The 288,358-nt window shown below is 39.3% G+C and overlaps 3 protein-coding genes and 1 long non-coding RNA gene across 8 annotated transcripts; all 4 read right to left on the bottom strand.

Annotated features, from left to right (window-relative positions):
- Positions 1–85,663: 85,663 nt before the first annotated feature.
- On the bottom strand, positions 85,664–90,069 carry FBXO5 (F-box protein 5). Its single transcript, XM_026705023.2, has 4 exons — positions 89,429–90,069; positions 88,573–88,663; positions 87,731–87,916; positions 85,664–86,527 (listed from the first exon to the last, which is right to left on the bottom strand). The coding sequence occupies exons 1-4, from the start codon at positions 90,067–90,069 to the stop codon at positions 86,276–86,278; spliced, it is 1,170 nt and encodes a 389-aa protein (XP_026560808.1). The 3' UTR covers positions 85,664–86,275.
- Positions 89,996–102,157, bottom strand: MTRF1L (mitochondrial translation release factor 1 like). 2 transcript variants are annotated; one of them, XM_087939347.1, is made up of 7 exons: positions 101,784–102,157; positions 100,604–100,683; positions 99,854–100,037; positions 99,049–99,212; positions 98,706–98,823; positions 97,687–97,823; positions 89,996–90,102 (listed from the first exon to the last, which is right to left on the bottom strand). In XM_087939347.1, exons 1-7 carry the CDS (start codon positions 102,076–102,078, stop codon positions 90,079–90,081), a joined length of 1,002 nt encoding a protein of 333 aa, XP_087795473.1. In that variant the 5' UTR covers positions 102,079–102,157; the 3' UTR covers positions 89,996–90,078. The 2 variants fall into 2 exon arrangements, with proteins under 2 accessions (XP_087795473.1, XP_026560805.2); XM_026705020.2 differs by lacking the exon at positions 89,996–90,102 and adding an exon at positions 94,433–96,432 and having other exon boundaries at positions 101,784–102,150.
- A 12,704-nt stretch (positions 102,158–114,861) lies between these two features.
- On the bottom strand, positions 114,862–178,213 carry RGS17 (regulator of G protein signaling 17). Of its 4 annotated transcripts, XM_087939330.1 has the most exons (6): positions 178,032–178,213; positions 161,747–161,813; positions 143,185–143,328; positions 124,777–124,866; positions 118,374–118,608; positions 114,862–116,522 (listed from the first exon to the last, which is right to left on the bottom strand). In XM_087939330.1, exons 3-6 carry the CDS (start codon positions 143,301–143,303, stop codon positions 116,334–116,336), a joined length of 633 nt encoding a protein of 210 aa, XP_087795456.1. In that variant the 5' UTR covers positions 143,304–143,328; positions 161,747–161,813; positions 178,032–178,213; the 3' UTR covers positions 114,862–116,333. The 4 variants fall into 4 exon arrangements, with proteins under 4 accessions (XP_087795456.1, XP_087795454.1, XP_026560814.2 ...); XM_087939328.1 differs by lacking the exon at positions 161,747–161,813; XM_026705029.2 differs by lacking the exon at positions 161,747–161,813 and having other exon boundaries at positions 178,036–178,213.
- A 4,718-nt stretch (positions 178,214–182,931) lies between these two features.
- Positions 182,932–198,517, bottom strand: LOC148127695 (uncharacterized). The gene is made up of 3 exons (XR_015741030.1): positions 198,119–198,517; positions 185,303–185,405; positions 182,932–183,685 (listed from the first exon to the last, which is right to left on the bottom strand). It is a non-coding gene; the product is annotated as an uncharacterized LOC148127695 (long non-coding RNA).
- Between the last annotated feature and the right edge of the window lie 89,841 nt (positions 198,518–288,358).

The raw sequence follows: 288,358 nt of genomic DNA, 5'->3' as shown, positions 1-288,358 counted from the left end.
AGGCACGTCTTGATTTATATATTGCTCTGAGAACATCACAAAATTGATCAATAAATATATATTCACAAATCTAAACTCTTTGGCTCCTTCACAGCTCAGCTACTAAATTTATGGAGGTTACCAGTTAGACAGCAGTTCTAGGAAACTCCAAGAAAATGGCCATAGTTTGTGGATGTGAAAATAATTTTGTTGAAACTGTCCAACTGGTAGGTTCAAACTTTGTCTTCCTAATGGTTTTGTTCAAGCAATTTGCCAAGACCTGCTAGTGGAATCATGAGTAGTCCTTTACAAAACTTTGGCTCCTGATGATCAACAGAAACATGAGGATTAAACCATTCTTGATTCCATTCTGGAATCAAGGTGTGCTCACTGCCATATTATTTGAAAATAATATGCAGCTGGTTGTAAGAAGCAGAATAATTCCCCAAATGTGTGAATTAAGAAAAGAGATGGAGCATATTATTTGTACCTTTCTAAATTTTATTTAAAAAGTATATTTACAGTACATATGCAATGGATCTTTTAAAAGTATCTCATTAAGTTTGTCTTCCACAATCCATTTGTTGAGAGCAGTCATGTTACTGAAATTGTTGTGCTGAAAAACAAGATTTTTGTCTTGCTGAGAAAACGTTGAGGTCTCCTCACATCTGAGGACCATTTTGTTCTTGACTAACATATTAGTTAGTGCCAACCCTCTGTTCTGGCTGCTTCTGCAATGTACAGGAGAACTTCCAAAAGATGGCTAAACCAAATTATGATTGAAATGATCCAAAACTTAGGTAGGTGAATGTTTATCTGCTTGTTTTAATGGACCAACTGTTTAATTTCCTGAGCCAGTTCAAGGGACTCATAGATCCTATGATCCCAAACCTTTCCTGACAGCTTTTAATTCATTTTTGGCAATGTCCCCTTTATACAGGGAGAGGAAAGGAAGCAGTGGTACAATTGAGGAATAACTGGGATATGTGGGACCAAGATAGCAGTGACTGAAAAGCAGCAGAATATAATATAGAACAACGGAGTTGGAAGGGAACCTTAGAAGCCAAACCCTTGCTCAATCAGGAGACCCTATACTATTCTAGACAAATGACTGTCCAATCTCTTCTCGAACATTTCCAGTAACAGAGCACCCAAACTGGAGGCAAGCTGTTCCATTGGTTAATTGTTTGCACTTTCAGGAAATTTCTTTTCAATTCTAGGTTGGATGTCTCCTTGATAAGTTTCCATCTTTTAAAAATTATCCTCCTCTCAGGTCCCTTTGTGAATAGTTGACCCCCTCTTCTCTGGCTACCTCAAGAAGCAATAAAAAAGGAGAGAAATCTCTCTGCAAAAGAAAAATCTCTGGATTAATTAAAAAAAATTAAAAATTTAGTCCCGAAGCTAGCAAAACTCTCGTATTCATAACTGTGTTTATACTTATATCTATTATCTTGTAAGCAATTGACAAATCAAATAAATACATACATGGATGAAGATTTCTTTCAAATCTGCACCTTTCTTTTGCTTTTGGGGGTTTAAAAAGAAACAACTTTGCTATGACATGATTACTTTAACAAAACCATCCTTGTTATTAATAGTAAATAATAATTTTTTAACTAGAAATGGCTTACCAGTTTATTTCCCCCCCACCCCCATGTCACTTGTTCTATATTTCACAGATTTAAACAAGCCCACAAAAACTCACCCATTGTATTCAAGAATACTTTTTTTTGGCACCTTCTCAATGTGAGTCAAAGATGACCTCAGGATGGAGTTTCTGAATGATGATTATACCATGGCAAAAACACATTTTCTGTATAAATATATCCCGGCCAATTCCCAGACAAGACTGGGTGGCTTACAACTGAACATTTAGTAATTAAAACATTATTTTAAACATAACAGACCAGAAATGTGAAGTATAAAAACAAAGCAAACTGAAACAAAATAAAAACAAAACAAATGGGGGGCTCTGAAAACACTATTTCCTCAAGATCTGGGAGAACAACCAGGTCTGTGACAAATTTCCTGAGTGCCATAAGGACGGGGGAGTGAACCAGCTGAACCAGTGTGCCAAGGCATTGCCCTGGTCTGTAAAGAGAGTCAAAGAACTGTCAAGGCTTGTCTGGATGAGACTTTGATGATTTAGAGGCAATAGGTAAGATTATTCTTGGCAGAGCCTGGTTTTGGTGGTTTTCAAAAACATATAAACTTTGATTTGTCATTCCCACTGGGCTTAAGGTGTCTTTGAAAAGGATTTATAAAAACCATCTGACATCTGTTTCTCAGGTCTTTACTGGCATTTCAAAATCTGAAAACACAGTGACGATGCTTTAAAAAAAAATCTCATGAATGGAGAAAGCACCACTTGAACAATTTCTCTTGTAGGTACCACTGTAAAAACTTCATTTCAAACTGGCAACATTTATTTTTAATAAACGATTAAGCACACTTTTCCCTCTACTGTGCTGTAAACCGACCACATAACAGGATGACTGTTCACATTTCATGAAGGAGGAAAATGGAAAAAGAGCAACAAGGCTGGATAAATGAAAGTGTTCATGTAGGCAGAAGTGGCTGATATTTCATCTTATTTTATGCTGCTTAGGTGGATTCTGTTCCTTCTTATATTTCTTCTTATATGACTATTGATTTATTTATCCACATTTAGAGGCCATCCAACTCCTTAGTGACTTTGGTGCACTTATAACAAATAACCATATATAGAGATACAAGTAAAGAACATCTGTGGATATCTGGAAGAACAAAATATTTTTTGTATGCTATTATATTTATTCTTTAGGGTTTTTCCCCCCACTAAACTAAAGCAAACTTCAACTCAAAGTTCCTGCTAGTTCTAGCTGTGTCATTGTAGTAATCCATGGATTACTTTATTAGTTTCCATGGATGTTTGGGCTCTTCTTTCCAACAGGACCTCTGCTGTTGCATGTCCAGACATCCATCATATTATCCCTGCAGCATTCAAGTAGACCATAGGACAGCAGGACCTCAAAGACAACAGCGTGAAAAGGAGATTCCTTCATTTCTTCCATTTCAATTTTACAAGGAGATTCTACATAAGAAAGTTGTTGTAATATTCAGAGGATAATGACAGATTTTGAACAGAAATGGCTGTGAAAATAAATTGTCTTGATTTCTCTTTTAAGTTACATTCTTGGCTTTAATGAGTTGGAGATATAACTAAATATTTTCACTACCAGTGATTGGAATCTTGTGAAACAGGTTTATTGTTTATGAATACTGAATAATGTCAGGTTGCAAACAGGGCTATACCACTTTATTTCATAGCAGTAATTGAAATTTGTCAAGTGAAACAGCATTGAAAGATAAGAGAGAGAGAGAGAGAGAGAGAGAGAGAGAATATTTTCATGGAGACTGCAAAAAAAATAATACATTCTGTCATTTAATTTTAGTTCTTCCAAAAGGCATTGTTCTTGCTCTCACAAAAAAACAACAATCATTGAAATAGCTCATAGAATACCTAAGTTCTGTCTATATACATTGCACAGAGTTGAATTGTAATTGCTAATATTCTCTGAAATATCTGCCTGTGTAGTTGAAGCAGAAAGACACCTTGCTCAGAAGCTGAATGTATCCTCCCATTTTTAACATTAAGGGCCCCATACATCCGTTTTTAATCAGGACTAGAATTTCTTGTTAGAATTTGAATGTTCCCCAGCGGAAGCAAGATTCTAAAAACACAAAATTGAAGAATTCTATGGAGCAGCAATGTCTGCAGGAAGAATGACTGACACTTATACGTAAGATATGAGATCTGGACATGCTGTCAAAGCACCCATGTTTGGACAGACATGCACCCATAATTACTTCTGGTACAGTTCTGGTTATTACATATCTGAACAGGCAAAGGAGGACAAATGGGAGAAAGGATACTCAAGCACGTTCAGTCCTTGTAAATAAACCTTGTTGCACTAAGCCCTGGTTCAGCCTCTTATTTCCCATACTTAATAGATACAGTAACTATTAAATATTTGTATTTACTGTATATACTGATGAGAGGATGACAAGTGAGTTAACAGCTCACAATGGGGAATACACATGCAGAGGAATGTCCTAGCTCCAGCTGTTTGCCCTGTTAGGAGGCAAAAGCCTTCAGGTATGATTGATTAAAAAAAGAATAATATAGTTGGAAAAGACCTTGGAGGTCTTCAAGTTCAACCCCTTGCTCACTCAGGAGACCCTATACCCATGATGGTGAACAGGTGGCACACAGAGCCATTTGTGCCGGCACACGAGCTGCAGGCAAAGTTACCTCACTGGGCATGCGCATGCGTCACAGCTGTTTTGGGGCTGGTTTGAAGCCTTTTTTGGCCTCCCAAAGGCTTGAGGAAGGCTTCTGCAGGCTTTGCAGGCCAAAAGCTAGCCCCGTTTCATCACTTCCTGTTTTTCTGGAAGTGATGAAAAGGGGCTAGTTTTTGCCCTGCAGAAGCCTTCCTCAAGACTTTGGGAGGCCGAAAAAGGCCTCCAACCAAAAATCAGCTGTGAGGTGCAGTGCAGGTAAGGGGGCATGCATTGCCTTCTGGGTGCTGGCACGTGAGTGCAAGCGTGCAAGCGCATGCACAGTTTTTGGCACAGAAGTCCAAAAAGGTTAGCCAACACTGCCCTACACCATTTCCAAACATGTGGCTGTCCAGTCTCTTCTTAAAAGCCTCAAAAGTACCCACAACTTTTGAAGGCTGGTTAATTGTTCTCAGTGTTAGGAAATTTCCCCTTAATTCTAGGTTGTTTCTCTTTTTGATTAGTTTCCATCCATTGTTTCGTCTCTTGTCTTTGGAAAATAGGTTGAACCCCCTCTTCTTTGTGACAGCCCCTCAAATATTAGAACACTGCTATTGTGTTACCCCTAGTACTTCTTTTCACTAGACTAGACATACCCAATTCCTGCAATTGTCCTTCATAAGTATTAGCTTCCAGGCCCCTAATCATCTTTGTTGATTGTCTGTTTCAAACTGAGCTTGTTAACTTCCCCTTAATACTGATCAGAAAAGTCCTGTGCCAGAGAAAACTGCTCAGTCAGAGTCTCAAGAAGTCAGACAATGTTTGTTTTGAATTGAGGCCATGAGGATAACTGTTATGTCCATGTTATGTTATGTCCGTGGAACTGGTGGGGGTTCCCAACCAGGTCCGCTGTTTGAGCGGGAGCACCAGCCGCTCCCATTGGTTGGCTCCGTTTGACAGTCAGCTATATAAGCCGGCTGTCGGGCAGAGCCAGCCCGTTGTCGCCCGCTAGTCTGCAAGTTAGCAAGCAGACGCGACAACCCTTTATTCCCCGCAATAAAGCCTTGTTAGTTGTACGCTCTGGTCTCATGCCTCTTCCTTACCATCGCTCTACAACACTGGCGACGAGGATGGGATGGTCGAAGGATAGCCAGACGCGTCTATTCAAAGAGCTGTAAATCACTGAGAGTGAAGTCACGAGCGCTGCAGCCGCAGCCGCGCAACGCTTACAAAGAGCGCGAAATTCAAACCACCATTACTCGAGCCGCAGTCACTGAAACGAGCCGCCGGCACCGTAACCGCAGCCGCCAACGCTCACTAAGAGCGCGAAATTCAAAAAGAACTATGTAACCCAGAGAGACAGTCACAGCCTGCGCTCTTTTAAGAGCGCGATTTCAAAGACGATTGAAGAAGACGAACCCGACACTTCCCACGATGAATGCTAATCCGCCATTCCCGCCATTCAAGCCAAACGAGGAAATGTGGGACTCCTACAAGAATCGCTTCAGCCATTTCCTCGATGCCATCGGGTTAGCTGACGCTGTGGAACACAGAAAGAAGTCTTATTTCCTCAGCTATTGTGGGGCCGCCGTTTTCGACACCGCAACAGCGTTAGTCGCACCACGTGCCATCAGAAGCGTCCCATGGGATGAATTACAAGAAATACTCTCCAATCACTATGCGCCAAAACCATCCCAGATCGCTAGAAGGTATGCCTTCAGAATCAGGAAGCAGGCAGTGGGGGAGTTGATCAACGAATACATGGCTGCCCTGAGGACAGCTGCCTTACAGTGCGGTTTCAAAGAATATCTGGAAGACATGCTGCTGGACCAGATCATCTGTGGGGTTAGAGACCTGAGACTCCAAAGACGTCTGCTGGCAAAAAAGGACTTGAATCTGGCCCTAGCCATGGAGGAAGCCCTGGCTGCTGAGCTCTCTGCCCAGTCAGCAGCTGAGATTCAGGGCACTCCATTAAAGCCCAGCAGTCCAACCGTCCATTCTGAAGAAGTGCTCAGTGAAGAAGACCCCACAGACTCGTCAGACATTAACCGCCTTAAGCATCAGAAGCCTTCACAGGTAGGAGCGGGACAGACAAACAACTTCAAACAACTGCCCTTGTGCCTAACCTGCGGAGGCTCCCACTCTAGGGCATCCTGCAGGTTTAGAAACGCCATCTGCCTGAATTGCCAAAAGAAGGGTCACCTCGCTAGAGTATGCCAAGCAGGGTGCTCCTTGCCTCAAAGACCTCCACCACCGCCTATTTCCCAAAGGCAAGTGGAGGACTGCTATACCTGCTACCATGCTAACCATACTTCCCAAACCCCCGATAAAATTAAAATTTCTGTTTTCCTAGAAGGTAAACCCTGCAGGATGGAGGTAGACATGGGATCTGCGCTCTCAATCATCTCCTGGGATACTCTGAAGAAGATCCAGCCCAGACTGTCAAGGAAACAGCTCCAAAGATGCCACCTGACACTGCGGGACTACCAGGGCAAGAACATTCCTGTCCTCGGGAAAGGCAAGTTCCTCGTTCAATTCCAAGCCTTTAAAGGCCATTTGCCTTTAGTGGTTGTTAACGGTGCCCTCCCCAGCCTGTTGGGACTTGATTGGTTTCCTTCCCTTGGCCTTAGTGTAACTGGGATCCATGCTGTCTCAACTTCTGACGTAGATACATTATTTTCTGATTTTTCTGACGTATTTAGCAGCGAGCTGGGTTGCTATTCGGGCACCCCCATTTCGTTTTCCGTAGATCCCCAGGCAATTCCTCTCCGCCTTAAGCCACGCAGGGTGCCTTTCGCCATCCGTCCCAAATTGGACGCAGAATTAGACAAACTACTTAAACAAGGGGTGTTAGAACCTACTGATTTCGCCAAATGGGAGACCCCCATAGTCACCCCACTCAAGAAGGATGGCAGTTTAAGAATCTGCGCAGACTATAAAACCACGCTCAACCATTATTTACAGGTCAGCGCATACCCCGTCCCTGTTATTCAGCACCTGTTACACACATTTGAACCCGGTACCATTTTCGCCAAGTTAGATATGTCCCAGGCATACCAACAGTTCCCTGTTGATGATCAGACAGCTGAATTACAAACCATAGTCACTCATAGAGGGGCATTCAAATGTAAGCGCCTCCAATTCGGGGTCAGTGTGGCCCTGGGTATTTTCCAATCGCTCATGGAACGGATCCTCCAAGGTCTCCCAGGAGTTGTTCCGTATTTCGATGACATCTTAGTCTCAGCCACGAGCCAACCTCAACTCATTCAGAGGGTCAGGACAGTGCTAGATAAGTTTAGGCAGCATGGCCTCAAACTTAAAAGGGACAAGTGCGCCATCGCCACTAGGCAGGTGGACTTTCTGGGTTATAGGATAGACGCCTCCGGCATCCAACCAATCGAGTCCAAGGTGAAGGCCATCCACGAGGCACCCACACCAACCAACAAGACTGAACTACAAGCCTTTCTGGGGCTTCTAAACTTTTACGCCTCATTCCTCCCGCACAAAGCATCAGTCGCTGAACCCCTACATAGACTCTTAGATAAAGACTCACCCTGGCATTGGGGACCCAAGGAAGCCCACGCTTTCAGATCAGTTAAATCATTACTCACATCGGAAGCGGTTTTAGTCCAGTTCGATCAACGCCTTCTTCTGGTCCTGGCTGCTGATGCATCCCCTTTTGGGATTGGGGCTGTCCTAAGCCACAGACTCCCCAATGGTTCCGAGGCACCAATTGCCTTCTTTTCTAGGACCTTCTCCTCGGCAGAAAGGAACTACAGCCAAATCGATAAAGAGGCCCTGGCTGTGGTTGCTGCAATTAAGAAGTTCCATGAATTCTTGTTTGGCCACCTTTTTGAACTTGTGACTGACCACAAACCTCTCCTAGGACTTTTATCTGGAGATAAGCAAACCCCGCAGGTACTTTCACCCAGAATGACCAGATGGACTTTGTTTCTGGCCGCCTACTCATTCAAGTTGGTGCATCGTCCTGGCAAGAACTTGAGTCATGCCGATGCCCTCAGTCGCTGCCCCCTGCCAGTCCCAGTCGAGGACCCTGCACCAATTCACGCCATCTTTGAGGTCAACGAACTCAAACTTCCAGTGACAGCCGAAGACATCGCGGCACACTCCAAAAAAGACAAAATAATCGCCCAGGTTCTGGACTGGGTGGGAAGGGGGTGGCCGGAAACTCAATGTACAGTTGACTTTGTTCCCTTTAAAACCCGCCAGCAGGAACTGTCGAGGCTACAGGGATGTCTATTGTGGGGCACAAGAGTAGTCATCCCAGCCACCCTTCGAGTACCCATCCTGAAGGTGCTTCACGAGGGCCATCTGGGCATCGTAAGGATGAAGGCGTTGGCTCGCAGCTACTTTTGGTGGCCCGGCATGGATGCTCAAATCGCCAACTGGGTAAGCTCTTGCCAACCCTGCCAAGAAACCAGGGCTGCCCCGCCGGCCGCCACGCCCACCAGGTGGGAAAGTGCTAGTGCCCCTTGGTCTCGCCTGCACATCGACCTGGCTGGACCAGTGCATGGCAAGACCTTCTTGGTGGTCGTGGATTCCTACTCCAAGTGGATTGACGTGGCCTTGCTTCCCACGACCACCACCCAAGCAGTAGTCAAAGCCCTGACACGTTTGTTTGTCACCCATGGACTCCCAGACACGCTGGTGTCTGACAATGGCCTGCAGTTCACATCATGTGAGTTCAGTATGCACGTGGCCAATTTGGGCATCAGACATGTCCTTACAGCTCCCTTTCACCCCGCTAGCAACGGGATGGTAGAGAGAGCGGTAAGGTCAGCCAAGGAGGCACTCGCCAGGTTTGGCCAGGTAGACTGGCACTCTAAACTGTCTCGTTTCCTGCTTAGCCAACATACGACGCCCTGCACCACCACTAACAAATCTCCCACCGAACTGTTAATGGGGAGACGCCTTAGAACCACCCTGGACAGGCTACACCCCCACTACTGCCCAGACACCCCTTTAGGGTCTGACAGTCTGGTCAGAGACTTTGCCTTGCAAGACCTGGTGTACGCCAGGAACTATGCAGGGGATCCTTTGTGGGTACCAGGTCAAATCGTGTCAGTCACAGGTCCAAGGTCCTACAGGGTCCTCCTGGAAGATGGACGCTTGTGGCGAAGGCACGTGGACCAACTCAGAAGGCGGCGTGCGACTGATACCAACCCAACCCGACCAGCCAGCGCCAACGTCTCCCTGCCGGTGCCAGACGGAAGCTCCCTGTGGGACCCGGTTTTCCCCGACGAACAGGAAAGTCTACTGGAGAACCCGAGTTTCCGGCCAGGGTCACCGACCCAGCAGCTGAGCGTTCCAGTTTGCCAACCGGACCACGAGACTCGCTCGGGTCAGCCCGAGCAAAGGGACTCGCCGACTTCACAAGACACCACGCCAGGGCAAGCCCATGCCCCGACGACCGTCGAGGCACGTCCCGAAGGCCTGGACTTGTCACCAGCCAACAGTCCACCCGAACTGCGACGCTCTGGTCACCAGCGGAGACAGCCGGCTTACCTGCAGGACTACGCGTGTTCCCAGCTGGGGGAAAGGAGTGTTATGTCCATGGAACTGGTGGGGGTTCCCAACCAGGTCCGCTGTTTGAGCGGGAGCACCAGCCGCTCCCATTGGTTGGCTCCGTTTGACAGTCGGCTATATAAGCCGGCTGTCGGGCAGAGCCAGCCCGTTGTCGCCCGCTAGTCTGCAAGTTAGCAAGCAGACGCGACAACCCTTTATTCTTTGCAATAAAGCCTGTTAGTTGTACGCTCTGGTCTCATGCCTCTTCCTTACCATCGCTCTACAACAATAACCACAAGGAGATATCCTTTTTTGCTGGATGTCTGGTAACCCTAGGCAAAGGAGTTTGACCCGAGAACTAGATCCACCTGAAATCTCAGTCAGAGCTTTGATACAGAAAAGCCCATTTGTGTACTGATGATTTTTCCATTCCTGCTTACTTTAAACTCTCTCCATTCCTATTCTCTATTTCTATTTGGGGGAGGGACTTGAAAGGAGAATGGGGAGCTGTGCCATCTAGTTATTATTGCTTTTAAACAACAAGGCATCATCGCATTCTTATGATTGATTGCAAAACACTCAGAAATCTATTGGCAGACCCTAATCTACTATAAGGCACGCCTGCTTTAAATGTCTGCAGAGACTTAATTTGGCTCTCTATAAATAACTTTCAAAATATTTACTGTCTTGAGTTGCTGATACAAATTACAGATATTTTTCGTGCATGTGTCTTAAATGTATGAAAGTAACTCTCCAAGTGACATTGACAGATGGTATGAGACTTAGTGTGCTTTTTTGAGTCAACGCAAAACAACAATAACAAACACTAGCTCTTTAACATGTTCATCCTGATTCTATTAATCACATGGAACATAACGTGGCCTTTATTCATTTTACATTTAACGTCCAAAATGTTGTATTTATAAACTTTCCAAGTGGCAATCTTTCCTTCATTGCTTCCTTTCATTAAAATCAATTTTTAAACTAAATACCATAGTTCATCCTACATTAAGAAAGCTAGTTGTCTCTCCAGCTAAAACATATAATCTTAAAAAGCTGGCAGAGTTACTGAGCAATATTAGAATAATTAGATTATAATTTCTTCTAAAGACTGGACTTCAAAAACTGTTGGCCTTTGATATGGAAGACCACAATCTCTTTACATATTCACAAAAATCTTCCTAATTAAATCATCTGACATATATTTTTGAAAAATTACATGTATACAGTGCTGCTCTTTGGAACAGGGACAGGACACAAACATAAATAATACCTACTAAATAGAATCAACATACAAGTGCAAGCTTTGGAGTCCTACAGTGCAGTGATATACAGATTTGGTTTGGATTCAGTCTGATGATTCAGGTAATGCATAGCCCAGTTCAGCTCAGTATTTGAGACAATATAAAACCAGGCAGAAACTCAAATCCAAGGCAGGATTCAGGCTTGTGATTTTTCATGCCTCCCACTGCCAAATCTATATGTGGCAGCTTTCTGTTTTTTAAATTCATTTTTCACAGTTGATGGGATAAAATCTTTAAGCCTCTGAAAATCTTAGGGAACTATATGGACAATTTAAAACAGATATCTACATTTCACTTTATACAGCTACTGGATATATTATTGACCAATTTTGTGTGCTCAGACAAATTAAAAATAAAAAGATCCATGACTAAAGCGATGTTAGTATTCCAGAGAATAAATCCCACCAAGTTTAGTAAGGCTTGTTAAAACCTGACTGCTCTTTTAATTCTGAACAATTCTCAAGTTCAGTGTGCAATCATTTTTGCCTTTGGGCCTTTCATCAGGATCATAGCTTGTAACAGTTAAGATAAAGAAAACAACACACACTCCCTAGTCCGACACCTGCAGAAGGGAAAATCAACAGTGGCACTCTATGATATCTTATGATGTCTTTTGAAGAAAAAAAAATCAAATGTCTTGGATTATAATGATGTCACTCATAAAATGGGCCATCAGGCCAGCTCTAGGTATGGCACTCTTTATATACCCTGCCTTTTAAAAAAGAATAAACAAGTGGCAAGGGATCTGTTAGGCACAAAGGATTGGGACCATACATTAAGTCATAGCACAGATGATTTATTGAAGCTTCTATACAAGAATCTAGTCAACTAACCGTCAGCATTAAATTGGCACTAGATAAGGATCAACAGAATTCAAAAGGGCTGGATTTGGACTATTTATGGCAATGTAAGGATTCTAAACTGATGACATATTTAACTCAACCTCCCCTCCCCAGCTCTGCCTGCTCTTTTCCTACAGGATCATAGTCAGGGGTGAGATTCTACTGGTTCAGGCAAACCAGTTATTAAAGTTACATCTGGTTCGCCAAACTGATATTTCAACTGACCAGCTGGCCCCACCCACCTTGCCCCTCCCCTCCCAGGAGTCTCCATGAGGCCCATTTTTGATGGAGGTAAATGCAGAGTCCACACGGAGGCTCTGGGAGGGGGTAAAATGGGCCTTCCAGCTTCCGGAGGGCCTCCAGAGGCTGTTTTTGCCCTCCCAGAGGCCCCGGAGGAGGCCTCCGGACCCTTGGGAGGGCAAAAAATGGCCCTCCTGGAAAAAACTGGAAGTCACAAAACAGCCTGTTTCCAGCTTCCAGTGGGCCTTCAGAGCCTGGGGGAGGCTGTTCTCACCCTCCCAGAGGCCTGGAAGAAGCCTCCAGACCCTTGTCAGGGTGAAAACGGCCTCTCCCAGGCTCTGGAGGCCCACTGGAAGCCAGAAACAGGAAGCCCCAGTAGGCCATGCCCCACCATGGCCATGCCCACCCAGCAACTGGGAAGCGAACCGGTTTCTGGGATTTTTGAATCCCATCCCAATTGCAGTTGTCTTGAACTTTGGCATAGAGTCATAGACCAAAGACCCAGGAAGAGGCAATTCAGCAGGCAGCTGGTTCCAGAGGATGTGAGAAGTGTGTGTAGGGGCTGGAAGTGACTTTGCCAATCTTGGCCTAACATTTTAACCACTACATCACATTGATTCTCTGCATTTTCTTGAAGCATGAGAGTGATGGTATATATTCCATGAAAAAAAGAAAAACAATTTTTTTGTGTGTACTTCTTTCCCCAGCCACATAATGTCTAAAAAAAGCTTCCACGTACACAGCTACAAGATTGGGAGAAGGATAGGACACCACATCTTCGCAAGAACACGACCCCAGAGTCATTCCATGATGCCTTGAGAATAGGGACTCAGTGAGTACTTGGAAAGAAAGAGAGGGCATTGGCTGATAAAGGAGAAATAATTGAAAAGAATATATCCTTTCTACCAAAATGATGGCAGTGACTATTCATAGAATATTATAACCATTTTTCAGTTTGCATATTGGCTCTTATAGGTATGAAGGTGATCCCTGCACTTTAATACCAAGATTATTTTTGCGGTTTTAAACTAGTGTGAATAGAATGAATCATATAAATTATAGAGAAGATCAAAGAAGGGGCACTGAAATAATAATAAAAAACTATAAATATATCTCTTTAAGGCAATTCTAATAGAAAGTGCCTTTGAAGCATTGCTGTATTATTATTGTGGACACTAAAAAAAATTGTAGCAGGCAGGTTTTGATTTATAAACACCCCCATTAATGTAATAGCTCGTTGCTTTATAGAGTATAATGCAATGAAACATCAATGTTATCCAGTGAAGTCTGTTTGTTCATATACAATAACAGAGTTGGAAAGCATAATATTAAGCTGTTGAATCCAATCTTTGCTCAATGCCAGGATCCAAATTAAATTCTTCCTAACAGATAGCTATCCAATTTCTGCATGAATACATCTGTGGTGGATTGTGTCTGCAAAGGAGGAGATGGTGTGATGCACATCCCAAGGAGTGGGGCGAGACAAGAGACAACACAGATTCGAGCTAGATTGGAGACAGAGGAAGAGATTTAACATAGCCACTCTATGTTAAACTTAAACAACAGATAGCAACTGATCTGAAGAAATGGGAAAACTTACAATTGTCATTGATAGGTAGAATTTCAACAGTCAAGATGAATATTTTACCCAGAATTTTATATTTGTTCCAAACAATACCAATTAGGCTTGGCAAAGATTATTTTGAAGAACTGAATAAAATTGTGTTGAAGTATATATGGCAAGGTAAGAAAGCGAGAATAAAATTAAAACTTCTACAAGATGCTAGAACTAGAGGAGGATTTGGCCTTCCTAATTGGGAGTTGTACTACCAAGCTGCAAATTTAATGTGGGCTAAAGAATGGATAACATTAAGAAAGACTAGATTGTTGACATTAGAAGGACATGATTTATTACTGGGATGGCATGCTTTTCTGTGGTATAAGGGAACTAAATTGCAGGGCTATTTTAGAAGGCATTATATACAGGAGTCTTTATGGTTGAATTGGGAGAAAATTAAGAGACAATGTTATTTGAAAATCCCAGTCTGGGATTTATCAACTATTGAAGCTTTTTCTTATCCTATAGTTGAAGTTATCAACTATTTAAGCTTTTTCTTATTCTATAATATATAAGAAGGAACAAACAGTTAGATATGGGGAAATATTGGGTGAAAAGAGTGAACTTAAAACGATGCAAAAGCTAGAAGAACAAGGTATAAGGATGAATTGGTTTTCATATGCGCAAATACACTCAAGGTATCTTAAAGATTCTAAAACGGAGGGATTTTATGATAAATTGACTGACTTAGATAGGATTTTGACAGGTACTGATGAAAAAGTGATTTAAAAATTATATAGTTATTTGCTGGAAATTAAACTAGAGGAGGAACAAGTTAAAGAAACAACGATTGCTTGGGGGAAGAATTTTGGATATGGGATTGATTTAGAGAAATGGCAAAAATTGTGGTCTCAAAATTATAAAATGACAATGTCAACAGCATATAAAGAAAATTTGTATAAGATGTTTTACAGGTGGCATTTTCCTCTGACAAGAATAGCAAGAATGTTCAAGAACAAATCTGAAAAGTGCTGGAAATGTCATCAGATACCTGGCTCATATTACCATATGTGGTAGACTTGTGAGGACGCTAGAAAATATTGAACTAAAATTCGCATATGGTTGGAAATGTTTAGTAATGATAATAGGTTATATAACTGTTGATTGATAATATGAGTTATTATGTAATATAACTATAATGGCGACTAGGAAATGGATGCACAAAAAAAAGTGGTAAACCAACTGATACACTGTTTGTAAATCTACGAAGGAGGATGATGTGTTTATGTTTTATGTTTTATGTGTTTTTGTTTGTTGTTAAAATCAATAAAACTTTTTCAAAAAAAAAAACCATAGCCACTCTCTAGAATCTTGCAGAGTAAATCAGTTAGGGTGAGGATTTACTAATAAAGGAGAATATTTGTAGCTCAGGGTTGACATGAAGGATCTTTGATGCTCTTGGAGTTTGCTTTTTTTTCTTTTCTTGCAGACATTTCATTACTCAAACTAGATACCATCATCAATGCACTGCACTGCATAGTGCACTGATGATGTTACCTAGTTTGGGCAATGAAATGTCTGCAAGAAAAAAAGCAAGCTCAGAAAGCACCAGGGACCCCTCAGTAAGAATTTAGTCTGGCAAGACTAGAGGTGGTATTCAGCAGGTTCTGACCAGTTCTGGAGAACCGGTAGCAGAAATTTCAAGTAGTTCGGAGCTCTGCCCCCATCTATTCTCTGTTTCCCGAGTCCCAACTGATTGGCTTCTTTTGTTGCCCTGCACAGGAGAATGGAGCTGGAAAGCAGGTTAGTGGGGTGGGGAGGGAATGGGATTTTGCAGTAAACTTCCCCCAGGAGTGGGGTGGAAATGGAGATTTTGCAGTATCCTTCCCCTGCCACGCCCACAAGCCCATCAAGCCACACCATGCCCACCAAGCCATGCCCACAGAACTGGTAGTAAAAAAAAATTGAATCCCACCTCTGAGCAAGACTAATATCAGGCCCATCCCTAGAATGACATAGAGCACTTCAGCCAAAGTTCAGTTTTTTATTTGCTCACATTATGTAAACAGAATCTATAATAAATGTGGAATTTATTGTGAGAATCTGTTGTAGAAAGAAATACAGAAATGTAGCGCATATGCACAAAAAAATAATAGAGGCACACAAATTGAATTTGTACTTAATTAGGTATAATTTGGACGTGTTAACTCATCTCTGTTTTCACCATTGTAATACTGATTTTTCACTATTTCACTTTATCTTCAAAGCAACCTTCTTTACTATGATGTCTACCAGATGAGATATTTTCCCATAAAAAATTAACCCAGTTTTTCATGAATGCTTGTTTGCACTCCATCCTATTTTTGTCAGGAACAAGCTTCTCTTTCATCTGGACCAATAGTCGCAGTGACTGAATAAAAAAAAACAGGTTTTATAATATATATCCATATCAGATACAAGCCAGATCAAAACTATGAAAAGAAATGAGCCAAATTCAGCACAGGAAAAGTGCAGATTGTAAGTGCCAATTCATATTTGTAATCTCCATTCAGAAGGAGATGGTCATCTGGAAGCTTCCCACAATGCAAAGATTGCTTATCTAGATGAAAATGAGAATTTCCAAATATCTGGACAAACACTTGTAAAGATAACCAAGGGAGAATTCATGTTAAAGACAAAATAAAAGCTTTAATAGCCTCCTTAGAGTCTTGAATGAGCTTTGGACTCTTGAACTGAGGAGTTTTTTTAAATAATGATTGAAATTAAATTCCAATGTTTCATTGTTGTATTCCTATATGTGAAATATTTTAATGATTAGTGAAATAAGGATGTCCTTTTTGCTTTCACCCTTAACTGCTGATGCATTTTTTGAACAGCCCCATTCCCAAATCTAACATGATATGTAAAGCAGATTCAATCAGAGTAGTTGACAGAGCAGAAAATTCCGCCTAAGTACTGATCTGAAAGCTACAGGGCAGACATGAATATTAAGCTTAATATCCTGTGTAATCAAAATGTAAAATGTCAATCCCCAGTTCTCTCCATTAATCTGCTTTCTTCCTTAACCATATATACAACCAGCATTAGCAGTGTAGCTAAACTTGAGAACACTCTCAATTTTTTTTCTAAATGTTTCTAAATAGAAAGAATGAACCCAACTAAGACCATGGTTCTCAAATACTGATGACCTGGCAGTCAACATGCTAGATTTGGCTGAAAATTGTAATTGTTATTCAAATCAATTAGCCCCAGAGGTGGTATTCAGCAGGTTCTGACCAGTTCTGGAGAACCAGTAGTGGAAATTTTGAGTAGTTTGGATAACCAGCAAATACCACCTCTGATTGGAGATTTTACAGTATCCTTCCCCTGCCATGCCCACCAAAACATGCCCACAGAACTGGTAGTAAAAAATTTTGAATCCCACCACTGATTAGACCATATCATCACTTCGACTCTTATTGAAATTCTTGGACATAAAGCTGAGGTAGTAGAAAGGAAGTGTCAGCTATGGTATTCATCGCTGCCACATAGTTGAAGAAAATGGGAGCGGGTGATGCTAATTGAATAGCTCTTAGTAGACAAAATAGATTATTTTGATAGTTTAAGGTTACAGAGTGTGGCATAGAAAGAATTAAAACTTACTTTGGGATTGGTGCACGTGATCTGGTGATGAAGGAAAAGGGGATGGGTTGTAGCTTTGGACTTTGTGGGGAAGATTTAGTTCTGGATTTCCCCAGTATGTACCAGGTACTGTGCTAATAAAAGTACTTTGAGATGGCGTGTGTCTTGGAGTTACTGACAGGAATGGATTTTCCCTGGAAAGCTGACAGGAAGTTTTTTTTTAACATGTTCAGACTATATTTCTTTCTTCAGTTCTCCAGCATAGATGCCCCCAGCCCCTCCCTTATTTATGCTTGAGTTTCCAGTTTTGTGCCTCTTACCAGCAAATAATCCGGTCCTACTACATTAAATTAAATTTAAAATAAAATAAAATATTTAAATTTAATATCTGGAGCAGTAGGGTTGTGCTGTGATCCAGAGCACACAGCTGTGAATGATTGCTGAGGGTGTGGAGTGGGAGTTTCCTTTTCCCACCACCTTTTTCTTCTATGTGCCCTGTGTGGTTTCTGATTTACCTCATGATGCTCCTGATTATCTAGTTTGCTATATGTATAGATGTAAAATATATTTATTTATATAAAATTATAAGTTTGTGTAAGCGTCTATGATGTCATTTGGACAGCTGCTATGCAATTCTCTGACAAAAATACCAATAAAATAATAAAATAAATAAAATAAATTCTTGCATTGTTTTTGCCTTATCTCCTGAGGTAATCTTAATGAAGTTCTCAGATTAGTATACAGTAAATCTGAACTGTTTTAGTGCCTATTTTACAGGACAGACCTTCATCCCAGAGAGATGTGGATTTTTAATTTAAAGAATATCTATGTAGATACTCTAATATACTTAAGGATGTGAATTAGTAAGCAATTACTCTTGACTAATTTTTTCCTTTTCTTTGCAAAAAACATGCTGTTCACTCAAAATAACATTGCAAGGCTTCCTAGAATGATTTTCTGCTATGAACATGTGGGATTTATCCCTGTGGGAAGGAAGGAAGAAGGAAGGAAGGAAGGGGAAGGTAGACTGAGCTTAAAAAATCATACATCGCACAAGTTCATATCTCTTCCATTGAAAAGTTTATGCACACATTGTAGCATGGCTTCTCCATTACAATCACACCATATCATTATTTATTTGGGCTGAGGCCTAGTGAATTCCCTCAGTTTGTTTTTATAGTCTCATGACAGCAAAGCCTAAAATAATTATTTGGGAAGAAAAGCACACATGGGTTGTTTTTTAATCCTTTCCTGATAGCTGAAAATGTTGAAGATGCTCTGGTTGATTAACTAATGCTAAATCTAATTACAAATTATCCCCATTGTTTAATTTATCCTTTCTGATTTGAGCCAACTGTTCAATTGAGTGCTAATCAAATTTTCCAACCTGAAGAAAGGCATGTGGCTCAGCAAAAGGCAGGCTGGCAATATATCACAAAACAACCCAGAACAAATCGACAGCTTATTCTTCCAGTATAGCAATTTCAGGAGAAATTGTGACACAAAAAGTCTACCCAGACTGTCTAAGGTCTGCACAATGTGGAAGGAGATACAGTTATTTGATGTTGAAAAAAGTGCTAAACAGATAAGGGGACATGACTAAAAGCCTAGAAATGCTAAAGCAATGGTATCTCCCAGTCTAACGGTGATATGAAAATATAGACAACTTTGTTTCTTTATTTTGAATGATGCATCTTTTTAGGGTTTCAAATAAATTCCACTCTCAAATTTATAGAATGTAAAAAGTAATGTATTCAAAATCATAATATAGGGTTAGTTAGTGCTATGAAAGTTGGAAGCTTTAGTCATTGCAATAGGCACACATTTCACCGCGCCCCCCCGCCACCAGTGTGCGATTCGAGCTGGGCCCTAACCAAGTTAAGATGCCTCTTTTGGCAGTAATGCTCACGGGCCTGACCCCACATGCACTTGGATCTACGCGACATCCTCACATGGCAGCCTTTGAGGATGACTCAGAAGCTCTAATTAATCCCAGATTCGATGGTAACACTAGTGATGAACTAACTCTACTATTGCAGAGTAACACAAATTGTGAGATTCTGCCCTGGCTTCCTACTAGCTTTGGAGCCCAATTCAAAATACTTCTCATTACTTTGAAGGCCTATATAGTAAGGAAAAATATGGGATCACATCAGGCAATACTTATGTTATGTCCTGAGGACTCAAGGAGTTCTCACTCAGGTCCACTCACTTATGTGGGCGTTATTTCCCCCATTCCCATTGGTTGGTTCCCCCAGCAGCCAGCTATAAAAGCAGGCTGCGGGGTCCAACCGGTTGCTGATTGCTGCGAGCCAGTTCCAGGCTTGGCAAGCACGGTCAGCCCTTTATTGTAAAATAAAGTATTGTTGCACTCATGCTCTGGTTCAGCCTCTCATTGCTCAAACTTAACACTGGCGACGAGGATGGGATGGCTACCAGAAGCACCTTGCAACCGCTGAGTCACTAGCCACCGATCCGCAGCCCAGAGAGAGCGATCGGCTGGCGATAGGGAAACGCTGATCCGCAGCCAGAGAGAGCGGTCAGCCAACAAAACGAGCGATCAAAAAGAGCAAAACGCTGATCCGCAGCCAGAGAAAGCGGTCTAATTCAAAAGTTAGAAGCGTCTGTAGCCGCTTGTTAGCCCCGCTACGGGGAAAGTGAAGCGCTGCGAGCCGCAGCCGCTCTGCATTTGGCGCGAAATTCAAACGGGTGTCATTTGAATTTCGAGCCAGTAGGAAACACAGCACAGCACTGTAGGAAGTCACTAACGCCCACTTTTTGGCGCGAATCAGACACCTCCAACGGCTAGCAGCCAACGTGGTAACCCAGAGAGAGAAAGAGAGGGTAGCAAAAACCTCTCCAGAGCTGATATCACTAGTACTCACGAGCGCTCGTAGTCCCAGAGAGATTTTTTCCGCAGGTAGCCCAGCCGCTCTAGCACCATGAGTTCCAACCCAGTATTCCCGGCATTTAAACCAGACGAAGAGAAGTGGGAATCGTATAAGAACCGCTTCAATCATTACATCGATGCGGCCGGCCTGGCGGACGCGGGAGAGCATCGGAAAAATCCTATTTCCTAATCTACTGCGGAGCCACCGTTTACGATACCGCCGCAGCACTCGTGAGCGCCGAGAGAATTGAAAACGTTCCGTGGTCCGAGTTGCTTGAGATCCTCACTAACCACTATGCTCCCAGGCCTTCACAAATCGCCAGGAGGTTCACGTTCCGTATGAGGAAGCAATCAAGTAAGGAGACCATCAATCAATATATGGCTGCCCTCGAACAGCAGCCCTGCACTGCGGGTTTGGAACATACCTGGAGGACATGCTCCTCGATCAATTAGTTTGTGGGGTCAAGGATCTCAACCTACAGAGGCGCCTGCTAGCAAAAAGACCTCAACTCGCGCAAGCGGTCGAGGAGGCCCTAGCAGCCGAGCTAGCAACGAACTCAGCCACCGAAATTCAGGGCCCAAGTGCCAAGCTAGCATCGCTCCCAGTCCATTCAAGAGGTGGAAGCGGAGGAAACCCACAACGATGAAAACGACGCCCACCGCCTCACCAACGACAGACGGTCGAGGTAGGGGCCAAACAAGAATACACCGGTCCACCCAAGCACATCACATTGTGCCTAGCCTGTGGGGATCACATCAAGGGCCACCTGCAAGTTTAAAGGAGCCACTTGCAACAACTGCCATAAGAGGGGCACATCGCGAGAGTCTGCCAAGCCCCCAAAGCGCTGCACACAGACCCCGTCCTCGCACTCGGGACCACAGAGGCAAGTATTAAACTGTCGCACGCACCGCCTGCCAGGCGCACTTGCCACACTGTTAGTAAAATTTCTCTCTCCGTTTCCCTAGAAGGTAAACCGTGCCACATGGAGGTTGGACACAGGGTCAGCGCTCTCAATAATCTCGTGGAACACCCTCAAGAGACTCCACCCCAGCCTATCTACTACCCGGCTTCAGAGATGCCAGTTCCGTCTGAAGGACTACCAGGGGAAGGCCATTCCCGTGATCGGCAGAGGCAAGTTCTTTGTCAGTTTTAGAGCTTTTAAAGGCCACCTACCTCTAGTGGTAGTTAACGGCAATCTACCCACCTTATTGGGGCTCGATTGGTTTCCCCACCTCGGCCTAGGTTAACAGGAGTCCATGCTGTCTCAACCTCAGACACTGACTCCTTATTCTCTGACTACGCAGATGTGTTCAGCGAGGAGCTGGGGTGTTATAATGGAACCCCATCTCGTTCACCGTTGACCCCAGGCAGTCCCAATCAGATTAAAACCACGTAGAGTTCCATTTGCTATTCGACCAAAACTAGACGCTGAATTGGATAAACTACTAAAACAAGGGGTCATTGAGCCAACAGATTTCACCAAGTGGGAGACGCCATTGTCACACCCCTTAAAAAGATGGTAGCCTGAGAATTTGCTCGGACTACAAGACAACAATCAATAAATATTTACAAGTTAGCGCCACCCTGTGCCCGCCATTCAGCACTTATTGCACACATTCGAACCGGGCAGTATTTTTGCTAAATTGGACATGTCTCAAGCATATCAGCAGTTCCCTGTTGATAACCAAACAGCGGAACTTCAGACCATCGCCACTCACAGGGGTGCCTTCCGATGCAAGCGCCTCCAATTTGGCGTAAGTGTTGCCCCGGTATTTTTCAATCCTCATGGAGCGGATTTTACAGGGCCTCCCTGGTGTAGTACCCTACTTCGACGACATCTTGGTCTCGGCCAGGACAGACCCCAACTCTTTCAGAGAGTGCGAGCAGTGTTAGAGAGGTTCAGACAGCATGGCCTCAAGTTAAAAAAAGAAAATGCGCCATTGCCACTAGACAGGTGGACTTTCTGGGTTATAAAATTGACGCCTCTGGCATTCACCCCTGGAGTCCAAAGTTAGGGCAATCCACGAAGCTCCCACACCAACCTCCAAAACGGAGCTACAAGCTTTCTTGGGGCTCCTGAACTTTTATGCATCCTTCTTGCCCCATAAAGCCTCACAGTAGCCGAACCCCTACACAGATTACTAGACAAAAAGTCACCGTGGCACTGGGGGCACAAAGAAGACCAGGCGTTTAACGCCGTCAAATCACTACTTACGTCAGAGGCAGTGCTCATCCAATTCGACCCCAACCTTCCTTTAGTACTGGCAGCAGACGTATCCCCTTTTGGAATTGGGGCGGTCCTTAGTCACAGACTCCCCAATGGCGCCGAGGCCCCCATCGCCTTTTTTCTCCAGGACGCTCTCGGCCACGGAGCGAAATTACAGCCAAATAGACAAGGAAGCCCTAGCAGCTGTTGCGGCCGTGAAAAAGTTTCACGAATTCCTTTTGGCCACTTCTTGAACTGGTCACCGACCATAAGCCCCTCCTGGGCCTACTGGCCGGCGACAAACAGACACCTCAAGTCCTTTCCCTAGGATGACAAGGTGGACACTTTTCCTAGCGGCCTACTCATACAAACTTATTCACCGCCCGGGCAAAACTCTATCCCACGCCGACGCTCTCAGTCGCTGCCCTTACCCGCTCCGGCTGAAGACCCAGCTCCTGTCAACGCCATTTTCGAAATCACCCAGTTGGACCTGCCCATCACCGCCCTTGACATCGCCGCTAAAACCAAGGCAGACCAAACGCCGCCCAGGTGCTCGACTGGGTGAGGAGGGGGGCCGGGAGGCAACGTTGATAACAAATTCGCACCCTTTAAGACTCGCATGCAGGAGCTGTCCAGTTTGCAGGGTTGTCTACTGTGGGGCACTCGAGTGGTCATTCCGACCTCGCTGCCGTGCACCCGAGTCCTGGAGGCGCTGCACGAGGGACACCCTGGCATTGTGAGAATGAAGGCATTAGCACGCAGCTACGTGTGGTGGCCGGGTCTAGACGAGGACATTGTCAATTGGGTAAGTTCCTGCAGCATTTGCCAGGAATCCCGTCCTGCTCCCCCCATCGCCACCCCTACCAGATGGGAGAGCGCCAGCGCCCTTGGTCTAGAATCCATATCGATCTGGCCGGCCCGTGCATGGAAAGATGTTCCTAGTGGTCGTGGACGCTTATTCCAAATGGATAGACGTGGCACAGCTATCCACGACCACCACACTAGCAATCACCAACGCGTTAACGCGCCTGTTGTTACACATGGACTACCCGACTCCTTGGTCTCCGATAATGGCCCACAGTTCGCATCAGTAGAATTCAGCCGTTTTGCAGCCAACCTAGGCATTCGCCACATTTTCACAGCCCCATTTCACCCTGCGAGTAATGGGTTGGCTGAAAGGGCCGTCAGGACCACCAAAGAGGCCCTCGCTAGGTTTGGCAGAGATGACTGGCATCACAAACTCTCACGGTTCCTGATGAGCCAGCACTCAACCCCTGTGCAGTCACCAATAAGTCCCCAGCGGAACTTCTGATGGGCCGGCGCCTGAGGACTGTATTGGATAGGCTGCACCCACAATACTGCCCTGACTCTCCCTCGCTTCTACTTGGGGTTAGACATTTTATGTTACAGGAGCCGATATTCGCAAGGAATTTCGCTGGGGACCCACTTTGGATTCCAGGCGAGGTCATCGCCGTCACTGGGCCGAGATCGTATAGAGTCAGGCTGGAGGATGGTCGCGCCTGGAGGAGACACATAGACCAACTCAGAAGGCGCCTCAGCAACCTTGCCAACAAGAATCCAGAGTCTCCAGTCGAAGGGGAACTGCCTCATCCGCCGCCCAGCCACATCGCACCCAGCGACCAGTCTGCGCCAGCGGTCGCCCGGTCAGCCCAAACTCGGACAACAGCGCCCAGAGAGTTGACCAGCCTGATCCAACCCACGAGAGCTCGACCCCAGTAACCAACCCGGTGGTTTCCGAGGATGCCCAGTCCAGAGAGAGTGTTGGCGACACTATGCCGGCTCAACCGCCACAGACTGATACCGAACAGACAGACAATGTTCCCGAGTTGCGCCGCTCCGGGCGCCAACACAAACCCCGTCTACCTCAAGGACTATGCATGTTCGCATCTGGGGGAAGGGGTGTTATGTCCTGAGGACTCAAGGAGTTCTCACTCAGGTCCACTCACTTATGTGGGCGTTATTTCCCCCATTCCCATTGGTTGGTTCTCCCCAGCAGCCAGCTATAAAAGCAGGCTGCGGGGTCCAACCGGTTGCTGATTGCTGCGAGCCAGTTCCAGGCTTGGCAAGCACGGTCAGCCCTTTATTGTAAAATAAAGTATTGTTGCACTCATGCTCTGGTTCAGCCTCTCATTGCTCAAACTTAACAACTTAGTAAACTTTACCTATCTGGTTTGGACACCACATGAGGGCTTGCTACCTGGGAATATTTTCTTTTTCAAATATTGTCGCAATTCCTCCTTAGCTGTCTTGCCAAGCTTAATAATTTAAATCTAAAATCAGAGTGAAATATTCTATGGTGCCAAAAGAAGACTGTCAATGAATATTCGCACAGTCACTTGAAACAAAATGTGTAACTAGGAAGGCTGCCAGTAGGAGAACAATGTTCTAAAAGGGATTCAACAACCATGAAAACCTTCTAAAACAGAGTTCAGGGATTAGACAACTTCTGGAAACACACCTGCGATTTTAAGAATTAGTGGTGAGAGCCTTTATAAAACAGGTAATATAGGAGATTTGCCTGCCAGTCACAAAGCACACATTTAGCAGAAAGCAAATTAATTTCCCGGAATGCTGTTTACCAGTCTGGTGCAGAGGTGGTATTCAGTAGGTTCTGACCAGTTCTGGAGAACCGGTAGCGGAAATTTTGATTAGTTCAGAGAACCAGCAAATACCACCTCTAACTGGATATTTTACAATATCCTTCCCCTGCCATGCCCACAGAACCGGTAGTAAAAAATAATTGAATCTCACCACTGGTCTGGTGGGACCTAAACACATTGGTGCAAATAAATGGGTTGTTAGAAGCTAGTACTCAGCTTTGCAGATTGCCAGCTTTGCATATTTTTATTAAAATAATATTTTGAAAAGTCAGTTGGGGCAAGAGTGTCTGGGGGGACATTAGTTCCCAGCTGTCTATCCTTCCTGCGGTAGATTACAGAAATCTGATCTAAGAACATTTATTCCATCATATCTCCAATAGATTCTTTTCTTTCAAAATGGATTTTTGGGAGAAAAATGATCTAACAAAAATCCCTGTTTGTTTTCAGATGTTTTCATTCAGTGAGGGCTACAAAATGCATGCATACTCATATTAGAAAAGAATGTTATAAAATATAAACCCTAATCCTAATTCTAATGAATTCTTGATTTGTGTGGAGCATTAATAAATTGCCTAAGAGTACCAATTGCCTAAGTTGCCTGGTATGGCAAAGTTGGGAGAAGTCACATTTTTGACCTATACTACCAACCAGTAACCAAAAGGTGATAGACAGGAGACTGGAATACCCCCTTCTGTCAATCAAATATATAGCTGCTGTTTGAATCCCTTCCTTCCTCTTCTCTTCCCAATAATGCATTCATCTGTTTTATTTTTCAAAACCTACATGGTTTACAGAAAAAAAAATTAGGGGTTTTCTGATGAATAATGATGCTAACAATAATATATATAATTTGAATAACCAGAATATTTAAGCGACTGTTCCTTCCTTCCTCTTCATTCTTTTCTTTTTCCAGTTCTCTGAAACCAGATGCCACAGGAAATTATTTCAGAAATTGCTGGCAAGCAAAGAACCACTGAGAATGGTTTTAATGTCAAGTAAATCAAATAGTTCACTTCAAGTGGACAATTCTGATAAACAGAACATGTGAGGTTATGGTAAAAATCATCAGCTCCATACAATGTCTTAGCATTCTCTAAACTCATGTTCTTCAAATGTTTCCTTTGACAGCTCTCCTGGATGGATACGGTGTGAGCTGTGGTCTAAGACAGGGGTGTCAAACTCAATTTCATTGAGGGCTGAATCAGGGTTGTGTTTGATCTCTGGGGGACTGGGATGGGCATGGCCAGGGTGGACATGGCCAGTTTGATGTCACTCATGTCAGAGGTGCCTGTGGTGGCCCAAGTGCTCTACCAGTGAAAGTGGGCCCCCAAGCTCTGTTTTCAGCTGCAACAGCCTCCTGCAACCCTCTGCCAGCGAAAATGGAGCTCAGGAGGGCTGGCCCTTCACTATTTCTAGGTCAGTCCGCTGGGCCAGATCTAACCACCCTACAGGCCAGATCTGGCCTACGGGCCTTGAGTTTGACACTATTGGTCTAAGATATCAGAAGGGGATAATGTTTAAGAAAGCTGCTTTAGAACATTAACAAAATAATGGACAATCCTCTGGTATGTTTTTTTAAATCCCTGAGATGACTAGAATTATTCAGAGGTTCATAATCTTCCATACTTCTTGGAATGATGCTGCAAGAATCATTCCTATTTTTGGTCTTAATATTGTGTTTCTCACATTTCCTTGCTTGATATGGATGGCCGTGAGATTTATGTGGTTGCTGCTGATGCTGCTGACTTTAAACTTTCAACAAATAGTTCATTGATGCTACATGATCATAAAGAACATTTTAGTTCACAAATGTTTTAGTTAGGAGAAACAGCCCTTCTGCTGTTTCCTGCTGTAAGAGCAGGACACCAACCTACTGTGTTCAGCTCGACCTCAAAGAAAACCAGAGAGTAAAAAAAGTTGACCCAGCTTTATATTCATCAGATGATACATTATTTTTAGAAAATGATTGTTACTTTAAATACAAAGATATGGAAGTTATAATATTTCGGTAGTGTGCAAGGCACACAATATGATAAAAGTTGGTCACTTTGTAATAAGTAATAAAATAAAGCTACAGATTAAATTTGAAGATTAGATTTGAAGAGGTTAAAATAGCAAGCTATACTGCACACATGGTACTCTTGATTCAGAGTCCAGCAGGTATTATCTAAAGTATGAAAAGCCTAGCTGAATGAAAAGAAAGATAATACATTCTGCAGCTGAATTCAAACATGGAATTCAATAAAACACTGGTTAGTGATGAAATATATGGTAAATATATGGTATGGTACAATGATTGAAAGTGATATGATGAATCAATTAACTTCTGTGATCCAGACTTAGTGCTTGTATTTTTGATATCTATAGTTCAGTGTTTTTCAAACTTGGCAACTTTAAGATGTGTGGTCTTTGACTCTCAGCATTCATGCTTCCTGGCTGGGATTAATGTAAAATTACATTAACAGAATCATGCAAGTCTGAAAGAACATTTTCCCCCATGGCTTTACCATCCCCACAATTAGGGAAAGGTCTTTTCTGAGACCTGTTGCCACATCTGTGTTCCTTTTTGGGATAAGCGGCCTCTTATCTAACCATTGTCTGTAGTTTGCCACTCTTCCTCTTGTCTCCCTAGTTAATTTCCACACTACCATTACATTATTTGATCTCTTTACCTTCCACCTCCTTCGATCTTATTTAGTCTTAAAGCAACTTTTCTGTGTGGGCACCTTTGAATCAGTTGATTCCTGATTAGTCCTTGCAGTTTTCTTGGCAAATTCCAGATGTGGTTTGTCACTCCTCCTTGCTAGATCAGAAAGAGAAGGGGAGAGGAGGGAGTGAGGGGGAGAGAGAGAGAGAGAAAAAAGCCCAAAGTCACCTAGCTAGCTTTGTGACTAAGGCAGCACTAGAACTCATGGTATCCTGGTTTCTACCCTGGTGCCTTAACCAATACACCACTCTTCAAGCAAGTTACTTCAAGTTTTAATTAAATGATAATTGATAGTAGCCAATGGAAGGAGATTATTTACTGGGCAAAAAGCTTTTAAGGAAACTCTACAGGGCACTATTATGCCTTATTGGGAAGTGTTAGTTCCAGGGGCATCCATGGGGCAGCTGTAAAAAAAATCAAGACGGTTGCTATGACCATGTGATAGAAACACTGCTGTGAGGCCAAAAGACCAAGAACAACCTCTGAAGTTATTTCTGTGTAGTACTTTATGTCATTCACCTACAAACAGAATCTTGCCAGACTAAAGCAACAAACCGTCTGCATAACTATTTCACATACTCTGCTAGGGAGGGTCTATCGTCACCCTCTTCCCACCTATCAGACATTCCAAGCTCCACTGTTCTGTTGTCCTCTGGAAAAAAAAAAAAAAAAAGCTCCTCCCTCCTGTGACTCTCAACTAAATTCTACCACATCGGCCCCTTTTATGTTTATGGCAAAAGGGGCAGATTTTTTGTCTTGTGGTTGCAGTATTATCTTAACTTTTTTGAAACCCCTCTGCAAACACTCCAGTAAGTTCTTGAGCTGTTATGATTAGACCACGTGAATAGTGATCCCTGAAACCAGTGAGATCTGCTTGCACGTTAGTTTCTATAAGTGAATCAGCTCAGTGTGTTACTTAGTAGCTGAGCTTGAGACATAGGTTCAAAGCTTCATTTATTTCTACACATATTTACTTGATAGGCAGCTTTCAAGAGAATTGTACTGCTTTGCCTGACAGGCCTTGGCATCCCTCAAACTGGATAGTTTTCTGATAAAAGAACCAAGGAGATGGTCAGTTTGGAGAATGTTCTCCTCTGCATTTGAAACTTTCCTCCCAAAGTGAACATCTGGTCTTTCAACTGAAAAGAAAAGAAAGCAATTAATTCAAACTAAAATGCAATTTTTTTCAGGCACTATTTTGTGGGTAAGTGCCTAAATTAATTTTTAGTCTGGATGAGAGAAGGTTGTTGACTTGTTTTCTCTTTCTCTCTCTCTCTCTCTCTCAAGAAAGACAAAGAAATATACTGCATTAATGAATTTGTATGTGATTCAGATCATTATAACAATTAATCTGCCCCTCTTGCTTCGGAATTGCTGGGAAGATGAAGTCCAAAGAGATGCTGACATGCAAATGCTTATAAATATGCCAAGTGTATGGAGAAATAGCAGCTGCTTCCCCAACTCTTACTTTGTGCAAATGTATAATGAGGTTGTGTAAAGAACATGAGGTAATTGCAGAATGTAGTCTGCCAGCTCCTGACAAAATATCAGGAGTACAGTTTACTCAGAGATTAAGAAAAAGGGCTGCTTATCAAGGACAGTCTGGTCTATAAGCTCAACATCTTGGATCATAGAGGAGCTGGGGGACGGAAAGCTGCCAGGAGAATGGGTGGGAGTGGTGGAATTCAGGCAATGAAAAGCTTAGTGAATTTCATCAAATGCAGAAAAGAACTGAGTTTTGAACCAACTCAATGCATTTATTTGTTACGTATATGTCCTGCTTTTCTTTCAGGAGCTGAAAGGAGAGTAACATTCCTTCATCCAATTTTCCCCCAACAATGATCCATGAAGTGGGTTGGGTAGAATGTTCTTGCTGTTCTGTCCATCTATGTGATCAGAGTGGCATGAAAGAACTCTCTGGTGTGGATTGCAATTTGTTTGCTATGTGTTCTGATGACAAAGTTCTTCATATATGTTTCAGCCTGGATGCTATCATTTCTGGCTGCTACAGAGTCCATTAGTAGGGTGGGTTCATTTCTAAATCCTATGCTCTTGGATGACTTTCAGAGGTTCCAACTGAAATTAGTTGATAAAGAAGTGGGACTTATTACTGTCATTTCTCCAAGATATACCCTATGTGAAAACCAACAACAACATGGAAATTAATATATTTAATATACTTTAATTATATAGTTACAGTAACAGAATCTTGTAAGTCTGAAGGCCGTTTCCCACCTCCTTTCTTTATTTTTATGAGAATTAGGGAAGGTCGTGTCTGACAATACTTTCTCAAATTATATTTCTATCCTGGACTCAGATTTATTTGAGCCTGATCATTGAATTGGTTGCGTGTTATTCAAGGTTATTCCTTCTGCCCATTCTAATTACTTATTTGATCAACCACTTCCTTTAATGGTTTATTGCATAGGCAAACTGATGCATTTTGGGGAGCCATCTCCATAATTATTAATCACAGGCTATTAGCTAGGGTTATTTGGGTGTATAGCGTGGTCCTAAATATTCAGAAGGGTTTTAATAATAAGTAAGAAGAGTCTCACCAGATGGATCTAAATAACCTATGCCAGACTTCATCTAAGGCAGGGCTGTCAAACTTGTGGCCCGCAGGCCGGATGTGTTATACAATGGCCCTGCTCACGTCCGGTTTAGCAAAGGGGAAAGAAGTCCTGATACATCACATGATGCCACCGTGACACACAAGTTTGACACCGGTGATCTAAGGAAATCTTCCTTAGACCAAGAATAAAATCTCAAACAGCTTTCATATAATTCCAGCCATTCTTGGATAAGTTCATTATATGGATTCCTACAGTTTGGTTTTAGGTTTTACAATTTGTAATCATGTATATAACTTTGAAGTATCTCAGATCTGATAACAGTCTTATAGTTGTTGTCTTTAGTTTCATGTACTACTACTATCAGCCTGTTGCTAGGTAAACCTTGCAAAAGGGAAAAAATTAAGCAGATAGTAAGATGAAGCAGTAATATAATCATATATTGACCATACTTTAGCCATCATTAGAATAACCAGATGCAGACAAGGATGGAGCGTGTGACATGTTAGTTGAAAAGGGAATTGCAATAAACATGACTTAGATGAAACGCAATACTAGCTGAAATTGTGGTTGTTGCACAACTGCTTTGTATCCTCTTCTCTACTGCATCAGATCAACAGAGTCATGATAACTACAAAATTGCCTTTGTGGTTTCATCTTGTTATTAGAAAGCCAGAAAATATATTTCTTGATATGTCACTAGATGAGACCAGTGGCCACGGGGAACTTCTTGAAGTAGCCTCCAGTTATATGCCCCAAAAGATGGCACTACAATCTGGGTCTTTAAAAGTAGCCTAAAGACAAAAAAAATGAAGCAGCTTTTGAAGATTCCATTTTAAACATATTAAAAATAAATGAAAAATTTCCAAAACTGAAAGCATTTTGAAGAAAAAGGTTGGAACTAAATTAATAGTAGATCACTCTGAGCAGATACACTTTAACCTGTTCTTTGCCCTTTCGTGCATTGTTTGTACTCTAACCTAAAACCTGTTTCTATATAAATTAAGCGAAAAGAGGCAGATTTTAGATAATCAAATAGCATCTAACAGTAATAGATAGTAAAACTATCACCCATTCTATAATTAAACTATATATCACTGGTGCACTTTAGAACATAAACCAGAACAAATCCTTATCTGGGGAAGTTTCTGAGTAACATGTGTGCAGTTTATTCTTCACCAGAGATTGTTGCAATATACAGGGTGAGCCTGTTTTAATTGAACACATAAATGTAACTGATAGCCATTTTCAGTCCCTACCTATTCAATATCTTCTGGGGTGCTGCTAACAAAACATTCAGTATAAGGTGCAAGCAATGTGAAGCAACAATTGTGGATAAAATCAATACAGGTAGTATTTAATGATTGAGCCTGGAATTACAGTCATAAGTCCTTGCAGTCACTAAGTAGGTCACCACATCACCGTGCCAAATATACAACTTTTGTGGCAATTGTTAAATGTACACTGAAGTTATTAAAGAAACTCCACTGTCATTAAGCAAATCTTGTTTATCCAATTGGATAAAACCATAAAGTAATTATCCCGAAAATTATAGTCATTTGACAACAGGACATTGTGAACTGGTGTAATTGCAAGCCTGTTGCCCCAAATGTAATCACGTAACCATGAGGGTGTGTGAAACTGTCAAAATTGTGAAATCAAATTATACCTTTTGGGGAAACCCATTGTAATTTTGATAGTTCTTAAGCAAGAATTACTTGCAAACATTTTAAATGTCTGCAAAAGTATCATAAAAAACTTTCTAAAAGTGTATTTATTCACATTTTCTTAAAATGAAGGTTCTTAAATGAAGAAATCAAACACATGATATTAACATTCTTATGTTTTGGGAATGTTGATTTTTTTTAAATGTCATTTTCAAAGCTGACAAAAAACCATACCTGAATCTTTCAAATATTTAATCTGAACATATCAAGTGGTGAGATCATATTTAGGGCTGTTATGCTGTATCGTAATACTTTCAGCGGTAGTTTTAGTCTAGCATTGGTTTTCTTGTATTAATAACTGTAATTTCCAGTCTGTTACTCTACTCTGATGGTCTTTGGGTTACACATGTGGCTCTTCTTGTGAGGATAGGATTAAAAAACAGACATTGCGCTCAACATTTTGCTATATAAATAAATGAATAATCAATATCACGAAGACATAAAATGCACTTACATTCCAGTTCCACCTGTTGAAGCTTTAAATGAAATCCTATGCCAATATATTCATGGACAGTTCAATAACTATTCTTGTTTTATTTATGTCATGCCCCTGGTGGAGACTGACTTTGAGGGAGAGGAGGAACAGACGACAGGGAGTGGAAGTGTGGCTCCGGAGGTTGTGGAGGAGGCTGGGGAAGGGCAGAGGCCAGCTGGGCAGTCAGAGGAAGACCCAGGCCCATCCATTCTCCATCCTAGGGCACGCAGGGAGGAGAGGATAAGGGAGAGATGTGGTCTACTCCGGAGGAGAGGGCCTTGATCCTCTTCATGGGCAACTGGATAAGAGGATGTGGCAACTGTGGCAACTGGATAAGAGGATGGACATGTGTACAGGCCAGTGCTGGAAACAAAGCGTGGAAATATCTCTAGTTTATTGTTCCTCTCTGAGTTTGGCGTCCTTCCCAATGTGTGTTCTGATATCTGTAAATGTTTTCAAGTCCTTATCTTGCCTGGTTTGTGTTGTTTTTTACTCTTGATAATTTAAGCGGCATTTCCTCCTTCTTGTAACTGCTTGTGTGGGAGTTCATTGTCTCCAGTCAAGGATATTTGGAGCTTGGAAGCAAAGTGAAGGAATAAAAGGGGCGTCGCCTGTTTTTTGTGACTGTTTATTTTGTATCCCACCTTGAGACATCACAATTTAGCTATGGCTTTTTAGCTAATAGTGGAATAGGATTTTTAAAAAATCATCATCACCACCATTACATGCATTGCCTCCATTGCCTAGCGATGGAAGAACATGGTATTTTATATGGGCTGACCTGTTCAACATATCCCAGTCTTTCATTTGGTAAATGAATCAGTCAGCGAAGGCTACATATCCTGAGAATGTACACTGAAAGATGTTTGTGATAGAGCAACCTATGAAATTCAGAATACAGTGATCTGAAGACAGCAAAAGTCTCATTGTAGAATCCAGCTCCTTAACACATGGGAAGTATCTGAAGTAAGACTCAGTGTTACAGGTCTTATAAACCAACACTAAAAATACAGTATATGAAAGGGTTTTCAACTTTGAAAACCCTTGAAACTTTGGAACAACTCTGGGATTGGGTCTTTATGGAAAAGAAAATCCATAAATCTTTTAGAGAATCACAGTGCAGACTTAGTATTAATGCAGACTGGAATGATTTTAGCTCGTTCTGAGATTTATAGCAACTACAAAAATTCCAGATGTTTTCCTAAATCTGGGTAACAATGAAATGTGATGAAAGAAATGTATATGTCTGAAGCAATTTCATTGAATTATGTAATAGATATTTGGAGATCTATATTTGACATGGGGTAAATAACTTAATGGCTATAAACATGTAAATAAGGTTCTTCTTTCTGAAAGCAAGTTATGGATAGCAGATCGTGGTTGTTAGGTATGGTCGGTGGGTCCCATAGAGACACGCGGCTCAAGTAGTGAACAACAGCTCTTTATTAAGGAGGCAGATTCTGAGACCAACAAGCCTAGCCACGGCAGCCCTTTATATAGAGCTGGCTGCGGCTAGGCAGCCTATGACAGTCTTTTAAGCTTGCCGTGCTTGGTTTTACCCAATCGCGGCAAACCCCATACGAACCAATCAGGAACGCTTATATCATCCAATCATGGTCCGGCTCTTCTGGACCAATAGAAATACAGGTCTACGAGCCTGCTAGTATGGAACAGTGGTTCTCAGCCAGTGGCAACCCTAAGTAGTGCTTGAAAGTACTCTCAGTGGATCACATAGTTTTTTTAAAAAAAGAATGAGTTTAAAACTGACTGTAAATAAACAATGCCTGTAAACACCATAATTTCCTCAATTTGTTTCTATTATGATGAGACCCAAATTCTTTGACTGAGTGATTAGTGGGACATCACTACTATAGAAAAATACTTCCAGACCAAATACTTTCAGTTGGTTTAGATAAGAAAGCATATCCAGATATTGCAGAAGAAACCAATCAAATTCTGACTTTAAAATTCCTATATTGGAGCAGACTTGATTCTGTCAGTTCAAAAGAATGTTTGAATGGAACATCCTGCTTCTGGCTATACTGATGTCCATCATGTGGGAGAGACTGATTTCATTCGCATTTTAGTTATAAACTGTTTAATTTTCGTATCTGAACCAGTGGTGGGATTCAAATTTTTTTATTACTGGTTCTATGGGTGTGACGTGGTGGGCATGGTGTGGCTTGTTGGGCGTGGCTTGGTGGGTATGGCAGGAGAATGATACTGCAAAATCCACATTCCCTCCCCACCCAGGGGAAGGATACTGTAACATCCCCATTTTCTTCCCACCCCACTAACCTGCTTTCCAGCTCCGTTCTCCTGTACAAGGCAACAAAAGAAGATCCAGCCGATCAGCTGGGACTTGGCAGGCAGATAATTGTGGTGGTCTGGCACCTGAAATGAGACGCAGGGAAATGTCTGAGCAAATGCCAGCTCTGAGCGAACTCAGGCAGCAGTATTTATTGAAGATTCAGAAAACAAATGACCTCGACAAGATAATAATATACAGGCACAGAAAGTCCCGCTGACGAAAGTCCTTGCTGTGTACCTATAATTATCACCTATTTCCCTGTTCCTTCTAAGCCTGCAGATAACAGGATGAGACACTCCTGTGTAAAAGTACTCCTACTCCCACCAGGAATGCCTGCATATCCTTATCTCTATGGCTGTACAAAGGACTTACAGAAAATGATTAATAAAATATGTTACCACATTCCCTCCTTTTTTTTATTTATTCAAAGATAGGGGGTGTTTTAGTGGCATAGTACACAGTTCCCTCGCGACCTGATCTCATATGCCGAAAAGCTGAGGTACACATTTGTAATAGATTAGGAATACATTGAATAAAACAACATAACATAATAAGTATAGCAACAATTATTACAACTGATTGAAGCAATAAACGTAACCATGAGCTGTCAGGAAGCCAATCCCATAGCAAAGCCCAAAGTGACTTATTGAAGCCATCTTTTCCTGCTTCGTGTTTAGCTATACGGTCTTCCATATCATGAACAGTTCTTGTAATGTTGGGCTCATAATTATGTATAAAAACACAACAATGTGAATGAATTAAGGCACAAACTCCTCCTTTGGCAGCCAACATTATGTCTAAAGCATAACGATTTTGTAAAGTAACTTGGCGAATTTCAGACACTTCCTCATTCAACATCTTAATGCTTCTGATAGTATTATTAAACATAGCAACAGTAAAATTATTTAAAATATGAATATCTCTATAGTTCATAGCTATTCCCAAAGGTGGGATTGCTGCCCTAGAAATCTGAGTCCACAAATTACCACCCACAGTCAGGCCAGAATCAACTTCTCGGCGGTTGCGAATACGCATCCCAATCGGTAAACCCTCCAATTTATAGATGACAGGAATTACAAATCCCATAGTACATACTCCAGACCAATCCTTTGGCCACTGTTGATAGGCAGCATCCCCACATAACAACCATAACCCATCCGGAAGGGGGAAGTATTTTAAATGCTTATGATAGGTATTGTCGGAGGCCTCACTTTCCCAACTCCACATTAGCCACATCCAAGTACAGAGAACGTATGCTCCGTGTTGAATATCCGTTCTGCTTGTAACTGTCTGATTAATGCAACAATCCAATTTAGTCCTTAACGCTTTGTCCAAGGAGGAGGATGTCTGAATCATCCCATTACATCCATCCACCGTATTATTCCTGGCAACACAAGACATACATCCCCCCTGCAAAGGAATCACCTTCTGGCAGAGTGTAGTATTTCCCAACAAAATAGATTGAGTCTCTACAGGGGGGTGGTAATAACAAACTGAGGCTTTAGTAGTGAAAGTTACCTTTGTTGTGAACAATGTATGATTCCACTTTTCGGGGTCTGGGCCCCAATGAATCCAATGATTAAAATCATTATAAATATCTAACTTAGTACTGGTTCGCTCATTCAAAGGAACACCATGTAGCAAAACTCCACCTTTCCCAGACCCAGGTACATGCATACAAAGCCAACAATTAGTAACATTTAAACCCTTAGCCGCAATCCGAATGTCCTTGATATAGGAATTTTCTTTCCATAAATTATCTCCAAGGTCTCTAGTTTCTGAGATAATAACAGCTCTTCGCCTCCGTATTAGAGTCCGTGGAGGCATAAGACGAATGGAAAGAGAGTCTGTATAAGTTAATTTAGGCAACTCCAATTGACACCGATATTGTCCATAGTCTGAAACAGAAACATTAAACAGGATCAGAGTTGTTGCACAGGCTGAAGATATAATATCCTTATCAGGTCCCGAGTAAAGAATGTCCTGATCCTTATGCCAGGACCAATATGCTGGAAAAATCAAAGGATGCCGCTGTTTGCAGATCAATTTAGTCCGGTTCCCCAGAGGAACCTGCTGCATACAAGTTGGCAATCTCAGATAAGCAGTCATCTTTTCCCAGCCTTCACAACGCCGCGCCTGGACTGCTGGCATCAAGAGAATCAGGAACCACAGGAACGCCATCCTGCTTCTCAGAAACCTCCTTCACCGGTGCCTGCGAATGATCAGGCCGAACGCACCGACCAGGAACCCAACGAATTTGACCAAGATGTTCGACTGCTGCATAACCACGTCCCCACATAATCAGCTCAGCAGGAACCCATGCCGGATCCGGAAGGAGCCGCACCAACACCCGAGGTCTCACCGCATCTGTAGAAGGGGAAGAAAAATGCCTGCTGGCCGCACTCGCAGGGGGGTTACCAGACAAATTTAAAAATTTAAAGTATAACATCCATTTGCCAAATCATTGAAGGTTTCAACCCCCTGGGGTTGACTCCCATAGGGATAGCCGTGCCCTGCCTTGAACAAGTTGGACATTGTTGAATTATGGCAGCAGCTTCTGCAGCAGTAAGCTTGAATTGGTGTGCCAACGCTTTAGCGTTTTGATGAAAATAACTATGGCTGTCCCATGGCTGGACAGTGAGAACTGAAGTTACAGCACTGTCAGCTTTGGCATTACCTTGTGATAAAATTCCAGGCAAATTACTATGACTACGAATGTGGGCAACAAAACATGCATGCACACGCTGCTCCAAACATCCTTGCAACAACAAAAGCAATCTTAAAATATTAGGTGATATTCCAGGAGACAAATAGGAACCTGCTACAAAGGGTAACAAAGTATATACATACAAAGAATCCACTATTAGATTAAAATCCTGATTTTGAAAATTTTGAAAAGCCAAAACTACAGCAGCAAGTTCTGCCTGCTGGGCAGACTTCTGCTCTGATGTCACTTTTGTATGCCAAATTCCAGATTTATCTTTCCAAACACAAGCACCAAAAACTTTCCCTCCATCAGTAAAAACTGTAGGAGCATCTGATATGCCCAATGGTATCCTTTCTTACATTTCGGGCACACTGATTTAGGACGAACACCCTGTCCCATTAATCTCTTATTTTGCTGACTTTGACCCCCTCCAGGAGCCCGACATTGCGCTTTAAAATGTCCAGGCTTCCCACAATTGAAACACTTTCCCTTTTGAGCACTTCCTGCTTGCAAAGCCAAAGCTAAAGTCTCCATGTTAAAAGATTGACTCCCAACCTTCCTACAAGCATTAATCAAATCTGCGATTTCTCGCTCTCCACTTGCTATAAGTGGATTTAAAATCTTTTTGCAATCTGTGTTAGCTTGTTCTATTGCTAACTTCAAAAGCAATTCTTGCTGGGTGAATTGATTTTCAATTTGTCTTTCAATAGCCAATTTTAATCTGCTAACAAAATTTTCATAGGGTTCATTGTTCCCTTGTTTGATGTTAGTGAAAGTTTTCTCGTCAGCTTCGCCGTCAGGAGAGCCCCATGGCTTGAAAAATTATTTGTGGGAGAAGAACGAATCCCTCCTCAGGCATACCATCTCTCTGTTGTTCCACTGTTGTATAGTTACCAGCTCCGTAAAGCTGATTTGGGATAACATTTGCTGTTCCCCTCTGGACTGCCAGCTGTCTCCATTTCTGATCTAACACCAAATATTGAGCTGGAGTTAAAATCATATTCAACAGAGCTTTCCAGTCAGCCGGAATCATTTTATTTCCATAACCAACTGCTTCTAACAACGCCTGAGTATGGTGATCTAACACCATACTCTTTTGCTGCTTGCTTAATTTCCTTTAAAATCCTGAGAGCTAGAGGCTTCCACTCCCGCTGCGGATTCAACGCAGCGTCCACGATAATTTCTACTGGATTAAGTTGAACCTCTACTCCAAACTCCACTAAATCATCTCCTGATAACTCCCCTCTATTTTTTGCTTCTTGAATACCTGCAGTAACTGCATCTACTTGAACTCTTAAAGGTAAACTCTTATCCTCTGACAAAGTATTTTCAGCGCCTGACAGTCCCCCGGATTTATCCGGAGGTGCCGTCGGCGGCAACAAACGTACCGCATGGTAAGGCGGCAAACCTTCTTCGGGGGGTGCTAGGAGCGGTTGTTCATAAGTAGCTAACGCATCTATAATCACCCTCCAAGTTAACAAAATTGAAGAAGGGGCACGAGGTTCTTCGTGCAAAAATTTCCCTATCTTTTTCCAGGACTCTACTTTAATACTACCTCCCTCTGGATATGACTGAATATGTTTCCAAACATACTGTAATAAGTCCTCAATTTCTTTCTTACTTATTGCATGTCCTCTACTATGAATTCCAAACCTAAAACTATTCCCAGTGATTGTGACTATTTTACATTGGTTCTGTCTTGTATTTTTCCACAAGAAGAAATCTTGCTGGAAAGCACGTATTCAGCTCAGCAGGAAAGCACTGACAGGAAGGAAGTTAAATAAAAGAATAACCCCAGACAAGAATGTGTATTCCAAGAAGATATGCCTGTCTATAGCAGTTACAAAATAGCAGCTATAGAGTATGTGGCTCATGTCACGTAAACTGGTCTAAAAAGATTAACATTGTATCTCTTTACCTTTCTGTAAATTTCCTCTCTCACCCCCTCCCTTGAATTAGCACAATAAAAGAGGACAGCAAAAAGCCTGGGGGAGGAGAAAGGAGGAGGAGAAGCAGAGAAGCCGGGACATTTTCCATCTGTTCCAGGGCAGCCAGGGAATCCCATCTCCCCCAGGCTCAAAGTGTTGCCTCATTTTAAGATCTCTTGTGTTTTGTGTGTTTTATTTCTTGTGCTTGCTTGGCAATCACTCTTGTGAGAGTCTTGCCTAGCCTCACCCTTGCGAGGGTCCCACTCTATCTCGCCCTTGCGAGGGCTATTTTCTCACCCTTGCGAGGGTTACTTTAAACTTCGTCCTTGCGAGAACTAACTCACCCTTGCGAGGGTTATTCTCTGAGAGGAATTCAGCAATCAACCAGAAAGGCGAAACAACAGACCGGTCGCTCAACGCGACAGCTGGGGGCTCGTCCGGGATCTCTAATCGTCTGGGATCCCTTCACCTTTCAGGTTCCAAGGTGTGACTTTTGTCTAGAAGTGCATCTTCTTCACTTCATTCTTCTTCTCCTGGAATAGGCTACGTCGACAAAAAGTAAGTATGGGCTCCTCGATTTCTCAAGTTTCGTCAGGGCATAGGGACGAACTTTATAATCTAGTGAAGAAAGCTAATTCCTTTCAAAAAACCAATGGTACCACTGTGTACCCTATTTCTAAAAATCTTTAAATAAATTTATAATTTATATTGAGGCACACTGTCCAGCCTATCCATCTGCTGGAACTCTTAACCATTCTGACTGGGAAAAATTAGGAAAATATTTACATAAAGTTCCCAGAGCTCCCATGGATATACTTATTTCTTGGAGAGCAATAATGGCTGCTATAACAACTATTTATCCTCCTTCTAGTCTTCCTGAAAATTCCTTTTCTCCTGTTTCTTCTGACTCCCACTCTTCTAATTCAAAAACTTCTAAGCCTCTTGCAGCTCATTTGGAATCAAATTCTTCCCTACCACCTCCTTATTCAGATATTTCTTCCCCTCCTCCTCCTGCTCTTCCTTCTCTTTCTGATTCTCCTATTATGAATCCTATGGGAGGAATCATAACCAATCTTTTGTCATCACCTCTATCTTTAGAAACAGGAGAACCTTCTGCTTATCCTATGACTATCATCCCTGGGGGAGGAGGCAATGTTCATAGTAACATTGAGTTTAAAGTTTTGAAAAATATAAAAGATGCAGTTACAACTTATGGATTGCATTCTCCTTTTACTAGGGGAATACTTGATTCTTTGGTTACAGCTAATACAGTTATGTTATTGTATGATTGGAAAATGCTTTTTCTATGCTTATGACTCCAGCACAATATGTTGTGTGGCAATCTGAATACTAATTGAGGGGTCTTCAGCTAGCCCCGCCACAAAGGCTGAACTAACTGCCACAACATTTCCTGTGGTATTGTTAGAGGATCTTGTGTATGATGATCCTGGTGCTGTTTTTACTCTTCCTTTAACTGCAACGCTTTTCAAACCTCTTCCTCCTTCCACACCTGTCTTGCTTATTCCCAATTCTTCTCTTACAATAGAAGGTGTGGTTGCAGCTCCTTACTTATATGATTCTTCTGCTCTTAATAATCTTGCATTGGCTGCAATAGGAGATCGTTGCTTTTCTTTAAAAAAGGGGACAGTAGTTGCTACACTTATAATTTTGCCTCTTTTTGAACCTCTTTCTTTGTTTGCATTGCAGAAACCTGTTCAAGCTTCAAAACCAACTCTTTCTGTTACACTCAATGGTCTGCCTAATCCTAATTTGATCCCAGCTGGATTTGATCTCATAATAATAGATTTAAAGGACTGTTTCTTTTCTATACCTCTGGCACAAAAGGATAGAATCATCTTTGCATTTACAGTGCCAGAACTCAATAACTCTAAACCCACATCTAGGTATCAATGGAAAGTTCTTCCACAAGGTATGCTTAATTCGCCAACTATGTGTCAATATTTTGTCAATGAGGCTCTGCATCCTTATAGATCTCAATTTCCTAATTTTCTTGTATATCATTACATGGATGATATCTTAATTGCGGCTGATGGGCCAAAGGGGACGGTACAAAAAACTTTTCCTATCCTCTTGACCACATTAGCAAAAGCAGGGTTACATATAGCACCTGAAAAAATCCAGTCTCACTACCCAATGCAATATTTAGGTCACAAGGTTTTAGCTTCCTCAGCATCTCCACATATTCCTTCACTCACACTTCCACAGCCAACCACATTGGTTCAATTACAGCAGTACTTGGGAGTTATTAACTGGGCTAGACCATATCTTGCTCTAACCACACAGATGCTATCACCGCTTTTTCAAACACTAGTAGGATTAAAAATCCTGCAGATAAGGTCTATCTTTCAGCTCAGCATCTAGAAGCTTTAAAGCAAGTAAACACAGCCCTAGCAACTCAATGGGTAAACCGTGCACTTGCAGACACACCACCTTCTCTTGCTATTATTTCCACTCATCGATTACTGACTGCAATAATTGTTCAAGTATCTAATGCAAAAAATCTTCATTTCTTGGAATGGTTACACCTACCACATACTCCAAAAACCTCTATTTTTACTAAAACAGCACAAATGGCTTTCCTTATACAAAAAGGGCGCAAGAGAACCAAAGCCCTGATGGGAATGGATATTTTTACATTGTATATTCCTTTTAAGATTAGTCAATGGGAACCTCTTTTCAGACTTCCACAACACTGCAGGATGCATTGGAAGATTGGTGTGGCCAAGTGTCATGCCACCTTCCATCTGATTCAAGACTGCAGGTGTTGAAGACAGTTCCTTTTGTTTTACAATCACCTTTTGTCCAACAGCCATTGAAGGAAGGCTTAACTGTCTTTACTGACGGTTCAAAAAATATTGGAGCATGTGCATGGTGTGAAAATGCTCAATGGAACAAACGTTTAACTGCCCCACAGAACTCAGCACAACAAGCTGAGTTAGCTGCTTTTTCTTTGGCCTTGTCTCTTTTTCCACAGGAATCTTTAAATGTAATATCTGATAGCATGTATGTTACTCAGATGGTTGCTCATATTTTCGATGCATATATTTCTCCTGTTACCCCTCCTTCTCTCATGACACTTTTTTTACAGCTTCAGACACTGCTGAAAAAGCGAGGGAAACCTTTATTTGTAGCTCATATCAGAAGTCATCAGCAATTGCCTGGATTTCTGGCAGAAGGCAATCATATGGCAGATGAGGCTTGTAAAATTATGGCCTCCTCTCCTCTTCCACAACAGCTTTCAGCTGGGGAGAGTCATGACTATTTCCATCAAAATAAGAAGGCCTTGGTACAGCAATTTGGGATTACGTATCAAGAAGCCACAGCAATAATTCAACAATGTCCAACATGTAGCTTGCAGGCCAAAGGTATCCCTGAAGGTGTCAATCCTAGGGGTACTCAAGCCTGTGATACATGGCAAATGGATGTAACTCATTATCCTCCCTTTGCTCCCTGGAAATACATTCATGTATCAGTTGATACATATTCAGGGTTTATTATGGCAACATTACAAAGAGGAGAGGCTACTAAAAATGTTATTAATCACTGTATTCGGTCATTCGTAACGTTGGGATGTCCAAAAATTCTCAAAACAGATAATGGTCCTGCTTATGTCAGTTCTCCCTTTGCTGAGTTTTGCCATAAGTGGGCCATCACACATAAATTTGGCATACCTTTCAATAGCCAAGGTCAGGCTATTGTGGAAAGGGCAAACCAAACTCTGAAAAATGCCCTTGATCGGCAAATAGGGAAAAAAAGGCTTAGGCCCCCCGAACCTCCCGGCGTTACAAAACATCTTGAACATTACTCTCTATTCTCTTAACTTTCTTAATCTTACTGGCTCTCCTTCTTCCACAGCGGCTTCTCGCCACTTCACCAAGCCAGTAGTTCCCTCTTCCCGTCCTCTTGTTCATTTCAGACAGCTTCCAGATCCTGCGTGGAAAGGTCCTGCACAGCTCATCACCTGGGGAAAAGGTTACGCTGCTGTCCAACTTCCTGATCGAGTGCTTTGGGTTCCTGCTCGCTGTGTCAGACCTTACCATGGCAAACCTGACTCTAACTCTAATTTTTCTTCTGATATCAATATTTCCTGTCTTTTCTCAATTCAGGGCATCTCCTGATGCTATTTTTACTTTTCTTGCTGACACTGTTACCTTTATTTTTAAAGATAATCTCCTTTCTGCATGTAATTATGTTTTCCAACACAATGGTAGCTTTCTTTCTCCTACTTCTGACATTACTGTTTACTATTACTATTCTCCTTGTTTAATATTTTTAACTATACATGTTACTCTATCTACTATAGGATCTTATTCTTGCTTAGGATTTTTTCACAATCACACATACTTTAATCACACTGTTCTATTACTTTCCACTCCTTCAGTGGCATCTCCTCCACTATCCTCTGCTTTTCCTACATTGCCATCTCAAGCTAATTCTGAGACAACTTTTCCTGGAGACAAACTGCAATGGCATCTTCGTTGCTGCTTTCCACCCTGTGATGTCACCAAATGCATATTGCATCATTCATCTTCCTGGGTTCCTGTTCACTACAAAACACCTGTCGTGCGAAGACGCCACCTCATCCCTGATGACACTCATCGTAAGACTACAGCTCCCATTCGAGCTCGCCATCTTGGGTATCCTGTCTTCATCGCTGACAACTCCATCTCTAAGCGGTCTGCATCTCGTGCTGTTCCAAGATTTGGCTATCATCGCATTCCTTGAAGCATACAACCTTCTACAAATGAACATCAACCTCAAAATATACCTGGACTATCCTTGATTTTCAAGGAAATATTTTAAACACCACCACTAATTATACTAGATGGCCATGGTTTCCTCAGCTTTTCATGGATTTTGCTGAAATGGGGACAGGAGTAGAAAAATTTGCAGATAAAGAACTACAAGCTGATATATGGGACAAGCAAGGCTCCTGTTCTCCAGCACCTGCTCACAACTTTAGACTATATTTTTGTCCTGCTCACAGTACTGGTGCTTCTCGTGCTGCCTGCGGTGGGGTAGTTGACAGATATTGTAAAAATGGAGTTACGTATCCACAGGTCATATCTGGTGGGAAGCGCCACCAAAAATGACTATATTCATATTACCCGTGCTCAAGAACATCTTCCCTGCTCTTCAAGGCCTTGTTGTGGACAGAGACTAAATCCACTCAGAATCACATTTACTGCAAAAGGAAAGACACTTACAAAAAAAAACAATGGATGGTTGGGTTTACTTGGGGAGGACGTCAGTGGGATGGTCAAGGAGATGAAGGGAATATTTTTACAATTGTCTTTCTATATCTATGTCTAATTATGATATTGGTCCCAATCACAATTTGAAATCAAACTTTCTACAAAAACCAATATTCAGGTGAATCCATTAGTACAATTGGTTAATTCTTCTTACAAATTGCTAGCAACTACACTTAATGATTCATCCAAAACTGATCAATGTTGGCTTTGCTTATCTGAATTGCCACCATTCTATGAAGCAGTAGCTTCCAATGAACCTATTAGTATCAGCCTTAATAGGTCCTCTTGTGTTATTGCTTCTTGCATGTACTATTGGTCCATGTGTAATAGGACGTTTACTAAAATTATTGAGGGATCGTTTGAAAACACTTGACAATGAAATTAACAATACTCAAAAAACAGTTAGCTTTCTTACATCCAGCATTGAATCAAAAGATCTGGTCAAAAAACCGCTGTTGGAATGGTACTCTGACCAAGAGTCAGAGGAGGAAATAGACATTAATAACTTCTTTTCTCCCAAAGAAAATTTCTTAACTCGGTCCAGCCACGACTCGGGGGATGAGGACTTCTCCTCGTATGAGCCGTTCAGCAAGGCATCAACAAACCGAAGGGCTTGTTGCCACCTTGTGAGACTACTCTGGAGGAGAAAGAACTCTACCTAGAGTCATGAGCACAAAAAAAAATAAAGAAAAGGAGGAATTGTGACTATTTTACATTGGTTCTGTCTTGTATTTTTCCACAAGAAGAAATCTTGCTGGAAAGCACGTATTCAGCTCAGCAGGAAAGCACTGACAGGAAGGAAGTTAAATAAAAGAATAACCCCAGACAAGAATGTGTATTCCAAGAAGATATGCCTGTCTATAGCAGTTACAAAATAGCAGCTATAGAGTATGTGGCTCATGTCACGTAAACTGGTCTAAAAAGATTAACATTGCATCTCTTTACCTTTCTGTAAATTTCCTCTCTCACCCCCTCCCTTGAATTAGCACAATAAAAGAGGACAGCAAAAAGCCTGGGGGAGGAGAAAGGAGGAGGAGAAGCAGAGAAGCCGGGACATTTTCCATCTGTTCCAGGGCAGCCAGGGAATCCCATCTCCCCCAGGCTCAAAGTGTTGCCTCATTTTAAGATCTCTTGTGTTTTGTGTGTTTTATTTCTTGTGCTTGCTTGGCAATCACTCTTGTGAGAGTCTTGCCTAGCCTCACCCTTGCGAGGGTCCCACTCTATCTCGCCCTTGCGAGGGCTATTTTCTCACCCTTGCGAGGGTTACTTTAAACTTCGTCCTTGCGAGGACTAACTCACCCTTGCGAGGGTTATTCTCTGAGAGGAATTCAGCAATCAACCAGAAAGGTGAAACAACAGATCGGTCGCTCAACGCGACAAGTGATCCCTCTCAATTCCCTGATGTGCTCTTTCTGAGCCTTCGAGAGATCTCCCCCCATACTCACAAAAAGAATCTATCTCCGTCCAGCGAAGAAGATGAGCGCCCAGTCGACGTCCGCGACGATGAGTATAGGATGCGGGAAACGTATAGCCTTTCCAAGCTATCACGTCGGGGTCACCACTTGTGGTGGTCTGGCACTTGAAATGAGACACAGGGAAACGTCTGAGCAAATGCCAGCTCTGAGCGAACTCAGGCAGCAGTATTTATTGAAGATTCAGAAAACAAATGACCTCGACAAGATAATAACATACAGGCACAGAAAGTCCCGCTGACGAAAGTCCTTGCTGTGTACCTATAATTATCACCTATTTCCCTGTTCCTTCTAAGCCTGCAGATAACAGGATGAGACACTCCTGCGTAAAAGTACTCCTACTCCCACCAGGAATGCCTGCATATCCTTTTCTCTATGGCTGTACAAAGGACTTACAGAAAATGATTAATAAAATATGTTACCACAATAATAGATGAGGGTGTGGCCAGTCAGAGGTGGTACTCTGAACTACTCAAAATTTCTGCTACCGGTTCTCCAAACTACTCAAATTTTCCACTACCAGTTCTCCCGAACTGGTCAGAACCTGCTGAATACCACCTCTGATCTGAACCATAAATATGAATCAGAACATAACTATACATTTGTATTGATTGACTGAATAAATATTTATATCTACAACTTTCCTAATATTATGATACATTTTGTATTTTTTCTAAAGTATACAAAAGTATTTATTCTATGTACATTGATGCATACATTTACAGAAGAGTGAATCTCAAAATATTAAGGACAGGTTTCGGGCAAAAATGTCTGTATTAAAACATGTGTACTAAAAATACATATAAATGTATTTAGTGAGAGAAATGCACTTAAACACGAATTTTTGTAAGATTTTCATAAGATTCTTCATGCTTCGTGATTTTTCAGGAGAAAAGACCAAAAATCCCTTAGAGGATAGGATACTCTAGAGTTTACATGGAGACCTGTTGCAGTCTTCCATGTTAAATTACAGAGGACAAACTTTGAAACCATGGACAAACTCCTGAGTGGGAGGTGGCATTTCAAGTAATCCTTCATAAAAATTTCAAAGGGAGATATGATGAGTTTTATAAAGGACAGCTGGCTGAAAGGACTTGAAGTGATTCTCAAGCATAGGAATGAGTGTACAACAGACGCCACAGACCCCTGAAGTATAAAGTGATCATTATGCCTAACATGTACACCATGTGATCATATCGTAATTCCAGTCTTATATTTATGCATATAATTTCAGATACAATATGTTTTTGTTACACGGTAAGATTCATATTTATACAGTTTCAGATTGCAAATGTTTATACATTTCAAATATTTGTTTATATGTGTAAGTGCATAGTTAATAAAAGATGCATAAGCTTCATGATAAAAGACAGCTGGGTTATCTACAATAACATAATAAAGCCATTATAATAGATTGTGAAACAAGAAAAATATACCCTGGCTTGAATTTCAACTCAGCAAACTAATTATTTTTTCAATAGAAATCACTTCAACCAGTCATCATCGCTTACACATATGGAACTTTCTATCTATAGTTTCTTAAAAATTTTCTTTAGGGACATAGAATATACTATAAGTGAATTTATTAACTGGTGCTCAATACAAAATAAAATCACCAGCCAGTGAGTCAGAGAAAACAGTGGACTAAAACGTCTGAAATTCATAAATGATCTAATAGGTTTTTTTTTCATTTTGTCAAAAAGAAATGAATCAGAGGGCTTAAATCACTATTATAAGGTTGACTATATATATTATGCATATCATATTCAAAGTACTTTTGAATAGGTGTTTTATTGCCAATCAAGCATGAAAGGTAGATTCCTATTTCTCATTTTATAAAATAGAAATTAGGCTGATTTAGTTAAAAATCTTCCTGATGGTCATTTTACTAAACTACCAGAGTATCTTATTTACCAATTATTTTGGTAATCCCACTATGTGTAATAAGTAGTCTGATATATATGTGTCCTTCGCCCCTATTATCTATTATCTCTTACAATAAGCTGTTCAGAGTTATCTTGGGTAGCCAATAAATTTTACAAACAAACAAACAAACAAATAAATAAATCCACATCGCAGACAAACACAAGCAAGCATCAGGTATCTACTAAATTCCTGATATTCCAATTGTCTAGAACAGGGCTGTCAAACTCACATCGTCACGTCATCATCACATGACGTATTGGGACTTTTTTCCCCTTTGCTAAATTGGGGCGGGGGGGGGGGGGCAGCACGTGATGCTTCCAGCCCGTGGGCCGTGAGTTTGACACCCCTAGTCTAGTAAGTCTTCCTTTTTGGAGAGTACTTTTTCTAAGGTGTCATATCCAAATACTGCAGTTTTTCACAATCTCATGTTATTATATTTCCTCCCACTTTAGAGCTCATTTGCTCATCTAACTTCCAAGAGGCTTGTGTTACATTTACTGTGGAGAGTTAGACAGTTGTGGTGGTGGAGAGGAGAGTGTAAATAGGAAGCAAACTGCTGGCAAATTCTGGTTTTAAATTCTGTAAAGGGAGGCATCAATTTCAAGATCTGGTTTTGCTCACATCAAAACAGGGAGGGACCAACAAATAAACTTAAGTGTTGATTTAGCTCAGAGGGAAGACTAACTGACTCTTGGCTCTGTTCTCATCCACTGAGGTAGGCAAAGAACAATGTTATGAATTTGAGAAGAGTAATGAGAAAGTGCAGATGTCCAAAAGCAAACCTAACAACAAGGTCTGAATAATTATGAGATGATTGTTCAGAATATCTGGGCCTATACATACTGCCAGCTTGCCTTGCCATGAATATGGTCCACCAACTGTTTTTGGAAGGCAGGAATAGAAGTTGTCATACATATCCTCAATCCACCATAAATGCTATTTTCTTGCTCCAAAGGGAAAGGAGTGTTTTCTGGCCTGTGGTAGCTAAAGAATTGCTTTCATTTTGCTTGATGCACTTCCCCCTTTTTCCCCCTAGACAGCCTCCTGCATTTATTAGCACACACCCATCTGGTTTAGTGATCACTACCCTTGTTGTGTAGTCGTTGGGATGACACACGAGGCAGACACGGAGCTGAAGGCTAACACAATTTATTTAAACATAGCAGGTTGACGCGGCTGCCCTGGCTGGGCAGGCAGCCCGGAGAGCGAGAGCTGCCCTGGCTGGGCAGGCAGTCCGGGAGGCGATGGCTGCTTCGGCTGGGCAGGCAGTCCAGGAGACGATGGCTGCCTCGGCTGGGCAGGCAGTCCGGGTGACGTTAGCTGCCTCGGCTCGGCAGGCGGTCCGGGAGGCGTTAGCTGCCTCGGCTCGGCAGACAGTCCAGGAGGCGTTAGCTGCCTCGGCTCGGCAGACAGTCTGGAAGGGCTGTAGCCGCTCCGGCTGGGCGGGCAGTCCGGAGGGCGACAGCTGCTCCGGCTGGACGGCAGCCCGGGGAGGATAGCTGCCTCGGCTGGGCGGGCAGCCAGATGGTGAGAACTGCCCGGCCGGGCGGGCAGTCCGGGGCGAGCTCTTGCGGCGCTGCCCGTTGGTCCGTGCTCCGCCCGGCAACCGCTTGGCTGGCTCTGCCCGACAACCGGCTTTTATAGCCGACTGTCAAACGGAGCCAGCCAATGGGAGCGGCTGGAGTTCCGCTCAAGCGGCGGACCTTGTTGGGAAACCCCAACCAGTTCAAAAGACATAACGAAACTGTCAGGGACACAACACCCCTTCCCCCTTAGCTAGGGACATGGCAGCCCAGGCTGGGGCTGTGGTTGGGCAGGGACACAACACCCCTTCCCCCTTAGCTAGGGACATGGCAGCCCAGGCTGGGGCTGTGGTTGGGCGGGGACACAACACCCCTTCCCCTTAGCTAGGGACATGGCAGCCCAGGCTGGGGCTGTGGTTGGGCAGGGACACAACACCCCTTCCCCTTAGCTTGGGACATGGCAGCCCAGACTGGGGGCTGTGGTTAGGCGGGGACACGACACCCCTTCCCTCTTGCTAGGGATATGGTAGCCCTGGCTGGGAACTGTGGTTGGGCAGGGACACACCCCTTCCCCCTGGCCAGGGACAAGGTAGACCTGTAATCAGACCTGCAATGGGCTTGCAAATAGACCTCCAGTCCTAGGAAATCCCAGCTGGGGTAGAGTCCTTTTGCCGGTAGACCGGGTCTGGTTGAGGAGTGCTCAGTGTCCCTTGAGTTGATCGGGGCCTTCAGGGAACATTTGGCGTTGGCTCGGTAGACCGGGACCAGCATGGTGTTCACGTCGTCGGCGAGGTAGATCTGGCCCTGCAGAGAACTCTCGTCGGCGTTGGCGGGTAGACCGGGGCTTCAGGGAACTCTTGGCGGGTTGACCAGGCTCTCGGTGTTTGACAGGTAGACCGGGCCCTCTGGGTTTGACAGGTAGACCGGCTCGTTTCGGCGGCCTTTGGAAATGGCGGCAGTAGTGCCTGTGGGCGGCGTTCGTCTCCTCAACGAGGAGGCTAGAACTCGCACTCTCAGTAGTGCCAGCGGCAGCGCCCGGCAGGGCGTTTTCTCCTCAGCAAACGGAGGTTCTTGAGCGTCGTGCTCTCAGTCGCGCCGGCGACAGCGCCCGGCGGGGGGGCATGTTTCTTCCTCAGCAAATGGAGGCTCTGAGCATTGTGCTCTCGATGGTGCCAGCGGCAATGCCTGGCGGGGGTTTCTTCCTCAGCAAACGGAGGCTCTGAGCTTTGCGCTCTTGGTAGCGCCAGCAGCAATGCCTGGCGGGGGTTTTTCTTCCTCAGCAAACGGAGGCTCTGAGCTTTGCGCTCTTGGTAGCGCCAGCAGCAATGCCTGGTGGGGGGTTTTCTTCCTCAGCAAACGGAGGCTTGAGCTTCGCGCTCTCAGTAGCGCCGGTGGCAGCACTCCTCAGCAGACAGAGGTCCAGAGCTTCGTGCTCTCAGCAGTGTCAGCCACCATCAGCAGTTGTGACTTTCGAAAATCGCACTCTGAGAAGAGCGTTTTTTGCGGCTGCGCCTGTCAGGCAGAGTCAGCCTCCTCGGCTGAGGAGGCTTCTTTGAAATTGCGCTCTTTTGTGATTGTGGCGGCTGAGGCTCTCAGCGCCGTAACTTCGCTCTAGTGACTTCAGCTAGTGACAGCAAATTGAATTTCGCGCCTTTTTTGCTGCGCGGGCGGCTGGCTTCAGCGCCCGATCTTCAGCTCCAAACGCAGCAGTTTGGACTCAAGCTCTCTGTGAGCGAGGTGAATGCCTGTAGCTTCAGCTCTTTTGGCTGTCGCGCTCCTCGTGAGCGCTGGCGATGGCGGTTTCAACGATTTCGCTTTCGGTGGTTAGCTCTGTTGATTCAGTCCGGTCGCCTCTCCTTCGTGTGATCCCATCCTCGTCGCCAGTGTTGTGTAGTCGTTGGGATGACACACGAGGCAGACACGGAGCTGAAGGCTAACACAATTTATTTAAACATAGCAGGTTGACGCGGCTGCCCTGGCTGGGCAGGCAGCCTGGAGAGCGAGAGCTGCCCTGGCTGGGCAGGCAGTCCGGGAGGTGATGGCTGCTTCGGCTGGGCAGGCAGTCCGGGAGACGATGGCTGCCTTGGCTGGGCAGGCAGTCCGGGTGACGTTAGCTGCCTCGGCTCGGCAGGCGGTCCGGGAGGCGTTAGCTGCCTCGGCTTGGCAGACAGTCCGGAGGCATTAGCTGCCTCGGCTCGGCAGACAGTCTGGAAGGGCTGTAGCCGCTCCGGCTGGGCGGGCAGTCCGGAGGGCGACAGCTGCTCCGGCTGGACGGCAGCCCAGGGGGAGGATAGCTGCCTCGGCTGGGCGGGCAGCCAGATGGTGAGAACTGCCCGGCCGGGCGGGCAGCCCGGGGGCGAGAGCTCTTGCGGCGCTGCCCCGTTGGTCCGCGCTCCGCCGCTTCACTTCGCTTGGCTGGCTCTGCCCGACAGCCGGCTTTTATAGCCGACTGTCAAGCGGAGCCAGCCAATGGGAACGGCTGGAGTTCGCTCAAGCGGCGGACCTGGTTGGGAAACCCCAACCAGTTCAAAAGACATAACGGAAACTGTCAGGGACACAACACCCCTTCCCCTTAGCTAGGGACATGGCAGCCCAGGCTGGGGCTGTGGTTGGGCAGGGACACAACAACCCTATTGTTTTTTTGCTTCTACTGCAACTGTCACCAATGCAATAGCATTGTGGCTATAACACTCCCCGACATGCAGAGGCTTACTGTTTTAAAACCTGCCTGATAATAATAATAATATCCGGAGACAGCAGAATAGAAGAGAAAGATCTGGAGAAAAATCACAAAATAAAAAGACATGCAAATAGAAGTAGGGCAACTCTGGCAAAGATAGTACCAATAAGTAATAGGTGCCTAAATCCCAAAATATCTGGAGCACCATTTGAAAACCTTCGATATTCACAAAATCCCCATCACTCAATTGCAAAGGGTAGCTTTACTTGCAGTGTTTACATCCTGTGGCAATATCTTTAACACCATCAAACAACATCTCCTTATCCCAGGTCCTTGAAGCAGCCTCAATAGGTGAATGCCAAATCCAGTCTGAACATCTGACTGACTGTGCAATGAACCATATTATAAGAATATAGTTGAAACCTCCATTTGTACCACAACACGAGGGTGGGGGGGAGGTCAAAACCCTCCCCAAACATGTCATAGATCTTAGTTTCCTAGGTCAAATTTCAACATGAATCTGCTCACTGCAAAGCAGGAAAAAAAATGGAAACATAATAATGCTGAACATGGTTGATCTCTCTGTCTCTCTGTCTCTCTCTCTCTGTGTGTGTGTGTGTGTGTGTGTGTGTTCAAAATACTTTATGCAGACTTGAAAATTATAAAAGTATACCCTGTGGTGTTCATCTTCAGGCTTTTTTTATTGGATCAAGTGCCTCTGGGAATTGTGTCAGTTTACACTTTGGGAAATGAAAGCAGAAAACATCCATTCTGAAAGAATTCAATGCAATACACAAGACCCTCATTCAGTCTAACTCAGGCTTACCAGAAGAGCCAGGTTTTCACAGTAGGAGTAAGGGCAGAGGTCTTCACTCTTTCCCCATTTGTTTGTGCAAACTAGTAAGTCGATGAAGCGAAGGGAAAACAAATTGAGGTAGCTAAACCCACTTTTTTCCCCCTTTGCCTGGAAGAGTGAATTTACCCATTTGAAGTTGCTGCCATTTCACTAGTGTAAGGAGTAAGTTTTGAAGGACCACTGATAGTAATTAGGACTTTCAGCCTATTACAACTTTTTCAAAACAAAGCAAGCCTATATCAAACCATCTCATACAGTTGTTTTATGTTCACAATCCCTGTACTAGTTTTTCATAGGCACAGATCTATTCTGGAATATTACCCAGTGAATAAGTGCTTTTTCAAGGAACTCTGTTAAATGTAGGCCTAAACATTTTAGGAAGCAGACCATCCAAATCCGTCCTCAGAGAATCTGAATCATCTTCATCCAAATGTCAATGAACTGCCTCTCTCAGTTTTGGCTGGTGGCAGGAAGAATGAATACGAAAATGGGTGATATTTGACCAAAGCTTGCATCATTGCCCTTTTAGTCAATACACCTGTTTGGTCCAGCCTAACCAGTTTCTGTCATCAAATAAACATCATCTCCTGAATGCTCCAAATCCTCCCATTTTAATTTCTATGCCTAGCTCTTTTTAAAAAAGAAATAAAAATAAAATTCAACTTTTCCTATATGCCTTAGTGATACTTTCTTTCATCTGGAAATCAAAATCTTGTTAACTTCTAAAATACATTATAAAGCAAGAAACTTGACAATTAGTAATTATAGTCAATTTATCTCCTTATACATGGCAAGTCACATGTAAGTGACTTTTTTTCAAATATCTAAGGCATACCTCTAAAATATATGAAACAGACAGGATCCAAATTTAATTTGTCATTTTGAAATCCTGCTGATCTCAGCAGCAGAGATGTTGGCATGTGCTTAATCATTTTTCTAAAATCAACTTAAGTTAAATTGCTGGTTGGCTGAAGTCAAGCCACTTTGAGCCATCCTGGGAAGTGATGTTGGAAACATATATAGAGGGCTTGATCCTAAAATAATGGATATATAAAGTCATTCTTCAAGGCTCATTGTCATGAGAAAATTAGGAATTTCAGAGGAACTTATTATTGCATTTTTCAGATTCAATGGCAAGAGAGAGGGAGGGAGAGAGAACTAAAAACTAAAAAAAACTTTAAAAAATTAAATAGAATTGTCTTTCCAACAAGTCAGATAATCTCTGCAACAGCACACTACTGTCATAATGCAAACAATCCTAAAGGATGTGATCAACTGTTTCTTCCGGTCCACAAACATCACATGATCTTGTTGCATCCATTTCAGTTCTCAAAAGATCCTTCCTTAATGCACAATGATTTGAAAATTCAGTCAAATATGACAGAATAAATTGTCCTCCCAGTATAGCCCAGCATCACTGTCTTGGCTCTTCACTTTAATCTGTTTAATCCTGTATCGAATGAGATTACAGGGAGGTATTGATACCAACATGACAGTAATCCTCCTTAGCTACTTTTTAATTTCCCTGAAAAGCTGCTCTGAAATGGAAGATCTAATAGAAGAGAACTGAAAAATCCAGTATCTACCATTCTGTGTCAATTTAATTCACCAGATCTTTCTGATATCCCATCCTCCATTATAGACAACTGTATTCTCTGCTATACAATCACCATAATATTACTGGGCTTTCAGTTTGAACCTCCCTAAGCTATTGCAAAACTAGCAACTCTCTTACATCCATAATACAAGGAACCCACAAAATATGCACTTGTGCTCTCAAATCCTGTGTACCAGGATAGATTTGAAAAATATTGACTCAAGTGCTCAGGTAGATAATTTAGAATTTCAGTTTTAGATTCTGTAGACCAAAGACAGAGAACCAGCTCGGTGTAATGGTTAAAGGGCTGGGCTAGAAACCAGGAGACTGTGAGTTCTAGTCTTTTCTGGAATGAAGCTGGCTGGTCTACCTTGGGCAGTTCCTCTCTCCGTCTTAGAAAACAGGCCATGGAAAACCACTATTGGAAAATCTTGCCAAGAAAACTGCAGGAACTGGTTCAGGATGTTGCCAAGCATCAACAATGACTCAAAAGCAGAAAAAGGGAGAAAAAGACCAAAAAAAAAAAAAGTCTTCTTGACCCCTCCACTCCAATTCATATTTACCACCAGAGTCCTCTATGTCCCTGCCAGGAAGAAAACCACCTTCACAGAAAGTATATTCTCAGAAAAATCTTCCTACGTGGGAGGGAGTGGTGCACAGCATCATTTCTCCCAAAGGGGAGTAGTACTTTAGAATGGAAAATTTAATGTTTAATTTCTCAGATCAAATATTTGACCTCATTTGGCAAAACTGGTCTTTCTAAATATCTTTTAGAGAATTTCACTTCGGTTTGCCAGATTCCGAAGTCTTTTTGGAAGAGCTAAACTGAAGGGTGCTAATATACAATAGTGGTGGTAGGGAATCCAGTGGAGCTATTTAATGGAAGATGAATGTTCTCCAAGGCTACTACACATTGAATATTTATTCTCGAGTACTCTCCATTGCCTTTTTCTACTTAATCAGTCAGGACATAGATGCCACAATGACCCTGCCTATCTATGACTTCCTATGCCTATCTTTGTAAATTACAGCAGATTGAGTCATCCTTCCCCCAAGGCCACTTTCTTTCATCCCCAGTGCCCAAATGGGATAATTCAATCGCTCATCTCCCTGCCTTTTTTAATGCTCCCATTTGTCACCAAGGAGGTTAGAAGGTCGACATTTTGCCTGTAGCCATTTTTATTCTTTCCAGCCTAATGGAATGTCGTCTTTGAGACTCTCCCTTACATGGTCAAGATAAATGTAATGATAAAAATGGAATGGAACCAATTCTGGGGATGGACTGAGTTGCAAAGAGTTTGGGTGTGGCTGGGGATTGTGGAGGAAGAGAAAATCCCCAGAGCAGAGAAGTTGGGCATTGACTGTTGTATTCTTAAACTCCCAGGGCTCTTAACTTACTCAGCATAGAAGTACTATTAAGGGGTCTAAACAATAATACACATCACATTCTGTATTCTTATCCTATCTTGAATGTATGCATGTGTGCGTGTTGTGAATGTATGTATGTATTGTGTATGTATATGTGTGTCTCTGTGTGTTTACTGGTTTGGGGAGAAAGAAATGAAATAAGAAGTGAATAAGGTTTCTTTGTTCACCAATATCTGTCTGCCTGTCTATCTACCCTATTTAACCCCAAAATAAGGCCAACCAGAAAATAAGCCCTAGCATGATTTTTAGGATGCCCATAATATAAGCCCTGTCTCCAAAATAAGCCCCAGTTCAGATTGTCAGCCAGATGGATGCATTTAATATTGTATTTCCTTACAATAAGACCTAACTGGAAAATAAACCCTAATTAATCTTTTGAAGCAAAAATGAATTTAAGACCTGGCCTTATTTTGGGGGATATATGGTATCTATATCTATCTATCTATCTATCTATCTATCTATCTATCTATCTATCTATCTATCTATCTATCTATCTATCCATCCATCCATCCATCACCCACTATCCATCATCTATCATTTATCTATAATGGTACAGTGAACAGAATCAATGAAACCATATTCACTCCTATTTCACTTCTCTCTCCTCCTCACCAATGTGGCCATGAGGTATAGAAACTTAAATGACCATTCAGACCAGAGAAGTCCTGTGATGTGGAAAGAAGCATTTTTGTCAAATCCCCCAGTTACTCCATTTAGTTATTGGGATGGTACAGTTGATTGAGGAGAGTTAGTTTAACCCAGAAAAACCTCGTGTTAACCTTCTCATAACCCAGTTATGTGCTCTATGTGGAAGGTCCAATAAGTAACGTATTATGGAGAAGGTATTATGGTGGGGGGGGTCATAATATGTGAGTTATAATACAAAGCCCTAGATTGATAAAGGAAACAATAATAGAAATCCATGAAAGAATTTCCATAAGTTAATGGAAATAGTATGTAGCCAAACTGATAGTATAATGTTCCTTTTTGAATTTTAAATAAGAATCCAACGATGTCTAACCTTTGCCTATATTTCTTTCTGCTATTTATTATCACTTAAAAATGACAAGGATAAGTTGAATCATAAACTGAGTTATGGTTCAGTTTGTACTGAAGATATTAGGATTTTTTATTAGGATATTTACCAGCAGCTTTAATGGTGGTGACAGCAACTTTACAATATCATAAAAAAAATAGTTGTAGTATTTTCATTAAAAATGAAGAGGTTGGGGCTGGTCTTTCTCCATCCAGTTATTCCAATGTTTCCTTTGACCATTTACTTCATTTAGCAATAATTTTATCGAACTTTCATGAGTTTGATTTCCTTATATGATGAGTTGGTGTGCCATTAACACATTTACCTAATTGAAAATACATTAAAAGTAATCTTCAACATACAATTATTTGTTAGTGACCATTGAAAATTACATTTGCACTGAAAAAGTGATTTATTACTATTTACCATTTTTCATACTTATGACCGTTGCATCATCCACATGGTCATGTGATCAAAATTTGGATGCTTGGCAATTGGCATGTATTTATGATGGTTACAGTGTCCTGGGGTCATGTGATTGACCTTTTGTGACCTTCTGACAAGCAAAGTCAGATTCACTTAACAACCATCTTACCAACTTCAGAGATTCATTTAACAACTGTGACAAGAAAGATCATAAAATGGGGCAAAATTCATTTAACAACTGTCTTGCTTAGTAACAGAAATTTTGGGCTCAATTGTGATTCTAAGTAAGAGTGGCATGGTAGCATAGTAGTGAAGACACTTGCCCCTCAGTAGGTTGCAAGTTCAATCCTAGTGGCAAATGTTTTCTCCCTTAGTGGACAAAGAAAAAATGCTTCAAACTCCATGTAGGTGTCAGGAAGGGCATCCAGCCAGTAATGCTCAGCTCCATTTAGTCACCCTTACTCTACCCTGAATTCAGGGACTAAAGAGTCAGAAAAAAATGTGGTTTAAGTTGAGGACTACCTGTATTGGTTGTTTTCAAGAATAATTTCACATTATCCTCATAAAATACTTTCATCTTTACTTCAGATAAACAAATAATAGATTGGGAAAGCTGCTACTACACTTCATAAGGAAACAAATAAAAGGTATGTGCATGGATATATATTATGGACATCAGTATATATCAAAAAATGTAGGGTATCTTCAGCTGTCTCTTACTTTTACCTTACCAAATACTGCTGCATTTTATCCAGTCCTAAAAATACACTATTCTATAACATCAACAGTATAGACATTCCACAACAATAACGTTGGTATCTGAATTCAAGAAGAATTGATATCCTGATATCTTAAAATGAAATAGATTATAGCTATTGGCTTGCACCTGAAGCTAAAATAAAGTCAATAACAATAATATCCAAACTATATTAATTCTCTCTCTGTCCCACTCCCTCCCTCCCTCTCTCCCACCCTCCTTCCTTTCAAGTTTATTATGGATAAGTACTAAAGATTGAAATTGGCCAGGTCTCTCTAGAATTCTATCAAGGTTTCAGGATCTCCCAAAAACAGTGTAAGCAGTGTAACGTTTGTAATTCTTCAATCTGCAAACAACTTTCTCTTAATGGACTAATTGTGGGAAGGATGTATCCTTCATTCATAAATTGTGTGTTAAATATGGAAGTATATAAGTGCAGTGATTTGTACCAATTTGTGTGATGAAATGATTATGAAAATGAATGAACTAAAGCAAACAATGTGAAGACATCCTGAGGTAATTTGTCATGGAAATTTGGTCTTTGGTCTGTGGCTTGCAAAGTCTGTTGTACCAAGAACCACTCAGTTGAGGTTTCCCTGCCTAATTATATTTCAGGGAACTTGAAGCACTTGGTAACAGTTGAAATGCTAGGAACCAGAAACCAGCAGGTTCTATGCAAATGGTGCATATTGTATTTCACTGTGTATGCCATATAATATGGAGTACTTTGAATACTATCTTTACAGTGGAAGACAGTAAACTGTGCCTGATTTTTTTCTCTATTTTTATTCAACCTGATGGAAAATAAAATACTTACTACCCTTGCCCCCCACAAGAAGAAAAAGAATTCATTGAAAATCATTCCAATGTGTGTGTGTGTGTTTGACTGGTCTTTCTTTGTATAATCATTTCTCTAGGAGTAAGCTTCCTTTATCTCAATTAAATCCAAAAAGTGGCTGTCAGGAAAGGACACTTTGACTGGACTTTCCAAATGAAGGACACTCAAGTGGTTCCAGAGGAGAGATCTTAGAACTCTTCAGCTCATTGACTCTTCATAAAATTTCAGGTTGTTCCTTGCCCCCAAACTTTTATTATATGAAAATAATTTAATAAATATTACTTTGATAGTACTGTGAAAAATAATAATAACAACAGCAATGTTTTAAGAGAAATTAAGAGAAAACTCAAGGCCAGACTTCCTGGTGACTGACAATCTAACCCAGAGTAACTCTGTCTTGCCAATAAGCCACTTCACCTTCAGACCTAGGCATGGAGCTCTACAGAGAGGATTTGATTCCAACTGGCCTTCCATTGTTTATTGACCATGTATTGACCCCCCCATATATTTTCTTTGAACCCAGACATTTATTGAATCCTTGGATACTCCCTTCCACCTTTGGGACTGATACTGACCACTTTGGGAAACCCTGCTCTATAGACACATAAGTAATATAAAAGTAAGCAATAACAACTACCTGTGTTTCCCTGAAAATATAACCTACCCAGAAAACAAGCCCTAGCCCAATTTTCACACCTGTGCCTAATATAAGTCCTAGTTAAGCTCCACCCATGCAGCCTGCTGTTGTGAGTGGTGGCACTGGTGCAATGATCCACGCAACATCTGGCCGTGAGAGGTAGCAGAAGTTGGGCAGTGTCATAACAGGTGTCAGAGTGTGGGAGGCTTGGCTGCCGTGGTCCTAAGGTAGGCAGGTAAGACATCTGCCCCCAGATCCGTCTTATTTTGGGGGAAACATGATACATCCTCAGCCACTTTATGATAATGTGGAAATTCAAAATCACTGCTATAAGCAGACACAAATAATGTGTAAAGCACCCTGAGAGGAAGGTAGACAAGTCAGAAATCTGTTTTGCAGTAGAAGAAATTGGGATTTGGCAGATTGTATGTCTGACATATTTCCATGATATATGATTATTATTTAAACTTGCATGCCATCTAACTCTTAATTCTATATTTAGGCATTTATTTATTTATTTTGAAAAATCATATCAAATGAACCTATAATGAAAATAATACAGAAACAAAACTGATACAAATCAATTTAAAACAACAATAGATCCCAGGATGGCTTTAGAAATAACAGCTTGAGAGATAAACCTGACCAATAATTAATGGGAATATATGTAAATTTTATGTATGAACAGAAATGATGTGTGAATTTGAATCACTTTTCTATACAGATATTTATTTGGTCTAAGTATTGATTTGCAGCTCAAGGGTGCTACTTTTTTCTTAAAATTTCAGTCATGTAATAATTAAGTCATCTTTCGTTACCTGGTTAGACTGGATTGCAGGAGACTAACTAATAATCATGTATGTTTTTCCTGCAAAAATTTATCATGCTTTAGGCAAGAGCCAAAGACAAAGCAATTACAAACTTTTATTAGAAAATCAGAGTAATAGATGAACATTATAGTATCAGAGGAACAATTGAAACAGCAGCATTTCAAAACACTAACTGTAGAATATTGGGATCTTAAGCAAGTTTAAAAGAGAGAAAGAAAGTTATATATGAGGGCCATGACGCTTCCTAAACCAAATGAAGCTCCTTCCTGATCTAATTCCTCTTAATGAGCATGCAATTTCAAGCATTGCTTATTTCTTTATAAAAGGGCAGGTGTACATTTAATTGAGCAGTTTCAGAAATAAATTGCCTTATGGCATAAACCTGTATGACTTATTTATTTTTAAGCCACTTATGTTGGAGAGTCATTCTGAATAGTAGAAAGCCACAGTTGGGTCATAGCTTTATTATAAGTCAGCACATTACAATGCAGTCAAATTTCAAACCTGAATCTAATTAGATTCCTTGGGAGATTAATTTTGCCCTTCTGAACATGATTGTTAAGCATTAACTAACAAAGGCAGATGAAGACAATAATTTTATAGAAGATGATGCTCATCATATGAAGAGGGCCACAAAGACTGAACAACTAGGGTAGAGCAAATTTTTTTACTACCAGTTCTGTGGGCATGGCTTGGTGGGCGTGGCGTGGCATGGCAGGCGTGGCTTGGTGGGTGTGGCAGGGAAAGGATACTGCAAAATCTCCATTTTCACCCCACTCCAGGGGAAGGATGCTGTGAAATCTCCATTCCCTTCCCACTCCTGGGGGAAGGTTACTGCAAAATCCCATTCCTCCCCACCCCACTAACCTGCTTTCCAGCTCCGTTCTCCAGTGAAGGGCAACAAAAGAAGACCCAGCCAATCAGCTGGGACTCAGGAGGCAGAGATTAGATGGGGGTGGGGCCAGTCAGAGGTGGTATTTGCTGGTTCTCAAAACTATTCAAAATTTCCGCTACCGGTTCTCCAGAACTTGTCAGAACCTGCTGAATACCACCTCTGGGGTAGAGCATGTTTCAAAAGCAGAAAACGGAAATCATGTCCTGATGTTTTACATAGTATTTTTAATCCACATATGTCTCTTATATTAGTCCTGCTTTGTGCTGGAGGTTTGAATTCAGCAAGAGCTCTTATTAGACTCTTATACAGGTTGTCCTCAACTTACAACAGTTCATTTAGTGACCATTCAAAGTTACAATGGCACTGAAAAAAAAATTACTTATGGCCATTTTTCACAGTTACAACCTTTGTAGAGTCCACATGATCATGTGATCAAAATTCAGAGGATTGGCAGCTGGTTCATACTTATTGCTGTGTCCCAGGATCATGTGATCTCCTTTTGCAACCTTTTGACAAGCAGAGTCAAAGGGGAAGCTAAATTCACTTAACAACCAGGTTACTAACTTATCAATTACAGTTATTCACTAAACAACTGTGGCAAGAAATTCGCTTAACAAATGTTTCACTTAACAACATAAAATTTGGGCTCAGTTTGAGGACTGCCTCTACTCTTGAGCATATGAGGAGTGCTAAAAAAGAAAAAAAATGGCAGGGTATATTATCAATAACAAGCAGGATATTTTAATAATCATATAATAAATCCCTTCTGTTCTTTCTCACTGAAAAAGAGCACGCTCCACAAGTCCTCAGAATGGGTATGTATATTAACCATAGCAAAATCAGTATTCTAGTTTTCCAGCAAAGCTCCGGTAAGGCAAATTAAAGTAGCTAAAATGGGAGAAGCATAAAATCCTTCCTTAATAAGAGGCTCTCAAGTGGAAATGCCAAACAGCCCCACCATGCAGAGCCAATCTGAGGATTTGTCCTGATGATGTTTATATTTCTCAGGAAAGTTTGAAAATTGGGCCTATTTAAGTTCATTCTCCCTGCTCCTCTTATTTACGATCATTCTCAATGTGGAATAATAGTCTTAAGGCGGATACAACTATTGCTTGCATGAATGCTCTCCTATGTTGAATTCCATGGTATGTACAAATGAGTCCATTTGCTATCTAGCATCCAAGAAGACCAAATTGTTATGACTGACAAAATGCCCAATTTTTGCTTCCCACTGGTGAATGGCTGTGAGGTGCCTCATTCAGGACCAGCAAGATACATTTCCTGAGCCAAAGCCACATAAAGGAACACAATTCACATTTGAGTAAAGTTTTACGGGGAAGAGCAAGATTGGTTAGATGACTGGGAACCCCATAGGAAACAGGAAATTGTGTCAAAAGGACATTTACTTTGCAAACTGAAGTACAGCAGTGCTGGTGGGAGGGATGGCCTTTGTGCTAGAGCAGAATTCCAGAGCGCAGAAGGTTAGACAGTAAACCACGTAGATATTAAGAACATCCAGGGGTGGACTGCTGGGGGTTCATAGAGGTTCAGGAGAGACCCTAGCTAGGAGTCTTTCTAAATATATTTTTTATTTTTTACAACTATAAGAATCAAGCACAGCGCAACCGTTTTGGCATTACATACAAAAATATCACCAAACCATTAACATTCCTATTATTGGTACAATATTTACATTTTGATTCTAATCATCCTAGCTATTTTTGTTCCAACCTTCCCTTCTTGTTTGCAACCACAGGTAAAACTTATTCCAGGTATTATAATATTCTGATTCCCCCTTATTTTTCAGTATTAACGTAAATCTATCAGATTCTGCACAAGCCATTATTTTCCTTATTATCTCTCTTTTCGGTGGTATACTTTCATTCTTCCAGTATTGTGCATAAACCATTCTTGCCGCTGTCAATACATGTATTATTAAATATGATATACCTTTGCTGAGACCTTCTGTCATTATTCCTAAGAGAAATATTTCTAGCTTAAATCCCTAGCTAAGATTCTGTGCAGTTCGGAGAACCCCCAAATCCCACTCCTGGCTGGCCCTGCTATGATGACTCCCCTAGACACTTCCTGTCATGCCCTTGTTGGAGTCTGATTCTGAGGGGGAGATTGAGCAGCTGACAGGGAGTGGGAGTGTGGCTCCAGTGGCTGTGGAAGAAATGGGAGAAGGGCACAGTCCATCTGGGCATTCAGAGGAAGACCCAGGGCCATCCCATCCTAGGGCACGCAGAGAGGAATGGAGCAATGTGACTTATGGGAGAGAAAAAGGCCCTGATCCCTTTCATTAGTTACAGCTGGGAGAACAGTATATAAGTGGGGCGTTTTACATAGCTCCTTGCTGGAAGCAAAGTGTGCATTATCTTTGTCGAGGCTTATCTAGGTTTTGGCGTCCTCCCAACTGAGGTTGCTGCATTATCTTGTGGAAGTCTGCAATTTATCATCCTGGCCTGCTGTGTTAATTACTTCACTGTGGTTTGTGTTGGTTGTTTTTATTTCGAATTATCTTTACTTTGGGTTTGGACTGCATTTACTCCCTTCGTAGACTGTTTTTGGAAGAGTTTGATATCCAGCCACGGATAATTGAACATTGGGGACCGAGTTGGAGGCATTAAAGGGAATTTATCCTACTTTTGTGACTTTGTTATTTTTGTGTCATGCCCCGGGTCATCACACTTCCCGAGATACCTCTCCAGATGTCAGCATGGAGAAAGATGAACCAGTTCCAGGCACGTCTAGAAGGAAGTTGATCAGTGGATCCAAGCAGGCATCTGAGAGGAATTTGGCTGAAGCACAACTGCAGCAGGACAGCCCTGAGGCTGTCTGGTGGGTTTATGTTGATTGGGAAACTTTCAAGTGCCTTGTGGATTCATTGGCCATTGCTCTGTGGACTAGCACTGGTCTGGACTTAATTGGGACAGTTCTAGGTTTTTGGTGAAGGGAATTGCTGGAGTATATTACTAAACCCACTAAACCAGGAGTCTCCAACCTTGGTAACTTTAAGCCTGGAGGACTTCAACTCCCAGAATTCCCCAGCCAGCTTTGTTGAGACCCCTGCACTAAATCACAGTTATGTGTATATGTGTCAGAGATGGTATTCAGCAGGTTCTGGCCTGTTCTGGAGAACCGGTAGCGGACATTTTGAGTAGTTTAGAGAACCAGCAAATACCACCTCTGACTGGAGATTTTACAGTATCCTTCCCCTGTCATGCTCACCAAGCCACGCCCACAGAACCAGTAGGAAAAAAAATTGAATCCCACTACTGATATGTGTGTGTGAGAGTGAGAGAGGGACAGCACAAGAATGAAGCCAATGGTTCAGCAAAGCAGGTAGAAATTTGGCCCTGGGCCTGACTTAACTGGGGGCCTCCCCTTCAGAAAACAAGAAGCAACAGAGAATGCCTGCTCCTGTATGGATCCTACCAATGGACTGCTTTCCTAGAGATTTTTTTTTACACAGAACAGAATTAAGTGTAATTGTGACTTCTGAATCCTTGAGAACTGCCTCAGGGAACAAATTATTCCAGTACCACGATAATTCATACATACAGACGGCATCAAAATTCTCTTAACAGTACCTCTCTATGTAATAATTCCATGTAAACTCAGTATCTTTGAGAGTGAGAGCATCACATGTCAATGGAAACTCTGCTGGCAGTTACAATAATGTCACCTGTGAGTGGCATGTGTTTCTGAAATAATTATTTTTAAGGAAAGCATTAGAAGGGATTCACTTCCCAGCTGAGGAAGGCTTAATTTCAAGGACCCATAAGAAGTAAAGAACTGGCTCAGGATGAATAGGAAGTCATAGCACGCTTATAGAAACAATAAAATGTAAAAGTTAAGTATTCTTTATCTAAGATTGGCTATAATACAGTAAAGTTCTACAGCTACCAGGATTTGGATAATATAATCTCTAAATGAGGTATAGGGAGATGAAATAGAAACTTCTTTTCAATGCTGCATGAGATGGAGGGTAAGTGACAGGTAGCCTAGTCATACCATAGATTCTGCTTAAAAATTAAGGCTTAGCAGAGATATATGACCTAGCTTCCTTCTTCATGTATTCAGACAAAGGGGGTACTTACTGAAGAGGTGATGTTAGACAGGGTGTCAGCAACCCGCGGTTCTGGAGCCATATGCGGCTCTTTGGACACTCTGCTGTGGCTCCCTGTTGGAAGATCCCACCGCTGGCTGGCCCTGCCTTTCACCCTCCCCTCCTAGTCATTCCTCACCTGGCCTGAGAAGGTAAAACCCAAAAAACAGAAATGAGAGGGAGGGAGGGAGAGAGAGAGAGAGAGATCCATTGCCCACAGAAAACACCTGGAGCCACAAAACCTGGGTAGGCATGGTGGGGTGGGTGGGTCATGTGACTGCGTAGGAGTGACATTGAGTTGGCCATACCCACCCAGGTCTTGAGGCTCCCAGTGTTTTCTTTTCTGTGGGAAACAGGTCCAAATGGCTCTTTGAGTGTTTAAGGTTGCAGTCCCCTGTGTTATACCATCCAAGTAATCCAGACATGAAGTACAACTACGAGTACTGGCCTTATCTTTATTGTAAGGTTGTAAGATTGAAAGTATTTCTCTCCTCCTTTTCTTTTCCTTATTGGAAGACTAGGAAATATCCCTTCTGAAACATTTTCTATGCCCCACCCCCCTTTCTGTGGATTGAAACACCTTTTTACAGCCTTCCATGGGATGAAACATCTTTACATGCCAGTTGTCTAGTCTATGGTTCTCCTCCTGTCTCCCAAAATAATTCCCACATACCATTACAGGTAATTAGGGAGGGCAAGTGGGTGGGAGGGAGGAAGGAAGGAAGGAAGGAAGGAAGGAAGGAAGGAAGGAAGGAAGGAAGGAAGGAAATTTTGCTGCTTTATATGTGGGCTTATGCCTGGTGAAGAGAAGGGGAAAGCAGACAGAATTTAACTCTTACTCCTTTGGTGTAGGAAAATAGTTGTAAAGATTCCCAAACAGTCAGAATGATTTAGGTCAATACTGTCCGTATTCTCAAATGAAATTGTCAGAGCAGTGTATCATATGCCTAGAAAAGCACATCAATAACATCAACATAAGTTAGAGTAGTTGCTGAGTAAAAGGACCTGTAAAGTTGTCGTGCTACTTTCCCCTCTACAGAGCCATGAAAAGAGTGCTCTGCTACTTAAGCTCATGAATCAGAAGATGGGGTGATGCAGGAGTTTTTCACAGTGCGGGGGATCAGATAGACACTACAAAGAAATTCACTTTTTTTTTCTGCCATCACCAGCTACAGAATGCAGACGATAACATGAGAATACTGGTCTAGACTTGATTCAGAGGAGTGTCAAGATTTTATAGAACCCACCCACTGCCAGCTTCAATCTTCTTCTCCTTGCCTTCCTTGTAATGTCTTGTAATCATGTAGTTGCTCATATAATTCTCATCTTACTGACGTCATTGTTCATTTTTTTTCCAGTAAACTTTTTGATAGGAAATTTTGCTGCCCAAACTATAGGCCTTGAAGCACAAGGGTGGGGAACACAGAATGTGCATCCGGAATAACAGATCAGAATGAGATCAAAAAGGAAGATGATTAGGGAGCAGGGGAAAGAGGCAGGAAACTGGAGTTTAAGAAGAATGACAGGTGAGCATGAGGAGAGACAATAGTCTGTGGAGAAAAGATGAATGGTTTGTGGAGAAAAGATGAATTTGGTCTATACAGTTATTTATCGTTTAGCTATTTAATCCTTAAAGCCTTGGCTACAAAGCTTTATCTGTCTTTGAACAAGCCTGAGCCTCCAATAAGGCACTATGAAACCATATTTTCAGGCAAGAGATGTTACAGATCAGCTTGGTGGTCCTGGTATTCCTCCCCAGCTCTCTCACTGCTGCCCTCACCTGGAGAACAGGTGTACCTAGACTACGGGTTTCTAACCTTGACAACTTTAAGAGCTGTGGCCTTCAATTCCCAGAATTCTAGGCATTTTGAGCTGGCTGGAGAATTCTGGTAGTTAAAGTCCACAGGTCTTAAAGTTGTCAACGTTGGACACCTCTAGCCTAGACAGAGAAATTTTCAAAATTTTGACTCACATTCTGTTAGAAAACATTCAGAGAAAACAAAAAACACAACTTTTTCTCCCTAAAAAATGGCTATCATGATCAATATTCCTCAATATTTTTTTCAATATTGGGAAATGTTTAGGGAAAATAGTATTTTTTTAATGATTCAGTATACTCAAAGAAAATAAAAGGTTTTAGATTGTGTGGGGAAATGTGCACTTCTTGGCTATATTTTTTTTTAAATTAATGTAATTGATTTGTTCTTCTTTATGAGTGAGATGTCTAATGTAGAAACACATTTCCTGGCAGTGAAGTTTTAATTGCTATGTATAATTTAACTAACTCTATTAAACATATAGGCAGGGATACCTCATTTTGTTTGAAAGAATGTAAACCATATTTACTTAGAGAAAATATTACTTGGAAATATCTGGCCACTTGTTATGGACACGTGTGTGTCTTTCATCATTTGCAATGCAAAGTGTGTTATACTAAAAACAGTGATAACTTGTTTCAAACACATTCCACACTTAAAAGCAAATATAATCAGAAAGACAGCATGATTACACCATGCAAGATCTCTGCAAGATTATTAGTCTTGTCTGGGTTCTTTCAGAGACTTCCTGGATCTTAAAAAAAATCCCAATTTAGTTAGAAATGTAACACAATGAATACAACTGGGTTTAAATCAGGGGGCGGCAATTAATTTTCCTAAGGGGCCACATGAAAAACTGGGATTGTTGTGGAGGTTTGCTGCTGATACCCTGCCCCCCCTCCCCCGCTGATACTCCCCCAATGCCCCAATGCTGTGGGCTGGGGAGGGACAGCCAAAGGGCCAGATGTGGCCCTACAAGCTATAAAGTACCCAGCTGTAAAATGCCCAAACCCAGATAGAGCAGAGATCATAGTATTCTGAAGTGTTTAAGTTATGGCAACAATTGTGAAAATCAGTAACATTTATTTCTAGTGGGAAAAGGGATTGTTAGTTAAAGGTTATGGTTGCTCCCAATAATAACAATGAACTAAGTAACAACAGTACAGAACATTTGTATAAATAGCGGTAGCACTTAGACTTATATACTGCTCCATAGAGCTTTAGCACTCTTTAAAACAGGGGTCGCCAACCTTTTGGACCTCAGGGACCACCAAATTCATACTTTTAAATCCCAAGGCCCACTAATACGATTTTTTTTTTAAAAAAAGATAATATATTTAATATAAAAAAAATTATTTTTATATCAAACATAAACATAAATGGGAACTGTGGGGCAGAGCGAAGGGAAAGGTAGGGCTTCTCTCATCCTTTGGGTTTGGGGGGTGTTTTGTCTTTGTTAAGAGTAATGTGCAACTAGTATTTTTTTTCCCCTATACTTTCACACTTATGAAAGTTTGTCAGCAAGCATGAAATACCCATTTCCACTCCATTTTCATTCCAGCCATTACAGGACAAACATTTGAATGTACAGTACTATCTAACATTTTCCTGATATAGGTCACTCTGTAGCAGTCAAGCCATGCAAATTTGCCCCCTGTGAATTTAATTCCCCAGCAGCGTTGGCTTGCTCCTTCTTCTCTCTCTTGCTCTCTCTTCCTTCCATTCCCCCTCCACCCACCTGGAGGCTGGAAAGAAAAGACACAGAGACATGCAAATCTCCCCCCCCACCCCCATGAATTCAATTCCCCAGCAGCGTTGGATCACATGCACGCACACACACATACACTCCTCACACCCCTCACACACACACACACCCTTCCAAGGCAGCCCCATTCCTAGCCTGCTTTGAATTCTCAGGCTGCACGCAAGGAAAGCAGCAGAAGCCTTTCTTTCTCTCACCCCAAACTCCACAAGAAATGAGTCTTTGCAGCCTCTTGGAGCAGGATGCCTTGCAGGGTCCCAAAGACTCATTTCTGGTTTGGGGGATAAAAAGAAAAAAACTTTTGCTGCTTTCCTTGCGTGCAGCCAAAAGCAGAAGATGAAAGAAGCGGAAAGAAGCAACCCGGTGGCCAGGCAAGTTCTCCCCTCCCCACTTTCCCCTCTCCCCCCACTACCTCGTGTTGTTCCCAATGCAAGTGATGCAAGCCTTGTGTTCCCGGGCCATGTGGGTGGCACAGCCTTGTGTTCCCGTGCAGCCTGGATTAATTGCTTTGGGGGTGGCATTTCTCTGTGGACCACCAACATTTTCTTGTGGACCACCAGTGGGCTGCGGCCCACCGGTGGGCAACTGCTGCTTTAAACTATTTACAGAGTCAGCATATTGCCCCCAACAATCTGGGTCCTCATTTTACCAATCTTGGAAGGATGGAAGGATGAGTCAACCTTGAGCTGGTCATAATCGAACTCCTGGCAGCGAGCAGGGATTTAGCCTGCAATACTGCATTCTAATCCCTGCACCACTACTCAGTGGTTACACATTAAAACATTTTGAGCACCTGCATTTTTTTCTTAATAACTGTTAGCATATTGAGAACCATTACTATTAGGGTTTTGTGGGTTGGTTTTGAGAGAAAGGGACTAGCCCAAGGTCAGCCAGGTGGCTTTTAGCCTAAGGTAGACAAGAACTCAAGGTCTCCTTGTTTCTGGCTTCACTGCATCTCTTTAACTTCTTCATGAGTTGTCCTTGACAGTCACTTTTTTAAATTGATCGCTCCATACAGGAGACTACTGGACTGACTGCCTCCAGTTGTACATTTTGTATTCCAATCTAGAGGGTTCTCCAACTCGCAGGAGTAAATCTTTTGGAAACCAGAAGGAGCCTGAACTGCTGAGGAAACTTCAAATCCCCTGTAGAAATGTGCCCGGCTGGAATTCTACCTATAAGAACAAAATGCAATTACGGTCATTTCTGAAGTTCTGTGTCTCTCAAATTCAGCTCTTTGTTCTGATTGTGTTGAGAACAGCTTGGTAATGTCAAATCTTTCTGATTTGATTTGTGTGGGACCAGATGTCAACAAATTGAAATTTAATGTGGTTGAAGCAGATGACAATGTCGGAAACATAAAAGGCTTTCATGCCAGTAACAATCAGAAGAAAATATTTGCATCTTGTTACCAACTATTATATTGTCTATAATTAAGGTGTATTACAATACCAGAAAAACAATTCATGTGTTAATTCCCCCCCCCCATTCCACAAATTAAAATTAAGCCGAAGCATTTTGGTCTGCTTTTTCAAACAACCTGAAAAATATGTGCAGATTTTCAAGATAATATTCTATCAACCTAGGAGTCTATATAAATATTCCCTACAAAGCGTCAGACTGGTTGCTTGTATGCTGTCTAAATAGCCTCAGGGAGAAAAAAAAAATCTTTCAACAAGTTTTCATATTTACAAGGCTGAATGAAAACTAATGCTTCTACCTCCATACATTTAATTTGAATAGGGATATTTTAATAAATAAAACAAGAAAATAATCCTTGAAATGAACTATTTTACTTCTATTTAGATTTCCATATAATGACCATATTTGCCACACACTTCCAGACAAGTTTTTTTAAGTCATCACAAAAGAACTCAATCAGATCCTGAGAGCCCTTTCTACCCCTTTATTTGTCTCAAGCAGATGCCCACAAAACCATTCCTTCAATTTGGGGAAAAATGGAAATCACCTGACACCATATTTGGATTGTATGATGGAGAGGGCAAGATGGTGTGATCCAACTTTGCAACTGTCCCTTGGGTAGCTCATGATGAATGAGGCTTAGTGTTATCATGTGTAGCAAAATTTCTTTCTTGATTTCCAAATTCTGCTTAATCATTGTTTCAGAGTTTTGTCCGTCCTACCATCTGAACTGATAGCACTGCCAGGTTCAAGAAATGCAGGTCAATAATTCAGGGAATCCACTTGTCTCCCAAAAACTGTAGCCATGAGTTTTCCTATTGAAGCCTAAGTTTTGAATTTGGTTGCTGATACAGGTTGATCACTTGGTTCTTGATCATACAAATCTGGTGTTCCCAGGTCAACATCTTTACATTTCTTTTGCGCAATAATGCAGAGTCATCAGAAAGTGAATTTCATCAGAAATTTCTGGAACTTATTATGAATGTTCCACATGATCTTTTATTTTTAATACTGATTTGGATTAATTGGTATGCTATATCAGATGAGCAATAAGATATTTGTGCATATTACTAGGAGCAGAATACAAATCGTTAATTATATGCTAATAATTACGTATTTTCAACACCATATTAGTATATGTAATAAAACAGTTTATTGTGTTATTCAATTAACTGCAATGTATCTTATATGCTATCTGCTCTGATATTTAAAAGGGCTAAATGATTTTGACATGTAATATGTTTTTGTTGTTTCCTTGTTGTTGTTGTGTCCTCCCATTTCTTCTCTTTCCTATCTTTTCTTTTTTTTAATTAAAGTGATAAAAAGCCATTTTCAACATCTTTAAATATCTGGTGTTGAAGATTTAATAGACTATTATTCAGCTACATAATTACACACACAGAGGCCAGGTCAACTTAATTTAATCTGACATGACTATAGGGTTGTAGTGGCCTTTATTTGTTAAGTTATGCTTCTGAATAGAAACAAGAAAATAAATTGTTTGCTCAGGATTCAAAATTATGTTTACTGCAGAGATGTATGTTTGCTGATGTGAACTACTTGAGCTTATAGGGAATAAAAAAAATCAAAGCATCCAAAATGGGAGCTACTCTGATATTGGCCAAAGGGTTGATGTATTTTGGGTGAATCAAAAATCTGATGCTATGCTACATAGAAGACAGAGAAAATAATAATATTATCTAATCAGTGAGTATTTTGTATCAATCACAACCTTACATTGTGAGAGTGTGTGCATGTCTTTATCTTCCACTAGACATTCTTGCAGAGTCAAACATTGATGGGTGATGTCAAGAATTGTGCTTAATCTTCAACAGCCTTATTGAAAGTGACAGGCCTCTTCAGGCAGAAGAAAATGTGAGAGAAGTGCAATTTTGTACATAATAGCTTCAGTACATACTCTTCTAAATAATTCAGCAGATAATTCTCATCAAAGCTGAGCCTAATGAAGCTAATTTAAAACAAGGGCAATCATGCTGGGTATTCTTGCAAAGTAAATTTTATACATTAGTAAACTATTAATAATATTGGCATTACTCTATATAGCAAAGAGGAGACTACTTATAAAGAGTCTGGAAGATCACTTGATGGAGCTATGCCAATTCCATTGTCAAGGCAATAAAATCTAAAACATTTTTAAAATCCAGGTAATGTTTGGAAGAAGCTCAGACAGATACTTGCAGAATTCACTGAATTATAAGAAGCAAAAGGAGGTACATCAAAATGCAATATTCTGTTATCATAGTTAACCTCAATATAAGTAGTTGTTGATAACCTGTAAAGTTGATTTCACTGTGTGGTCTACTTGGTAGAGACTATCTCTTATCTAAAAACAAGTAAAATATTGATCTGTTGGTACAGTTTTTGCAAACTTTAAGAGGGTTATTTTATACACAGATATCAACTGTAATTAAAGAATCTATTACAGGGCTGTCAAACTCACAGTGTCATGTGCTGGCTCTTCCCCCGTCCAGTTTAGCAAAGGGGAAAAAAAGTCCTGATACGTCATGTGACGCCACTGTGACATCCACTGCGAGTTTGACATCCCTGATCTATTACATAGGAATCCACCCAATTGTTAGTAATCCTTTACACTCAGTTAATTTAATCCCATGCCTTACAGCATGGAAGAAACATTTTTGGGTGATAAAAGGGATGCATGCTGAGAGCTGCCAAATAGAGGGAGTCACATTCCTTTTGTGGGTAGGTTTGAGTTGTAGGGAATGTAAAAATATCTGTAACCAACTTAAACATCAACATGGTAATTACCAGAAGACAGAGTGGATTTGTCAAGAACAAATCTTGCAGACTAATCTTATTTCATTTTCTGATTAGATTAAGAGATTGTGAAAATACTGTATTTATAACTCAGCTTCAGGGAACCATGCAACAACATACTACATGGCATGCTGATTAACAAATTAGTTAAATATAGCTAAGTTAGTATGGCAATTAAGTGGATACATTGTTGACTTGAAAATCTCATTAGAGTGCTTATTAGTGGTTTCTCCTGGGGAGAAGTATCTACTGTGTCACAAGGATCCTCTACTCTTCAATATTATCATTAACAATATTGATGGAGAGGTAGAAAGATTACTCATCAGATTTGCAGATGACACAGCTTTGTGTCAGATTGTTAATATTCCAGACTACAGAAATAAAGTTTGAAAGTTTGAAATGGAGAAATGGGCTGCAACTAATTTAGTAGAGACAAGTGCAAAATTCTTCACGGGCCAAAAAATCTAATCAAGGTATAAAGAAGGAAGAAAATATATTACATATGTTCATAATCATGAGTTATTTATGAAAATAATAAAGATGGGGAAGGAAGGAAGGAAGGAAGGAAGGAAGGAAGGAAGGAAGGAAGGAAGGAAGGAAGGAAGGAAGGAGATAATACCTGGCTTGTTAATGTTACTTGCAAGATTTATGTGTGTGTGTGTATGTGTGTGTCTTTGAATAGTAGTGGAATGCAAAGGCAGTATGAGGCAGTGGTAAACATAATTGCTAAAGGCAATTTTAGGTTGTATCAAACAGAAGTATAATTCTAAAGCACAGGAAGTTATTGTTCTGTATTACTCTGGTTGACCTAGGTGACCCAAAATGGTGTCTTCCAATTTTATGATTAGCTGAATTCTCCCTCCAGGGGGTATAAAGTCCTTTGGAACACTTCACTGCTTGGAAAAGTAGAATGTGAAGTAATAATGATCTTCGGTATCTAGACAAATGCAGAGACTCTATGGAATAAGTTTGTCTAAGATTACTGCCATTGCTAGAAACTCAATTGGGTCTTCTATGAGTAGAAAATCAGTGAGGGACTAGCTGCTGATTATTATCTAACTCTTCAGCTAAGCATTAAAGCATGAAAGCTTAATTTTGTCCCGGGCTGAGCTAGATTCCCAAACCAAACTAACATAATCAAAAGTATGGTTCAATTGAAAATGCATCCCAGCTGCTGATAAACTCGTCCATTGCAAAAGAATAAATTAACCATAATACAGAATATTTGCATCCCACACCTAGTTTGGCCTTAACTAAAGCAATGTTGCAGTCCATGCTACTATTTTCATATATGCCTTCAAGACATAGGTTTTTGAATATACTTTTCAAGAAATGCCGGGTAGTGGAGAATTGGAGGTTTTGTGCAATAAGTCATGTGCATAGTTAGGGGTGTGGCTTTCTAACTTTGCAAACAGGGTATTAAGGATAACTTCCTTTCTATGAATGGAAAAGGTCAGGGAAGATGTTTAAAAAGATGGGGAAAGTGTAGCATTATCCTGATACCCAAAGGTGCTTTTTTTCAAAAGGCAACTGGACTTTCTTGCTTTTCTTTGAAGATGTTTCACTTCTCATGCAGGAAGCTTCTTTAACTCTGACTGGATAGTGGGAAATAGAAGGATCTATACTCCTTGCGGACAGCTGGTCATTTGCATTCTTTTAGCAAGTTGTTAAGGCCACCTGGAGAAGCTTCTTAGATGAGAAGCTAAACGACTTCAAAGAAAAACAAGAAAGTCCAGTTGTCTCTTCAAAAAAGCATCTTTGGGACAACCATGACCTGAATAACTGAGAATCTTCATAGACATTATCCTGATATGAGGCTTCTAAGGCCTTATTCTACCTTCTAAGGAGGTAGCAAAAAATACCACAATCTTCAAGGTTCACTTAAAGAGAAAAAAACATCTTCTGGGACTGCCCTTTACCTTTACTCCAATATGGGCTTCTTCTGCAGTCTGCAGAGCAATTACATTTGCAGAGAATTTTACAAGTCTGAATATTCTCAGAAGTAAATTAAATGACATCTGAAGCCTCTGCAACTCTTAACTCATCTCCAATATGCAGAACTGCATCAAGAAGGTCATAGGTAATCCTGGTAATTGTTATGACTATTGCCCCTACATTACCTATCAGTTAATTTTCTAGGGCTTTGGTCTAACTATTGATTAAATTATCTTAAAGGTTGCTACTGGCAGAATGATTCAATGGAAAATACGTCAGTCCCCATCTGCATCACATGGCCACAATCTTCACATTAAACAAAACCAAGACATGTTAATATCCTGGTATGGAAGGTAGCATCCAAATTGTCTTGATTTTATTTATTTGTATCACATCTTTATTTTTCTTACAAATAACTCAAGGCGATGAACATATCCAACACCCCTTCCCCCTTCTATTTTTCCCCATAACAACAATCCTGTGAGGTGGGTTGGGCTGAGAGAGAGCGACTGGCCCAAGATCATCATGGTTTCAGCCATGGCTTTCATGGCTATGGCAGGACTACAACCCCAGTCTTTCACTCTCTAGCCTGGAGCCTTCACCACTGGACCAAACTGGCTCTTTGCTGATGTAGGTAGTCCTTGCTTAATTACCTGAGCCAGCAGTGTGCAGCAGCAGCCAAAAAAGCTAATGTAGTCCTAAGTTGCATTAACAGAGGGATACAATCAAGATCAAGTGAGGTTTCTAACACCACTCTATAAAGCATTAGTAAGATCACACCTAGAGTACTGCATCCAGTTTTGGTCACCACACTATAAGAATAATGTTGAGACAGTGTTCCAATATTTGAGGGGCTCCCACAGAGAGGAAGGGGTCAAGCTATTTTCTAAAACACCCAAAGGCCAGACAAGGAATAATGGATGGAAACTGAACAAGGAGAGATTTAACCTGAAAATAAGGAGAAACTTTCTGACAGTGAGAACAATCAACCAATGGAACAGCTTGCCCTCGGAAGTTGTGGGAGTGCCATCACTTGAGACTTTCAAGAAGAGATTGGACTGCCATTTGTCAGAAATGGTGTAGGATCTCCTGCTTGGGCAGGTGGTTGGACTAGATGATCTACAAGGTCCCTTCCAACTCTGATTATCTGTTACCTTAGGACCAGAATTTAATTACCTTAATTATCTCAAGACCAGAATTTCCACCACTAAGTGAAGCAGTCATTAGGCAGAATTCATGTGACACCTCTCCTCATGTGACTCACACCATTTAGTGACAGCAATTCCTCCCATTATTGAAGAGGCACACCTAACGAAGACAGTGCTGGCCATTCACAAGGCCAATGCAAGGAAGATTTAGCTTTTTAAACTCAAAGTTCACACCCCAAGTGCAACTCTTTGAAACAATTAGTCTGCTTTGTCTTAACCAGGACAACAATCATAGAAGGTGAGTACATTGAGAAGAGAATTCAGCAGAACCATTCTAGATATTACAGATAACATTGTGGAACACCAAGGAGGGAGATTTCCTTGTCTGGACTTTGAAAGCAGGATTAGGCCTGGTTAATTCTTAGATGAAGCCTAGCAGGAAATGCCAAGGCTGTAGGTTAGAAGAATAAGGCAACAGTGAATTGCTGCTAAGATAATTGCACGGATAAATTACATACGTAAATCAATAGAGTTATCTACAGAGGAGTAGAAGTGGTCAAAACAATATACATCAGAGGTGTCACACTCATGTCACAGTGGCATCATGTGACATACTGGGACTTCCCCACCTTTGCTAAACTGGGCATGGGCGAGGTCAGCATGTGACACATCCGGCCGATGGGTCAGGAGTTTGACAGTCCTGATTTACATTATAAGGGGTGAGGCTTTGATCATGTGGTCATTTTTTTCATTTTTTTATAGACTTCTTTAGGTTCAAAAGCAAAGGTAAACAATAATTCAAATGTCTGAGTAACATACCTGGAAAATCCTTAGTGTGGCCATATGGATATCATTCTTGATATGACCATAATAAATATATTTGATAATGTAAATATATTAAAACATTTCATTGACAATATTTAAAAAAAAACTTGTTCACATGTTTCTTGTTTCATCACACATTTTGAGCAATTAGTAATCAGAATTATAATATCTTTACCAATTTATAGTTTTTCCATATAATAAGGAAAAAACAAACAAACAGGTGACATGAAGAACTAACACCACTCAACATACAACAAATAAGGAAAAGAAAAATTAAAAAGAGAAAAAAGCCAAAAAATCAATCAGTAAAAAAACCCAAGGAAATCACAAAGCAAAAACTAAGGTGAGCGTTTTAAAGCTCCCACAACTTTATTGGGACTTATACAGTGCATGGAAATAAAGTACATTAAGTGCCTCCCTATGTCTCTATACCAGCCAGGACAACTAATATTTCCCTTTAAAAACCTACAGTTTCTTTATTTCAGGTGACCTCCTGTCAATAAACGCCCCCAGCAGCTGTGATCTCTTTGAGGAACAGAGGAATAATAAAAAACATGCTCTTATGTTACTATGTCAGAAGGAAGATTTCATCAACCTCCTCACCTTATAGAATCTTGTCCCTTCAGAAGTGAGCTTGGCTTATTAAATAACACATGTTACATATAATCGTTTTAAAAAGTATGTTGCCCAGAATCATTTTGTGTGTGTGTGTGTGAAATGAGCAGCTACACAATTTTGTTTAAACAAATAAAACCCTCTTTACATGTAATATTTGAAAAGAAGGAAGTGTTGGAGCACCATTCATTTAACGAGTGTCACATATTTAGACACAACGTCATATTTGTGTGCTGGAGAGTTCCTGAGCTAAAGAAAGGTAGTGACATTAATGAACAATTCATTACACGAAGTTGCCCACAAGCCTAGTATAAAGCAGACACTGTTGGAAGACGAGTTAATCAAAATGTTAAAAGAAAAGTCTTTCTGTCTGAACTCACCCCCAAAATCTCAGACTTTCCTTTCCTCTTTCCTTTCCTCTTTCTTTTCCTTTCCTCTTTCCTTTCCTTTCCTTTCCTTCCCTCTTTCTTTTCCTTCCCTCTTTCCTCTCCTTTCCTCTCTCCTTTCCTCTTCCCATTCCTCTCTCCTTTCCTTTCCTCTTCCCATTCCTCTCTCCTTTCCTCTCTCCTTTCCTCTCTCCTTTCCTCTTCCTCTTTCCTTTCCTCTTTCTTTTCCTTTCCTCTTTCCTTTCCTTTCTTCTCCTTCCCTCTTTCTTTTCTTTTCCTCTTTTCTCTCATTTCCTCTCTCCTTTCCTCTTTCCCCTCCTTTCCTCTTTCCTTTCCTTTCCTCTCTCCTTTCCTCTTCCTTTCCTCTTTCTTTTCCTTTCCTCTTTCCTTTCCTTTCCTTTCCTTTCCTCTTTCCTTTCCTCTTTTCTTTTCTTTCCTCTTTCCTTTCCTCTCCTTTCCTCTTCTCTTTCCTTTCCTTTCCTCTTTCTTTTCCTTTCCTTTTGTTTTGGAGTTAGTATTGATTCCTGAAACTGCCTAGACACATTCCTGCAGTTTTCTTGGGGATATTTTTGGGAAACACCCACCTTGGTAGGTAAGGGGCAAGCCTCAAAGTACAGAATTTTGTCAAGTCTTTGTGTAGCCGCAAGAGGTCCAGAACTGACTCCCTCTTATGCTCCCTGGAATCTTATCTATCTGTTCCCAGGTTAAAGCTAGCATTCTCGGGAGATATCTGAATAATATGCAGAATATAATAAAGTACTGAGTTTGAACCTTACACATGTAGGTCTGGTTACTAAATGCCTGACGGAATCCTTACCTATGTTTGCCTTGTTTCCTTCTTCCTTCTAATGTATCTGCTTATGGGTCTTGTCTTCTTGCTTAAAAACTGGATGACATGGACTTACTATATTTTTCAAGCCATTCTGGAGGTCTTCTTTATTGAACAACATAAAAATGCTCAGAATGAATAGATAGCTGGATGAATAAAAATGTAAACAAGCATTTATTTAGACCGATCATAAAATTCAAACTTTTCCTTTTTTTATTTTATTTTGAGGATATAATTAAGGATCTGGGCATATAGTGCAAAGAATGCTTCCATGGCTTAATCCAAATGATTATGGTATTTCAACTGGAGGTATTCTGCACACAATGATAAACACGTTGATGCATAAAATATATTTGCAAGGTGTGACTGATTGTTTTGTTGTTACTTGACATTGGGAGGCAATTTTATATTTATGATTCAGTAAGACTCAGGCAAGTCCTTATAAAATAATCATAAACATAACATGGTACTTAGATTATATTATGATTCAAGCCTGATTAATCATGAATATAATTATCCTGGACACATCTTTTAACTGATTTTTCTTCTTGACAAGATGCAAAATAAAAGATGAAGGAGGCCCTCTAGTGGGAAAGAGATGGAAAAAGATTTTACACTGGTAATAAAAAGAACCTTGTTAAGTTCCAACTTCATGGACTATGGAGTCCTGTGCCAGTTTTCTTGCTTAATGCCCTACCACAATTTAATATCATCCTATAAGTATATATTATCATGGTTTTTTTTCAGACAAAGCATTCATTTCTTTTATTTTCATCAATATACCAATGCTGCAAAATGCTTACTGAAAACTTCTTAAATTCCTCTCAAGACTGATTATAGAAATTAGTGCTATTAAGGTTGCTAACTCCTTCCTGGGGAAACATACAATCAAACTGGTTTTGGTATAGACATATCTTCCTTCCAATATTTTCATCTGAAAACAACAGGGACATTTGTATAATTCACACTTCATTTTCCCCATTTTTCTTTTTGTGTTAGCATGTAAGTATCACCCAACTACTGATGTAGATGCATAAAAAAATGGGCAGGGCTTCAAGTGTGATGCCACACCAGCTATCTTCAGATGTTTATTTCCCCCATCCCTTTGAACCCACAGATTTTCATGACATACTCTGGTATTTTTGGAACAAAGAAACAAAATTGTTTATTTATTTGTTTGCAAATGCTGTACATTTAGCAAAAGAGTAAAGAGTTAAATTTCTGGGGGGAAAAACGAAATGATAGGGTGACCCTATGAGGATAGGGTGAACATGGGAGTCAAAGGAGCAAACTTTTCTGTGTTTGAAATTATTTGGGTAAAATATGAGAGGTCATGCAGCAAAAAGCTTAAGAAGGCAAAATGAATGGGAAGAAAGGCTGAGACAGAATAAGACAGACCCTGGGATCGGGGACAAGTGCTTTAATTATTGATTGAAAGGGGGAATACAAATCAGATATTGCTTAGTAGTTGAAATCACACCAGAGGTGGTATTCAGTAGATTCTGACTAGTTCTGGAGAACCAGGAGCAGAAATTTTGAGTAGTTCAGAGAACTGGCAAATACCACCTCTGATTGGAAATTTTACAGTATCCTTCCCCTGCCACGCCCACCAAGTCACGCCCATAGAACTGGTAGTAAAAAACATTTGAATCCCACCATTGGATCACACACTCATCAAACATTCAAAATTAGAGAGACAAACATGTGCTGGAAGAAGAACCACAGAGAAGAGAATGCAATACACACACACATACACACACACAGCAATACCTGTGTCATCAACTGGAAATGTGAATTCAGTGACACTAACACTTCTGCCATTTATGACCTACTCACCAGGAGGTTGTAGATACAGGGCGAAGACTTGATTGCTTGTTCCTTCTTTTTAAAAAATCTGCCTGCTTTTTTGACTAAGAGATGGTTAACCATGGCTCATTTCCTTCCTGGACTAACATCTGAATCTTTGAATCTTCTCTGTGTAAGGTGTAATCAGCTAGATCAGGGGTGGACAACTATGGCCCCTTTCCAACCTGTGAAGTTCAGTTCTCACTTATTCTCACTCACATGTTTTGAATATATTATTTTACTATAATAATCTGGCTCATGCTTATGATAATCAGAATAGTCAGAGGAAGTACTGTATACTGCTAAACATCAGCAAATAAGTTCTTCTTTTTAAGGGGTGTCATACTCGTGGCGTCACATGGTATATCGCAACTTTTTTTCCCCTTCGCTAAACCGGGTGTGGGTGTGGCCAGTACGTGATGCATCTGGCCCACGGACCATGAGTTTGACAGCCTTGTTCTATATAGATAGCCCTTAGTTAATGACTGCCTTGTTCAGAGACCATTCAAACTTATGATGGTGCTAAAAAAATAGATTTATTAGCAGTCCTCAGCCTTACAGCTGTTGCAGTCATGTGATTGCAGTTTGGGTGATTGTCAACTGGAACACACAACTATTGTAGCATGCTGTTGTCCTGTACTGCTATTTTGTGACTGTCAGAGTCAAAGAGAAGTTGGCAGGATGTCGCAAGTCATAGTCACATGAAATTATGCTTATCAGTTGTGGGTGATCTGCTTAACGAACACAGCTAAACTGACGGCATACATCAGGTGCATTCACATGATGTTTTATTTAATGACTACATCATTTTACAACAGAGCTGCTGGTCCCAATTGTGGTTGTTAAGTGAGGACTACTTTTTATTTATATTCTGAGACCTTCTAGAAACATCGCACTAACTAGGGATGGAAACAAGAATAAATGACAGAATGGCTAGCACAAGAGTTTTTATATTTTAATCCTGTTTTTCTTTAAAGAAAACCCAAACATTTTTAAATTTTGGATAATCAATTGATGGTCAGAAAGAAAAACTAAATTGTGGCCTTCCATAATATCTTATATTTAACCACTCTACTATGTTAGGTTTCAAAAGAGAAGGGAAATAGAAAAATGTAATACTCTTATGATTGCTTATGCCGCCACAACCCTTTGGCACCTGTCCAAAAAAAAAAAAAATACAGCCTTCATGTGGTTGAGGTGTTATGCTCTAGCAACTATCCAAACAGCATTAAAAATGACCGAAATACCGTTAAAATTGTTTTGTATTTTTAGCTAGTGCGTGAAAGGGTTTTTGGTAAGATATGTAATATAATATGACTATAGCCTAGCCCCAGACCCCATCTCAAAAATTGCCAGGTTCACGTATATATGTATGTGTAGATGTATCAACAGAATCTCAATAATACCCTGGTTAGAAGATTGTGAAGTTTCAGAATCTTACAAATAAGTCCAGGTCTCAGAGATGGTATTCAGCAGGTTCTGACCAGTTCTGGAAAACCAGTAGCGGAAATTTTGAGTAGTTGGAGAACCGGCAAATATCACGTCTGAATGGATTTTACAGTATCATTCCCCTGCCACATCCACCAAGCCATGCCCACAGAACCGGTAATAAAAAATTCTGAATCCCACCATGTCTTCCTCTTTCCCTACACTTCTTTCCTTTCTGGTCTTCTATAACTTTTTTGAGATGGTGGTGGCTCTACCCTAGCACATAATAGCACCATAAAGAAAACAATGAATAAGGCCTTTTCTGATTCCCTAATATTCACCTGAGATTACGGAAATCGCTTCCCTCAAGTCGTGTTTGCGTTCCTTTGGTCATAAAATAGGCAACAGCACCATCCTGTGGTCTTTTTCATTTCAGACTATGGGATTGCTAAGATTTGTAAAACTTCCAAGAAAATTGAACATTGCTTAAGAATAAGCAATTGTTCCAGTTCAAGAAGATACACCCACCCAGTCACATGGTCACGTCCACGTAGCCACGCCCACAGAACCAGTTGTTAAAAAATTTGAATCTTACCCCTAGAACCGGGGATATTTAGTTTATCGAAGGACTAGGGATGACATGAAAGCTGCCTTCTAATGTTTGAGGGGCTGTCTCAGAGAAGAGGGAGACAACTTATTCTCTAAAGCACTTGATGGCAAGAGAAGTAATGGATGGAAACTTACCAAAGAGAGATCCAATCTAGAATTAAGAATAAATTTGCTGACAGTGAGAACAATTAATCAGTGGAACGGCTTGCCTTCAGAAATTGTAGATACACCAACACTGGAGCTTTTAAAAAAGAGATTGAACAGCCATTTTCTGGAAGGATAGGGTCTCCTGCTTCAGCAGGGGGATGGATAGAGGACCTTCAAGGTCCCTTCCAACTCTTATTCTGCTAAGGTCTACATTTTTCCTGACAAGGTTTTGGAAACAGATTTTCTTTACTTGCGTCCTAGGTCTAAGAGAGATGGATTGGCCCAAGGTCACACAAGATACAATGGAATTAGATCTCATGGTTTCTAAATCTAAGGGTGTAAAAAATGTTTGGAGCTTGAAGTGGTCATTTCGATTTTACCAATAGAAAAGAACATAGTTTAATCAGACTTTCATTTGGGTCAGCACCCCAAAAGATACTGTTTGATCCTCTATTCAGAACAAACACCAATTTCAGTGTTGTTGCAAGTGTTACAATCATCCCAAGTCCTGTGATTGACATGTTCTTTTGGGTATCTGAAGGACTGTTACAACTGAAGGCGGGGGGAGGGATCTCATTTTTTGTGTGCATCCTGAAGTCCCATTTTTCCTTGTCTTCACCTACGTCACATCAGACTGGTTGACATTCTTTTACGAATTCTTTTTTTTTTTTTGTAAAGTTTTATTAATTTACAAAAAACAATACACAAACAAAACATAAGACATAAGAACATAAAACATCTTTTTCAACAACTACTTAAAAAAAACAAATAAAACATCTCATTTGAATACAATATAATTCTAAATTATCACATTTCAACGCATAACTTAATAAGCATCTTATATATTCAACTTCATATCTTATTACTGTTTTCCACCTTCTTACTATTTCTTCCTTTATTTCTATTCAGTTTTCTAAAGAAGTTTTATATTTTTTTCTATGTTATGTGTTTGTTAGTTTATATTTGTTTTTTGAGGAGTAATATCGGATAAGAACATATGAAATAGTAATAATATGAAATATAGTAAGATGAAATATATGAATGAATAAAACTGAATAGAAATATGAATTCTTTTTATGAACTTGGAAAATTGTTTTCAAAACAGCCTTGTTTCCAGACATCGTGCTCATCAACTTAGTTAATAATATATTTCTCCTCTGCCTCCAAGTTCTGTGCTAGATTATTGGGCAATTGAATTCTTTCAATCAGGTATTGTCTATATACTGATGGCATTGTTAAGCTACTCCTATAGTGACTAACGGGACCTCCGTCCTCTAGAGCCAAACCCAAGTAGGTGTTGCTTTACACAAAGCAGTAGATGAAGTTCAACAGTGTTGTCTTTTAAAAATGATGTGTTTGGCTGAGCTTCTGAAGAGTTTTTAAAAGTGAAAAAAGATCTACACTGGTTTGGTTGCTTTTGTATTCTTTTGAAAGCGATTTTTTAATCCCACCTTTATTCGATATATATCAGGGGTCCCCAACCCACAGCCCAGAAACTGGATGAGGATGAGGCAGCACATAAAACAATGCCACTGGTCTGTGCAAAAAACCCTCTATGGAACCGGTCCCTGGTGCCAAAAGGTTAGGGGCTGCTGCTTTAATTAACTCAAGGGAGAAAACATTATCTAATAATCTATTTTCCTCACAACAATCCTGTGAGGTTGAGTTAGGCTAAGAAATTTTTTAGAACCTTAACCTTGGCCAGTTTTTAAACTCTATTTACTGGGTGGTAAAGTAGCAGTTTGTCAGTATGAACTACCGCTCATGTATTTTTAAGCTTTGGGATAAAAAAAGAGGGAAAATTCCTTGATTTGATTGCTTTCTCTAGGTGTGAAATGTTTTGTGTTGTTCTGCAAAATAAAAGCTAGCCAAAACAGAATATACCAGATCTCAGGGGAAAAATGCATTGTCCTGCCCTAAATATGGTAGGAAAAAGATCTGTTCTAACAGGAGTGAAAAACTAAGCCATTACCAAATTATAACTCACAACAGCCTCAGATGGCTGTCAATGGTAAAGTATGTTGCCAGCTTTATTCTTCAACCTCTGGAAAATTACAGTAACAATCTCTATCCTTTTATGAACATAATTCTCTGCAAAGGACCTATCAGGGAGATTCTATTTATTCCTTCCTATTCATATAGCATAGTTTAGTAATTAGAAAAGACCTGTGTACACCTCATGAGTAAACCAGTGCTCATGCTAAGCACCCAGCTTCCAAATGCATGAAGGTATTTCAATGAGCAACCTAATGAGCATTGAACTGAAGTGATTAGTGGGCCACCATGGAGGCATCATTAATCTTTAAAGGCTGTCACATTCACATAGCAGAGACGGTTTTATTTATAAAGATAGTTTTTATTTTTCATGTAGACAAACAAATATTTAAGTATTTACAATTATATACATTTCTAGGCAACTTTACCTAGTAATGAAAATGAAATGGTACAGGACAACACTATTTCAGCAGCTATCAGGACAAGTGTGGTTATAAAAACTTCTCCTATTTATATATTTAATCTTTTAATCAGATGAAATTCAGTTAATAAAAATTTGGCATTGCGAATACATTAAATATCATTTGCTTATTATAGATCGTACTGTAAAAACTCTGAAAGGCATTTTATAAAGGCATGAAGTTAGAGGCCATATAACAACTTTTAAAAATAATCTGGGGGTAGTAACGGTAACATTTAATTAAAATCCACTGTTAAGTCTATTTGCTAAGTCAGGGTTGTCATGTACAATTCCCATGTAAACCTAGTGGTTTAAAAATTCTGTTGAACATCCTTCTAAAAAGGGGAGAGGAAGACACCTGAAAAAAATTTTAAAATTGATTTTAAAAATATCACTGCATTTTTTAAATTACAACCACAACTTTCACATTCACTCCTCTTCTGAACCTATAAGCAAAATATGACACCCTAGCTAAAATTTATGTCAGGAAAATTATAGCCTCCGTAAATTCTGTTTGCTTTTTTTGCTACAAGGAAGAGGTCCTAGTCTGAAAGACGTTTTTACAGGCTTTCCAATGATGCAATCCGTGGCACTATGGTAGCTGCACAAGCACTTTGTGCAAAAGTCAAAACCACAGCTTTCTCGGACACACGTTGCCCTTTGCAGATGGGAATCGTATTTTGCAGGGGAACCACAGCGATGGCAAACTTTCAGACTTTCAGTATTTTTCAAAGTCTTTGCAACCTAAAAACAAAACAAAACACATAATCCAGCATGTATTTTTGAAGTTGTTTTTTTTAACCAATTTCCTAGAATAAACCATATGGAACATGTTTAGAAAATTCTGAGATAGGTTCACTCCATCCTTGTTTAATGACCAATCTGTTTGTGATTTTCTCAATAGGTAAAATGACTCCTAACCAACATGTGATTGAGAAAGAGATGCTGTAAAGATCACTGGTTGTTGCCATCTCATCCAGATGAAGTTCTCTTGTATGCCCTGTGCCTGATTTATTTTCTCTCCATCACAAGATGGAGATTGCCTAAATAGGCTATAGCTTCTAGAGTTGCTTTTCTTTGTAACATAGCATTTTCTTAAGAAGCCCTAACTTCAAGCTAATAAGCTCAGTTCTGTGACGTTAAATTAGTTAAGTCTCTAGCCAGATGGCACTGCAGCTTCAAACTGACCAGATGATAATCAGTTTCACACCGAAAGCTTTTGTTGTCAGACACATGAAATTTGGCTGTATATACTCCAATGAGCTCTGGAGGTGCAGTAGTTAAAATGTAGTATTGCAGGCAAAATTCTGCCCGCATTCTGAGTTCTATCCTGACAGAGGTCAAGACTGATTCACCCTTCCATCCTTCTGAGATCAGTAAAATGAGGATCCAGATATGCAAATAATGCTTCTACACTGTAAACACCCAGGGACTGCTCTAAAGCGTTATGGGGCAGTTATATAAGTCTAAATGCTATTGCTATTGGTTGGGGAATGATTTTTTATTACTGTCTTATTTACAAATGGTCACTAGTTATGGTAGTCCCTAAAATTGGAGTATTGTACCAATAATTTACCATTGTAAAATGTAATTACTGCTCAGCTCCCAGGGACTCTGGGAAATTTACAAATTGTTTAAAACATTAAAATTAAGAATTGGGGCAACTTCTTGCCCACGTTGCCAATGATTTGATTGAATCATTCAAACTAAGTTTATCACTTTTCATTGTTATATGTTAATCAGTGTATATCAAAGGTTCCCAAACTTTGTGATACTAAAACTCCCTGCTATGAGCGTGCCCAAAGGCATAGTCAAATTTTTCTCCTGCCTTTGAGTTTGCTTATGCTCCAAAAGATTCTTCAGCTCAGTCTGACAATCTTAATAAGTGGTTTCCTGTACTTTCAGTATATATTAAATCAAGATTAAAATATTTGTATTTTATATTACCTCAGAAAATTGTGAATGCCGGCTGAAAGAAGAGCTCTGATTATTCTGGGTGTTTGCTTTCATTCGGGATGTTTTTTTAGAAAAGTTGATTTGTGTAGATGCTACTTTCTGAATATACGTTAATGGTTCACGATGGAGAGCATACTCCCGTGTATCAGACTGTTTGGCAGCTACCGTGTTGCTATTCTGTGAAGAAAAGAAAATTTTAATAAACCATTAATAAATCATTAAACAAAGATTTGCTTCTGTAACTCATTACTATACTTGAACATAACATGTTTTCATCTCTCCATATACTGTATAGTAAATAAGCCTTTCAGAAATGACTGGGGAATTGAGCATTTAACTAATATTTTTTTTCCTTTACAATTCCCAACTTGATTCCCCCTGGAGAAGTCTGTTTTCTGTTTGTTATAAAACTGACCTATGTTATAGAATTTAAAGTGGTTTCTTAGTTTTGCTTTTACCCAAAGCCAGTTACTCGACCTCAAACCAGTCATAGTTTGGGACCACATATTGGATGATATTGTCTACCCATTACACCTTCAGGCAGACATTCAGTATAAACAGTAATGTTTGGAGAAAGCAATTCTCCAGGAAGATCTCCCTGATGGCTCTTTTGGCAAATTTATTTTCTTGTACATCATTTTTCAGTTTTAAAAAATATTTACATGCAAAAATAAATTTTTTGTGATACATTGTTCTTTATATTATTTTAACCACTTCTACTGTTTAGAAACAGAAACTGAATGTTACAGCTACATCCTGCTGTATGATTTACAGGGATTTGGTTTATAAAAATTCAGGTCTCTGTGATAAAGATTGAGAAGCACTCGACTTACCAAACTGAGTTTTAGTGCTTCGTTATACATCTGGAAAGCCCACTTGTCACTAAGAAGAATTTTCTTCCATGTAATGCTAACTTTAGCCATGCTGTTGTGGAAAGAAAACCCATAGTTAAAATCAGACAGCATTCTAATTATTACTTAACAGAAACCATAGAAACATTCAATATACATATAACACAAATATAAGCGTTTGTTTTTTTTAAAAAAAATACAGTCCTTTACTGCTTTCAGTGAACTTGCTTCCTTAAAGATATAGAAAAGTATCAACTAGAGCAGTGCTGCCAAACTTCCGGCCTGTAGGCCAGATGCATCATGCACTGGCCACACCAATGTCTGGTTTAACAAAGGGGAAAAGTTCCCATATGTCACATGACATGGATTTGACACCCCTGAACTAGAGCAAACTCCTCATCCTTTTCTGAAATGGGTCTCCATTTCATTAAACACGTAGAAAAGAAAAATGATAAAAATTTTCATTGCTTAACCTTTAGGAATGCATTTTCTTTTGCCCCAACAATGACTTTGTGAGTTATATCTAAAGCTCATCCTAGTATATTTGCAAATGTCAGAATTCTCTTCAGTACTGTAGCGCTAATGCTATAACTAGAAAAAAAAGTTATTTTATTTGAGCACACAGCCCATGCTGTAAGGCATATGCAAATCTTGTTCCATTTATGAAATACATTTTTGATATAGCTTCAGTCTTCTTGTGAAATATTTTCACGTAATGAAAACTAGCATTTTGCCCAAGAAAGCATATCATGGGCTTTAAGAAAATCTTTAAATTTAATACAGTATAGGTTAACCTGTATTTATTTTGCCAAGGGAAAACACAACATTGTGAACTTACTTTATCAAGTCTGTATGGTTAAGGTGTATTAAGATGTTTGCTAACAGATGTCTGAATTTCCCATGAAATAATTCTCCAATAATATCTAGCTTATCTAATCCCATTTTTTTGCCAATCAGATTCACAAATTCCATTTTCCTTGAAGCCATTTTATCTAAGACAAGGGCCCATGACTTTGGATTCCGTTTGCTAGCTTTTTTCAAAGTTGAGCAGACAAGTTCTTCAAAATGGAGGACTGGTAGTAAATTCTTTCTTGGACTGAAACTATGATTTGGTATATTGTTGATATTCCCTGCTAATAGCACACTGTCATCATTATCATTGGGTTTGTGCTGAATACCCAACAAAGAGGAGTAACCACTGTCTTCGTTTTCATTGTCAATTTCACTGGCACTCTCAATATGCCCCCATGATACTTTTTGGTTTTCTTTATTATGCATAAGCTTTTCTCCACTTTTGAGGTTGAAATTCTTGGGACTTCCATGATGCAGGTCACCATAGAACAGCTTTTCTTTGGTACAGCCTTTGTATTTTTCACTGTAACTCTCAGAGCAAGGCTCTTCTGGTGTTGCTTCTGTTCCAGTTAGTTTTAATGGTAAAGATCCACAGTAAACATGGGTATAATTAAAATCACGTTTCATTTTCAGTGGTTAGGGTAGCTTTTCAAATGTTCCCTGAAATTAAAATATATATATTAGTCCAAATCATTATTTTAAACTAGAGAATGGTTGAAAGTAAAGAACAGGTTTTTTTAAACAAAATCAACAAATTATTGCCTTCATGTTGATAATTCTTGATTATTTTGTTGATAATTGTAAATAGAAATGTGGAAATGTGGCATTCTATAGAAAGGGTTAATATAAGTGGCAAGGTATTTGGCTTCAGACAAAACAAAAATAATAATACTGTTTTATTCCGCATATATGCAACTTAGTAAGATATCCATACAGACCAATTCAACAGAACTCAAATTAAAGATGGCAATAAATATGGTATGTTTATCACAAATTTGATTAGAGGAACCCAAGTTACACAATGTTGGTATATAATAACCTATTAAGTAGTTAATAAATCATATCTACTTAAGGATTGTGAGTTTTCCAAGCCATTCTGTAGCAGTGGTTTTCCTGCATTGGCAAGGTGTTAGCAAATCACATCTGCTTAAGGACTCTGAATTTGGTCAGCCATTTTTCAGATTCTAACAGTGGTTTTCCTGTATGGGCAAAATTGAATAGTCTTTGATCTATTTTTTTTAATCAGAACACATGGCACTAGCTTTGTCTAACATTTTCCAACTGTTCTTGTGCTAAAAACTGCTTCAGTAAAGGTTAGTACACAACTTTCTTTTATCCCAAAATACAAACTTTTTTCAAGAAAGCTAGCAATGCAATTTAGATATCTTTTTCCATATAGCTGGATTTGGCAGACTCCAACTAAGCATGAATAACTCTCATTCACATTACAATTTTTTTCTCCCTTCTGTTCCCAGGGTTGTATAGATGTGAAGGTTACACAAGGGAGGAAAAATTACCTTACCCCAATCTGCTAATGGAAGTCATTCCAGAAGTATTTTAATAGGCTCTACACATTTCATTCAGTGAATTTGAAAAAGGATCAATTGCAGGTATTATTTATGGATAGTATAATGCAGTCATCACTTAGGATATGCTCTTTGGTTCTAACCTACTTATAGTGCCTTCATATATATGAGACAATGAAGTCTGTCAGTTTCAGAACCATTTTTGAAACTGCCTGAATTGCACAACTGCTGCATGGCAACAGCTATTTAAAGACATGTGCTTTGGGTGAATACCTTATTAATCAATGGGGATGAGAAGAATACTCAGATTTCTATAAGCTCAAGGAGTTAAAAGAAAATGGGGAGCCATAAAGGTAATTTCAAAGGTATTATTTTATTATTAAGGGATTATTGATAAGGGAACCAGGAAGGACAGTACATTTCAGACACCTAGGCTGTGCGTATAGCCAAATCCACTGCTTAAATTTTGGTTTATGTAGCCTCCTCATGAGACTCAGGGTTCAGGTTAAAGACGAACACTATACAGAAGCCTGATGATGGCAGATGAGATTCTGCCGAAACTACAACTTTAAAAGCACAACTATAATATAAATTAATCCCACTTTTTGCCAAGCAAAAAGAGAGGGTTGGTGTGGTTTCTGACAGGATCCCACATATATATGTGGGATCCTGTCAGAGGCCACACACTAATCCTCTCTTTTGCTTGGCAAAAAGTGGGATTAATTTTTGTTCTCCCTCCCAAAATTTTCAAAGCTCCCAGCTTGACAGAAAAGACCCCTTTAAAGGCAGAGGACAAACTGGAGGGCGGGAGTTCTTTCTGACCCTGCTAAGTTTTTTTGCTCGGGGCCTTTCAAAATCTAGTTTCTCTACCCCCCCGCCCGGTTTCTTTTAGGAAAGTGCTCAATCAAGGTCGGGCTGGTGGAGGAAGGAAAGCTCAGTGGCCGCAGAAGCCACGCCAACTGCCCTTGCCATCCAATCTGGCTTACTGGCGCGCTCCAGCAAAAAGCGAGGGAGCTTTCAAACCCGCCCTGAGCTCTTTAGAAATGGAGCCCGCCGGGCGCGCTGGACTCCGCGAGGCGGCCTCCAAGAAAGAGATGGGGTGGGGGGAGAGAAAAAGAAGGAACCGTCCCACAACCGGATCCAAGTTGTTTCCCCCTCCCATCGCAAAGGGGCACCCATTTTTTTTGCCCTCAGGGCTGCATTTTTGGAAAGGAAAAAAAAAGAGATAATTGGGGGCATTGGGGTGGAGAAAATGATCGCCCACCCCCAGAATGTTTTTTTTACCCGGTGCAGTAGATCAAGGATATGCTGGGGAGCGATGCAGGTTTTCCTGCAGGCACCCCCGGCCAAGACGCGGGAGGAAGCCGAGAGGCTTGTTCCGCTGGCGGGACTTTCTGCCCGAGTCAGTTTCTCAATCCGTGGCGATTGAGGCCGGGAGGGTTGTGGGTTTTTTGGGTTTTTTTGCATCGCTGCAGTCCCGTATTCCTTCTCTTCCCCCACCCCGCAGAACTGAGTACCCCTTATCGGCCAATCCATTCATTCGAGTCTCGTGGTCGTGGGGATCGGAGTCGAGCTTGCTTTATGAGCAATCCATGGAACACAAGCCACGGTTCTCCCTCAAAATAAGCCTCCAAAAACCCCGGTACCTGAAGTAGCTGGTTTTCTAGCCGGCAAAAAGCGCTGCTTCCTTTCGCGCTTTCTTTCTTTTTTTTCCCCCCCCAATCAGTCAGCCTCCGTCTGCTCTGGGTGGAATCTCCTTTCCGGGCACTTTTAAAAGGTTTAAATCTGGTATCCAAAACCCGAAGAGCCAATTAGGAGGAGCTCTAGCCAAAGCCGGCAGCCAATCAACGAGAAGCGAGTGGCGGCGGCCAATGCCGGTTCGCGAGGTGTGCCTTGCCGTTGAAAGGGACTCCCTCCCTCCCCGCCCCCCTCCCATTTCTGCCCGCCAGCCTTCAGCTCCGGCCAAGGGATTTAAAAGACTGAGCGCGCGCGCGGGGAAAGGGGGAGGAAAAAAAGAAAAGAGGCCGGCTAGCGCGCGCTCCTGCCCTCTCTTGGGCGTGGTGGTGGGTGGTGTAGATTTAAGGCACCGCCGGAGCGCGGGAGATGCTGCGGCGCCTGCCCAGGAGTGCGACAAGGCTCGCGCGCTCTCCCTCTGTTCGGGGACGTTCTATTGGACGTAGCCCTTTGGGTGTCTCGTGCCCATCCCCCGGGTTCCTGAGACGACGAGCGCGGGGACGGGATGTGGCTACAGGGCGCGAAGGGGGAAAAAAAAAAAAAAGAGAGAGAGAGAGAGAGAGAGCCTGTGGCCGGATTGTTAAGGCACCGATCCCATCTCTTTTCGGTCTTTTTTTTTTTTTTTCTAAACTGGCGGTTAAGGGAGAAAGTCGTTTATTCGGGCCGCCGCGATTCTTAGCACGTTTTCTAAAGTAACGCAACTTGGATGCAAGTTGGTCCTTTTTTAATTTTAATGTGGTAAGATGGAGCTACAGTCTATTCCGAATGGCACCTAATTTGGAAAGTATTCCCTGTAATATTCGAGGACCCCGTCCTATATATTTTACCCTAAACTTCCAAGAAAATTAATGCTTTTTTAAAAAAAAAATTTCGGGACGCAAGCTATGGTCATCCAAACAAAGCATTGGACCGAAAGTTCCTTGACCCTCCCCACAGTGACCCTGCGTTATCTTACTGTTTGCCAGTATTATTTGAGGAATCATGCTTTCTCATTCAATTATGTAGGCACGATTTGTGACTTTAGTACAAGAGTCTTCAAACTTGGCAAGTTTAAGACTTGTGGACTTCAACTCCCAGGATTCCTGAGCAAACATGACTGAAGGAGGAATTCTGGGAGTTGAAGTCCACAAGTCTTAAAGCTGTCAAGTTTGAAGACCCCTGCTTTAGAATGATGTACTTATTTCCAACAATTATTTACATCCTTCAAAGGAAGGGCATTGATCAGAAATGACCCTTTCACAGTAATAAGCGCACACGTAAAAAACTTCAAGATAGGATTTCCTTTGTTTTTACATTATATATTTTAAAAATCCAAGGCTATTTAAGAGCCCATGTAGAATATGTTATCAATGAAGATATTCCATCATATTTAGTAAAGTTAAACAGATATCCCGGAACTATGCTTCAACTTTTCATTAAAATTTCTTTGGAGATGACCTGGCAATATCATTAAGAGAGCTAATGCGTATGTATGTTTATTTCTGGTAGGTTAGTACTACAGTTAAATGTCTAATGGGAGAGGTTGCTGGGAAGCATTTGATCTTTTACAAGTAAGCTGTTTTCATCATTTACAACTACACTGCCCTGTTTATTTTTTTGTGCAAAAACAGGAGACAAAGTAAGACAACAAATAGAAGCATGGATGCAAACCTGAATCTGCCTCTGAATAAAGGTTGCATAGTCAAGGAATTTTTTCTGTTTTAATATTCAGAAAAATCCAATTCTCAAAAGACAATTCTCAATGTAATTTATTTCAAGTAAAAATTGTTACAAAATATACATTCCTTATAGTTTACACAGGGACTCCTTTTCTTAACATAGACTTTGACTTGCCTTTTACAACTAAATGGAAAAGGAGAGCTGAGAGCAAAATTCATTACTAGCACTAATGATGTTATCTAATTTGGGTAATGAAACATTTGTAGGAAAATGTTTCTGCCCACAAGGTCAGAAAGTACCTCAGAGTGTTTCCCCTCAAATGGAAAAAGAATTTGGAAAAAAAAGTTGCTGCTACTCAGGAGCACCCTTTTAAAAGATTTTAAAAAATGAAAGCCACTAGATCTGTAAAGTCCTGGATTCCCCCATCTTTGATGCAACACAGACAAAATCTATTATATGTAAGATAAGGGACCCCACCTATAATTATTAGCAAACAGTAAATTCTTAAGGGAAATGATTTCAATCAGGCTGACTGAGTGCAGTTTTGAACATGGACATGTCCCAAAAATAATGTTCGAACTTTGCCCGATATATCCAAAGTAGTCTGGATAATTCACTTATACCCATCAATTTCTACCCTTTTCATTTATGTACTCGTGCAACATTGCAAAGACTTAATTAGATCACAACCTGGTTAAAATCTGGTTATTTCCATCAAGCACAGGAGGGTATGCTATGTTTGAAAATGTTAATTTGGCAGACAAGGTCTATGTTCATTTTTTGTACAATTTTGATACTATATTTAGTTTACTATTTGGAAGCTTACTGGTGTTTCTTACTGTTACTTGCCCAGAATGGACTGCCTAGAAATAAAACAAATACATAAACACTTCAACTGCACAGTTGACTATGAGCAAGTACTTGAAAACTGGCATATTCTCAGTTTTCCAACTTCTCACCATTATCCAAATATGGAAGCTATAACCCAGTTTTTAGAATTTGGCTTCTTGGTGTGTTAGTGATTTGGGTTATTGTTTCTTGGCTGCCTGAATTTTTAATGTTTATAATGTTTGCTACTGTTTTTGTTCTATTTTAATTCTGTTAACCAGAATTATAGATTCGCTGGAGTTACTCATTGAGATGGGCAGCTGTATAAATTAAATAAATAAATATATTTAACAGTTTCTACCTGAAACATTGATGCTTTTTCACAACAGTAATAACTTTCATGCCATTCAGAGTCACTGGAAATTAGGCAGCATATACATTTAATATACACATCAAAATCCTTCAAAAACAAAATAGAAAACAGACAAACTTAGCCATTTAGTCTCAGCATGCTTTTAGCCTTGCCCATTTGACTTCTGCTTGTTGCTCTAGGTGCCAGTATGCTTCTGGATGCAATTCAGAGTGCTACCGTAGTTATCACCTATAAAACCCTACATGGCATGGGCCTGGTTGTTTGAGACTGCCTATTTCTTGTGGTTTCTGCCCAGTCAGTAAGATCCAACAGAGTGGGCAAGCTCCAGGTCCCTTTGATCACTGTCATTTTTTAGGACCTGGGAAGCATAGCTTCTCTTGTGGCACCTGTTCTGTGGAATTAGGTCCCCCTAAACTTATGGACAGCTTGTATCACGGCATTTAGGAATGCCTTAAATACCTGACTTCTCCCAGGCCAAGGGGTAGGGTGCATTCAACCCCCTTGTTAGAGGTAATCAGTATTTGTTGTTTGGGTGTTAAGCAGCACCAAAATAAATTGATATATGGGATTGTAAATCAATTCTGTGCAAGCAAACATACGCAGTGAACTAGTTTGAAAGCACTTTCCTACCTATGGTCTAGGATTTGATGAAGGTCATTTTGGTCTGCTTGCATCATTTTCTGAAATAACTTCCATTAACACCTCATATTCACTGTATCTTCTTAGAGACTCTATCATTTCATCTAGCAGTTCTTCTCCCAGCATGAATCTTTGGATGTGATGTACTGACTTGCCTATTCTATGGTCAGTAACCCGATCCTGGGGAAAATTGTAAGTTCTGATTTTCTCTGATCTTCCTTTGGTCCCAATCTAAACAGGGGGAAAAAATTAATCAGTAAAGTTTTTACATGTCTGGAAAGTTTAGTATTTGGGAAATGTTCCCAATCCAACAAAAGGTATGCATTTGTGTATCCATGAAAAAAGTAAATCATCAATATATACAGCCCTTTACAAAGTGAATATAAGCAAAAACTACACGAAACATAAATACACTGTTCTGAAGAGCTTCCAGTCTAAACTGCTCAAGAAAGGGACAGGAAATTTGGAGGAAGGTTAGTGAACTTTTGTTAAATTTACCCATAGAGGGAAATTATTTTAAGCATGACACACTTGCATAATACCTCTTTTACATATCTCCATCTAAACATGCTTTTTCTCAGTCAGGGAGAAATTTTGAATAAAGTGGATAGGAAAAGAGAAAAAAGTAAAGAATTCAAGACAAAACAATTATCCTCCCTCAAAATGTCTTGGGCCACAATTTTCATGATTACACAGCTTCTTGGCTGGAAATTTTGAAAGACCAACAGACAGAGGGCACCAATTTGGCAGAATGCTGTTCTACATAACTACATCTTCTTTCCTCCTACCAATGCTCAGTAACATTTCAGGATTCACACTGCGTCACTTGTATTTCAACTATATCCAAATTATAATCCAGGTCTTTTCAACCTGAGCTGGTTTAGCCAACACCACAACAAAATGGCTTGTTAACAAAGCAGTCTGCTGGTGTCTGCTATTTAGATCATGCTCACTGAGGTTCTTTGACAAGGTACAGCAAATAAATCATGGATGGTATTGTCAACTATTTTTTATTTCTTTTATGATGTTAGCAAAAACAGTTTTTCTCACCAGTTCTGATTTTTCTTTGTAACTGAGGCTTCAGTGAAACAATGTGTATCAGTGCACTGCTGATTTGCTTTCAGAAAAATCTGGTAGTGTCAGGTGCAAGGAACCAGAATGACACAATGAGCTGAATATACAAGAATCTCCCTAGACTAACTGCAATCTCTTGAGAACAACCAGACAAGCACTTTAGATAGATAGATAGATAGATAGATAGATAGATAGATAGATAGATAGATAGATAGATGTATGTATGTATGTATGTATGTATGTGTATGTATGTTTGGGGGAGGGAGGATGGTCAAGTTTCCATTGCTTTCTTTTCTGCAAAGACTCCAAGCTAGCCAGTCTTAACTCCATCCCTCACCTCAGCTGCAAATTCAGCCATAGTTATTACAGCAGAACATCCTTAGATCTGAAGAACAATGCAGCACATTTTACCTGAATCTTTCTGGCAGTATGTATCTTTGCTGTTTGTTCTTCAAGTTTGATGCTATATAGTTTAGCTTGAAGAAGCTCCATAGCTTTTTCTTTATTTCTAATTTGAGATCTTTCTTGTTGACATTCAGATACTATACCTACAACAGAGGAGATGTAGAAGTTAGGCAAAAACAAAAAAACAAAAACAGAAGCATGTAAAGTACAACAATGTATGTTATATTTTAAGATATAATTAGTACAGAAGAGTACTTCGCATTTTTAGTTAAATGATACAACTGAATTATTATGCTCTATTTTTAAATTTAAGAATAGGATGCCAGAATTTGGAAACAAATATGCTATTGAACTGTAGCAAAATCAGCACAAGTCTTGACTGGAATGACAAATTTTGTTATATATTTTTATTTATGTGCTTTATATTCTACCAGAAGCCAACGATCTTTTTATGGGTTTTTTTGTAAGTTTGTATGCAGTGAAAGATATAATGTACTAGACCTCATTAGTTCTAAGAAAATGAATATAGTAATAGAGGTACAAGTAAAAAAAGAGAAAGTTTGAAAGAGATTATTGAGGGAAGGCTGCAAATAAAATGTACTGGACTGCATTGTTAGCAATGTATAATCTCATTTCACATAATATATGTATAGTATGTATGCAAAATTAGCATTCTCTAATTTATACATTACATCATCCTTTCCAAAGCAAGAACATTTTTCATATTTTTTTTTTCTTCAGTGTTCCCCAGTCTTAACTGTAACACTGAAAAAACAGACTCCAGGTCATGTACTTCCACAACTTCAGAGTGAGAATTCACTAGAGCTTATCTTGGTTGGCTAGCTTTGATCTTACGCTACAGTGCTGAAATTTTCTGTATCCCATAACATCCTCAGCCCAAATTGTAGACAACACTTATAGCTAAGATTTTCTATAAAGCATGTATCTTGTTACTGAGCATCATCATATAAAACATGAGACCATTAAAAAAAAAGTCCACTCATTTGAAAGTCATGTTTCAATACCTGTGGGAATATGAACTATCCGTACGGCACTATCAGTAGTATTCACATGCTGGCCACCGGCTCCACTGGCTCTTTTAGTTTCAATACATAAGTCTTTAGGATTAATTGTGAGAGTTATCTAGAACAGGAAAGAGACACTTTGCTTATTCTCTAACAGACTATTTGCAAATTATCCCAAATTCAACAAAATTTATAAATTATTTATGCTGTAAGATTTTGTGATTTTATTAATGCTGCTAATTAGCCTTCATGTTCTAAATAGATAGGGAAAAAAGTGTAATTGAATGGAATTCTCTTATCTGAATGCAGAAGGTTGGTCCAAATACTTACAGTAACTGCCTACCTCACTTGGCTGTGGTAATATTGCTACAGTCATTGTGCTGGTATGAATGCGGCCTTGCTTCTCAGTCTTTGGCACGCGTTGAACACGATGTACTCCTCCTTCAAACTTCAATTGTCCATATGCTTCAAGGCCTTTTATACTGGCAGATGCATGTCTTAAACCACCTTGATTAAAAAAAAACAATAAAAACAATCACAAAGTATACGTCTCTAGAAAAAAGATTATTCAAAAGTTCAGAAACACCTGAACCTGTCTGCTTGCCTGTCTATCTACCTATCGTGTGTGTTCATGAGTGTCTGCTGTTGAGCTATGATCCACCTAATTGCAGTTTATTGGAGGTCTATATCTTACAATGGTGTGCAGGGCATGCAGTTGTAGGCATTCATGAAGAAAGAATAGATTTTTCATGTAGCTTTATGTGTCCCATTTGCATGTCTCCCATTTGCCTGACCTCTGACATACAATGGCCTTACATGGATCTAGTATTTTGTTTATTTCCCTTATTGTATTTTTATTGTGCTTTGTTTGTGTTGTACTTATATTGTGAGCTACCTGGAGAAAGGCAGTGTCAAAGTAAAATAAAAATATGCCACTACATGAGATACCTCTAGAATTCTTAAGACTCTTAAGCTCTCTAAAACAACTGCACTGAAATAATATGATTCTCCATCTTAGGGGAGGATACTGAAGATGAGAATCTTCACTCTCTGTTACATACTATAGAGTTGGAAATTACTTTTGTAATCTCAAGACAACTCGCTGATAGGACTGAAAGTACATGCCAGAATTTCAAAAGATTACTTGCCTATAACACTGGAAGTATATGTCAGAGTATCAAAAGTCCAATTTTTATATGCCGCATACTGTTGATACATATCAAACATCTCAGCAGTGAACAACATTGCTTCCAGCCCTCCAACTCCAGAAGTCACTTCTATGACAAGATCATTTTTGTCAGTTTCCGCTGAAGGAATCAAAAGTGATACTATCTGAAATACATAAAAAGACATTTTTTATTTAAGTAAAATTTCCTTCAGCAAGGAATGCTGCCTGGAATGGGCTGAAATAAAAAAAGTAGTACACATATTTTAATCATTATGTAATGTATTAAAATTGTTAAAAATATTTTTCCCTAATTCCAATGGATACATCTACCATAAAGTTGGTTAGTCTTAGTTGACAAATTAATTTAGACGACTTAAGTGTACATAAGATTCAACATCAAATTTCTACCAATTCACTGAAACTGTAGAATGGTAATGAAACATCTTCAAGAAACCAACTAAGCTCGGAAACCATCAATAACAGTTCACTCCTAAACCATACATATTCTCTTTTATTAATAACAAAAATTCTTCCAGATTCATGGGATTCCTCCCTGAAACTAAATCCTGAAAAGAACCAAAATTCAGCAGTGGGGGGCGGGAAGCGGTGGGGAGGACATGAAATGAGGCAGCAGAGGAAGACTGCCAAATAATAGCATTTGACAGTACATTATCAAAATAGAAGCTAGTTAGTCTTGTATTTAAATGTCACGCTTCAGTAAGTGATTTACCTGATGTCTCAATTCTTCTATCTCTTCCTCACAGGAAATAATTTCCTTTTCTGCAAGCTTCCGCAAGTCTTCATTTTCATCTAGAATAGGATTGCACACTATTATCATAATAGTATTAATCTTTTTTTTTTCATACTTTCTTTCCTGTCTCTTGGCTATTTAGTATTTTTAACGCTTCTCCTATTCAGATATCAACAACAAATGTGAAAAGTAGACATCTAGTCCTCAACTTAACTACTCATTTAGTGACAGTTCAAACTTACAGTACCATTGAAAAAAGTGACTTATGACCATTTTTCATGCTTACGACCATTGCAGCATTCCCCATGATCATGTGATCAAAATTTGGAAGCTTGGTCTGATCCAGCTTCAGTCTTCCTAATCAGAAGAATGGCCCAAGTGGCAGCTCCAATGTGACAGAACGTGTCCTCAATAACAGGTAAGCTAACCACTTTGGAACCCCGCAGGCGAGTCCTTACTTTATACAAACACTTTTGGGAGCACCAATATATTTTCAGACATAGGCCACTAAGAAATATAGAAATATATAAAATATAGAATATTACATTAGAATAGACCACTGAGAAATAAACTATCCTGGGGAGGGATGGAGAAGAGCAAGATCTGCCATCAAAGACCACTGAAGACCAAGAATATCATTAAGTGTTGTACATTATGATTCTTGATTCTTAACGAATGTACTTTTTCTTTATGTATACTGAGAGTATTGACACCAAGACAAATTCCTTGTGTGTCCAACCACATTTGGCCAATAAAGTATTCTATTCTATTCTATTCTATTCTATTCTATTCTATTCTATTCTATTCTATTCTATTCTATTCTATTCTGAAACTTCAACTTCAGAATCGGGCTGCGCGAATACGCTAGTAGTGTGGCGCAGTGCTTAGAGTGCAAGCACAGTTCGCCAGTTCGAATCCGTTCAGGGACCCTGGCAGGCGGGCTGGTTGCTGTCACCCAGCGCAAGGGTCTCCAACCTTGGCTACTTTAAGACTTGTGGACTTCAACTCCCAGAATTCTTCAAAGCTGGCTGAAGAAATCTGGAAGTTGAAGTGCACAAGTCTTAAAGTGGCCAAGGTTGGAGACACCGATTCCCAGCGCGCGCCGTCCTCCTCCAATCCAGCCATCCGGCGGCGGTCCGTCAGGCAGAGGCCGTCTCACCTTCTCGCGCCAGCCGCTCCGTCTCGCGCAGCTCCTCTTCTTTGTCTCCCAAGAGGCGAATCCGCGCCGCCAACGCCGAACGGAAGCCTCCGGGCTGCTCTTCCGGCTGGCAGTGCTGATCCAAGAAACGCCGAAGCGCCGGTCTGGCGAATAACTCGCGCAAATCCGGCTGGCTGCTGAGCCAGCGTCGCGGCAGGATTTGGCCGCCCCATCGCGAACGAGCGGCAGGCGCCGAGGGAAAAGAAACGGCGAACTTCCGCCAGGCCGATCGACTCCGGCCGAAGCACCACCACATGCCGGGATCAAACTCAGCGTCAAAGTTCCGCTTCCCGTCCCGTCGCTTGGAGCAATGACTATCAAAGTCGCCGCTCTTTCCTCCGCTCTCTTTGATAGATACCAAGAAATGCGAAACAAATGAGGACAAGAGTTAGTTCAGGTTGTAGTTCGCGTTTCTATGCGGGGCACTGTCATATCACAAAAGAGGGAACATCTGCCCCTTCGAATAGAATAGAGCTGGAAGGGACCTCGGAGGTCTTCTAGTCCAGCCCTCTGCTCAAGCAGGAGAACCTATACAATCTCAGACAATGCCAGTTGCCAAGCTTCCAAATGTTGATCATGGGGATGCTGCAACGGTCATAAGCATGAAAAATGATCATAAGTGACTGTCCAGTCTCTTCTTAAAAACCTCCAGTGATGGAGCACCCATTATTTCTGGAGGCAAGCTCTTCCACTGGTTAATTCTCCTCACTGTTAGGAAGTTTCTCCTTAATTCCAGGTTGCTTCTCTCTTTGGTTAGTTTCCAACCATTGTTTGTTGCCCTGCCCTCTGGTGCTTTGTAGAATAATTTGACCTCTTCTTTGTGGCAGCTCCTCAAATACTGGAATACTGTTATCATTTTGCCCCTACCCCAAATCTTCTTAAGGAAAGAATGGGGTTGAAGAAGAGCTGAAGAAGCTTGTTGGTTGAGAAGTGAAACGTCACTGAAGGCTTTTAAGAAGAGATTGGACTGCCATTCGTCAGAAATGGTGTAGAGTCTCCTGCTTGGGGGGTGGTGGTGTTAGACTAGATGACCTACAAGGTCCCTTCCAACTCTCTTAATCTGTCTGTCTTCAAATACGTTTTTTTTTTTTTTCGTTTGTGAACATGAAGTATAATGTTTGGGTGTTATCACCATCTCTCTTTGTCAATTTATTTAAGAATCTTAGAGAGAGAGAGAGAGAAAAAGCTAGGGCCAGGCTAATTGGTCCTCGACGTTCGGAAACCCGATTCGAAGAACTGCGACAAATGCCGAAAATTGCCGAAGGTAGTTCCGAAGCTTGATTAGCTTTCTATGGTTAGTTCGGCAATGATCGGAAATGCGCTGGCTTTAGCCGGGCTCGGATGGGTCGGAAGCGAGAGGAATGCCGAAGCTACGTGGCGTGTATTGAATTAGACTACAAGAGTTTTATTTAGTTTTTTCCACAACTGCGCTTAGGCATCCCTGTTTGCTGGTCTTTCAGAAAGTCATAAAATCTCACAAAATCCAAACTGTTTCAGAGAACTTTCCATGATGAGACTGCTGCTGCCAACTCTACTTGTATAGCTCTTATCTGGGCTTATATGACATGGTTTTCATTTTCATATTGTTGCAGTTGTGTTAATCTTATGGATATTTCAACTTGTGTTGGTGCTACATAAACCCTTTTCTAAATCAAACAAACTGTGACAGAATTAGAGGAATAAATATGTCCTGTCTGCCAGAAGGCATTAATACTGGAAGGAAGGAAAATTTCTTTCTTTCTTTCTTTCTTTCTTTCTTTCTTTCTTTCTTTCTTTCTTTCTTTCTTTCTTTCTTTCTTTCTTTTCTTTCTTTCTTTCTTTCTTTCTTTCTTTCTTTCTCTTTCTTTCTTTTTCTTTCTTTCTTTCTTTCTTTATATTTATATTTATATTTATATTTATTAAATATTTAAGGCAGAGGCATAGAAATATGTTTAATTAGTACATTATGACCATCATTTCCGTCCATAACAAATAATAGGGGAAGAGGGAAGAATTGGGAAACAGCTGGGTACAATGGACTGGCTGACTAAATTACTCAGGGATCTCAAGAGATCAAAGTCATACGGAGTTATCTTTAAATCTCTCCCAAGTACAACCATAGAGAAATGTTACAGCTGTCCTTAAAAAAAAGAAAAAGAAAGGTTACAGCTGTCCTTAAAAACAAAACAAAACCCTTTTCTAAATCAAACAAACTGTGACAGAATTAGAGGAATAAATTTAAAAGGAATATGTCCTGTCTGCCAGAAGGCATTAATACTGGAAGGAAGGAAAACTTCATGTGCTCTTATGTTTTTTTAATCCTAGTTGAAGATGTATTTATTTGATTTCTATAGCTGCCCATCTCAGCCAATGAATCTGGCCAGCTCACAGTTCAAAATCATATATTACAATTAAAATCTTAAAAACATCTTAAAACAATAAAAATAAAAAAGCATAAAAACAATAAAAACATTAAAATGTCTAATTCAAGTACAAACAAATAAGACATCAGGCCTGTTAACATTATAGCCAGGAGGCCTTGTATCACCCTAGCCTCGGGAACATAGCCGGCCCTTTAAAGCTTTACAGAAGACTAATAGGTTTGGGGCTATTCTAATTTCCGAAGGGAGGATGTTCCACAGAGTAGGGGCTGCTGTAGCAAAAGTTTGTCTTCTAGTTCCCCTCAGCTGACATTGTTTCTGACAGAATCTGCAGCATGCTCAGCCTGTTGGATCTAGCTGGAGGGTAGAAGCTCTCGAAAAAAGGCGATCCCTCAGGTACCCTGATCCCACATTATGTAGGGCTTTGTAGGTGACCACCAGCACCTTGAATTGCACCTAGAAACACCCTGGTAACCAGGACAATTCATGCACAAATGGTGTTACATATGCTGTATATCTAGCACCAGTTACTAGCAATAGCACTTACATACTGCTTCTAGTTGAAGTTTCCTCAGTGGTCTTTAAGGGCAGATCTTGCTCTTCTCCACCCCTCCCAATGATAGTTTAGTTCTCAGTTGTCTATTCTGTGTATCTGATAAAATATACTGGCACTCCCCAAAGTGTTTGCATAAAGTAAGGACTCCAAAGTGTTCCAAAGTGGTCAGCTTACCTGTTATTGAGGATATGTTCTCTCACATTGGACCATTCTTCTGTTATAAGAAGACTGAAGCTGGATCAGACCAATCTGTTAGGGAACTAGTGTTTTCCAACTGAATGGAACAAGCTTTCCTTTCTGCAAACATCCCAATTTGCATGGAAGAGAATATAAAAGTGCTGCTGGGCTTAATACTTTTCAGGTCCACTCAGGGTTGACTGTTTATGTGCTAACAAGTTAGTGTTGACTCAGTCCCCTCATAAAGGAGAGATTCAACCTAGAAATAAGAAATTTCCCGACAGTGAGAACAATCAACCAGTGGAACAGCTTTGCCTTCAGAAGTTGTGGGAGCTTCGTCACTGGAGGTTTTAAAGAAGAGATTGGACTGCCATCTGTCAGAAATGGTATTGGGTTTCCTGCCTGAGCAGAGGATTGGACTAGATGATCTACAAGGTCCCTTCCATTTCTGTTTATTCTGTTCCCTGATGTGATCTTCCTGTTTCATCTTTCACTGCAGGGGCTGGATCATCATAGTTACAATGTGCTGACCACTAAATTCAGTTCCGTCAGTCAATAGAAAAGATGCGTCTCCCTATGAAACTTGTATGTTATCAGCTTCCCTGTTCTCAGGTATTTAGTGCCCTAGTTCCAAATGTTTCAAAATATAGAATTGTTATACTGCTTTATCAGCAACTTAGAACTAGTGCTTTCCATCTGAATGGAACAAGCCTTCCTTTCTGCAAAGAAACGTCCCAAGAATATAATGGAGGTCGAGCAATTGCATGGCTTTACTGCAGTGGTGGGATTCAAATTTTTTTACTACCAGTTCTGTGGGCGTGGCTTGGTGGGCATGGCAGGGAAGGATACTGTAAAATCTTCAGTCAGAGGTGGGATTTGCCGGTTCTCTGAACTACTAAAAATTTCCGTTACTGGTTCTCCAGAACTGGTCAGAACCTACTGAATACCACCTCTGCTTTACTGGGCCTGCTACAGGCCTGCTTCCTCTCATCCAACCATGAAGCTGTATGAGCATTTCTTTCTCATCTATCAGAGAAGACAGCCTTCTCCAGCAGCCAATATCGCCCCCCGCCCCGCTTTTTTATGACTGTTGACCTGATGGAAGATATTTCACAAGGTCAGCATTACTGTTGCTAGATTCAGCGGCCTTCATGTGAGAGAAGCAAGTTTGCTGAGCATCTTTTCCAGGTCTGGTAAAAGAACTACAACAATTTTCAACTTTCCACCTGTCCAAAGGGTGGGAGCGGGGCCTCCCACCAGGATATGAGGAAGGACCTTAAATCTTCAGTGTGTCACTTTTCTTTCATTTCCTGCTGAGGGAAATAAAGCAGCAATTGTTTGATACTCTGCTGCTGAACTCAGGGATAAAACAAGAGCCTTGCATTGTTTATCCTGTTTAGTATGAAACAGATGTTTACCGAACCTAGGATGCAAGTGTTTTTTTCTGCACAGTTCTTCCAACTTCCAGGGTTTTACTGTGTCTCTTGCAAAAACATCTGAAAGTCTGATAGACTTAAGCGAATTGTGCAATGCAGCACATATTTACTTTGGAGAAAGTGCGATAAAAGTGCAGTATATATAACCTAAATGTGAAGATTAAAACTTGCTTATATTTGAGTGTTGTTATCTGTAAATCTGTTAGGCAATCTTAAACTATAATCAGTTGGAACAATTACATCTGATTATACCACTCCCTTTTATATTAACAATTTAAATGAACTTCATGTATTAATTTAGATTGGCTTAGAGAAATTTAGAGAAGACTAGTTTAATAACCAATTATTTCTAATGCACTAGAGAGAACTCTGAGCTTGTTTAATCCCCAGGGGAGCAGATTATATGATTTGTATAAAGTAATTTGGATTTCTAATTCGGTCAGTAAACATTTACAGAGTATTTTCAAGAAAGGCTCAGTATCAGAGCTCCTGAGGAAACAAGGGCTCTGCTGTTTACAGACCAGCAGGTGAAAGTCTCTGTGGAGAGGTATTTCTTATTTCCTCTTGGGAAGTCATTCCCCACCCCCACCCCCACCCACCCCCCAGTGATAATTACAAGAAATAGAATCGTTGGAAATAATTTATGCCCTCTCACTAGCTTGTTTAGAATTTTCCTTGAATGGAGAAGCCCAGGTAAAATAAACCAGGAATGAACTTGAAAAGATTCTTTCAAAAGGAAGGAATCACTGCAACATGCCAGGCCACTGTTTTAAGCTTTTTAATCTTTTCATCTCCCCATTATTATTTAGGGGTCTGTAGACGGGGATAGTTTCTGATACTCAAGTCTGGAGATGCGTCTCCAACCACAAAGAAATCTGGTTGTGGTTGTGGGTTTGTGCTCCTTAGGATAGGTCTCTTGGATGTCAGAAGGACGGCTGCCTAAATGGACAGGATTCATACACTCAGCTACAGAAGATCATTAGGTGATGTTAAGCCAGTCATCTCTCTCAACCCAGCCCATCTCCAAGGATTATTGTTGTGGAGACAAGCAGGAGAAGAGGACACTACCTATGCCATCATAAGCTCATGTACAAAAGCTCATGTGTGTGTGTGTGTGTGTGTGTGTATGTATGTGTATATGTATGTATGTATGTATGTATGTATGTATGTATGTATGGCATTCAGCTTTGTTCGGGTATTTTCCCACATCATTGTAGTTGTGCTTTTAAAGTTGTAGCAATGTTTCGGCAGAATCTCATCTGCCATCATCAGGCTTCTGTATAGAGTTCATCTGTGAGTCAGACTTTATATATATATTTGTTTTCTTAAGTTTTCGCGGGTACTTACATGTATGGTATTCAGCTTTGTTCGTGTATTTTCCCATGTCATTATAGTTGTGCTTTTAAAGCTGTAACATTTCAGCAGAATCTCATCTGCCATCATCAGGCTTCTGTATCGTGTTCGTCTGTTAGATGAACACAACACAATCAGATGAACACAATACAGAAGCCTGATGATGGCAGATGAGATTCTGCCGAAACGTTGCTACAAGTTTAAAAGCACAACTGTAATGACGTGGGAAAAAACACGAAGAAAGCTGAATACCATAATTTATAATTTATAATAAAAACTTAAGTTGGATTTAAAGAGTTGCCTCCAACTATGAGATGGGCAGCAAACAGACAGACAGACAGACAGATAGATATAGGCAGACAGACAGACAGATTTAGTTTGTGCTTGGAAACTAAACAGGGTGGATTTCACTTAGTACTTGGATGAGAGACCTCTTAGGAGTTTTAGTGTGAGATGATATGGGCAGTGAGAATTGTCCCAGGAAGAAAAGAGGGAAAACCCCTTCTGTATTTTCCTAACAAGACCAAATGTTGTTACTTCAATTTAATTTAATGTGGCAGAAGAAAACTGCCAAGAAAACTATCTTGGTCTCAGTATGAAGTAACAAGGAATTGAGCTTGTCTCTAAAGGTACTTGACCATGCATTTTTCCACTTCTGTTCCATTAAATTAAATTGGAGTAGCAACATTTGGTCTTCTTGGGAACACGGTGGCTCAAATAGCTCATTCTGCAATGTATGGCCTTGATCTAGGACAGAGGGAGAGTGGGGTGCCAGCAAAGACTTTTCTTGACATTCCTCTGGTTCCCTCATACACCTGATTTCATTGTTATAAGATTCTTTTAATTGAAAAAAAAATCAATGAAGGATTAGAAATCTTGGATGGGCACAGCAAAGCATGTGGCATGTGGGATGCCTGTGAGATTTTAAAAGATAAAAATGTTGGGGTCTTCTGGTTTGAGTTTCTTCGGCAACAGACCGAAACCTCGTCTCTGTGAGGCTTTAATCCGTGCTCACCGCTGGAGAGCCCCGAGCTGGCTGGTTTCGGGGCTAAGCCACCCCATAGAGGTGGTGAAGAGGGGAGAGACTGCCTGCAGGGTTGAGGAGAGCCGCATCTCTCCTCCCCAGCTGGCTATTACTCCCTTTCCCGAAGGCAGTTGTAGCGGTGGTCAGAAAGAGCCACCACAAAGAAGAACTCGACCAGAAAAGAATGTGCAGGAGGAAGATAAGAAGAGAAAGTTTTGGTTGGCCGGGTCAAACAGCAAAAGCAACAAATAAGGTACCCTGGAATTGAAAGTATTAAAAAAAAACAATAACATTGTTCCCTAAGAAGATTTTTAAGCTGCGAAGGAGAGAGAAAAGGGAAAAGATTTGGTTTTTTTCCCCCTCCTTTTCCTATACTGACAGCTAAGAGACTTAAGCAAGAAATTGGAAAAAAATCCACTTTGACATTAATAGGCATTTAATGCTGAAAATAAAAAGTCAAAGGGATAATAAAGACTTCTGGATAATCAAAAGCTTTTGAAAACAGGAAAGGAGAGAAAAAGAATAAAAGGGCAGGATCTGGACTGCCTGGAATTAAAAAGAACTTACAGCAAAATCTCAACAAGACTTCCAAAAGATACATTCTAACTGAAATATCACAACAAAAACCCCAGGAAGAGAAAGTGGAAAAAGAAAAGAAGATATAACTCGGGACTATTTGGATTACTTGATGATTTCTGGATTTTTGGTTATTGTATTTGAATGAATAAAATCAATTGGTTGGTTGTTTAAAACTGTTTAAAATGGCTCCACTTTTAGAAGAACTGAAAATGGAACTTAAAAAGTACAAAGAAAATACACAAGAAGGGAGAGGTTCTTTTGGCTTCGTATTTCAGTTTTTAGAAATGGAGATTTGGAATTATGAGAAACAACAAGAAATGCCTGCAGAACAAGAATATTGCGACAAAGAAGAAGCCATCTTTAATGAACAATTAATCTTAGGTGGGGGAAAAAAGGAAAGGGGGGAAAGAGAATGGAAAGTTTAAGATTGGGAAAAACACCCCCACCCCCCCAAAAAAAGTGAAAAATAAGTATAAAATCAGAAAGCAACAGAAGAGGGAAATGCAGAAGAGAGAAGTAGAAGTAGAGAGACAAGGGGGTAAAAAGGGGAGGGAGAAGATGAGAGGGAAGAAAGAAAGGAAAAGAAGTTATAAAGGACAGAAACAAAATATAGAGAAACAGGGCCTATTTAGAGATAATGGGTGAAAATTGAATGGAAAAAGGGATTCTGCAAAGCTAAATAAGATAGTATTGTTATACTAGAAACAGAAATAATTTTAGAAAATATGAAACAATGTATGATTAAAATGTCTGATAAAATAGCTATCGTAATTCAGTGGAATGCTTGTCAATAAATAAATGTAACAAAAGGTATATTTAATGATTTATAAAACATGTGAAGAGAAATAAGGGAAAAATTAATTATGGAGATTATATGTGTTTTTAAGGAAGTATGATATTTAATTGAAAAGAAGTGTTAAAGATGTTAAGATTTTAATGATTATTAATGATAGAACTGAATTGGAATGGAATGAGGGTTTATAATTACATATATTTATAATCTTTTTTGTTTAAGAATATAGTGTGTATTATAAGAATGTACCAAGCAAAATTCGATTGGAAGTTATGTATTACATTGAAGGTCATAACCTTAAGGTATATATTGAAGTTTAAATAAGAGTTGAATGGATGTAATTAAAAGATATAAAGGTGTCATACTCCAATTAGTAACTACAGGAGAAAATTTGTTTAATGGGAAAAGATAATAGGAAATTGAAGCAGAACAGACAAAAGTATAAATATAATGATTTGAATTGAGATGAGATAATCAAAATAAAATTGAGAAACTATATAGAAAATGTAGAATAGTATAAGATATGGAATAGAACACAAAAAGGAGCATGAAATTGAGTTTTGTGTCTTTATAAAGAAGTTCAACCCGGGACCATGCTATTTTCAAAAAAGATGTTTTATTTGTATTTTGTATGTGTGAAAACCCAAATAAAACTTTATTAAAAAAAAAAAAGATAAAAATGTTGGGCGACTATAGCCCAGTGCATTCTTTGAAAGTATATGTTTGTCCAGGAAAAAAAAAGTAAAGCTATACATGAAGAAGTGGCAGAGAACAGCTTCATTAGTTTGCTTTCTAAAGCAAGGGTATCTACCCGTGGCAACTTTAAGACCTGTGGACTTCAATTTCCAGAAATCCCTAATCATCAAGAAGTAGGAGTTGAAGTCCACAGCTCTTAAACATTTCCAAGGGTGGAGACACCCCTGTTTTAAAGGCTTTTATGACTGGCCTTGTGATTGGGCAGCACTCCCCAATGGCAGCTCTTCTATGAAAATGCAGATGACACACAAAACTAAAAAAGAAAAAGTCACCCACCCACTACTCTCCAGAAAATATTCCAGAAACAGTGTAACCTCTTATTTTGCAAAACCTTATTGCTGCTATAGATATTGTAGTGCAAAGAAAGAATGCATTATAAAAGGATTTCATTCATTTTCAAAACCCAAATAGAATACGATTCCTGGTAACTTCATAGACATATCCATGGGCTTCTCATGACAACAATAATGTTGTTAGTTGCGAAATTTGACCCATAACATCCAGGCCTTTCTGTCCAACAACAATATAGAACCTACATTTAACCATCACTCCATCACACACTATTCCAGTTCCTATTAAACTGTGTCCCCTTTTAATTCTTGCAAAGATTCATATTTTTCCCCTAAACTGAAAACTTTCCTGAAAGCATGAATTCATGAAAGGATTAACATCTATACTTTTTAACTGTTCTACAAGCAACAAATAGGTTTGTTGCTGTCTTGTTGTCATATGGCAACTATATGATGTTGGAATCATTCAGATACTAGCACTGGGCATTTCTTTTTCCTTCTTTTATAATTGGGGTAAATTGGAAACCTTCAATTAATTGATATTAATAAAACAATTCCTGTTCCACGTCCATAGAAAAGTTAATGGGACTTTTATTTATCTAGTAACAACATAATGATTATTTAGTAAGAGAAGAAATATGATACAAAGTGGCATCAGTATGGAGAGAGGGAGTAACTACAATTTAGACCCCACTTTTAATGACCATAATTCTCCCTTCCCTATGAAGGGATGACTATGAAAAACATTATTTGTGGGTCGAGGGCCTACCAGGAAGACATTAAAAAAGACAATTGTAGAATCATCAACTGCACTTAGATGAATGAAAGACCTGAATGATATTTTCATGACCACTTGTACATATAACTTAGTCACAATGATCTGTTAATCAAAAGCATTATATTTATTTTATATATTTGTGTTCTCATTAAAATCCCAAAACAAGAAGTAAATACATCTTCAGTCTATTTCTGTCTGTGGTAAGTATAATTAAGCAATTCATTTATATTAAAAGTATTGTATAGTACATGCACAAATAACCATTTTAGAAGTGTGATCTTGGCTGCTCATATGTTGCAAACTGACTGAGAGCAATGAGATTATGTTGTCATTTAAAACACTGTCAATATTCCTTTCAGAGAACTGAAAATTGTGGTATGCAAAAGTGGAATGAGATAAATTTGGCTATTCCTCTTAGTTGCAGAAAGTTTTTGTATATCTTTAAATGACACAAGGGTTATGTGGTGTGGGTATATACGTTTATTTGCCAGATGGATTTAAAATATACATTCATTCCTAGGAAGTATATATAAAATGTAGAGTGCTCAATAGGCCTACCTATAAATCCAGTAAAATTCAGGATTTAGGCTCTTATGGTAACATAGTCTCACTGCAACAACATACTTAGTAATTTTGGAAACAGTTCAAATGCGACATCTTATTCCAAGTGATATCTCTCATATCATGACCAAAATACTCACAAAAGGAAGTCTAGTACCATAATTCTAAGTGCTATTGGCAAATGCTCACAAATTTTATTTGGTTAAGGTTTCTCAGGAAAGGTGTCCTGTCAAACTGACATCTCCCTTACTATAGTAAAAGTATCTTATAAAGATAGCTTCTGGTTAACAGGTCACCATCAAATAGTAACATTGAAAATATGAAATCTCAATATTAAATACATGCACAATATTTTCTAATTACATAGACCTAGTTGTGTGCACCAGAGATAGTTGCATCTCAAACACGATAATAAACCAGAATCCACGTCATATAAATATGTACAGACAGAATATATATATATATATATATATATATATATATATATATATATATATATATGGTACCATAGGAAATGTAACTTGTACTGTGGTGTTATAAATATGTAATACCACAGTTATTTCAGATAATGAGCATTAAATTATTTCATTATGAGAAATTCACAGTAGGAGAAGGCAGATATTTGCTTTTTTTTCCTTGCTACTTTCTCCTTTAGAAAAAAAGTTGTTTTTGTAAACATCTTCGAAGATATGATTCTATCAATATACCTTTAAATTTATTCATAATGGTAAATTAATAACCAACATGAATAAAGTATATCATAACACAATAACACTTTTCAGATAAAACAGGTATTTATTAAAAGAATGTCCTTTATAAATAATTTGTCTTGCATTTTAAACTACATTTTCATACACGACAATATTTAAAAGTGCTGAGTATGGTAGGATAGTCAGCAAACGCCAGTGTAAACAGACCTTTTATTTTTCCTGCTTTGCAGAATTTTCTCTTACTTTTTTGCCTTTTTTTTAAAATCCCATTTTGTCAAACACTACAACAGTTAAAAGAGTTGCATAGGGAATAAAGAATAGCCCTTTTTTTTTTTTTACAAAAGTCTTGTCTCCTGAATTCTGTATAAATTACAAAACCAAAAGATCTTAAGAAATGGTTAGCTAAATTGTCCACATCTCCCCACCACACCTCTTAAGCTTACAGATTTCAAGTATTGTAAGTAAAGTAATAGGTATATTCCCAACCACACATACTTCTGCCCTTTGACACATGTTCAATAAATTAAATATGAAGAGGTAGTGAAAGAGATAAAGAATGAGTCCCTTCCAAAATAAATCAATGGCATAATTGCTAGCAACGAAGGACTTACACTGGGGAAATATAGCTCTCAAGGACACTAGATGATCAAGAGATTCCAGTATTATGCAAGCATGTGGGGGGAGGGGCACTGTTGGCACAGATGTTTAGGACTAGAATGAACAATCCAATGAACAATACTTAATGTGATCTATACATTATTTTCTTTTGGCCACTGCAACAACAGAGGGCAAAATTCACAACTTTGCTCCAGCAAAAATTCCCCTTTAATGAATGAGACTTGGAATGCTTAGTGAATGCATCCACATTAAGATGTAGATGAACTCAGGAATAACTTGCAGGCAAGCAGCTAACATTAAAGAACTTGATTCTATTTGTTTAACACCATATCTTCATCATGGACAGCAACGAGAACTTCACTTCGAGGAGAAGAATCAGTTTATAGAATGTCCCCAAGCATCAAATCTAAAGTTCATAATAATATCTTCAATATGTATCTGTTTTGTGGCACCTTAACAATTCTTCAAATAAAACCTCAAGACTGAATATTAAAATGAACAGGTTCTAAGAACAGGGTGGGGTTTTTTGGTTGTTTGTTTAGAAATTTTGCTATTTCTTTTTAAAGATGCAAGCACTTAGGGAAATTAGGATTTAAAAAAAATTCAGGTAGCTACTTACAAAACTGAACTAGCAGCAAAGGAAAGGATCTCCAAGGGATTTTTCAATTGCACATTTGGGAAAATGGGAGTTTCACAAGAGAAAAACAGCTCTTGGCTAAATCCATATTCATTATAGGATGGCTTGTGCAAAAGATTGACCCTGGCAAATTCAACTCAAGGTAAACACAGGACCCCATACTGTCTTCATTTTTACTGGTGCTCAGAAAGATGTTTATTTTAAAAAGAAAAAAGAACAACTCTTGCCACTATTTTTGGGCCAGTAGGTTTGAATTTAATATTTATTAAATCTCCACAACACTGACCCATAAATGAACCTTTCAAATTAGGAATGCCAGAAGATATTCTTCCTTAGCTTTTTCTTTAAAAATATAAATTTTCCTTTTCATAGGACAGAACTTTTAAGAAAAGCAAATATATAGACAAATGCTAGTCTCCAATGCTGACCAAAATGCTACATTTATGCATTTTTTAAAAAAATTATCTTTTAAATTAAAACCATAAATTTTTCTAGACTTGATTCTGTGAATGGAAGATTTTTTTGTTTTGTTTCTTTCCATTTATGAATTACATAACATTACACAACAATTTTAGATAACTGGATAGCCAGTCTTTAATAAATCCATTACAGTATCTGACATCTGAAATGTACATTGATTATCTGTTTTTATAACAATTATAAACAATGTCAGCTTATAGACTCTGTCTCTCCATTTGAGTTTTTTCATGTAGCTTGTGCTTTGATGTTTGTTGTTAGTTTTGACATTTCTGTAATGAAAGTACCACAATTCTGGCAGTCAATAACCAGAGAAATCCTCTGTTTTGAATTTTAAATAAATGATGATAAATAACATTCACTTCTTGCTCTTTTTCTTACATAGAAATGTTGTCTGTCTTATATAGCAATGGATTTTTCTCCACAGAACATGGGGAATAACATTGCTAAATCCAAGTCAGATTGTTTTCTGGTTCACTCCAATAATCCCTACGTGTGTACCATAAGACCATATTGCACACAATGTTCTTAAATATAGATATAATTTATGTTGTTGGATTAAATATTGCAACAACTAAGTGATAAAGTGAAGCAGTTTTGCTTTGCACATGCAGTGTGAGGATACACAAGGAAACTCTTCATTAAAACGACAAGAACATCATTGTAATCTTAACTGCAGGTGTAAAAGTATTTGAATAAGTGTGATTTGGCAAATCTACTTTCCCTCCCTTCCAAAATCAAGAATGATAGACCTTGATAAATGTAGACGAAGACCTTTGTATGTATTTGTTTGATTCACAGTAGCCAGAGTCGTGCCAAACTGTAGTTCTCCAGGAACTCAGTTCCAGGTATTATTGAACTACTAAGGTGAAGACAGATGTAATATAAAAAAAGAGCTTTCAGTTCACCCCTTAGCTCTGGTTGAACCCATCTTCCCATCAGAATCAGCAGCTGAAATGGCAGCCATGAAGAACAATGAATTGAAAAACTGGCACGCTTTCCAGTCTTGTCTCTTTCCCTACCTACCCCTGTCCACCCAAAACAAAAGGACAGATGGACATTAGGCCATTTATCTGTTTATTTCCTGCCTTCTTCATTTACAAAGGAAACTCTTCTTAAAGTGCAAAATTGTTCCAGCTATTGCAGGGGAGGTTTCTTGGTGACATCGTGGGGGTGGGGCTTCACAAATCAGCACCATGCATAGCCGGCTCCAGCTCCAAGAGGCAGGACCGGATTTTCCAGAGCTTGACTCTGGAGTGGAAGGGTACATTTTGGACTAAATGCAGTGAAGGTGCTTCCAGAGCAGCCTGTTGCTTTAAAAATTTTACGTCTGTCTTCATCTTAATAGTCCTTACCCCACCCATTCCCCCAAAGCTAAATCAAGATTTCAAATCCCCAAACCATTTTTAAGTCTCAGAAGTAGAGCTCCTTGTACTTTCGAGAAGAGATTTATAGATCTGAGAGTTCAAAAACCTAGGGAAAGAGTCTCTGTGCATTAAGGTGTAGATTTGAAGTTGAGCATCTTCATACATATGACAGTTGGGGTCCAACAAATTTCTGTTGATCACTTCTCGTACCCGTGAATCTAAGCTAACCTAAGGAAGAGAGGAAAAGACAATAAAATGTTCACCTTGAAGAACTGCAGATCAATCAGCATATTTTTAAATTAAGTACAACTGGACTTATTGGGACGTTACCTATAAAGAATTCTCTTCGTAAGCCCAATTGCAATTGGTACACCATATATATTCTCCAGTCTTCAAATCAACGAAACCAAAATTAAATCTATAAATTTAACTTGTCTGGACTAGAGAAGTGTTTGCCTTGGTGTAATGTCTTCACAACACTGATATTAAATATAGTATTCTTTAAGCCCAGGACATATGTAGAAACCATATTGGCGCCAAAAGCAAATTGCCATTGAATCTTTAACTGGGAAAATGTTTACATTTGCCTTGGTACCAAATATCATACTTCAGGTTTTTTTTAAAAATTCAGTGAAATTATAACTGAAACAAAACACTAATATTCATTTGATGATAAGGATTCTGAAATGTGTAAGTTAAACAATGATACCTTATCTTATCCAATCTCTACTAAGTGAGTTAAATTTGCTACAGAAGTTTAATGACAATGTAAATACTGCAGTTCCACAGGTGCTTTTCCCAAAGGGAACTGGCCTTTCTTGGTTTTTTTCTTTGAAAGCATTCCACTTCTCCTCCAAGAAGCTTCTTTAGTTCTAACAAGAAGTTTCTGGGATGAGAAGTGTAATCTTTTCAAAGAAAAACAAACAGTCAAGTTGCCTTTTGGAAAAGCAGCTTTGGAATAATAATGACCTGGATGATTGAGAATCTCTATAGACATCAATGTATGTAATTAATGCTATGCTACAGTAAACAAAGAAAAATGTAATTGCTTAATGGACGCGAGAGGAAATTATGTTAAAAATGTAAGCCTGCACTCCTAAACACTTTTACACTGTAGAATAAATCCATCTGAATTGTTTGGATCCAGAGTTTCCTGTCACAAGTAGAAAGAAATCAAGAGTTCCTCCTGTTGGAAGAAATGGAAGGATGAGAAGTCGTGTATTCTGGGGATATAAAGACAGATAGATTAGCGGAAAATTGCTTTCAAAGTTTTGCTCATGGAAATTCTGGATCCATTACAAAGATCCTATTATACACAGGGGTGGGATTCTACCAGTTCGCACCTATTCACTAGAACCGGTTGTTAACATTCCACGCAATTTGGAGAACCAGTTGTTAAAAGAAATTACTGGCCTAATCCTATAAGGAAGGCAGGAAGGAAACATTCTGGTGTTGCTTACAGAAACTTCCTCTCCGTTAACCCTTATTACATTCTTGGCAGGACTAGACTTCCTGTCTCAGGAAGGTCTCTGGAGTTTTTTTCCCTTCCTTTGCTGGTACTTTGCTTGTGTGGAGTGTCCATTCAAAGTTACAATGGCCCTGAAAAAAGTGACTTATGACCACATTTCACATTTACAACTGTTGCAGCATCCCTACAGTCATGAGAGGCCAGGTGAGGAAATGCGTGCCTCGATGTGAGTGATATTGAGTTGGCCACGCCCAGCCAATAACATGACCACCAAACCACGCCCACCAACTAAGCCACACCCACAGAACCGGTTGTTAAAAAGTTCAAATCCCACCCCTGATTATAAACATATTAAATATAAACACACACACATGCACGCGCGCACACACACACACACACACGCTTCCATGGCTGAAGGTATATTCAAACCTTAGCTTAACATCTAGGATTATTCCAACAGTTTATTCATTATACCGCCCTATTATCCATCATATGGTATCATTTTCTGACAGTGATTTCTGGTGGTGAGAAATATTCTAAACGTATCACACTGTACATGCAAACAGAGCATTGTGCACATCCAATATTCTTTGGTGGGTTTTAAAAACTACCTCTTTTGGCGATAGTATAGAGATGTAGTCTTCATATATAAGTCTGGCTTTTTCTTCAATAGCGTCCTTGTTCTGTTCTTTTTTCAGGTCTTCACATGCTAACCAGAATAGGAGGTTCTCTTCGCTGTACTCTGTTCGAAGAAATTCTCTGAAAATATTCCTACCGGCTGGTGTTTTCATCATCTTGTCAAAATTCTGAGCCCAAGATAGAATTTCATCAGCAGTAGGATTTTGGCTGCAAAAAAATAGCAATCACAAAGACAATACCCGAAAGTGTCAAACCAGTACAAATATTGCCATATAGTAGTCTGATTTGCAGCTGGTCTTATATTGTTTAATGGGATTTATCCCAATGAAGTAGACACAGTGTTGTAAACCTGAGTCCTGAAGAAGCCATATTGTTTAAGCCAGTTACAACAAACTTGTTTCTCTAGAAGGTGTATCTCCTGGGCCACATTGTGTAGTCTACACGAAATGCTCTTTATTTTCCATTGGACTTTGCTTAATAATAATACTGGGCTGAAATGTCTTCAAATTTCCCCAATTTTTCCTTACCAAATGGTTATTTGTGAGGCATCCTGCTGCCTCTTGTTCAGAAGCTCAGTGCCTTCCAAGCACTCCTTCTTATTATTTTTTCCCCACAAGAATCACCCTGTGAGAGGTAAATTGGGCTGAGCGAGATGGTGGCTGGCCCAAAGTCACTCAGAGAATTTCTGTGGCTGAGGATACACTAGACCAGAAGTGGGGAACAATGGCCTTTTAATGACTTGTGGACTACAACTCCCAGAATTCCTGAGCCACTGTTGCTGGCTCAGGAATTCTGGGACTTGAAGACTACAAGTCATAAAAGGGCCATGGTTCCCCACTCCTGCACTAGACTCTAGATCCGTGATGGCAAACCTATAGCACACATGCCAGAGGTGGCACACAGAGCCCTCTCTGTGGACACCCATCACCATCGGGCTGTCTAGTTTCTGGCCAGCTGCCTTTGCGGGTGCTGGAGCACCAGAAAACAGCCAAAAAATCAGCCAAAAAACAGGGTGTTTGGGGGGCTTTGGGGGCCTTTTTCGGCCATGTTTTCGGCCATTTTGGGGCTGTTTGGGGGGGGCAAAAATGGCCTGAAAACATCCTGGGAACATCCTGAAAATGTCCCCCAAAACAGCCCAAAAATGGCTTGAAAAACAGCCTGAAAATGGCCCCCCAAATGGCCAAAATCAGGTTATTTTCCAGGCCGGTTTCAGGCCCTTTTTTTTTGACCCAAAAAATTGCCTGAAAATGGCCTGAAAAATGGCCTGAAAATGGCCAAAAGCAGCCAAAAAAACAGGTATGCACACACTGACCAGCTGGTCTTCGGTTTTCTGGCACTCTGGCATGTGCCCTGAACATGCATGCACACGAGTTCCAGTTTGGGCACTCAGTGCCAAAAAGGTTTGCCATCACTGCTCTAGATCTCCCTTTTGCCAATCCAACATCTTCACCACTATACTGCACTATCCTTCAATTTCTTTTAGTTGTATTTTTTAGTTTACTTTATTGTCGTGAGGCAGTAGAGTATGTTGATACTGAGTTGTTGTTTTTTTACTCCTTATTAGCTAGTTTTTCACCACTTTGCAACTTGCCTGACTTGTCAAAAATACAAAACATTAGAAGAACTGCCTGTTAATGTATTTCTTTGGGATTTAATTGGCATGGGAAGTAAAAAAAAACCCAGCACTGGAAGACTTTACAATGAAATGCAGGATATGAACTCATACCTGAACCACCTTCTAACTTTCCTTTGAAGAGGGCCTGAAAGTGATTTCTCTTTCTTCCAACTGGATTAAAAAATATTAGACTGTGCAGGAAAGATGCTCCACGCGCTCTGAATTAGTCAAAGCCCACCAAAAAAAATTGCATCTAATCAGTGAAATTGCTCCTCCATCAGCATCAAAGTATAAGTCTAATCACAAATTATCTTTCAAGTATGCACCAATGAAACATTATAAGGCTGCTTGGAATGGATAGCTTTTTGGCCTCAAGGGTTGCCTTTTAGTTCTTTTCAGCAAGAATATGTGGTTGAAACAGTTGGCAGAGAAAGGAAGAAAGGAAGGGAAAGAAAGAAATAACAATGGAAAGAGAAATCCCAGTGAGCTACCAAAAACCTTTGTTAGATAATGAATATGTAACATGTACCTGTTTCTTTTTTATATTGACCCGAGCACCTCCATGGTTCTCTTGATTTAGACCTACTGGCTTGAATGATATTCAATTAGCAGGTATTTCTTTTGAGAAGAAAAAATATAAATGTTTCCAGAATACAGAAGAGGAAATGGGAAGACAGCCACCATTTCATCCTCAAATTAAGGACGCTTCCTTCATCTTGAGATATGCTTGGAATACTAACTTAAAACATCATTGTGCACAGGCACCTGAAACCTTATTCGGGTTAGCTTTAACACCCATAATGGAAACAGTGAGAAAAAACCAATGCGTGCTTCAAGATGACATGAAAAATTGTACCCAGTCTATAAATCATACCTATGCAACTTACGGCTTAGTTCATATTGTGTGGTTTATAGGCTCACTGATCCTTTCTGGCTACCATTTGTTCTGAGAGAGACCTACTACTGCGACCAAGAAAGTCAGTTGGATTAATTCCCAATTGAATTCATGATGGAATGATGAGAAATTCCTTAACGCCAAATGCTTCAACCATTGTTTTTGTAACAAATATCTTTTAATGTGTCCCTCTGCTTCGATCTGTTTATTTTGGCTTTTAATGAAAAATAAAACATCTTCCTTTTATTTAGGAAGAAAATATATCTTTTATCATTAAAAGAAGTGGGAAGATTGATGATGTACAATATATTTACTCTATGTATGTGTGATAATATTCATCATACTTTTTGATAAACTTATGCATGTTTATGTTTTTTAAAACATTTTATAATCCAAATATGGATTGAAATTTTTTAAATAAACAATTTATGGTTTCTTTGGCACTTTGATCTTTTTTGTTCTCTTTATTGGCAGTGGAATTATCAGGGAATAAAAAAAAATCACCGATCAATTGATAGGGACAGGTGAACTTAAAGAGATAGAAAAACAATCACTATTTATTCCACTGGGAGCAAATTTGTGTGCTTTGTTCTTATCAGAGTTTATAATGGCACATTGACATCAAAGCAGACTATTATTTATTATTCCCTGATGAATTTCTGAATTTGGATGCATCAGACTTTGCTGTTGTATAGTCTACTGGTTTTATGTTTCCCAGATCAAAACTTGTTCAAAAACATCTTTTCAAAAGTATGCTAATGGATGCTATGTGCAAACAGCTGCAGATATTACCTTTTATAAATAGTTTAAATTTTAAAGCTATCTGCAGAATTGAAGTGCCAAAGAACAAGTAGGACATTTTGTGTGCGTGTTTTTTTTAAAAAAATAAACATTTCTTCAGAAATGGATATTTCTATATTGTAGGAAGTTAGCACCCACCCACCTCCTTGAAAAATGAATTATCCTGGGAAATATTAAAAAGGCAGAATATTTCCCCGAAAAAGAGCAGAAACTCAGAAGCAGAAACTCACCTCAGAAGCAGAAGCTCACCCCCACCTTTGTTAATGGCTGGGCCATTAAGGCCTGGGCCAGAATACATTACATAACAAAGATCTCCAGGTAAAGCTATAGCAATTGCTCAAAAGCCCTTTCAGTGCATCATTATCCAGCAAGGCTCAACCAAGCCTGGAACTCAGGACAGCCTACAGAGTTGCCCCTGCATGGCCTCATGGGACTCTGACAACCAATCAGAATACAAGCTTCAATTCAAATCCCAACAAAGGTTATAAAACCCAGGCACTCTCAGCACCTCAGCACCTTTCTTGATCTCTTCCTTCACCTTGAAGCATGTGATCATCCTTCCTTTTCACTCTGGAGCTCCAGGCCATGTGGTCCTGTCCACCATTAAACCTTCCAAACAGCCTCCATGTTTCCAGTGTCTTTTTCCCCACTTGGAACTGAACCCAGAAGGATAATTCTTCCAACAATACATTAGGAAAACTGTGTGCAAAATCTCTATATAAGAAGATGCAAATGATTCTTTTTATTTTACATTTAGAACATTCTTTTAAAAAAACCCTGAAACTCAAATACTGTGCTGATAAACTGGTAAGCTGGACAGCATTGTTTTTCAGTTGTGCCCGACTCTGACACCATGGACCATAGCATGCCAGCCCCTCTCCCCTCTATCCTCCACTATCTCCCAGAGTTTGTCCAAATTCATGTTCATTGTTGTTGATATTACCTAACTGTCTCTTCCTCTGAAATCCCCTTCTCCTTTAGTAATTTATGCTGCAGTATGCAGTCTAAAAAATGTCTCACAGTAGTAGGTGGCAATAATTGCCTAACTTTTGTTTGGATTTAGAAACTAAACAGGGTTGACTCTGGTTCCTACTTGGATGAGAAATTACAATGGAATTCTAGGCATGTCATTTAAATTGGAAAGTTGGAATAATCTGAAAGGAGGCATGGGAGAATCAGTTTCTTATTGCTGTCAAGAAAATAGCAAGGATGTGTCTTTACAGTCAAGCATGATTTGAAGCTTTTCATACACACACACATGCGTGCACACCCACATACTCATATCAGGACTTCTGATATATGTATGAATGAATTTCAAAATATATATTACCATCTATTTGTGTGGAGAAATACATTATCCAAATAGTATAAAGGATAAAAAAAATGAATCCTTGGCAGATGATAATAGGGAAACTGCTTTGAAATTAGACACAGTATTACAGAAAGATACTTTGACCACAAGATGGCACTGTGATGAAGTGCAAAGCCAGAGAAAACTAGGAATGAAAATTGTAAATACATTTTCACTTTAAGAAAAGCGGCTTTAGAAAAGCACCTACAATTGGAAAATGTATAGCAGACAGAGAATTTGAGAAATATTTCAGAATTATGCCGATAAACCCAAGTTAGAAGTGAATGCACCAAAATGAGAATTGTTATAATTTAATGGAGGAAATGATGAGTAATTCTCTGTCTGAGAAAGAAATGTTGAGAAGTTTTTTTGCTACAAGAGTGATATAAATGCTTTCTGTCTTCCAAAAATCTCACCTGAAAAAAATCATCTCTGTGAATTTTAGACATTTCCTCCATTCTTATTGGGATATTTTAAAGTAAGCTATTTAACAAACCATTGTATGTTGTTGTATGTATGTAAAGTACATATGTCCTCTTTCTTCTATGCCTTAATTGTTCTTTTATTGTTATGGAAGAAAAGCTTATTCTGGTTTGGGGCATTTTGGTTACATAAGGTAATTTATTATTACCCCTCCCAATTAAAAAAAAAACCACTTTATACTTTGAAGTATACTAGTTTAGATTGTATTTTAAAATGTATTTTTAAAGAAAAAGGCAAGCAGTTGAAAACGTAGATTCCTGGTTGCAATTGTATATGACTTTTTCTTATGTATGTGTATGCTTAGGAAAATCTCTGTGGACTCAACATCAGGTAAGGCATACAGCTACTCATGATTTAGCAACTACCTTAGGTAGTGACTATTTGCAGATAGATGGTAATAAACAGTAATAAAAAAAATCATTTTCTAACCAGTGTGTGCATTAATAACAGCAAGAGCCTTCAGTGTGAAACTGATTAAGGCCTGATCAGTTTCAGACAGCAGTGGGAGGCAGGAATGTTCTAATCAACTAATTAAGGTCACAGAGCTCAGCTTGTTAACTTCCCATTAGCATTTCTTAAGAAAGCACTTTGCCATGGAGAAAAGTAGCTCAGGAGGAAGACTGCAGTTGATGTAAAAAAGCTCTCCCCCTTGTGAAGGGACAAAAAAGGTGAATAAACAGGTCAGCCACAGGACATGATCTCATATTGCTTTTGTCTCATTCAGATAAAGTTAAGAGAACTTTATCTGAATGAGACAATAGTCTCAAAGGAGCTTTTTCAAGAGGCAAGTGGACTTTCTGGTTTTTCTTTGAAGATGTTTCACTTCTCATTCAAGAATTTTCTTCAGCTCTGACTGAATGGTGGGGGATGGAGTTGAAGAAGCTTCTCAGATGAGAAGCAAAATGTCTTCAAAGAAAAACCAGAAAGTCCTGCTGCCTCTTGAAAAAGCTCCTTTGGGACAGCCATGACCTGGTTGACTGAGAATCTCCATAGAATGAGACAATAGCAACCTGGGTTCTCCCCAGCATCTCTCTCTCTTTCTCTCTCCCCCGCTCGCTTCCTCTTCCTCTTCCTCTCCCTCCCTACATCCTCCCTCTCCTACCCCCTGCCATCATATGCCCACTTATGGCCATTTTATTTAAAAACTGGAATGGAATATAATCAATAAACAAGGAGAGAGTAAGAATGAACCTCAGCACTTTCCCCAGACAATACAAATGAAAAACTTACCACTCTTCAATGACCTGGATGTTCTCCAGTTTGCTAGTGTGTGTTGGTCTTCCTGTGCTGTCCCCTCTGTCTTCATTCCTAACAGTGAGGCTGCAATGTAGTACAACACTTTATTTTGTCTAGAGAAAATTAATGTAAAGTAATGAATGTAAAACATAGAAAACAAGCCAGAGCTTTAAGAGAAATGGCAGAATTAAGGCGAGACTTTTCTGTGAGCGAGTGAAAACCAATGGTTGACTCCCCCATAAGAAAGTTCCCTGGTCTTGGAAGGCTTCCATTAAGAGTATTTCCTCAACTGACATAATAAGTCCAGGAGAAGGAGAATATGCCTTTTTATAAAAATACATACAATTTCTATAACATTTCATTCAATGGCATAATTTAAATCTCTCCAGTACATCTTTCTATCTACATTAAGTAAAATCACATGCATAGAAACATGCTGAGAAAGAAAAAAATATAGGTGTTTTATTATGCTCTAATTGAAGACTAAGTAGAAGAATTTAAAACCACTAACTAAATTCTAACTGAAGCATTTATTTATTTTTTGCATATTTTAATAGCTCTAATTTAGCAGTGCTATTAGTCAGTTCATAACTCCTCTATTGCAGTGGCTACTGGTCTTTAATTTCCAAAAATTGAAGTCATAACATTTTCCTTCCTTTTCCTATGAAAGGGGCTTGGATTTTTTTTCCCTTTAAAATAAAGGTGATCTGAGCCTCTGCTTAATTCCCATCCTTTACGCACAATATTTGTATTTTTATATTGCATGCATATATAACATAAGGAAGTGACAAACACCATTTAAGACATGATTCACTGTCCTTGTGCTGTGCCATTAGTTCTCTTACACCAGGGCTGTCAAATCCTGACCTCTGGGCCAGATGCGCCACACACTGGCCACTCCCACCCCCAGTTCAGCAAAGGGGAAAAAAGTACCAATACATCACATGACACCACCATGACCACATGAGTTTGACACTCCTGTTTTACACATTTTGGAAACCCCATAATCCAGGGAAGAGGGGGACAGATGAGGATCCTAGAGGCAGGATGGGAAAAATCTACATAGAGTTCCGTAAAGCCTTTGATTCAGTGGTATAAGACAAACTACTCCTAAAACTAAAATCTTATGGTATCTCTGGACACCTGCATAACTGGATAAAAGCATTCCTGTCAAACAGACAACAAATGGTCAAAATTGGGAGCTTCCTATCAAATGCTGTACCTGTCAACAGTGGTGTCCCCCAAGGCAGTGTTCTAGGACCAACTCTCTTCATACTCTACATAAATGATCTCTGTGATCATATCAAGAGCAACTGCATGATGATGATGTAAAGCTATTCAACACCACAGAAAATACTGCTACCCTTCAAAAAGGCCTCGACTATATATCAGAATGGTCAAACAAATGGCAACTTCAAATTTCAACAAATAAATGCTCTGTCTTACACATTGGCAAAAAAAAAAAATAGAAAATAAAATATAGGCTGAATAGTCAAGACCTTGCTGATGATCCAAACTTTGTCAAGGACCTTGGAGTACTCATCTCTAATGACCTAAGTGCTAGAGCCCACTGTAACTACATAGCCAAAAAGGCATTAAGAGTTGTTAACCTAATCCTATGTAGCTTTTTCTCTGGTAATATCACACTACTAACTAGAGAATACAAAACATTTGCTAGACCAATACTTGACTACAGCTCATCAGTCTGGTACCCACATTACATATCTGATATTAACACAGTTGAGAAAGTCCAGAAATATTTCACAAGAAGAGTTCTCCACTCCTCTACTCATTGCAGAATACCTTATGCCACCAGACTTGAAATTCTAGACCTAGAGAACCTAGAACTACACCACCTTCGGTTCGATCTAAGTATAGTATATAAAATCATACATTGCAATGTCTTACCTGTCAATGAATACTTCAGCTTTAACCATAACAATACAAGAGCACACAATAGATACAAACTCAAGGTAAACCGCACCAAACTTGATTGCAGGAAATACGACTTCAGCAACAGAGTGGTCAATGTCTGGAATAGTCTACCTGACTCTGTGGTTTCTTCCCCCAAACCACAAAAACTTTAACCTTAGACTGTCTACTATTGACCTCACCCCTTTCCTAAGAAGTCTGTAGGGGTGGGGGGGCGTGCATAAGTGCACCAACGTGCCTACCGTCCCTGTCCTATTATTTCTTTTTATTTTCCTTATATGTATCCATTTCATGTATTCATAACTATGTTTATACTTATACCTGTTATCTTGCAAGCGATTGACAAATCAAATAAATAAATTAAAAAATAAAAATCTGCCTCAAAGCTGTAGTGTTAATCCTGAAAAATTGTCTTCAGTATTTTAATTAATGCTACGGTGGAACTGGAAGTTAACTGTTTCTGTGTTGAAAATTTGCTGAAGGGATTCCCTACAGGCACAAATGCCATGTGTGGCATCCCCATAATAGGCCAAGATCAGAGCAGAAAACTCATGTTGCAGAAGGATAAAGTGAAAAACAAACTAACTGAGATCACAGAATAGCCATAACATAAACATGTGTTGAAGTTCAGCTGTTAAGACTTGAGAATAAGAAAAACCACACCCAGTCTAAACTCCCTCTGTGTCAAATGCAAAAGCTGTGTTCAATGTATATCTGTAAGGAGTTAAATTATTCTCCAAAAAAAGTAAGAACAAGGGGAAAAAGTACAATAGTATTTCCTCAGCAGTATGAGGAGCTTGTCATAGAATGATTCATGACATTGTCCTGAGAATTAATCAAGTTATATATCATTTTAAATGAATAAAACATATGCCTCTAGGTGCCTGCAATCATATGTGTATGTGTATGTGTGTGTGTGTGTGTGTGTGTGTGTGTATACACACACACACACACACACACATAAACACACCACTGTATATATTAAGATGAGAGGATTCCTTGGCAGAAGGTACTCAATATATACTATGAAAATGATGAATAGCATTTTGATCCAGAAACTTTGCCAATATAAATTTGTTTATTTTAATAATAAACTACTTTCTATTATTAGATCTGTAAAATACTAATGTATTTATATTTTTATTATTGATATTTCTGTATCACTTCACTCTAAACAGATCTGAGGAAAAATAAGCACGAAAACAATAAAACATAATGTTATCATCCAAAAGAAACAGATCCCGAGCTTAACATGTCCTCAGTGTTCTCTACTAGAGCAAGATATTTATTTCTCAGAAGCTAAACATGGAAGTGGTGTGATCCATATCTATGAGGGCATATTATTCACAAGATAATATCTTTGTCCAAAATTTTTTATTAGAAGTTTGAGTAATTTCTAATAAAAACTGAGAGTCAATGCAGCTCACATGAAACATTTTTTGTGTTACAAAGAGTTGAGTTCAACTCAAAGGAAACGTTGCCCTCCATAAATGGTTACAATCACAATCAAGCAGGATGCATGGATGGCATTTTAATACCCCTGAAAAAGAACAACACTTTTAAGACTGAGGAAAAAACATTGAGAAAACTACTAATTTATTTGGACAATCATGAAAAGGCAGAAAAGGACTATTTTCTTTTGAGAGGTCTTTGGCTATTTTATATTTTGATGCCACCTGTGTTATTCTGCACACTGAGCGAATGGTGTATGGAGGATTTGTTACTCCTTAGAATATCTTGGTCTGATACCGAATTATTCTCTAATGTGGAGGTTTTGCATTGGAAAGTATTATAACCATGGTCTAGTGCATACAGTAAACTGTAATTCCAAGATTTTTAATTTAACTTTAACCAATGCTATGCTGTGATTGAGCTGTGTGTGCTAAAATGTACTTTTCCAAAGTATGAATTTTCTGAACATGTTCCATCATTCCAGGCACCATAATGTTGGTACACAATAATGCCATGGCTCAAGCAGATTTCAGATAAGTGACTGCTCCAGTCTCTTCTTAAAAACCTCCAGCGATGGAGCGCCCGTTATTTCTGGAGGCAAGCTGTTCCATTGGTTAATTCTCCTCACTGTTAGGAAGTTTCTCCTTAATTCCAGGTTGCTCCTCTCTTTGGTTAGTTTCCAACCATTGTTTGTTGCCCTGCCCTCTGGTGCTTTGTAGAATAATTTTACCCCCCTCTTCTTTGTGGCAGCCCCTCAAATACTGGAATACTGCTACCATGCCATCCCTAATTCTTCTTTCTTTAGACTAGCCAAATCCAAATCCTGCAGCCATTCTTCATACGTTTCAGTCTCCAGGTCTTTGATCATTTTAGTTGCTCTTCTCTGAACTTTCCCCAAAGTCTAAGCAATGCAGACAACTGGCATCCTATGTCAAAATATTTGTAGTAATATATTCAGCAATGTTTGCAACCTTCTGAGGTTTCTTGGTCTGGTCATGTTTCTTGGTCTGGATTATCCTACTATTATTGCGGCCAATTTTTTTTAAAAAATATAAGTGGATGTGAACACATTGATGTGAAAAGTAGCAGTAGTGGATTGAGAACAACAGGAGACAGGTAGAAAAAATAAAGTACTTGGAAAAAGGACTGAATATGCTTGTTTTGTAAGGAGACAGATGTTGAAATATATGTAAAGAAACTGCTTCCTGGGTGAAGCTTGTGCCTTGTGACTATTGGCATTCCTGACAAAATTGCCTTCTGGGGGGTTAAGATATTGAGCAATAATGCACAGGTACACTAACTGTTAACACTTGGTGTATGTGTGCGTGTATGTGTGTGTATTTCCAGGCTTTTTCTTGTCAGAAGGTAATATCTTAGGTAAATACTTTCGTTTATTTTATTACTATATGGCTCTTTCTCCCATGAAGAACAGGGAATGTCCCAGAACAGTATACAAAAGCAAAAATCATAAAACAATTCAATAAAAGAATCTACAGTAAAAAAAAAGCACGCTGTTTAGCTGTTTAAATATTTAAAACAAAATTCAATTAAAAGGCAGATGCGTCCGGGAGTAGTTGTTATGCTGCCTAGCTGAACAGGATCTTGAGCTGTTCTTTGACAACCGGATAGGATAGGGGCCAGCTGAACCTCTCCCAGGAGATTGGCAAATAGACATATTTCCAAAGTGTAATAGAAGAGTCATGGTCTGCTTAAAGGAAACAAGAACTGTGATCAATTTTGGCTTGCCAGTCTCCCAAGTTTCAGTTCCAACCACTGAGCCTTCGACTTGATGCCTAGATTGTTTTCTTTTCGTTACCCAAACTAGATAACATCATCAGTGCTGGAAGAGAGTGAGGTCTGATCTTGTTTTATATTCTAGTGGCTTGCTCTGTCAGTGTTAGGAAGTCTTGGAGGTTTTTTGATTGGCCTGTTTACTGTTAACTTATTTGATAGTTCCTTGATTGGGATTATTTACTGCTTGTTTATTGGTCTGATATTAATCTTGGCATTAATCGCTGCTCATCTGGGTGTTGATTACAGGTGGGAGGTTGTTTTGATCTCTCCCCTCTTTTTTTGGCTTGTTGATTATCTCTTTTGAATGATATGTAAATGAAGTTTATGTCTGTGTGCCCATTGATGGCCAATTTGTCAGAGTACCAGGCTTCTGCACCGTTTTGGGACTTTGCTTAGTCCAGGATGGTCACAGTTCCCCAGATGAAACTACCTCTAAGTCTCTCCATGTATTGTGAAATTAAGGAGTTTGCCTTGATTGTTGAATTTTATCAGCCTTGAAAGCTTGCAAAAGGATGGCTCCTCATATAGCCTGAAGGGAAAGGGATAGAACCGCTGTGAAATGTGGCAGGTTGTTGTTTTGAGGATGGACTGCTTGGCTATGAACAAAGTACTTGAGCAGTAAGGGAGGTAACAAGGAGTCCCATTGTCCTTCCCTATCCATCACCCGAGACAAATGCTTATTGTAGGGATTTAAGTACAGATTGAAATAAATGTTTCTTTGGGGCTGGTTCAAGGGGTGGGATTCTACCGGTTCTGACCAGTTCTATAGAACCCCTTGTTAACTTTATAAGCAGTTTGGAGAACAGGTAGTTAGAAGAAATGTCCTTTTGTTTTTTTCCACCCTTATTACATTCTTGGCAGAAAGCCTAGAGTTACTGTCTCAGAAGGAGGTTTTTTTTTCCTTTCCTGATACTTTCTTAAGGGGGAAGGGCTGTTTTAAGCTTTTTACCTTGCTGTTGGGAAGAAATATTCCCCTGGAAATACTTCCAGCTGGCATGCAAGGATCAGCACTTTGAAGAAATAATTGAATAACGAAGCAGAGCTGCAGAAAGAAGCTTTTTAATGACAAGGAACCAAGATGGGTGACATTCAGCAAGGCTTCTTGGCTAACTAGAAAGATTGACATTCAAATGTGAGTTTACATACGCTTTCTGAGTTTTGGTCTAAAACTAGTTTTTGGTGAAGTTTAATTGGTCCTTGGTGATGTTTAATCCTGTATTTATTGATGGGATAATTTTCCCTATTCAGCTTTGTTTAGAAGGAAAAAGATTAATCTCTGTTCCTGAAAAGAGTCTGGGTTGAGAAATATGGCTACTTCCTGTGTCTATTTGTTCTGGTAATTGGTTTAACAAGCAATAGCTACTCTTGTGATTTAATTATTTGTATTGTGTTTGAATTTTTTCCTGTCTCATGTTTTCTTTTTCTATCTGGGGAGGGGTTCTTCCTTCACTGTTTTAATGGTATCTGGCACTGTCCTTTTGGGGTGTACTTCCAAGAGGCAGGATTCAAGCTTGGCACTGATTTTTTTTACTGCCTTTCTGGGAGACATGTGATCTTTCCTTAAATCTGGATGATTTCCTTAGGATATCTTGTGAGATGAATGAGACCAGCTGGTCTCTTTAAGTGGTGCAAATGGACCTAAGGATTGCTTCTCCTGGGTGTGCTCTTTCTGGAGAGCTTAAATGACCTCTCTGCTAAAAGGTTTTACTTTATGAACAAGAGTTGGCTGCTGATAGTTATCACTGCATTTTAACTATTTTCATTCCTCAAGGTGCTCTGGCACCCTGCCCGATTTGTAACTCTGGCTTGCAGGTATCTTTAATCTAATGATTTTTATTTAGGGCAGGTTTTTGCAAGCAAAGACGCTTTTTGTATTTTTCTATAGGTAATCCTTGACTTACAACAGTTAATTTAGTGACCATTCAAAGTTACAATGGCATTGAAAAAAGTGACATGATTGTTTTTCACACCGCCGTTGCATCATCCCCACTGTCATGAGAGGCCAGGTGAGGAGAAGGGCCCCTTGAGTGATGCCGAGTTGGCCATGGTCACCCAGTCACATGACCACCAAACCACACCCACTAACTAAGCCACGCCCACAGAACCGGTTGTTAAAAAAATTGAATCCCACCCCTGGGCTAGTTATAATTGTCTCCTACTGACAGATAGGCCCTTTTACATAAGTTCTTTCCAACACTCATTCAACTGAATGAATAAAACAAATGCAACCATGAAGGGGAAAAAAAAGTAAGAAAAGGGAAAAAAAAACTCTGGGCCACTGAGGTGCTTAAATGAAAATAAACATACATTATGTGAGACTGTGTGAAAGTTTCTTTAAGCAAACGGGTTGAGTCTGTGCAGTGAAGGAGTTATTTATATTCTACCAGATTTCTAAGAAGGGCAAACGCTGACAGCAATGCTTCTTTTCTAACTGAGATATTTCATAAGTTTCTTTGGTTTATAAGAAAAGAGGCAGTCCTGAAAGACTTGCCTAATTCTGTTTCCAAAAATAGCACTTTAGTTCCAAAATTCAAGACTGTTATTTTTGCTGTAACTGACATATTAAGCAGATTTGGAATGATATGTGATTAGACAATATACCTTCTGCAAGTAGGAAATTGGCTATGAGATAATAAGTTAGTCAAAAAGTTTCATATTTCACCTTACACTGCTGGTGGGGTTGGATGGTAATTTTTCTTTATCTGGTCATAATGCACAAAGCACTAAATTCTGCTCAGCTATTCAGTAAAACCAGATGTGCATCCCTATGAAACTCTAGACTTTTAGTTTATTAAGTAGTGATTTCTAGCTTCACTGCTCCGAGATATTTAATGTCCTAGCTCCAAGTGTTTAAAAATATTGAACTGTTATTTATACTGTTTTATCAACAATTCTTAGAAACAGTGCCATAAGTAGAACTCCAAACCAGTAAATAAATATTAACCAGATAATCTGGTCTGATTTAACTCTAAACATTTAACAGCAGATGGTAATCAGACACGGTCAGGTTTCTGAATTAAATGTGCTAGGTTATTACAGGTAGTCCTCAACTTATGGCCACAACGAAGCCCAAAAGTTCCATTACTAAGCAAGATGGTGGTTAAGAGAGTTTTGAATAGAATAGAATAGAATAGAATAGAATAGAATAGAATAGAATAGAATAGAATAGAATAGAATAGAATAGAATTCTTTATTGGCCAAGTGTGGTTGGACACACAAGGAATTTGTTTTAGTGCAAATACTCTCAGTATACATAAAAGAAAAGATGCATTTGTATCAGAAAGTACAACACTTAATAATGGTCATAAGGTACAATAAGCAATCAAATCATATTAGGAAACAGTCAATAAAATCTTTAGGATACAAGCAACAGTCATACAGTCATAAATGGGAGGAGATGGGTGAAAGGAAGGATGGGAGGATTAATAGGTATAGTAGTGCAGTCTTAGTAAATAGTTGGACACTGTTGAGGGAATTATTTATTTAGCAGAGAGTGATGGTGTTTGGGGAAAAACTGTTCTTGTGTCTAGTTGTTCTGGTGTGCAATGCTCTGTAGCGTCGTTTTGAGAGAAGGAGTTGAAACAGTTTATGTCCGGGATGTGAGGGGTCTGTAAATATTTTCACAGCCCTCTTTTTGACTCATGCAGTATACAGATCCTTGATTGAAGGCGGGTGGGTAGTAATTGTTTTTTCTGCAGTCCTAATTATCCTCTGAAGTCTGTGTCTGTCCTGTTGGGTTGCAGAAGCCAACCAGACAGTTATAGAGGTGCAGATGACAGACTCAATCATTCCTCTGTAGAACTGGATCAGCAGCCCCATTTTGCCCCATTTTATGACCTTTCTTATCACAGTGGTCAAGTGAATCCCTGCAGGTATTAAATTAGTAACACGGTTGTTAAGTGAATCTGGCTTCCCCATTGACTTTTGCTCATCAGAAGGTTGCAAAAGGTGTTCACATGACCCTGGGACATTGCAACCGTCATAAATACACGCCACTTATCAAGCATTTCAATCTGTGTGAAAGTTGAAATTGAAAATATTGCAAGTGTGAAAAATGGTTACAAGTCATTTTTTTCAGTACTGTTGTAACTTCGAATAGTCACTAAACAAATGGTTGTAAGTTGAGCACTACCTGTACTTAGGAACCTGGTGCTCAAACAATTGCCCTGGCTGTCTTTCTGAAACTAGAAACCAAAATTTAAGGCTTTGCTATTAGCATCTAACAGCCTAAGAATTAGGGCTGGATTATGCTATTCCCACATACTTTGTGAGTATACCCCTCTGTATCTCATTTTAAAGACGTTTACATTAGGTGTATTAATGTTGGGAGTATTATATTGCCATATCTTAATTATTTTTTAAATACTAAATCTAAAAACTTATTTATTTATTTGATTTGTCAATCGCTTACAAGATAATAGGTAAAAGTATAAACATGAGTAAGAATACAGGGAATAGGTACAAATAAATGGGGACAATAAGACAGGGACGGGAGGCACGATGGTACACTTATGCACGTCCCTTACAGACTCTTAGGAATGGGGTGAGGTCAATAGTGGATAGTTTGAGGTTAAAGGAGTAGGGGTTAAGGGATGTAGCAACAGAGTCAGGTAGTGACCACTCTGTTGCTGAAGTCATACTTTCTGCAATCAAGTTTGAAGTGGTTTACATTGAGTTTGTATCTGTTGCGTGCTCTTGTATTGTTATGTTTGAAGCTGAAGTAGTCATTGACTGGTAGGACACTGTAGCAGATAATTTTGTGTGCTACACTTAAGTCTAACCGTAGGTGGTGTAGTTCAAGGTTGTCCAAGCCCAAAATCTCAAGCCTGGTGATGTAGGGTATGATATAGGGTATTTAAACTTATTTTAAAAAATAAAATAAAAACTAAGCCTAGAAGTAAAGAGAAATTTTCTGACAGCGAAAGCAATTAACCAATGGACTAGGTTCCTGGGTTGTGGGTGCTCTATCATTGGAGGTTTTCAAAAATAGACTGGACAACCATTTGACCAGGATGGCATAAGGCTTCTGCCTTGATCAGGGAGTTGGACTAGAAGAGCTCTGAGATACCTTATGATTCTATGCAAAGCTTCCGGATGTTCTGGGCATTGGAAACACTATAAGTGAATTAGAAATGCAGTAAATAAATGATCTGCAAAAATGATCCCTATCTAAAAAGGATCTACTATCCAAAAAAGGACATAGTTAATCAAGTGTTGAAACTTTCCATTTTCCTGCAGTATTTAAGCAATTACACATAGCATTCCACACACTCACCCATCACAGTGATAATCAAGAATCATGGTTCTTCAGCAAAATTGGCACCTAATGGGTTTTTGGATTGGGCCTCCAAGTTGATGCAGATCATGGTGCTTACAAAGCACAAATACAGTTGTCTGCCTGAGGATTCCTAATAAAATGTTTTTGAACAGCTGGTCTTAAAAAAATGCATCAGAGATATTGGTTGAATTTAAACCACAGCATGCAATTTCTTCAGTCTTGTTGTGAAAGGCGGCCATAAAAGACAAAAAAATAAATCAAAAACTAATCATTCATATCAGATAAAAGAGATTAACATTTTAATCATTATCGCCAAGCCTGATTTTTCTATTTTAAAAATGCCTTCCAGAAAACAGTTCCTCAACCAGAACTTATTGTAGATTTGCAGAGTAAATATTTGACAGGTGGAGTTATAGGCCATCAACCTTGGGCACCGCACCCAAGTTGCTAAGAGTTTCTCAGTAGTAAGATCAAATTTGGCTCTGAATGTAATCATTCTGATTCATGCCCAAGAAAACATTGCCAGTATGTTTGATGGGTTCAATTTATTAGGAAATCATAAATAAATATGTTGGTCACATTAAGTTGATTGATTCTAGGAATGCCACACAAATGAACATAATTGAAAAGTAGCAATTGTTTCTGGAAATATATTCCATCTTTAAAGAAGCTGTAGATGGCAACGTATTGAAATAATGGTTAAGGAGCACTGCTTGGCTTTTGTTTTTATAGGCAGGGAACATTTTCACTATCATATCTTATAGCTTCTTGATCTGTTTTTAAAAATGTGAAGCCAACAATGTGATTCTCCTATGACCGGAAAAATTTCCTTGGAAATGATTATTCAATGAACATCTTACAATGGATTCATAAGCATTGCTCCTTCAGTTCTTCTAAAATCTTGCCTCACACAAAGTAGGTTTGTGCTCAGTAGGTTGGGTTCTTAGTTCTAATGGGTGTAGCAAACCTGGCCTCTGTGTGTGTGTGAGAGAGAGGGTGGGGGAGAATGTATATTGTGTTTGCACCTCAGACATCTCTGCTGGATAGTAAATACATATGCTGTAAATCATGATTCACATCCTCATTTTGCAACTAGTAACACTTAACAACTTTGCTGAATGAGATCCAAGGATGCTATATCAAGATACTACCGTGTTTCTCCAACAATACGGCCTCCACCAATAGGAAGCCCCACCATGTTTTATTGGCATAAAATCAAATTAATACCTCCCCCCCCAAATTAAGGCCCATATTAAACATGCGAAATGGGGGAATGGCGGGGGGGGGGTTGCCGTTAGGAAGTACTTTTGTTGCATGCCCGGATATGGTGCTGCCTGCGTTGGTGGGGCACTTCATATCGGGAGACCTTCCGCCACCATTGCTTTCCCTTCTCCCTTGCTGCTGTGGCATTAGAGGAATGTCGCGGCATTTGGCGCAGCCATGTGAGGCCAGTCAACACCCTACTACAACAAAGCCTCCCCTGCCCAAGAGGGCAGCCCAACCTCATGTGGGGAGGCGAATCTCCTGGGGCTGCAGCGCAGGATCGGCCCACCTCAGGAGAAGCGCCCAACTGCCATCCCTGCCTGGCACTGGACAGAGTGCGAAGAGCTTCACCTGGGGCGCCCAGCAGGCCCTCCTGCCTGGTGGCAGAGCTCTCACCAATGCAGCGAGCGCCTCCCCGCTGGGCCCTCTGCTCATCCCACCAGGGCCGCACCGGAGCCGTGCGGGCTGGGCCGAGCTGGGAAAGCGAACCGCGGGCGTGCACCTGTGGCTTGCTTTCCCGGCTCTGCCCAGCCCACACAGCTCTGCCGCAGCCCTGGTGGGATGAGCAGAGGGTCTGGCAGGGAGGTGCTCGCTGCATTGGTGAGAGCTCTGCTGCCGGGAAGCAGGGCCTGCCTGTCAGCTGCGCTGGGCGCAGCAAGGGAGAAGGGAAAGCAACGGTGGCGGAAGGTCTCCTGAACATCCAAGCTGTCGCCACTCGCCCACCCGAGGATGCAAGTGGGGGAATTTAGTCACCCCTGAAAAGACGGCCTAGCCGTGTTTTTCAGGGGTCAAAAAAAAATAAGGCCCAGACTTATTTTGTGAGAAACACAGTAAGCAGTCAGTTCACCATGTTCAGTCATATATGTCAGCCAACATCACAGCAGCATTTTCTCATCTTCTCTATCAAATTGCCAGTCAGATTGTTGCATTATGATTTGCACAAATGTGTGCTCTTGCCAGAGTAAGAGGCCTAAATCACTGGATGCCTTGAGACAGATTGGATTAATAGAAGCTGTGAGAAAGCATGGGAGGGTTCCAAAAGGAAAACTGAGGAAGTAAGTGACATCATATGCCTCATGATGTCTTCAGTGTTGTACCTATATATATAGATATATCAGTGACACCTCTGTATATGTCTCAACCCAAATAAAATGTGATGCCTGAAATGGGGCAACTGCATAATAATTTGCAATAATAATCATGCAAATACACATAATCAAGGACAAGGCTGTCAAACTCCCAGCCCACAGGCCAGATGCGCCATGCACTGGCCATGCCCATGCCCGGTTTAGCGAAGGGGGAAAAAGTCCTGATACAACATGTGATGACAACGTGATGTGAATTTGACACCCCCTGATCAAGGAGGTACAAATACTAAATTTCTGAGGGAAACCAGCACCAACCGAATTACATGTTGTTTTGGAAAAGTCTGTTCACTTGATTAAAAAAAAAAATCATAATAAAACTTATATGGAAGGAACGCAAAGATTTAAACCCATACAAGGGAAATAGTCCTTTTAATAAAATACTTAGATTTGTGTAATGAGGTCAGGAAGAAGTGCTTTCAGATTACCAAAGCAGTGTGAGGGAAAGACATCAGTTTTGTTTTTGAGTTTCATGCCAGCTGATGATTCCAAATTCTTAGTTCGCTCTTGGAAGCTTTTGGGATCTCGAGTTCCAACACTGGTATGCTGCCGTTATAGGCCCCAAAATATCCATTCCCGAAGCTGGCTAAAAATACATATATATCTATGTATCATTTGGAAAGCTAGGGATCCTCAACCAATTTGGAAAAACTGCAATTTCATATCGTACAGCTAAGTGTCAACCTCTCTCCTTCCTTTCAGTCTTTCCCTTTCAGGATTTTGAATAATACTTTGTTTTGATCGTAGCAAAGCTTTACAAACACTATGTGTGAAAAAACTATGCAAAACCTTTATGCAAAAACTCATATTTGCTACCTGGGAATGGTTCTTCTCTTCACTCAAACAACAGTCACCTTTCCCAGTAACATTTCTTCCTGGAACAGGCAAAACGGTTATTAGATGTTGGCATGGGTTCAGGAAGGCCAGCGTAATATGAATAGTGAAGGAAAGACAGCAGCCAAGGAAGAAGGCTCAACCATAGGCCAAAAATATAAGAAGACATTTTCCACCTTGTGAAAAACATAGCCTTTTTCCTCTTTCATTGTCTCAATTGTTGGCTCTTAAGCGTAAGTTGCTTGCCATTAGAGAAACAGGGAGTGCTGTAAATCTTCTTACACAGTAGGAAGAGTAGCTGAGTCTTTCTATCCAAGACGAAATGAAGATGGCTTGTCCCTCTAGTTGTTTAGGCTAAAGTTAGTTATTGTTGGGGAATAGGTATGATGCAACTAATGGCTCTGGCTATCTGTAAAATATAGGCTTAACCATCTTAACCAGCTCAGATTTTGTTTATCACACTGTTGTCTAGGCTGTAGCTCTTCCTCCTGTCTCCCAAGGCCATTCCCACACACTGTTGCTGATTGGGTGGCTGCAACTTTAGGAATGGAGGTTCTTGCTTCCATTGAGGAAAAAAAAATGCCACTAAAGCTGTCATCCTAACTGAATGGGAAAAGAGCATCTACCTTAGCTGATCTCAGTTATTATCTTTCTATAAGCCATGGAATATAAACTGGATGAGTACAGATATGATTTATTCCTTTGCCGTTGAAATCAAGAAAGAAAATAAAATTTTAAAAATTGAATAAAGTTACATCTTTGCATGTGCTTCTTTCTTCTTTTCCTTTCCTTAATATTTTATCAAATGTTTACTACTGTACTGTAAGCTATGTTACTAAAGTCTTATATTTATATTATTTCTGCCTCATTTTTAGGGATAGACCTCTCTGTATGAAAAGTATACTCTGATAGTTGGTAAGGAAATGAAGTTATGACTCATCACCCAATTTAGTGACTGAATAATTGAACCATGTCAAACATGTGAATCAGCACAGGAAGAAAAAGAACCAATTACATTGTTCATCTTGCACATACTGCCTTTCCAGAGTCCGGAAATGTTAAAGTATAGAAGTGCTCAATCGTAACATTCTCTCACTTTCAGCCTCAAATCTCTAAGATAATTATACCAAGTTGGGAGGGTGCTGTAATATGTAGGTGACTTTTAGACAGAATACAAATACAAAAGACTTAATACTTCCTTAATTGGGAAAGTTCACAAAAATGCTGAAGAATCTTGATTCAATAATGAACTCTTTCCAGCCCGTAGAAGCCCATGTATAAGAAGGAATATTTGTCCTTTTAAAAAAAATGAAATAATCTTTTTGCTTTGTTCTTAGCTTCCATGGCTCAGTGTACCTTACTGCATAAATAGTCTAGCGGTAGTAGTTTCCTAATATCAAAGCAATTTAAAAGATAGAATAAAACAGAGGTGCCCTTAAATGGCAAAACTCTGTCCACCCATATCTAGTATTTCTATTCATGGCATAAGGGTACCACTAAAGAAGGTATGAATTATTTAACTATAAAGATAGAACAGTTCATTCTCAGTCTGACTGAAACTGTGGCTGGAGTGAACGCTCCTTTCTATTCTGCCAATCCAACTCTCAATCAAAAGTTTACTGCAGAGATACAGCCTTAGGCTGAATCAATAATATCGCTCAAGCATTCAGTATACCCTTGGCTCATTTGTATTGCTCTGTTCCAAAAAATGTAGCTATTAAACTCTGTCTTCTGATTAACAATGTATTTTATAATTCCTTAATAAATATGAACTTGAAAATTCCCACTGCCATTGATTAAGACAGGAGGAGGTGCTCGGAAGAAAACGCTTCTGATCCAGACTTTCTGGCACTTTCCAGATGTATTCAAAGTTATTGTGCCAATTAAATTGGGGTTTATGGGGGATCCAGATGGAGAAAGGTGATCTGAATTCTGCTCCAAACAAGTTGCTTTGATCTTTTCTTGCTTTATTGGTAATCAAATCTATGTGTCTTAATCCACCAGAACTATCTTCCATGAACATCCTTAAATCACTCAGAGTGGCTTGCTTTTGGATGCACAGGTAAGGCCACCCAATGGCAGGATAGATCTGGGGCTGAATTCCACACCCTGATGAGGATATAAATATCTGGATGCCCACTGAATGGCAACAGAGATGAAAAAAACAAAAATTCTGCTGCCATTTGGTTGATACCTGGATTTTTGCAGCCCAGAGAGTCCTGTCCAACTTTTTTGAAGATGCAGGATAAGGGAGGAGAAGGAACTGCTTCATTTTCCCTATACCGCTATGATTTCACCCCCTCTGCATCTCTCCTTTCCTCTTGGCACCCACCTGATTTCATGACTAATGCAGAACTAGAATTCCCAGTCTCCCACTTTCCAGCTTCATGGCTTTAATCATTCCACCCAATTGGCTCTCCTGAATTCCTTTACCAAGAAAAGGGAATTCCTTTATTTCAATTCTTCAGTCCCCAACTTAGAAGAACTGATTATTCAAGATAGTCTTCAATTGGCATAATCATATTCCTAGCTGAAAGAACATGAATTAAAAACGAAGCATAGGCACTTCTGGTTTTAAAACAACAAAGCAACAGACCAAGGAAACAGCTTTAGTTCTAACCAGGCTAGGATTCTACAGATTCTGTTGACAAGGCATTAGAACTGATATCGGTGATTAACCTTTATTTGTGCAATACAATCTCTACATAGTCTATGGAGATTCTCAGTCATCCAGGTCATGGTTGTCCCAAGGGTGCTTTTTCAAGAGGCAACTGGACTTTCTATTTTTTCTTTGATGACATTTTGTTTCACTTCTCATTCAAGAAGCTTCTTCAGCTCTGACTGGATGGTGGGGAATGGAAGGATTTATACTCGTTGCAGAGAGCTGGTCATTTGCATTCTTTTATAGAGGCGTTGAGGCCACGTGGAGGTTTATCTGTGTCATCCCCACCAATCCAGTCAGAGCTGAACAAGCTTCTTGCATGAGAAGCAAAACATCTTCAAAGAAAAACCAGAAAGTTTTCTTTTTCAAGTTTTTCAAGTTGCCTCTTGAAAAAGCATCTTTGGGATCGGACTGAAGGCAGCGTAGTTGTAGGTTTTCTAGGTCTAGAATTTCGAGCCTGGTGGCATAAGGTATTCTGCAATGAGTAGAGGAGTGGAGAACTCTTCTTGTGAAATATTTCTGGACTTTCTCAACTGTTCTAATATCAGATACGTAATGTGGGTTCCAGACCGATGAGCTGTATTCGAGTATTGGTCTAGCAAATGTTTTGTATGCTCTAGATAGTAGTGTGATATTACCAGAGAAAAAGCTACGTAGGATTAGGTTAACAACTCTTAATGCCTTTTTGGCTATGTAGTTACAGTGGGCTCTAGCACTTAGGTCATTAGAGATGATTACTCCAAGATCCTTGACAGAGTTTGGATCATCAACAAGGTCTTGACTATTCAGCCTGTATTTTATTTTCTGATTTTTTTTTTTTTTTTGCCAATAGGAGACTGCTGGAGAAGGAACAAATTGCTCCTGCCAGGGCTCTGAGCTGATTTTTTGGCAGAGGTCTTTCAAAACTGGGTTGAGAGCTCTACAAAATTATGCTGGAAGCTGCAGCTTACCAGTCCCAGTGCTACAGTGCAAAGAAATTTTGGAAATGGAATTTCACAGAAAGAGAGAGAGAAAGAGAGAGAGAAAGAGAGAGAAAAGGTTATGTCAGTTGTATGGAACCCCTCAGTAAGTGAAATAGCTGTAGAGCCTTGTTGATGTCGCTGGACTCTTTCACACGCATATAAATCTTCTTACATTAAAGTTTTATATGCTTTAGTGACAGGCACCCTGGACATACTGGAAATATCACATGATTATCTGAGGTTATTTTAAAGACAGAAAATAAACACTGATTTCAGCCTGAGATTTCCTGAGCTGGTGATTCGTTTAGGAAGAGCTGAGTAGCAACAATTTTCCTGGCCCCATCCCCATTAAAATGGTGGCCTTTTGCCAGTTGAAGAATCTCGGTGGAATTTGAATGTTTCCAGACTATAAATATATTCTGTAGGTTATTAATCAAATTATCAAATAGTAATAAACAGGATGATCCTGTCCATATTTGTCTTTCATTCAACATGCACTGGCTTTCTCTCTGTTCCTCCTCATTCCCTCACCCAACCCCAGCTGCTCCCCAAGAATTGGAATCACTTCAAAAATAAAAAAAACTTCAGCATAAGTTTGCTAAGCTAGATCCAAACTTTCTCCCCTTCTTTGTGAGAAAGTGGGAGTTATCATGTAATTATTTTATGAAAACATAGCAATATTAAGATCACAGAAGGAAGACTGATCAAATACCCCAGGTTTTAAGGCACCTTACAAGTGATCTAATTTTTACAATAACAATAAAATCAAGTTGTATACAAGCGAAACTTCCTCAGATATGAATGTATTCTTGGAGGTAGCAATGCTATTGCCATATCTGGGCTGCCAACTAATCACATTTTTGAAGCCACACAAAGGTCACAACAAACAAAAACATAAGGAAAACACAAGCATTTTTTCACAACAAATCAGCACCAAAGGAGCACCTGTTGTGCAATGTCTTTTCTATGCAGAACATCCCTGTTCCCCTCTCCCCCAATTAGTTTCTGCATCAGGTAACTGATGGTTTGGAGCTGTCATATAACCTATGGAAAGGGTACTCAAGAGATGGCATGACATACCATGAACAGCTGCAACAACAGCACCAGCAGAAGCAACACGTGTTGTTGGCTCTTTGGTTTCCAGGAGCTTGAGACACAGCCGATGTTCCTTCATTTTGGGACTGTTGCCTTTTTCTCATTTCAGCTACTTCAGCACCCCTGTGGCTACAAGAATGTAGACATAAGAGAAAATCAAGGGAATGCAGCTAAATATATCCCAATAGCTCAGGCCCACCTTCAAGCTCAAAACTACAGATGCCATCAACCACAGCTGGGTTTAAGAGACTTAACAGGGGCCAAATTTAATCTCAGTAGTTTTGCTGTCCCTAATTAATAAAGCAGGATTTCCTTTGGCAGAAAAAAGGAGGGAAAATGGCAGGGTAGTAATCATAAAGGACCTCTATCCTTGCAGGAAATGTTCAGGGAACCAAAAGATTTTTCTTTCCTTTCAAATACTTTCATGTCTGTGGGGAATAAGACTTGGTAGTATTTATCTACCCACTGGACAGTTTTACCTCTCTCCCAATTCAAGTTTTGCCCTTCAGACCAAGAGAGAAAGAATTCAGCTTTAAGGGCATTTTATCCATCCATGAGATGCTTGGAAGATGGTTCCTTCCTTCAGCAAAATAATTACTTTGTGTGGGTATTGAGATTGGATGGAGAAGCAAAAGGGTGACATGGCAAACTTCTTTGCCTGCCCAGATGTTTTTGAGGAGCAGGGCTGGGACAGACAAGGTGTTCCTGCACAGAGATCTTGGACTTCAACTCTAATCAGCCCACCCAATGGCAATTAGTTGTGAGAACAAAAAGAGCCAACTGCCTATTATTGGCCCAGAAGCAGTGATATTAGGCTTTCAGATTCAAACTGCAGAACTCTACTCTACCTGACTCTATGGTTTCTTCCCCAAACCTCAAAAACTTTAACCTTACACTGTCTACTATTGACCTCACCCCTTTCCTAAGAGGTCTGTAGGGAGTGTGCATAAGCACACCAACGTGCCTACCGTCCCTGTCCTATTGTTTCTTTTATTTTTATTTTTTGTATATGTATCCATGTAACTTAACTAAAATCCTTCACTGGTCCTTTCTTATTATTCAATATTCATTTAGCTCCAGGGACTCTCTTTCTTATTCATAATCTTTGAAGTGCATCTCACAGTTTATGTAACACTAGGTAATATTTAAGACAAAGTGATAAAACTGTTGTAGCATTTTGCATTTTCTGTTCAGAAAAAGAATTGTACTGGAGATACACAGATGTAGGCATTGTTTACATGAAAAGTGACAATGAACAACAGAAAAGTATATTGAATATCTAGGTAATAGAGGAGATTATGGTATTGTACAATTCAGCTTTATAACATACAAAATGAGATGTATGCTACCATGTAGAAAATCTGTTCTGCCAGATCCTTGGCTATGTCATTGTTATTATTATTACAGGCAGAATATATTTGTTCAGATTCTGATGGTCCATACATGTAGCAGTTGAATTCAGCTGGATGATGCATAGGTCTGTATAATGAAGGTAACACTGTTTAATGCTGAGTATCCCTGCTGCCTCCCGCATCGCCAAATTATCAGAGCAAGATTCTCCAGTCTTAAAGAGACAATTCTACATTTTTTGTATCCTTTAGAGATAGATATCCATAACAGTTAAACTGGGTAAAAGCCAATTAAGTGTTCTCTTAATTGGTTTTGGCAGAAATCTGTCAATAACCACATTCAGTATATCATGTTATGTTTTTCCTTTCTTTTTGTCTGGTCCTATATATATGTTTTCAATATCTAAAGAAACAGGAAGACCATATTTAGAAGATCCAATATATTAGTTGCTGTCTGGAGCCTAAGCAAATTTATGAATGGTTTTACAAACCCATCAAGGATAGATGGATGAATAGATAAAACAATTTCCTATAGTTCATATCCATATCTACTTATGTCCCAAAATATATCCTATAGATTTCAGTAGTCTAAATCTTTATATGATTTAGATGCATAGGGTCCAAGGAATAGATTGAGTGTTTATGGGCAACATATTGATAGTGAAACAACCAAGTATTTCTATTTCTCAGAGAAGCACAACTGCACCTATAATTTATTCCAGCAACATCCTCTCTTAGTTGCCACTAATATTGGTATTGTCATTTCTACTTAGAGAAGCAATCAATCAGCTGAGCCACTGATGGACACCATTAAGCAGAAGCAACTTAGAGAAACATTATTAATTTCATTCATAGACCAAGATTGTTCTGTGATCCTTTATAATTAAACAGCAAGCTGCCCTATGAAGCATAGTCCACTGTAAACTGCATAGAAGTTGCCCAACGCCTTCTGCCATATTTAGGAATAATTAATTTCCACATACTGCATTCTGCCCATAAAAGCAATTAGCATGGAACAATCCCTGTGGCCTTGAAACAATGTCATGAAATGGAATCTTGACAGATATAAGACTGCCACCAGCACTGTTAACCTATATATTCACGCATGCTCCGCCCTCCTCATTAACATTTACAATTCTATGACTAGGCAAAGTGTAAAGACCGTAGCCAGGGCCAGTTCTACAATTAGACAGAGTGTGTCTCAGATAAGTTTCTGAGAAGCCATAAACCCTTTCTCACTGGAGACAAAATGGTGCCTGCCACAAAATCCATCCTTTCCATTCCATTCCACAAATTAGTTGCTGCCTCGGGGGCAAAGGAAGATGCTTTTCATTACTAAGGCTGAATTCAGGGATGGGATTCAGTTTTTTTAACAACTGGTTCTGTGGGCATGGCTTAGTTGGTGGGTGTGGCTTGGTAGTCATGTGAATGGGTAGGCATGGCCAACTCAATATCACTCATGTCAAGGGGCGCTTCTCCTCGCCTGGCCTCTCATGACAGTGGGGATGCTGCAACGGTCATAAGTGTGAAAAATGGTCATAAATCACTTTTTTCAGTGCCATTGTAACTTTGAATGGTCACTAAGTGAACTGTTGTAAGTCAAGGATTACCTGTACAAAAATACAAAAAGCTTCTTTGCTTGCAAAAACCTTCCCTAAATACCAATCATTAGATTAAAAATACCTGCAAGCTGGAGTTACAAATCAGGCACGGTGCCAGAGCACCTTGAGGAATGAAAATAGTTAAAATGCAGTGATAACTATCAGCAGCCAACTCTTGCTCATAAAGTGAAGCCCTTTAGCAGAGAGGTCATTTAAGCTCTCCAGAAAGAGCACACTAAGGAAAAGCAATCCTATCACTTAATGATACCAGCTGGTCTCACTCACCTCACAAGATATCCTAAAGAAATCATCCAGATTTAAGGAAAGGTCACATTCCCCCAGAAAGGCAGTATAAAAAAAATCAGTGCCAAGACTCCATTCTGCCTCTTGGAATTATACCCCAAAAGGACAGTGCCAGATAGTACTGCAGTGAAGGAAGACCCCTTCCCAGATAGAAAAAGAAACCACGAGGCAGGAAAAAATTCAAACACAATACAAATAATTAAATCACAACAGTAGCTGTTGCTTGTTGAAGCTGAATAGGGAAAATTATCCCACCAATAAACACAGGATTAAACGTCACCAAGCACAGAATTAAGCTTCACCAAACACCAGTTTTAGCCCAAAACTCAGAAAGGGTTTGTAAATTCACATTTGAATGTCAATCTTTCTAGCTAGCCAAGAAACCTTGCTGAATGTCACTCATCTTTGTTCCCTGTCACTAAAAGCTTTGCTTCATTATTCAATGATTTCTCCAAAGTGCTGATTGTCCAAGGAAGTATTTCCTCCCAACAACAGTGTAAAAATCTTAAAACAACCCTTCCCCTTTAAGAAAGCCTCAGAAGCTCTGGAGACAGGAAGTCTAGGCTTTCTGCCAAGAATGTAATAAGGGTGGAAAAAAACAAAAGGAGATTGCTTCTAACTAGGGGTTCTTCAAACTGCTTAGAAAGTTAACAAGGAGTTCTATAGAACCAGATAGAATCGGTAGAATCTCACCCCTGGCTGAATTAGAATTAGACCACAATTCTGCTGATTTCTCTGTCTCAAGTAGCAAAACATCTTGAGACCATCATGATTTTGATTGTGGAAATCTGATTCCAGTGCATTATTGATTTAATTCTTTATTAAATCTGAAAATGGGACAATGGCCAACAGGTCCAAACTTAAAGCAAATCAATTCAGAATGAATATTAGGGTGTATTTCCCAACAGAGCAGATAAGAAGCCTTTCCCTCTAAAGATTTTTAAATTTATTTTATGGATTCCTCCATTGAACAGGCATTGGACTAAATAGCAGTAGGCTTATATATCACTTCATAATGCTTTAAGCAGTTTACAGAGTCAGCATATTGCCCCCAACAATTTGGGTCCTCATTTTACTGACCTGGGAAGGATGGAAGGCTGAATCAACCTTGAGACAGTTAGAATCGAACTCCGGCAGTGAGCAGTGAATTAGCTTGCAATACTGCATTCTAACTACTGCATCACCTCTTCATAAATTCTATGAGTCTATGACTTTTTGCATCAGGATAGACAACCTACTTCAGGTGATTTGAATTAAAACTCTTATAAATTTCAATAGTCAGGAACTATGCAAGTGGCATCTAAAACATCTTGGTCTATGTACTTCTATTTCCTACAGTCATGGCCATAATTCCTTTTGCAGAAAGTTATGGTATGACTTGACCTTTGATTATAGCATAATTATACCAGAAACAGCATCAACTACCACATGCAAACAGAAAAAAAATCATGAATAATGGCAAAAAAAACCCTGAGAAAATTCAACTTGAATACTGATTTGATTTGAAAAATAAATCTGATTTGATTCAGATGTTCATACCAAGCCATCAGCTTAGATTGATTCCATTCAGATTACCAAACTAATCTAGGAAAAGCCATTGTTGTTGCATATACAAAATTATCTGTATTGATTCTAAGAATCTCATTTGATAATTCAGATCAACTATCCAATTCAATTTGGAAAGCTGGTTTGATCTGAAGATTTGATTGGGCCTTTGACTTGAACATCTAAACCAGGGGTAGTCAACCTTTTTATACCTATCTCCCACTTTTGTATCTCTGTTAGTAATAAAGTTTTCTCTAACTGCCCACCGCTTCCACAGTAATGGTGATTTATAAAGTAGGGGACAAAACCCCTACCGCCCACCATGAAAGCTGGAATGCCCATTAGTGGGCGGTAGGGACCAGATTGACTACCACTGATCTAAACTAATCTATAATAGTATAGTCTTAATATTTATCTTCCATTCAGCCCTTATTGCATTCATTTCTCAAAGAAGTCAAAGACTGGTTATTTTAACTCCTGATTAATCCCAGATACTTCAGAGAGTGCAATTCCCTAATGCATGTGTCCAGAATTACAGTCAAATGTAGCATTCCTTCTCAACCTATTTCACTTCAGTAGGATAGCCATTGTTCTCTGACCATTTTAAATCAAGTTTTTTCCTCTTTTGTCAATTAGATTCTAAAGAACCATTAGCAAAGCTTACCAATATTAAATATGCACTATCTGGCAAACAAGAAGAGTTTTTAAAATGATACTTTTTTTGTTTGAAGTTATGCCACATATATACACAAAACTTTTTCTTGACAGAAAATAGCCTTTAAAAACTGTTGGGTTTTCTATTTTTGCTTCTGCTTCCTTCACTTTTTATATGTCTCTCCACTCTTCATTTAATAACACTTTTAATTCAATATTACACTAAATATTTTTTTAGTCCCGCTTTGATCAGAACTTTCCACAAAGTGAACAGTTCAAATATCATAACAAAAGTTGTCTAGGAGTGGTCATGTATTGAAGCAAATATTATTTTCTACTTTTGTATTCTCCTCTTTTTTAAATGCAAAACCTAATACAACATCCTAGAATGACAAGACCACCTCTTAGTAGAAAGAACAATATATATGTTTTTGACTAAAATTGCTATATCCTTTCCCAAAATCAATACTAGTGGAGAGAAAAAGTGCTGTAGGGAAAAATACTCTAGAAATAATGGAATTGTTATAAAGAGAAATACAAGGAAAGCAAGTGGGCAACAGAAACTGGAAATGGATTTAAGTTGAAAACTCTCCCGGTCTCATATAGGTTTTTCTGGATAATCCCAATAGTAGAATAAGAGGGGAAAGTTATTTTTTTCTATACCATGTGTGATTCCTTTCACTCCTCCTTGAATTAATCCTCCTCTCAACATTCACATTTCTCTACAGAAGTACCAATATCACTTTTATTAAATCAAGGATATAGATTTAGTTTAAAAAAGAAAAGTTTTTGGGTATCCTTAAGAAGCCTTGGGCTTCTTAAGCCTTGGGATGATATTCCATGGAAGAGGAAGATTTACTCCAGTGTTAATCATTTGAAGCCTTGGGTGATAAGAAGAGAAATAATGCTGTCATCTGTTCCAGCCCTAGTCTAAAATTAGGATAATTGTTATAAAGGATCACTAAATAATACCAACAAAAAAAGCCCTTGATAGTCTCTATAAATATATGTTAAATCAATTCAATATGCAAATAGGAATAGGAGATCTCTATTTTAACTAATACATGAAAACTTTTAACCTCAGTACCAAAAATCTCAACAGTTCTGAAATTATGACTTATTTGAACAACTTCATTAAAATATGTTTTTGTAATGTCCTAAAGTTATTACGTTCTGGGATGAAATAATTGTACATCTTGATTTGAGGCAAAGTTTAACATTTGGATGCTTACATTCTTTTTGAATGACATTCCTACTGACAGCCGGACAATAGAAATGGATTCTTTGTACCTTCTTATTGTTAAAGGACTAGAATTTCAACATTGGACAGACAAATGCATGGCCCAATTAGTTAATGGACTGAAGAGCTGATGACATTTATGGCACTAGAATGAGTGGTTTATGAAAGTTTATATGGTGGTTTATATGGACCATTGCAATGAAATATAGCCATCCTTTATTGAAACATCTATGTAAAACTGCATGTATGCTTGAGAAACCCTCATATATAATGTTTCAACTATTTCTTTCCTGAGCTTCACTTTAATTTACTGAATTTTCTAAATTCATCTAAAATTTGACTGTTATTCAGTACCTTTGATTAATGGGCATCCATCACTCTTTCTTTTATGTATATTTATGGGCAAGTGCATATTAGAATAAAAATGGCACATCATTCTCATTAGTTATGGACACCCTTTAACTTAAATTAATTGACATGTGCAAGTGTACATTTATCTGCTGCTTTTTCTCATTTGGAAAATAATTTAAACATTGAGATGAATGCTGCAAACAAGAAGAGACCATGATTTCCTCAGCCTTTGAACAAATGTATATGAAGGAGAATAGGATTTGTATAATGGTTCACAGACTAAAGTTCTATGATCTTTTCAGTATGAAGTTTTAAGAAAACAATATATCAAAAGAAAACATCATAGATGGCTGTGAGCAAGTCACATGCTTGTCACTGTGATTGATCTCAACTTACTTTTAACACCATGAAAAAAGGATATGCTACCCAGAAGTCATACTGTACCAAACTGGAATAATTACAACAAACAGATTTTCTTAAGTTAGGGAATAAGAGCTACCTTGACAGCCATGACACAAGAAAGCCAAGCTGATATTTATTTTCCCCACTTCTCCCCACCTCTCTTTATTTTCCCTACTTCAAAAATGAACCCATGTGTGTGTGTGCGCGCGCGCATGCGCACATGTACACATATATACAGTATATACGTATACAGTATGTATGTGTATATATATATATATATATATATATATATATATATATATATATATATATATACACACACACACACACACACACATACATACACACACACATACATATTTATTTATACTGTGTGTATGCACGCACACATAATTTAGTGATATGCTTCACAGTAAGATAAGGGCATCCCTAGCCACATTGATGGAACAGCTGTGGATTTAAAAATTTGCACTCCAGGCTAGTGCCTACACACTTTTGGGCTAAAGCCAGCCCTAATCCTACCGACATCTACATTAACATTTTTGTGAGTTCATTATGGTTTACTCCAAAGAAAATACTTCATTTCCTTAATTGTTTTATGAATTCAATGCTGAAATGAGTAAAATCTTTTGTAGCCCAGGAAAATCAGTATCTACCAGTTTAAATGCTATTCCCAAAATTTACTAGAGACAGTAGAATTCTTTCCAATTTCTTTGTACATCAGTTTTAAAATATGCAAGATTAATTTTGCTAACAATATTTAAGAAAGTGATGGACTTGAAGTTGTTTTCCAGTGATTTAATTCAAAGACTAACTCTATCTCTAATTATTGTACCACTGGTGAGTAATTTCATATTAAGAAAGTTTTTTTTATATAATTTATGTAATGCTTGAATTGTTTTTCCTTGAAATGAAATTACTCACTAGTGGTGCAAAAATTAGAAATCGGTTAAGGATAGTCAGAGGTGGTATTTGCTGGTTCTCCGAACTACTCAAAATTTCCATTACCAATTTTCCAGAACTGGTCAGAACCTGCTGAATACTACCTCTGGTCCTCAGTGCTCCCTTTCCATCTTCCTTTCACCGCTAGACACTCTGATGATTCTAGAAATTACAGTATGTCTTTTATAATTATTTCCATTTTTTGGCAAATGCTTGAGGATGCATCAACATTGTCCTTCTCTGAACAGTGTACTAGAATTTCCTAAAACTTTCAGGGTTTTCCCCCCACCTATCAGACTTAAGCAGAAGCCTGTTGAGGATTAACACAAAGAATAACAGTAGAGTTGGAGGAAGCCAGTTTGATCTAATAGTTAAAGTGCTTGATTAGAACCTGGGGGTTCTGAATTTTAGTTCTGCCTTTGGCATAAAAGCCAGCTGGGTGACTATGTGCCAGTCTCTATGTCCTAAGAAAATACTGGTGAACTATTTATTAAGAAAACTGCAGGATATTGTCCCAATGGTCACCAGGAGTCAGAGTTGAATTTATAGATCATAACATCAACCAAAATGCAGCTACATTAAATCATAAGACATGTAGTGTAAACCCATTGCTTAGAATGAGAGGATAATTCAATGAAAAGGCCTCAGGTTCAGTCCCTGGCGTTTCGACTTATAAAGCATCAAGTAATAAAATATTGAGTAATAAGTGGCAGATCAAACTGAGCTGGTTGAATTGATACTTACTGAACTAAACATATTGTGTGGCACCATTGTGAGCAACTAGGCTGAGCAGAAATACAATGAGAAAAAGAAACTTTTGTTTTTAACCTACGTTTAAAGTCCTAGAAAATCTAGCTGAGCTATAAATGAAGCTCCAGCCAACCCTATAGCAGGGGCAATATAAGTCCCATTACATCAGGGAAGCAAATGGCTAGAAGGACAGGGGAAAACATCACTCTGAAAGAAATGAGGAATTTGCTGCAATTACAGAGGGAAGTTGACTGATAATTTATTTGTCTTACTAATAATCAGGTGATACCTTTCCTTGTGACAAGAGGCAGAGCTATCTATAATTTTCTCCAAATCAAGGCTCTGGCCATTTTTTTTCTCAGTGCCCATGGTTGCCAACCCTTTGATTAGTTGTTAGACATACATTCCGCAAAACAACCTGTCTTTGTGAAGTGCAAGATTTTTTTTTTTGAACGATGCTGCACTTGCTTTTCTTTAAAGCATTTTGTTTTATAAAAAGGTTATTGCCAATAACTACACACTTGACATTTTCAAACTGATTAAAAAAAAAAGAGTTAATTTCTGGACTGAAAATGCTATTTTTGGATTGAGCCAAATTTTCCAGCCTGTTTTCCAGGTTAGTTTTCTTTTTCTATCAATATTCGTGTTACAGTAAACACTAGGGGAAGAGATAAGAGCAAAGTAACAGGAGATCAGGTCTAGATCCATTGAAACCTAAACAAAGAAGGACAGTGTGGGGGGCACTCTTCACATCATTAGGGACGTGGATGGCCAGTAGTTCAGGAGACTGAAGAAAACTGAGGAAGGAGCAAAGTTGAAGTTCAGAATTTAAAAAATGATACAAAAGATATGGAGCTGTAGCAGAGGTGGTGCCATGCTTCTGTCAGAATCTGACTCAGAGGAGGAAGCCAAACAGCTGACAGGAAGTGGGAGTGTGGCTCTGTTGGCTGTGGAAGAAACTGGAAAAGGGCAAAGTCCGGATGGGCAGAGCAAGGGAGAGATAGAACAAGGGAGAGGGAATTAAGAGGAAGACCCAGGCCCACCCCCTCTCCTCATCCTAGGGCACACAGGGAGAAATGGAGAAGAGAGCAGCGTGGATTGCATGGCTTATGGGGGAAGAAAGGGCCCTGATTCCCTTCTTTAGCTGCAGCTGGGAACAGTTTATAAAAAAGTCAAGCTGTGTGCAGCAGGCTATTGGGAGCAAATGTGACTTTATCTTGTATCATTGTGGCTTATCTGTGTTCCTGGCATCTTCTCAATTGTGTGAGTTTTGCTGTGCTTTCAAGTTTGAAATTCCTGCTCCTGCCCTGCCAAACTAATTACTTCAGTTTGATTTGTTTGGATGTTAAGTAACAGTTTGTGTGTACCTTGTTTTGGACTGAATTTTCTCTAGTCAAAGGCTGTTTCTGGGAGAGTTTTTCTCCAGCCTGAAGGTTACCTGGGCACTGGGGGCAAAATTGGAGATAATAAAGGGACTCTTATTGCTTATCTGACTGTGTTGCCTTTGTGCCATGCCTTGGGTCATCACATGTAGTATTCAGCAGGTACTGACCAGTTCTAGAGAACTGATAGCAGAAAGTTTAGAGAACCAGCAAATACCACCTTTGACTGGCTCCGCCTCCATCTATTCTCTGCCTCCCAAATCCCAGCTGATCAGCTGGGTCTTCTTTTGTTGCCCCGCACAGGAGAACAGAGCTGGAAAGCAAGTTAGTGGGGTGGGGAGGGAATGGGGATTTTGCAGTATCCTTCCCCTGCCATGCCCATCAAGCCACGCCCATCAAGCCATGCCCACAGAACCAGTAGTAAAATATTTTGAATCCCACCACTGAGGTGTAGGTGCAAAAGCATGAATGCAGACACATAGACCGAGGGGCCCGATCCAACCATGCCTGACCAAGCCAGGAAGACTGGTTGGGAAAAGAAAAGGAAGTGGCCAGCTTAGCAAAGAAGAGTCAATTTTTAAAAAAAAAATACAGGAAGATTACTCAGGAGAAAGGGGGCAAAGCTTTAAAATGAGAGAAAGATTACTCATAAATCAGACAGCTTAAGAAGAAGAAAAAAGGAACACAGGAAATAAAACATTCTGGATTGACATAAATGTTACTTGTAAGAGATAAAACGTACATTCTGCCAGCCACTGTGTGCCCTGCTTGTGGATCTGCCTGGAGATTGGGTTCAAGGAAGGTAGACTGTCAAGTAAGTTCCACCAACAAAAAGTATCCTTTTGGTGTGTCAGTTGGAGAAAGACTGAGGAACATTAATGTGTGGATTGAGATTTAAATAGCTGGCATGGATTTGGATTAAGGCCAGAGAAGAGTAGGCATAAGAGGTATCAAACTAAGTCAAGAAGAAAGGAAAAAACTGCTTGTAGATTTGTATGCTTAACGATTATGGTATCTTTTTTTCTTTTAAGTGAGTTTAATGGAAAGCTTCTGATTTCATAGATTTGCTCCTACAGTTCCAAGTGTTTATCAAGATACCCTATAAGTTTAGAGTCTCTGTGGTTAAACTGGGAGAAGATTAAAAGACAATGTTATTTGAAAATTCCAGTCTGGTTATCAACTATTGAAGCATTTTCTTATCCAATAATATACAAAAAGGAACAAACAGATATGGTGAAATACTGAATAAAAAGGGTGAACTTAAATCTATACAAAAACTAGAGCAACAAGGTATAAAGATGAATTGGTTTTCATATACGCAAATGCATTCAAGGTATGATAAAGATTCTAAAACAGAAGGTTTCTTTGATAAACTGACTGACTTAGATAAGATTTTGACAGGTACTGATGAAAAGGTGATTAAAAAATTGTATGGATATTTATTAGAAATTAAACTAGGAGAAGATCAAGTTAAAGAAACTATGATCGCTTGCAGGAAGAATTTTGGATATGGGATCGATTTAGAGAAATGGCAAAAATTGTGGTCTCAAAATTATAAAATGACAATGTCACCAGCATATAAAGAAAATTTGTATAAAATGTTTTACAGGTGGCATTTCCCGCAAAAAAGAATAGCAAGAATGTTCAAGAATAAATCCAAAAAATGTTGGAAATGTCATCAGACACCTGGCTCATATTACCATATGTGGTGGACTTGTGTGGATGCTAAAATATACTGGACTAAAATCCACATGTGGTTGGAAAAAATGACAAAAAATATATATAGACTTGAAACCAGAGATATTTTTATTGGGAATTTTACCTGAAATATATAGTAAAGACTTAAAATACCTGATTGTAAATGTATTAACAGCGGCTAGGATTGTATTAGCGAAAAACTGGAAAAATGAGAAAACGCCATCACAGGAGGAAATCATTAAGAAAATATGGAATGTGCTAAAATGAGTAGATTGACATTTGAAATTAGAGAACAAGAGGATAAACAATTTTATAAAATTTGGGATCTTTTCTATCAATGGTTAGACAATAAAATACAGTAATGAAATACATAGACTTTTAGAAAATAATAAATATATAAAGATGTACTCTTTTCTTATTATATCTACAAAATGATTTTAGGATAGATTTGGGATGATAATATGAACTGTTATAAAATAAACTAAGTAAATTATGATTATCCTGTAAAACATGAATGAATAAAAGTATAGTCAAATGATTGATTAATAATGATATTAAGGTATTTAATTTTTGATTGACAATATGAGACCATATGAACTGTAATTGTAATTGAAGACTATGAAATGGAAGCACAAAACAATTTGTAAACCAACCGGCACACTGTATGTACACCTATGGAAGATAGCTTGATGTTTTTATGCTTTGTTTGTTTATGTTTGTTTTTAAAAACCAATAAAATTTATTTAAAAAAAAGATACCCTATATGTTTCCTGGTTGGCTAATGCAAATGACTGTGATGATGGAAAGATAACCTCTAAATTAGAAATCCTAGCTTGTGTAGAATGATGTGAACATGCTCAGAGTCATCTAAGCTGTGGTTGTGCTTATCTACTGGCTACCTTGTGCCAAAAGCTACAAGCCATCAAGAGCAGGAAATTGTAGGAGATGATCAGGCTGAATCGGAGAGAGGGGTCAAATGCATCATAACTCATGAGTCCCTGCATGCCCACAAGACATCTGAGTCTAGCCCACCTTGAATGCTTGTCTTATCTCCCGCTCATTTCCCTTGACTGTTAGTTGGTCAGATTCTTGTAGAGACCTTAAACTTGCAATAAATCTTTATACTCATTTGAACTGCCTGCATCTCCTGATTTTCCCTGTGCTTGACAGAAATGCTGCATATGGTATTGCTGTGGCTGAGATAGGAAGCTAGTTTACTTCTTTCTCCATCTTACTGAAAAACATTTTTGCTCATGATGAGCAGTAAAAGTCAATGTATAGACTCATCTAAGGCGACTCCAGTACATGAAAACAGAAAAATAGGTTGAATGCAGTGATGAGGATTTGCATAGAAAATATATGTGCTAAAATAAAAATTGATAGACTCAAGAATCATTTATGAGATAAATGAATGAGGACAAAATAATAGTCTAAAAGAAGTATAAGTAGTCTTTCTTTCAGCAACTCATTTAGTGACTGTTTGCAATTACAGCGGTGATGAAAAAGTAATTTGATTTTAAACTGGACATGGTTAATTTCTTATTTTTTTCTTTTACCCCTTATCTTTTGACTACCCCTTCTCTTTTTTGCACTTTGTATAATATTGCTTATTCCCAAAAGGTAATGGTGTGACAGGTTATGTGGACAGTTTTTTCCTGTTTAATTTGCTACTGTTTTATATAGGCTGAGCCAATTTTAACATTCATCGTAGAAATGTAATATTTCTAAGTTTTATATAACTGATATTTTTTAAAAATAGATATTTCACTGCCAAATTTAACTGTTGGAAATAGTGCTATTTTTTTCTGATTTTGATATACTCATGAAAGAGCTGTGATATACAAATACACTGGTTTATGCAATTTCTCTTTTTTTTTTTCAATCTTTTCTGGGATGTGATGCAAACTGAGATCATGTAGTGAGCGCAATTTAGCTTGGTGACAATTTCATGGGACAGTTGTCCTCATTTTGATGAAACAAAATGGTGTGGGGGGGATAACTGGGTCCAATCAGCTGTCCTTCCTTGTCTTGTCCGTTTCTCTAATGTAGTGTTTCTCAACTTTAGCAACTTTAGCAAGATGTGGGGAGTTCAACTCCCAGAATTCCCTAGCTGGCCTGGGAATTCTGGGAGTTGAAGTCCATACATTTTAAAATTGCCAAGGTTGAGAAACACTGCATTAGAGAAATGGACAAGACAATGGATAAGAGTTAGTATCAGAGCTCCAGCAAATCCCCCTCATTCAAAGCAAAAGTCTCTAGCTGCTTCTCAGAAAAAATAAATTGGTTTATTAGAAATTGCCATGTTGGCATGTGGCTGGGTGCAGCCGGTACTAAATCACATCATACATTTCCCACTTGACCCTGGTCTTTCCCCCACCCCCTGGATGTGACTTCTCCAATAGGACACATCCATCTCCAAGAGTCATCCATCATTCTCTCCAATAACCTTCTTATGCTGCGACAACTTTGGGCTGCTGCATTGATATCTAGGCATTTCAAGAATGCCTTGTTTTCCCCCACTCCCTTTTTCTGGCAGCTAAAAAGACCAAAGGAGTATTTTTTTAGTTGACAGTTAGCTGTTTGGAAAGTCATTAAATGGCAACTTTAAAATGTGTGGACTTCAATTTCCAGAATTCCCCAGACAGCAAGGCTAGCCGGGGAATTCTGGGAGTTGAAGTTCACACATCTTAAAAGTTGCTAAGATTGAGAAACACTGATCTACTCTGTTCCCTGTGCAACGGTTCCAAAATAATTCATTTTGCTTTCACCCCAAATCAAGCTTCATGATCACCTGCATGCCAGGCAGGCAAGAATGTCAATTTGTGTGCGTATCTGCTTATGTACTTAGCAAAAGTTATGTGCTGTGGATGAGTAATAACTGCTTTCCATTGTGAAATGTGATCCACACTCCAGGATGGGCCTCTCATTTCTCTATCTGTGCTACATCCTTTTCAGTGGCATGTACATTCCAAGCGGAAACTCTGCCTCAATTCAATATTCTAACACTAAGGACCATAGAGATGCAATTCTGCTCCTTTCTGAAGTTTATTCCTGTGCAAATAGTTTTCACAGTTATTTTCAAACCAATTTGGTGGGGAAAATACATGAAGAAAGGAGAGTGGAAGGGAGGTAAAGTTGTTTGTTGGGGAAGGCATTGTTCCTCCCTTCTTTGCCTAGCCATAGTTTAGGAAACTGAAACCTTTATACTCCAGGTCTTCGTGACTTAATTATCATCTGCAGAAAGTTGTTAATCACAGCCACAAGAAGGAAAAAAGTCCTCTGTGAATTACGGTGATGCTAACTTTGTAGAACGGGGATGTCAAACTGGATTTCATTGAGGGCCGCATCAGGGTTGTGCTTGGCTTTGTGTGTGTGTGTGTGTGTGTGTAGTGGGCATGGCTAGGGTGAGCATGGTCATCACTTGTGTCAGGGGCGCCTGTGATGCCAGAGAAAATGGGCTCCCAAGCTCTGTTTTTGGCTTCGACGGCCTCCTGCAACCCTCTACTACAGAAAATGGAGTTCTACAGGCCAGTCCTTCATTATTTCCAGGACAAGATCTAAGCACCCCATGGGCCGGATCCACCCCCCGGGGCCTTGAGTTTGACACCCCTGTTGTAGAAGGTTGGAACTAGAACCTGTTTCCCAGGTTAATACAAATCATGCGCTCCAACCTTCTTCTTGTCCACAAACACCAGAGAATGCAGTTGAGTCTAAAGAAATGGAAAACGATCTGATGCATGAGAGAAAAGAAAACAACAAAGAAGAATTGGCATTTTTGACTACATCTACAGTATGTGCTTGTATATACTCTACTGACATGAAGCAATGTAGTTGGTGATTTCCCCCCACACACACACACTTCAAAAGGTGCCGGTTTTGAATTATATGTTTCAAGGTAATGTTACAAGCATATATTGCTTTCTCTTTGTAAGGTAGCACAATTATTAATATTGAAGAATGCAATGAAATTCTCAGTGAAAGAATTTATACTCTAATTTGGATTATGTTTAAACATAAAATTAATCTAGCATGTTAGAAGTAATCTTTCTAGAAGCACACTAACAAATGCTAAAAATATTTGCATTTTCCAAGCATTCTTAAAATACTTAAAGGTAAACTCAGATATACCATATAAGGAATAAACTGAGCTTTATTTCTTGGCTATGGGAGATTAAAGCTGTAGAATTATCACATTTACTTTATGGAATTAAGGCAAATAATTAAACATTACATATTTTCAAGGAAAAATGGAGGAAGGAAGGAAGGTTGGTTGTTTCCAGAATAGAGATTCCCAAATTCCTATTTTGATTTTGTTACTATGATTTAATCTTAGCTCCCATTGAAAGTACAGTTACATTGGAAATTTTCTTTTCTATCCATGGATTCAGTGGTGGGATTCAATTTTTTTTTACTACCAGTCTGTGGGCGTGGCTTGGTGGGCATGGCAGGGGAAGGATACTGTAAAATCTCCAGTTAGAGGTGGTATTTGCCGGTTCTCTGAACTACTCAAAATTTCCGCTACTGGTTCTCCAGAACTGGTCAGAACCTGCTGAATACTACCTCTGCATGGATTTCAATATAGATATTAACTTTTCTGTGTCTCTTCAAAAGTCAGGATATAGTGATGTGCCAGGGGTGAATGCTCACAATTATTTTCCCATTATTTATTTATTAGAAAGTGAAACTCAGAGTCCTGTATTAGTGTATCTTCATATTCTATGTAGATCTGTAATACTGGACAATTTAGTCTAGAAAAATTAGCATATAATTTTCAAAACACCTCCCCTGGGAAAGTTCAGACAGAAAACCCAAACAGAAATTATACAAGTCGTTCTTTGGGCTACTAAAAACATTGGACATTGTATCTTACTGGAATTTAGGTTAGTTTAAATATTCTTGGGACTTAGACTCCCTAAGCAACAGACAATTTGAAACATAATACCAAATCCCAGAGGATATCTAATAATATACAAACTTGATTATTAATAGCTTTCCCAGCATTTTTTTTATATGAACTGAAATCCAGTCCAGTGAAATTCAATGTCCAATGCAACTATAGTCTTTAGAAAACATTCGAAGGACAAATGAAATACAGACTGTGTACTGCATTATCAATTCCTGTGTCTCTTTCTGGTCTGTCTGTTCCCCACCCCGCTCCATACCTATCAACCAACTATCTGTCACCTATTATAAAAAAGAAATATCATTGCATCAGGGTTGATTCATGATTATATGAACAGAATGCTTTTCCTATTTTGCTCTCCTACACAACTCTGTAGTGATACCTAACAAGACTAGTCAGTCCCACTGCAGGAATGAACAATATACAACAGAATATGGCCAAGAAGACTTAGCAGAACATAGGGAAAAAGATGGCAGACTACTAGGCATAAAAACTGTGAAATTAAATGGAATAATTATATTGCATAATAATACAGGGGATTCATTTTTAAAGTATAAAGTGTCTGTTTGCCAAAGTACCTTTCAAATAAGATGGAAATAGGTCTTACTCAGTGCTATGAATGATAGCATTTACTGCAATTCTATCTTGCCATTATCCCATGTTCAGACTTAATTGAGAACGTTCTCAAATGGACTGAATGGTTGGGCTCTGCACAGAATATAAAAGAGACGGTTTGTAAGGCACTTCAGGGTGAAAAAGCACTTCTTGTTGAAGCATTAAAACAGGCATGTCCTTTGCAAGGCTCACCAGCTGCTTTGAAAGCTGCCTGCAGTGCCTGAACATGGGTGTGCATGCAGAGACACTATTTCCACTGGACTGCTGGCAAAACACAAGTGCTTGTGTGCAACGCCACGAAACGGCTTTTGAAGCAAACATGCAGCTAAGTACTCTCTCCCTTCTAAGAGAGGGGCGTTATTTGCAGTAACATGCTTTGCACAGCATCTTTGCCCAGCCTTACTGAATAGAAACAGAGAGTTAATAATAAGTCAGGGAACACGTGCAGATCACGATTTCCGGACTTCTTTTCAGTCCTTTAATACTAGCTCAGTTCTAGGTCATTTGATGGGGAGGATAGAAGGGGCTTCAAATCAGCATCATTTCACTGTGCTGCTGAAGTGCCTTTCCCATTAGAAGGCATGGTATTTCTGGACTGGCACAATACAGTGGCTGGAAATTCTTCCCAGGTTGCTTTACCAGCAACAGCCAAAGCAAGGATCTTCTTTGGGACAAAGTAACACGATGGGTGGGTTTGTTATTGCTTTCCCCATGTTATTGCATGTTTTTGAGTGAACTGGGAAGCACAGAGTGGGCTGCAGGTGCTTTGCTCTGAGTCATATGACCAGGAAGGAAAAGAGAGGTGAACTTACAATGGATGTCTTCTTCAACTGTCTGAGCTATTGTCCAATTGGCTCTCCCATTGTTGTGAACAATAAACTTAGTAGAACAGAAAGAGAAAAACATACAGGAAAGGTTCTGTGAGAATTGTGTAATTTCACCAAGCTGTGAAAGATGAAAAGTGAACCTCCAGAATGGCTGCTCAATACAGGTAGTCCTTGACTTACGACAGGTTATTTAGTGACTGTTCAAAGTTACAACAGCACTGAAAATAGTGACTTATGACCGCTTTTCACAGTTACAATCTTTGCAGCATCCCCATGGATCATGCGATCAAAATTCAGATGCTTGGCAGCTGGGGTTCATATTTATGATTGTTGCAGTGTTCCAGGGTCCTGTGAATACTTTTTGCAATCTTCTGAGAAGCAAAGTCAATGGGGAAGCCAGATTCACTTAACAACCAGATTACTAATTTATCAACTGCAACGATTCACTTAGCAATTGTGGCAAGAAAGGTCATCAAAAGGGGGCAAAACTCACTTCACAAATTCTCACTTAACAACATAAATTTGGGGCTCAATTGTGGTCACAAGTTGAGGACTATCTGTACAAGGAATTCTAATAAAAGGAGAATATTTGTAGCTCAGGGCTGATATGATGTGTCCTTGGTGGTCTCTGAGCTTGCTTGTTTTAATGCAGATGGTTTTATTGCCCAAACTAGGTAATATCATGATCATGTTGCATTATCATGATGCCAGGAAATGAGCAAGCTCAAAGAGCACCAAGGACCCCAGAAGGGATACTTCCTGTTTGTGCACTGTGTTTGGTTAGATGGATGCTTCCTGCTGAATAATCTGGACACTTCCTATGAACAGATTAGTCTTGGAGTCAACAAAAAGTCTTCCAACACAGATTGCACTCACCTCATGGCTGAGCCTTATATAAGTTTTTATTTATTTATTTTATTAAATTTATACACCATCCCTCTTACTATTACAGAGACTCTGGGTGACTTAAAACACAATAAAAGGATAATACAAAACAATTAAAAATTTAGAAAGATTAAATCATGACTAATACCCAACAGGACAGGAAACGTTGAAATGGAGATGGGCAATTTTAATGTGGGACTGTGTGAAGACAGGGATACGAGATGTCCCTACTTCCCTCTCCCCGCTTCTCAAACACCTACAAACAATTATCAAATCATTTTCTAGAATATATTAATAATGTTGGGAAACTCTGGGTATTTGGGGGCATATTGCATGCCTTACTGGTCACATAGATGGGTCCCTTCCCTTCTCATAGGTCTGCCAATCTCCTGAGATTAAAATCAAACCCAAACAAAATGCCCCCTCTTCCTTAACAATCAGAAATCAATTCTTTATGTCAGAAAGTAATAGTTCACTGATAATCAGAAGGGATCTGGTATCACCTTTTCAGTAACAAATTTTATTAAAAGAAAAATTTAGCAACATCTCCTTGGATGCAAGTCTCACGGGGCTTATAGCCTTGTAAAGGATTGACACCAAATGGTGCAACGTTGAGACCACATCTTTAACTTGACGGAACCTTTTCTCTTTAGGCAAATGTTTTATCCTCCTTCCCAGCCTTATTGCCTCTTTGTTTTTTCCTTAATTCTCTGCTACATATCTCTACCACATCTATTTGCATTGTAAAGTCTACTCAGCTAAGATACGAGTTGCTGAAGTCGAGAAACACTGCTGTACCCCATAAGAAAATTAAAAGGGATCCATGATAGTTGGTGATTCATTACTAAGAGAAACTGAAGCAAACATATATCAGCTGGACTCATCCGTTCCGAAGATGAGTTGTCTACAAGATCAAGGACATGACAAAACAGCTTTCAAGGCTTACCAAGTCTGTGGTAAGTCTGATACATGTGGGAACAAATTACATATCAAAGAATGATGATAATTGTAATATCACAAAATGAACATTTCAGAAGGAAGCCCCTGGGGCTCAGGAAGTATGCTGGCACATCCTTCCGGTCTATGGATTAAAATAAAAAAGGAAACAAATATTGCCAGTCAGTGAGTCTCTACGCAAGTTGTGCTGCTGGGAAATATTCAAATATAGCAAGATATAATTTGTTCACTGGACCTCTTTACAATACTAGATTTTATTTTTAATGTTATTTAGGCAAGACAATTGTTTATTGTGAAATAAACTAAATTTGGATACTTTGTAATACTCACTACCCTTGTCTTAAACACATATCCTTCTCAGCAGTTGTTGATTACAAATAGATGTAATTATGAAAATGAAGTATTTTTAAACATGTAGCCAAAATATAACAGCCAAGTTTGAAATTTTGGGAGTGAAAGCAGTTATATTCAGGAAGTGTGTTACAAAAGAGTTCTGTGAGACAGAGACAAGACAATGAAAAAAAATGGGATAGGTGGGCTAAATATGCAATTAAAGAGAAAACAACCATTATAAAAAGTTTGAATAACATCTATTCAGTAATAAGTTCCACCGAATTAAGTCGCATCAGTGGATGTAGGGATGGTGTCCAAATTTATTTTCCTGGCACCAAAGTTAAGTACATTTATTGAAAAGAGTTATGACATCACTGAATACAGAAAGGGACAGGATTGCTGGCAATGTGATCAAACGCATCTAATGTTCTCATTGATCTGCTGTTCACTCCCGAGACAACCAGGGCAATCTATGCAGGTGGCCTTCAACCTAATTTATGAAGGTCAGAGGATCCCAAATTGAGAGAAAGGTGGAAGAGGGGAAAAAAAAATACATAGGCTTGAGATTCCCCAAAAAGAAACGAAAAGACTGAGCTAAAGGAAGGAGGAAGGAAGCTGTCTGAAGGCAATGAAAGGAAGGAAAAAGAGAGAGTGAGTGGGTGGGATTCAAAAAGGAGTAATGGAAAAAAGAAAGCCATCTGCAAATCATCCATCCAGACATGTTGAAAGTACTGGCTAATATTTATGTAAATTGAAAGCTGACATACCAGATTGGAAAGGCTGAAGTATTTAATTTTGTTGGAGTGCAGAATGGTAGCCTGAGATACCCACCATCAATTCCTATAGTGACACCTTTATGATTCCAAAGGAAGTATTGTGGCAGAAGGAAGCTATCATCACTTATGTATCTAATGTGATGACAAGCTGTTTTGAAACAGTAGTTATCATTTGAGTACTTATCAAGTAATTATTGTCAAGAAGGTCCAAGAAGTACCTATCCCAGTTTGGGTTTGCTCATCACTTTCATTGATGATTTGAACTTGGGGCTAAAGAGATGTGCTCATCAAATTAATACACCCAATAAATATGAAGGGTTACCTATGTTTTTGATATTAGGGAGGGAAGGAAGGAGGGAAGAAGGAAGGAAGGAAGGAAGGAAGGAAGGAAGGAAGGAAGGAAGGAAGGAAGGAAGGAAGGAAGAAGTTTTCAGTCACATCAGTTCCAAACTTTCACAATAAAAGTAGTAGTTTTCATTTTTAAACCCTTTGTCTCTTTGCAGGAAACTTTGCTCTTTGATCACTTCCTCTCCCTTATTATATATGTGGTGTGTTCAATTAACCCTATTGAGCGAACAGCGATGTCCCCCATGAACCAAACAAGTATTTTGGATCCAAATATAAATCTGCTATTTTTGTAGATATTGAATACTGTGTATATGAACTGCTCTTAACATTCTATGATTATATAATACTAAATACTGATCACAAGGATTTGAAACCACTTACAAAACAGATAATCAAAATCTTGTTAAAACATAAGCTTTAAAATAACATGCATTCTTTCTCCGCAAGCAATTCTCAGCTCATACAGAATTCTATTCTTTCTTCCTGAAATTATCCTGGTATTGAATTGATGAAATGAAACAACTGATTTCTCTTCCCTCCCAAGGGACTATATAACATGAGAACTAAATGAATGGAACTAAATATACCACCTTGCACATGGTAATTAGTGGAGAACAGTACTATGCAGTGAATGAAGGAGGTCAGCATCATTCCAATGTCTGCAATGTGAAGCCTTTGTAATCTTTGTACAAAGAAAAACGAGCACTAGATGAACAGCTCCTGAGTTCAAAAGGCATTTTTACTGTAAAAGCCTGTCAACCCTGAATTTTTCATTCGCTCTGAATTCTTCTATCAATTTCATTGCATGAATCAATGCATGTTAAAGAGCTCTGCAGTCTAAATCTTAGGGGGATGCTAAGGAAAATCTGTTCCAACATAGAAGCAATGGATGGAAATTAACCAAGGAGAGAACTAACTTAGAACTGAAGAGAAATTTCCTCACAGTTAGAACAATTAATCAATGGAATGACTTGCCTCCAGAATTGTAGGTGTTCCAATACGAGATATTAAAGAAGAGATTTGACAACCATTTGTCTGGAATGATATAGGGTTTTCTGCTTAAGTAGAGGGTTGGACTAGAACAGGGTGGGGGTTAAACTGGATTTCATTGAGGGCAGCATTATGGTTGTGTTTGACCTCAGGGGAAGGGGTGTGTGGCCAGGGGGCATGGCCTGCTCGAGGTCACTCATGTCAGAGGCTCCTGTGGTGGCCCAAGTGCTCTGTCAGCAAAAAAGGGCTCCTGAGCTCTGTTTCCGGCTGCAACGGGCTCCTGCAACCCTCTTGCCGGCAAAAACAGAATGCCCACAGCCCTCCTGAGCCCTCCATTTTTGCTGGCAGAGGCACTGCAGGCTGGTCCTTCGCTGTCTCCAGGGTGACCCCGCGAGCCAGATTTAAGGACCCCGTGGGCCAGATCAGGCCCACGGGCCTTGAGTTTGACACCCCTGGACTAGAAGTTCTCCAAGATCCTTTCCAACTCTGTCATTCTGTTACTTTATGTCTGAAGGTTTTGAATTTCCCATTAAAAGGTGCAGAAGGTTGTTTTAAAGATAGCATCATCATTTGAATTTGTAATTTCTGAGTTAAACCAGGTCATCATTTGGCTGCCTCAGCAAGATGCTGCTTTTATCTATTGTATGCTTATATATAAAAGCAATTGGATTGGCAGCTGACTACTAACTACTAGAACTAAGTAGTCCAGTTTAGGATGACCAGACTAAGTTATAAAACTTATTTAGCTAAGGGGAACAATAGAAGGGCTATCACATATGCTCCCCTGCATGAAATGTTTTTTTTTTAATATTCTGCTTTGTGATATGGATCTGAGCATTAATACATCCATAAAATTGCATAAAGACCTTGAAATATATGACACTGTGGTGAACAATATTAAGAACTTCTAAGTGGCAGATTTCTCAGCTGAATTTTCAGCCCATTGTTATATAATTCCAAGAGAAGATACAGCAAAAAAAGAGCAATTAAAGAGGAATTATTAAAAACAATATATATTGCAGGGCAGTATCAGCTATATTGCTATATTTTAAAAAAAGCATTAAAAATAATTTAAACATCTGCTGCTGAATAGCTGGCCGTGTTCTAATTTCTTTGGTTTATTTGAATTAAACTTAGTAAAGTTTAATTCAATTTTGCATTCTAAGCAAATGCTTAGAAAATTATTTTAAATAACTTTCAACTGAATAAATAATTCAACTAAAATATTTGGTAAGGAAAAAAATGAAAATGCTTAGTGGTACTTAAAGCTACACTCAAATAAACTCAGATTTTCACTTTGAAATTGTTTTAAAGCCTGACCACTCAATAGGAAGTATTTTTCTTATAAAATATATTTTAAGAATGAAAACTAAAATTCTTTTGATTTTAGAATATCTGAAAAACTTACTTTCTCTAGAAAGTGTTTTGAAATTGTAGATTTCTCTATAAGAGCATAATTTCCAGTTGCAAAATTTGTCTTACTTTTTACCAATCCATAACATTACTAATAAATTTTACAAAATGACATCCCCCCCCCAAAAAAAGATAAAACTAGTAGAAACATTTGGAAATTTCTTCCTTATGAACATCTCCTCAGAACAAGAATTAAAAAGATACAATCTAAGGGCTCATCCTCACGGGATATTCAAGTGTGTCCCTTCAGTCCATGAAAAATACACCAATGCAATTTCCAGGGACCTCACGGATGTGATTTGTTCTGCTTTACTAGTGAGGCTACTTAATCAGAGGTGGTATTCAGCAGGTTCTGACCAGAACTGGTAGCGGAAATTTTGAGTAGAGTGGAGAACCCGTAGCAGAAATTTTGAGTAGTTTGGAATACCACCTCTGACTGGCCCCACCCCCATCTATTCTCTTCCTCCCGAGTCCCAGCTGATCGACTGCATCTTCTTTTGTTGCCCTGCACAGGAGAACAGAGCTGGAAAGAAGGTTACTGGGAGGGGGGATTTTGAAGTAATCTTCCCCCTGGAGTGGGGAGGGAATGGTTTTTTTTCAGTATTCTTCCTCTGCCATGCCCACCAAGCCACAACCACCAAGCCAAGCCACACCCACCAAGCCAAGCCATATCCACCAAGCCACGCCCACAGAACCGGTAGTTAAAATATTTGAATCCCAGCAGTGTACTTAATGGTCCTGTTTTTGCAACCTTGCCTTGCCACAATTTCAAAGCAGATTCTTCAGGCTATGTTTTCTCTCCTACTCAGCATTCTGAGCTATTGGGAAAAATAACCATTCATTGCTTTCTTTGAAGTGTGATGCTGGGGAAGGTTTGGTAAATGTGGACAAATGCCTGGGATTCAAGCTCCAGCCACCATCCATGATATGACAGATTTCCAGCACAGAAATTCACCACAACAGTAAACTGTCACTTAGGCCACGGGGGTCCCCAACCCCTGGTCCATGGAGCGGCACCGGGCCACAACATGCCAGAAACTGGGCTGTGCAAATAAGCGAAGCCCTATCTGTGAGATGCAGGAAATACACAAAATCACGCCCCTTCTGGTCCTCAGGAAAACCTATGTCCACAGAACTGTTTCCTGGTGACCCAAAGGTTGGAGGCCACTGACGTAGGCTGAACATGGGTCAGAATTGCCATGTATCAACACAAAATTGATATGTGCTGTGCCAGTGTTCTGGAAGATCAGTAAGGTTGAGCATTCTCTCATTTCATCCCAATTTGTCTTTCACTACAGACCAGCTGATTGGGCTAATCTTGGTGTGAGGTTTGCCAACATGCCAGAACAGATAATACAGGTTTACTGACTTCCTGTCACCTGGGCTAGAAGAGGAAACTGGCCCAAAGCACAACAATTTCATCCCAGTTCCTAAATAAGCAAACTGGCAAGGACGCTTACAAGTGAATGTCAGAACTGGCAGTGAGTGGCTGCATTTGACAACAACCGGATGTATCTCACAAAGATAATGTATTTCAAATGCTGGTAGAATAGGCAAAATGACACTGCTTCTTTCCCAAAATAATAACAGAAAGCATTGCTATGCAAAACTGCTTGGCAGAGTTGAATGCAAATAGGATGGGGCCAGGAATATATCCATCTCTTAGTTTAAATGGCTTGATCTTTTAAAACAATCCTTTTTTAACCACTGAATATGTGTTCAATAACAGTGCCAACAGTTTTCCAGAGCATTTAAATGCAGGTAGTCCTTAACTTTTGACCTCAGTGGAGCCCAAAATTTCTGTTGTTAAATTAGACATTTGTTAAGTGAGTTTTGCTCCACTTTATCACCTTTCTTGCCAATTGTTAAGTGAATCACTGCAGTTGATAACTTAGTAACATGGTTGTTAAGCAAAGCTGGTTTCTGTACTGATTTTCCTTATCAGAAGGTCACACAAAAGGTGATCACATGACCTTGGGACACAGCAACGGTCATATATATGAACCAGTTGCTAAGCATCTGAATTTTGATCACATGATTATGGGGATGCTGTAAAGATTGTAACGGTGAAAAACAGACACAAGTCCCTTTTCTCAGTGCTGCTGAAACTTTGGGCAGTCACCAAATGAATAGTTGTAAGTCAAGGACTACCTGTACATATGAAGTCTGCATAATACCTGAATGGAACATTGCACCTTAAGTGAGGTGATGTTGTATCCTGTGATCCAAAGCAAAGCAATCATGGATATAGGGGCTAGTAGCCAGAATGGAAGAGGCATGTCCACACACACACTTTAGCCTTTCAACAGAAATCGGTAGGTGGCCAAGATTTTGAAGACTGTAGACACACCCAGAATTGTATTGGGAAAGACAGAAAACAGTGTTTTAAAATTGGACATAGGCAGCCAGTGGTGGGATTAAAATAATTTAACAACCGGTTCTCTGCCCTAATGATTTCTTCCAACAGCCAGTTCACCAAACTGCTCAGAAAGTTAACAACCGGTTCTTCCGAACTGGTGCGAACTAGCTGAATCCCACCACTACAGGCAGCTAAGAATTAAAAGTAAGCTGAGAGAAGACAAAGGCTGAATCCTGAGAACGTGTCCTCTAAAAACTGTTAGAGGACCATTTCTAAACAGGACATCCAAATGTCTTTGCAGCACGATTGAAAAAGAAAAGAAACAATAACATTTTCCATTTAATTAGCTGTACAAAAATAAAAAGGCCAGGCAAGGCATATTTATGCCATTATTTTCTTTCCCATAAAGGCCAACCAGTGTCAGAGGGTAACCTACAAAGAGGACATGACTGCAGTAGCATCCTTCTCATTAAGTCCTTCAGCCACTGACACTGATTCTGAGAAAGAGTATGTATCCTGAGTGGGAGCTACTAATTGTCATATGGGCTTGGAAGCATGCTTCTGTTTCACTTCCTAGAAAATATTAATGGTTTTCAAGTTCAGGACAAAAAAGCCCCATCCTTGTTACTAGCTTTTCGTTCTTGATAACCTCCTGCTTTTATCATTTAACTCAAATAGGTAGGAAAAAAGAAGTAAACCAAGTCTAAGTGCAATATCCTTACCTTGGCGGGTCACAACCTGGAAAGGCCTGCTTTAAGTCAAACATAACAAGAAAAGGCAGATAACTGCGGACCATTTTTCTCCTGGGAATTGAGAAAAGTGGAAGAAGGAGACTAATGCACTCCACAGAAGGTGCAGCTGCGATTTCATGCTGCTGCTGATCGTTTGGGCCATGGCAGGTCCATCGATACAGACAATTGAATGTAAAGCCGTATGTTTCTTTTATGATTTCCATATTATTGTATCAAAAACATCTGTAATTTTAAACTTTGGCACTATTTCAATAAAAGCAACCTGCATCCTTTCTGTGCTTATTGGGGATATCTTGTATGATTTATTTCCTCTATGTTAATGAGGAGCAATGGATAAAAATGCTCTTCTCATTAAAAACACACACACACACACACACATACACCCACACACACCCTGAAATGTTGATTTCAATGTTTATCACAAACGTTTCTACTGGTTTAATAGAACCTGACCAATTCTGTCTGGGCTGAGGAGCTTACCTCAGTTTTACATTTTATTATTTTACATCAGTTGTAAAATAACCAAAAGCAAACACTTTTGTACTGCTGCCAAAGAAACTACCTGGTCCTGTCGTGAAGGTACCAAGACATGTGTTCAACCTGAAGAAGCTTTACTTACTTTTGGCAAAATGCAAAAAAAAATTAGAAACAGAAAGCTTAGCATTCAGTCTTTTCACACTGTTCTTATTGCTTGTAGGGCACAGACAAGATGCTTGGATGATTCATTAGAAATGTCCAGAATCTTAATGTATGCATCACTGCTATCATTCAACAAAGCCCAGATTCTGCTAAACAAGATAGCTTGACAGTATGGGAAAGATACAAATTCAACTAGAAACAATGGCTGAGCCTCCTTCCTATAAAATTTTATTATGGGATTCTACTAATCAGCTCTCTGGCCAAACCAACATCTAAATCATTGTTTTTTCTTGCATTTGATATCACTATGCTTTGTCCTTGGACATGCATATCCTCAGGCTCCTGCTACTTTTGTCCAAATGATAAAAGTGTCACACGATCAACTGCAAATTCTACCCATTTTGGACATACGTTCTCCAGTTTATGCTCACAATTGAACGATGCTGTTTTAATTAGACTGACGTGTTTGATACCCTCTCTTCTGACTTGAGGATACCATTGTCCCAAATTCATAGATATTTGCAGAACCTATGCCATTAATTTGGACTCAGCTAAAAGGCATGTCAAGAGATATTTATCATATGGGTAAAGTAAATCCTTCTGCTAAGATGACCATCATGTGAATAGAATGTTCTGCTAACAAGAAGTCAAATCACATGTAGTGAATCATTGATAATCAGCCACTGCCACTTAATCAGTATGATTCATATTGCCATCAATCTCATACACATGATACACATACCCAGAATACATCCCAAAACTAGAATACAAAGGGGATTTAATTCAGGTGTACTAAGACTGGGTTGTTTTCCAGGAAAATATTACAATCACAGAACGTAGCTAGGCACACTGAACTAGGAAAATTCCTTTTGCTATCATTGGTAGCTTAAAGGGTCATGGAAAAAACATAGAAGTGTATGGAATGGCAAGGTGTCTAGCCTGGGTAAACAGCATGCAACTCTTGGGTGTGTCTAGCCCCAAAAGATTTCAACAAAGCATTCAAAGGAAAACAATTCCTGATACCCACAGAAAAGAATACCAAAGGAGCCAAAAATAAAAACCACCCCACCATATCTTCACCATCTCAGATGAGAAAGGTTATTATGAATAAATATCCCTAGATGCAACATGAATGTAGCTATGCACACTGAACTGTCTATTGAGGCAGCATAGTTTAATTACATTATCTCTGTATCATCAAATCAACACAGTGAAATATTCTAAGAAAATAACCATGAATGTTTTGAAAATATCAAAGAATTGCACATGATGATCTGATAACTGCTGCTTCTACAAAGCAGAGCATGATGACCTTCTGAAGAAGGTGATGGAGAATCCTCTGGCAATGGGTGTTTCAACAAAGACAAAATACAGTTTATCATTAAAAAAGAGAGAGCTGTAAAGCATTGTGAAGCAGGAGATAAGTCTAAGTGCTATTGCTATCATCAATGAAGTGAACTACATCAGACACATATCATACTAAAGTAATGTGAAAGTGGGTAAGAACTAAGTGGAGGCCATAACCAAGAGGATCACCAGCACTTGGAAGACAAAAAAGATGCATCCCAGTCAAGGTATCCAGAGATCATAAACTCCAAAGATGTGAATTGTGAATCCTATTTATAGGAGTGTTTATCCCAAATAGAACTCATACAGGAAAAAACAAGGTATTCAAGAAGAGATTGGGCTACTGCTATGGTACACCTGAGAGTCCATTAGAATCCTTAGAATCCTTGGAATCAGATGCGAGACTAATTTTCCCCACTCTTAACCAAGACTCAGGAGGAATTGCTACATGTGTCCACTGTGGCAAGCAATGCTCTTGGAAAGATGAGTTTACGCGATTACCTAACAAGAATAAAGCCTACAATATGAGTCAACTGTAAATAGAGGCTGAGCTTCGTCAAGAGTCAAGGATTTAGTAACTACCTACTCTGTACTGATAACACTGTCGAAGTCAAGAAAAACAGATATACTTCAGAATTGAAAAAAGGCAGATGTGATGTTTTGTTACTGCACCTTTAAGAAATGGGATGCAACATAATTCCCTGTGGTTCTTTTGCCTGCTGAGTTTTTAAAAAACTTTTCCTACACCCTGTTTAAAGAACTATCTGATTTGAGAATGTGCTGGTCAATGACACAACAGAAAATAAGAACACAACTTTTTCAGAGAAAAACAACCTGAGAAATGTTTTGAGAAGTTTAGATAAATAGTCCAGTGGCTCAGATAAATATGTCAAAGAGCAGAGTTCCAAAGAATTTTTTGAAATAAGGTAATCTCATTCAGATAAGAGAAAAAAGAAAGCGGAAAGAGGTCTGCACTGTCTTTAAAAGTTATGGACTCCATAACAGTGATTCCTAAATATTTCCATTCCTTCCATTATTATTTGAAGACAATTGCATAACCCAAAAGAATCTGCAGTATAATGCCTATGGCACCATAGCACAATGACCCATCTTAGCAGTGTCCATAGACCCCGATATTATTTTTTGAAGGCTGAAATATCACAAGATTGCCAAATCTCAAAATATGTCAGCTTTCCTACCTGAAATTTTGCAAAATGCTTTAACCTCTCAAAAGATTTGGTAATTTTCTGACATTTTTGCCATTTAATTTTTTTTTCATAAAATTTCATTGTGTATCCTTCCAGGGGCCCCTAGCATTATTTTCATGAATTGCTTCAAGTTCCTGCAATACAAGTTTGGATTTATTGTTTTAGAATACTCCAATCAAAAGTGCAGACCATGAAAATAGTAAACCTTCCATCCTTCCAAGGTCAGTAAAATGTGGACCCAGACTGCTGAGGGCAATATGCTGACTCTGTAAACAGCTTAGAGAGGGCTGTAAAGCATTTTGAAGCGGTATATAAGTCTAAGTTATATTGCTATTGCTGTCTTGGATTACCTTTCAATCCTGTTGTTCAGATACACTCATATTCGTAGAACAGTATCAAGAGTTGGCTCCTTTGTAAGTAGCAGTGCTTAGAGAAAAGCTCTCTTTATTGATTAAACTCAAAGTAGAATATATCCTAGAAGAGTATTAGTACAAAGGGTCAATAGCAACTTGCTTATAATCTCTTAAATTTAAGAGTCTCAGTCAACGGCCTGATTGGGAATTAAATGGAAGTATTGGATTTTTCCAACTAAGAGCAAATATATTGAGCAAGACAGGAAAGGCTGATGTTTTTATATCTAATTCTTTCCTTTGTGGCATTACTTACGTTTCAAAGAAGCATTATGTACTGCAACTATACTCCGCATTTTTGAGCTGGGAATTACAGGGAAAATAAAAATGAAACTTTTATAGTAAACCTAGTAAATTATAACTCAGGTGACTCTCTAGCTTTTAGCAAAACGTGGAATGGGATAAAGTATCAGTTAGGCAAAACTTAACTTCATTGGTATCTCAAATGTAAAATTCACCTTTTTGACACTGATGATATCTATATGTATCATAAATAGGTCTGATTTATACAGGGACAATGTGAGAACTTCCACATACTTCACATAGCTTCAAAAATATTTTATTTTATGTTTATAAATATTTTACCTACTACCTTTCAACAAAATTTCCAAAGTAGTTAAAAGTGACACGTTGTCACACAGGCATGAGAAACACAAAATGTGGAACCTAGGAAGATCTTAACAATGAGTCACACTGAAGAGACTGCCAAATTGAGGAACAGTTGTGTGAAGCTTTGCTATCCCAACACTCATGAACAGAACATTTCAAATCATACATCGATCAAATTCTATTACCCACTGAAATTTATTCATACAGTTTTCACTCATATAAAACACAGTTTGTGGCAGAACTCTTCCATGAATGCTTAATCTTAGCTAATCTGTTTTTTTTTTCTAAAGGGATCATAAAGGAATTGACTTTTCTAATTTCAATCTAAACTCAGTGTGGCTCATTTGAATAAATATGCAAGAGAAGGGAGACAGGAAGCAGAAGGTAAATTTCAGATAACACAAGATGAAATGAAATAACCACACTGATATTAATTTCCCAATAAATTCCATGTTACTATTTCTGAGTAAACTATCTACTAAAACACATGACAGAATATCATTGTGATGATTATTTACATTTATAGGCTACTGAATCCCTAAGGATTCTCAATAGGAGAAGATAACTTCATCTGAGCTGGACACTGGGCGGATTGAGTTCAGCAGCTGCTGTTCCTGGTCCCAAGCCTGGATAAAGGAGGAGAGTTAGGCATAGGGCTAGAACCCTACCCTATAAAAACTTGACTGCTATGGAAACAGCAAGTAGAAACCAAAACTACACCAAAACTGGGTTACCAACATAGACCCATTCTTGATGATGGTGCTGAAGCACCCAGTGCAGGAGGGTTTGATGTTGAATGCCAAAACTGCCATAAGAATAAGAAAAGATACGTAAGTGTTAGAAACCCACAAATTAATGAAAACCACAGATAAGATTAAATTAACCAAATCAAACTGTAACCAAACCATGATGAATCAAGCCTCAGATGCTTTCTGTTTATAGGAACTTCTATTAAAATAACCACATTTAACCTTAGACTGTCTACTATTGACCTCACCCCTTTCCTGTAGGGGGCGTGCATAAGCGCACCAACGTGCCTACCGTCCCTGTCCTATTGTTTCTTTTATATATTTTTTTATTTTTCTTATGTGTATCCATGTATTCATAACTATGTTTTTACTTATACCTATTATCTTGTAAGCAATTGACAAACCAAATAAATAAAATAAATAAAATAAATAAGCATTCAGAACAGGTTGGAGACTGGCTAGGGGCTACCCTAGGTATACGTGTCTCTACGAACACTAGAATAACAAGAATCATTATTAGAAAGTAAGATTCTGTAACGCACATTTACAAATATATCGTACTTGAAGGCTTAATAGGCTTTTGGGGGGAAACACACCCACTGGCCCATATTAGGTCTGAATATGATCCCTGATGTAGGCATTTGAAATAGCACCATAACAGCAATTCTGGAGTGATCCGTAACACAACAGATTATAATGAAAGCTATACGTAAAAGTAGTCGCTTTTGATTCCCTCTCTTTAAAAGTTAGTTCGAAAGAAAAGATGTTGAGCTAGCCCTCTATCTAAACCTGCTGGAGAGATTACAGCAATCTGAAACTACAAAAGGAACAAGAGAAGCAGAGTAGGTAGTTACAAATAAAGCATGTTGATTCATCAGGCTCTGCTATATCCTGAAGGGAAAGATGGAGATTCTGAAAGGAAAAAGGTATCGATCAAAAATCCAGGCCCTTCCCTCCTTTCTTTGCATTTCAATACCAGCCGAGTGGTCAAGCTAACCTGCTAAGGCAATCTATGAAGCAGCCAACATTTCAGATGCCACTTCCAATGAGTGGCAAGAGCGGTCGGTGTGGCAGATTTTGACTCAACCTCGCTAGACCCCCTTCTGGTGCTCTTCTTGCTTAATCAGAAACAACCATCCTGTTGGTTGCCTGTCTCTACAACAGCCACTATTCCCTGCCCCCCCCCCACTCCCGCCGCTGCCACCCTCATTTGACATCTCTGGGTCCCTAAATGGAGCCAAGCCTTTCCTCCAACTTCATGCATTCTCAGAAGAGCAGCCGGGAAGAAAGCACTAAATAGGTGGCAGCCAAGTAGAAGAAACTCCAATGGACTGGCAAAGGCAGGAAATGTTTTCTTGGCTGACCTTAGGAATGACAAGGAAAAACTCTGCACCCCACCTCCCCAGTTACGTGTGTGTGTGTGTGTGTGTGTGTGTGTGTGTTTGTATGTGTGTGTTATATGTGGGCGCGGATATACAGTTCACTCCAAAACTGCTACTCTAGGATTCATTTCTTTTCCTTCTGACCAATTCTACCATGTTTTGAAGAATGGTTTGTTTTAAGGAAAGAATGCCATTTCCGTATAGAGACTGGTGGAAAGGAGAGTGGTAGAGGAGATAAAATTTGGAAGGAAGGAAGGGAGAGGAGAGAAGAGAAGAGAAGATGATTCTATAGCTGCCAAAGAGATTGGAGAAGGCAAAGCAAGTTCCAACATTGCATTATCTGCTGGTGGGAAGGAGCGGGATGTCTCTTTTTACATCTGCAAAGGACGTTTGTACTCCTATGGAGCTTCTTCCCCTTCTCTCCTACCTCCGCTCCTTTCTCTCTCTCCCCCGCCCCCCACCCAATCTTTCCTAAGGTCCTTTTCCAGCGTTTCCAATCTCTTCTGCCTTCCTGACTCGGTCAGGTTCAAGTCCTTCGCTCCAACATCCCTCAGCATCTTCCCGCCGGCAGCACCGAGCGTGAGGAGGGCAGGTCCAGGAAAGCCACCACGCCGAGCCTCTCCCCTCTTCTCCCCTCCCTCCCACCCCTTTCTGCATCACTGAAAGAAACAACATTCCCCCCCCACATACACACACCACCACCACCACCACACGAAAACACACACACACACACACACTTCGAACACACTCGCGCGCGCGCGCCCTCGCTCACACATTCTCTCTCTCTCTCTCTCTCTCTCACACACACACACATTGAGCGCACCCAAGAAACCCAGGCGTGCACCTCTGGCCGCCGTCAGCCCCACCAGTTTCTAGCTTTCGCACTCCACGCAGGCAGGCAGGCAGGCAAGCAAGCAGGCAGCCCCTCCCTCCCTCCCTCCGTCCCTCCCGGTTCGCCTGGTCGAGATCGAGGTCTATTTCCAAGCACCGGTCTAAAAAGCAGACATTTTGGTGCCAGCGATTTGTCCAAGGCGGAGGGTTGAAAGGGAGAGAGAGACGGCGGAGTGGGGGGAAGAGAGAGAGAGAGAGAGAGAGAAAAGCGGTCCATCTTACCCACCCCCGCCTGGTGGTGTGTGCTTGGCACTGAACGATCCCGGGGAAAAGGCTGGTGCTGCTGGTCCCTAGCGGAGCTGGTTTGCTGCCATCCGCCCAACTTCAGCACCCAGCCGGCAGGGAAAGACAGAGAGCGAGAAAGAGAGAGAGAGAGAGAAAGAGAGAGAGGGAGTGAGAGAGAGAGAGAGGGAGGGAGGGAGGGAAAGGAAGGAGGGAGGGAGGAAGGAAAGGAGGGAGAGGGGAAAGCGAGGAAGGGAGGGTGGGGAGCAGAGCAGAGGCTCCGGGCGCGCATGCGCTTTTTAATCGCGTTGGCCTCGGCGGAGGAGCTGGAGTTTCCCTGCTTCGCTCCAGCGTGACTCATTCCGCGTTTCCCCCCCACCCCACTCTCGCCCACCCTCGGCTTCTTCCTTTGCCCCCGGAGATTCCACGGAGGAAGTGGGGGGCGAGGGCAAGCGGGGAGTCGGCGAAGCGGGGGAGGGCAGCAGGCCCTTAGGATCTGCGGGCAGGAGACGCGGGGAAAGGAATTGGAAGATCTCCGTCTCTCTCTCTCTCTCTCTCTCTCTAGCAAGCCTCTGCGTGGCGGGGCGCCTGGCCACGTGTTTTTAGTGGGATGCAGGCTCTCGCGTACAGGTGAGCGGCGTGTGACAAGCGGCAGGGAGATGCTGTGGAAGGGAACCCAAACGCTGCCATAGAGGCGAACAGGGTTTCCACGGTACTTGTGAAGTTGGACAGCGGAGAGGCGAGGAATCTCAGCGGATGCCTCCCACACTAACCAGAAGGCCTTTAAAAAAAAAAATGTTTAAAACTAATGGAGGGCGATCTAATCAGTGCTTGCGACCTACTTGGGTTTTTGTTTTTGTTTGTTTAGAATGGGATGTGTCCACCCAGGGAGATTTGGAGAGAAACTACCAAACCAATGGCCCTTGATTGTCCTCACACCTGGTCCCTGTAGAACAGAGCCCCCACAAACTTATTTTTAATTTTATTTAATTTATTTTGTCAAGTGATTATAAGATAACAGGTATAAGTATAAACATAGTTATGAATACATGAAATAGATACATATAAGAAAAATAAAAAGAAACAATAGGACAGGGACGTTGGTGCACTTATGCACGCCCCCTACAGACCTCTTAGGAAAGGGGTGAGGTCAATAGTAGACAGTCTTAAGGTTAAAGTTTTTGGGGTTTGGGGAAGAAACCAGAGTCAGCTAGAGTATTCCAGACATTGACCACTCTGTTGCTGAAGTCATATTTCCTGCAATCAAGTTTGGTGCGGTTAACCTTGAGTTTGTATCTATTGTGTGATCTTGTGTTATTATGGTTGAAGCTGAACTATTCATTGACTGGTAGGATATTGTAATGTATGATTTTATGTACTATACTTAGATCGGGCCGAAGGCGGCGTAGTTCTAGGTTTTCTAGGTCTAGAATTTCAAGTCTGGTGGCATAAGGTATTCTGCAACGAGTAGACTTGTTTTGGCTCCAGAGAAAACTGAATGCCCCTTTATCCCGGGGAAGAGAAAGGATGGGAAGGTGGAAGTTGAGATTGGTGGCTTGCTCAGGGTTGTCTCCTCTTTGCTGAGAAGCTAAGCAGGGTCAGGTTAGTGCTTGGCAGGGACGCAATCCAATCTTCCAACCCTCTGGTGGGGGACAGGTTTTGAAGTGTTTTCAGCAGGATGTCTGGTAAACTCAAAAGATTTGTTTCTCTCGCCATGTGCATATATATGTTCAAACTAGATTCTGTTATTTGTCTGTGTCACATAATACATGTGGCAGAGCTGGCATTCAGCAGGTTCTGACCAGTTCTGGAGATCTGGTAGTGGAAATTTTGAGTAGTTCGGAGAACCGGCAAATACTACCTCTGACTGGCCCCGCCCCCATCTATTCTCTGCCTCCTGAGTCCCAGCTGATTGGCTGGGTCTTCTTTTGTTGCCCTGCACAGGAGAACGGAGCTGGAAAACAGGTTAGTGGGGTGTGGAGGGAATGGGGATTTTAAAGTATCCTTTCCCTGCCATGCCACCAAGCCATGCCCACCAAGCCATACCATGCCCACCAAGCCATGCCATGCCCACCAAGCCACGCCCACAGAACTGGTAGTAAAATTTTTTGAATCCCACCACTGATATGTGGGGTACATGTATAATTTTGTATTTATTTATCTTGTCATGTTTATGTAGTGTATATTAGAGGTGGAGGCCCTTTGAGAGCTGTATGCAACAAAATTTCATTTTAATGTATGCCGATTAGTGTACATTCAAAGTGACAATAAAGTTATTCTAAGTCTAAGTTCAGGCTAGACTGGCAAGTTGAACAAGCATCCTGAGTATATGACTGCACAGTTGTGGAGTCCATGAAGTCCTCAGTCCTGTGTTCAACATTGCCTTTAATTAATCAAACCATTGGCCTAAGCTTATTAGTATTAATTTCCTCTCATTATCAAGATTGATAATAGGATTGATTGATAGTAGTAGATTGTAGTCTACATCCCACCAAAAAAAAAAGAAAGGAAGAGATTTTCCTTCATTGTCAGATTGCTATTTTTTTCTGTTCAGGGAGAAAGGTTATTTTTTGGTAGAGAAGAGACTTGGAACAATCTGACCAGGAAGGAAAAAAAAATCATGGGAAAAAAAATCAGATATGTTCTCCCTGGTACAGCTCTCCAGAATAGTAAGTAAGATATTTTTCAACCTGTGTAAGCAAGTTCTTACTGCTTTCCTCTTTCCTGATTGATCCTCAAAGGGTGCGCAACTTTTAAGAATGTATACTGAGATGGGCAACTAATTAATTAAATAAATAAAATGCAGATCAAGTGTGGAACATATGGATATTGGTGCATGAAGGCAACGTCTTGGAAGCCAGAAATATAATGTGGTTCATCACATTTTGCACACACATTGTATCCTCTGTATTTTGGTTTGATGTGCTAGCTAAGTCTCCTCCTTTTTTTTAATGTTATGAATGCAACATTAAGCATATTGCACAGAAGCATTGGGGAATATGTCAAGTTCAACATTTGTGAGTTTTCTTCCTTGACTTAGGTTTGGGAAATAAAATAAATTTTAATTAAAACACAAACAAAGGTGCTTGTCATGTGTAAATTTTAAATGCAAAATCAATGCAACTTTGATTTAAAAACTTCTGCATCAAGGATTAAATGTGATTCTAAGACCCTTAAGGTAAAGAAAGAACCTTGATCTGACATGCTTTATTCAGAACTAATCCATAAGAACTGTAGTATTCATTAAGTTGAGAATGTTTATACCTACTGATCATTAAATATTATATGGTAAATAACCATATGGGCATCATCACTAGGGGTGGGATCTGACCGGTGTAACTACTGGTTTGGTGATTTACAACTTGCTGCCTGGACAGCTGAGCAGCGCTGTGCGTGGGTGTGCAGCGGTTGAAAAAACACTTTTTTCTTGCGTTTTCAACTGCAGCTGTGCTGCACAAAGCAGCTGCGGGTGAAAAATCAGGAAATAAAGGTCAGGTAAGAGCCCAGGCAGGTGGGTGGGCCAAAACAGCAGCAGACCTAGAACCGGTTCTATGTCTGCTGCTCTTCAGAGCTACCGGTTTTCTACAGAGCCGGATAGAACTGGTAGATTCCCACCCCGATCATCACATAAAATACCAATCAGACAAGTGGCTGTCCAGTCTTTTCTTAAAAACCTCCAGTGATGAAGCACTTACAATTTCTGAAGGCAATAATCATATAATTTTAATACCGGCGTGGTCTTACATTCTAAAAGAATTAAATTGCACATTAAGATTAAGAATACTTCTCCAAGAACTGACTTAATCTTTTAGTTTCCTAGGTAATTAATTTATTGTCCATTTGACCCAAGCACAGGAAACCAAATGAACTTTCAAATCATCTACTGTTACCACATGTGAATTAACTTTAAAATTAGAAATACCTGAGTGTGAGGATGAGTTTACAACATCTGCTGATGCTTTATTTGCAAGACCAAAGTGATATAATCAAGCAACTACTTATATGTGACTGTAATTGTAACCATAACATTTTCATAATCCACATTTCATTTAATACTTAAGATGACTGTGTGCAGGCTAAGTAAAAATGACTAAGGCAGGCTTTAGAATGATTTCAAGAATTCAGTAGTTTGTGTTTTGAAGCTCTGTCTTATGTTTGCATTTTTACTCTATCCTAGACAAGATTAACACATGCTAATGATGGTTTGATTACTACTGGTTTATTGTTAAGCCAACAACCATGGTTTATAAACCATAGTGCTTCTCTAGTGTTTACTAGCCTCAAACTAAAATGGTTTAACATAATATTTTAACCCCATCCTAGACGGCTGCGGTCTCATTCAGCAAAAAGGAACTCATTCCACTCTCCCCACACCTCCCCACTGGATCCATATTGCCTTGTGTAGGGGTCTGCAACCTATGGCTCTGGAGCAACATGCGGCTCCTTTGGCCCTCTACTGTGGCTCCCTGTTGGCTAATCCCACCACTGGCTGGCCCCATTCTTCCCCTCCCTGTCTCTTCTCACCTGGCCTGAGAAGATAATGATGATGGCAGAGGATGGAAATCACTCCATATTCCACAGCAGGGAGTGACTGGGTGGGAGTGAGTGATGCTGAATTGGCCACGCCCACCCAGTTACACTGGTTGTTAAATTATTGGCTCCTGGTATTTTCTTTTCTGTGGGAAATGGATCCAAATGGCTCTTTGAGTGTTTAAGGTTGCAGGCCCTTGGCCTAATGTTTGGGGAAGATCTCTTATCTAACTTGTATAAAGAGAAAAGAAGGAAACATTAATTCCTCGTGCTCTAGGCAAAGTTTTGAGGCTGCTATGACCATAGCATGGACAACTGATGTCTATCATACAGCCATGACATAAGGATAGGTTGAAAGCCTAGCCCTAGATGGAAGTTATATATGAATGAAGATCGATTATTGCCTGTGAGGTGGGGTAGTTGGATAAGGGGGATTATAGTGTGGTTCATTGGGAAGATGCTAGGCTGGGTATTGTTGCTTTATTATATGAAGGAACATCATTTAGTTTTTTTTCTAAAGACAATATATCTTGTAATATTAGCCTGCAATATTGCTATGATGGTTCAAATTTAAGAACTAAGAACTTCACTAAGAAGAAATGATACTTATGTAACCGAAGAACTCTCTTTTTGAGGGAAATGGGCAGTCTTGAATCATAAGTAAGTAAATAAGTAAGTAAATAAGTAAGTAATTCTGAGATTTTTGGTCATCTGCATATGTTAGTCACGTGCTTATCTTCCGTTGTATTTGTGATACAAAGATTTAAATGCAGCAAGAAGGAATAACGAATGTTTACTGGTGTTTCAGAACCAAACAGTGACTCTATTGAGTAGGAAAATGAGCATTCAATCTTCCAAGCGTACCCACTTATTTTCGGAGTTATAAATAACAACATTTGGAAAGATATTGGATCAGTTTCTTAGCAATCAAAGATGGCTGTAAACAAATCGTTGATTCTCAGAATGAAAGGACAAAACAGTGAAGGTAAGTGGATTCTACTGTCCTGTTTTCTAAAGTTGCTTCTCCGGCTTTCCTTTTTCCCTCTAGTATTTAAGTCTCCATCATCAAGCTTCATCATACTGGCAGAATTTCAAATGGAGCAAAGATGAATTGACTAATGTGCCTTAAAATGTATCTGAGACAGGATTTTTTTTTAAAAAAAAAAAACAGAAAAATACTTTGTTACAATGTTTTTCATGTAGACTAATTTTATATTACTAATTCTGAGTCCTGTAGTATAACCATTAATGTTAATCTGGGAGGAAATTTAGTTCCTCTTGAGTTCAAACCATAGCTCAGCCATTCAGTGTTGTTGTGCAGATTAAAAATATTACTATGATGTTTGCACAGGAAGGATGGAATAAAAAGTAATGTTAATAATCTGAAATGGGAATTTCTTCCTAGGCACTATGTGTTGGTGAGTTGTTATTATAATAATATTATTAAAATTGCAATTGCAATAATAAAAAGTAACACAAACAAAAAATAAAAGGTGCAGAAAAGATAAAAAGGAAAACAATAGAAAAAATAGAAAAGAAAGAAAAATCAAAAGTGTAGAAAAGAAAAAAAAGAAATATATAAAGAAATGACTTCCCCCTTGATCATCAAACAAACAGAAACAATTTTAGTAAGTTATCATCTTAAAATATGACAAATGGTCTCCTTTTCCCATGTCCCATCTCTCATTAGTTCTGATGTCAGCAAATGTTCATTAAGATTACCAGAGATAACAACAGATCTATTTTAACCTTAATCAGATAAGCCAACTTTATATTCTTTCCTTTTACTTCTTCCAATCCTGATCTTAGTCTCTCAAAAATAATTTTCTAGAATTTGATTTCTTTTCTTTTTTGTCCCATCTCATAAAATTCTTCAAAGCTTTAAGTAAGTAAGCTTTGATAAATCCAATTTAGGAAAGTTATCCAGGTTATATTCTTCTTTTATGTTATTTCTATATCCTTTTTAATTATTAAAACATCAATCAATTCCCTTTGAATGTACAGTATAACATCTTTTTCTGTGTTTTCTTCTAGACTGTTATTTTAAAATCCACTTTCAAATCAGTCTAAATCTTCTCATGTAAAATATGTTCCTCTTCCTTAATATCTTTTAAATACAACGTATCAATAGAGACGGACACTCTTAAAATTAACTTCTGGGTCCATTATTTAGACATATTCTTCAACATGCTTAAGGTTTAGGTTAACTTTGTTTTTCTTCTTTAATTGTAACCTTTAAGTCCTTCTAGTTCCCTCTAGTGTTCAATTTTTAAAGTCTTCTTAAGAATTCAAAACAAAAGCATTTTCCCATGGGGAGGATTCTTTATAGTTAATTCCAAAATCTTATATCAAATTTATTATGGACCCATAGTCCATTACTAAACTTTCTGGACCAACATTTTAAATCACAAGTGATTAGAAAAGGAAATATATGAACTCAGGTGCCTTTCAAAGGACCCAACTATGGTTTGAGCACAATTGCTGTTTCCCCATCTCCCAGTACTCTAAATCCATTGGAAACTGCTGCATTGCTTCTAGCAGAGCCTTATTCAGTTTTCCATTTCTTCCCTGAAGGTCAGTCTTTTTTTTTTCTTCCAAAGGCCCTTAATTGCAGGCAAGGGCATCATTCATCACTGTTCACATACCTTTTAAATATATTTGGAAAGATATCTGTAATATACACTACCAACATCAAATAGTGGTTGTAGCTTTGGGCCTTGACATAAGAAATATATGTTTACCTTCATCACTGGATGACTTTGCTGAAGACCCTTTCTTTCCATCCAAATTCCCTCAGAGAATAATACGGATAAAATTAACAGAGATCACACATGCCATCTAGAGCTCCAAAGGTAAAAACATGATGTAAATATAAGAAGTATTTTTTGTTGAATTTGAAAGGCTTAGAAAGCAATAAATGAAATACCTTCATTTAAATTAGTATTTCTTAAACTTGGCCACTCTAAGATACGTGGAATTCAGCTCTTCGGGAATGACTCCATACACCAACTTTGAGAAACACCAATTTGTCCCCACTTTACCCCACTTTTATTGATGGGTTGTGTGGCCAGCAGCCAGCAATTGAACTGCAATCCACATTTAAGAAGGAAATTTGCCCTTTGTCCCTCAGGCAGGAGAGATGGTATTGCCATGTAGGCCTGGGTTAAAAAAAAGTGTTCTTTTAAGAACTTGAAGAGAAATGGAGTAACACATTGCTGTGCCTGAAATGGGAAAGGGTACCATGCCCTCATAGCTCAGACTGATGGCTGGAGTTTTCCTCAAGAAGCCTAAGAAGATCCAGGAGAATAAGAAGAAAATATTTGCTTTGAAAGGGCTTTGTTTAGGAAGTAATCATGTTTAGCCAGGACAGTGAACATTTTAATCTTTTTATGTGTGTGTACATGTGCTAGTTATATTTTACCGTCCCTTGAGTTTTTGTTTTTTCTCTGCACAGTTAAGAGTATTCTGAGTAATGTTTGGATACGGCAAAGATTTTTTTTTGGCATTTATTAAATTCTTGTGCTCTAGAATTTAATTTGGAAGCAGAGATTCTGCCTAGCTCATTAATTATAGAGGGCACGCATCATATTATGGTCTGCCAAAACTACTGCATTTACCATTGCATATCAAATTTCATATATCTTATATTTCAATCTTGTTTTTTCCCCCAAAGTTTAATTTTGTTTATATCCATTCATTTAACTCCTTTCATGAAGACTTTCATTTGTCCAAAGGACAGGACAAGGTATGGGAGCCTTATCTCTGTTAGTTGAAGGACCATCTGAAAGGTAGTTGGTCACAGGAGTAATAACCAACAATTAAACCAAGGTGGGAAACAAGTCAAGATGCATTGATCCAGACTGTTCAGAGTATTGCAGCATAAATTCAGCACCAGAAAATTAAATACAGATGGCTGGGGCTTCATTTAACTTCTTTATAAACATATAAAGTAAATTTTACAATACCAGTTGTACATTCCTCCAACATGGAGCAAACTCAAACAGAAGTAGACATGTTACAGGTTCAGAGCAGAACAGCAACTCAGGAACTCAGAAACAGACGTCAGTTTCACTTTAGTTCAGAAGGCAAGCAAGCAAATTAGTTTTTCTTTCACTTTACAGCTGAGCACAGAACAGAGATAAACCAATCCCAGATTCTCTCTTTAAGTTTCAGCCCTCAATTCTGCTCTCATTGGCTGACCTTGTTACTAAGCTCTATTCCAGTTCATGAATATACTCTGATACAGACAAACTCCATGAGGGGAGGTTTGTACCCTCCAGCCTCTTACTCTGTAGGCTCATCCTTTCACTGCAAGGTGAACTTTAGCATATCCCACTGTAACTCTTTGGTCCTTCATATGGTCAAAACAAAATACATCTAGGTAAGGAAGTATCCTTGTCTAAACAGATCAGTAGTTTGTGGTAGTGTTTCAGTTATTAGTTTTGACACTCTACATTAATATGGAAGCCATTGGCTGACTGATAGGGTTAGCAGAATGAGGAAGAAGTTTGTTTCTTGTAAGCACATGACTCTCTTGACTCGACCAATGAAACAGCTTGCCCCCGGAAGTTGAGGGAGTGCCATCACTTGAGACTTTCAAGAAGAGATTGGACTGCCATTTGTCAGAAATGGTGTAGGATCTCCTGCTTGGGCGGGGAATTGGACTAGATGGACTAGATGACCTTTAAGGTCCCTTCCAACTCTGATTATCTGTTATCTGTTATTATCTGTTATCTGTTATGTCAGAAGGTTGCCAAGTTTTGCTTGGTGATAACTGTCGTAAGGAAGACCTGGATCTAGTGCCAGAACTAGCGGGTTTTTAAAATCAGTGCTGTTACATAAAGTACTCAGTTTTAATTGTATTCTGTGTTATGGGTATTTGTATAATGACTTTGGCTTTCAACCATAAACAAAGATGCTGCCTTTGGAAAGAATATAGTAAGTGAAGAAGATTATGAATTACCCAATTCATCTCTTTAATATTGAAATAGTCATGAAGAAGGCCTCCATATCTTTTTTTTCATGGTCTTTCCTGCCTTCATGGCCTATGCTAACTTTATATGGCTAATCTAGGTCAATAAAGCTTAAATGAACTGATCCTTTCAAACCGGATCTCTGAATTAAAGCAGGCACTGCTTCAAAGCAACAAATTCAATCAGATGGCTCAGAAATGCTTTGAGGATTCAGTGCTATTGTGTTGTTTCTTGCTAGATTTTGATAGACAGGATACTGTGTTGAATCCCTGGTACCCAGATGGAGAAGGCTAGGAGCAAGCTGAATGGTATAATATGCCTTGCATCATTCACTTGAGTAGCTGGCCAATAAGCTTTATCACTTGATTGAGTTCCTGCCTATCAGAATCCCCACCCCCACCCCGCCCTGGTTTCTCTCTTCTCCCTTATCTTTTTTCATTCCACCTACTAGGATTTTCTTTCTCTGCATTTTATTCAGCCTGGAGTGGTGGGGGAGAGGACGGAGAAGAATTATAATCCTCTGTAGCTTTTACCTTCTTGGTTTGTCTTATGTGCGACTGTATCTTTTTCCAAATCTACATCTTATTAAAATCCTGTCTCACTCTGACCTAATCTCCAGGTTTTGCTTATGGCTCTCTAATCACAGTTCTTTCAGTTCCTTCCTTTTAATTAGTCTTTCTTTTAGTTCTTCCCACTCCACCCCAGCAAAAGTCTTCTTGTCTGCTGTGTACAGTGTCTATCTCTATTGAGTGACTGTATCTGAGAAGAGATTTAAGGTTTGACTATCATAGATAGATGATAGATAGATAGATAGATAGATAGATAGACAGACAGACAGAAAGACAGACAACTTTATTGTCATTTTTTTTACTGCAAACATACCAGCCCACATTAAAAATGAAAATTTTAATTTTAAGCCTGCTCTCAAGAGAAAGCATATATCTACCCAAATATATACATATACATATGCAATATACATACATAAATATATATCTGCAACACACACACACACACACACACACACACACACACCCATTTTGAATACATAATGCAAAGAGGAAACTTGAGAGTTCACAAGGTTGATACTATATGGAAGGGGCTTCAAACTTGGCAAGTTTAAGGTTTGTGGAGTTCAACTCCCAGAATTCCTGAGCTAACATGACTGGAGGAAGAATTCTGGGAATTGAACTCCACAAATCTTAGAGCTGTCAAGTTTGAAGACCCCTGCTATATGGCACAAAAATGTGATTGAATCTAGATATTCTGCTTTGGATACCACGAAGCCGCCTCCCTGAAGGTAACAAGGAAGACAGGTCATGAAGAGGATGTGTTGAGTCTCAAACAATCCTGTGGATCCTGCTCAACCATCGCTTATATGCCATGTCCTGGATAGAAGATAGTGAACTACCAATGATCTTTTCTACCATCCTCACCATTCTCTGCATCACATTCCTGTCTGAAGCAGTAATGTTTCCAGACCAGACAGTAACGCAACATAACAAGATAATTTAATATACCATGTATATAAGGAGCTTGTATGGCAACGGTATTCCAAGGCAAAGAAAATGAGTGCCATCCTTGCTGTGTTTTATGCTGTTGCTATGTTTTTTTTTATGCTTATAAGTTCTTATTTGGATTGCTTTGCATCTGCTCAGTGCAAGTAAGCCCACTCCAGTCAGCAGTGTCTACAGCACTGACTGAATGATGCATGTAATCGTGTCTTCATGCGCATTTCACTATTATTATTAGCATTCTGAGTTCTTGTACAAAGATGTAAGTCACAGCATTTACATGACATCATGAACAGAGTGTTCCCCCGCTCCCTCTTGCAAAGGGTAAGATTTGGAACAGATCTCTTGTAATTTTCACCTTTGTTCTAGACCACACAATTTGTTTCATACATCAAACCAACTCCCAATCTTCAAAATTTATTAACTGGGGAAAGTGGTCTTCTTGCCCATGGAAGTTCATTGCTGGGCATATTACAGGTGAGGAGATTAACTCTGGATTTGTGAATTAATTCCTTTGCTTGGACAGTCTTGATTTGCATTTTGAAAAATAGTTTGTTTAGTTTGTTTGTATAGAACCCTCCTACTCAGTGGTGGTCCCTTATTGGGTTCTGAACATTTGGATGGGTATGCTGGGAAAGTTCCAATCTAAAGAAGTTTAAAATTGCATCAGGTTGTATTTGTTTGCCAGTCTTCCTTTATTTCCATTTCTCATGAAACGTCCATATTTAGTTAAGTGGGTTTTGTGTGTGTGTGTGTGTGTGCTTGACACAAGGTTTCTCTTGTCTCTCACCAAACTTAAAACCATAGACATAAATGAAACTTATGTTTGTGGATAGTCCTGCTTGGGATTTTTTCTTTGTAATAGCTTTCCAATTCAAATTCCAGATTTTTTTTTCTTGCTGTGACAGTCTGTGAAACAGCTTGGTAGCTGCATTTAACTAGCAGCTCATGTCACTTTAGTTTGAGAATGGGAGAAGTTGATTTTTTTTGGTGCCATCCCTCTCACCCCAAACCAAGTTCACTGGCAAAAGCCTCCATGTTTCTCTTTCTGTTATTTGGCACATTTTTCAGTCATAAGACACATCTGCAGTGTCGGCCGTTCTCAGATAAATAGATTTATTCATCTCATTCTCAATTTTACAGTCTTTTTTGCCATAGTCGTTAAGAAAATCATCATGGTCATTAAGCAAATAATGCAGTAGTTAAGCCAATCTGGTTTCCCCCATTGACTCTGGAATCAGAAGCCCCCTGGGAAAATTGCAAAGGGCAACCATGTGATTTTGGAGCGCGCCAACTCTTGTAAATATATGCCGGTTTCCAAGAGTCTGGATTTTGCTCACTTGACCGTGGGGAAGCTACAATTGTTGTACTATAAGTCACTTTTGTCAGCATTGTCATAACTTTGAACAATTGTTCAGTGGATGTAGGTTGAGGACTATATACATATTGTTTTTGGCCCTTGCGTGAAAAAATACATAAGTATGATAATTACCTCTCCATCCCACTCCCCTGTTAGGCTCAAATGCACAGAGCGTAAATAAGGTTTGGAAAATTTCTTCAAATTCCACTATAAAGAACAGAGTAATCCTCATTTACCTCTAGTTGGTTCGGCAGAGGTGGGAAATGAGAAATGATTCAGTTCAAATTTGTGAAGATAATGGCAGTTCTCTAAGAGTACTGGTGCAAGATCATACCAACTGTAGGGAAAAGCATACACACACACAAAATCAAAAGGTTTGTGAAAAAAAGCAGAAAACAGAAGGATGTGTAGTCATCTTGACAAGTCTCCTGTTTATTTATTAAATCTCCCTTGGCTTGTTAGGGAAAAAAAACTCAACCAATATAAAAGAAAGCTACAATCTGTCATGAGCTAGGGTGGCAAACAGTTAATTACACAAGTTTTGGTCTGAAAATCCCAAACCAGTATTTCTAATAGAAAATCCATTTTAATTTTTGAAGCGTCAGTCTACAAATAATAAAATTAGGTTTCCTGTCTCACACCAAAGCACAGATTCAACAGATTGTGATTCAGTTACTAGAATAGATTTGTTTAATTGTCTTAGTCAGAATGCCATGGCAACTACAATAAAAAACAAAAACACAAGACCCCATCTAACTAAATAAAGAGTGTAACACAATGCAAGATATTGACCAATAATGCAGCCATGAATTAACAAGCACTAAATTCAAATCTTCATAAGCAGGTATACTTTTTGTCCAAAATTCTGTTAGAGTTGGCCAACATACCTATCAAAACTTACCATACAATATCAGGATCTAATCTATCAAGAAAATGATTTATAGTAGAAAGTGCATTCCAAAAAATGCACTGCATAATAGGAAATTAAGCTATTCATCTTCTCTCATTGAATCTGGCAGGCAGGAAAGAATGATAATGCTGTGCCAGACTGGTGATGCAGCTGGATTTGCAGATATATTGCAGAGAGTAGGCTAAGAAATGATTGCTTATCTGATGCTTCCTTGATTATACAGTACAATTGGGATGAACTGAAGGAGTTCCAATAACCTGTACCAGACATTTCGTTACCCATCTAGGTAACATCATCTGTGTAATAATATCAGTGCTAGGAGATTAGCACTGATAATCTTACCTAGCTGTATAATGAAATGCCTGCAAGAAAACAACCAAATCAGTAAGCATGAAGGACCCCGCAGGTCAACCCTGTGACTTTTTAGTCCTATGAGATGTTTTTCAGAAATCTGATGGGCTAATTGTGTTTAAGTAGCCACGAGACCATAATATTTGACCAACTAATGTAGAGCTCCAGGGAAAACAATGGTACATAATCTTACTTCTTATACAAACCTTGTAGCATTAAGCATTGGTGGTGAACAATCACTATGAATTACAGCCTCTGTTTGTCTGTTGAGACTGTTAAGACTCAGAGCACAACTTGTACGCTCCAAAAGTTTACATGTTGGATAGACCACTTAAACAAGTGTTGCCCTGCCCAAGAGAAGCTAGGTGTTAATCATGCTTACGACTAGATCAGATGTCACTTTACATTTCAGGCAAAATATTCTTGTTGGTAGAACACAGGTTTTCCCTTTCTAAATCTATTGCAATTCTCTAAAAGAGATGAAGTAGCAGGCTTGGAAAAGAGATCTTGGTGGGCAGCTGTCAAGTGGACAACAGTCTTGGTGGGTGCAGGGGGTGGGGGAGAGAATGAATGAGAGGGTCAACTTAATGTACAAAAGATCCTAATATCTTAATTGTGTGTTTGGAATATTAAGTGATAGCTTCAGATACACGGTGCAAATTTGGATTCAGCAACCCTATTCGGTAAAGTTCAAAGTCTATAGTATGTGTAAGCCAAGGAAGTTTTAGTTAAATTCCCAGTTTAACCCATAGTCTTGAGTTAGTTCTCGAGGCCAGCCAAGTCTTAAAAGTTATTGCTCCAATTCTTCCTTATGTTAGTGAACTTGCTTAAAGCATAGATTAAAAACATACATAAAATGTGAAAACCCAAGTCTTTTTTTCCTGCCTATTTTGAAAGATCTCTGATGACAATTCTTCGGTGGTGCATTCACACCCATCCGTTTTGTGAGCTGATAAATAATATTGCTTTTATCTTCTGCTTTAAAAAAAATGTTTTCGCTTTTCTTTCTGAGACCAATTGTAGGTTATTACGTAGAGATTGTAAATTTTGATTTTTGTAGTACTGTGACCAAAATTGAAATGTGCTACACTTGGTAGAAATCAAGCATGGGTCAACAGGGGAAGATGCAAGCAATGAGCTCATACTGTATACTGATACACTGAGAAAAACGATGTGTAAGAAGAGGCAGGAAGCTGATTTAGCTCCCAGTTGGACTGCATCCAGTCTGAAAAAACATTTCAACTCACAATATTGATAGAAACCTACAGTGAACTCATGATTTATGGCTTTGGGGTTCTACCATGCTGAGAATTTTGATATTCTCAAGGGCCTGTCCATTTTCAGACACTTAGCTCAAAAGAGGAATTATCTTCTTTCTTCACAAATATTAACATTCATCAAAGGAATACACAGAGATAAATCAGGGGTATGCAACTATTTATTTATCAAGGGCTATAGTCCCTCAAGAATAATTTGATGATTCAGTATCAATGAAATTTGGGGTGCTAGATATTTATTATTTTGCTACACCTACTGAACCCTCTTATTTCTATTTCATGTTGCTGGGGGAACACAGAGATCATTATTACTGAAATGATCTTATGTATATGGAGATTCTTTATGTTGTTAGAAGCCATTCTGTTTTATTTCTTACATTTTTAAGCTACTCAGAGTTATAGTGCTTGGATGGCCCCTGAAATATATAATTAAGTATAGGTCATATAATAAGGGACTGGACTGGAGAAGACATTCAAGACAATCAAAAATGTATGAACTTCATCTAGAAATCTGCTTTTTATATGTAGCACTATCAACAATTTAAACAATCTTCTACATTAATTAAAGTTGGTAGAGGCAAAGGGCAAGTAGGCCAGTTACCATCTTTTTCTAAATTTTATTCATTTGAAATATTCTGAATGCTAAATACTGCAGTTATGGAGGAGGCATTTTACCTACAAAGAAACCTTTATAAACCACAATGATTGCTGCAAATGAATAGAGAAGCAAAATGTAAGCAGGGGGAAGAGAAATATGGACAAATCTGGCAGAAATGACTGAAATAACATTACGGGGATTTGCAAGGAGAATAAGCACTGAAGATTTGAGGAAAGATGTATAGAAAGTGGGTGCTAACCCACACCTCTCCTAGAAGAATGAAATATTCTAGGAAATATTAAAAAGGCAGAATATTATATTTCCCTGGGTGAGAAAAGGAGAAACATGTCTTCAAAGACAAAGCAGTTTCCTGCAGGTCCCTGCCCCCACTTCAGCATCAGGGTGATGGGATTAGCCCTCTACCCATCTCACCACACGGCACCTGGGAGGATTGCATCACCCAAAAAGATTCAAGCAAGCTACCCCAGTATGGCCCCGTGGGAGTCTGCCAACCAATCAGGATACATTTCTTGCCACAGGAACAGGAAGCAAGTTCAAAGGCTAGAGAGGACATAAAACCCAGGGACTCTCAGCATCTCTTCCCTTTTTCACCCAGGAGCTCCCAGGCATGTGATCCAGTCCACCAATAAACCATCTTTCCAAGCAGTCACCATGTTTCCAGTGTCTTTCTCCCCACTTGGAACTGAACCCAGAAGGATATTTCTTCCAACTATTGGATCAATCTTTTTTTAAATCATTATTATTATTTTAAACAAATTTTATTTAATTTTTCACATAAAAACAAAAACCTCTTTGTAGTGGACAACACGTTTCCGGGTCATCACTTTTACATACAAATATGACAGTAGTTATACATTCATAAATGCATACTTAATTCTATTATTACCTTTTTCATTTCAAACTTTCAGAAAGGAGAGAAACAAGCAAATTAATCCTAGTCTCTTACATTAATCTCAATCAAAACATCTTTTCATTTCATTTCAATTATTTCAAATATAATCCTTTAATATTTATTTTAAAAATAAAAGTAACAATATATGTTTGCCTAATAAAAAAAGTTACCAGTGTCTCTCCGTCCTTTTAATAGTCTGTATTAGTTTATTAATTTAAGTAGTTCTTTAATCTGTCATATTTTCTTTCCATCAGACATTCTTTCTATAGTTTCTAGGTTAATACAAGTTTTAACACAGAAAAAAAATGTATATGTTTCCCCCCTTTTACTGCTTTGAGTGTGGCACCTCAGTGGTTAAAATATACCTTAATTCCCAATAAACCATTATTTTAAAGTAGTTACAATAATAATCATTACATCTTTTCATTTGGATTCCACAACATATTTCCCCGCCTTAATTTTATTTCTAATTTCAAAAGAAGTAAAAGGGAAAAAATCGACTATTCAATTTCTAGTCACTGATATTAACCTCATTTTTAGACATCTTCACATCCATTTCAATTATTACAATTTCTTCAATAAGCCTTAACTTTTCTTTTGAGAATAAAAATAAAAATATATATTCATCTAATAAGAGTTATCAATATCTATCCCTCCTTTAATAATCTATATTACCCTATTTTCTAAGTATTTTTAATAGCAAATATATTCTTGTTACCCCTTGTCACCCTACAGAATCTCCTTTTTAATTCATCAACCATTATCTCTGAAAAAATGATTTTCTTTTCATCATTTTACTATTTCCCTAGTTCTTTATTTCATGCACCTGTTTCTTACTGCCTCTCCTCCCCCTCTTTTTCCCATATCTTTTCTCATTCCAGTTTATATCCCTCTCTTGATAACTTCCTTTCCCCCTTTCTGCTGGATCTTTCTACCTCTCCTAGTTTCACAGGCATTCCACTTTTTAATTACCTTCTTAAATCTCAACTTTTTAGCCTTCCTTCTTTCCTCTAGTCTTTGTAGTGTTCTTTGTGTTAATTGTCTATTTAAGATGGCTTTTCCTTGAATCGACTCCTCCTCCTCTAAGGTTCTTTCTTTTTGTTCTCCAATCACCATTTCCATTTCTTCTAACACAGAGCAAAGTGATTCGCCTCTTTCATTTAGTAGTTCTCTCATATTTTTAAGTTCCATTTTTAATTCACGAAGAGATATCATCATTTCACTCTTATATTTTATAATCTTTGAAGTCTACAAAAGACACTTTTACTTTCCTTCTTTCTTCTTCCAGTTTTCTAAAGTTCTCAGTTGTTCCAGCCCAGGATCTATACCAAAAATGTCAATCAATCCAACAACTAGTCTTTCGTTGCTTCTTTCTTTATTCTGGATCAGCTTTCACTTTCTAAAATTCTTACTTTGTTTCAATATTTCTTTAACATTATATCAACTCAAGTTCATACAGAAACAGGATGCTTTTTCTTTTGTTTGAGTTCAAGTTTTTGTCAGAAGATCGCACTCTCCGTTATACAAAGTCCTCACCTTTTCCCCCTATTTTTTTATTTAGGGTTTTTTGAACCTCAATATTCCAGCACAATCCAGTCTCCAATTTGTAAATTTTATTATTATTGTTTTTTGACAATCTTAAGTCCAGCTTTATTTTATGCCCGTTTATTGCCGAAATATTTTAGTCCAATTTAATTAAGTCTTTATTTCTGGCTTCTTCCTTTCCCGATTCGAAGCCCCCACTTAGCTGTCAAAATTATTTTCTTATTTTTTCCCCTGTCCTTTTGTATTTCCGCCACTCACTTTTCTTTTCTTAAAAGTTCAATGTTACCTTAATCCCAGGGTACTTTTTGTTTAATTGTTTTGCCCAATTGTCCTGGTTCAGATGTTGTCCACTTCTTTCTTCCCTCCTGTGCAAATCTTAATCCAGCTGAGTCCTCCTCTTCGGGGTGGCCATTTTAGACCACCACTTCATTCGTCTTCGGGGGGAAAAAGACCAAGCCCAGTAGGGGAGATGCAACTCCCCTCAACCTGGCTTGTGGCTTCCCCTTACTCCACTGCCCCTCCAAGGCAGCTTCAGCCCCTAATCGCAATGATCGGGGCTTTCTGACGAAAGAGCACGGACCATAGCCAGGGACAGTCATGATCTATGGTCCATCAACAAGGAGGGCTCAACCCGGAAGTCCATTTAATCATTATTTTTATAGCCTCATGTTACAGTGAACACAGGCATACATTCAATTTACCAGCTACCTCGCTGAGCAAGTACAAAGATAGCCAGAGAAATCATTGAAGCCAGGGAAGTGGGCCTCAATAGGAGTGTTGATTTGCATCAGCTTATCAGGTACTTATGCCTGAGGACTTGGTTGCACAAGGAAATAACAACCACTAGTCGGTCATCATAACACCAATCAACCAATAGGAAGCCACACCCAGCCAGGCACCACATAAATCCGATGCATAAAATAGCCCAAAGCATATATTCCAGTAGAGAGAAATTCCCTGAGCATGAATCTGAAAGTTTGAAAGTGTAAGCTTCTGGTTCCAGTGACTGATCCAAATTGGAACCTGCAATATTTTTTTAAATTTATCTCCAACATTAAAATAAAGAATAAAAAGAAAAAAGACGACATCGAGTACAAACAAAACACCCAATGAAATAAAAAACAGTCATAAAAATGTGTGTAGAACAAATAACAAATATACCATGAACATTAACAATCAACATAAAATGTCCAGTCTGATTTATTGCTGAAAATTCATCTCAAATATTTGATACATTCTCTGTTCCCTTGCATAACACTGTACAACTAGTTATTGTTTTCCCATCTATGTTTACTAAAAAAATACTATGTTACAGGAAGAAAAAGGTTACCCATGTGGAAATCAGTTGTCCAACTATTCATTTAAAAGAAAAAAATGAACAACTAACCCCCAAAACAAAACAGCCCTTCAAAGTTCTTTTTTAATGTGAAGGAAGGCTTGGTTAAATGGTTTTCTCATTAAACACTTTAGGAGATCAACACTGGCAAATTTATAAATGAAATGCGAGATGCTGAAAAAGAAAAAAGAGGAACTTCCAACAGTGCCTGAAGTAGAAAAACTATCTTTAAAAAAGCAAAAGCTAAGGTTATAAAAATGCAAGAGACCAACCCAATGAAGACTGAACATGTTTTGCAGCCACGGAACCGAAGAAGAAAAATGGAATGGGATACTACTGCAGGAGGACAAGGCTTCCTGGTTGGCTGGAGGCCTGAACAGGATTTCGGTATAAAAGCCCATTTTTCAACTTGAAGGGTTCTCCAGACCATATCCAGACTGAAGATAAAAGAACCATGAGACAATAAAATAGGACAAGGCTAAAGAAGAAACGGAACTAAATCTAAAAAGGAGGAAATAATGCATTCTGGGAAAGAGAAGGAAACATCAGAAAAATTTTGCACTGTGAGAACACCAAAGATGGCAAGCTATGTTCACATTATTTGGACAGTGGGACAACAGCTCTAATGTGTAAAAAGGAAAGATTCCTTTCTTAAACTTAATTTGACTTACAAAGGGCAGATCATAATGGTAAGTGAAAAACAAATAAGCTTCCAAAGGACTGAAGATGTTATAATAACATGCAATCTGAAATGAATAAGAAACAATTTATATATATACTTACTCTCCACATTTAAATTCTCGACTTGCCAAGTGTTACTCATGCGATTAGTAAAAAAAGGAGACATACGGTGGTTACTGATAGAGGTTGCTCAGTAACAAGGATGGAGAATCTGGACTTTTCAGAGTGGATTCTCCACATGAGTTGTGAATTCTCTGATAAAAGAAAATCAGATGAGTTGTAAAGCTAGCAAATGAATGTAAATAGAGAAATTGCACTGAATCTTGGCACAGGAAATTAAGCCATTTGAATCACAGAGCAAATCTAGCAAATGCAAAGGAAATAGCTCACTATGCATTTCAGAATTGCAAACTGCAAATGTTCCAGTCAGTGCCAGTTTTGTGCGTTTATATGAGAAATGTTCTCAAGAGTAACACATAGTATAAAAATGATCAGAAACATGGAAAATGTAAAAAGCACAGAAAAACAATATCTACTGGGTTAAAAAAATCCACACTGACTTCTGATCTCTCCCCGTTTAATCAAATGGGAAGACTTTCTATAAGTTATTCAGAGCCAAATTCTTATTTTTAAAGTTTACGTCTGATAAGATGCTGGAATGAAGTGTTTGGCCAAATCCAATGGTTTGTTGCTTATGGAAAGAATAAAGCTGGAAGAAAGCCACCAATTTTACACTCCGACAATTGAACAGGATTTTTTCAATGGGCAGATATTGAATTATTTAGAGTAAAGGAGATTATGTATAAGAAATCTATTTCTTTCACACCAAAACAAAATTAATTAGGGGAAAGAGACAATCATCCCTTGTTGGATAATGTGTGAAGCAGAAACAAAGGTGATGAAGAGAAACTATTTCAATGATTAATTACATTCAGAACAGTTTATCAACAGAAGTCAAAAAGGCATTCCTATTGAATTATTTATTTTTCAGTGAAAAATACAGTATAAATTATATTAGAATTTTGGGAGCTAAAACATATGGTTACATTTCCAAAGGAAAAGAAAGTAGACTATAGAGTTGAACAAAGCATCATGAGAGGTTACACAATTAGCACAGAGACGCATAGGATACAAAATTCAATCATACGAAGAATTAAAATAATGATCATGGCTTATTTTGATGACAGTGTAGTAAAGATCTATAGATAGTAACCCCCAGCAGGCAATATTACACACTTATTCCCTATCTCTGGTTTTAAATCAATATCACAGACAGAAATGGCTAATAATAGTTGAGATGGGGCAGATTGCAAAAGGAAATTTGCAACAAACCGCAGTTGAGCCTGAGCCACAGTTAAAACCATACAGACTTAAGGAAGAGATACTTACCAGACCAGGCTGTCATTCATAGCTGAGAGGAAAAGAGCCAGAATCACAAGGAGGTGCAGGTTCACGGAGTTGAGAAATAGAAAGTAATAACATACGGAGAGATAGTGTTAAAAAAAAAAAAGACTTGGCAATGTATAATCTCCTATAAGAAATGGAGGGATTTTCAAGGCCATGCAGATGATGAAACCATGCAGATACTATAAAGTTATTAGCAAGGGATTCTTCCAGAAATCTGAGAAACCTTTGCCCCAGAACAACGGTCTTAACCCAAAGCAGGAGGAGGAGGAGGTGGGAAAAATGACCATCTGATGGTAACAATTACTGTCTTCCTTTTTAGAGGAAGACATTTACATGGAACAGCCACCTGGGTTCTGTCAAGCTGACAAGGCTCCTGGGTCAAGTACAGAAAAGTCTTTAGGGATTAAAAAAAAAAAAAAAAGGCCGCCAGAATGTGGGATGAAAAAATAAATGTTGCTTAAAGGGGAGCTTCAGCAAGGCAGAATTTTCTCTACATTCAAGAGAAAACCATTACGTTGATAATTTAATAATGTAGTATGAAAAAGCAAGGTAGTAGAGATTGTGGAACACCGGAAGAAGGAAGTAGAAGTGAAACAATTTAGTAACATCGCTTGTGATCATGGAGTACAGAGCAACGACGAAGTAGTTCTATTTTCAATAAGAAATATTTTTTTTTAACAGATTTTATGGCTGAGGCTAGTTCATTCGGTGCACTTTTATGGGGGCTAACTTTCAAATGGAGAGAGAAAAGTGAACTATTTCCTGACAAGAATATGCAGAATATGCAGTTGACCCAGTGGTGGGATTCAATTTTTTTTACTACCGGTTCTGCGGATGTGGCTTGGTGGGCGTGGCAGGGGAAGGATACTGTAAAATCTCCAGTCAGAGGTGGTATTTGCTGGTTCTCCAAACTACTCAAAATTTCTGCCACTGGTTCTCCAGAACTGGTCAAAACCTGCTGAATACCAGCTCTGAGTTGACCATAGTATGTAGAATAATCATAAAACTGGCCCAAAAGATGGAAATTTCATGTGAAAAATAAGACCACCAACCCAAAGTGGCTTGTTTTCAGTAAAGATGCTCGGGCAGGTATCTAGGTGGCATTGCTGCCCTAAAATGCCAATGCTTAGTACTGTATGTATGAAGTAAGAGGTGTTGGTTAACACCCTTAAAGACCTTTATGGCATGGGACCAGATTACCTAAAGAACTGTCTTTATCTTAATCAGATCTGACCACATGGCCAGGCGGGGAGGGTATGTTGCAGGCCCCATCAGTTAAAGAATTTTGAGTGGCAGGATCCAACAAGAGAACCTTCTTTGCTATTGCCTCCGCCATCTGGAACATCTTACCCCTCCCCCCTGAGATGAGATGGAGCCCCACTCTTCTGATCTTCCAAAAGAGTGTTGAGAGTTTCAAGCTCTGATCGTACGATATGGACTTTATGTACTTTTTTAGTGGGATGTTCAGGAACTTATTCAAACCTCTAAGGCCAGAAAATGACTCACCATGACTCAAGCTGGCCACCAATCCCACTTGTCCAGGAAATCCAAGACATGCAAAAGTGTCACAAGAAAAAAAATCTCAGTTGGTATATTTTGCCACTTCTAAATCAGTCAGATTCAATTAAGTTGCCTTCTATAATTTCTGCAAACAACACTGACTACTTCCTTTACATAATATATAGCTGGGTGTCATCAGCATATGTATTTTTCAATACATACTACATTTAGTAAGATCTCTTAGTAGCTGCACATACACTCTGAGCAAAAAGATGAAAGGATGCAACCTTGTGGAGTCTTACAAAAGCAGGACCCAAGGGAATGGGGACCTGTCCTCCAAATAGAACTCAAACTCAGCAAACCTTCAAAACACTAGTCTGGCCAAGGTATAGAGCCTCCTAATCAACAAACACGAATGGTTATCATACCATGTTTCCCCCAAAATAAGACTGGTGTCAGCGTTCCAACCAAATTCTCCATTCTCATTCAGAAATCAGAGATTCTTATATTAATTTTTGCTCCAAAAGTCACATTAGGCCTTATTTGGGGAGAAATATGGTACTAAATGCATCTATCTGGCTGACAATCTTAATTAGAACTTATTTTTGGGGTAGGGCTTATGCTTCAAGCATCCTGAAAAAAATCATGCTAGGACTTATTTTTAGGGAATTATGGTATGAAATGCATTTGTCTGGCTAACAATGTTAACTGAACCTTATTTTGGGGTAGGGTTATATATTTCGAGAAAAATCATGCTATGGCTTATTTTCCGGCTGGGTCTTATTTTGGGAGAAACACACAGTCTATGGGTTTTATTTTATTTTTATTTTTTAAAATACTTGTACTCATTTTTTCCTGCTATTTAAAAGCACAAATAAATGTCCTCGGGAGGGCTTAAGAGTCTTTTGTATAAAAAGTAATCACAATAGTAGAAAGGGTTTAGGTTTCAGCCCAAGAGCAAACAGTGCTCAATGGAGCAGGATGGAGTAATTGTGCTCCTAGGGCAAGTATTAGAGATAGTTTTGCTTCAGGCATTCGGTCCAGGAAGCTAATGAGAACGTTTAATAATCAGAGATTATTGTAGTACTCTAGGTCAAATCTTGGTAAATTTATTCCCTATCACCACATTCTGTGGTTCATTAATTTTAACCCTAGGAATGAAGCCTGGTTTTACATTTTATTCACTTAGGATGGGAACAGTTTTATTTTTTTTAAAAAAGCAAAATAAACCTTTGCAAATGGTAAGCAATTTTATTTTGTTTTTGTTTCAGACAACATGTCAGGGGCAAAGCAACAACAGTCTATTCTTTTGGTCAAAATTACCTTGGAAAAACTAATGAAAGCTAGAATACTTAAATGAATTAGGCATGATAACAGCCAGATCCCCACAGTAAAAAAATACCATGGATTATTCAGTTTATCCAACAGGGAGTAGCATTAAATGCATCCTTTATGATACAGTTCTTTTTCTTGCACCAAATAACAACACTTTTCCCTTTTGGTGTCTAGATAGTCAGACTTTCAGCTGCTTCTTGTCTCTAAGAATTAAAAGTGATCCAACAATCAATCGCTTTTCTGCTATTAACATTTTTTATTTTCAGCAATGGCTGCAATTTACCAATCTTTGATGCCCTGCACAAATTGTTACATTTTTTTTAAAGAAAAAAAAATGTCTAGAGAGGCCTAGTCTCTGAACTGAACAGGTTTTGAACTGGTTCAGCTGGCCTGGGCTCAGTTTGTAAGCATTTTTCCTCAGAGCGGGTGGTAGAACTGAGGAACAATTCCTATCCAGATAGCAAACCATTCCTGATTATTCTCCACAGATAAACTGCCTGTTTCTCTTAAAGTCATCTGGAACACATTGTCTTTCAAAGCCAGTAGTCTCATAATGAAACAGCAAGGGATGTTTGCATAGGCCTGAGCGAACCCTGCGTGTTTTTTCTAGCACTGGCTGCTGATGAAACGGCATGTTCACCCATAGAGTGGTGGGCTAGCAGGAGGAGAGTATGGGTGTGCTGTCTAGACAGTATATAGTTAGTTTGGGAACGAGAAATGTTCCCTTAAGGGAATGCCTCATGGGAAATGTAGTTAATGCCTCATGGGAGATGTAGTTCATGTCATGTGGTCACATCTGCACTCCTCAATGGTCACTAAATTGACCTCTGGTTGGGTTGGGGGGAATTTTGTTCATTCAAAAGCATCGTGCTGGAGTCTTCCTTTGCTGTATCATGATGGGATGAAGATAACTTATCTTTTCACACGATGAAGACGACAATGCAAAGACTGGACGTTAGATGAATCTCAACATATCTGTGAGTTATACATTGAGGATGCCTGATATAATCCAATAAAGAAACTTTGTATGGAAGCCTTTGTAGTGTTTAACTCCTTATCTCAGGTATTTTGAGAAGATAAATATTGCCTGAGACGAGACAATGGGGAAGCCCCATGATGTGAGCAGAAGACTGCTGCTGTTTCATTGGATGTCACCCAAATCTTAGCCTAAGCTATAATATATATTTTGAACCTTGGAAGCACTCACTGAAACCACGGTAACAATCCATAATACAGGTAGTCCTCAACTTACGACCGCAATTAAGCCCAAAATTTATGTTGCTCAATGAGACGCTTGTTAAGTGAGTTTTGCTCCATTTTACCATCTGTCTTGCCACAGTTGTCAAGAGAATCGCTGCCGTTATTAAGTTAATGACACGGTTGTTAAGTGAATCTGGCTTTCTCCATTGGCTTTGCTTGTCAGAAGGTCACAAAAGGGGATCACATGGTCCCAGGACACAGCCACTATCATAAATAAGAACCACTTGCCAAGTGTCCAAATTTTAATCACATGACCACAGTCAGTGGTGGGACGCAATTTTTTTTTTACCACCGGTTCGATGGGCGTGGCTTAGTGGGTGTGGCATGCCTTAGTGGGTGTGGCTTGGTGGGCGTGGCAGGGGAAGTGTTGTGGTTCGCTGGCAGCAGGTGTGGATGGCTGAGGTCTCGGAGAGCGGGACAAGGGGCCTGTGTGTGATGCAGGGACGGGGCCAGGACTATCAGAGAGTGGGGTGCTGCCTTTGGAGCTTGTGGAGGCTGTGGGCAGTGATGCTGAGGTCCCTGAGGAGCCTGTGCCCAGTGCGCGTGCGCGCAGGGCTGCTTGAAGGAAAGAGCAGCTGCAGCAGCATGGTGACTCAGGAGTAAGGCTGCAAGGTAATGGCTCTTCCCTTAAGAGATAAAAGCCAGCTGAGAAACTGGAGTTCTTTGCAGGAAGCAAAGAAGTTTTTGCACTCAAGCCTTGTGAACATTCGTAGTATCTTGGTTGGTGTTTGGAGACTCTTTGTGTTTGAAATATTTCTTAGTAACTTTATCTAGTATTCTTGGCAGCCTTACACAACCTTGTCAAGGCTCGTTCTTATCAGAGATAATTAATTTGAAACAGACTTTTAACCATGAAGGAACAGAATTCATAAAGAATCATTAAAAAGTTTTGCTATTACCTCTGTTTGTTTCCTTAGAACAAGGTTTGGGTCAGAACAGGAAGGTTACTGCAAAATCCCTCCCTACCCAACTAACCTGTTTCCAGCTCTGTTTTCCTGTGTGGGGCAACAAAAGAAGACCCAGCCAATCAGCTGGGACTCAGGAGGCAGAGAATAGATGGGGGTGGGGCCAGTCAGAGGTGATATTTGCCGGTTCTCCGAACTCCTAAAATTTACGCTACCGTTTCTCCAAAACTGGTCAGAACCTGCTGAATACCACCTCTGACCACAGGGATGCTGCAATGGTTGTGTGGAAAACGGTCATAAGTCACTTTGGATGTTTCAACTTTGAATAGACAGTGAACTGTTGTAAATCGAGGACTACCTGTATAACATGTAAGGAGTTGTCAGAAATCAGTTTCATTTGGGAGAGTTTTGATCCTGTGATGTGGTTGGAATCGTTTGATGCTCATGCATGATTGCCCTGAAGATTGGGTACCTGATTCTTTGTCCTAATGTTCTTTACTTGTCGTTCTACGTTATCTTTATTTCTATATGTAATAATGCTGCAATTTGTCTTACAACATTTACCGGTCATTTATTTTCTCTTCCGAAATGTTCCAGAAGTGCCTGTTCTAGTATTCTGTCAAAAGTCAGATCTCTGTGTCCACTTCTTTAACAGGGATGCTTCTGTTTGCTAATCAAACTCAAGAGTGCAATTTTGGGGATACCATTTCCTTGCTATTCTCTAATCCATCTCAATACTTTAATAATCTCCCATTTCTGTGTCATTTTATAAGAGACCACATTTTCCCCCCACTCCTGGCAGCACAGCAGAGTTATTGTAGATAGGGTTGATGTCTAAAGGAGAGAGAGGTACTTACTACTTGAACATTATTTTTTATTTTCCCTTATTTTGACCAGTTTGACCAATTTTAATTAGTCTTCATTCCACATGTTTCACTACTGCTTAGAATCTCTGTTGTTGTTTTTTACCAACAATCTATTTCCCATACTCCTGTATATCCATCTAGATTTTCTGTTTATTGTACAGTTAGCATTTTGTCTATTTGCGTACATAGCACTTGCCAAAATTTCTATTTTGATGAAGGAATTCATAGTACATGGCTTCAGCTGTTGAAATTTGTTTAGGTAATGAAATTGCACTGAGACATTACTGACTACAAGTTCTTGATTAAGAACTGGGTATGGTAAGTAAATCTGGAATTCTAAAAATAACTTTTGCTTCCTGATTTTCCATGATATTTTTATTAATAGTTGAGATGATGAGAGCAGAAGGGAACAAGAGAGATGTTCAGTGATCTGTGGTTCTTAGATTATATGTGGCTCCTGAGCCTCATGAAGTTTTGAGGGTAGCCCCCAGAAGCATTTCTTCCTCCTCCTCCTCCTCTTCCTCCTCCTCCTCCTCCTCCTCCTCCTTTCTGCTGCTAGAATTGAAAGACAGAGTGGCTTTTTAAATCTGTAGTAATATTTTAATTGATTCTGTGTTGAAGGCTTTTCTTTAGAAGTTTTACCTTTTCAGAATTTTGAAGAGGAAAAAATATTTTTAAAAATATTTTATTGTCTTTTCCTGGCCATACCCAGGTTATTGCATCAGAATTTCTTTAACTTTTGGGGTCACCAACCATTAGCTAGGAAACAAACGAACAAGTATATTCCTTGACCTCTTCCAGGTTGTCCAGCACTGGGATAGAAGAAGAGCAAATTACAGATTCTGTTCTCTTTCCCCATGTTAATATATTACTATTTAGAAGAACTAAACAGCCTTTTGATTCCCAGACATGAATCCTGAATATTTTTTGAGGAAGAAGAGGAATGCAGCAATAGCACTTAGACTTATATACTGCTTCGTAATGCTTTACAGCCCTCTCTAAGAGGTTTACAAAGTCAGCCTATTGCCCGATACAATCTAGGCTCTCATTTTAGCAACCTCAGAAGGATATAAGGCTGAGTCAACCTTGAGCCAGTCAGGATCGAGCTGCTGGCAGTCAGCAGAATTACCCTGCAATATTGTATTCTAACCACTGCATCACCATGGCTCAGTGATGGTGTAGTAAAAGAGATTTTGTAAAAACAATATTAATAGGAGGAGCCACTATTTCCACGTTTTTCCCCACCTGCAGTTTTTTCTTTAATAAATCATATTAAACCAATTTTAGACCTTAAACCAAGGGTCCCTAAACTCATTTATGCCTTCATGAAGCTGTGGATGTTCACTGACTCCAAAACATTTATTATATGAAAATAATTTAATAAATACTACTTGATAGTTGGCCAAAAACACCAAATCCAGTCTAAACATCTGGCTTACTGTGCAACCATAAAAATAGAGGTAGATCATGGCTGCTCTCACTTGTGTCTAACTATCCAGCCCTGGGTAACCCTTGTCTTTCTGCTAGCCACCTCACCTTCAGAACCAGGAACTGCCATGAAGCTCTACAGAAACCTCAAAAGATAAATTAATTTCCGTCCACCTTTCAACATTCCATCAATTATCAATCACCTACTGATCCCCTTTTGTCCCCCAGCCATTTAACAACCGGTTAGACAGTCCCATTGACTCTTGAGAGTTGTTAATGATCGCTGTGGGGAATCCTGCATTGCCCTAATCTGCATTGCCCCAATACCTGTCAGTTTTGATCAGGGGGCATCAAGGATTGCGAGAAGCACCTTGAGAGGTTACGATTCATCCTGAGGCCTTAGGCTGCCCACTCTTGCCATATTACATTCTAACATTCTAACAAACTAACATTCAGTGTTGGACACTATATGAATGATAATAAAATACTAAACGTGTAAGCACATGCCCTTCAAGTGACCCATTGCAAATGTGATTACGTTGGACAAGAATATAATAACCACATTAAAAAAAAAAACACCCTTTCAGTTTCTTCTGGCACATCTTTTTTCTGTTTCCATGTTTAGCATTTTTGTTCAGTTTCTCAGAGGCTTTCGGTGTTTATTTTCCTTTTTTGCTGTGGTTTCCGAGTTTCTTCCTCCTGAAATAATATTGCATTGTACTTGTTTGTTTTTTTGTTTTCTAGCAGAGCATAAGGCTTGTGGATAGGAGAGAACAATAAAACAATTGTTTTGGTGAGTTGTGGGAAGTTAGCACAACTGATGTTCCTTATTAAACTATTTCAAATTATTTTGTTATGCTTTAAAAAATATGAACATGATTAGAGCTCTTTTTTAAATGGAGCTTAATAGAATTCCATATTCCGTAGCATTTTTTTTTCCTGTTGATAAATGTTCAGATAATTCCTGAGGTTAAAGAAAGGATTGTAATCCTAATTTATGAAAACTCAAATAAGGCAGTGTTAATATAAACTTTAAACTTTTTTGAAATGCTGACCTGCTTCCTAGTCTGATTTCAGGTTTATGCAGTATGGAGCTAATTATTTCATGGTAAACTTTGCGGTCTCCCTATTTTTTACCAAGGGTGGCGGGAACCATAAGACTACATTATTTAGCTTCATTATTTCGCTACATTATTTAGCTTCTTCTGGATAGAACACCCTTATTGCCCAGCACCCTTATTCTTTACAAGAAAGCAAGTTAAACAAATCCACAATACCAAATTAGTTTTACCTTTATATGGAATGAATATAATTCAATATATGGAATGAATACATTATATGAATATAATGAATGAATGAATATGGAAGGAACTGGGTATTACAAATTGATACATTGATTGGGTAAGCTGTAAGATAAGTCAAATCAGATGAGTTAAAATATGCAGGGTATTATTGTTTGATGATATTGAGAGCCCTTTGCAAAAAAGTTTAATGATACCAGATTGTGACTTTTTAATGTTATAAGTAATCATCTGTGCTTCTTTTCAATTAATTGAAGCTATTATTACAATTAGTATTAGAAAACATTTAATATCCAGATAAGTTATCAGCACAAGTGTTTCCTGCTTCTTTCCATTTCGAAAATTGTGGTGTCTAAAAAGTATGGGGCTTGCAAGCTGCATTGGCAGGTATTATTATATATATCCTATGGGAATTTGTGCCTTGACTGATCAATGGACTCTGATTCCAGACCTTAATTCGAGAAGGAACAGCCAAGCCAGAGAGGTGAGGGACAACACAATGGTCAAACAAATGGCAACTTCAAAGCTCAACAAATAAATGCTCTGTCTTACATATTGGCAAAAAATATATATCAGAAAATAAAATACAAGCTGAATAGTCAAGACCTTGTTGATGATCCAAGCTCTGTAAAGGATCTTGGAATACTCATCTCTAATGATCTAAGTACTAGAGCCCACTGTAACTATATAGCCAAAAAGGCATTAAGAGTTGTTAACCTAATCCTATGTAGCTTTTTCTCTGGTAATATCACACTACTAACTAGAGCATACAAAACATTTGCTAGACCAATACTCGAATACAGCTCATCAGTCTGGAACCCACATTATGTATCTGATATTAGAACAGTTGAGAAAGTCCAGAAATATTTCACAAGAAGAGTTCTCCACTCCTCTACTCATTGTAGAATACCTTATGCCACCAGACTCAAAATTCTAGACCTAGAAAACCTACAACTATGCCGCCTTGCTGCACCAAACTTGATAGCAGGAAATACGACTTCAGCAACAGAGTGGTCAATGTCTGGAATACTCTACCTGACTCTGTGGTTTCTTCCCCAAACCCCCAAAACTTTAACCTTAGACTGTCTACTATTCACCTCACCCCTTTCCTAAGAGGTCTGTAGGGGGTGTGCATAAGCGCACCAATGTGTCCTATTGTCCCTGTCCCATTGTTTCTTTTATTTTTCTTATATGTACCCATTTCATGTATTCATAACTACATTTTTACTTATACCTACTATCTTGTAAGCGATTGACAAATCAAAATAGATAAAATAAATAAATAAATAAAAAACTAGCAACGATGCATTGGAGGAAAGCAACAGAACAAGAACTGTATCGTTTGAGCATTTCCTACACTGATTGCATTAACAAATGTGTTGTGGCCCTCTGGCAGCTGACGGAGCTGGCAGCACAGTCAGACAGTTGTGAGGAGGTTGGGGAGGATCCTGGCCCAGGTCTGGAGGCTGAGGAAGACCCAGAGGAGGGCTCTGCATCAGAGGCAGAGATTGGGCCAGGGCAGGCTGGCAGTCAGCAGCTGCCTTCGTGTTCGGACAGCAGTGATGCTGGAGAGCTTCTGAAACTGGTTCCTAGCCTGCGTATGCACAGAGCTAGCAGAAGACAAGAACAATTGAGAGAGCATGGTCAACTCAGGAGTAAGGCCACACCTTGGATATGATTGGCCCCTCCCATAGGCCATAAAAGAGGAGCGAACGGGATGTGAGCTTTTGCAGGAACCAATTCGTTCACCTGGTCGGTTCAAGCTTTGAAAAGTTCTGTTTGACTCTGTGTCAAGTTTGGCCTTGCCCTGCATCTGGCAATTAGTTCTCTGGCCGCACTCCAAGTGTGATAAGGTGGGTGTTTATAAACATTCCCCTGAAAGACTGTTTGTGAAGCCTGGCCGGCTGTGAATGAACGTAATTCACAGCTGTGGAAATAAAAGAGGTTTTGTCGGGATTAAGATTGTGTTTTATGTTTTCTAAGGAAGCCTAGGTCAGAACAGCTAGGTAAACATCAAAGGCCAGGAAGTGACAATGCCTGTCTGATTTCCACAGTACCATTATGAAGAAACCTTTAGATTGGTTCATCTAGAACTCTAGAAGGGCGGGGGGAGAGACAAGCCTGAAACACTACCATCCTTCAAAGAGATTAAAGATTGGTCTATTACTTGAACATTCTTACAGTGTATACCAATATTCTCATATTCTTCCATAGTATAATGAATTTTTTTAAAAAAAACAAATGTCATTTAATTATCACTCCAATCAGATGCTAATTAAGTAGAGGTCAGAATACTGTTCACAGATCTTTGTGTCTGCATTTGGGGATCCATATGCTGAACTTTAAAGAGGAAAGTTCTCATCTTGAATAGTAGTCCTGTCCAACAGTGTTAAACATGGACAATCCTAAGAAAAGCCAGCACTTTGAAGTTGTCCACCAGGTATGAAAAGCTGTACAGTGGAGCAAGCAGACCCATAATTATCCTCTCAGTTTGTGTTGTTTCAGATCGTTAGTTTACTGATTATACAATTCATGTTCACCCATCATTATTTGGGGATGTGTGTCCCTCATTCATAACCAAAAGAAATGCTGCTGTGAAGATGGTCTTAAATAGTGGCTCCTCTCTTTACAAATAGTAGGCCTTGAATATTTCATTAACCAAGTCTTTAATACTGATTGAACATTATGACCTGCATTATTTCTGTAATCTCCAAAGGTGAATAAAGAGGCTAGGAAGTGAACCATGATCCTAGCGAGGAGAGTCAGAAATGTTCCTAATTATGACTTGCTTTCTTCAGTCACAATGCCTGCATTACAAGGGCTTCTTTGCTGGAAATTCCAGAATAAGAAACTTGAAAGAACTAATTAAAAATCCAATTACGTACATGAGAAATTTGCTGACCCGTAAATTCTGAGGTAATTGACTGCTAAAAATAGTCAATGAACTATTACATTCTTGCAAAAGTATAATGTGATAGAAACCTTGAGAGAAATGGAAAGAGTGCATGCAAAGACCAGAAATATGCATTCCATATTTATATGTGCCTTTTTCATTGTGTTACATAGCTAACATGACCTGTAAATTATAAGCAAGCCAAAGCCTGTCTAACTTTCTCCTATAAATTCTGCTTTTAATTTGCAACTCTGTAGATGTGCAAAATGCTTATGTTTGTTTTAAAATTGCAATGGAGTTTGGCAGCCCAAGACCCCAATTTAAGCATGGGAACTAAATGGCATATCTAAAAGCATCTCTTATCATAGCTTTCTTGCTGTTGTTCCATCACCAGAATTTACTGTTTCAGACCAAATCGTCACAGATCTCTCTAAGCAAAAGAATAATATTTGCTTAGGTGCAGTGTAAACTCATAAAAATGAAACACAAAGGGGGATCTGATTTATATTTCTCATCTTTTACTGTAATACAACTTGTTTATTATATCCACAGTAATTCCTATTTAAGCTACAGATCAAGTAGGAATTTTATGTAGAGGGAATGATCATTGATACATATTTTGAAATTACTCTCAGATAGAAGCTTTTATGTTGCTGCCTTATAGCCACCTAAAATACCTATATTGCATTTCAATGTTTGACATTCTAAACTACCTTTTGCATACTTACCAATGAATAAATAGCAAAACCACATATTTCCTGATTCTTAGGATTATAGCACTTGGTATATTTTAGGATTTTTTAAAACTGTGTACTGATTTTATATTTTGGAAGCAATCCCACGTCGCAGATCTCCGGGTCGGAGACGATTAAGTGAGAATTGAAATGAGAAAAGGACAACTTGCCATCTCACCACAAGCAGCAGACTATTGCCAACTCGCTGCTGGCCAGCTTGCCAGGTGACAACTCATTGCGGGACAATTTAACAATTACTGTATATTTAATTATTTAAAATAAATATAAAAAAACAATTTGTGCCATTCACATTTCATTCTGTCCCTCCTTTTGCACCCTTTCATTAATGATTCTATCCCACCGTTTCTTTGATATTAGTCTAACTCTTGTCTTGCAGTGAGTTGTCCTGTGGCCAGTTGACCATGGCAAGTTGTCCTGCAGTGAGTTGGTAGTGGCAAGTTGGCCTTGGCAAGTCGGCCGTGGTGAATTGGCTGTGGTGAGTTGGCCATGGAGAGTTGGCTCCAGCAAATTGTCATAGATCCGATAGAATTGTTCTTCTCAGCTACACTCCTGGGAAAGGCACACATATTTCAGTGATCCTTAGTCCATGCAGGGATGTAAAAAAATATGGCATGGCATGGCATGGCATGGCATGGCATCTCTCTCTCTCTCTCTCTCTCTCTCTCTCCAACTTCTAGAGTCAAACTAAAGTTGCGTTGGATCTGCAAAGAATAGGTGATAACTTCATTTCAATTTTATCCCTTAAGACAGTTCTCTCCTTCAGAAAAATACATGTCTTTTGCACATCCAGAATTGTATATTTGTTAGTATGATGCTGGTCTTCTAAATTTTACAGCTTGAATGTTTTTTTTTTTAAATTTATCAATGTGAAGTGTAACAAATAAAAGAAAAATGCTACATTAGTGTTATTCAGTAAAAAGATTGCATGCATTAGGGTGATTAAAGTAAACTGAATATAAAGTAAATTAGTAAAGAAGAGGAAGAAACTATACAGAACTATACAGAAAAAGATCTGTATAATGTTAATTTAAGATAAATTCAAATTTACCATTAAATTTTGACCATACAAATATATTGCTCCATCTTCTCTTTTTCAGATTATAAACATAGTTAAAAAATTGATAACAAGCACTTATTCTGACTCCATTCCTTAGCACAATTTTTCCCCTTCTGTGTAAAATTTCTTTCCAGTGCCACATTTTAGCTATATAATTCCACATTATATTTCAATGTTTAAGTGCTATATTTTCCCACAAAGACTGAATTACATGTCTTGTAATTTGAAGCTGAAAGGGAAATATAGTTGGACAAGACCTAATAATGAATCATTTTTTAAAACCTTTTTATTGTAATTCAGAAGGATAATTGTGGTTTCAAAAACCCCAGATCCTCCTATTTTCCGTTGTCAATATGTATGGCAATTTTCCCTGCTGTTCTTGTTGAAACTGGTTTAAGGAGCCTTTAAAAAAAAAAAATTGCCAGGCAGTGGTGGAATTCAACCAGTTCACACCACTTGTTGAGAACCAGTTGTTAACTTTCTGAGCAGTTTGGTGAACTGGTTGTTGGAAGAAATGATTAGGGCAGAGAACTGGTTGTTAAATTATTTGAATTCTACCACTGCTGCCAGGGCTACTATAAACTGTAAAATTCTAGACATTCACTACATCAACACTACATGAGTGTATACTACATTATCACTACTTTACTACATGAGTAGACTTCGTTTCCCAGAATTCCCTAGCCAGCATGGCTGACTGGGGAATTCTGTGAATTTAACAGATTTAACAGATAATCAGAATTGGAAGGGACCTTGTAGGTCATCTAGTCCAAACCCCTGCCCAAGCGGGAGACCCTACACCATTTCTGACATATGGCAGTCCAATCTCTTCTTGAAAGTCTTAAGTGATGGCGCTCCCACAACTTCCCAGGGCAAGCTGTTCCATTGGTTGATTGTTCTCACTGTCAGAAAGTTTCCCCTTATTTCCAGGTTAAATCTCTCCTTGTTCAATTTCCATCCATTGTCTGGCCTTGTCTGGCCTACAGGAGCTTGGGAAAATATCTTGACCCCTTCGTCTCTGTGGCAGCCCCTCAAATATTAGAAGACCGCTATCATGTCTCCCCTGGTCCTTCTCTTTACTAACTAGCCAAGCCCAGTTCCTGTAACTGTTCTTCATATGTTTTAGTCTCCAGTCTCCTAATCATCCTGGTTGCTCTTCTCTGTACTTCTTCTAGAGTCTCAACATCTTTTTTGTAATGTGTTGAACAAAACTGGATGCAGTACTCCAGGTGTGGTCTTACTAAGGCTTTATAGAGTGGTATTAGTACTTCCCTTGATCTTGATTGTATCCCTCTGTTATACACCTTAGGATTGCATTCGCTTTTTTGGCTGCTGCTGCACACTGCTGCCTCATATTTAGCTGGTTGTCCACTAAGACTCCAAGATCCCTCTCACTTCAATTTAAGTCCATAAACCTTAAAGTTGCCAAGTTTGAGAAAACTTGGTCACAGGGCAGCAAAATCAAAGTTCTATATTTCTATCCTGCCATGCAGTGGTCATCCAGATTGTTGCAGACCATCAAGGATTTCTCTAAACAATTATTTTGCCTCATGCGTTCATTTTTTACAAATGTACTACCTGTTGCCAAGAGAGGAAAGCAAAGCAATGATTCACATAACTTCATCTTGTCTACATCCAATTGCATCAGCTCCCCAGAGTTCCTTATTGAGGATTTCCCCATCATAATATCCCAGAATACAACCTCTCTGCACGCTGAAAATGCATTTCATCAGTTATCCACAGTTCTTCCTCAAAGACAGACTTTGATGTTAACTCTATTATATAACTGACAATATCCACAGACCAATGCATAATTCAAAAGCCTGGGCCTCACATTTGTATGTGCAACTTTACTAAAACAGAAGATCCATCCAGCTTAATACTAGCACTTGAAATAGTGGCCTTGTCTGTTGAATCTCTCTGTCTCGTTATATGCCTGGCATCCTTAATGTTCATTAATTTTTCAAAATATGACCAAATCTCATTCCAGGTCTCTAATTCCATTTTGCAGAGAAAAAGCTAAGTATTCTTCAGAGTCTGTGCATGATAAGTGGCTATTAAATCAGAATTCAAAAACTCAGTTTGAAGGCCCTGCTTTGATTCTTCATCAGTTCTCATTTAGGCACACACCATTTGATGTCAACAGCTTCAGCTGAATGATAGAAATGAAGTGCCAATTTAAATTATCCTGCTAATCCTAACCTCGCTGAAGTGATCTGAATTATTACTCTTTCTTTATCTTGTCTTTCCTTCACCTCTGCTTTTTATAAATGCAAATAACTCGTTTCAATGGTCAAGAAGACCAAGTCTTTACAGCTTTTGTTCTTGCTCCAAATACAGCAAATAGATCAAGGTCTATCTTGTCACCTCTTCTGTAATCGAAGAGGGTAAAAGTGTTGGATTAAATCTTCTGCACCTCTGATCATGCCAAGTAACAAAACCACTTGCAGCGGGAACTAGAAGGGTAATTCCAACACTACAACCTAGCATAGTTGGGCAAATGTCAAAGGCATTATCTTTTATTTACTTACTTACTTACTCACTCACTCACTTACATCCTGCTTTTATTATTTTTACAAATAACTCAACATGGCAAACATACCCTACACATTTTCCTCCTCTAATATTCCCCACAACAACAACCCTTGAGGTGGGTTGGGCTGAGAGAGACTAGCAACTGGCTTTCATGGCTAAGACAGGACTTGAACTCACGATCTCCTGCTTTCTAGCCTGGTGCTTTAACCACTAGACCAAACTGGCTATATTTAGTTTTCATTCATATTTTCTTCTGGGGATTGAAAGACATATCCTGTCAGGTTTAGTTCATATTTGTTCCATTTTTGATGGCCTGTCATGCATAAGTCAACTGCAGTTCTGACGAAACTCTTGCTTTACCCAGTTATTTGGTACCACTGGTTCTCTGCTACATGATCATTGTACTGCTGTCTGTTTTTATTGGTGCAATGAGCCACTTTAAACTATGCTGAGAATTGGTGTGATATACCATAAACGTTTTAAACATCTATTTTAATTCCCCACAATACCCACAAAGCTGAGACCACTGTATTGCACATGTGAAACATTGATACCTAGGAACTATAAGAGTTGAAATGGGTCATATAGGAACTAGTGGTTTTCAGGTCAGACATGTTGTTATGTAAATGTACAACTACTTGACTTCAAAGCCATGCAATCATCTCTTTACTTAAAAGGATAACAGGGAGAAGGCTTCAGTGTAAACACTTGAGATTGCCTTTTTATGTCTCTGTAATCATCTCCTCTATATAATTTCATTCTTGTGTGCAGTAAAGATTCTAATCATCCTGTTCCACATCTGAGAGTTTTCAGCAAAGTCAAACTTAGGAGTTGAGCTAAGTCATGAAGCATAAGATCTATGATCTTATGTTGAGGTTATATCAGGTGTCTGAAAGAACCTCATTATTAGGAGGTCATGCTGATCACTGTAAGTTAACCTGCTAGGGCCCATGGATAAGATTTGGCCAGGGAAGTGAAGGAGCAGGCCAGTAATCCCCCAATTTGATAGATCTAGGCATAACAGACTTTGGATGCAATGAGCACAATCCATCTATATACAATGTATACTTTTGCAAATCTAATAAAATCCCATTCTCCATGTTGTGCATTCATAAAATACATCAAATATGCATGTATAAAATCCCATTTGCCATTTTACACATGCATAAAGTCTCATTCATAGTTAATGGACATTTTGTTTTAAGATAAACCTCTTGCCTCTTATTTGTTGGTTAAATTGAGAACTTATTATACTCTCTTATTTATATTATGTTACACAGTAGTACACAGTGCCCAAACATATTTTTAACCAATCAGTTCAAAAGAATGCTGAAAAAAAAACCCAACCACCCTCTGCCTGACAATACTGTGAGCTCAAGTGGCTCACAAGTTATTATTAATATACAGCAGCCCCCCAAAATCTAACAATGCTCCCTTCTTAATAAACATATAGCATCCAGTAAGGGGAGTGTTTTCATAGACTTGTCTCTGGATTTGACTGATGTATGTAAATGGTTTACTGGAATTTTTTTCAGCAACTTTTGAAGGCAAAAAGTAAAAATCCCTGTAAGTCTGAAGTGGGCCTGGTCATTCTTTAGGAATGGCATCTGACATACCAGTTCCCAAATGCTTTAGAAAGAGTGCTTCTAGTATTGCTATCAAATCATTCTGGGAAGAAATCAGTTTATCAATGCAATGAGGTCATACTAGCACAGCTGCACATTGAGCATTGTAGGATACTGATCTTATGATCTCAAGAAGCATGAAGGGAACTCTTTGGGTCTGGCTCCATATAGTAGTTCCTCACAAAAGTCTGTTCACTTACCATAAACAAATGAAGAGTTGTATTTAACAAAAGTAGTATCTAGAATAAGTTCCTTTTTGTTTTGTAAGTGCTTAGTTAGATGTGAGTAGAAATGGCTAAGGCAAGTTTTTAAGCTGCCACCTCATAAGTAAGCCAACAGAACTGACTCTTGCTCAGAGTCAGGAACATCATACAAGCAGGAATCTGGCCAGCTTTATTGGCCACTCTCCAACAAAGTCCTTGGTTGTTTCACCATTTGCTTAAGCCTAACTTTGCCCTTGCGATTGATAAAGGGTAATAACGATGACTCAGATAAAATTACCACCCACAGAATCCTTCAACTTTGAAATAAATGGAGACTGATTGCTGCGATGACACTATCAGACAATCCATAGGTTACAATTGCAGTGCTGATACTATTGTACTCAATGTTTGTGATAACACCAAAATCAGTTCCAGTTATTTTGTTTTAGAGTCCAATACAATTAGGAATTTTTCCCCTGATATGATTCTGCAAACTAGTTTTTATTAAGATGTCTTGGTTAAATCCCAAGAAAAAAAATGCCCACTAGGGTATATGTTGAACAGACTGGCATATGCTGCATATATGTACACTATTTTCAGTGTCTGAGTCAAATCCTGGCCACCAGACAACTTCTGGATGAAGCTTTCATGTGAATTATTTAAGGATGTGCTACATGCTATCTGGTTAGAATGGTTTATGACTGTCTTTCCTTCCAGATTGACAACATGGTTCTCTCACAGGAAACATCCTTTATGGCAAACATCTCATGCTGATGGTTTTGGGGTGGTTAAATTCTTTGTAAGCTGGCCAATCTTCTATACCCATTTCAGCTAATTTTGATCCTAAAGAGTAAATCTTGCAGTTTAATCAGCCTGAAGTGGTAGGTCTGGGAGGGCTTCCAGATCAAGACTTCCAACGATGGTGGCATTACAAAATCTGGCATTTGATACAGTAGAAAACATCTGCAGTGACCATTATTTGTCCTGGCTTATGTGTAACCATAAGCACAAGGATCCAGCACTGCATACAAGATGAGTTTGGTATGTGGAAAGATTCCCCAAATATTTTTCTAGTCAATAGAGAGAGAGTTGTGGAACTTTTTGACTCCTGGGATAATATCAAGGGCCTATCTGTCAAGCTGTTCCATTCAGTAGAATAGTAGTCCTAGAATAGTAAGCAGCTGGTACCTCTTTGCCATTTGCCAATCTATAATTAAGAAAAGCTCCACAGTATAAAGAAAAATATCAGTGACCTGCAGCATTATTTTTCATCATAACATAGACCAGGGGTGTCCAACCTTGGCAACTTTAAGACTTGTGGACTTCAACTCCCAGAATTCCTCAGCCTGCTTTGCTGGCTGAGGAATTCTGGGAGTTGAAGTCCACAAGTCTTAAAGTTGCCAAGGTTGGACACCCCTGACATAGACTCATTGTATAGAAAATAAGTCAATATTTTCTTAATTTTCTGGAAAACATCCTTTGTCTAGTAAACCATACAATGGCTCAGCCATTGACTTTTTGAAGAAAGAAGATGTGCTAAAAATGGAGGAACCCTACATAAGCTGGAAGCTTCTGTTTTGTTTTTGGAGTAAGTCCATCATGGCTTTCCTGTCCTTTATTTTGGTTTGGATACATATCCAAAGCATCAATAAAAAGTCTAAGAACATTCTGTGACACTGGATATACAATTTCATACTTTTCTTTTTAAAAGTGAATATCTGATTTGTCAGCATGGTACAGAATTTCCCGAATTATAACAGCAAGCTTCTCCCCTGTCAATCTCATAACCAGGACATGATCAAAATATGTCACAATGCTGAAAAATATAGAGTCCCCATGAACTATGGATAATGCTTTTGAAAATATATTATTTGCTTCTTTTAACTGACTAGTTGTGAAGTTGTGCACTCCCTCAGATACTATTTTTCAATTTTAAAAACCGGTCTTAAAATGTTTTAATTTGTTTTAGAAAAGCCTTTCTGCATATAAGTCCCAGGAAACAAACTGACAAATGTCAAACTTTCAGTGTGCCCAAGACCAGTCATTTTGTTTTATATACAATTACCAGAATTTTCTAGGTTTTCAATTAGAGAGCACTATGGGTCCATTACAGAGGTGGTATTCAACAGGTTCTGACCAGTTCTGGAGAACCGGTAGCGGAAATTTTGAGTAGTTCAGAGAATCGGCAAATCCCACCTCTGACTGGAGATTTTACAGTATCCCTCCCCTGCCACGCCCACCAAGCCATGCCCACAGAACCGGTAGTAAAAAATTTTTAATTTCACTACTGGTCCATTAGGTATTAATTTACAAAGACCCAGCAGTGAAACCTGAGTCCAAAGTTCTTAATATTCTTCACCTTATAATATATTAATGGGCATTCACATAAATATCAGCTTAACTCAAGCAATGTGTCATAAAATGCTATTCATCTAATGATATTATTACAACAGAATCCCCTATTTTATTCATACCTTTAATTTTTTTGCACCAAAAATAAATTTTAATCAGTTTTTGAAATGTTATTTTGAAAGTTGTAAAAATGATTTGTATATATGATGTGAAGTTTTGTTGAGGCATCAACATTCTAACAAATTTAATTTATTTACTGTAGGTAACTTTCCAACAGATTTTTCCCTAACCCAGTTGTGTTCTAAATGTCTAGAATCCATCATCATCAAACTCATGGATGATAGTTTGGTATAATGGCAGCTGAAATCTTTCTTCCTTTTAATCAACTCTTAATAATAATGCAATTATTTTATTTAGGAACAAAGAACAATGTATTATAAAGATTGAAATATTTGATTTGGTTCAAACACTTGAAGACACCAATTTGTTCTCATTTGATCATTGGCTAACTTTAGGTCAGTCATATTATCACTATCATTATACCATTATAACTTTAGGTCAGTCCAATCTATCTTACACGATTGTTGTGGGGATAAAATTACAGACAGAAAAAGAGAAGGGTATGAATGCAATTAACACATTGTGATAATAATTTAAGCCATTTTATAGATGCAGTTGGGTAATACATGCAAAATTTGTAATTACACAGCACTAATTGTAAGCTATGGTGAAACTGTAATTAGGTAGCACTTTAATAAAATACAATTTAAATTAAAATGTATAGAAAATAGAGCATTTTAATCAGAACTAGATTGGTATAGCAAAAAGGCAATTATTTTAAAGATAATAAAAAAAGAAATCTTATTCAGGATCCTTGGGAGTTCCAAAGGCGTGGATAACCAGAACAAAGGTGCTGTCACTCTTCTATTTATTCTGAGCTCATTTGGGTTGAACATATAAGCACATTTTAAAAAAAATACAAATAAAAGAAATATTAAAACTTGAACCTAACCATAACCCTAACTTCATGGTTTTTAACATTATATGGTTCTTAACAGAGAGAAAAAAGCAAAGTTGAGTAGGGCTTATGTTTATTTAACCAGCTGAGATCACCTTGGAGGCTGTTGTCACAAGATCTTATTTTGATAATTTGCCGGGACCTGCATGTCCATGGAGGTTAAGATCTAAGCAAGTGAACAGTGGAGCTTTGTGATTCTGGTCATTCAAATTCAGATTAACAGAGTTGGAAGGGACCTCGTAGGTTGGCTAGTCCACCCCCCTGCCCAAGCAGGAGACTCTATAACATTTATGATAAATGGCAGTCTAGTCTCTCAAAAGCTTCCAGCGATGAAGCTCCCACAACTTCTGAAGGCAACTTCTGTTCCATTGGTTGATTGTTCTCACTGTCAGAAAATTTCTCCTTATTTCTACGCTGAATCTCTCCTTGTTCAGTTTCCATCCATTACTCCTTGTCTGGCCTTCTGGTGCTTTGGAAAATAGCTTGACCCCCACACCCCACTCTTCAACCCACTTCTTTTCCTCTCCCTCCCTCTCTCTTTTTTCCCCTAGAATTTCATTTCTTCTGTCCTCCTCCTCCTCCTTGCCCTTTACCAGGGTAGAACTCACAAAGGAAAAGAATTGGTCAACCATTGCTTGCCTACAAAAGGCTCTTGAAATCAGGCTAAAGACCACAGGGGAAAAGAAAAGTCTTCATATGGTGCTAGCAGTTGCCCCCTCTTGTCTACAAAGGCTTTCAAAGATCATTGTCTCCAGAGAGTTCCCAGTCTGAGGAAGGAATGTATATTTCACTTTTTAAAAAATTGTCCTCTTCCTTTTTTTTTTTGGAAGCTTTGTAAAAATAAGGCATGAATACAACAAAACATTCAAAAATATAAATCATACACTTCCCAAGAATATATTGTTTAAAATATGGGGAAGAGAAAAAAATCCTTGTACTTGCCATTAGTTGCCATTATAGTATATAAAACTATAGTATATAAAATCATACATTGCAATGTCCTACCTGTCAATGAATACTTCAGCTTCAACCATAACAATATACAAACTCAGGGTTAACCGCACCATACTTGATTGCAGGAAATCCGACTTCAGCAACAGAGTGGTCAATGTCTGGAGTGGTCAATGTCTACCTGACTCTGTGGTTTCTTCCCCAAACCCCAAAAACTTTAACCTTAGACTGTCTACAATTGGCCTCACCCCTTTCCTAAGAGGTTTGTAGGGGGCCTACATAAGCACACCAACGTGCCTATCGTCCCTGTCCTATTGTTTCTTTTTATTTTTCTTATATGTATCCATTTCATGTATTCATAACTATGTTTATACTTATACCTGCTATCTTGTAAGTGATTGACAAATCAAATAAATAAATAAAATAAATAAATATGCACTTATCTAAAAGTAAATCCCATTGCTTGTTTCATTATCTAACAAAGCACACAAGTGTGAGGGGCACACAGACAATTTTCTTTAACAATCCCTACAATTTCTTTCTTTCTAAAACTATGGAAACCCAATAAACCACATTCCCTTGAAAATATTAATCATCACAGAACCTGTGAATAAGATGAAATGCTACGGAAACCAGTAATTTTGCATTTTGAAATGAAACAAACTTCTGAAATAATAAAAAAATTAAGATGCTGATGCTGTACACTATGAAGTACTGGAATAATGGAAGCCAAGATTTTCATTTTACCTGTCCAATCATTTCTATATATCAGAAAAGATCAGGCTGGGAGGTATATGAAAACATCAGCTAGCAATTTGGGAAGGACAATGCCAATGCTAACAAACAATATTGTGCTTGAAAATTTCATTCTGTTTTCATATCTACATAAAATATCCTGTTTGTGAATTAATGTAACAAAGATTACAGTTTTGAGAGCACTCTGAATGTATTATTATTATTTGAAGGGAAATATTTTTAGATTGGGATATATGATTCCTGTATATACATGCTAGTCCTCAATTTACAACCATTCATTTAGTGACTGTTCAAAATTTACAACAGCACTGAAAAAAGTGACTTATGAAGGGTTTTTACACTTATAATTGTTGCGGTATCACCATAGTTAAAATCTGACCATTGGACAACTGCCACGTGTTTATGTCATTTGCTGTGTCCCCAGGATTATGTGATCACCATCCCAAATGGCTTTCAACAAGCAAAGTCAGATTTGCTTAATGACCACATAATTCACTTAACGACTGCAATAATTGTGATTCGTTGAACACCTGTAGCAAAGGAGGTCATAAAACGGGCACGACTGCCTTGCTTAGCACCAGAAATTTGGGGCTCAATTGTAGTTGAGGCCTACCTATCTGAGGATATTTTGTTTTTCAAATTTTCTTACTGTGGTTGCTGTCTCTTAAATATTAGACTGATCAACGCATAGTTATTGATCTTTACTGCTTTTATAAATTTCAAAACCGATTTGGCTTTCCCTGTTTTAGAAAGGGACATAAGAAGAGGTGGCATTCAGCTGGTTTGCACCGGATTGGCTGAACTGGTAGCAAAAATTTGGCGTGGGTTGCCAAACCGGTAGTAACTTTTGGCTGGCCATGCCCCTGACCCGATCGCCACTCACTCGCCCCTTCCGGCTGCTCAATGCTTGCTCATCTTTTCCAGCTGCTTGCTCGCCCCACCCACCCCCACCCTATATATGTTGCCTTTGCCATGTGGCCCAACTAATCACCTCATGAGTTGCCTTGTTGATACTCGGTCGGCTCAGCTCACTAAAGGTAAGCAATGCATTCCGCCTGCTGACTCTTTGCCTTGGGTCAGGGGCTGGGCCCCAGGGACGTGCACTATTCCCTGAGGTCCTGGAACCACCAGCTGCCTCGGCTGGGTTGGGGAATGTGTGATTCCCCAGCTCCAACCTTCCCCAGAGCCACCACCCACTCGCCACTCGCCTTCCCTTAGGCGCGATGTGTCGGCCATTTTCCCCTCCTTAAGAAGCCCTGGCCTGGCCCTTTATCTCCTCACTTTCTCCTCTGCAACAGCCTCTTTTGTCGTCTATAGCCATGACCTTACCTTCCTCCAGTGGCTGGCTGCTAGGGAAGGCAAGCCAGGGCTGAGAGCCACTGGGCTCTCTGCCATCCCACATCTCACCCCCACTCCCCCGTTGCATGATGCCTACAGTTGCTGCCTCTTTTTTTCAGTGCAAAAAGTCTCCCAGCTGATGCCTCTTTGCTGGCTGGAACTGAACTGGTAGCCCACGCGCCGTCTCCTAGCAGAAAGTCCCAGGACCTCACATGTGCACACGTGAGGCCAGGACTCTGCAGGAGAAGGCATGTGGGAAAGTCCCTCTGGTGCAGTGGGCTCAATAGGGTGGACCTCAATGGGGTGGTGCCTCTTCTCCCCTTGCTTTTTTCCAGGTTCCAGCACGCCAGCCAGCCTGCCAGCAAACGCTGCCCTGCCCCTACCCGCTGCTCCTGCCACCACTTAAGGTGAGAGGGCAGCGGTAGTTCACACGTACAGCCCTGCCTCCCCAAAAGAGCAGCAGCAAGAGATGGGCGAAAACTGCTGTCACCTTTTCACTCCCTGCGGTGGTAGGAGCAGCTGGTGGGGCATCAAATGCCCCATGTCTGAGTTGGCCAGTGGGCCAGAACCTTGAAGAGCAAGGGGAGCAGAGCTACCAGCCAGAACAGGTGGGCCGGGGCTTTCCTTCCTCCCCACCCAAGCAGGCTTCTTGCTGCTCTTCTGGGGAGACAGGGTTGTGCAGGAGCTGACTCCACGCAGAAGGAATGTCTGTCTGATGCCATGGTAAGAGGTGCTCTGAAAGGGAGAGTGGGGACTCCCAGGGCTGGCTCCCATAGCAGCGCTGCTGCCCCCGCTGCCGTAGCCACTCACTTTCTGCCTTTTCGCGCTGTCCCAGTCAGACCAGGTGTGTATGTGTGTGTGTGTGTGTGCATGTGCGTGAGAGAGAGAGAGCAAGAAAGGAAGGAGAGCAAGAAAGAAAGAAAGAGTCAGAGAAAGAAAGAAAAAGAAATAGGAAGAAAAGAGAAAGAGGAAGGGAGAGAAAGAAAAGGAAAGAAAGAGCAAGAAAGAAAGGAAGGGAGAGAAAGAAAGAAAGAGAAAGAAATAGGAAGAGAGAGAAAAAGAAAGAAAAAATAGGAACCGAGAGAGAGAGAAAAAAACCTGCTATTTTTAATTGTTCCATTAGTTATCATATATTAATATTTTACACTGTCCCTACACCTAGAGTGATTTTACTGCCTTTCTTTTGCCCAGGTATTTTTCAGGGTTTACATGTTATTGAATGCCTATAGTCCAGAGCATAAATACAGGTGCGTTTAACAGAGTTGAAAGGGACCATAGAGGTCTTCAAATCCAACCCCCTGCTCAGTCAGGAAAACTCTGAGGATGCCAAACTCTGAATAGAGGTCCTGGGAAAGGTGTCTGAATAACAGAATAACACTTACAAGGGACCTTGGGGGGAATCATGTACCATTTCAGACAAATGGCTGTCAAGTCTTTTGTTAAAAACTTCCAGTGTTGGAGCACCCAGAACTTCTGGTGGCAAGCAGTTCCACGGGTTAATTGTTCTCACTCTCAGGAAGTTTCTCCTTACTTTTAGGTTGCTTCTCTCTTTCCATCCTTCTGGTGCTTTGGAAAATACATTGTCCCCCTTTCTTTCTGGCAGCCCCTTAAAAGCCTGTTGCCACACTCTTGGGCAAAGCATGTGAGCCATTTCCTCCTTTCAGTGGTCCATAAAAGTACATCTATAGTATGTAGATAATAAAGTCAAAAAAAGGTGAACAACATTTTTACAGAATTATAGATATGTTGAGACTAGGTGTGACAAGGAATGGCTGGGAGGGGAGGGGCCAGGCAAGGCACCCCTTGATGTGAGTGACATTGAGTTGGCTACACCCACCCAGTCACATAACCACCAAGCCGCGCCAGCCAGTCAGATGACCACCAAGTCATGCCCACCCAGTCACATGACCACCAAGCATGCCCACCCCAGTCACATGACCACCAAGCCACACCCACCCAGTCACATGACCCTAAGCCATGCCTGCCAAATAAGCCATGGCCACAGAACCAGTAGTAAAAAAATTTGAATCCTTCCACTGGACATAAGATAGCAATGTTTCTACTGAAAAAAAAACCAGATAAATTTTAGGAGGAATGTGCATTAAATGTGTGTGTGTAAATGCCTATTGATATGTGCATTTTCATGCAGGGGATTAAAGATGCAAATATAGAACACAACAGATTTATGAATGTACTTTATGAAACTCACCCAGCTAGCAGTGGAAAGTGATGACACCCACACTAAGGCTTAGCTCCTTAATGATCCTAAAACTGGCTGTGATTCTCTTTAATTAAGTATTCCGTTGACCATTTGATTGAGTGGTTGTTTTGCGGGCTCTTGAGAAACTCTTGAGAGATGGCTCTGTAGGAGTAAGGGAGAATCAGAGATAATTATAGGAAAATAGTTGCTTTTAAAATATATTGAATGAACCAAAGAATATAATGGCAATTCCCTATGGAACTTCAGCATTTCTTCTCATTTGTTTTATGTATCCTGGGGAAGAGGATACTAATTTGCATGTCAGTTTAGTTTCGATTCTATAATCTTAGTTTCACAGAGCAATAAATAGGCTGTAGGTCTTTACTGAGATTAATAGAGAGCTTCTATTATTACAACACAGAGAATCTTGAGTGAGTTTGACCAATATAAAGCAGCTTCATTTTTTCAGTGGTTCCCTACCCATCCCTCCCAACATTTTCTATTTGTAAAGTCGGGGCTTGATATCACATCTCATCAGGGGTGGGATTCAGTTTTTTAAACAAGTGGTTCTGTGGGCGTGGCTTAGTTGGTGGGTGTGGCTTGGTGGTCATGTGACTGGGTGGGAATGGCCAATTCAACATCACTCATCTCATGTCAAGGGGCACATCTCCTCACCTGGGCTCTCATGACAGTGGAGATGCTGCAATGGTCATAAGTGTGAAAAATGGTCATAAGTCACTTTTTTTCAGTGCCATTGTAACTTTGAATGGTCACTAAGTGAACTGTTGTAAGTCAAGGGTTACCTGTACAAAAATACAAAAAGCTTCTTTGCTGGCAAAAAGCTGCCCTAAATACAAATCATTAGATTAAAAATACCTGCAAGTTGGAGTTACAAATAAGGCAGAGTGCCAGAGTACTTTGAGGAATGAAAATAGTTAAAATGCAGTGATAACTATCAAGCAGCCATCTCTTGCTCATAAATGAAATCCTTTAGCAGAGAGGTCATTTAAGCTCTCCAGAAAAAATATTTGCAGAAATGGATAAATGAGAATGAAAAAAATGCTTTTTGGGGGGGCAAAACCTGGCATTGCTTAACAGAGCAGAATAACTGAGTTAGAAGGGACCTTGGAGGCCTTCTTGTCCAACCACCTATCAGGCAGGAAATCCTATACCATTCCAGACAAAGGTTTTGTCCAATCTCTTCTTAAAAACTTCCAGTGTTTGATCAATCACAACTTCTGGAGGCAAGTTGTTCCACTGGTTATTTGTCTGCACTGTTTCTCCTTAAGCAGTTTCCCATTAATCCCAAATTGCTTCTCTCCTTGATTAATTCCCATCCATTGTTTCTTGTCCTGTCCTCTGGTGCTTTGAAGAATAGGTTAACCCCCTCTTCTTTGTGGCAATCCCTGAGATTATGTATGTATGTATGTATGTATGTATTTATGTATGTATGTATGTATGAATGTATGTATGTATGTATGTATTTGTTTTCTTAAGTTTTCGCGGGTACTTACATGTATGGTATTCAGCTTTGTTTGGGTATTTTCCCATGTCATTATAGTTGTGCTTTTAAAGTTGTAGCAACGTTTCAGCAGAATCTCATCTGCCATCATCAGATTCTGCTGAAACGTTGCTACAACTTTAAAAGCACAACTATAATGACATGGGAAAATACCCAAACAAAGCTGAATACCATACATGTAAGTACCCGCAAAACTTAAGAATATACATATACATATACATATACATATACATATACATATACATATACATATACATATATATATATATATATATATATATATATATATATATATATATATGTAAGAATGTCGGGTCAAACTTACAGTACCATTTATGGGCCAGAGGTGGTATTCAGCAGGTTCTGACCAGTTCTGGAGAACCAGTAGTGGAAATTTTGAGTAGTTCAGAGAACCAGCAAAAACCACCTCTGGCTGGAGATTTTACAGTATCTTTCCTCTGCCACACCCACCAAGCCACATCCACAGAACCGGCAGTTAAAAAATTGAATCCCACCACTGCTATGGGCCACTGTTACATCTCTGTCTGATTCTTCTGCTCAGTTTGAGGCTCACTATTGGCTGATATACTCATTGGTTAAATTTAAGAGCAAGCATAGGAATAACAAATGATCCTAAACAAATACAGGTAGTCCATGCTTAGCAACCACAATTGGGGCCAGCAACTCCATCACCAAGTCCTATGCAAAACATCATGTGGACACACTCTGCCTGTCACAAGCCAGTTGCAAAGTACGCAAGTGGTAATTACTTGATGGGATGCTGCAACAATCATAAATGCAAGGCTTAGTTGCATAGCTATTTTTTTTAACTCTCTCATCATTTAGAATGGTCACCAAATGGGAAAGTCAATAAATGATGACTACCTGTAATACTTTGCCATGTTACATGTTTGCACCTGTAATACTTTGCCATACTACTCCAGCATTGCTGAAATAATTAGATTCCATCTTTCTAATTGGGCACTGAGTCATAGAGTGTGTGATTATCGAAGCATGGTTGGTCATAGTTTAAAGAGGTGCTCAGAATGTGAAGGTAGTAGAGCTCCCGAGTCAAACATTTTGATTTGTTTTTAATTAAGGTGAAGAAGATCTCCACAATAATGTCATGCTTTGAATTCTAAATTACCTTCTGCAACAGGTAAAAGTATCCAAAGGCCAGCCCCAATATACTATCTTGGTAAAGTATCTCCCTCTAGAGGACACAATTGTTTTGAGTTTTAAAGGGTGCATGAGAAGCAACTATCCCACCTCAGCTTAGTGAAGGCCTGCAGTGGGGAGTCCTACCAACAAGAGGTTCTTAAGATCTACACATTGATAGAAATGTTCCATTTGTATGCTGTGATGCACGGAGACCTACAAAGCTGCTTTGGGCAGATATGTACATTTACTTTCTAGTGCTTTGGACCAGTGGTCACCAACTGGTGATCCATGGACCAACGGTGGTCCGTGAGAAAATTGTGGTGGTCTGCAGAAAAATTAATTGCATTTTTTTATATTGCAGTAAATCAGGTGTCCTCAAAACTACAGCCCCTGGGCCACATATGTGCAATGAACGTTTGTGTTGCTGCAGAGAAATCTCCCACTTCGAGGTTTTTTTGTGCAGGTCAGAGAGGAGCAGAAATTCTGACTTGGGGTCTGCTTTAGCCTCCTGGTACGGGGCTTTGGGCAAAGGCCGGAGGGAAGTGCTGCTGGTGGCAGAGAGCCGGAGGGCCTTGTTCCGGTGAGACTGCACCATGGCCTGGGACTGGCTGACCATCTCAGCCCCCTGAGCCTCCAGGCACTGGTACTTGGCTTTGCAATCCCACAGAACTTCCCTCTGCTTGGAAAGCCTATGCTCATAGTCCTCAGTAAGGTGATTCTGCTGAGCCTCCTTCTCAATCAGATCCAATGAGGCAGCTGTTTTGCCAACTCTTTCTCATGGTGGCTGCTTAGTTCCAACAACTGCTTCCTGTTGGGGCCCTAAGGAGCCTGGGCGGGCAAGCGAAGAGTCGCTGGGACAGCAGGGGCAAATAGAGGCCAGCGAGGTGACCCTCAACATGAGTGACATTGAGTTGGCCATGCCCACCCAGTCACATGACCATCTAGCCACACCCAGCTGGTCATTAGGAAGTTCATATTAGTGGTCCGCAGGATTTAAAATTATGAATTTAGTGGTCCCTGAGGTTTGAAAAGTTGGTGACCCCTGCTTTGGACAGTATAATAAACTAAACAAAATTAAACTTTAACACTCTTTTCTCTAAATGGCAGTAACTCTGTTCAAATTTAAATTGCAACTTTCTGTAGGCTGTCACTCAGCTATGATTATTCCCTTAGTACTATGTTTTAACTGGCCAAATCTAATTTAGATTCTGAAGGACATGTATTTATTATTTAAATTTAATATGACCGCCCACTGCAGTAGTCTCTGGGCAGATTATAAAATCTAAATAAGCAGTTAAAACAGTTAAAAAGTATAAAACAAAATGGATAGCTCAGACTATAAACAGTTGCAATAATAAAAATAAAACACAACAGGAGGCCCACAAATACATTAACCCCAGGCCTGGGAACTGAAAGTTGAAAGGCTATCTTGAATGTGGGTTAATGGGTTAATTCCCAGGAATTTTCTCAAAATAAAGATAATTATCCAGGGTATTCTGTTAATCTAGGGATTAAATTATTGTTGCCAGTTTCACTTTTTCCAGCAGTTTTTAAAACCTCAGATTCTAAATTTCTTATACATGTAAAGCTAATACTGATAATGCTACCAATAGCTTATATTTCATGCACAGCACTGCAATTAGGCACCTTACAAAATAATAAAATATAATAAGTAGATTAATGCAGTATGTTAACACAGTCCCATTTAAAATGACAACTAAAATAGAAAAGCTTTGGTAACCTAAATATTTAACATTGAAAGCAAAAATCATAAAATACCTTTCTGAATAAAGAATTACTGCTCCAGTCCCCTGCACAAAGACCTTAAGAAAAGAAAATGTATTCTTGTCATAAATGTCAATTTTGATTTATTCATATTCCAGCTGAATGGAACTTGGTTCCAGAAGACTGGAGTTTGACAGGAAAAGGTTCTGGTTATTTTAATACTAGAAAGTATCACCTGACCCTGGAGAGATGATTGAATCAAACACAAACACATGAGCTACGAGAAGAATTTCCAAACAAACGTGTCCATGAACTATGCCTGATAAGTTCACACCAGCAAACTAAACTCCTATTTTCAATCGTCAACTCCACCATTGAGCTGAAAAAAATATTTACAATCAGCTGTGGCCAAATCATCTAGCGCAGCTATTTCCAATTGAAAGGGGTGTTTGTCATATCTGGTTTCTATATGCTGTTGAAAAAGAGGAATTACTTAGGGAAAAGAAATGCAAATGTAGTACAAGAATGCAAAGCCAAACTTTTAATAATTACACATTCAAAGCCATATACTTCAATGGATTAATCAGTCTTATTCTTCTCTCTTGTGTTATTCCTTGTAAGGAAAGGAAATATTTATCCATCCCTACTGGAAAAAAGTCATTTTTGTTTAACAATTGCTTCCGATTCTGTTTCCAATTTTCAGAAATCCCCGTGCTTGCTCTTTTAGCTGCCCAGAATTGTTCAACAGTAAGATGGGAGGTATATAAATTAAATAAATAAGACTTGGGGAAATGTGGGCTTGAGTTTAAATTTGAAATGACTCCCACAGACATAGTTAAAAGAAAATGAGAATAAAATAGCAGGGAAAATAACCTATTCCATTAGGCTGTTATTTCAGTTGGATGAAAGTTCATGAGGAGCTCAGGTAAAAAGCTAATTCTTTTTTGCCATTTTCACCTAATAATTAGAAAGAAGCTCTCCCATAAGCTTAAGGTGACTTTCTTTCAATATTTATTTCATAATTTATAAATTGACATTCCACTTATCTGTATAGTCATCTCTACAATCCAGTTCCTGACAATTAAAACAATACAACTTAGAAAGCTTTAGAAAATTGAAACAAATACATCAAAGCCAAAAGTCAAAATAGGCCTTAAAATAAAAGCTTGACAAAACAGATGTGTTGTGACAACTTACCTTAATACAGAATGGGAAGCCAAATGGATTGAGACTACTTTCCATTAACATAGACCCACACAGCAGACGATGCTGGCCTATGGACTTGATATCTTGATAACTTGTTGGTAATGTATCGTTCAAAGTGGTTTTAATATTGCTGACTCATTGCTTACTGGCTCCATGGTGGGTTTTACTGGCCTTTATTGTTGTGGCTGTTTTAGGAAATTTGAAGTTATTTTGAAGATGAGGTTGTTAATGTTGTTTGGATTGTTGCAAATAGGATTCATTGTCGAACCAATGAATGAATGGCATTAGAAAAAGGTGATAAATTCTTGACAACCAAAATTATTTCTGGAAATGGCAAGGAAAATTCTGTGTTAAATAATGTAGGAGTAAACTCTACTGAATTCATATTATTTTTGTGTAAAATTGTAAGTATAGGGTTGGTTTGTATAGCTTCCTATATAAGAGGAATGAGTCTTCACATTGTATGTATTATTAAATATTTTAAAGAAATTAGACAATATAAATAAAAGTCAAATTTAAAAATAGATAATAGATAATAATTAGAAACAGTAAAATATAGATGGATAATCAACAAATTGGAAAGTTCATGCAATATCTATTAAACTTTAAAGGTACTTGGCAGACACAATTCAAATTATATTTAAAAAAGGAAACTAAGCTATAGATAATACACATTAAGACAATATTGTAAATTATATATTGATTATATGTCAAGATTTAAGCCCTGAAACCTGAATTTTGAATGTGGCACAACTCTATGTATAAAATTATAGTCTGAAATTGTTTCCAAATATAATTGAATTCTACATTTGAATTACTTTTAAATATGAAGTTATTCTAGAAATTGAAGCATTGTCTCAGAGTTTGGTTAGTTATTCATTCAAAAAGAGGATGAAAGATCTTTTTATATAAAAGACACATAAAATCCTTGCAACAGTTAGATATATAATGTCAATTCTGTATATTTTGAAGGAGTAGGTATATGTATTGCTATGGCTTTGAGAATAAAGTTCATATGTTCTCATACATTATGAACAATGTGAGCCTTTCACTAAACATTTATCCATGAAGCATTTTTATCTATTCTCTGTCTTATTTGTGTAGCAGAACTGTTGACTGCTTGCTTGCTGAAAATGTAGTGAATGCTGAGTGGCATTTAAATGCCCTGACTGCTTCTGGCAGGTGGAGGTTTTATTATTTTCTTTCTCAGTTCAGCAATAGGGCTTTGCAGTGATTTATGTGTCTAAAATTGAACTACCCACTCCTGATGTCATCAGGGATTCAATTTTTTTAACAACTGGTTCTGTGGGCGTGGCTTAGTTGGTGGGCACGGCCTGGTGGTCATGTGACTGGGTGGACATGGCTTGGTGGTCATGTTACTGCCTAGGCGTGGCCAACTAGGCATCACTCACATCGAGGCACGCATCTCCTTGTCTGGCCTCTCTTGTGACTGTGGGGATGCTGCAACAGTCATAAGTGTGAAAAACGATCATAAGTCACTTTTTTCAATGGTCACTCCACACAAGCAAAGTACCAGAAAGGAGGGGAAAAAAACTCCAGAGATGTTCCTGAGACAGGAAGTCTAGTCCTGCCAAGAATGTAATAAGTGTTAACGAAGAGGCAGTTTCTGTAAGCAACACCAGAATGTTTCCTCCCTGCCTTCCTTACAGGATTAGGCCAGTAATTTCTTCTAATAACCAGTTCTCTGAACTGCTTAGAATGTTAACAACCAGTTCTAGCAAATAGATACAAACTGGTAGAATCCCACTCCTGGGTCTGACTAGGGTGATACACGTTTATCTAAAATCCTGGGGAGTTTTTGCCATTCAGCATTGGAAAATATAAGTAGGCATATAGTCAATATACAAAAAAAATTAGGCAACATTATTTCAGAGTGCTTCTATATATCTGATATAGAAGAAAAAAAAACTCTCCTCTGAACTTCAGCATTAATAAGAATAATAAAGCCCTTGAAGCACACTGTCTTTTCAGCTTGTCCAGAATAGGAAGTAGAGATAGTTCATTTTAATCTGCATTTCCAGAGATCAACACAAGAAGGCGCTAAAGCACTGTAATTACTCACTTGCCATTAGAAAACAGAGACATCTTTGAACAAACTACAGATCAGAGAATTCCAGTTTTTAGACCTCATAGAATAACAGTGGCGTTTCTTTCTTTTCTGGTTTTGCTATAAACAAAAGAAAAAAGCTTTCCTAGTAAAAGCTCTGTGAATAGTAAAAGGCCATTTTTCATAATTAGTAAATATTCAGTTTTATCATTCCTTAAATGGGAAGGGAGGTAAATATATCAATACAATTCTTGAACTGAAGAAAAAGTTGTCGGTCAATGAAAGGGTAGCTCAAAGTAAATAATTGTCCCTTGATTAACAGAATAAGAATAAGAAGATCAGGAGTTGGAGAGAAAGTCAGGAAATGCAAAATTGGACAGGCAAACATTCATGTTAATTTCAAGTTTTTAAGACAAGTTTAATTAATAAATGGTTCATGTTTTTCAAATGTTTGATTCTAAATTCATATCTTTACTTCAGAATGTTCTCTCTCCCTTTCCCCCTCTCTCTCCATTTTATGAATACTGAGTTGTTTATGGTGATCAGCACATCCTTTTCTGAATACCTCATTATGATGGGTTAAAACAAGACAGAGACATATTTTACCTCAGGGAGACACAAAGTAATGGAGTTATACCTTTTTGGAAGTATAATCAATGCAAATTAAGTTCACAAAAAGTCTATTAATTTTTTAAATACAACTGCTACTATTGAATTTATTGAACAAGATCCTCCTAATCAAACTGACTCATGGTGGCCTGCCTTGAGTCAAAAACATAAAAATAAAATAATACAGAAACAGGTACAATATTTATTCATTTAAACAATTTATAAAGCTGCCCACCTCACAGCAGTGATTCAGGGGAGTGTAGAAATAGGAAATAATAGCTGTGCATTGAGGAATATAACAAAAAGGTAACTAATATTCCATACCAATCCATTCACAAATTCTCCTGCCTTATAGACTTCCTAGAAAAGCCAGGTTTGTAATGCTGGGTTGGCAAGATATGGGCTGGGAGGGAAGGGAAAACTATTCCCTAATGCAGAAGCGGAGACATGTCTGCATGATTCCCCCAGAATGGCATTGTTTGTTGATAGGACTCAGAGCAGGGCTAAATGTCTATAGAAGTGGAATCAATTATTAACCAATCCATCATCCTCCACTTAGAGACAAACAACCTACTCTCCAATCAACAATTTGGTTTCAGAAAAAAGCTATCCTGTAATCTGCAACTCTTACACTGCAAAAACATATGGAGTACACAACTTGATCAGGGCAAAACAATAGATGCAATCTACATAGACTTCTGTAAAGCCTTTGATTCAGTGGTACATGACAAACTACTCCTAAAAATAAAATCCTATGGTATCTCTGGACAACTGCATAACTGGATAGAAGCATTCCTGTCAAACAGACAACAAATGGTCAAAATTGGGAGTGTCCTATCAAATTCTGTACCTGTCAATAGTGGTGTCCCCCAAGGCAGTGTTCTAGGACCAACTCTCTTCATACTCTACATAAATGACCTCTGTGATCATATTAAAAGCAACTGCGTTCTTTTCGCTGATGATGTAAAGCTGTTCAATACCACAGACAATACTGCTACCCTTCAAAAAGATCTTGACTGTGTATCAGAATGGTCAAACAAATGGCAACTTCAAATCTCAACAAATAAATGCTCTGTCTTACATATTGGCAAAAAAAATCCGAAAATAAAATACAAGCTGAATAGTCAAGATCTTGTTGATGATCCAAGCTCTGTAAAGGACCTTGGAATACTCACCTCTAATGATCTAAGTGCTAGTGCCCACTGCAACTACATAGCCAAAAAGGCATCAAGAGTTGTTAACCTAATCTTACGTAGCTTTTTCTCTGGTAATATCACACTACTAACTAGAGCATACAAAACATTTGCTAGACCAATACTCGAATACAGCTCATCAGTCTGGAACCCACATTACATATCTGATATTAGCACAATTGAGAAAGTCCAGAAATATTTCACAAGAAGAGTTCTCCACTCCTCTACTTGTTGTAGAATACCTTATGCCACCAGACTTGAAATTCTAGAATTAGAAAACCTTGAATTACACCGTCTTCGGTCTGATTTAAGCATGGTATATAAAATCATACATTGCAATGTCCTACCTGTCAATGAATACTTCAGCTTCAACCATAACAACACAAGAGCACACAACAGATACAAACTCAAGGTTAACCGCACCAAGCTTGATTGCAGGAAATACGACTTCAGCAACAGAGTGGTCAATGTCTGGAATACTCTACCCGACTCTGTAGTTTCTTCCCCAAACCCCAAAAACTTTAACCTTAGACTGTCTACTATTGACCTCACCCCTTTCCTAAGAGGTCTGTAGGGGGCGTGCATAAGCGCACCAACGTGCCTACCGTCCCTGTCCTATTGTTTCTTTTATTTTTCTTTTATTTTTCTTATATGTACTCATTTCATGTATTCATAATTATGTATACACTTTTACTTATTATCTCGTAAACAATTGACAAATAAATAAATAAATAAAATAAAAAGTGACCTTTTAGTTGTGGTGTGTTGAAAACGTGTGTGTCGGCACCCACAATGCAATGCACCCTCCCTGTGCATGTGCGCACAATACCCCCACCCCACCCTCTTACCTGCACTGCACATGCGCACACCCCCAAGCTGATTTTTGGTCCGTTTGAGGCCGTTTTCACCCTCCTGGAGGCTCGAGACAAGCCTCTGCATCCTTGGGAGGCCGAAAAATGGTCCTTCCAGAAATACTGGAAGTGCCTGTTTTCAGTCTCTGGAGGGCCTCCAGAGCCAGGGGAAGCCACTTTTGTGCTCCCGGAGGCTCGAGGGAAGCCTCTGGAGCCTCAAGAGGCTGAAAACGGGCCCATTTTGACACTTCTGTTATTTCCGAAAGGCTTCTCTTGAGCCTCCGAGACGGTGAAAACAGCCCCAAATGAGCCGAAAATCAGCTGGGAGGCACACACGTGCACAGTGCAGGTAACTTTGGCTGGGGCTCACGTGCCTGCACAAATGGCTCTGCATGTCACTTGTGGCACATGTACCATAGGTTCGCCATCATGGGTCTATGGAGATTCTCAGTCATCCAGGTCATGGTTGTCCCATGGTGCTTTTTCAAGAGGTAACTGGACTTTCTGGTTTTGCTTCTCATCCAACTAGCTCCTTCAGCTCTTGTCCCTCCAGATCTCGAACCACTAGACTGTGTGGGTTTTGTTGCAACAGACTGCTACGTCTGTTCCTATTTCATGATGTTCATATTTTCTCTTAAAGATCACCCAGAACCATTCATTAAGAATTTATTATCTTTGGAGGACTTCTGGGGGAGCAATGGTGGACCTAAAACCAGCTTTTTATAAAGCTGATGACCATGAAGCAATGAACAGCCAGCAAATGATTCAGAACTTCAAAATTCCTCCCCAGATAAAGAGGAAGACCTGGGATTGCATAATCAACCAACCCACCCACCCACCAATCAACCAACCAACCAACCAACCAATCAATCATGTTACATACAGATGTCTCCTTGACTTAGACAACTTTCTTAAATTGGATTAACAGAAGAAATGTGTTACATTCATGAAGTTCTTGAGAAATGACAAAGAAAAAATGAAAAGAAATAAGCTGTCAAAGCACTATTTAAAGGAAATAAACATCCAGATTTTTCAAAAACAAAAAGAAGAAATACAAAGTTGGCTTATCTGATCAAGGCTAAAAGAGATACAGATAGCCTTCAACTTACAACAGTTCCCTTAGTGACCATTCAAAGTTACAGTGGCACTGAAAAAAGTGACTTATGAACATTTTCCACACTTATGACCGTTACAACACCCCCATGGTCCCGTGATTTACATTCAGATGCTTGATAGCTGGCTCACATTTATGACGGTTACAGTCTCCCCTTCATGTAATCCCCTTTTGCAACCTTGTGACAAGGAAAATCAATGGGGAAACCTTTCTTGTTCAGTTTCAGTGCTGAAACTGTAGGTGTGAAAGGATGTCTCTGCTCACATTTTACCTGAGGGAAGTTTTCATGCGACCATTAACCTTATTTTGTCAGGATTTCCAATAATACAATGGGTTCATTACAGGGTCAGCATGGAGCAGTTGGGAACATTGTGTGGTATTACTATTAGGTTGTGTGGTATTTGTGTGGTATTACTATTAGGTTGTGTGGTATTTGTGTGGTATTACTTAGGTAAGGAAGAAAGAGAGGTATGAAAGAAAATATTGACATATTCATTTTGACTCTGGTCTACTCATTTAATGCCAATATGTATGCCTCAATAATGCTATGCAGAAATCAAAAGAAAACGTATATATTTATCCCTTCTAAAAGTAGTGCTCTAATATCATAATGCTTGTTATAATACTTTATAATATAATTCAGTAATGTTATAATGCTTCTGAGAGTAAGAAGGGATAGTCCCCACCAGAACTGTCTGATAGAGGAAGAGAGAGAATAGGATATCCATTTATGATATGTCATATATATCTGAACATAAGCTTTATATGCAAAAAAAAATCCATGTATAAAAGTAAACACCAGCGGTTACCCTTGGACTTTGAAGATCTGCTCTGAGAACAAGTAGTAGTAAGGAATCAGGCTAGAAATAAAGAGACTGTGAGTTCTACTTTTGCCTTAGGCATTGCGGGTGACCTTGGACCAGTCACTTTTTCTTCACCCTAGGAAGGAGGCAATGGCAAACCACTTCTGAGAAACCTTGCCAAGAAAACTACAGACACTTGTCTAGACAGTTTCCAAGAATTGGAGTTGGCTGAATTTTTTTTTTAAATGGACCAGTGCCAGGGGTGGGCTGCTGGGGGTTCACAGGGGTTTGGGAGAACCCCTAGCTAAGATTCTATGCAGTTCAGAAAATCCCCAAATCCCACTCCTGGCTGGCCCTGCCCACACCGCCTCTCCCAGGAGTCCCTACGTAGCCCGTTTGGGATGCAAGTAAGTGCAGGCATGGAGGCTTGGGGAAGGTGAAAAACGGGCCTCCCCGAAGTTCAGGAAGGCCAGAAATGGACCTGTTTCCAGCTTTCAGAGAGCCTCTGGAGCCCGGGGAGGCCATTTTCATGCTCCTGGAGGCTCGAGGAATGCCTCTGGAGCCTGGGGAGGGCAAAAATACCCTCCCACCATGGTACAGGAGGCTGACCAGGCCACACCCACCATGGCCACGTCCACCCAGGGCAGAGAGACCTTTGCTAAAATTTTTGAAGCCCATCCCCTGACCAGTGCCCATGTAGAAGAACAGCTACGTCTGGGGTCTCAGACCTCTTCTCTTAGAAGCCCTTTTGATCTTCACATCTCGTCCCTGCCTCTCATTTAGGTGTGTGGTAGATTCAGTGGCCATCTTTTTTTTTTTTTTAGAGAGAAGCAGTCTCCGACTTTTACAGCTCAGTGGACTGGTTGTGGTAGCAGAAGTGGCAGAGAGAGGAAGAGGGGATGGTTTCATATAGGCCCCACTTTCACAAATGCAGTGTTGTACACACTCTCCCACCACTTCCGTGGCCTGGTTCCAAACAGGTTGCAACCTGACACTGTGTCATGGACACAGTGGGTACCTGTTTTAGAGGGTACCACACTTGATGTCCTCCCCATAACTTGATATGAGAGAGAAATAGGGCTCCTACAACATGTGCTGTCTATCTGGCAATTAAAATGTCAAAAACTAAAAACATGGTAGTAATTTCAATAAAGCTGCCTCCTGCTGACATAGCGTAGAGGCTAGTAGAAGTTTAAGTCTTTCCTTCTTTCCTTGGAAGATAAATCAATCTGACCAGAGGGCATCAGAGTCAAATACTCTCATAATGGCTACTGCAATCATGGCTGCTTTGAAAAAAATAGGAGTTTGGAGGGAGTCTGTCTGCGGAGGCCCAGATGAGAGACTTTCAGGTAGTGGCACTATAACACCTGAATATTCTTCTCAAATAACTAAACATGGTGTCTTTTGGTACGAGATGAACATTTTAATAGTCCGAGCTGTTAGACCTTCCGGTTTTCAGAGTTTTCAGCTTTAAGCCTATATCATAGACATCATTTTATGCCACATGTAATTAAATATAATTTCAATTTTATTTTGTTTGTTTTAAATACATATTTGAGTTGACAAGATAAAATTATCCAAAATAAAAAAACAAAGCAATAAAAATAATAAACTGAAAAGATTCCCCAAGGAATAAAAGGTCTCGGTGCAAGACATAGTCGCTATAAATATTGCTGTAGAATTAAAAATTCCTAATTCTATTCAGCAATCATCAAGTTATAGAATTCATCCTCTATAAGCTAATATCCTGGGAAATGTGATGTTCTATCAGGATAGGTAGAATGAGAGATCTTAACTTTATTTATTAGTGCATTATACTAATCAATTTCAACTGGCTTAAATCCTAAAACTTTTTTTTAGCGTTTTGTACTGCAATGGTAACATTCCTTTTAAAAATCATTGCATTAGATACCAATAAAACTTCACCTCATGAATTTAGATAAGAGTTAAAAGACAGAAGCTAATCTCTTGATTCACTCTAGCACCATATCAATCTTCTCAAAGAGAGGAAGAGAAACTGCAGGTAGCAGTGAGTACATAAAGATGCTGTTATGTGCTGTCTTTTATCATTGCCCAGTCCTAGATGTGTAATAATGCATAGTTTTTGCTTTGTCAACAATTTCTTAGCAGAAAGCAAACATTCTAGTAGTTTTGAAACTAGTGAATTAATTTCCATTTTCTCTTAATAATGACAAGAAGCTTCGGCATTTGGGAAAAATAACTACTAGCCCAAATGAAATTTGGTGCAATGTCAATTTTTGTTTGATGATATCGGTTACACACCATTAGGCACAGAGCAATGACTTTGGGATGGTACACTGAGACCATACTTTCTGGTTACCTGACTTGCTGGAGGCACAATCATTTGTTTGCATGTGAAGTGAGTAGCAATAGCACTTAGACTTATATACCATTTTATAGTGCTTTACAACCCTCTCTAAGCGGTTTACAGAGTCGGCATATTGCCCCCAACAATTTAGGTCCTCATTTTACCCACCTCGGAAGGATGGAAGGCTGAGACAACCTTGAACTTGGTGCGATTTTAACTTCCAAATTGTAAGCAGCTGGCTGCAGAAATATCTTGCAGTACTTCACTCTAACCACTGCGCCACAGAGGCGCCTATGAATAGCTGTCTGAACATCTTGTTGTCTGCTTATTCTGTGTGAATGAGAAGGACACTTGATGATGTGGCTGTGTGACATCTGCCCAAGTTGTTGGAGCCCTGTTTTGCTTTGAGGATCTCTTAAAATTATGTCATTCAGTTGACCAACTTGAGAATGAGTACTGGTACTGGATGCATATAGAACAATAATTATGGAAGGAATCAATCAGCTCTATTTGGAGCTCAGGCTGTGAGATCTCTTACCCAATTTGTATTGCTTAACAAGATTAAGGCAGCCTTTCCTGTCCTGAAAATGACTAAAGTTCTGGGAATGTGAGCCTTCAGTTCCTCAACCAGCATGACCAAAATTTGGTGAGAATTCTGGGAACTGTGGTCACAGCATGACTGGAACAGTTGGGTTGAGGAAGGTTGAATTAGCATGCATCATTATTCCTCTTGCCTTATAGTCAAACAACAAACTACCTGAAATGCAGGATTTCACTTCAGACACTGTATTGTTTATTTTTTAAAAAACTGGTAGCCCTAGAGAGTTTGATCAAGTATCACTACATGGTTCCTGAGGAAAGGGGTAAATTGATTATTTCCCTCCATTAACCTGTTGAAAACATTCATCTCTCCTCTGCTCAGTTACTCCAGGATGAAACTACAAACCCAACAACTTCAGATGGAACTACAGTATGAGAAAATAATAATAATAATAATCTAAATACATACAAGGCAGTTCTGATCCTTATCAGGCCTCGGTGTGACTGGGGTCCTTGAAAAGAAGAAAATCCAGAGCCATGAAAGAATTAAAATTATTTCAATCTATTTTAAATTATCGTTGAGTATTTTTAAAAATGTACTTTAGAGGAGAAATGTGAGCAAATATTCATGAAATTAAACTGAGACTAGATAACTGAGGAAGTAAAGGATTTGCTTTATGTTTATCTGGTTAACCAAGGAACCCCTCTGCCTTATTATCAAACTTGAGAAGATCTGCTGATTCTGTGGATGCCAAATTCTAATGAAATGAAACACAACAATATTATCTCCACCTGCTAAACTATTCCTCTCCTTTAAAATGGTTGCTGAGTGTGCTGTTTATATAGTTCGTTTGCAAAAGTCCACGGTGATCCAATTTTGATTATTTATAAGGGGAATTTTGAAGAAAGGAAACCAATAAACTGATGAGCTGATGGGAAATACACAGAGATAACAGCATGTACCTGACCTTGAAAATAATAAGCGGACTATGACTTGCTTACCTCCTGGTTACGAAACTATCAGTACAATTGTAATAAGCAGGGAAGTAAAAGCAAGTATTATGGAAGAAAGCAGTGGCAAATTATTTTGACATTATTATCAAGAAAACAGCATGGCATAGCCACATCATTATCATGTCAAGTCATGGGAAGTTTACTTTTTTAGAGTACACCTGGAAAAAATGTTGGCAAAACAATAAATATACAGTATTTTTTTTTAAAAAAAAATCTGTTTTCTGCAGATAGGATGATTGATAGAATTGAACGAGTATTTTAATATTAAAGAGTAGGAAGGACTGGCTGTAAAAATTATCATTTGTAGGGTGTTTGTATTGTTCATTGAAATTGTTTACATACCACTTCTATAGCTCAGGTGCCTATTTCCATCTAGAAAAGTACTGTTCTGAAAACACAGCCTATTTTTTATTGTTGAATGAAGAAAGAGTAGAACCAAACCTACTTAAGATTAATAGTTTTGTCTATTTGCTTCTAAAGCATAGCATAATTTGAAAGTCTTAGGGTTAACACAGGAACAGAAGAACCATTTAATCAACAAGACAATATTATCATACAGTAGGCAGCTACTTTCAAGTTAAAGTGTTTTTGAAAAAAAAATATTTCCAGGAAAAAAGAGTTATTAAAAGTTAGGATGCTTTGTTCATCCAAATGCAATAAATGTGTAGCTTTCTCTCTTGTTGACTGTGGCATTGTCCTTGGGAGCCGAGATCTAAGTCTTTACATGGTGGTGAAAGGCTCATTGGTTTTGGAGGCTATGTCGCATGGTAAACGAGAGACAAATCATTGCACCATATGCTACAGGTTAGATCTATTGTAGCTAAAAGAGAAAGGATTAAATCATGTGAACCTTGGAACAAAAATGCGAAAGATTAAACTGCAATGCCGAAATAAGCAGAAAACGTTGTTACTATTTGGACCAAACTGCATGCTAAGTATGTCTCTTAATAATGGGAAACATTTAAATAAATGCACAGGACAGTTGTAGGGAGAGCTTAGTAAGGCTTGGGGAACTGAAGTGAGGGAGAATATTTTTTTAAAAAAATCTTTTTTCCAACAATAATCTTGAAAAAGAGTGAGGGACCAAATCCTGAAGCACATTTCTATGTACCTATACGTTCAGGGATGGGCTTCAAAAATTTTAGCAAAGGGTTCTCTTCCCTGTTGCTGGTTGGATGTGGCCATGGTGGGCGTGGCCTATTTGGCCTCCTGCACTATGGAAGGCGGGGAGCATTTTGCTCGAGCCTCCAGGAGAGCGAAAATGGCCTCCCTGGGTTCTGGAGACTCTCTGGAAGCTGGAAACGGGCCTATTCCCAGCCTTCATGAACTTCCAGGAGGCCCATTTTTCACCTTCCCCAAGCCTCCATGCGCGCCCTGCACTTAGCTGCATCCAAAACAGGTCGCATGGCCCCTCCTGGAGGGGCAGGATGGGGTGGGCAGGGCAAGCCAGAAGTGGGATTTGGGGGTTCTCCAAACTGCACAGAATCTTAGCTAGGGGCTCTCCTGAACTCCTGCAAACCCCCAGCAGCCCACCCCTGCATGCATCTTCGGCTTCCACAAAGCATGCACGCATAGAACTACTCATAGAACCGGTAGGAAAAAATTTGGAAACCCACCACTGATCATTGTTTTATTTTATTTATTTATTTTTATTTGTCAATTGCTTACAAGATAATAGGTATAAGTAAAAACATAGTTATGAATACATATCAGAAAAATAAAAGAAACAATAGGACAGGAATGGTAGGCACATTGGTGCACTTATGCACGCCCCCTACAGACCTCTTAGAAAAGGGGTGAGGTGAATAGTAGACAGTCTAAGGTTAAAGTTTTGGGGGTTTGGGGAAAAAAAAATCACAGAGTCAGGTAGAATATTGTATGAAAAAGGAAAGCTCTATATTCTTTCTTCAAACTCCAGGGAAAAAAAGAAGACCCAGATCCTGTTAATGGATATGAACCCTAACCCTGCTCTGCTTTGTATCATTGCTAGCAGTTTTTTTCTTGCTTGTCTTCAACCTAGCCCTCCCAACCATGGGAAATCTCTCCAGCTCTGATTTTTTATGAAACTCTAGTCGCACCCTGAAGCTGTAGGTTGCATCAAATCTCTGCACTTCAGTGTGTCTAAAAAAATGGTGTCATAAAGTCTCTGGTGGATATACAAGGCAGCAAACAAGCAGTTTTAAAAGCCAGAACAGTTTAGAGCTCTAATCAGAAAGGAGTGATTTCACACCATTCAGCTCCAATAAGAGCATAATGGATCATAAACCTGGGGAATTCCAACGCCAACCTGAGACAGAATTGAGATACTCAGGCAGGGGGGTTATAAGGCTGGAAGGTTGGAAGGGACCTTAGAGGTCTTTTAGTCCAATCCCCTGCTCAACCCTATACCATTTCACATAAATTATTGTTCAGTCTCTTCTTGAAAACCTCCAATGTTGGAGCACCCCAACTTCTGGAGGCAAGTCCTCCACTGATTAATTGTTTTAAAAGTTTCTCCTTAGTTCTAAGTTGGTTCTCTCCTTGATTCATTTCTATCCGTTGCTTCTTGTTCTGCCTTCAGGTGCTTCGGAAAATAGTTTGACCCCCCCCTTTTCTTTATGGCAGCCCCTTAGATATTGAAACACTACTTTCATGTCACCTCAAGTCCTTCTTTTCATTAGACTAGACATGCCCAATTCCTGCAACCGTTCTTCATATGTTTTAGTTTCGAGTCCACTAATCGTCTTTGTTGCTCTTCTCTATACAGCTGAGAAGCTAGTATAATAGAAACATCTTGCAACCTGTGGAACAGGTGTCCCTGAAAAGCCCTAAGGTACTCCTGGATAATAACTGCCCCACCCAAAACATTTCTAAGAGGGAAACACCTCCCTCTGAATGCAGACATGTTTTGGTAATATATGGTATTTTGTTTTACACAAACACACACACACACACACACACACACACACAATTCCTATGAGCAAGGTAAATGATTTAGAAGCTCTGAATGGATATCCTATTTTGTTTAGCAGTGAATCTCTTGGGATATGTGTTCATGTGTGTATGGCTATATCTGTGCATATAAAGTGATAGACCATCATTTTTTATCTGCAGGGAAAGTCCACCTGCTGTTCTGTCCTAGGCTTTCCCAAAAAGCACTAAGAAGACTCTTTGTCCCAACCAAACACCTTTTATTAAATGAATGTGAATTTCTTGCATTCACATTCAGCCAACGGCCTGGCAAACAGTCTTTCAAGGGTATAATTAGGAGTTCAAACCATAGCTATGTTGGAAAGCTGCCCAATAAATATTTCCAAATGCAGTGCTGACAAGGAAGGGCTTAGCACAGACCCTCTAGGATGCACAGACAGATCTTCACGATGGAACGAACGAACAAATCGTTTCCTGCAAAAGCCCCCTCCCCTTTTGCTCCTCTTTTAATCCTTATGGTAGGGGCCATTCACTATTCACCTGTGGCCTTACTCCCACATCGACCCTTAATTCATAACTGTTCTTTCCTATTGGCAGCTCTGTGCAGGCTGGGAACTGGTTCCCCCACCTCACTGCAATCCGAGCCTGAAGGCAGCTGATGACTGCCAGCCTGCCCTGGCCCCATCTCTGCCTCTACACAGATCTCTTGTCCACTGGCCCAGGTTCCTCCCCAACCTCCTCACTGTCTGACTCTGCTGCCAGCTCTGCCAGCCACCGGGCAGGCCATAACACCCGCACAGGATTGCCAGTTAATTAATGTATGAAATGGATCAAGGTTCCGAGTTCCATCAAAGGTATGGAATGTGCTTCTAAAGATTATCACATGATCTTAATGTTCCTCCCACCTCAAAGTTGAGGAAAGAGCCTTGTTTGAGACAGATGAAATTGCAATAGCTCTTGAAATGCATTCTGTTTACATTCTAAGGCAGCTTCAGGCAGCAGAGAAGTATACACCAGCCTCTCTATGGATCATAAATATTGAAGGTTTTTTTTTTTTAAAAAAATAGACTAACACAGGTAAATGTCAATCCATTACCTCATTAACCCCACCTTTATAGCATCATAAACAAATACCAAGATAAATACTTTTTTTTAGTTTTGAATAAAGTAATGCATTTGGTGCATTGCAGCAAAAATGGTTTCATTTTTCAAAAGTTGTTAAAGAAAATGATCAACCTAAGGAAAAGCAAGAAAATCATCTCACCTTGCAGAGACACCAGATTAAAATCCTGAGTGAAGAATTGCAAACAGATGGCATCATCCAATCAAATGGGTGGCTGGGCGAAGTTCTAGAAGGGTAAAACTTTATCGTTCTGTCAATGAGCTTAAAGTGTTTTCTATTGATGCGTTTTAATACTAGTGCAATTTTAGTGATTTTATTATTTGAGGGCTTAATAGTTATTTCACATAACATTTGAAGCAAGTTCAAAAAGCTGCATTTGCACATCATACTAAGTTTGATCCACCCTTTTTTAAAAAATAAGGGTGTGCATGAAATGTGTTCCTGAGTATAAAACTTGAAATGATCACCAGAATGGAAAACTGTCCAAGTGAATTGTGTACTTTCTCAGACTCTGTTCATAATAAATGGCAATGTACGTTTTCTCCTCTTAGGAATTTATGTTGAGATGCCTGGAAATTTTGAGTAGAGGCTGAAAAACTCTAAGAGATCTTTGAAAATCTCTTAAATGGGTGCAAGACAAGAATGCATCTTTGACTATATGGGGATTTTGGAGCAGAAGGGGAGAGAATTATCTGCTTACAAAGGAGACAGTCTTTTCAGAAAGAATTCATTTCTGAATGTGTGAATGTAGGACCCGTTTTCTCTATTATGAATTCATTTCAATGGGATATGATAGATTAAGTTCCAAGTGTTGGAATCAATGTTTTGTAGTTTAGGGTCCCTTATCCAGTGCCTTCTAGACTTGGCAGGGATTCTGGAGTTGTGACCCCAAAATACTGGAGGATACCAATTTGAGGCAAATGGAACAGACGTCCTGTCTACTGACATAGTTGTTTCTGTTTTGAGGACACCAACATCTGCTATCTGATTCATTGCATGTATATATGAATACAATAGTAAAGAGTATATCTGGTTTTGGATTGTTTTGAACCATTCCAAGCATTAGGGATTAGATATTAATCAGTTAGTGATGACAAGCAGTTTCATATTTATGTTTAGGTGGAAAAAGTACATTAATCTCCTCCTGTAGACAGAGCTGTTTGTGCTTTTGTGCAAATTTCCTCTACCTGACTTTTTGTTCATTCTTGATTATTGGTGCCCTGGAGGACAAAACCCTACCTCTTAATTATCCTAATAAAGCAAGAGTAATACTTTTGTTGGTCATATCTGCTCAATAAATGAATGCCTTTAGTCAAGATAATCATTCAGTAATCTCTTTGGAGCTACTATAATGACTGCTGTAATGTTGGCTTTGGCTTTGGGCTGTTGCTTAGCAAACATTCATTATCAGTTGGTATTATACTAGTACCATCAATTAAAATAGGTAATTATTGTCTTGTGCCAATTGGCTTCACATATTTCTCTATCATTTCTCAAGTCCCTCTATCTTTCGTATTAGTTTAAATCAACGAGCAGTTGATAGAAATAGGAGAAAGGAGCTCGATAAGAATTTTAAATGTTCACTTTTCTATATATTTACTTTTCAGAGAGCTCAAAATACTCTGCAGCCTTAAAGCTGTAAAATTCTAACGAATGCCCATAGTATTGATTCAACAAATGATTAAGGTTAAGATAAAGCTTACTAAAAGTTGTCTGCAGAGTTCAAAACAGAGGTTAGCTTTGAGCAGAAAATTTCTGTTATACCCAGGAAGATGCAGACAGAATAGACATGATTTCTCATCTATAAATGGCAAGAACAGTGTCTATATATCAGATTTGGACTGAGCATGGATAGCGGGACAACACTTAAATCCTTTCCTCTACCACATTTCCCTAATGATAACTATCCCCTCTCCAAAATTATTTTCCTCTTTAAGAACCAATTTACTTAGACTTTATCTATCAAGGCCAGTCAATACAACCTTGACAACCTTGGGTGATGGGAGGAGAGGGGCAGAAGTCTAAACTAATCACTTCTGTGTATCCAGAACTCAAATACTTTTGTAGAATTTTAGAGAGATGGAATCACATCTATTAGGGATTAATAAATACCCTCAACACTGAAATTTTTTAGAGTTGGTTGGGCTTTCCAGACCGGAGTGATGATATGGAACATCCACATGTAACATTTTAGCAGACCCTGCCTTGAGGAAGGAGATGGGGATTCTTACAGTGGACATTCCATATGTCCTTATAGGCTACCGTATTTTACTGGAACCACAGGACATGACAAAAATGCTCTATTCCTGCAGCTCTTTATAAACAAGAATACCTAAGAATGTTTATTCTTTATGATAACATTTGGACCCAAGCCTCTGAAATATTTTCTACTGCTACATGTTTATTTATACATTACTAGCTGATAATCCAGCATTGCCCAGGTATTTATTTATCCAAATCCTGTATTAGACAGGAAAATCATGTAGTCGGGCCTCATGCTGTTGTACTATCTCTGAAGCTCTAGATGTAGTAGCTGTCTGGTTTCCTCTCCTCAGGAATTTCTTGTCTGGTGTTTCATTTTTGTAGTGTTTTGGAGCTCCCTTGTGGAGTATTGTGATGCCATTACCCTGTAATGGCTTCATTACCATGGAAACTCCACTGTGCTGTACAGTAGAAACCATTTTAAGGTGAACACACACACACACACACACACACACACACACACACACGCTGAGAGGTGTTGGGGTGCCTTACCCCCACAGTATTTTTTTTCCAGAGGGTAAGTCATCTGTCTACCACATTTGGTTGAAATTGCTCAAAATTTTCCAGAGTTATGCTGAAAGACACACACACAAAGAGACAGAGCCATTTTTATATAGATAGATTTGTGTAACTAGGCATCGTCATCAGCTATTTGGTCATATCTGACCTTCAGACACTCTATGAATCATCACTGTCCACGCCCCTCTGTCTTGCATCACCTCCTTCAGATCTTTGGTAGAATAAGAGTATTATCAAATGCGGTAGACTAATATTTTGCAGTAAGCAGAGTAATGAGAATATTTAAGATGATTAAATTCAGAATTTAAAATTATCCACTGAGCAACTGCAGGTTATTCCTGATATAAGGAGAAAAAGTCATGATTCTACTCAAAACAGACTGTAATTCTCTTGTTTCAAAGATATTTTACTCTAATCCTATAACATCTATCCTTGGCCATCATATTAAAATATAAATCCTACTTGGCTTGATAGGACTTGCTTCTAGATAAACGATGCCATTTTTTCCCCTGTGGCAAAAAATTTTTGTGTAAAAAATATACTCGTTATATTAACTGATATTTAAGACAATTTACACTTATAATTAGGAAATCAATTTTCTTGGATATAAAGTTGTTCTAGTTAATTATGACATCAATATGCATGGTCATCATTTGAAAGCATTCAGCTGAGAAATCTTGTTTAATCTTATGAGGATTAAATGCCATCAATTAATTAGACAAGTAACATAGGATTCTCTTCTACACTCGGTCTGATACAGTCAGTTGATACTGTACTTTTGTCCAGACTCTGAATGGCATTTCTATCTAATGCCAATTTCTAACAGTGTTCCTATCTAGTTAATTTAAATTTATTCCAATATTTCTTTCCCTGTCATTTTTCTTGATGTTGAATTTTGGGTAACAATTTAAAGCAGTAAAAGCAAATTGGAGTCATATTGACTGAATGTGGGGAGGAAAGCAATCTAAAATTAATAGAGACAACATCAGTATTTGTCCAGCTCAAGATTAACAAACGAGGGCAAGTTTTCACATTTCCAGAAACTTTTCATTGCATGGAATGGTTAGAAGTTGTTGGTTTTTAAAATGGAGGGTGGCTGAGGAAAGAGTCATCAACTGTGTGAATTGTTTGGACATATAAATTCACTTAATAAATTAAAAACAGAGAAAGATAGCTGTTTGTGGTGATTGACCTATATGTGAAGCAGGTTATATCCTTAGGAGAATAATGCGAATTTCCAGATATGCATATTGGATATTTAATCAGATAAAGTGTTGTTGGGTTATCCCAGGAGATCTTCCAAAATTTGCTGGGAAGAACAAGCTGCAAAGAGTTATTGGATTCCCATTTTTGTAAATAGATATTACAGTATGTAAAGGAAAAATTGCTATAACACTTTTGTAAAATGCACAGATACCTTCCTATAGAATGCTGGGTGAAATACAACCACATCCTATAGAAGATAATTTTAATCTGTAAAGAAAGAAACTTTGAAAAAGAGTAGTAAGTCAGGTAGCCTGCTGAATGAATATCAATGTTTCTACTAGAATTCTTTCCCAGTGGCTGTTAATTTTTTAAAAAATGAAACTATGATTTATGCTGTATTTTCTTATATTATTTAGTATCAGTTGCTAGCTTTGACCTTTCAGACAATTATGAGTAATTTCACAGTGATTCTTCTAACCACATAACAAAACAGGCTCAGACTCTTGCTCTAATAAACCAAAACCTGAAAAGTGAATAAAATAGCCCTAAACCAGAGGTGGTATTCAGCAGGTTCTGACCAGTTCTGGAGAACCGGAAGTAGGAAATATTGAGTAGTTCGGAGAACTGGGAGCAGAAACTTTGAATAGTTCGGAATACCACCTCTGACTGGCCCTCCCCATCTATTCTCTGCCTCCCAAGTCCCAGCTGATGGGCTGGGCCTTCATTGGTTGCCCTGCACAGGAGAATGGAGCTGGAAATCAGGTTAGTGGGGTGGGAAGGGAATGGGGATTTTACAGTATCATTCCCCTGCCATGCCCACCATGCCCACGAAACCATGCCACGCCCACCAAGCCACGCTCACAGAACTGGTAGTAATTATTATTTTTTTTGAATTTCATCACTGCCCCGCACATTTTAGATGTTTTATAGTAGAGTGAATTTTATGTGCACTCAAAAATGTTGAACTTTTTTGGAAGAAAGTTGCACTTCAGCACTATCAGTAATACATCTATAGGAAAAAAAAATGAAAAATTGCTTTAGAGACAGAGGCAGATGGAAAAACATGGAAAGCTTCCAGACTGTTTATTAGCCTTTTTTGTGACATCAATGGATCAATAAGACATGTTACTGTGTCATGGATTTTCCAAAGAAGGGCTAATTGATCCAGTCAGCTCATCTGAGGAAGTTAGATTAGCCCTAACCATGCTTAATCTGTCATAATGTCACAGACTTTTCCCATTGGGATTATCTAACAATTTACCTCTCCTAACGTTAAGAGGCCTTCAAGAGGCCACAAATACTCTGTTATTCTCTTAGAGTACTTTAGCCACTCTTACAATACTCTGTTTCTGCTTTTACCCCATGTCTAAATAGTATATGAAACACAAGAGTAAGCAAAGAGAAGTAATAAGAACTCCCTGGATTTGATGTGGGTAGCATAACTCCAAATATACACTCTGGATTTTTTTTTAAAAAAAAGTAGCTTAGGGAAAAGAAAAGAAGGTGGACAGCAAATAACAGGTCCTCAAATTTCAGTGTCTTGTAAATCTACAAAAAGCAACAGCAGTGGATACTGCTGATGTACAGTTGTCATTTATTGGGGAAGGATAATGACGAAGCTGAGTTATTTTGTCTTGGAAAATGGGCCATCATCCCATTATTGTTCCACTGGCGTATTACAGCAACTGCATTCAGGGTCCAGAAGGCATTGTATGGTTTCACATCTTCGTTTACTTTTTTCTTTCCAATTTCCAAGGAAGAATAAATTGTGTGTGTGTGTGTGTGTGTGGAATAGTTGTACACTATCTTTGGTAAATATGAGAGACTTTATACCTAGAAGCATCCCAGGGAAAATGCTAAATGCTGATTGGACTAAAATTTTACTTCTGCTTCCCCTACTCACTCTGCCTCTAAGGTACGGGTGGGGAACTATGGTCCAATTATGACTTGTGGGCTTCAACTCCCAGAATTCCTGAGCCAGTCACGCTGGTTCAAGAATTCTGGGAGTTGAAGTCTGCAGGTCCAAAAAGGGCCATAATTCCCCAACCCTGCTCTAAGGGAATACTGACTCACAGAAATCAATACAATTTCTGGCTTGATGAATCTGCCCAAAAAGTGGACACAACCCACAATAAGCAACTTATGGAAATAACGAAAATTCAGTAATATAATAAATTAGTAAACAGCAAATATATCTTGTTTCTAAAAGTAGTATTTAAAAACATACATTGGCAGAATGAAAGACAATGCTATCCATCAGGTCACAAAGCACTGGAAGCACCTGAATGATTGAACAACATCTAGTTTTCCCTGTCTCTCTATTTTTCTCTAATTCCAGTCTTTGTACTGCAGTAAAAATAGGTTTAATGTGTTGCTGTCATTTTGAGTGTTTCTGATTGTTATTTGAGTTTAAGATTATGTATTTTGATTATACTTGCTCGTATTTCATCTTGGTGGTGTGAAAGGGTAGGAGAGATGTTTACTGAATTGTAAGGATAATGACGGCAGCAACAATAATTCTGAATATGTTTAGAACTGCTTCTTCAAAATCAACATCAAGAATAGACTTATAGCCGATAAATGGAATTCCATTACCAGGAATAATTTGGTAGAACCAACACTGGTATCTTTCTCCAGTTGACTAAAGCCTGTTTATTTGTCAAACATTTTAGCTCATTGTATCATTATCTTTCAGTTTTATGATTTCTATCAATTTGATTAGTTAATATGGTTTCTGGGTTTCCCCTCTATTTCAATATTATTTTTCTTAAATTCTATAAGCTTGTAAAGTAATAGAAGCTGACAAAGAAACGTACTGATAATGGATGTTGATTTTAGCGTTGATTCAGAGAAATTGTAAATACCAGCAGTCCATTGCATTAGACATTTTAAAAGGCATTGTTATATTTATGAGGGAGAATAATTCGGACTTTGTGGTTTTTAGAAAGAAAATGTATCTTTTCTTTTTATGTATACCGAAAGCATATGCACCAAGACAAATTCCTTGTGTATTTAATCACACTTGGCCAATAAAGGAAGAATAAAGTAAAGAAAGAATTTTTATTCTTTCTACAGAGATGGTATTTGTCTCCTTTAAGTGTCTTTTATTTGAATGATGCTTTGGGACTTTGGGTATGATATGCCTAGTCTCTAGGACAAGCTTTTGCAAATCATTGTGGCAAAAAAATAAATAAATAGTAACATATTCTCTGCAGCCACGCCATCCCAAAAGAAATTCAATCCGTCTAATTCTGAAATATATACAGTACTGGAATTCCCCAGAATATTAAGGCTTCATAATGTATGCAGAACAGTAAACTAACAGCACATGGGATGCTATTTTAGAATATAAATCTAACCTTAATAGGTATACTTTGAATTCTTTAGTTATGAGGGAGAGAAAGAGAGAGCAAAAGAATTACATAGCTGCAAGACCGAGCTAGTTAATTGAATCATACTATAAATGTTGATGTTCATTGGTTTTTCTATCTGCCTAACTACTGTTAATCAGTTCAACCGACTTCTAGCTATTCAGGTGAGAATAGCACTTTCAGATCAAAGTTTGCTCGCTACTTTGATAATCTAGGCAGCTCACATTTTTTTCCTCCAATGAAAAGGACACATGTTCTTCTGAAAAATTGAAGCCTTGAAAGAACAGGCTTCCTTCTACTGGTTTCTTCTATACAATTTCCCATGCTGGGTTAGGAATATCTGGAGGTTTCAAATGGTAACATATGGCAGATAGTTATGGAGTTTATAGAAGTCTATCTTCTGAATGTTGCTGAGTGAATCAAACCTTTCTCTCCTTTGGCACATAGAGTTATTGTATCATGTACATAAAACACACCAAAACATTGAGCCATGGAAGCCTCATTCATCCAGCCTCCTCCATTTTTATAGGAGATCACTGGCTAAATAGTAGATGTGAATTGAAGGAGATATTGAAATTTAGCCCAATTAGGGCAGCCCAAGCTTAGAAACGTTGATGCTGTGCGTATTTGCTTCTCAGGCAAGCTGTCTGTTTAGTCACATCTCACCTGGACATTTGCATATTTTGCTTATGAATGAAATTCCTGAACAGGTTTTGTGGTCACTGTTATCCTAACTCCTTCTGTTTCTCCATTCAGTTAGTTTTTACAATAGGAAATGCTTGAATCACAGGCAGGGCAGAACAGCATAGTTGTTCTTCTGCATACAGTGTGTGCCTCTTTAGCTATTATTGTCCATGATTGGATAAAGCTGAAGAACATTGGTTTGGTGTTTATACATTTCATCATATTCCATTTTCATGAAATCCCCCTTTTGGCCTTATTTAATCAATAGAAATTTACAACCTTTATACCAGCTGAACTCAGGCAAATGTTTTCAAACACATATTTAACTTGCACTGTTGAGGAAGTTTGGTTATTAAGGAAGGTCTTCATATTTTTGGCGCATCCCAAATTGCTTGCCTTAATTGCTTAACAGGATGAAACAATGGGCCACCTGATGATTCTGAATTGTCGCAATTCATTGGTGACTAAGACTTTAACAAACTCCACAGAGATATATGAACCTGGCCATTAAATATTATGCTCAGTTGTTGTATCATTAAATCAGCTTTCAAGGCCATCATATAAACAAGATTGTTAAAATCAGATTTGATAAGGGAAACCTTCCACTGAAGCATATTCACACTGTACCCTTAAACTGCACCTGTCCCATGCTGTTGTCAGCTTAATTCTCATCTTGCTTAAGAAAAATCTGTTCACAGATATTTCAGTAATAGATTGCAAAGATTTAGTCCATACTGCTGGTTTCTATGGGTTGACATTGGGCAATTTTCCTCTTGCTCTGCTTATCCAATTGTCTATTCCAGGAAAGCATTTGCCAATCACTTTTCTTTCTGTCTGCAATTCTTATTGGATATACATTTGTATGTGTAGACAAAGTTTAATAAAATTTGCATATATTAAATACACACATGTATAGGCACAATAAACAGCTTTAAAATAAATATCCCCTTCTTGCATTTTCCTACCTTTTTCAAAACAAAATCTGCCACTAGCTTACCATGCTGAATATGTCCAGTTAAAAACTAGGTAAAATATTTTCTTTTTCTTTTTAAGTACTTAGTTACTATTTTCCTTCCTTCATCTATATCTTTTTCCACTGCATTTTTTATAAATCTCCACCTTTGCTCCATTTCATTGTTTTCCTAATTACTGTGGTGGAAGGGTTTTATCCCAGCTAGCAAATAATCTACATAGTTATTTGGGAGCTGGAGTGAAAGGCCTCTACCTCAAATGACTAGTAAACAATGAAACCAAGAATAAGTAGACTTTAAAAAAAAGAACAGAATAGCTCAGAGATGTAGGCAGTGGAAGAAAGAAAAATAACGATTAAAAAATCTTTCTGCAGAACCAGGGATATTTTGTATGTCAACCAAGTGTTATAATCAATAAGCCACGAAGAAAGATCTGTAAAAAAAAGTTGCAATTAATCTTTTTGAGAAAATGCTGGGAGAAAAATGAGACGAGGGAGGTAGTCCCGGCTCTATGCATTTACAAATCAAACTGCAGGGGACTGATTAGAATAAAGTAGAGCTCAGCAGGCAAATGGATGACAATTCTTGAGCTAGCCTGAGCCAAAACGCACCCCCCAACTTTGTGTTTGGTGGTTGTTACATTTATAGTGGGCTAGAGTGAGCAGGAGACTATTTATTCCTGCCCTCCAAAAACTCTTGATGGTTCATACCCACAATCCAATCTGACTGGAATCACATCTGGAAGAGTGTGTTTCACTTCCTAATCCAGAAGATGTGCCTCTGGAAAGCTACTAAATCACTCATGGAATCACTCGATTATGAATTCCTGAAGAAAAATACAATATTCTGATGTTTTCTAAATATTCTCTCCCTGGCATGTTGAGTTTCATACACTATTGAGAAGTCCAATATTCAGAGAGAGTATAATTAAAAATTAACCCTAGACAGTCAGGTAAGTAACCCTAGACAGTCAGTCCAGGGGTCTCCAACCTTGGCAACTTTATGACTTGTGGACTTCAACTCCCAGAGTTCCCCAGCCAGCTATGATGAGTGGTATATTTCTATTTGAACACCATTTATGATTTCCACAGGTCTGCAAAGGAGCACTTGCAAGGATTATCCTTATCTACGTCTTTCTTTATTTTCTTTTTTATTGGTGATCTGTTTGAAGCCCAGGTAGGAATAACTTCTTTTTATCCCAGCTCCAAAAAAGCAGAAGCTGTTTTCCCTTTCTCTTTCATTGCCTCCTACAATCTTTAGCAGTAGCCTGTGAGTTGGGACTTGTTTGGAGACTAATATAAAAAGAGGCATTGATCTTCTGGCAGAACCATTTGCCTTACCCTCTGATTTCCATTATCTCCATACAATATATAGTGCAATAGAAATGTAGAGTAGAAATAATAACAACAAATATTTTGCCATTAAACAGTGCTGGATGAAGACTCACAGACAAGCTACAGTGGTAATAGGCTACTCTATATTGCAGAAATAAAGAAAAATATACAAATCCATTCCTGTGCCATAACAAAATGTACACAAAAAAGTATAAGATATGGGAAGATAAGATCATTTGCTATATTTTAAGAGGTGATAAATTACTCTATTTATCCTCACTCCTAATGAGGGTGGTGGGAAGTCATATGGTGTATTCTTTATTATATTCTTATTTTTCTTTCTTTTCTCTCTCTTTTTTCATTTTTCTCATTCTTTTATGCATCTTCTACTCTTTATTCTTCTATATTTTTAAAGTTTGTATAGTTTTTTACTGTTGTAATTACGTTTAATAAAATTACTATTTAAAAAGAACCAGATGTATAATGGTTTCCTATAAGACCTGTTTTTAAACAGTTGCTGTCTCCAGAATTACAATCGTTTTCCGCCCTTAAAAGGCAAGGGCATCAAGTCATTTTAGTCCAAGAATATCTTCCAGAAAATATGACAGCAATTTTTTTCTCTATTGTTGAGCAAGGCATTATGAACTCTTATAAATAAGCAACTAAACAAAAGAGCTTGTATCTGCAGTCTCCACCTGTATTTATTCTTTTTGTTCATAGCTGGAAAGGAACATTTATATAGTTGACTCTGGCCATTGATCAGTGCAGGAAACTAATTTAAAGATCTTGTCCTGCCACAGCTTATACACATCCAATGATAGGAAATCATTTCTGTGGAACTTCAGAAATTGTTGAATTCCTCTTGCAGTCACAGGTCATCCTCATTTAATGAGTCCATAATCCATTGTGGGATGGAGTCTGGCCAACTGAATGGAGTGGAGTGTTACTGGCTGGATGCCCTTCCTGTCACCAATGCAGAGTTTTTTCAGCAGATATATTCTCAGTGCATCCAGAGAGAGAAAGACCTGCCTTTACCTAGGATCAGATTCACAGCCTCAATATTGTGAGGTGAGAGCTCAACCTCTAAGCCACCATACCACTCTCTTGTGGTCACAGATCTTTTCCTAATATTCAGTTGAAATCTGCTTTCCTATAAATTTCCTGTCATTTTCAATCGCCTGGGCACTGTGATTATCTTTCATCATATGATTCTTCCCAAAGTATACCCTTTAATACTTGTGATGCATTCAGAATCAGGTGAAACTATAACTTTCCATGATTTGGAATTATACTTCTGTTGATAATAGCTTCTATATTTTCTTAGCTACTGATGTCAGTCTGACAGGTTAATGGTTCCATATTTTGATATAGGGAGAATACCTGGTGGGAAGACTCCTCAAGGAGTTTTCAAAGGATTTCTCAAATAGAGGAGGATTAGTAAGTAAGTTCCTTCAATATCCTAGAATCTGGAGGATTCCCCCACCCCTTTGTTCACAGATTTGAATGCTTTTAAAGTAAAAAAGGGTATTTCTTGTCCATGTTTATGTGAGCCTCAGGCTATATTTTTTGATCCTTTAGTCTGTTATTGTTAGCTGTATGGTAAGACATAGGAGTTGAATAGGTTTGCTTTTTAATTGTTAACAATTTTTTTGCCATTTTTTTTCCTGAGCATCTAGTTTACTATTTTATTTTTTCCCTTTTTATTTAGGTATATCCAAAAAAGTCTTGTTTGGAGAAATGCTGATAGTTTCCTTACATTGCTCTCACTCGCTATACCACTTCAGTTTATTCTAAACTTTGTAACATTTCTGAATGTATTGACTTTTTTCAAATTTCTTTTTCTGCCATGGATTTCTACTTTTTGCCGATTATTTTCCTTGAATTGGTTCAATGACGTTTCTATAATAACAGGAGAGAGTAATATGGTTTTTAATGATGTTCTTGCACTGTTTATTTATAGATCAATAGCACTGTTTTGAATTATTTTTAAGAGAAGAAGTCAATAATTACAGCATTCCCTCATGGGAATTGATACAGGGCAAGTTCAGAGGACTATTTAACATATAATTAAAAGGCTGTTGATCTCTAATTCCTTGGTGACTATAAACAAGATACAATTAAATGAATTTGAGCCACAAACCACTAAGAAAACTTGCTAGGATGAATTGTATTGTGAAGAAATAGGAAAACAAGACATTAGAAGGATTTCCTTGGTCAAAATTAGAAAGCGCTGAGATGATGCAGTGGTTAGATTCCTGTATTGCAGCTAACTCTGCCCACAGCCTGAAGTTCAGTCCTGACTATCTCAACTCATCTTTCCATCTTTCTGAGGTCTGTAAAATGAGGAGCCAGATAGTTGGGTGCAATAAATATGTACATATCTAAGAGTAAATACATTGCAAGGTTATTTGCTGAGTGGAATTTTCATTTATTCAACTTCCAGTCAGCTACTTGTGAGAAAACAATGTCTTAAGACAGGGGTCTTCAAACTTGACAGCTTTAAGACTTGTGGACTTCAACTCCCAGAATTCCTCCTCCAATCATGTTAGCTCAGGAATTCTGGGAGTTGAAGTCCACAAGTCTTAAACTTGCCAAGTTTGAAGACCCTTGTCTTAAGATAACAAGGATTTGCCAGAAAAGAAACAGCCTTAGTTCTGGAAGGCTGAAAAAAGGAAGAAAAAGATAACACAGTAACAAAAATGAGTACAACATAACTATGAACTATTGGTCTGTTGAATTTAAAACAACATGTATATCTTAAAAAATCAATACTATGGGTAATAGCCACGAGATACTAGTAAACATCACATTATAGTAAGCTATGAAAAGTAGGAACTTCAGTTTGTTCTTGAACTTGCATGTGATATTCATTTGGTGGAGATCTAATTGAATCTTTATCCAACCTCGAAAAAAAAGACACAACGCAAAAACCTGAACATCCAATAGCTACAAACCACATCTCTACCCAACAACAACAACCCAATCCACAACCCAATCTACAAAAAAACATAACCCAGACAAATATTGATATCCCAATCCTCATCAGAGAAGCTGTTGAGCATGAACGGAAACGTCCAAACGCCATCTTATTTGGTCTAGAGGGCATCAATGATAATGATGACATCACAACTGTCTGAAACATCATCAGTAATTATCAAGCATCAACCATCTCCCCTGATGAAATACTTGACATTTCCCGCATTGGCCGAGAGCTCAAAAACAGAAACAGCTCTGTGACCCCACGCTTCTGCAGGGTCATTTGCAAAAATGAATCAAGCAAACGCAAATTCATTTACACTATAAATTCACTCGCCAAAACCAACACCAACCATAAGAACCTCCATTGTCGCCCTGACCTAACCATACAGCAACGTGCCCGCTCCCGTGTACTCCGCACTGAACTCAAAAAACGTCTAGACAATGGAGAGAAGGACCTGTACATTGACTACCATGCTGACTGTATCAAAAGTAAGTCACACATCCCACAACTCAGCTTTAACCTTCAACCACAACCCTACCTCAAACAATCCACCATCACCCAAGACTAGGCACGCACGCCCCTAACTACCTCAATTCCAACTACTGTTGGCCTTAAATGCAAGCTACTCAATGCAAGAAGCCTTGTAAATAAAATACCTGAATTTTTCCTCCTACTAAATAAGGCTAAATTCGACATTATATTTGTCTGTGAAACATGGCTCAATGCATCTCTCCCTGACTCCATTACCACAGTAAGAGACTATCATGTTTACCGATCAGATCGTGAAATTCGTAGAGGAGGTGGTGTTGCTATCTTCTATAAAAAGTCCTTACATCTAAAAAATATCCAAGTTACCCAGGAGCTTGCTCTTCCTGAGACCATTATCTGTGAACTATCCTTAAATATCACAATTCGATTCTTACTATGCTACAGAGCACCTGATTATGACATCGAACATGTAAACAAGCTAAATACACTACTAACATGGGCAGCATCCTGCCCATACCCTTTTATCTTTCTTGGTGATTTCAATCTGCCTCATATTGACTGGACCCTAAATGAATGTACAACTGAAACCATACACGCAACCTTTTACAATGCTGTTACAAATCTGGGACTGGAACAACTAGTAACCAATAACACTAGACTAAACAACTGCCTCGATGTCATCTTCTGCAATAGTTTGAATTTAATTTACGGAATACAAACTAAAGAACCCTTTTCCAGCAGTGACCACAATATGATTGACTTTTGTCTCAACATACATCCACACAAAAACCACCACAATAACATAATCCCCAATTATAACTTCAAAAAAGGCAACTATGATCTTATAGACAACGATCTCTCATCCCTTGATTGGCAATCTCTATTCACTGGATGCAATACTGTTGAAGACCATTACAACATATTTTTACTTGAAGTCAAAAGAGTCATCAAACTATATGTACCAACAACAACTCCCAAAACAAAACAAAAAAACAGATTGCCCATAACAATAAGGAAACTTCAATCCAAAAAGAGATCACTCTGGCGGAAAAACAAATCTGGTCCCATTGCCAATTTCAAAAGCCGATACAAAAATTTATGCCACCAGATAAAGACCGAATGCACCAATTATCACATTAAACAAGAGGAAAACCTTCTAAGCACCAATTCCACCAGTGCTTTTACAATTTTGTAAACAACAAACTAAAAGATTCAAGGTCCATCCCACCCTGATAGGACCTAATGGTAAAGACTGCAACGACGACACCATTAAAGCCAACATCTTTAACACATTTTTGGCTCAGTATTTGTAAACAGCAATGGATCATGCCCAGTATTTCCTAGCCGAACCACAGATAACTACAATGATCTAATACATATCGATTTTACAGAAGACAATGTTGAAAAAGCACTTCGCAATCTAAAACCATCTCTATCTATTGGACCGGATGGAATATGTGCCTATTTCTTAAAAAAGCTATCCACTGCCATAGCCAAACCTCTAAGCATAATCTTTGAAAAATCTTTCAGGACCAGTTCCTTGCCTAACCTATGGTTACTAGCCACAGTCATCCCCATCTTCAAAAAGGGAGACCCTATTCTAGTTGAAAATTACAGACCAATCTCCTTATGCTGCGTCACCTGTAAAGTCATGGAATCAATTATTAACCAATCCATCATCCTCCACTTAGAGACAAACAACCTACTCTCCAATAAACAATTTGGTTTCAGAAAAAAACTATCCTGTAATCTACAACTCTTACACTGCAAAAACATATGGACTACACAACTTGATCAGGGCAAAACAATAGATGCAATCTACATAGACTTCTGTAAAGCCTTTGATTCAGTGGTACATGACAAACTACTACTAAAAATAAAATCCTATGGTATCTCTGGACAACTGCATAACTGGATAGAAGCATTCCTGTCAAACAGACAACAAATGGTCAAAATTGGGAGCGTCCTATCAAATTCTGTACCTGTCAATAGTGGTGTCCCCCAAGGCAGTGTTCTAGGACCAACTCTCTTCATACTCTACATAAATGACCTCTGTGATCATATTAAGAGCAACTGCGTTCTTTTCGCTGCTGATGTAAAGCTGTTCAATACCACAGACAATACTGCTACCCTTCAAAAAGATCTTGACTGTGTATCAGGAATGGTCAAACAAATGGCAACTTCAAATCTCAACAAATAAATGCTCTGTCTTACATATTGGCAAAAAAAATCCGAAAATAAAATACAAGCTGAATAGTCAAGATCTTGTTGATGATCCAAGCTCTGTAAAGGACCTTGGAATACTCACCTCTAATGATCTAAGTGCTAGAGCCCACTGCAACTACATAGCCAAAAAGGCATCAAGAGTTGTTAACCTAATCTTACGTAGCTTTTTCTCTGGTAATATCACACTACTAACTAGAGCATACAAAACATTTGCTAGACCAATACTCGAATACAGCTCATCAGTCTGGAACCCACATTACGTATCTGATATTAGCACAATTGAGAAAGTCCAGAAATATTTCACAAGAAGAGTTCTCCACTCCTCTACTCGTTGTAGAATACCTTATGCCACCAGACTTGAAATTCTAGAACTAGAAAACCTTGAATTACGCCGTCTTCAGTCTGATTTAAGCATGGTATATAAAATCATACATTGCAATGTCCTACCTGTCAATGAATACTTCAGCTTCAACCATAACAACACAAGAGCACACAACAGATACAAACTCAAGGTTAACCGCACCAAGCTTGATTGCAGGAAATACGACTTCAGCAACAGAGTGATCAATGTCTGGAATACTCTACCTGACTCTGTAGTTTCTTCCCCAAACCCCAAAAACTTTAACCTTAGACTGTCTACTATTGACCTCACCCCTTTCCTAAGAGGTCTCTAGGGGGCGTGCATAAGCGCACCAACGTGCCTACCGTCCCTGTCCTATTGTTTCTTTTATTTTTCTTTTATTTTTCTTATATGTACCCATTTCATGTATTCATAACTATGTATACACTTATACTTATTACCTTGTAAACAATTGACAAATCAAATCAAATAAATAAAATAAAATAAAAATAAATCTTCTGTTTCAATAGTAGCTATAAGATTTCTCTCTTACACATGGTTCCTTGGGCAAACTCTGGGATGATTTGAAGGGATATCCTAACTTTTCCAGAGGGGAAAGTACAAGATAATTCCAAAGGAGAGAAGAAAATCGCAGAGAATTTGTAACCTTTTCTTTTTTGCAGACATTTTTCAGTTGGACACACATTTAGATCAAATAATTTGATAACATTCCCTTCTCTCTTAGATAATTCCAAAACAGTGGAATTTGGTGAAGGGTTGTTCATTTGTTTCAGTTGTGGGATTCAAATTTTTTTACTACTGGTTCTGTGGGCATGGCTTGGTGGGCGTGGCAAGGGAAAGATACTGTAAAATCTCCAGTCAGAGGTGGTATTTGCTGATTCTCCAAACTACTCAAAATTTCCTCTACCGGTTCTCCAGAACTGGTCAGAACCTGCTGAATACCACCTCTGGTTGTTTCTTTTGGTAAGAGATGAGGGCCACTATGTAAGATCTGGAAAGAGGACAACATCTTAAGTCATTCTCAAGTTGGGAGGGGGGAGAGTGAGTAAAAGCAGTTAGTGAGAGGTAGCTGGCTTAGGGTGCCTAGTGGGTGGGTGTAGATGCTGGTTGAAGAGAGGTGTTGTTGACTGAGAGCATTAAGTGCGTGAGCAAAAGTGCCCTAACAAACCAGACAACCTTCAGAGTATAAATTAATTTTATGTTATGATATGGTTGGAACTATCAATCCTGGGGATGGAGCCACATGGGTAGGGAGAGGAAGGATCTATGGGGGTTTAAAGGCAGGTTAGAACATCTCTGTGGCAATAGGTAGCAGGAGTTATGGTGGGAGACAGGAAGCAGGCCATCTTTAAGTTAGGGTTAAGGCCCTAACATAGGGCCTGTTGTCTTGAACCAGTGCCACATTGGGTGTAGTCTCCCGCACTCAAACCCATTTCCTAGCCAACAAACCAGGATATTTGGAAGCTTGGGCTTTCAGCTGCTCCTTTTGCAGCTCAATCTGTAGTAGCAAGGCCTTCCTTATTTGTGATGTTATCATGGATGTATATGACTGAAACCCAACTGGGCTTGGAGGGAATGTCCCTTCTCAGAAATGTGCCTTGCTGGGATTTGGATATAGAATCTGCTGAGATCCCAGGGAAAGTGTAGAAGAAGGATGATTGTTATTGAAAAAATTATAGTAGTAATCAGGTTGTGAGATCCTGTTTGTTAGGTTGTTAGGTAGTAATTTTTTTTTACTACTGGTTCTGTGGCTTGGTGGGCGATGTTAAGTTTGAGCAATGAGAGGCTGAACCAGAGCATGAGTGCAACAATACTTTATTTTACAATAAAGGGCTGACCGTGCTTGCCAAGCCTGGAACTGGCTCGCAGCAATCAGCAACCGGTTGGACCCCGCAGCCTGCTTTTATAGCTGGCTGCTGGGGAGAACCAACCAATGGGAATGGGGGAATAACGCCCACATAAAGTGAGTGGACCTGAGTGAGAACTCCTTGAGTCCTCAGGACATAACACCCCTTCCCCCCAGATGCAAACATGCATAGTCCTTGAGGTAGACGGGGGGTTTGTGTTGGCGCCCGGAACGGCGCAACTCGGGAACATTATCTGTCTGTTCGGTATCAGTCTGTGACGGTTGAGCCGGCATAGTGTCGCCAACACTCTCTCTGGACTGGGCATCCTTGGAAACCACCGGGTTGGTTGCTGGGGTCGAGCTCTCGTGGGTTGGATCAGGCTGGTCAACTCTCTGGGCGCTGTTGTCCGAGTTTGGGCTGACCGGAACGACCGCTGGTGCAGACTGGTCGCTGGGTGCGATGTGGCTGGGCGGCGGATGAGGCGGTTCCCCTTCGACTGGAGACTCTGGATTCTTGTTGGCAAGGGTGCTGAGGCGCCTTCTAAGCTGGTCTATGTGTCTCCTCCAGACGCGACCATCCTCCAGCCTGACTCTATACGATCTCGGCCCGGTGACGGCGATGACCTCGCCTGGAATCCAAAGTGGGTCCCCAGCGAAATTCCTTGCGAATATCGGCTCCTGTAACATAAAATGTCTAACCCCGAAGTAGAAGCGAGGGGAGAGTCAGGGCAGTATTGTGGGTGCAGTCTGTCCAATACAGTCCTCAGGCGCCGGCCCATCAGAAGTTCCGCTGGGGACTTATTGGTGACTGCACAGGGGGTTGAGTGCTGGCTCATCAGGAACCGTGAGAGTTTGTGGTGCCAGTCATCTCTGCCAAACCTAGCGAGGGCCTCTTTGGTGGTCCTGACGGCCCTTTCAGCCAACCCATTACTGGCGGGGTGAAAAGGGGCTGTGAAAATGTGGCGAATGCCCAGGTTGGCTGCAAAACGGCTGAATTCTACTGATGCGAATTGTGGGCCATTATCGGAGACCATGGAGTCGGGTAGTTCATGTGTAACGAACAGGCGCGTTAACACGTTGGTGATTGCTAGTGTGGTGGTCGTGGATAGCTGTGCCACGTCTATCCATTTGGAATAAGCGTCCACGACCACTAGGAACATCTTTCCATGCACGGGGCCGGCCAGATCGATATGGATTCTAGACCAGGCGCTGGCGCTCTCCCATCTGGTAGGGGTGGCGATGGGGGAGCAGGACGGGATTCCTGGCAAATGCTGCAGGAACTTACCCAATTGACAATGTCCTCGTCTAGACCCGGCCACCATACGTAGCTGCGTGCTAATGCCTTCATTCTCACGATGCCGGGGTGTCCCTCGTGCAACGCCTCCAGGACTCGGGTACGCAGCGAGGTCGGAATGACCACTCAAGTGCCCCATAGCAGACAACCCTGCAAACTGGACAGCTCCTGCATGCGAGTCTTAAAGGGTGTGAATTTGTTATCAACGTTGCCTCCCGGCCACCCCCTCCTCACCCAGTCGAGCACCTGGGCGAGCGTTTGATCTGCTTTGGTTTTAGCGGCGATGTCAAGGGCGGTGATGGGCAGGTCCAACTGGGTGATCTCGAAAATGGCGTTGACAGGAGCTGGGTCTTCAGCTGGAGCGGGTAAGGGGCAGCGACTGAGAGCGTCGGCGTGGGATAGAGTTTTGCCCGGGCGGTGAATAAGTTTGTATGAGTAGGCCGCTAGGAAAAGTGTCCACCTTGTCATCCTAGGGAAAGGACTTGAGGGGTCTGTTTGTCGCCGGCCAGTAGGCCCAGGAGGGGCTTATGGTCGGTGACCAGTTCGAAGAAATGGCCAAAAAGGAATTCGTGAAACTTTTTCACGGCCGCAACAGCTGCTAGGGCTTCCTTGTCTATTTGGCTGTAATTTCGCTCCGTGGCCGAGAGCGTCCTGGAGAAAAAGGCGATGGGTGCCTCGGCGCCATTGGGGAGTCTGTGACTAAGGACCGCCCCAATTCCAAAGGGGATGCGTCTGCTGCCAGTACTAAAGGAAGGTTGGGGTCAATTGGATGAGCACTGCCTCTGACGTAAGTAGTGATTTGACGGCGTTAAACGCCTGGTCTTCTTTGTGCCCCCAGTGCCACGGTGACTTTTGTCTAGTAATCTGTGTAGGGGTTCGGCTACTGAGGCTTTATGGGGCAAGAAGGATGCATAAAGTTCAGCAGCCCCAAAAAAGCTTGTAGCTCCGTTTTGGAGGTTGGTGTGGGAGCTTCGTGGATTGCCCTAACCTTGGACTCCAGGGGTGAATGCCAGAGCGTCAATTTTATAACCCAGAAAGTCCACCTGTCTAGTGGCAATGGCGCATTTTTCTTTTTTAACTTGAGGCCATGCTGTCTGAACCTCTCTAACACTGCTCGCACTCTCTGGAAGAGTTGGGGTTTGTCCCTGGCCGAGACCAAGATGTCGTCAAGTATGGTACTACACCAGGGAGGCCCTGTAAAATCCGCTCCATGAGGATTGAAAAATACCCGGGGCAACACTTACGCCAAATTGGAGACGCTTGCATCGGAAGGCACCCCTGTGAGTGATGATGGTCTGAAGTTCCGCTGTTTGGTTATCAACAGGGAACTGCTGATATGCTTGAGACATGTCCAATTTAGCAAAAATACTGCCCGGTTCGAATGTGTGTAATAAGTGCTGAATGACGGGCACAGGGTAGGCGCTAACTTGTAAATATTTATTGATTGTTGTCTTGTAGTCCGAGCAAATTCTCAGGCTACCATCTTTTTAAGGGTGTGACAATGGGCGTCTCCCACTTGGCGAAATCTGTTGGCTCAATGACCCCTTGTTTTAGTAGTTTATCCAATTCAGCATCTAGTTTTGGTCGAATAGCAAATGGAACTCTACGTGGTTTTAATCTGATTGGGACTGCCTGGGGGTCAACGGTGAGCAGATGGGGTTCCATTATAACACCCCAGCTCCTCGCTGAACACATCTGCGTAGTCAGCGAATAAGGAGTCAGTGTCTGAGGTTGAGACAGCATGGATTCCTGTTAGCCCTAGGCCGAGGTGGGGAAACCAATCGAGCCCCAATAAGGTGGGTAGATTGCCGTTAACTACCACTAGAGGTAGGTGGCCTTTAAAAGCTCTAAAACTGACAAAGAACTTGCCTCTGCCGATCACGGGAATGGCCTTCCCCTGGTAGTCCTTCAGACCGAACTGGCATCTCTGAAGCCGGGTAGTAGATAGGCTGGGGTGGAGTCTTTTGAGGGTGTTCCACGAGATTATTGAGAGCGCTGACCCTGTGTCAACCTCCATGTGGCACGGTTTACCTTCTAGGGAAACGGAGAGAGAAATTTTACTAACAGTGTGGCAAGTATGTCTGGCGAGGCGGTGTGTGCGACAGTTTAATACTTGCCTCTGTGGTCCCGAGTGCAGGACGGGGTCTGTGTGCAGCGCTTTGGGGGCTTGGCAGACTCTCGCGATGTGCCCCCTCTTATGGCAGTTGTTGCAGGTGGCTCCTTTAAATTTGCAGGTGGCCCTTTGATGCAATCCCCCACAGGCTAGGCACAGTGTGATGTTCTTGGGTGGACCGGTGTTTTCTTGTTTGGCCCCTACCTGCGACCGTCTGTCGTTGGCGAGGCGGTGGACGTCGTTTTCATCGTTGTGGGTTTCCTCCGCTTCCACCTCTTCGGAGTGGACTGGGAACGATGCCGGCTTGGCACTTGGGCCCTGAATTTCGGTGGCTGAGTTCGTTGCTAGCTCGGCTGCTAGGGCCTCCTCGACCGCTTGTGCGAGGTTGAGGTCTTTTTTTGCTAGCAGGCGCCTCTGTAGGTTGAGATCTTTGACCCCACAAACTAATTGATCGAGGAGCATGTCCTCCAGGTATGTTCCAAACCCGCAGTGCAGGGCTGCTGTTCTGAGGGCGGCCATATATTGATTGATGGTCTCCTTACTCGATTGCTTCCTCATACGGAACGTGAACCTCCTGGCGATTTGTGAAGGCCTGGGAGCGTAGTGGTTAGTGAGGATCTCAAGCAACTCGGACCACGGAACGTTTTTTCAACTCTCTCGGCGCCACGAGTGCTGCGGCGGTATCGTAAACGGTGGCTCCGCAGTAGATTAGGAAATAGGATTTTTTCCGATGCTCTCCCGCATCCGCCAGGCCGACCACATCGATGTAATGATTGAAGCGGTTCTTATACGACTCCCACTTCTCTTCGTCTGGTTTGAACGCCGGGAATACTGGGTTGGAACTCATGGTGCTGGAACGGCTGGGCTACCTGCGGAGAAAATCTCTCTGGGACAACGGGCACTCATGGGTTACTAGTGATATCAGCTCTGGAGAGGTTTTTTGCTACCCTCTCTTTCTCTCTCTGGGTTACCACGTTGGCTGTTAGCCGTTGGAGGTGTCTCGATTCGTGCCAAAATGGGCGTTAGTGACTTCCTACAGCGCTGTGCTGTGTCTCATACCGGCTCGAAATTCAAATGACACCCGTTTGAATTTCGCGCCACATACAGAGCGGCTGCGGCTCGCAGCGCTTCACTTTCCCTGCAGCGGGGCTAACAAGCGGCTACAGACGCTTCTAACTTTTGAACCAGACCGCTTTCTCTGGCTGCGGATCAACGTTTGCTCTTTTTGATCGCTCGTTTGTTGGCTGACCGCTCTCCCTGGCTGCGGATCAGCGTTTCCTTATTGCCAGCCGATCGCTCTCTCTGGGCTGCGGATCGGGTGGCTAGTGACTCAGCGGTTGCATGGTGCTTCTGGTAGCCATCCCATCCTCGTCGCCAGTGTTAAGTTTGAGCAATGAGAGGCTGAACCAGAGCATGAGTGCAACAATACTTTATTTACAATAAAGGGCTGACCGTGCTTGCCAAGCCTGGAACTGGCTCGCAGCAATCAGCAACCGGTTGGACCCCGCAGCCTGCTTTTATAGCTGGCTGCTGGGGAGAACCAACCAATGGGAATGGGGGAATAACGCCCACATAAAGTGAGTGGACCTGAGTGAGAACTCCTTGAGTCCTCAGGACATAACAGGCGAGGCAGGGGAAGGATGCTTTAAAATCTAGGTGGGCATGGCATGGCTTAGTGGGCATGGCTTGGTGAGCGTGGCAGGGGAAGGTTACTACAAAATCCCCATTCCCTCCCCACCTCACTAACCTGCTTTCCAGCTCCGTTCTCCTATGCAGGGCAACAAAAGAAGAACCAGCTGATCAGCTGGGACTCAGGAGGCAGAGAATAGATGGGGGCAGAGCCAGTCGAGGTGGCATTTGTCTGTTCTCCAAACTATTCAAAATGTCCGCTACCGGTTCTCCAAAACTGGTCAGAACCTGCTGAATACCACCTCTGAGTTTACCATATTTCCTTTGGAAGAATGAGCTGAAAAGATGCTTAAGACAGATTTTCTGGGTCAAAATTTGCTTTAGAGTACTGAAATTACTGCTAGTAGAACTGTACTCCTGTTTGATTCTAGGGAATTTGGGCCATTTGGGTACATGTGTACCCTTCTTAGAAAAGCACCATCTATCACAAGTAAGTGCTTTCTCTGGACCCATTTATGGGAAATGCCCTAATAATATACAGCATATAAAGTCATGCCACTCTGATTAATAGATTTTGTTAGGGATTCAAATAATAGAAACTTTTGATAAAAAAAAATTAACTGGAAAAACAACCAGATCTTGGCCTGTCCACGACCCACCTCTGAAAAGAAGAAAATAAAAAGAAGATTCTTTTGAACCAAGTGTGGTCACAGCTGATTGTTTGCAGATTTAAGAGTGGTCTAGTCATTTGACAAATTTCTCCAAGAGCCAAGGCCTTAAAAATTAATGGCCTGAGGCAAACACATTTGCTTCTCGGCATTCCAGTACTCAGTGTTTGGAAATGTACTGAGGCCTTGAGTTTAGAAACCAAAGATTACAGGTGGCACTTTGGCCCCAGGATTCTGAAAAAGGGCAAGTGAAGTGAAACTATTAGATTAGCTGCCACTTAGAAAGCAGTGTTTCAATTTTTCTTGGGTTCTTTTTCACAGTTTGGCATGCTTGCTTGCTTATTTATTTATTTGTTTGTCTGTTTGTTTCAACAATCAGAACAGAGCTGAAAGGGACCTTGGAAGTCTTCTAGTCTAAGCTCCTGCTCAAGCAGGGGAGCTTATACCATTTCAGATAGGGTCTTTTTTTAAAAAAAAAAAACTTCCAGTGGTGAAGCACTTACAACTTCTGAAGACAATCTGGTTAATTGTCCTCACTGTTAGGAAATTTATCCTCAATTCCAGATTGCTTCTCTCCTTCATCAATTCCCATCCATTGTTTTTTGTCTTGCCTTCTGGTGCTATGGAAAATAAATTGACCTCCTCTTCTTGGTGGCAGCCCCTCAAATGCTGGAATACTGCTATCATGTCATCTCTAGTCCTTTTTTCCTAGACTGGCCATACCCAATTCTTCATATATTTTTGTCTCTAGACTCTTAGTCATCTTATTTATGCTTCTTTGTACTTTTCCCAAAGTCTCAACATCTTTTTTGTAACATGGTGACCAAAACTGGATGCAATATTCTAGGTGTGGTCTTACTAAGGATTTATAAAACAGTACTATTACAGTACTTGAGGTGATTTTGATTCTATGACTCTGTTTATATAACCAAGGATTGATTGATTGATTGATTGATTGATTGTATGTATGTATGTATGTATGTATGTATGTATGTATGTATGTATGTATTGTCTATGTTACTCTAAAAGTGAATCTGTGCAGCTTACAATTAAAATCACAAATATGAAAATACTAAAAACACTGACTAGAGAGACAGGTGGCAAAAGGCTAGATCACTACAATGGTATCATTTTCTCTGTTAATCAACCAGCCACCTGCAGCAAAAAGTGCCCCATCGGGGCCCAGGCCAACTGGCAGAACCAGCTTTTAGTGCCTTTTCAGAAGGTCAAAAGAGTAGGGCAAACCTCACCTGAAGTGGCAAGATATTTCAAAAGACTGGGGGTCACAGCAGAAAAGGCTCTTTAGCCAGCCGAAACCCTCTAAGTGATAGGCCTGCAGCCTGCCCTCCTTGTTCTAGTTCTGGTTTATAAATATACAGGAACTTTTTTTTTTCCTTGCCTGCATTCTTAATTCCTAATTCTGATTTGAAGAAGAAAAAAGCAGTGTTGGGCTACTTTATTCTGCCCTGTCATAAGAATAAATCCCTCATATTCTGATTTGTTATTGTTGTTGTTAGTTGTGAAGTCCTGTCCGACCCATCGTGACCTCATGGACAACATTGCTCCAGGCTTTCCTGTCCTCTACCATCCCCCGGAGTCCATTTAAGCTCACACGAACTGCTTCAGTGACTCCATCCAGCCACCTCATTCTCTGTCGTCCCCTTCTTCTATTGCTCTCGGTCTTTCCCAGCATTAGGCTCTTCTCCAGTGAGACCTCATTAGGTGGCCAAAATATTTGAGTTTTATCTTTAGGATCTGGCCTTCTAAAGGGTCAGGGTTGATCTCCTCTAGGACTGACCAGTTTGATCGCCTTGCAGTCTGCTCTAGGAGACAAAATAAGCCATCAAAAATGAGCAGTACAATTTTTGCAGAAATAGGATTGTTACTGCCTAAAAGAAATGGAAAATATTTCATCTAAATCTCTCTGTTGTTATAACTACTGCTCATGGAGATTTCTATTTGCACTTTCTTTGCAAAAGAGAAAGTCATAGAGCTTTCACTAAGGAAAAAAATTGGTATGTCTAATGCAAACATTTTAAGCTCCACTATGGTTTTTGTTAATTAATCACTAGTTGAAAATTGAATAAATAATTGTATTTCTTGTACCCAGCAGGCTTGTGGTATAACATTTGATGCTGCTTTTCAAAACATTCAGCCACATAAATGAGGAATAAATGCTGCAGCTAATTAAATGGTACACCTCGGACCATATATTTGAATGGATTTGAATTATGTATTGATTTTGGTCTGAGCTCATCTAAACAGAATGATTGAAGCATTTTGGAGCTTTTGTGTAATGACGCTTATATAACCCAATTAGTCAGCTAAACAACCTCCACGATCCAAATCAGCAGGAAATCAAAATTAGAGAAGAGTTCCCTTTGAACAATACAGTATACAGAAACATATGCATGAGATGTGAATGAAGTTCAGGAAAAAAAAACTCTGAATGCAAAAAAAGAAAATTGGAAGAAGTTATTATAGAGGTTTTCGCACTTTTCTTTTAATATCTATCAAGGTTTCTGAATTGCCCAGGGCTTCAATAAGAAACAGACCAGAAAAATTCTGTAGTTTATTAAAATCTGCCAATCAAAAAGCCTTACAAAGGATATTGGATTTAGAAGGTAGCCAGTTTGAGCACCTTCTTTATGGAGACAAGAAATACAAGAGTTATTACATGTATGATTGTTATGTTTGCATTGCCCAGGAAGTGCAGCAATTTTTGTCAGGCGACAAAATGCCTTCAAATGCTTGACTCCGCTCGTTGAACTGTTTATGGGAAAATTTGTTTTTTCTTCATTTGTTTAAAAGAGATAAATGAGATAATATTCCAGACCTTCTCCATCATTATTTTTTTTTTTTTTGACTAGGCTGATAGGGGTTATTTGCCTTCCGACTCTTTCCTAATTTGTTTTTGTTGTGGTGGCATGTCTGTAGGATTATATGCATGAGGCCACAGAATGAACTACTGTTTTTTTTCTTTTTTTTTGTAAATTATTTAAGGAAGAGTTGTTTTGCTTGTTTTTTAATTGGTGAATGAGATAAAAAAAATCAGGATTGGGTTTAGTGATAGGCCTAGCTGGTTTATTTTTTCTTTTGCATATGGTCTAATTTTATTTAATTAAATTAGTGATAGGTTGCTAGTAGGTTTAATAGAACCTAGTTGATCTGTTTTTTCTATTATAAAACAGTTACCTATTTGATATTCCAGTATTTTTTTAAAGCTAGAGCTGCCCAGATTTCCTTGGCAGGAAATCTCCTTGGGGTTTTTTCCAGACAAATTAAAATGATAGTCAGAAGTGGTATTCAGCAGGTTCTGACCAGTTCTGGAGAACCAGTAGTGGACATTTTGAGTAGTTCAGCAAATACCATCTCTGACTGCCCCCACCCTCATACATTCTCTGCCTCCCAAGTCCCAGCTGATTGACAGGTTTTTCTTTTGTTGCCCTGAACAGGAGAATGGAGGTTAGCAGGTTAGTGGGGTGGGAAGGGAATGGTGATTTTGCAGTATCCTTCCCCCTGCCATGCCTACCAAGCCACGCCCACCAAGCCACACCATGCCCACTATGCTATGCCCATAGAACTGGTAGTAAAAATTTTTGAATCTCACCACTGATGATTGTCCTTGTTTTCTGTTTCCCATTTAGTTTGTAAGTGCGATATTATTATGGTTTGTTGCACAGGCAATCAAATGTTTAGAATAGATTTGACATTTTTATCTAGCTATTGAGTCCTTCCCAAAGACCTGGGATAATTAGATATTGTTTGATGGTGTTCTAAGGTATCATGACAGAATGTAAACTGTTCCAAATAAAGCTGCCTTTTACAAATGGTGATTTTTGTCAATGCCAATGGTGTTCAATTGATGCTCCAGGTGTTTTGCGATTGCATTCAAGACATCTATCACTATTGGAACTAGATTTACTTTCTTTTGCCACAATCATTCTACTTTTATTTACAGTTTTTGTATTTTGTGATTTTCTCCAATTCTTTCTCTTCTATTTTGGAGTCTCAAGGTACTGCAATATTCACTATCCAGACTTTTTTTTTTTTGGTCTTTCTCATTCACACATTTTAGGCCTGAGATATTATGCGGCAGGAGCTTGTTTGTTTCAGTTTGAATTCTAAAGTCCCACAGCACTTTAGTTTCTTCATTTTCAATTACTTTGTTTATTTTATGGTCACACCACGTCTTGCTTGCAGGCAAATGGTGTTTCTTGTAGATATATTCCAAGGTACTATTGTTACTACTTTGTCATTGTAGTCAGTCTATTAATTCTTTTTGCAGCAGCTAACTAGGTGGTCTACTGTTTCTTCAGCTTCTTTACAGAGGCAGCTTTTGCTGTCTTTTGCTGTTTTCTCAATTCTGGTTTTCTATGCATTTGTTTTAAAAGCTTGGACTTGTAAAACCAGAATTAGCATCTCTGTCTCTTTCTTCAACTTTACTGCTCTTAGCCATTGGTAGGTCTTGTTATCTGTTTGGCTTTTTTTTAAAAATGTACTGGCTATGTAATATGTTGCTTTTCTTTGTATTATAATCTGTTTGCAAAAATATAACATCATAACTGCCAGCCATTTACCTGGTATTGGCCTTCATACGTATCAACTTCTTCCCAAGAACCTGGGATGTTAATATAATATATAATAATATACACATTTCTAAATGCCATTATTATTACTAACTAACTAATAATAACTAATAATAACTAACTAATAATAATACTGACTCAGATACCAACTAACTAACTAACCAACTAACCAAATAAATAAACAAACAAACAAACAAACAAACAAACCACCAATCTTCCATTCTTTCTGCCCATCCAGTAACTTTGGGCAGCATGCCTCAGACGCTTCAATCAAACATCTTTCAGGACCTAGCCTGGAATAATATTTTCCAAAAGATCTATGTAGTTCTTACTGTTGAGAAGTTCCAGAAGTCTTTAAGAATTTGGCTGTTCTCCCAGACTTTGCGGTAGGGTGTTGGTGGAATCCAGTGGTCTGCGTTTTTTGGTTGAGGTAACTTCAGAATCATAGGATACCCTTTCTATTGTTTTCTGTGTATTGTTTCCTATTTTTAGTGTAAGCTGACCTGAGTTGCTTTGGAGTCAAGAGCCTTGTAAATCTAGGAAGAAAGGAAAAGAGGAAGGGAGGGAGGGAGGAAGGAAAGGAGATGAGAAATACAGAATCCATAGATTTGGTATTCAGTTTAATCTACAGAATTCCATATGATATATGTATTCAAGTTAGCACATGCTTTCCCAAGATTTGTATATGTCATAGAAGGATGGGAATCATATGCCTAGTGACAAATTTCCTTCATCTCCCATAATATCCCATTATCCCATAATAATTTAATATGCTAGGAAAATAGAAATAAAGGCTATAGTATAAAACAGGTATTTGGGAGAAAACCCTGTCTTGTCTTTGTTTTTTTGCCCTATTGGGAATGACTTTTGAGTTAAAATTCATATGGGCTGGAGCTACATGTATTTAGTCAATTCATATTTTCTAGCCAAAGATTTAATGAGTAGTTACCTATTGCCAAAAAAGGGAAATGATGCATTTCCAATCAGAAAGCAAAAGGGAAGAGAACAAAAGAGAACAGCAGTTTGGGTGACATTTCTATATACTAATTTATACCAACATTTGCATATGCAACATTTCAGAATAATCACTATAATTTAAATACTAGAAAGTCAATATATCTCACCATCATAAGAAAGATTATAACTAGAATGTTTGTGTGCCTGCGCCATCTTCTGTTGCCCTAGGATGGCCAATAATAGGCAGTTGCAAAATATGATACTTTAGCTTTTATGTATACATTAACTTGGGCTGGATATAGAGGACTACACTCTGCAGATTTGGACATAAGTATTTTAAATGATTCCCCAGTTTTTTTAAAAAATCTTTTTTTCCATCTATTTATCTCACATATTGTAGATCTGCCTTCAATCCAGAGTACCAATATAACCTGATGAAATCTTATACTGCAAAGCTATCCAAATGAAATTTTAAAAGCACTGCATAAAATCACTTTACTATTAGTTCCCAAGCCAATGACATAATTTAGGGACATGAAACTTATCGTTTGCCTAGCAGGTTCTATCAGTAGGACTCTACATTCAGAAGCTTTTTTCTGCACTGAATATTTTATTGTCAGATGCTTTATAGCACATTGTTCAGCTTGCTCTGTATGAAGCCCAATTATATAAATATTTGAGCTAGTTGGATAGTTTATTGGATAAAGAAACTTGACGTCCAACATCTAAATTGACATAAAGTGTGTGTTTGTTTAAACATTCCAAAGTTTGCAAGAATCTCTTCCTTCGTTTAGATTCTATATCTTAATGAAAACATGGTGTTTCTTTACTTGTCTCAAGGTCTGATTAAAATTTCTTAGAAGACTTATTTGTTGCTGGAGTGTAGTGACACTTTTCCATTTAAAGGAGAGATGGTCAAGTCTTTCTTGGCGATGAGCCACACTTCGCTTATCAAGGTTATGCTGCAGGAAGCTGCAGGAAGCTACATCTTGAAAAATAGCATATAGGTCAACTAAAAAATTAAAAGTCATTTCATTTTGTTTAAACGGAATATAGTTAATACAATTATTTTCCAATCATCTATGTAATAATTTCTCCTTGTGGTTACATTAAAAAAAAACATTTGGGAACTTTATTAACTGCACTGTCAGTTGATAACCTCACTTTATTTACGTATTATTTAAACAAAATAAATCATGTCTTACAGTTTCCTTTCCTAAAGCTACCTCTTCTTGTAGCCTGCTCTTCATTTTGTATATCTCTATAAAGGTAATACAGTCCACAGTTCTTTATGCTGAATCCATGTTTGTCTTCCATGTTTGCCTTTCATCCTTGTGTATTAGGATGAACATTGGCATTCATTTAAAAGCCTGTGAGAAGTTTTCAAGTGGGATTTGTTCATTTGCACCATTATTTTAAAAAGGAGTAGGCAGAAAGGAAGATAGACAGGGATTGCTTGTTTGCTTTCGTTTTAAGATGGTTTTTAAAGAAGATTAGTATGATTTAAAAATGGGCTTGCAAGAAGCATGATTGATCCTGAGAACCTGAGAATTTGCAATAAATTATGGGCTGTATTTGACTTGATAAATACTTCTTCTTGTGCCATATCTGTTATTGGATGTTGGCAATCATGTTGGTGATCCTATTTTTATCAACAGCCACACTAAAAAGTGCTGTTGAGTTTTGTCCAGATCAGTCCCTTAGATTTTGAAGCCATGATGTTCTTCTTCTGCCTGGATCTCATTTGCCTTCCATCTTTCCTTGGAGGATTAAATGAAGCATGCCACATTTTCTGGGTGTCACATCACATGTCCAAAATATTCTAACTTTTACTTTTTTATGTTTTTGATGACTTGATAAATAATATGAAAATTTGCCTTAAGTGTCCCCATTGTTGTCCCAAAAATTTGACAGGTTTTTTTTTCCCTGTTAGAACTTTTTCCTTACAGTTCATTGCTAAACGTGTTTGAAGTTATTTGATTCTAGCTTGCAACACTTTCTTAAATGGGTAATATTTACATACAAACTCAAAGTGGTCTTAGTCATTTTTTAAATGTCAGTTTTGAGAAGTGATAAGAATTATTATTTCGGGAAGAGGCAACTGCTCAGTCTGGCTGAAATATATGTAGATAACTGAATTTAGTTTGATTTTCCTATCCAGGCAGCACCCAATTGCCTTGAAAGTAAACTTTAAATTGCCATTTTCAAATGGCAAACTTTCAATAAAGAGGGCAATGATCAGGGCAATAAAGATGATCAAATGTTGTTAATAGCTCTAAGACTGCCAATGTAAGCATGCTGTGCTTTATGCGGCCTAACATGGCTAACAGTCAAGTTAATTAAATGTCGTCTAAATCACTTAATCTTTCAAACTACTGATTATATAGTTAGCTTTTGCATATGGATCTCTTTGGCCTTATTAGCAAGCAATTTTATCTCTGCAACATCTGAAAATTGGAAGGAAGAGAAAGAAATATCATTTAATTTGTCTTTTAAAAGCCAGGGAAGTTGGACCCAAGATTATAGGAAGTTATCAGGACTATTTTATTTTTTGTTTCTTGGCAAGGTGTGTGATTTATTTATTTGATTCCTATGGCTGCCCCTCTCAACAAGTGACTTTATAATTTGAGTTTATATCATACAAGCAAAGATTACACAACTACAAAATAAAGATACATTAAAGAAGATTTAAAAACTAAGAACATGCAGAAAAAGAAGAAAAGAAAGAAAAAGTAGAAAAAGAAAGAAAACCTTCCCTTTTATTCCCAGCAAGCATGAACATTAAGAAGTTATAACTATTTCTTAAAATAAAACCAAAATCTCTTTGTTCCTTATCTGCCCCCAGTTTGTATTAATGCATAAACCTTATGCAAATTATAATTTGCAGATATACAAGTTATATTTATTATGCATATCCTGACTCCATCCTTTCCCTTTAAATAAACCCCCGGCCCCTTTCTTCTCTGCAAATAATCAAAATTTAGTCCCAATTTAAAAAATAAAAATAAACATTACCATAAGTAACCATTTAATTATAATCAAGAAGCCATTAAACTTCCCCCAAATACTTCTGGCTGGGCCATGTGAACGCACTGGTGATCTAGACCACAGCTATGTGGAAATGAGTAGCTAAAGTTAGTAAGTGAAAATCTGTTACAAAATGCTCATCAGTTTGCCCCAGCAAGGTGCTGATTCACTCACCATTGTTTGAAGATAGGAATGCACAGGGTTCCCAAAGGCAGTTTTTTCTTGCTTGGTTTCAAGAGTTGTGTTTTTCACCTTCTAGTAGAGCTGTATGATCAGTCTTCTGCACATTATTTAATTCCCCGCAAGGCTAGTGTGGTGGAGAACCCTTGTCTCCTGAAGTCATTGGTTGGTACTCTCTATGGTCATTTCATCATGGGCTGCTAGAAAATCTGTTGCCTTCTGAAGAGACCTTTTCTCATAAAGATGGAATACACTTTGCTGTATGAAGCTGCTTCCACTAATCTGTGTGCTGATACTTAAATTAGAATTTGCAGGAGGGATGCCAAAGAAGGAAAACACCAAGAGAGATGCCAAGACAGAAATAAGTCTTGGAAAACAATGTTCATTAAGAAATTGCACCTAAATAACAGCAGTGGGAGGATATCACCCAAACAGCCAGGTGAGTCTTAATGATGAGAAGGTTCATGTTCTGAAACTTGAGAGGAAGCTGGAAAAAAGGGATTAAAAACCTCTTATAGTCCTTTTCACTCATTCCCCTGCCCTTTGGAATCCACACCTTAGTTCCAGGATAACTAGCAAGGGAAAAATAATGCGTCTGTTTACACTCATTGGAGAGGAAGAGATTACAAGAGAGTAAGCAAGCACACAATACAGGTTGAAAAGAATGTCTCAGTCCCATTTACTTAGTAAGAGGTTGGAGGCTGAAAGTATGGAGCCACTTCAAATAGCAGTCCACACCAGCAGGAGGGTGTTAATTGTCTCTTAGGAGAAAACTCTTCCAGGAGGGAGAAATGGATCAGATGGTCATACACAGGACAGGGGCCCATTTCAAGCCTCACATGGGTACCCAGAGATACTGCTCATCTGAAGAACCAGTTTAGCAAATGTGGGTATCAAGATTCTGGTGAAAAATGTGAACAGGTCTGTACTATGCAAATCTATTCAGCTTCGCTGGTAAACCTAATTATTTTAACCTTCTATTGATGGTCTTTTCTTTTTTTTCCTTTTAACTGGTCCACCCAATAACTGCTGGATCTTTGGTTTTAACCTGTCCACTGGTGAATTAATAAACTACTGGATCTTTCTTTCTACCTTTTAAAATGTGTTCCGTGGAAGGATGGATGAAATGCAGGAATACGATGGAAAAGGACATCCAGAGTTCTTGGGGAGACTGCTGGAGACACTAGAATGGGATATTCAAAAGCGTCATATAAAAGGGGAGTCAACAGAGGGAAGGCTCAATTAGAAGATCGGAAAGTGGAAGCTACTTATCTGAAAAGATCATCCACGGGAAAGACAGCGATTAGTGCTTGCTATCCTGGCATAAGTGAAAAAGGGAAAGAAGTTGGCTGATCCATCCGCGGCAGGATCACATGACTACACTTGATGTTAGCCAAAAGGTTGGCGGGTGGGGGATATATATGCATCATTCACTGATTACACAGAAGGAATAGAAGCTGGGATAGTTGAAAGACTGAAACTGTTTAAATTGCACATAATGTGTTATTTAACAGCGATAAAAGAGAGAGTTTACCAGTGGGTATTTGGTTAAAGTAAGAAAGGGCTGTCATGACAAATCACTTAGCAAGTACTATTGCCAAACTGGAGGGATGGATTGCAATGCTTATGCCAGCTTTACTTCCAGCCTGTTTCAACATGGAAGGCAAGCAGCTTAAGGTACCCTGCAGAAAAGCACACAGTTTTTTTTTTTTTTGCTGCTATTCATATTAGCAAAGAGAAAGTTTTAAAACTCTTTTCTAGTGGAGAAACCAAAAGGAATGCGGAACGTTCAGGTCTCAACTCTCATCATTCCCAGACTATAATGGCAATTGAAATGTGTTGTAACTGAAACATTTAAAGAATATCAAATTGATTGCCCCCCAAGAGGTTTTGGCGTGTTCGGGTCTTTTCCCATGTAAGATTGAGTATTTATAGAGAGACGGCAGCTCCGATCACGCTTTGCTCGCACAAGCACGAAGCCGGAAGCACCAGCCTGAAGTTGGCGAGTGGGACCTCGTTGAAACATTGCCAAGATACTCTCAATCTCACATGGGAAAAGGCCTGAACACGCCAAGACCTGCATAACTGTACCCATGAAAATCTACACACACACACACACACACACACACACACATATATTTTCTTAAGTTTTCATGGGTACTTACATGTATGGTATTCAGCTTTGTTCGGGTATTTTCCCACGTCATTGTAGTTGTGCTTTTAAAGTTGTAGCAACGTTTCGGCAGAATCTCATCTGCCATCATCAGGCTTCTGTATTGTGTTCATCTGTCACAGACGTCTGTCACAGACGGACACAATACAGAAGCCTGATGATGGCAGATGAGATTCTGCTGAAACGTTGCTACAACTTTAAAAGCACAACTACTATGATGTGGGAAAATAGCCGAACAAAGCCGAATGCCATACATGTAAGTACCCGCGAAAACTTAAGAATATATATATATGGCATTCAGCTTTGTTCGGGTATTTTCCCACGTCATTGTAGTTGTGCTTTTAAAGTTGTAGCGACGTTTCAGCAGAATCTCATCTGCCATCATCAGGCTTCTGTATATAAGCACAACTACTATGATGTGGGAAAATACCCGAACAAAGCCGAATGCTATATATATATATATATATGTAGATCTTTGGTTGTTCGGGTTTTCTCCCGCGTAAGATTCGAAGTATCTAGGCAACGTTTCGATGAAGTCTCATTCATCATCTTCAGGCTTCTGTCTCCAGCTCTGTGCTTCTCCGAGTGATGTGAGCTTGCAGCTGCTTCTTTCTTTTAACTGCTAGTGGGGGTGTGATTTGATTGGGTGGGGGCTTGGCTGTGTTCTGATTGGGTGGGGGTGTGTTCTCATTGGTAGGGGGTTTGGCTGTATTCTGATTGGTTGGGGGGGGTTGGCCGTGTTCTGATTGGCTGGAGGCGTGTTGTGTTCAGGTGGGGGCTTGGTTGTGCTCAGGTTAGTCTTAGATGCTGGGGGAAGCAAGGATATAGGATTCTCCTGCATTCTTAAAAAATAAAATCTTATATGATGAAAACAAGTTGAAGTTGATTGAAATTATGTTAGTTAAGTTGCAGCAAAGCTCTGTTTCTGGTGGTGACAAGTTCATAATTGTTACCCTATTCCCATGGACACCCAAAGGTGAGCAATGGAGGGAAATGAAATATGTATTGGTTTTGTCCTGGAAATGCCGGAACTTGTGTCCTTGCATCAAACATTAGGATGCAGGTATGTAATTGCAACACTTGTGGGAGAATATTTTAGTATAATTGCAGTTTGAGGAGGAGGCCAGGATGTTCTCCTGACATCTGAAATGTCACACAAATCATTTACTATTTCTAAATGTTTAGCTGCATAATATGACCAGAACAGCGGTGGTATTCAGCAGGTTCTGACCAGTTCTGGAGAACCGGTAGTGGAAATGTTGAGTATTTTGGAGAACTGGTAGTAGAAATTTTGAGTAGTTTGGAATACCACCTCTGTCTGGCCCCGCCCCCATCTATTCTCTGCCTCCTGAGTCCCAGCTGTTCGGCTGGGTCTTCTTTTGTTGCCCTGCACAGGAGAACGGAGCTGGAAAGCAGGTTTAGTGGGGTCGGGTGGGAATAGAGATTTTACAGTATCTTTCCCCTGCTACGCCCACCAAGCCACGCCATGTCCACCAAGCCAGGCCCACAGAACTGGTTGTAAACATTTCTGAATCCCACCACTGGGCCAGAAAGCAGTGCTCTTGTTTATAAGTTTTGGTCCTCTTACAAGGCCACAAAGACTGTTTGAGGGCGTACTAAGATCCAAAACAATTTTTGAAGCAGACTTGCCTAAAAATGCCACACTAAATATGTTTGCATTGCTTGAGCACTTGGTCTAATTTGCTCATAATATACAGCAGAACTATCATTCTGGGGATACAGGAGAACATCCTAAAACATGGGTGGCAGAAGGTGCATTTGCATATCGCTTCAATCTTCTCCACTTTGCATCACTTTCCTCTCCTTCATTTGAATGTGATTCTAAGCGTCAGTTAGGAGTTGGAAGATTGAGCAGAATAATTGTATTTGCTGTGAAAGGCAAGGCACACAGAATGTAAAATAAAATAAATAAATGAGGAAAGCGTTCACATCTTAATGTCAAGCAATGCCACGCTATACTTTGCTGTCTAAAAAAAGGTGGTGTATAATATAATTGGCTTCCTTTCTCACCAAGTTTGCTGCCTTAATTCAGATTAAGAGCACAGTAATATGAGAAGAAGCCATTCAGAATCACTTTGAAATGAGTGGCATATAAATTTAATAAATAAATAAAAGAAGAGATGTCACTCTTTCTACACAGAATAATCCTTCAGTCAGGATCTCCTCTTCCTTACAATGTTTTTCTAGATGTGTTTTATATTTCAATTGCAAATCTGAAGTTGAAACTTATAAAGAGAGAGTCATATACACAGAGGTACAGATAAAATCAGAAATCCTGAACATATGGGTATTCAAGGAAATCTGATTTTGTTTCAGCTTTGGGTTGCAAAAAGTGATATCCTCAACTCATTTGGTGGACACAAGTCATGCAGATCGCATCAGATGGTCTGTTTGGTCCTTTCCCATGCTGTCAGCCTATTAGAGCTAAGCTGATTCAAAGTTGTCTTTTATTTGTTCTGGAATCATCTGAGCGTTGCCATGGTATCTTCTGCAGTGATGCCATGGCATTCATACTGATCACAAAGGCAGAAGAACCAGCAGTGGTTTTGTGGGAAATAGAATATTGCCATGTGCTATAATTTGACATATGATCCTCTTGAATATGGAAGCCATAATTCTGAAATCGTACTGAAGGCACGAATTCATTATCACTTATTTCAATAATCCAAACATTTGTTATTTTTCATCTTGCAATATGAGAAGCTGCAGGCACTTATGGTTTTTCTGTCAGTAAGTCTTAATAGTCTCAGTGCTTTGTATCAAGCATGACATGCTAGTTAAATATTTTGGACAGAAAATGTCATTCTATATTTAACCTCAGATAGCTCTATCTAAAGCTGCTGAATATCAGTCTGCACAATTATGATATTAAATAAAACTTGGGAAGTGATATGATTCTGGTATACATTAATTACAAGCATCATTGTCAAGTAATTGGAGAAACTACACCTTCTCAATAGATGACTGGATGCATCACTTCTAGTTTTATTACTGACCTGAAAAAAAACCCAAAGCAAACAGTTGGATGGATGGATTTCTATTTGCAAAGCTATCATAGAAACAAGTCTTTACAGTTTATATGTTATAGAATATAATATGGTACTATTTCATTGCAGCTTGGTGGATTTTTGAAATGTAAGTCCATAGCATATGCATCTTAAGAGATGTGCATAGTTATTATGTGTTGGTAATCTACAGTTAAATTCACAGTCCAAGGCTGGTAGAAACTAATCAGGGAACCTAAGAATTATTAAAGTAGCATCTAAAGATATATATAGAGTTCCAAGCAGAGCATCTTTTTGTAAAATTAGTGTTCAGGTTCAATAAATTCAATATTTCTAGATATTAAAGGAGTCCTTTAATAACCAACTGTGTAAGCCTGGTTTTTATAAGCACCTGGACTGAAAATTATCAAGGACACCCATGAAAGTTTTTTGAATTGTAAAGCAGAGGAAAGATTGCGAGTACAAGGTTAAAGAGCAATTGCTCCTTAGTTCAGACACTTTCACAAATAAAGAAATTGGTGTACTTTTCAAATATACACTTTTCTTTTTGATATCATAAAATAGGCTTCTCCAATCATGTGTCCATTAGACTTAAGTTGTTGTCATCTCTACTCTTGTCAATGAATGCTATATTGAAAGTCATCTATCTTTGATATGAAAGCAGTAAGATTAGCTATCAATAAACAGAGAAGATCACTGTCCACACTCCAAAACAAAAGGAAACAATAAAGTGTGAACTATTGTTGGCATATGTTAATGCATTCTTATACCTAAAGAAAAATACCTGGGTGTTGTGAATAGTTGCTACAATCAGCTGTTGTCTAATTTAGATAACATCCCTAGTTATTACTTTTGCTACATGACTACACATATTTCCAGAAACTATTTTCATTATACAGTTCATATCATTAGTATTCCTTCTAACACTGTTATGTTCTTTTATGTGTTCAATTATTACAAATGACAAAGATTCTAAAATTAACTCTAGTCTCTGATTTGCTCATTTTTCCTCACTTTGCTTCTATTCCATTTTGCTAACTATTTGTATTTTATGAACATACAGTATTTTTATGTAGTCGTTGCTATTTTATCTTTGCAAAGAAGCCATCAGTCTGTGTAAAGCCAATCATAATGGTTTCACAATTTGCCAAAACTAATTTAACCTAGATAACATTAATGTTACAGTGTTGTACCTATTCCTTTAATTAACTTGAAAAATGTGCTGGCAATGTAAATGGGATGAATAAATTAGCCCACGTTTTTTATGTCCTGGTTTGAAGATGGGGTTTCTGCATTTTATGAATGCTCATAAAAATGAAAGTTAATGATTCCTATAAGTCAAAATGATTTATTTCAATGTGTTTAAGCATAAGTTTTTCTTGCTAATTTATGTATTAACTTTCTATGAAAGTATGACAGATCTTAAAGAATCCTCTGTCTGAATGCGTCAAAACTTGTGTTTGCCATTTAACAGCTGATCTTATGTGGTTGTTGGCATATTTAAGAACCAAGCTTTGAGCTCACCATTTCAAACCAACACCTTTAAAGCAAGTTGAATAAAATGATGGAGGATAGGAATGTTGGCTATTCATTATCCCAATGGCAGCATGAAACCTTTTGATATTTCCAGCAAAAAGTGATAGCAGATCTTAGTGATAGATCAGCTCTTACAGGATCAATGCATTGAAATACCCAAGAAATTCTGAAAAGTTCAGCTGTAGCAATAAATACCAATCAGTGTGTTTTACAATTAGCTAACCAACTTTGTTTTATTTGCTATTACAGGTAGTCCTCATTTACTGGCTGCAGATGGAACTGCTGCGGTTGTTAACCAAATCACTCATAATCATTAAGCACAATATTATGGGATTGCAACTTGCAACTTCCTACCAGCTTCTCCATTGAGTTGGGAGCTGGCAGGGAGGATAACAAATGATGATCATGAGACCATTTGACACTGTAACAGTCATAAATGTACATAGATTGCAAAGCATCTGAATCACAGGGAGAGCTGCAATGGTTGTAAGTGCAAAGTCTGGTCATAAATCTCCTTTTTAAGTGCCTCGGTATCTTTGAATCGTTGTTGAGCAAGCAGTTGGTAAGTGAGGACTACTTGTATGCTCCTTGACCACTACATTTCTGTTTCTTCTATTAATTTCTGTGTAAGAGTTTTCCAGCCATGACAATCTCGAGTAATCTCTGTTGGGCTTGAGTTACTTAAGCCATATTTAGTCTCCAATATAGGTACTGAATGTCAGCCAGTACCCCGCTTTCCTTCTTTTCTTTCTCTCTCTCAGTTTCTGTTCATTTCAGTATCTCTTTGATCTGTCACAATTTAATTAAGAAAGAAAAAAAAATGGCCTAAATCTCAAAGCTTAAGGAACATTTTTTATTTTTTTAATTAATAATTTATTTACACTTATGAAATTACATGTATAGTTTCATTTGTATACTTTATTTTAAACGCTAGTTCTTGCTCTTTCTAAAACTGAATAGAGCTGGAAGGAACCTTGGAGGTCTTCTAGTCCAACCCTCTGCTCAAGCAGAAGACCCTACATGAGTGATGGCTAGCCTTTTTGGCACCAAGTATCCAAACTACGCGCATGTGCATGCATCAGAGTGGTATTCAGCAGGTTCTGACCAGTTCTGGAGAACCGGTAGCGGACATTTTGAGAAGTCGGAGAACCGGCAAATACCACCTCTGACTGGAGATTTTACAGTATCCTTCCCCTGCCACGCCCACCAAGCCACACCCACAGAACCGGTAGTAAAAAAAAATGAATCCCACCACTGGCATGCATCCCCCAAATGTAACATATGCGTGCCCTGAACATGCGCTCCCATGCATGCATGTGTGCCTCCCTGCACATATGCACACAACCCCCCATACATGTACATGTGACTTGCCATGCATGTGCCTCACCTCCTGTGCATGCATTTGTGACCCTCATACATGCACCCTGTCCTGGCATATGTGCAGCAGAGACCCGAAGACCAACTGGCTGGCAGGAGGTGCTTGCATGCATCCAGGGCAGAGCTGAGCTGGGGCGATGACTCATGTGCCCAGAGAGAGGGCTCTGCATGCCACACATGCCATAGGTTCACCATTACAGCCCTATACCATTTCAGTCAAGTGACTGTCCAGTCTCTTCTTAAAAACCTCCAGTGATGAATAATCCACAACTTCTGAAAGCAAGCTGTTCCATTGGTTAATTGTCCTTACTGTTAGGAAGTTTCTTCCCAATTCCAGGTTGCTTTCCATTGTTTCTTGTCCTGCCCTCTGGTGCTTTGACAAATAAATTGACTCCCTCCTTTTTGTGTCAGCTTCTCAAATTACTTTAAAATTACTCAAATTTTAAAGATTTTTCTTCATTTTCCTTCAAATTTTGTATTCACGAAAGAAAACTGATGATATGACAATTTTTTAAGGCATACAATACAAGGTTTTTCCATATGGTGGAAATGAACACATTATATTTTTTATCATTTGTGATTTTTGTGAAAGCTTTCAATCCTAAAATATTCAGACTCTGTGCACAATGCAGATATGTAGAATAGTGCACAATACAATAAAAACTCAGTTAAAGGATTACTTAATGGGAGGCGGAATCTGTTTCTCCAAATGTCTGTTAAATCTAAATGTGTATCATTCACATGAATTTATGTCATTTGACTTTTACTTCAGTAGAATTTATTTAGTTCATTATTCCAGGAGGATGTTGTCCATTCCTCTCAGTAACTGGTAACTCAGTAACTGTTAAATTGAGTTTGAATGTTTTCTGTTTAGCATAATCACTTCAACATTAAAACTTAACTCTGTCTCTAGCATACCTTGAACAATTAGGATGTCAACTCTAAAGCAAGCCTGGCTAAGCCGTCTTGTGCTGCCTCATAGTTGCCATGAAGCCTGAGAGGAAGAAGGGAGGGGGAAGTAGATAGCCCAGCTTACAGTCAAAATAAAACGTTTTCCTGTGGGAATCAAGGCCATGGTAACAGGTAGCTGGTGAAAGAGGAGAGGAGCCTGCTAGCTATATTCATTGGACAATGTGACTGGTGACACCTGGGAGGGGAGTTTTACTCTTTTAATTAGGTGAAAACTGTGAGAGCCTTTATGGTTGGGTTTCCCCAGCTGTGCCGATTTGATATATCCAATAAGCATGTTCTTTAAGGAATCTATCTGCCTCGGAGTTCTGCTTTCAATGGGTGTGTTACTTGGAATGCTGACATAGGTTTTGTGCTGTTTGTGAATTATGCTTCCAGACAAAGCATTTGTATCCAAGCTTATTTGTACCCTATGACTATCTTTAAGTGTTGTATTTTATGATTTTTGATGAATGTATCTTTTTTATGTACACTGAGAGCATGTGCACCAAAGACAAATTCCTTGTGTATGTCCAATCACACTAGTGTGTCCAATAAAGAATTCTATTCTATATTAGATTTGACTAGAGGTATCAAAAAAGGAAAGTGAAAAATTGCATTTTTTCCCCTCTTTCCTTTTGTCAGTAAACAATACTTATCTTCTGCTAAAAATTACCTCTGATGAAGTAACAGGTTAAATGCATAGAATTAGGATGGTTTCGT

This window comes from Pseudonaja textilis, chromosome 1 (assembly GCF_049901715.1).
Source record: "Pseudonaja textilis isolate UNSWEBS1 chromosome 1, rPseTex1.2, whole genome shotgun sequence".
Taxonomy (NCBI): domain Eukaryota; kingdom Metazoa; phylum Chordata; class Lepidosauria; order Squamata; family Elapidae; genus Pseudonaja; species Pseudonaja textilis.
The sequence above is the reverse complement of the archived record's forward strand: the minus strand, read 5'-3'. Positions and strand labels throughout refer to the sequence as shown.

Bases quoted from the DNA above. Each gene is read 5' to 3' on its own strand.
- FBXO5 (XM_026705023.2), bottom strand. From the start codon at position 90,069: ATGAAACGTGATTTTAATTATACCCATGTTTACTGTGGATCTTTACCA. The intron at 88,664-89,428 runs GTAAGTTCACAA...TTTCCACAACAG, and splicing joins AACCATACAGACTTGATAAA to CATGGCTAAAGTTAGCATTA. The intron at 87,917-88,572 runs GTAAGTCGAGTG...TTTTCTTCACAG, and splicing joins AAGCACTAAAACTCAGTTTG to AATAGCAACACGGTAGCTGC.
- MTRF1L (XM_026705020.2), bottom strand. From the start codon at position 102,078: ATGTGGTGGTGCTTCGGCCGGAGTCGATCGGCCTGGCGGAAGTTCGCC. The intron at 100,684-101,783 runs GTGAGACGGCCT...ATCCTATTCTAG, and splicing joins GGAGCGGCTGGCGCGAGAAG to ATGAAAATGAAGACTTGCGG. The intron at 97,824-98,705 runs GTATTGAAACAT...CCTCTGTTGTAG, and splicing joins GATAGTTCATATTCCCACAG to GTATAGTATCTGAATGTCAA.
- RGS17 (XM_087939330.1), bottom strand. From the start codon at position 143,303: ATGAGAAAAAGGCAACAGTCCCAAAATGAAGGAACATCGGCTGTGTCT. The intron at 118,609-124,776 runs GTAAGTTTTTCA...ATTTTTTTGCAG, and splicing joins ATCCAGGTCATTGAAGAGTG to CCAAAATCCTACTGCTGATG. The intron at 116,523-118,373 runs GTAGTTTTTAAA...TCTCTTCCTTAG, and splicing joins CTATACTATCGCCAAAAGAG to GTTAGCTTAGATTCACGGGT.